The sequence below is a fragment of the Microplitis demolitor genome, chromosome 5, assembly GCF_026212275.2.
Source record: "Microplitis demolitor isolate Queensland-Clemson2020A chromosome 5, iyMicDemo2.1a, whole genome shotgun sequence".
In the NCBI taxonomy this organism is placed as follows: Eukaryota; Metazoa; Arthropoda; class Insecta; order Hymenoptera; family Braconidae; genus Microplitis; species Microplitis demolitor.
In genome coordinates this window covers 4,721,949-4,987,753 of record NC_068549.1, presented here as the reverse complement: position 1 = coordinate 4,987,753, position 265,805 = coordinate 4,721,949, and the positions used below count along the sequence as shown (strand labels likewise).

The following is a 265,805-nucleotide window of genomic DNA, read 5'->3' as shown; positions in this document are numbered from 1 at the left end:
ACTTTTTTTTGGAGTCTTGGGAGATTGTGAATAACTCGCTGAATTTTGAATTTTTGGTCCAAAAATTTAATCTTGTATTCAATATATATCCACAAATATGTCCTTAAAACATCAAAACATTCCATGCAGTGGATTTTTTTAAGGGTCCCCCTTAAAAAAACTACCTTTAAGAAATTTGATCAATAATTTAAATTTATTTTATAATAGTCACCAATTCAAATTCACTCGAAAATATAACTTTTGAAAATTATTTTTTCTTTACATTAAAAAAATTTTTAAATCCTTTTAGCGGTAACTTTAGTACAACTACCAGTTATTCATACAAACGAATTGTGTTAGTGATTGTAAAAAAATAAAATAAAAATAAAATAATTAACTGGGCATTCGGACATGGCAACGCGCAGAAATTTACCTGGAATTATATTATTTACTAAAGGTAAAGGTATATAAAAGGTATATTATAAAAAGTTTATGTTTACAGCATAATGGTGGCAGGATCACAGTAGACGAATAGGGAAATCCTGGGTCTGAGAATTACGTATAGAAAAAAAAATAAGAAAAAAAAAGTAACAATAACATCTTGCCGAGACTGTTCGGCGACGACCTGATGTGTTATGTGAGTAGACTATAAGTTAAAATCGTTGAGACGAAAGTTTTCAGATGGATGGAGTGTGACGATTTGAAAGTCGATACTGTAAGAGAAAGATAAAAAGAGTCTAAAGATTTTTGGTTCTCTTCTCTTCTCTTATTATTATTTTTATTTATTTTTTATCCAGACTCTGAAGGTTGTCAAGGCGCTCCCTTCTCTAAACGATAACGATTTCTCAGTAAATAAATTGTTAACTACCAAATATAAATCAATGAAACATCGGATACTTTTGGGTACTCTGGAAATTTTACAGCTGGACAATTATTACACCATTACATATGTATACGATTACTATATTGAAGAGCGAGATGTAAAGAAAATAAAATATTGTGTATTACAAGTCAAAGATAAACGTCGCACAGTCGAACTTGTCTGACGTTTATTGTTATTGTGTCATTATTAATTATCAGTATGACTAATATGTAATAACGATATAAATATTTAAGACATTGTATTGGAAGTGCAACATACAATATGTAAAAGGATGTATTTATATAGAGAGAGATACAGATGTATATATATGTATAGACCCATTTAAAAAAATCGACTATTTTATTTTTTTCAAGGACACGCGCAAAAGTTTTAGTAGGATGTAAGAAGCCTGTTAAAATTTGAGCTCAATATTAAGTACTCCCTGACTGCAATTTTCTATTTCCTATTTAAATAACAAGGGAAAAAATTAATTTTAAGTTTGGAATTTTTTACCTCGGTTAGAAAATTAGGACATATATTTGTAGGGAATTTAACGTTCTACAAAAAAAGTCTCTTATTATTTTTTGATAAATTCGTCTGTTCAAAAGTTATTGGAGCTTAAAGTCAAATTTACAGTGAATTTCGAGATCTTTTTGCTTTTCCAGCGAAACTATCAGAGTTATCAAAAAAGGTCATAGAATTTTTTTTGTAGAAAATTTTATTTCCTACAAATGACCTCTGATAAAATTTTTTCGAATTCCGCATTGTTTTCTAGTTATTTTCATTTTAATGTCAAGATCTTGAAATCGGTCAGAACACTATATTTTTTTTAAGAGCTTGACATTAAAATGGAAATAACTTGAAAATAACGCGGAATTTGTAAAAACTTTATCAGAAACAATTTGTAGGAAATAAAATTGTCTACAAAAAAGATTCTATGACATTTTGTGATAAGTCTGATAGTTCCGGTGAAAAAGTATAGAAATTTCGAAATTTACTATAAATTTGACTTCAAGCTCAAATAACTTCTGAACAGACGAATTTATCAAAAAATAATAAGAGACCTTTTTTGTAGAGCGTTAAATTCCCTAAAAAAACGTACCCTAGTTTTTGTACAATATGCCATTTTCGGAGCATACACTTTCAAACTTAAAATTAATTTTTTGGACTTCTTTCATCCTACTGAAACTTTTGAGTGTGTCCTTGAAAAAAATAAAATAGTCGATTTTTCTGAATCGGTCTAATGTATATGTATATTAATATATAAAAAAGGATTTACAATACGTATAATTGTAAATCACCTGGTGTGGTAAGAGTGGGAGGCTCTCAAAAACGATTCAGAACTGGTTACAGGCATTGGAATGTAGCTTTTAACACGATCCACGGGCTATCCATGTTCGGGAGATCCCGCAGAGTGTTAGATACTCAGTCAGCATCTCATCTACTCATTCTATCTCATCTCTTTCACGCTTAAGTTTAACGAAAATAAGCTAAAGAAATAAAGAAAGGTAGATGTAAATAAAAAAAAATACATTATATATATATATATTTATATATACTTATACTTGGGTATGGGGGTGAGTAAGAAATGAGAACACATCTGCGAGTCCTAGTTTCGTGGCTCGTTAAATTTTAATCGATGCCCTGATTTATTGCACCTGTAACACAGAAGATACAGTCGAATTCCATTAACTCAGACAGTTAGTCTACGAAGGAGTTAAATTTCCTGGAAATTACGAGTTATCGAATGCCCCTTCTCCTTTGAACAATAAATTACACGCATGCGCTCTTACATCATGCGAATGATGCATATATAAATAAACACGGACACGTAGAAATGTATCGCATCGGGTGGGAGAAGGTGTAGTTTTTAGTGGGGTTAAGATTAAGGAGAAGTTCCGACTTAATGGAATTCGACTATACTTGACTAAATTTTTTTATTTAAATTAATTTTGCAACCATTTTTCTCTTCGGGAAAAAATAAATTAGTTCTATATGAATCGAAAACAAGGATTTCTTTGCGCAAAAAATTTTTACTAGACCCAAGAAATTTTTTACATGTCTCAAGAAATTATTTGCATGAGGAATTGAAAACAAAAATTTTCTTGGGGCGAGAAAAAAATTAGCGGAGTGAACGCTGAGTAAATCCAGACTGAATAAGAAACGGTTGTTTATTTATTTAATCAGCTCGGAGTGAAATTCACTCCCAAAAGCAAACTCCATATTTACTTCGTATGCAGAGTGATTTTTTTTAACTCCAGAACTCCGAGTGACAGAGTGAATTTGAGTTGAAATTAAATCCATAATCACTCTGAATTCACTCCCAATTTTTTACAGTGTATAGATCAAAGTCAAAAATAAAATTTTCAAAAGCTGTCATAATTCAAATTTTTTTTCAAACGAAACTTTGAAACCTTATGGAGAAAAAAAAATTAAGATTTGAAAATATTTACAGTACTATCTTAGTAAGTTACGACCTTACACTATTACGAATTTTCTCATTTTTACAACTCGTGCTTAACCCTAAACCACCAAAAAAAATTTTCGAACTAACTGAGACCCTCATATTACATTTCAGTTTCATAGTGTGTGTGTGAGAGTATGTTTATTGTATTTTATAAAATAGCTGATCATTTCATGAGATTTTGAGGGGCAATGTGGACATGCAAAAATTGTAAAAAATATACAATCGATAAATTTTGAGTTAATTTAGTTTATTAGACTTTAAGATAACCCATTCAGCCGTTACTTAAGTTTTGAATTAATATCAGATTTAATATTAATCATAAAACAAATGAATATTTAAAATTTCTAATATTATTTACTTAATAATTATTTTTTTTCTAATAAAACAATCGTTAAAAATTTATTTATTTAAGAAAAAATTTATATGACTCATTATTGCGAGTAAAATTAAATAATAATTATTTATATTGATTTCGAGGAATGAAAAATTAAATGTTACTGATAAATTTTTTTGCCTGCATTTACAGACCCTAACGATCCCTCACACCTACATACCCTTCCTAGCTCCAGGTCAATCAAGACTAATACTTTTATTGGCTCTTAAACTATTACGACGGTCCCAAATCGTCGTAACTTACTAAGGTAGTACTGTACATAAATCTCAAAAGATTTATTGATATCGGTGTGTTACAAAAAATTAGATCTATGTCAATGCAAAGCCAAATATTTTTGCAATAGTGCAAATAAAATTTACTAGAGCAGTCGATGAGAAAAAGCATTTGAAGTTTTTTTTTTTTAATTCTAACGAGTATTTAAATACCGGAATGCTGATTACTTGTAAATTATTTTATTAAGATTGTAATAACTGTACCGTTAAAAAAAAAAAAAAAGTAAATACCATCTGCAATTGCCTCGACTGTTGAATTCAAAAAATTTATTACGAAATAAGAAAAAAAATGAAATACTTGAATTATAATTTAATTAGCGCACTATAAGGAAGAAGTATATAAATATAATTAATGTAAAAAATGTCAATGTGAGCGGCAATAATTAACACGATCGAGTTACGAGAAAGATTGTAAGAGCATCGACGTAATTGTGATAAAAAAATATAAAATTGCAGAGCAAGTCTGGTGTGAGTATCATGTCTTGTGGAGTAAAGTTATGGAGATAGAAGGAGCACGCGGAACTGGAGAAAATACATAAAATGGACATTGGGCCGCGATGATGGTATTTCTGGCCATCGTGTAAAATATACAGAGTAGATATTTTACGTATGTCCATGTGGTTTAACCCACTACCGATCTAAATTAACTTATAGTTACAGCACGAGATATCCTGCTGCTTAATTTATACGAAATGTGAGAGTACGCACTCGACCTCGCAGAATCATATGTGTATATTTACAAAATAATCTATAGGTAGATGCGAAAAGATTAAAATCAGATCTTAGTCATCTTGCAGGTCTGTAAAAATATTTAATCAATTGTTTGTTTGTTTAAATATCACGATCTCTATAATTATATATGAAAAATATATGTTGCAGTTGAGATAAAAAGTACCGATGTTTAAGGGGGGTCACTAGTGTGAAATTTTGGAAAAATCAATTTTTTTTGCAAATTTCGACAGGGTGTAGTTTCAAAAATAACACAGTAAAATTTAAACTGCATCTCGAATAGTTTTTTTGAGTTACAGCCATCCGAGGAGCAGCCGCTTATCGGTTCTCAGAAATACATTTTTAAAAATTGCTGCAGTTATAACTTGAAGACAAACATCGAAAAAACAGAATATTAAAAATTAATAAATAATAGTAAAAAGTGGAACGTTATCAATAATTAGTACACGGAGAGAAAATTATGGTAACAGTTACAATATATTATGGGAATGGTTCCCATACTGCATGGTAACCGGTTTTTTGAAATTTTGATTATAGGAACGGCACCCATATATATTATGGTAATTATTCCTATAATTATGGGTATAATTCCCATATGGTATCGGAATAGTTCCTATGGAATTATGGTAATCGTTACAATAATATTATGGTAATCATTACCATAATATTATGGGAATAGTTACCATAATATTATGGGAATGGTTACCATAATATTATAGGAACCGTTACAATGTGGTTATAGGATTGGTTCCTATTTGCTTGTGGGAACTATTCTTATGAGTATGGTAATCATTACCATGATTCTTTCACATGCGATATGGAAACTGTTACCATAATGATAGGAATTGTTCCCATACTTATGGAAACTTTCCCAAAAAGTATGGGTCTATATCCCATAATCCCAAGTAATCATTACCATAACGGTATGGGATGATATTTCATAAACGTACTAGGAACAGTTACTATAATTTTTTCTCCGTGTACTATTATGTGCTTAATGCAAAGTTGTTTACTAATTTTTGTAGATTCCTAAAAAGTAATATCAATTATTTCAAAAAGTAAGTAACTATTAATATTTTTAGGTATAATACGTGAGTTATTAGTGAAGGTTAATTAATTTATGACAATCTATTAAAAAGTAATGATTGGTCTAATTAAGAATTGGTATCTTAGATACTGATTTTTCCAGCCGAAAATTGAAAAAGTTACAAACTTTTATTTTATAAATTCGATGTCACTGATCAATTATTAGCTTAAAATATTATTCATTCATATAAATTAATTTACAATATACATAAATCGAATAAGTGATAAATAATAAAATGAAAAATTAGTATACTAGATATTGATTTTTTGCTCATAAAAGTACCGAAAATTTTTAACTCTTATTTTATAAATTCTATCCCATTGGCTAATAATTAATATAAAATGACAATTATTCATTATTATAAATTAATTTATTATATACATATATCGAATAAGTGGTAAACAATAAAATGAAAAATTCGTATACTAGATCTTTACATATTAATATGTACGTTTACTAATTTTTCGATTCCTCTATTTTTTATTTTTCTATGTTTATTTGAATAGTAATAACTGTGGATACCAATTTATCGATTCTTTTTCATATTAATTTTGATATACGAAATCACAAATTTTGCTCTTCTATATGTATCAAATTTTAATATAAATAATAGCCATTTTGTAATATATAATGATCCTGGTTTGATATTAGTATCGAATATACTAATTTTAAGTCGAAAATAAACTACAAACTATTAAAATTTTGAGCACCATTTTTTTCCGTGAATGATCCGATCGATTTGATTCGAATTGCAGCTTCTTTTATATGTTTTTACGTACCACGAACCTCCAGTTTTCCGATCGAATCAAAAATGTAATTTTGCCAGGCCAAAAATCATCAAATTTTCGCGGGAAATTTGAAATTTTGTTAAATTAAAATTTTTTTCTTAGCCCGAGGGCCATGGTACGAAAAATACCTTCTAGTTTAAAAAACTTTTTGGTTTTTTTTTATTTCCGGTACTGCAAAGCTCGCTATCATTGCAGCAGGGGGACTTTTTTTTGGAGCCTTGGGAGATTGTGAATAACTCATTGAATTTTGAATTTTTTGGTCCAAAAATTGAATCTTGTATTCATTATATATCCACAAATATATGCTTAAAACATTAAAATTCCATACAGTAGTTTTCTTTAAAAAAATTCCCAAAAATAATCTTTTTTCAGGCGGTCACACTAGTGGTCCCTCTTACATAAAAAATAAATTTATTTATATTTGTATTTTAATATATATTTAAAATTCGATGATTTAAAATATATGATACAATAAATACGAAGATATCTTTAACAGGGTCTGGTTGTTCATCAATTGGACAGCAAAACCTGGGCACACCTGTTCAGTCAGGTATGCGGAGGGTTTACCGTCGTCCATCGTCCGTCTTGTTTTCATCCAACAAGATTCAGTAGTTTTTTTTTTATTTTGCCAATTTTACATTCTCAAAAATACATTAAATATAAAGACTTAAAAGTGTCGTAGCAAAAGAGTTTACACGGACTTAACACTCGTTTTCTATTCATCAAAATTGAATATCGTCGGAGCAGAGTTTGAAAAAAAAAAAAAAAAAAAAAAAAAATAAATAAAAGTCTATATTTAGAGGAAAAAAAAGTATAACTAAAGTGGAATGAAAGACGGATCATAATGATGAGAACAATAATTTAACAGGGCCCGAACTAAAACGGTTTCGTTTTGTGTCGGAATAAGAAAAACTAAAAAGAATAATAAAAAAGAATAAAAAAAAAAAAAAATGAGAGGATAGCTGCCGCGACAGGGGTCTGCCCAGGTGGATCTAAGACGGTGAAGATGGAAAGACCCTGGTACACTAGTGAAGCCAGACAATAGGACGCCAGAAGATGTTTCTTATTCTTTCTTACCTGTATTGTCTTTCTCACTCGACAATTCCCCCTTAAAGTTGTTCAGACCTTTATACTCAACTTCTTCTTCTTCTTCTTGGTCTTGGTTCTTGATTCTTGGACCTTGCCTCGAAAACTTGAGAGCCGCGCCGTGTTCAACTCACCGCGTGAAACCATAATTTACGGGTCGTGTTTACGTACGTGGGCATACACCAACCGATTCCATACGCCATGGGGCTACTTTCCTTCACGTACAAGCTGCCTTATAAGCTAAATCCCGCTTTGTACGGAAAAAGTCTCGTGAGGGTTAAGTTAAGTATCCGTGTGACCTGTTCCCTACTTATGGTCTGCACAGGTGTGCACTGACTATTTTATTTATTTATTTTTTTTATCAATCTTTTTTATCCTTCTCTCGTACGCGGCTTTAATCTTTATATCTATCACAATATATATAAATATATATTTCATTTAGTTTGGAGTATTTACGGATTTATTTATTTATCGCTTTTGGCAATTTAAAAAATTTTACAAGTCATTTGCGTTATCATGGTGCGAATAACAAAAAAAAAAATAAATATGAACAATAGAGTTTAATTATTAGACTCAGCTTTCAGTCTATTTTCCATTTCTACGCGAATTTACTTCTTGAAATGCGAATGACATTGCGTAATTACATGAAATATTAATTAAGTTGAATTGTGATTTGTATCGATAAACAAATTTTGAGGTTACGCTTGTAGTTTTATTTTTACACGTGATAATAATCTTAAGATTTGTCATCCGTCTAATTGGACATGTCCTAATTTTTTAAATTCTCCAGGCAACCATTTTTTGTTAAATATCCGGGTTTTTAATTTGTTATGTCTGGAGTTTAAAAAAAATTACTAGGCGACCCTAGATTATTTATTTATTTATTTAACGCTTTCCGCAATTTACAAAATTTTACAATATTCATTCGCGTTATCACAGTGCGAATAAAAGAAAAGAAAAACTAAAAAAAGAAATAAAAAATGATCCAAAGAAAAGAAATAAACATGAACAGTCATAGAGTTTAATTATTGGGCTCAGTTTTCACTCTATTTTCCATTTCCACTCGAATTTACTTCTTGAATACATGTAGAGACCCAGCAAAAAAATTTACCGATTTTAAGTAGTCATTTAAAAATTATATTTCTGCACAGAAAAAATTGATTTCTTGGCGCTAAAAATCTTTATTCGCGCCAAGAAAACTTTTACTTGCTCTATGAAATTTTTTGTATTATGAATTAAAAACGAAAATTTTTTCGTTTTAATAAAATTTTCGTTTTCATTTCATGATGAAAAATTTTTCTTACGCCAAGAAATCAATTTTTTCTGTAGGACCGTTTTGTATAAATGACTTATTGGAGTATGAAATTTCTTAAAGTCTATTTTCCCTAAGGTTCTTATTCGAGAAATTGAACTTGACATCCGACAAAATTTCTGGAGAATCAATCAAGTTATTTATTGTCTTAAAAAAAAATTTTAATTAATATTTAAAATTAATATTAATTATATAAATATCTCTTACAAACTTTGTCTTTAATTTATTAATAAAAAATTATTTTATATTTATATTTAATTTTACATAATAAATATATACTTTTATATAAAATAATGTCGATTGTAGTATTTAAAATAATAATACATAATTTTTTTTATTTTTCAAAATTTTAAACAAAGTAAAAATTAAAAGAAGAAATTAAAGTCTCAGAAAAAAAAAATTTACGGGATTATCCCAGACAATACTTTATATTTTGTTTAAATATATGAGTGAAAGTATTATCAAACAGAGTATTACTAAATAATTACTAACCAATTAATAGTTTTATTATGATATAAATCAGACGGTTATGGCTTTCACGGAATTTTTCACTCTTATTATCTCTTAAAATAATCGATTATCTAAATCGGCCATCAAATAAAATATTTTTGATCAGAAAGTAAACTAACTAATTCGTCAAAACACTTATTAACTAAGCTTGTGGATATTTACTCAACAATAATCAAATAAATCTACGATATTCTGATAAAAAATGATTATTTTATTTTTACTTAATTTATAAAATATAAATACTTAGTGTTAATGAACTTACTGTTAGTGATAACCAGATAAAAAAATTGTTTAGATTAAAACTTAAATTTTTCAAATCTCTGCCAAGATTTTATTCAGTTAAAAAATATAAATTTTAAATATCAACTTTACAGATCAACTCACCTGCGCTGGTATTTTTGTAAACTACACGATATCTGTAAAAACAATAGATTTTACTTTATTTTGAATATTTTTATTAAAAAGTTATTATTCTTTTAAGAATAAAATAAATTATTTCTTAGTTAAAATCTTAATCTTTTAAATTAAATTAACTTTTAAAAAACAATTTATATAATTAACAAGTTTTCGTTTATTTTTTCTATGTATTAATAGTAATAGTAATAATTATATAGATACAAAAAAATTAGTCATGTACATTCTCTCTTTGAAATTTATAGTCGAAACACATAATAATTACACGATTATACGTTTTTTTTTTTTTTTTTTTTTTTGCTGTCATCAAATTCTATGATAGTTCACCTGAAGATCGGAACATTTTTCGCGCAACGAAAATTTAAAAAATTTATGCAATTTGACGCAAAGGGAAAGGGGTCTGATACGAACAAAAGAGGGTATTTTTATAATTTTTTTTTTAGAGTACTTTCTTTATTAAAATTTTTAAAATTTGTGACATTATTAAGCATCATTTCAAGAATATTCTGCGAAATTTTCATAAAAAAATATTTAAAAATAAGCCTGTGGTAGTGGGGAGAGACGAGTCACCTTAAACAAAGTCTCTATGCCGTAGGCAGGATAACTCATGACTGCTTCACCTGAATTCAAAAACCCAAAAAGATTTTTTTAGTACATAAGTTTATCTTAGATTTGAACGAAGGATTTTTTTTCAATAACTACTTTTTTTTTAATTAAACAAAAGGAGCAATTTTTGGCAAAAATCAGAGTTTTTTGATTGCTCCTTTACGAAAAATTCAAAAATGAATATTTTGTTTGTTCCTTCGTTCAAATCTAAGATAGACATATGTACTAAAGGAATCTTTATTTTTTTGACTTCAGATGCAGTCATGAGTTATCCTGCCTCGCATGGAGACTTTTTTTAAATGACTCGTCTCTCCCCACTACCACAGGCTTATTTTTCAATATTTTTTTATGAAAATTTAGCAGAACATTTTTGAAATGATGCTTAATAATGTCACAAATTTTAAGAATTTTAATAAAGAAGGTACTCTGAAAAAAGAAAAATCACAAAAATATCCTCTTTTTTTTGTATCAAACCCCTTTCCCCCTTAAGAAGTAGTTGGGGAAAGCCTGCAATTTTCGGCTGATCAGCGAAACACCAGAAATCTGGATCCAGTAAATTTTTTACTTATCATTTTCGTACCACGAAAAACCTTCCAATCTTCAGGTACATGACAGTTTAGAACTCATGAGCCTCTAGGATAATATTACTCCCCTCCGATCTTCACTGGTGGCATAAGAGGAACTACGAACATTATTCCTTGTCGCATCAGAGTTTGGGATATGCCTTGAGACTGCAGTGTTATTTGGATATCGCATTCTTCTAAAAGTATTCATTGGTCTTCTCAACGTATCACTTATCCGCTGAGCAGGTGGTTTTTTTGGATTACTAGATGGCGTATGTACGGCGCAACATTTTATGAAAAGCCCCATAAAAATAATGAAAGCTATTCCCATTAGTAAAACTGCCCACCAATACTCCGTTACCCACTGGGCTACAGTCAAAAGCGTCTCTTTGTTGAACAGAAGGTTTTTTAGCCGAGCCAATGGACCTTCAGCATCAACAGCACGGCATTTAAGGAACACATCACAGTAGCCTTGAAAATTATCACAGGGAGAGCCTGGACGAAGGCTTATGCCGCCTTCTGGTAAACCAACATTCTGTGCAAATTCACTTGTGCTTTGGCAAGTCGACAAGTCGGTTCCATTTTGGCAGGCTAGTTCACACAATTTTCTTTTGTCAATATTAGGAATAATATTACTGGTCAAAAAGCACTCAGTTAGATTCCATATCAGACAAATTGATCCAGTGCATTCGCCATTTATGCAGAGCTGTGTCCCTTCATTGCACCGAGTCTTATTTGCTCGAGGCAAAGACGGAGGACACTCTGATGTCATACCATTGCATGTAGAGTTGTAACTACACTCTGATTCCACTTTGCATTCCATTCTAGCAGACAATGGAATGAATTGACAAGTTTCACTTGAGCAACAAGGACCCTGACTCGGGCTGCACTGGGTTCCAATTCTTCGGCTGCATCCTTTCGCGGTCTCATTTTGACTCTTATCGTAATCAGATACCTGACGAGGGTAACAACATTTGTCCGTACATTCGACGTAATCATAACCGCAGTCGCATTCTTCACCTGCTTCGACTATTTTATTCCCACAGAATGCACCTGCGGATGCAGTGAAACAGTTGCGTTTCTGGTTGCTCTCCATAGCATCGAGAACATTACTGATGTTTCCGATACTGCACTTTGAAAATTTACTGTTATTCGGGCGATCGCCGCTGGTAGCTGAGGCAAACATTATGTAGTTTCCATGCAGGCCTCCAGGTCTACACTCTGGAGGGAAGTCGTGCGGGGATCCAAAGTTGTGCCCGATTTCATGAGCTAGAGTTAGTTGCGATACTTTCGGTGGAACCCGACTGTTATAATTAACGAAAGTTATGATTCCGGTATTTAATGATCTTTTGGTAGACTGATACATCCCTTCAATGGTTTCAGTATAAGTTTTATATTTTTCGCATATTCCTCCAGATGCACCGGATGCGGATGCCACCCAGGCCAGTCCAAGTGTACCACCAGTAAAATCTCGGTAAGTAAAAACGTAAGCGAGACAAAAGTCTTCATGATTGCCCAGGGAATGTTGGTTCAAAAAATTACTCACGTCAATATTTTCCATACAAAACACGTTGGGTTTTGACTCAAGCGGATGTGAACATGCGGTATCGTTATCAATCTTTATTCTCTGTACTTCAAATTTGATGTTACGGTGTTCACTTTTACCATCAAATCTAGTGTCCCTGTAAATATAATTAACGGCAGTGACATGGTGAGCTATCAGAGACAGGATTTCTTCTCGTGTTTTCTCAGCGTCGCGCTGCAGGTGTTCGGAAATATGCCGCCAAATAAATGGATCTGTTTGAATAAAGAGAGAACACGTGTTTCTGTTTTCTTCTTTAGGTCGGGTTGCTCGTGTGCTTCGACGATGATTTAAAATGTTCGCTTCTTTAGTGTATTTGTGACTGGGGCTCTCCCACTTTTCACTGGATCCAATATTGCCGTTGGTATTTTTCGTAAAATTTTTATGCGGCACCGAAGCTGATGACGGATACGGAAATGCACCTTCTGCGGAATTCTGTACTTTTGACATCCAATCAGCGATTTCTTCAGTGATACCACAGCCACTGGAGTCTCCCTTTCTTATGTTCGCATACGGGTCCACGACATCGTTCTCGTGGTATATAACTGAATGCAATGACTCATTAATAGCATGATGAGGGAAATAATAGTGAGCTCTTTCAACATACCAGGCACCCGAATTAGATGAAACGATTTTACCATGAAAAACTCCATCGCTGATGCTACCAAAGACGTAACTGTTTGACTCGCCTACAAGATGTCCCTCGTAGATGTGCGATGAATCAATATCTTCGATTTCCCCCGAGGGACCTTCGATCACGAGGTTGTCACTGAATGTACTCAGGTCTCTCTTCAAACGAATGTGAAAATTTCTGCTGTGAGCATTGAAGTTAATGCTGATGACGTTGTTCTGCGTGACAGATCTTTTGGCCCGCAGATGACTTTGGTGAATTTTTTCCGTGGAATACGACAGCGGCTCGTAATGACGGATGTATTCGTTAAGATGACGAATACTTTCAATCCATGGTATGAATAATATCAAGTGAATGATTACCTGGAAGGCTTTATTTATGATTTTATTAACTTTCATTTTTAAATATCGTTATATTTCACTTCACTACACTTTTAAATAAATAATAAAATTAATTTGACAGTTAGATCATTAAATATATATTTTATTATTATTTATCACAGTCAAATTACCAAATTATCAGTCAATTCGTCATACATTTTAAATTTTTATTATTATAATCCACTAATTTTAATTTTTCACCTCGAATTCCCATTTTGGCGCACAAATTTAAAAACAAAGAATACAATTTATGTATTAGAATTATTTATTATATTAATTTTATAAATATATCGATTTCTATGGGGTCAGTCTCTGTCATATAGAAACAATATAAAGTATGACACATATCAAAACTGCTCGGAGACCATTTACACAGACATCAATTGCACTTAATATTTTATTGCACTGATTTTATTACTATTTTATTAATTTTATAAATATATTTATATCCGATTGGATTTATATATTTATATATAACTGTATTAATGTATTTTCATTTAATTACAATCAATGCAATATATTTATGTATTTAATTGCATCTGTACAGTGTTTCTGTGTGATAGAGGCCGACCTCTACCGTGTAAACAAAAAAAGTTCCAAAGACTCGGATTTAAAAATTCAAATTTTTAAATAATTTTCAAGTTCACTGAATTAAAAACTAGAAAACTTGGGTGGTTAAAAATTTTTGTAAACGTTTTTCGGAATTTATATAAACTTTTGTAATGTTTTAGAAAAAATTTTTGACTCCTGCATTTAAAGTTCAATATTCGAACGTCGTGTGGCGCGAGTTCACTAGACCTTTCTCTTATAATTTACTAAGCTATAGAACTATGCATGAAAAATCAGCTGTTTCTTCATAACTTTACTGAACTGATAAATAATTTGCTATAGGAATTATATAGAAATCTGGGAGCTACTGTCGTTCACAAGAGATAGAGATAATTTCCAAGTATCCTCTTGTCACTTTGTTTATATACACGCGCACATGGAACTGAAAAATAAACTAAAAGAAAAATACTTTTTTGTATTTATTATTATTTGTAAAAATTGATGTCAATGAATTTAAAAATAAAATTTAAAATAAGTTAATGCACAAATATATTAAATGCACCCTCGTAAAATTTAAATTTTTTATGAAATATTTTTCTTTTTAAATTTAAATTCTTGCAATTTAATTTTAAACTGAGTCGCTAAAAAAAATATTGTTCAATACTTCTGATTAAAATGAGAAATTCGGTAACGGATTGTCAACACTAGGTTATGTTACATTATCACTTATATTTATCTTGGTGAGAATGCGTCAGAATTCGAACGCAAACTTATCGCCGATGCAAACAAACTGCAAATCCTCTATTGAAAATTTCAATTTTAGTTCTTCGTAATAATTTTAAAAAAATAAATGTGCAGGAAATTTAAAAATATAACCTTTTGGGAAAAATTTTTATGAACCTGAAGTTAGTAGACAATTAATAATTTTCGGATGTTTTTTACAATAAATCAATTTTAAAAAAATATGCACATGTAGAAAATTAAATAAAATATAGATGCAATTTTTTAAAATATCGTTTTTTTTATAATTTATAGTTTTGAAAAAAACAAAAAAATATAAGAGGCTAAATTCAGTATCATAAAATTTTTTACTGAGTTTCTGAAGTATTTAAAATTTTTTTTTTATCAAGACAAAAATATTTAAATAAATTTTGTGAAAATGTTATAAAAAATTTCAGATAGCATAAAAACAAATCAGCGAAATAAAACTTTTTGTTACCAAAACAGAAATTTATAAAAAAAGTATTTTAAACCTGGAAGTTTCTTAAGCAAAAAATTTTTTATTTGCACATTTTAACAAATAGTTATTTAAAATTTTTCCGAGAATTTTAATCTTCAATAAATGTATCAATAATTTTTAATTAAAGTGTATCAGAAAATGTTCTCAATTACACAGCTCGATAACAGTAAATATCATTATTTGAATACTATCATATCTATATTGCAAAAAAATTATATGAGTTTAAGTTTATATCAAATGATATGAGTAATTATTTATAAAGAAACAGTTCCTAGTAAATTTTAAATTCGTCGAATCGTCTTGTCATCTCTACTTTATTACTTTTCAATCGCAAAAATTTGCTGTAGATAATAAAGTAATTTAATTTTATCAATAGTATTTACGACTTTGATATTATTTATAAATATATATGTATATATTACTACTAATACTTTGAAATAAGTAAAATAATTTTTTGACAAACTAAAAATTTTTATGACAATGATATTGAATATATTAATGTTTATATATACTAGCAATAATAATTTAAACCCGGTTTGAAAAACTGGCCCTTAATGATAACAAATAAAAAAAATAAATAGTAAATAATTTTAAATGATTTTTTTTATTGTAAATACTCATGTAATTACACAATTATAGGAGTTGGTTGAGGTGCATCTTTAGCAGTTTTAATTTCAGAGCTTGGTTGTTGATGAATGACCTCTTCTTTTGGTTCAACAACATTGACATTATCAGGCAATGGCTTCTTAGGTCCAATTTTGCCATTTGGATCCCATGGCAACATGATTTTAACTTTGATTCCTAGCACTCCTTGTCTGAGAAGTACGTGACGAGTTGCGGTATCGACGTAATCGGCGGTGGGTTCACCAGAGTGAATCATCAATCCGTCAACGAATTTCATGCTCTTGGCACGTTGACCTCTCAATTTACCACTGACTACTACTTCGCATCCTTTAGCACCAGATTCCATGATGAAACGAAGGACACCATAGCAAGCTCTGAAATATAAATATAATTAGAATAAAAATAATTTATATTTATTTATTTATAAGAAAATAAAATGAAAAATAGTACCTTCTGACAGCAAGACCTCCAATCAACTTGTAACGAAGTGATTCAGCTTGAGCGATGGCGCAAAGACCACGGGTAGCAACTTTTTCAGCGTACAATTCAACAGTTTGATCTTTGAAGTTGAATCTTTTTTGAACGACAGAAGTCAACTCGCGGATTCTACGTCCTTTTTCACCGAGTACACTCTGGGTGTGAGTTGCCATGAGAATAATCTCGGTACGAGTTGGTGTAACTCGTACTTCGACTCCAGAATATCCATCTTCGGCGAGCTCACGAGTCAGAAACTCATTCAATTCAGCTTTAAAAACTCCATCTCCAACGAACTGTCGATAAAATACTTTTATTAATTTTTTATCAAATTTAAAAGTCACATCTTATAACTAGACTTTGAGAAATTTCATACTCCAATAAGTCATTTATACAAAACGGTCCTACAGAAAAAATTGATTTCTTGGCGTAAGAAAAATTTTTCATCATGAAATGAAAACAAAAATTTTATTAAAACGAAAAAATTTTCGTTTTTAATTCATAATACAAAAAATTTCATAGAGCAAGTAAAAGTTTTCTTGGCGCGAATAAACATTTTTAGCGCTAAGAAATCAATTTTTTCTGTGCAGAAATATAATTTTTAAATGACTACTTAAAATCGGTAAATTTTTTTGCTGGGTCTCTACATGTATTCAAGAAGTAAATTCGAGTGGAAATGGAAAATAGAGTGAAAACTGAGGCCAATAATTAAACTCTATGACTGTTCATGTTTATTTCTTTTCTTTGGATCATTTTTTATTTCTTTTTTTAGTTTTTCTTTTCTTTTATTCGCACTGTGATAACGCGAATGAATATTGTAAAATTTTGTAAATTGCGGAAAGCGTTAAATAAATAAATAAATAATCTAGGGTCGCCTAGTTATTTTTTTTTAACTCCAGACATAACAAATTAAAAACCCGGATATTTAACAAAAAATGGTTGCCTGGAGAATTAAAAAAATTAGGACATGTCCAATTAGACGGATGACAAATCTTAAGATTATTATCACGTGTAAAAATAAAACTACAAGCGTAACCTCAAAATTTGTTTATCGATACAAATCACAATTCAACTTAATTAATATTTCATGTAATTACGCAGTTTCATTACGTAATTAAATTAAATGAATTTAAAAATATGATATTGTTTATTGATAAATATTATTTTTCAAACAACAAATACTACTGACACATCAATCACTAACCGAAGACGGTGTAATTAATCACTTGTAATCCGGGTGTATAAACAAATTTTAATAACTTAATTATAAAAAAATTAAAGATTAACATTTGTTAATTATTTATTAAAAAGTATTTTTTTAAAAAATTCACTTAAAACTTCAATATTTTACAAACCTTGCGTTTTTTCGAGATCGACCGTACAGCCGCCATTGTGTAGAAAGAAAGAACGTTCACTCTATACCTCGAAATTCTACCAAACGACGGAAGTTGTGGAATCTAGAGACATTTTCACAACTAATTTAAATATAAATTTATAATTACATCTACTTTATTATTAATTTAAATTGTTTTAAATATTTACGGAATTCAATTAACATTAATTACGATATTATTTTTAAAACTTAAACTATTTTTTTTAAATATAATTATTGGAAACAATCTAAATGTAAAATGGCGCGAAAAGTGACCAATCAAAAGTATCAATTTAAATTAATGTTTAAATGTGTAAAAAATAACTTTACAGGCCAAGTTTATGAAAATCAAAGGGGTATCTTACTCTATAAAATATTTTTATTGATAAATCTAAGAGGAAATGTATCAAATTTGAAAAAACAAATTTTTTTTATTCAATGGAATTTCGTTTTTTATTATAAACAGGTCAACATTCGTTGTTGAGAATAAAAATGAACGAATCTATGATTTAAGTTTGAGCAGACTCTTATTTTTACTGAAAAAAATTTTATGATATTAAAATTAGTCGACGTTCAATAATTTTTGGATTTTTTTCAAAACTGTAAATTATAAAAAAATTGTATCTAGTTTTTTTTAATTTTCTGAGAAGGCGTTCTGAAAAGGGTAAGCAGCTGTAACTTAGCAGCAGATTGTGCAAGTGCAGCGTAATAGCAGCACGTTTTTTGCAAGAAACATTTGCGTGTATTTTTTTTAAATATTTTAGATATTTCTAACATATTCTGCTGGCATTTTATTTTGATTTACGATTTTTAATTTTTCACCCATTTTTAATAAGTTATTTTTCGAATATTTATATTTATCGCGCAAGTAATAAGGATAATTAGTAAATTATTGATGAAAATAACAAATTTCAAGCCTACGTTATAGTCTACTTAATATAATTATTGGCACAAATAAATTTTAATAAAAGTATTAAATTTCAATTTTGAAATTTCGCGCCAAGATAGCGCTACCGGGCGGCGCTGTATTCGACGTTCAAATTTTTGCTTAAGTGGGGGCAATCGAATGGTTGCAGAATCGATTGTTTTGTATCAACTGGCGATCCAATAGCGGCAGTCAGTATCGCCGGCAATGGCAGTAGTAGTCCAGATCCTTCTTTACGTTTAAATAGAAACACAGTATTGCAGTTAATTCGCGGCATTATCCATTAAATTTATTGTTCATAGTCATTGTTTAATTAAAATGTGCAGTGTTTGTAAAGTTTAAATTGTGCAAAGTGTCTGTGGTTTCGTTAGGTGTTGAGTGTTCAGTGCTAGTGTAAAGTGTTGCGAATTGCTGATGCTGATAACTTCCAAGTTCCTGAGCAAAATCATCTGGCATCGTCTGGTGGGAAATAGCAGTTAAGTGACGTTTTTTTAGCTGCAATACACTTGGAGCAATTTAAATTAAATCTCCAAGTGTATAAGGATACCCTTCTGCGTATTATTTCCCCACCAAGGTTTGTTCAAACACTCAAGTGTTTTTTTTTTAACTTTTCAAATATTTTTCTGTCATATTCTACCGCCATTTTATTTCAACGTACGATTTTTAATTTTTCTCCCATTTCTTATAATTTATTTTTCAAATATACGCTACACCTAAGTAACGTGCTCGCAGCACATTTTCGAATGCATCCTAAATGTGCATATCTTTAGTTTTATTTATTTTTTTTTTTTTTTTAAATTGATTTGTAGGAAAAAACTTTGAAAATTGTTCATTGTCTACAAACTTCAGAATCATAATTTTTTTTTAATTTAAAAAAAAATTAATCGAAGTTAACAAGTTAAAATCAGGTATAAATATCATTATAGATGAACTTATTTATACAGGTTTATTTTTTCATAACTTTACATTCTCAAGTCATTGATGTCTTGAGGGGGTATTTTGGTCTAGAAACTGAAATTAACGCCCTTGTTATCGAAACCACTGTATTCGATACAGTTGCCATGATATCCCTTTTAAAAGAAACGATTTCAAACAATTCAAAACGATTCAATTTTACCGCTATATAGATAAACATTCATCATTGAGTGAGTCCTTTTGTTTAATCAAAAATCTTAAGTTTTAATAGACCAATTTACCTGAAAATTAGCACAAGCCGTCTTAATAGTATTAAAATTTGTCGGGCGTAGGCATTTTACAAAAAAATTTTTTGTTTACTATTTTTTAAAAATGTAATGATGAATTTTGATTCAGAAATAGTTATTTTATTAAGTTCTTATATATTATGTATAAAATTGATATATTTATAATTCTATAGAAACTTAATTATTACAAATAAAAAAATATAAGTAGTTGCCAATATAAAGTAATAAATAACAAAATATTTTTCTTGAAAGATCAACTTATAAACAGACAATATTTTAAAAAATATCATAAAACTATGCGACTTATTTCAAGTATGCATCTAGTATTTTATGTATGTTTTTATGGTCATTATTAACAATATCGCAATTGCATGAGCATGATAATATAAAAATTTATTTCAAACAAAAAAAATTTTTTAAAAAGATTTGGTATAATATTTTATATATAACATTTTTATAACATCTTTATTAATATTTAAAGTTGAAGAATAATCGGAAGATTAAAAATTAAAAATATTTTAAGGGTGGGCAGACACGAAAAAATTTTTGTGTTTCTGCAAAGAAAAAACTCAAGGGAAAAATTTTATGTTAAATATTTGTGTGTTAATTTAACATATTGCTTTTCTCGTGTAAAAAAAAATTCTTTTTGAAGAAGTTTGACATTTTGAACTTATAAATTTCAGACAGATTAGAATTTCGAGTGGAACTTTTTTTGAACTTTTATAATTTTCATAGTAAAAAAAAAAGTTTACCAAAGAATTTTATCCTTCTAAATAGTTATGCCACTCGAATGATGAAAATTTTTTTCGAAAAAATTTGTGTTGCACTTTTGTGCTGCAGTAACAATTGATTAATAAATTAAAAGAAAATTCAAATTCAAAAATTCAGTTCGTATGGCCCAGCCTTAAAAGTATAAGTATTTTTTGTTTTTCCTTGATTTTATATTATATAATAATAGAGATATTCAAACATCTAATTAAACTCGTTAAAAAAATTAAATGACCTCATAGTATCTACTGGGAAATTCAAATTTATAAATGAACTTTCTTTAAATATTTAAATATTTTTGAACTTTGCAAGTAATTTTTACATATGTATTATCTAATATAAAAATATTAACTGAGTTAATATTTTTTACGACGATAATAAATTCATTGAAAATTTTACTGGTGTAGATTTAAAAATTTTTAATTTATCCTAAAATTTATAAAATTGTTCGCTTTGTCGTTAATGTTAATTTTTATTTTTATTACTGAAGATCCAATGTTGATCACCTCACATCTTTAGAAGGAAACGCATGTACAATATCCCAGCTGATTGATGTAGCGTCCGACTTCATACATAAATCCATTATTATTTGTGCGTATTTATTTGCTCGTTTCACTCCTAAGCATGTACCGGTAGCAATATTGTAGATGGGTGTACCAGTCTAAAATATGAAAGTTTTAATTAAAGCAAAATAAAATTAGAAATTATTTTATTATTCGTTAATTTTTAATAAAGAAATTCTTAGTTAATTTTTCATAAACACAACGTCTGGTCAAGGAGACGTAGTGCAGGTTAACCCTCCGTTCGTTGAATAATCAGGATATGTTAGAAAGTACTGCTAATAAAAGGTTTCTTATATGGCAAGCCCATGGGTACTTTTCGCAATTAGTCGATGGATTAGAATATCTTCATAGCAAAAGAATTATCCATAAAGATATTAAACCAAGGAATTTGTTATTAAGTCTCGATGGAACTTTAAAAATTAGTGACTTTGGTGTTGCGGAGGTATAAATTTTTAAAAATTATATTATACTGTAAAAAATTTTGGTGTAAAAATCGCCCTGAGAATTTTACACGGCCGTGAAGTGTGAAATGACGGTGTAAAAAATCCTCGGTGTAAATTATCTGTGTAATTTTAACACGGTGTAATCTACTTTTTTACACCACTCCGTGTTACTCGTTATAATTTTGAACCCTCCGTAGGTCGCGCGGTCTCGCCGACCTTCGTTCGTCGCGCCGCGGCGTTCCGCCACCATGTATTTAATATTTCGGTGTTGCCAAGTATCATAACTATGATTTTTAAAAATTAAAACCACACAAGCTTATACGACTAGACAATTGTCATTTTTTAAATAATTTCTTTACTGTAATAAAAATTTTGTATTAAATAAAAATATTAAAGAAAGAGATGAATTAAATGAACTGGAAATTAGTCGCTGGTGGTAACTGGCAACATTGCGCAGAAAATCTGAACAAATTAAACCCCGAGTTTACTCGCGTCAGCGGCAATTCACCGCTTCTCAGCTTTTCTAACAAAAAAAATTATTTTTTTAATATTTAAAATATCGTAAAAATAATTATCATTGATTCATTCGATACTAAAAAGTACAGTAGAAGAACTCATAAAATTTAAAAAGACTAGGAAATTTATTTTCTTTTTAAATAATCTTTTAATAAAAAATTGCGGCGCTGCGCTCATAGCGCAACTGACGAAGAGTTCATTTCTTTTAATATCCCTATTAAAAAAATTTTTTTTTTTATCGCATTTTCAGCGATGTTAGACTTATGTAAGGCCTCATATAATATATGACTTACTGTTCCTTTATGATGCCATTCTTGATTTCCTCCCATTTCATGGCATTTCCCAAGTTTAGGAATCTTCCCACTACCTTCTAAACACAACATTTGTCCCAGGATCAATTCATTTTTATCCGTTTCATACCACATCTGCAACAGCAATATCATTAATTTAAAAAAATATTTTTTAAAAATATAAATATCAATAATTAAATAAAATTACTTGAGACTTAGCACGTAAACAGGGTACTAGTATTAATTTAGAACCTTTTGTTTTAATGTCTTTTTCACTTTGAATACAAAGCCCAGAATTAGTCAATCTTATTTGATACTGAGCAGTATAATTTCTTATTCTTAAATGCCATGGCTGTATCGCTTGTTGATTTGCATTACTCCATTTTTCTTTTAAACTCTGTTTATTATCGTCCGGAAGTGATAACTCTGGATAAACTGTTTCTAAATACCAAGCAAAGTCTTTACATTTCAATCGGTCACGTAAAGCTAAACGATCTGAAATGTCGCCGTAGTCAACTAGTTGGATATTTTTTAAAAAATATTCTTTATATTTGTCCATCCAAACATAAGCAACACGCAGTGAATTTTTCAACATCGTGTCTACCTGATGATCATTACCATAAGGCCGTCGTCGTCTGAACACATGGCCAACTCTCGAACAAGGTATCAATTCAATACTGCCTCCGCACATCCATATTCTAAATGATATTTCCAAATTTTCTCCGCCCCATGTGTCCATTCCTGCATCATATTCCCCCATTTCAATGAAATATTTTCTGTCAATTGCAAATAATCCACCGGCCATCGTTGGTGACTTAATGGGTTTTACAAAATCTTCCTTGTTATTTAAATCATTTTTTGGTACATTGTCCCATTTAAAATGCAGCCCCCAATTAAAACCTCCCCTGACTAGAGGACTTGCCGTATATTGAAATGTATCGGAATTAATAATATCGATAACTGGCATTGGCAAAATTGTTTTCGACTCGGCGATTCTTGAAAGTAAGGGCTCGATCCACATTTTATTTACTTCGATATGACTATCCAAGAAAATAAGTACGTCACCTGTTGCTTTTCTGGCTCCAAATATTTTAGCTCTGATAAGTCCTTCTCTTTTTTCTGTTTTATATAATTTTACTTTACCTGAAAAATTATCATTGACGTACTTGTTTATTTTCTGGTGCAATTCATCACCGTCACTGTAGTCGTCGACTAAAACTATTTCATGTAATAGATTTTCTGGTGTTTTATTAATAATAGAATGCAATGTTCTCAATAGAGTCATGTAATGCTCGTTGTAGAAACAAATCACAATACTGGCATTGGGTAATTTATTTGAGTACTTTATTGATGAGCAAAGTTTATTTCGAGTATCTGGTATTAGTCTGTTTATTCCGATGTTGTCTGATACTAAACCATTGAAAGCGTATTTTTTGTAGCCATCGTCTCTTTTTTTTTGATCTTCTATATTTCGTACTAATCCTAATTCGTCGAGACCTAAATTCAAATAAAATATTTTTAATTTGAAATAGAAAAATAAAATAAATTTAATATAATAATAAAAATAATATGATACTGAAGTTAGTCGGAGTATGATCATTTTTTAATTTGTTTCAAAACGATAAATTATAAAAAAAAATATTTCTGAAAATTGCAACTATACTTTTTTCAATTTTTTACGTGTGTATACTTTTAGTTTTTTTTTTTACTGTAATATGCTCTACTTCGCTGAAAAAATTCATCAGTTCAAATGTTTATATATATACTGTAAAAAGAGCGGTGTCAAAATGAAATAACACCGGTGTAGACGGTGTAATTTGGCGGTGTTAAAATACCGGTGTTAAATTGGTGTAAAAAAAAATACCACATAAAAATTAGAAAAAAAAATATATTACATATAAAAAAAATATAAAAATTTAATGAATATTATCTGGAAGAAATTTCAATTTTGCCATGTACTTATTTAAATAATTATTTATGTTATACGTAATTTGGTAAAACTGGTAAAGAATATTTACACCGAAAATTTTAACACCGACACCCTGGGCTTATCCCTGGATTGGTTTATCTTTGAATCCGATTGAAATAATTACCCAAAAAGTTAGTATAAAATTTTATAAACAAGAAATATACCATCCCTAACAAATAAAATCTAATGGGATTGCATGGGAACCCATAAGAATACATATAGGAAAGTATGGATTTACGTAAGAATCCACAAGAATTATTGGAGTTTTTAGATTCCCATTTTGATATGGTGCAAATTCCCATGGGAAATCTACGTAAAAATCCACATGGGATTCCATAAGAACCCATGTGAGAATCTATATCGTCTGTGCTGGATTTTTATAGAAAACCATATGGAAATCCATCCGAAAACTCCGTGGGAATCAACATAGGAATCCAGACTCAATTCCCACATGGATTTTTTTCAAAGGGTTTCCATTCTGGGTATGGTCGGTACTTTTTTTTGTAATTGATTCGTTGGAAGAAAATACCGAAAATTTTTAATTATCTGCTAACTTCAGAATCATCAAAAATAAATAATTTATTTAATTTAAAAAAAAATACCATATTCTAATCCAATTGCTGATTTAATTGGTACTGGTTGCAATTGCTGAATGAGTTTATCACTATTTCTTTTTATACCAACTCTTCCATCACCAATACTATGGATTATTTTTTGCTTAAATACTGATTCTTCAAGTGGAATTGTATATTCCGAAACTAACATCGTAGGATTTACCACATTTGAATTTTGAGTTAGTTTTGAGTAAAGGTAGAGACTGAACGCCCATGTTATCGATGCAATTATAATTCCCGAGATAAACGATGCGTATCTGGTTGAAATCATCTGAAAAAATAATTTTATAAATATATTATATTATTTATAGTAATTTAATAAATAATTATTGAATATTTATAATAATAAATTTTTTTTTTAATTTTAACATCTGTTAAAATTTAATGAAAAAAGTTATTAAATGAATAAATTAATTAATTTATATTTTTTATACATAATTATTTTTAATAAGAAACAATATTTGATTTGAATTAAAAAATGTTGTATTTATGAATGAAACACAACAATACAGTAGTGTATATTGAGCACAGGCACCTAAATAGCCCCTGTGGCCTAATGGATAAGGCATCGGTCTCCTAAACCGGGGATTGTGGGTTCGAGTCCCACCAGGGGTAAGTTTATTTTTTTATATACTTTGAAAAATCATAATTACTTATAAACGTTAATTATCTTAATTATAACTCAAATATAACAAATAATAATAATAATAATTTGTTTTTAGTTTCAAAATATTTATCTTTGTTTACATCTATATGTTTTGATCGGTTCTTATAAATTTCAGCAGATTGTATTTCGCTTAAAAAATACCTTCAACTTTTTTTTATTATTAAAATTGATTATTAATTACATTTGACATTTCATATATTTTATCAGTCGACTTTTTCTACGATACTGAAATTTACATGAGTGTGAATGTAGCAGACAGACAAATTTAAAATTTTAAATAAATAGAGTAAATAATTTAAAAAATAATATTTAGAAAAAATGCACTTATTAATTTCTAAATTTTTCAAATGCCCATTTTTTGAATTGTTTAGTCTATTTATTAATAATTTTAAATTTGTCTGGTGCCTGCTACATTTACACTCATAAATTAGCCGACGTCTGATAATTTTTAGATTTTTTTAAAAACGATAAATTATAAAAAAAAAAATATTTTAAAAACTTGCACCTGTAGGTTTTTAAATTTTCTACATGGGCATAATTTTAATTTTTTTTTTTTAAATTAAGTATTAAAAAAAATTCGAAATTTCGTAATTGTCTGCTAACTTCAGGATCATCTTTTTTTTCGTCCATTCACTATTGTTATTATTATTATTATTATTATTATTTGAGAATAATTAAAGGTACATCTGATCCAAATCGATAAAAAAATTTTACTTGCATGTTAAGTTGTAATAATAAAAAATAATTAAATAATTCATACCGAAAAAAAAAAAAAATCTTGTTAATGAAATTACATGAGTAATTTTCGTATGAATGTGACTAGTTATAATTTAATATTGTCTATTAATCATCAAAGTAAAAAATTGTACATTTATATTCATATTTATTATTTTATCAAATAAGTATTGTATGAGATATTATAATAAAATTACGAGTATGAATGTAGCAGATAGCAGACAAAATTAAAATTATAAATAGAGTAAATAATTAAAAAAATATAATTTATAAAAAATGCACTTATTAATTTTATAATTTTTCACATGTGCGTTTTGTTTAAATATTTTTTTAATTATTTACTCTATTTATTAATAGTTTTTGATATCTGCTACATTTACACTCATGTAAAATTTATTAAACTTTAAAAATTTGCATACTTTTTTTAAAACTACTATACTGCATAAATTTCCGAATTAAATACTTAATTTATAAAATTTAAATTAGTAACTGTAAACATAAATTACAAAAATAATTAATAAATTTGTTATTCGAATATTGTAGATACTTGATATTATTATATATAAACTTAATTTTAATAAAAACATAAACTTTATATTCATACCTTGAAAAAATAATTGTATAGAAAAAAGTATGAATTATTTTCATTTTTTTTTTAAAAAAATATACTTTAAAATTAAAATGTAGCTACATAAAAAGTTTACAATACTGTTTATTTACGATATTTTTATTAACAGCTGATCGTGTTCTCTGCATCATGCGTAAATACTACCATGTATATATACATATATATGTGTCATTCGTTCAATTTTTCGAGACACTTTGCCTGTATTGCGCATGCTTAACTATTCTCTAAATAGTGGCGCTAAAAACATTAGTGTGAACGTAATTGACAGGTGTCAATTTTTTAAATATTTTTGAATAAATAAAAAAAATGTATATAAGTAAAATAAAAATTAAAAAATGCATGTTTAAATCAATGAAAAATCAATACATGCATTTTTTAAATTTATTTATTTATTTACTTAAAATTAAAACAATAAAGTTAGCGACCATCTGATAATTTTTAAAACTTTGGAATAATAAAATACAATGTTTGCAAAATAATAATAAAAAAATGCACGTTTAAATAAAAAGTGCAGAGTAATGCACCCATTCTGCAACCATCGAATGGTTGCAGAATCGATTGTTTTGTATCAACTGGCGGTCCAATAGCGGCAGTCAGTATCGTCGGCAATGGCAGTAGTAGTCCAGATCTTTCTTCATTACGTTTAAATAGAAACACAGTATTGCAGTTAATTCGCGGAATTATCCATAAAATTTATTGCTCATAGTCATTGTTTAATTAAAATGTACAGTGTTTGTAAAGTTTAAATTGTGCAAAGTGTCTGTGGTGTCGTTAAGTGTTGAGTGTTCAGTGCCAGTGTAAAGTGTTGCGAATTGCTGATGCTGATAACTTCCAAGTTCCTGAGCAAAATCATCTGGCATCGTCTGGTGGGAAATAGCAGTTAAGTGACGTTTTTTAGCTGCAATACACTTGGAGCAATTTAAATTAAATCTCCAAGTGTATAAGGATACCCTTCTGCGTATTATTTTCCCACCAAGGTTTGTTCAAACACTCAAGTGTTTTTTTTTAACTATTCAAATATTATTCTGTCATATTCTACCGCCATTTTATTTTGACATACGATTTTTACTTTCCTCCAATTTCTAATAATTTATTCTTCAAATATTTAAATTTACCGCGCAAGTAATAAGAATAATTAATAAGGACAAAATCTCAAACTTTCTATAGGACGACTATAATTTCACCTCAACTTATAGCAGTCACTTCGTGTCCAATATGGCAGTAAATTAACGTCAATTTACCGTCAAACACGGCAGTGTCGCCACCTGTAATCAAAGTATTCTGTTTTGATCATCATGAAGTCCTGCAGAAATTTAATTACCAATAAAAACATAACCTGTCCATAATTTCGGTTCAGTATTGATATGTTTCAAAGTAAAGAATAATTTTACTTACTGAAATTTTAAATAAATAATTTTTAGTACAAAAGATACAACAATCGTTCAATATACGTATCGATTTGTGAATAAATTATTTATCTCAACTACTATATAATCAATTGATTACATATTCTGTCCGTGGTATTCATTAACCCCGAATATTATATCTAATTAAGGTAAAGTATAAACAATCATTTACAGTATTTAATTTTTTAAATATTTATTCCTTAATTAGACTTAATTAATATAAAAATAAAAATTAATCATTCAAATTTTAATAAATTACCGCTTTTTTTTTCTGTGGAAAACAAATAAATATTTATTTATATTTTCCAGATTTAGATAATTTGAAAAGCATAGAAAATAAATAAACTCATCATGGATGAAGACGTGGGTATGTCTGTTCGTTTAACGAACGATGACTTCAGAAAACTGTTGATGACACCACGAGCATCAGCTCCGTCAGCAACTCCAGCATCGGTACCTGGTACAGTAAGAGATGCAAGTGCAAAAACAGCTCAAACTCCATCAGTGAGTGGTGGCAGTCGTGCTGAATTACGTAGAAAAAAGAAAAGTTATTATGCAAAACTCAAAAAACAAGAGGAAGATAAAATGGCTGAGTTGGCGGAAAAATATCGGGATCGTGCTCGCGAAAGACGAGACGGTACGACTGATGAATTTCAGCCTGAAGATCCAATAAATAATGCTAGTGCGTATCGAGCTGTTGCTCCGGATGTTAAATCTGGTATTGATGCTGCTGAAAGAAGGAGACTGATGATTCAACAGTCCAAGTTTTTGGGTGGTGACATGGAGCACACCCATTTGGTAAAGGGGTTGGATTACGCTCTACTCCAGAAGGTATAAAATTTATTACTTTTATTAATCGTAATTTTAGTAGACCGTGTCAGAAAAACAAAATTTCTTACAAAATTTGGATAATTCTGAACTTTTAGTTGAACTTTTTTGGAGCTTTAAAATAATTACAAGTGTGAAAAATTTTTAACTAGTGTAGACTTTTCTAGTGGGGTTTCTTTTTTTATTTTTTTGAAATTTTTTAAGCAAAATTGATTTGAATTGACAATTTTGGGAGTTTATAAGTTCATAATTAGTTCCAATCACTCATTTTTTGGACTATTTTTGACCAAATCAAAAAATGAAAAAAACTGACTCCCAAAAAGTTCTAATAAAAGTAAAAAAATGTTGATAAATATTTTCAAATCCTTCATTTTTTTTTGCCTCACCTGAATAATTCTGGTAAGAATAAAAAATCTTCATAATTCCTAATTAATTCCTTTTTTTTCTTCAAACAAAAAAAATTGTCAAATCAAATTACTTTTTTTTAAGAAATAAAAAAAAAACGCGCGGGAAAATTTTTCACATTCTAATTTTATCAAAGTTCCAAAAATGTTCTACTTGAAGTTCAGAACTGTCTCAATTTTGAAAGTTCACCGTCATTAGCATTTTTGAAATTTTTAACTCAATTTTTCCCACTTAAAATACATAGGAAAAAATTTTTTTTCTGAATTTTAGGTTTCATGATTTTATAAAAAATTAAATTCTCTACAAAAATGTCTTTAGTGTCATTTGCTCAAAGTTAATAGAAAAAAAGTTAGAGCTCTAAAATTTTTAAGAATAGAATTCTTGTACATAAACTTTCTTTTCCTTTTCATTTTATTTTCTAAAATTCGTGAATTGTAGACTTATTGATTCCGTATACAATAAGCATGCATGCCAAATTTTAATTAAAATTAAATTTTCTAAAAACTAACAAAGAATAAAAAATAAGAATTCGAAAATAACAGAAAATTTCGGGGCTGGCTCGCAGAGTCAAGTGATTTTCAGATTTTTTTCCTTACAGTTTAATTTTCATACTATTATTTATTTATTTATTTAGGTACGAAGTGAAATAGAATCTAAAGAAATAGAGCAAGAGCAAGAAATGGAAAAATTAGTAAAGCCTAAAGAAAAAGTAAAAGAAAAAAAAGAAGTTGAAAAGAAATCAGATGAAATGCAGTTCAAAACAAAAGTTGGCCGTAATATTCACAAAATAATAACAACAATGAAATCTAAAACCGTTGAAAGAAATGAATTATTTACCCCAGGTCGCATGGCCTACGTTATTGAACTAGAGGATGAAAACGCAGAAGTTGATATACCTACGACATTAATAAGAAGTAAAGCCGATGTTCCAACAGTCGATGCGACTCCAACATTGACAACAAATGATATCGTCATCAATAAACTTGCCCAGATTCTCTCATACTTACGTCAAGGAAGCAGACATGGGAAGAAAGGAAAAAGAAATAAAGACGGCCGTTCAAAGGGTGAGGAAATCGGTGACACTGAAATTCAAAATCGTGCACCACAAGACGACAGTATTTATGGTGACATTGGTGATTATGTACCAAGTGGGTCTAAGAAAGACAATTCGTCATCCAGTAAAGAAAAGAGAAAAGGCTCATACTTTAATAAACCAATTGATTCAAATGAAATAATTGATGATAAAGCAAATGCGCCTCAATTGCCTAGTATATTAGCACGAGCTGCTGAGGCAGGTGCATCAGTACCGAAAAAAATTGGAATCCATAATAAATTTGCTGCTGAACCTGAAGGATATGCTGAGTGTTACCCTGGTCTTGATGAAATGCAAGATGCTATTGATGATTCCGATGATGAGGTTGATTACACTAAGATGGATTTGGGTAACAAGAAAGGTCCAATTGGACGGTGGGATTTCGATACACCGGAAGAATACAGCGAGTATATGAATAATAAAGAGGCCCTGCCAAAAGCTGCGTTTCAGTATGGTGTCAAAATGGCCGACGGACGTAGAACGCGTAAATATAATAAAGAAAAGAATGAAAAAGCTGAGTTGGATCGTGAGTGGCAGAAAATTCAAAATATTATGAACAAACGTAAACCGGCGAGTGGTGGTAGTGCTGATGGGGCACCGGAATTCAAAGTTCCGAGATATTAAATAATAATTAGTATTATTATCACTTATTTATAGACAATAGACTAACCTCGTTATAAGACTCGATTTTTTGTTTTGTCTAAAAGATATTTGTTGTATATAATTTTAAAAAAAATTAAATAAAATTATTATTAATGCGTGTACTTGAAAATTTTTTTATATATACTCTCTAGTTGAATTCTTTTTTTTTTATTTTTATTAAGGGGGGCCGCTAGTGTGAAATTTTGAAAAAAATTTTTTTGTGCATATTTCGATAGGGTGTAGCTTCAAAAATAACAGTAAAATTTAAAGTGCATCTTGAATGGTTTTTTGAGTTACAGCCATCTGAAGAGCAGCCGCTTATCGGTTCTCAAAAATACATTTTTCAAAATTGCTGCATCTATAACTCGAAGACAAATCACCCGATTGATTTTATTTGAATTGCAGCTTCTTTTATATGTTTCTACGTACCACGAACCTCTAGTTTTCCGATTAAATCAAAAATATAATTTTGCCAGGCCAAAAATCATCAAATTTACGTGCGAAATTTGAAATTTTTTTTAAAAACCCCGCCATTTTGTTAAATTAAAATTTTTTTCTTAGCCCGAGGGTCATGGTACAGCAAATAGGAGCCTTGGGAGATTGTGAATAACTCACTGAATTTTGAATTTTTTGGTCCAAAAATTTAATCTTGTATTCATTATATATCCACAAATATGTCCTTAAAACATTAAAACATTCCATTTAGTAGTTTTCTTTTAAAAAATTACCAAAAATCCTCTTATTTCAGGCGGTCACACTAGTGGTCCTCCTTAAATATTTTAAGTTCGTCTTATAACGAGAACTAAATTTAAAATGTAGAAAAACCTATTGGGGGAAACGTTTCGATTTTTTAAAAGTGGAGGGGAAGAATCTTACAAGAGGTCGGACTGGATATTGACACAATAATTATCAATATACGATAAGAGAAGAATTTTATATTAATCATTATATTGATTAACTCGTAGAGTTAATATTTCATTGAAACTCATTTATTTAACAGTTTACATAAGATACTAAACTCTATATACAGGTAACTCACGCGATAACCATTCTATTTTTTTTTGTTTTTTTTTCGTTGTTAATTATATTTTTTATTTGTTTATAATTAAATGTATTAATTGTGACCTGATGATTTTAATAATTAAAAGTAATAACATCTAAACAAGCTCTTTTATTTATATTAATAGTATTAATTAACATAATAACGATATTTATTCTATTATTATTTTTAAATCGGCATACATAATTATTTTCATTTATTACATCAGAAAAAAAAATTGGGAAGGCTTTTTTTTTTTTAATATTCATACGAATGACATTCGATAAATTTTTTTATTTTTAGTATTTATTGTAGTACTGATTAAAATAATATTTTAAATAAATTCCAGTATAAAACTTTGATAACTAAAAAATTTTTTTATTAAATTATAAAAAAAATAAAAAAAATATTTTGATTTAAAATATTTCAGAGATGAGATACTGAAACTCATCATCTAAAAATTTGAACATTAAAATACATTTTGATAAAATTTGTAGTAATTATCTTTAACAAATTAATTAACATGAATTATTTTGATTTACTAAAATATACATCAATAATAAAAATATATCTTAAGTATAATATTAATATTAATAAATATACACTAATACAAAAAATTAAAGGAACAGAAAAATTTTCGAAATATTTTTGTTATTTTTTAAAGGCTGTATCTTGGTAAAAAATAATCATATCGAGATTTTTAAGTTTAAAATCTCTAGTTTCGATATTTTTTAATCGATTTTTTTAGAGTTACGGTTATCGCGCAATCATACGAAATAGCGCGAGATCCTATTAGCTTCGATTATCGCGACCCTTTCATCTTTTTTTTTCTTTTGATGTTTTTTATATTTTTGCACTAATTACTCAATAAATATAAAAAAAAAAAATAAATAAATAAATAAATAAAACTTTTCAAAATATGTAAAAAAAAAGAATCCTTTTTTTAAATTTGTTCAAAAATTTTTTTTTTATTTTTTTGGAAATTATTTTTTCTTCCATTTTTGCATCAGTTACTCAGTAAATGTAAAAAAAAAAAAAAATTGAACAGAAAAAAAAAGAAGTAAAATTTTTTGACGTTTTGGAAATTTTATTTTTTTCAAATGTAAGGTAAAAAAAAAAAAACTAAAATTTCCAAGTCACAAAAGTATTTCTAAAATTTTTCTGTTCCTTTACTTTTTTGCATTAGTGACTTGATTTGATTTTTTTATTTTACTTTTTTTTTTTTTAATAGAGCATTAATGACATGGGACGATTATCTTACTCATTAAATCCTCTGGTCCTATTGAACTGACTTACAAGCCTGAGAGCTTTTTAAAACTCTATAAAGCACTTTTTTTTCCCTATAATGCATTACGGTATTTTTCATATTTTTATAAACTATCCATGGGATTAACGTGTAGTCTAAAACAGAGCGAAGCTATAGCTGTGTGTACTTTGAATACTATGAGAAAAAATAGACGAAAAATTTTACAGTTTACAGTACAGTCATATCAAGTAATACAACAATAATAACTCAAATACTTAAGAAATTTAGTGGCAAATGAAACAATTATTGTTTCATATCAACTGAAACAATTAACCGTACACAAAAATAAAGAATTTCTTGACGCAAGAAAAATTTTGCATCATGAATTGAAAACAAAAAATTTTTTTTTCCTTCTAGTAAATTTTTTCAAGAAAAATTTTTATTTTCAATTGATAGAGTTGAGTAAAACTTTTTCGCGCCAAAAAAAAATTTTTTTTCTGTGTACGATAACATATTTATTTAAATTATCAAGCTATTTTATATTTTAATAAATTTTATCCCTTTAATTATTTAATAATTATTTTGGGAATTATTTGGGCAGGATTTCTATTTTAAAATTTGATTTTTAAATTATTTATAATATATTATTTTACACAAAACTTAATAACGAATTTATGTTGTTATTGCCTACGGCTAAAATAATAAAAGTAATAAACAATAAATAAAACGGTGTAATTATTTTAGATGAAGCTGACGTAGTTTTAGGCAAACCGTCGGCTGTTAAATTTCTTCCGTAAATAGCAAAAGTCATTAAATCTTTACGAGGTTTCGTCAAAGTATATTTTAAATTAACGTGAGTTGCATTTATTTTGCTACTGACAAATGTAAAGTCGGTGACATTTAGCGGATGAAGTTCGGTATTTATACTCAATGGAAAACGTGTTATATTTGTAGAATCTTTGGCGAAACTTGAAATGACAATTGAATTAAATGTCGTCGGATGAACAATAATAGTATTGGTGTCAAATCGCTGATTACAACTTGTTGGATTGTCATCGAGGCATGAAATTACACTGCAAACTTCAATACCCCCGGTAGCGAAGTTTGAAAATGATCTTACGCCATTGAACACAGCAAAGCGATATCTAATTATAATTGACAAATTGTTATTGGAAAATTTATTAAATTCATATAATGACCGATGTTGAATGAATAATTAGATCTACTTTAATTAGAGAACTCAATGGAATTAACTTCTGAATAGCAATTAAATTTATTTCCTAATTAAATTATCAAGTATATTTGTCGACTAATCAATAAACTGCAGTACTTATAATTATATATAATAAAGTAGTAATTTATATTTTGACGACGTTTCAAATAGTAAAGAATTTAAATAATAATTTTAAATGATATGTAATGCAAGTGATTAATTGATTTTTGCATCGTTTGTTACTCTTATCTATTAAAAGCCTTATCTGATCATGTGATATATATGCGGAGAGAAAATTATGAAAAATGTTTAAGAAATTTCAACTTATATGTATGGTAATAGTCCATAGTTATGATAATAGTTACTAGAAATTATGGACTATACACCCAAAATTTCTGGGAAAAGTTTTCATAACTAACGGGAGCAATTCTATAATTATGGTAATAGTTACTGTGTCGTAAAGTAACTGAATTATAGTAATGATTACCATACTTATGGACATAGTACCGATAATCACATTGGAATAGATCCTAATATTCCTGTTGTAACGATTGCTAGGTGCGTGTGGGAACAAACCCTATACTTCATGGTAACCGTTTCTATAATGTTATGGTAATAGTTCCCATACTATTATGGTAATCATTATCATAATACTATGGTAATAGATAACATAATATATGGTAATGGTTACTAATATATTAGGGTAATATTTACCATAATATATGGTAATGGTTACCATAATACTATGGTAGTGGTTACTATAATACTATGGTAATGGATACTATAATATATGGTAATTGTTACTAATATTTGGAAATGGTTACCATAATACTATGCTAATGGTTACTATAATATATGGTAATGGTTACCATATTACTATGGCAATGGTTACTATAATACTATGGTAATGATTACTATAATACTATGGTAATGAGCACTAATATTTGGAAATGGTTACCATAATACTATGATAATGGTTACTATAATACTATGGTAATGGTTACCATAACATTTAGAATTTCCTCATACTATGAGAATCATTACCATGACATATAGTAATGGTTACCATAATGACATAGGAACTATTCCCATATCGTATAGTAATGAAAAATATATAAATGGGAATGGTTACTATAACTTGTATATATATGCATATGTAAATGTATATGAGTGCCGTTTCTATAATCGATATTTCAACAAAACAGGTTATGGAAACCATTCCCGTAATATATTGTAATTATTACTATAAATTTCTCTCCGTATATATATATATATATATATATATATATTTTATAATATTATTATAGATTTAAAATGCAAAAAAATCAATACCTTGATCTATCAAAAATATCGTTAGATCCAAATTACTTTTCTACAATCATGTATAACCAGGCATTAATACTTATGACCATACATAATTAATAATTATTTATAATTACATACATCTCCCAAATGAACTTGCTCGATCATCTGTCATCATGCATGATATTATATACGATCATATATAAAACTTCATACTCTAAAATAGTTTCATACATGATCATGTTTAAATTCATACATAATCATATATGATTATATCTGAAATCTTATTTTATCACCAAAAATATATATTTTTTTTTAATTGCGACATTTAACTTTTGTTTCAATTTATACTTCTCTCAATCTTTTGTTATACAATCAATAATTCATTATCAATTTATCTAGGACAATAAATGTAACGTCAATTCATTAATACCTCAATTAATTACATAATAGTAATATAAATCTATTACATTCATTTAACATCGATCTTATATTAATGAGGCAATTATCCTCATTTCTAATTCTAGCATTAAAAAAAAAAAATATGAATAGCATACCTGTAATATTTAGCAGCACCTTTGACCAAATTGTCATGATGTACAGTCTCGGTGGTAAAATTACAGCACAAATCATTATTACAAAGAGTTAAATTGTGTGTTCCATTAGTAGGTTGAAAAAGCTCAGTAGTGTAGGGTGAAAGATCATCAGTTTTAAGATGTTGTTGTGGTACAGACTCTTGTTGATTAATAGTAGGAATTTCTGTTATTGAGTAGAAAAATACCATCGCGTCATTAGGATTAATTGGCTGTGTTCGTTGGCCATTTATTATTTTAGGTATTTTGGCAACGATAAGTGCATTTGCTGATTTTTCACTCCAGACACGTGCAAAGTGACCATCTCTCCCAGCATAGATACCGGTACCACCGCTACCAGTTGACGGCTCATTGTAACCAGAGCCAAGAAAGTTAACATTATGAGCAAATGACCATCCAGTTTGAATTTGATTCGCCGTTAAAAATGGCAACTCAGAAAACCAATGGCTTGAAAAAATGACATCAGTTACTTTCTTATCACGAACAAGTTTTACCGCTGGTGTACCAAAGAGTATATCGAAGCATATAAATTGGCCGAAATTAACGTCAAAATCAGTGCGGAAAGTTGATATATCCGGCTTAGATGTTCTATTCATACTGAGTTCGCCAAACAAATTCCATTTTCTGTACTTAGCTATTACAGCACCGGTTCTATCGAACACTATATTGGTATTGTATAGATTGTGACCGTCCTTGGAGCAATTTTCACCGCTACACTTTTCCTTTTCACGTACATTTATTACAATGTACATAGCATGACGTTTTGCCGCACAAGACATGGCCTTCACAGCCTGATGAAGTGAAAAAAAAGTCGATTATAAAAGTTACACATCAAATACTCTGGTATTATGTGCACAGTATTTATATATACATATATATATATGTAGTTTTAGTTTAAATATAAATTATTGGAAAAATATAGATTGCACGCGTTTTAAAACTATTCTTGCGTTATGAAATTTATTTTTAAACATTAACGTAACAAATTTATATGTCAATATATATTAACTTCTAATTATAGTTATTGTAATAATGATAATTATCAACAATCCCTTCGTGACCGCTCGAGTGTCATTAATAAATTAATTGCATATAATTGAAATTAAATTGCTTATTGATATATTTTTATTTTTATTTTATGAAATATTTATATTGATGTTGTTTAATTTTTTATTTATGGTAATTGATAAAAATTCATTTGGTAGGGAATTTAAAAATATTTGGAAATTTTTATCGATTTTATTTCGGAATATTATTGGGAATTATATTAGCGCGAAATTTAAATATACTTAGAATTATTATGATTCTGAAATTAGCCGCCTAATAATTTTTTCATTTTTCTAATAATAATAAATTAAAAAAAAAACATATTTTGGAAAATTGCACCTGTAGTTTTTTTAATTTTCTACATGTGCATATTTTTAGTTTTTTTTTTTTTTTTATATTAAATTGTGGAAAAAAAATTCGAAATTTGCGGATCATGAATTATTTTAAAAACTTGAAATATGAAATTAATGATTGCAACAAAAATATATGAAACTATGAAAAAAAAACTCAGTTTTTAAGTTTGGTGACAATAGAGCGCTTCGCTCGAGATGTGCAAAAAACAAATTTAAATCGAGACATTTTCCACGATACCGAATTTAATTAATAATATTAATAGTAATTTTTTTTACCTCCATAACATTTGATGATGTGTCATGACATGGTACTTTAGATTCTTTAGGATGAGGTAAATATGTACTGTGTGGTAAATAACTACTTCGTTCATCAATTGGATATGATTTACCACTAAAAAGTGCATTTTCCGGAAAAACAATTATATCAACTTCCTAAAATATTTGAATAATTTTATTTAAAAAAAAAAAAAAATATTTAAAAATTAACCATACACAGAAAAAAATAATTTCTTGGCCCAATAAATTTTTTCTTGTCTCAAAAAAATTTTTGTTTTCAATATCTAATCCAAAAAATTTCGACGGGCACATAAAAATTTTTTTAGGGTCAGTAAAAATTTTTTACATAAAAAAATTAATTTTTTCTGTATATTAAATATATATAATAATTAAAAATATATACATTTTCACTTGCTGTCTTTAAAAATGTCATAAAATTTTTAGCATTTTCATTAGCAATGGCAGTGCCATTATCACCCTTAGTAACGGGATGATACTCGACTACGGCACCAATGTAATAATTCGATGTTGGCGATGAAGCCTAAAATTAAATACATTTTTTTTTTTTTAATTTTATTTACTCATAAATATTATCATTCATATTAATAATAATCAATAGACTCTATCACTAATCAATTAAATATTTTCTACTATTATATTGTAGGTGGCTATGTACTAGTGCCCTACTAAAATTTTCCGTATCGACTTTTCTAATGCACCTCCCGCACTTCCTGCAGGAACCACAACCAGGTGTCTTAAATACTTTTGTCTTTATATGAAACAATTATTTATCTATTATTGTTTAAATTACTAAAGTTTTCAAATTTTTAAATTTATTTGTCAGGTCAATGAACTTTGTTTGATCGTTAAATTATGTATAAATGATTCGATATCATGCAACAAGAAACAAAGTTCATTTAATATACATATATAATGATTCATATATATCAATAAAATTAAAAATGTTTTTATTTAAAATAAATAAACTTACTTGCAGCGTTAATCTCGCCGAATAAAAGATGCCGATGAGATACAAAAAGGTCGATCCGGCAAACATTTTTGACACTGATTCAAACAAAATAAACTGCGTATTAGAGTTTAAATTTAATTATTTTATTTCAAATAAATTTATTTATTAAAAAAACTAATAATGAATAATTAAAATTTTAAATTATAATTATGAGTAATAAAAAAATATAAAATTAAACGAAAATATTTTAAAAAATAATTTTAAAATAATTTTAATTATTAGTTATTAATTTTAATAAAACGAGATTTATGCCACCAAGACGTCTGACTGTCGTATGGATCCAGCGGCCGCTGATCGGTATATTGTCTCGCGCAAGAGAGAACTTTGTAAAAAGGAGATAGAATGAGAAACGAGTATGCGCGTTTATTACTGTCGATTTTATTTGCAATAAGAAAATTTAACAAAATACATTTTAAATTATTAATTTTTTATATTTACGTCTAATGTTCGAGAGATTTAGATCCAAGTTGATTTATGATTTTGAAAAAAGTTCAGTTCTACAGGTAAAGAGAGTTGAGGGTCGATTGAGAGTAGAACGAGAATGATAAGCGATATAAATTTTGCTTGGAGCAAGATTGACCCGAGAAATTTTGCGCATGTATCCAGAGGCGAACGTCGGATAGTATCCTGACCTACCGGGAAAAGCTTGATCCGCGCATGAATCAAAGTAGCCTGTGATATTTTTGTTCATATGGATAAAAAGTATCAAAACAAGTTTTTAAAAATAGCATACGCTAATTTCATTATTTCACTTTACTGTGCATTCCATTTTTTTCCTGGCGCCAAATTTTATTTTTTTTTTTTTTTTTTTTTTAGTAATTAAACTAATGACTGTTTCAAATAAATTCACTTTGTAAGTGAGAAATTATTATTATCTAATCTCGTCATCAATCATACGATCGGTTACATGAGATATAAATATGTATGACATTATATGTGAACAAAGAGGTTTTTCAAGTTCAAGGTTTTATTTTTAAAATTATGATAAAATTTTTTATCAGATCTTAAGAAGCATTTAATAATTATGGGATTAATAAATATTAAAATATCAGAATTTTATATTTAATAGGCTGTAGAAAATTTTCAGAGGGAACGTAGATTAAATCTGGGGTGAATAAAATACCGTAATTTACGGTAAAATAAGGGTTTTACGGTAAACGTACAGTATTTCAAGGCAAAAGTGCGATATTTTTACTGTAAATTTTCAGCAAGAAGTCGGTAATATACCGCAAAATTGCGACAAGCCTGCGGTATTTTACCATAAAGTGAAGTATTGCACTGTTATAACTGTAAAAATATAAAAAGCATGGGGTAAAAATGCCGAAAATTGCGGTAAATTACCGCAGGTTACTGTAAACTTTCCGCAGGACTACACGGAAAGAAAATTAGGGGAAGCGTTCCTATGCATTATGGGAATAGTTCCCATAATAGTATGAGAATAGTTCCTATACCAATATGGGAACCATTCCCATAATATTATGGGAACTATTCCCATATCATTATGGAAACTATTTCCATATCATTATAGGAATTGTTTCCATAATGGTATGGGAAGTATTCCTATGATATTATGGGAAATATTCCTATAATATTATGGGAAATATTCCTATAATATTATGGGAACCATCCCTATAATATCATAAAAAATTTTTTTTTGCAAAATGTGATAAATTGCCGTGATTTACTGTAATTCTGATCCACTAGGGAATGAAATTAACTCCAAGTAGGAGTTTATTTTAAAATTAAAAATCTGGTTCGAAGTCAAATTAACTCCAGAAGGATGTTTATTTAAATTAAAATTCAAAATCAAAATAAATGCAAATTTAAAAAATTTTATATCACTCCGGAGTCACTCCTTTAAAAAAAAAATTCCTTACTTACTCCGTATTTGGAGTAATTTTTTTTTCAAACTCCGAAACTCCGGATTTAAATAGACTCCATATTCACTCCCCATTTTTTACAGTGTGAATTTTATTTTTTTAATTTTTTTTTTTTATTTGTATGTAGTATTTAAAAGAGCATTAATTTAAATTATGACTCATACAAAAAAAAACTGAATAATTAATGAATTTATTTTATTTTACCCAAAAAAGATCTGCTTTGTACTAAAAAAATAAGCAAATAAAAATATAAGACAATATGATCCATTAATATTAACTTTTTTTTTTCTTATCTTAAATATTTCTCTTCTGATTCATATTTTACTACCTTAACTATTTTTGGTTTGGCATTGAGTTTAAAACTCTAGTTCATAACAAACTCATTGGGTATTTTGTTTACACATTAAAATAGAGACACGATGTATAACTGAATAAATATTTATTCTTGATTATGAAATGAAACTAAAAAAAATTAAGTAGTATAGCGTTTAGAGATTATAAACACGTGTCACTTTTAGCATATTTGTATTTGAATTCAAATAGTATAAAGTAGCACACACTACATGATATTAAAAAAAAAAAAAAATGAAAAGTTTGTAATAAAAGAAAATTAACTCGACTGATAAAAAAGATTATAAATTAATGATTCAGCAAATATTTTTAGTAATCTTTTGCTCAGTGTTCTTTATCTACTTATAATTAAAAAGGTTGCTAATTAATTAATTATTTGCCGTTGAAAAGTTATACATTACCAATAGATGGCATTACATATATGATGTTATTTTTTTTTATGAATTTTTATTTAAAAAAAAAAAAAAATATAAATTTATCTTTTGATTTTTTTTACTACTATACTGTAAAAAAAAAACGAGATAAGCCCAGATGGTGTAGGTGTTAAAATTTTCGGTGTTAAATTTCACCACCGAAAGCGGTTAAAATAACACCGCCAAAGGTGTAAATATTCTTTGAGGGTGTTAAAATATTTTCCGGTGCTTAAAATATTTAGCATTGTGAATACAGTAGGACCTCGTTATAAGACTACGCGTTATAAGACTCTTCCCCTCAATTTGTTAAAACTCGCTCGGAACACTTCCCCCACCAACTACTCAATAAAAGTTTTGTGCCGAAACCTCGCTATAAGACTAACGACCAGTACGACTAAAATCGAGATAAAATGTACATACATCAAGATTGTACATTAAATAATTTACTTTCATAAAGAATACTTCAAATTTCGTGGTATCACATAATTAATTAACAGAAAAGAACGACAAAATTCTGTTTATTTATGATTATATATGAAATAGATTCACTGTATAATAGAGTAGAGTTGAACCGAATACATAAATAAAACGCAAAACGGCGATAGTCTTATAGCGAGGTTTGGGCGCAAACGCTGTTAAGTACAATCGTGGGGGCACCTCAATTCTAAGAATTTTTTCCCCTGAAGCCCCGAGCTAGTCTTATAACGAGGTCCTATTGTATTTTTAGCAACTCGATCACTACAGTTATTTAGTGTTTATATTAATTAATTAAATTATCGGTGATTGAATGGCGGGCGTAAAATTGTGTTATTTTTAAACAAATTACGCATAACATAAATAATTACTTAAATAAGAAGAGGAAGAGGGGACAAAGTGGGTCGCTTAAAATTTTCAAAACTTCAAAAAATATGGGGGCGAAGTGGGCCTCTCAAAATTTTCCATACGTCAATAACTTCGGATGGATACCGCTTATCAAAATTTCTTATTCAATGAGAGCTAAAATAGACCACCAAAATTGTTCATTAAATATAATTTATTAAGAAAGCTAAAGATAATAAAATTATGTTTTAAAATTATATCGCAGCAAACTTAAAATGATTTTTTATATTATTGAAATACAATTGTTTTATAGTTATTTGCAAATATTACACGTGTAAAGAATAAAAAATATCAAATTCGAAATTTTTTGGAGGGACCACTTTACCGTGTAATAACACCGACCAGTGTGACAGGAAACTCACACTGTGTTAAAACTACTCTGCTTGACATTTCACACCGAGCCGGCCGTGTAACGTCCTCGGGTCCATTTTCACACAAAAAATTTTTTACCCTGTGGAACAAATGATTTCCTCGCACATTCCAAAGAATTTTTGACCGCCATACAAGATGTGAAAATTCTGTTTACCTTCAAAGGAAAGGTCACATCGTATAAAGTACACATGTGTAACATTAAAACCATCAATGAATCATGACCACAACAGTTCTTAGAATAACTGAAAAGGTTTTCCTACATATGGTCTAGTCTCAATAAGTAACAAATGGTCAACATGTGATGAAGATTACCACGATAATTTCCAACAATTGAAAACAACAGAAAAATTTTAAAATCAACTTCCGGCTACTTATGGAATTCCATAGCCTCAATCTTAGCCTTAACATTTAAAACTTCTTAATGTTTTTTTTTTTGAGATTAAAATGTATATTCAAAAAATGAAGACATCAAGACTAATCTATTGAATAAATTAAAATATATTATAAACACTTTATTATAAAACATAAATTTCGATAATTTCTATTTTTAAATGAGTTATAAAAAGAATAATAAGGGAGATATTTATAAACGCATATACTGCATATAATGAATTACGGGAATAGAGGTCATACTTGAAATACATGTGTATCATATTCCGAGACAACTGATTTGAGTGATAAATCATTGTATTGGATTCCACAAATGTTTTATCTAAATGTATATTTATCATTATATATGTATATATCAATATGCATATCGATTTAATCAAAATGAAACCACGCAAAAGCAATTATCGCAGGCTTATATGAAGAGATTATAATCGACTTATCAGCCAACTATAACCCAGTCACAAGTAAATAAAAATTTTAACCAGATATTTCCGGTAAGTTTATTATCTCATGTTGGGGTTCACCAGAATATATGATCTGTTTGAAATTTATATCAATAATTTCATATTTTTTTCTTATGCTACAGAGATAACGGATGCAGTTTTTTCTTGTTAATATTTTATTTTAATTTTATTTTCTTCATTTAATATTTACACTGTAAAAATTTTTCGGAATAAATTTGAAGCCGATGTAAAATAAAATTTACGTTACTTTAAAACGACGAAAAAAAATTTTTTTACTCCGTATGCGAAGTGATTTTTTTAAACTCCGAGACTCTGAGTGACGGAATGAATTCGGGTTTAAATAAAATCCATATTCACTCTGAAGTCACTCCCAAATTTTGAAATGTATCCTGTAAAAATATGAGCTCTCAATATTGATATTTAAAAGTCGGGAATCAAAAATTTTTGTTTTCCATTTAAATAACATGGGAAAACAAAAAAAGGTTTAAGGGAGGAATTTTATACTTCGGCAATGGCTCATTGTACAGCGAAGCTAAGGATATAATTTTGTAGGAAATTTAACTACAAAAAAAGTCTGTTAACATTTTTTGATAAATTTATCTGTTCCAAAGTTATTGGAGTTTGAAGTCAAATTTACAGTAAATTTTGATGTCTCTTTATTTTATTATTTTTTTTTTTTATAAAATTTTGGGAGTAACCCGTTTTGCCCACCGTAGCCTGACCCTGCCCCCTATTTATTACACTGTAAAAAAATTGGGAGTGAATTTGAAGTACGGATTTTATTCAAATGCACATTTACTCCGATTCGGAGTTTTAATTTAAAAATAAACTTCTCTTTGGAGTAAATTTTACTCCAAGGGGATTAAATAAATAAAAAATCATCCGCTCTGCATTTACTCTGGATTTAATCCACATTCACTCTGCAAATTTGTTATAATGCAATATTAAGAAATATATTTCAAAGTTATTTGACATTAAAAACATTCATAGGGTTCATACTTTGTGACTACTTGTAAAATGCAAAGAAATTTATTTGTATTTTTTTTTTAAATTTTGAATATCTTTAATTCTATTAATGAATTAATTACAATAAAATTTTTTACAATCACTAAAAATGATTAAACTCAATTTACACCGAATTTTTATTGTCTTATTGAAATAAAAAAAAAGTCACTCTGTTTTAATGTTTAAAAATAAAATCAGATATAATCAATCTACAGATCAATGAACTATTACATAAAAAAAAAAAAATGATTTCTTTATTGATGTACTTCCAAATAATAAACTTAATTAAAAAAATTAATTACAAGATTTAAATATAATTATAAAATACTCGTAAAAAATTAAAAAAAAAACTAAATATTAGCTGACGATCGATTTTAAAATTATATTAGCTCATATTTTGATAAGCTCTTTCGATTGCAGCAACAATAATTTAAATCAGTTTCTGTTTGATAAATCTGTCTTAAAAACGCACATACAATTTAAAAAAAAAAACAAAATAATTTAATAATTTTATTCCATTTAAAAATTTTCCTTAAAAAAAAAATATATATATATATATATTTACTATAATTTATTTATTTTATAATAAAAATTAAGAATAAATTGATCAGTATCATTTGACCTTTAAAAATAATTTACTATAATTAATTAATTTAATTATTTTTTAATTATCGTACCGAAATTACCTCGAGTTTAATTTTATTTTTTAATTTAAATTTACTTTCAGATTTATTGAAACCAATAATTTTTAATAATAAACACCAATTACTCATTTAATTTTTATTCCAAAAAAAAAAAAAAAAAAAAAAATACACATATGTATATTTATGCATATTTTTTTTTTTTTACAAATTTCTTTAAAATTTTTATTACAAATAAAAAATGAAATAATCACGATTATGCAAATCGTTAAATTGGGAGGGAGGAATCTTTGAGGTCCTGACCCTCTAATACGACAGATAACAAATTTCTTATATAAAGCCCACTTCCCTCTCTTGTAGTTCAGTAAACTTTCAATTCCCACAAGGAACCCGATCGATATCCACGTGAACGAACTTTCGTCACAGCACGTAGTCTAGAGTATAGAAACGAGACGTTTCTTAACGGCGTCTGGCACCGGTTTAGTTCATTCAAATATTTAATATTTTTAAAAATTTAAATTATAAATGTTTGCCAGTTCCCTATTGCTACAAACTAAGCGCACATTTGCTGTTTATACGGTGAATAATTTATTATATTAATTTAAATTTATTTATCTATTGTAGAAATTTTAATTCCATTATTTTATTTTATGTATGTAAGTGTACTTTTGGAGTAATGGTATATTATTACTGCTTTCTAGTAACTAACTTTGTGTATATTTATTTTTTTTTATAAATTAATGGGATTATTTTATTGTGTAGTATTATTATTTACAGCAGCTTTGAAGTTTTACGAGTAATTGTGAAGCATTTGTACTTAGTGTGTAATATAAATATAGGTAAGTCATGTAATTTTGTTTGTTTGCATGATATTTACTAATATAACGTGCATGTATATAATTTATTTTATTACTTTGTTATTCTATTTGTATTTAATCTCTGCGTATTTTTTTTTTTGCTATAGATTACATTTGTGATAACATTTTTTAAATTATAAATTTTTATTTGCATATTAATATATTAATAAACGTGTATATTTATATTTTTTTACACTTGATAAAATAATTGTTTTTAAAAAAAATTTTATTTTATTTTACAAAATAAACAATTAAGTTTTAAATTTTTAAATTTCCTAACATTTAATATTTAAGTTTTAAGAATTTTTTTTTATCAATTACTCAAAAATAGTTATCAGTTACCCAATTAGAAGAGGAAAATAAAACTATTATCATTGATAAAAATGAAAAAAAAAATTAATTTTATCAGAGGGTATTTTTACTTGTAGTTTAAAAACTTAATTGTACATATGGTTAAGTTTAAATTTTAAAAGTAGTTTTTGAGGTTTATATTTAAAAAAAAAAATAAATTTCAATTAATTTTTATGATTTAGACTGCAATGGCGCAACTTAAAGTAGCGATTATAGGTCAGAGTAATTTTGCAGCTGAAGTTTATAAACTTTTGAAGCAAAACGGACATAAAATTACTGGAGTATTTACAATACCAGATAAATCTAATCGAGAAGATCCTTTAGGTAATTATAATTTATGATAACTAATTATTTTATTAATCTGTTAATTAATTAAAAATTTGTCATAATTCTACATATTTTTTTAAATTTTTATAAAATTATATCCAGCAATTTACTGTAATTATCATGATTTTTTGGTATAAATTATTTAAAAAATTTTGAACTCAATTAATAATAATAATTATAATTATTTTACAGCTGCAACAGCAAAAATTGATAATACTCCAGTTTTTAAAATCAAAGCTTGGCGTAGTAAAGGTGTACCATTACCTGAAATATTAGATCTTTATAAAAGTATCGATGTCGATCTTAATGTTTTACCTTTTTGTACGCAATTCATTCCTATGGAAGTGATTGATCATCCAAAACATAAAAGTATTTGTTATCATCCGTCAATTCTTCCTCGTCATCGTGGAGCCAGTGCTATTAGTTGGTAAGCTTAATAAATATAAATTATTATATTTTCCACTGTTGAAAATATATATTTTTCGATAAAAATTCAAAATAAAATATAATAATAATATTTATTTAAAAATAAATAATTTTATAACTAAACTGAAAAAATGATATCTTGGAGGAAAAATATTTTTTTTGGGCAAGAAAAAATTTTTTTAGTCAAGAAATTTTTTCTCGTCTTAACAAAATTTTTTTTTTCAATTTATAATTCAAAAAATTTGCGTCAAAAATGCATGAGGAAATTTTTTGTACTATCAATTGAAGAGGAAAATTTTCTTAGAGCGAAATAAAGTTTCTTAATCAAGAAATTTTTTCTCATCTTAAGAAAATTTTTGTTTTTAATTTATAATTCAAAAAATTTGCGTCAAAAATGCATCAGGAAATTTTTTGTATGATCGATTGAAAAGAAAAATTTTCTTGGACCGAGAAAAAATTTTCTGAAGACACAAAAGAATTTTTTAGGCAAGAAAAAATTTATTGTACCAATTATAGTCCCAAGAAATTTTTTTCTATATTTCATAATTTAAAATTTTTCCCGGGAATTAATATCAAAGTTTATAAAAATTTTGAACAAATATATACATATATATAACATTAACTATGAATAGTTAAATTTGTTGTAAAAACTAAAAGAAAGTTAGTTACACTTAATGTCAGTATATGAAAGTAACATAATATATTTCCTGATAAACCAGTTAGATAACTGTTGATATTTATTTCTTAGAACAGGTTTTCATATGATGAAATTATAAACTTAAAAAATAAACTACATCACGTGAATTAAATCGTGGCAATAGATATTAATAACTATTATTTCAGGACTTTGATCGAAGGCGACAAGGAAGCTGGATTTTCAATATTTTGGGCAGACGATGGCTTGGACACAGGACCGATTCTACTGCAAAAATCTTGTCCCGTAGATAAAAATGATACCTTGGATAGTTTGTACAATAACTTCTTATATCCAGAAGGTATTAAAGCTATGGGTGAAGCGGTAAATCTTGTAGCGAGTGGAAAAGCACCAAAAATACCACAGTCTTCAGAAGGCGCAACATATGATCCTTTATTGAACAAAGAAGAGCTACAGCGGATTGATTGGAATAAAAAGACTGCAGAGCAAGTTCATAATTTTATCCGTGCACTTGATAGTACCCCCGGTGCTTGGACGCTACTGAATGGTGAAAAAGTTCGTTTCTACGGATCGAAATTGTGGGATGAAGGAAAACTTGATGGAGATGTTGTTGATGTTGATGGCAAGCCTGGAATTGTTCATGACAATGGTTTACTAATTGCTGCAGCAGATGGGAAATACGTTAACGTTGAAAAACTTAAGATTGGAAACAAAACGATTCTTGCGTCGAAGTATGGCAAGGCCAGTGAATCAGCTAGCATCGAGTTTACAGAAGAGGAAAAAATACATGTTGAATCTATTCGATTAATTTGGAAAAGTATTCTCAATGTAGAAGTAGACAATGATACTGATTTTTTCGCTTGTGGTAAGTATCGTACATTTGGGTATTTATAAATTATTCACATTTACCCGAGTCGAAAAATTTGATCTGACTTTAGTCTCACTTGAGCGCATTTGGGCTAATTGGTCTGTATTTGAACTAGTTGATGTGTTTTTGATCTTTTATACAAATTTTAAGCTCTTTTTGATCTGTTGTTTTAAAAAATAATTGCGTTACGGGCAGACAAAAGTAGATTAATTCTTGAACTTGGAAAAATTTAAGTTCTGAAAATTTGCGAGGACAAAACTAGATTTAATCATGGACTTGTAATATTTTTATTTATGGACAATATTTATAAAAAATATTTTAAGTTCCAGAATTTATTATGTTTTGTTTACCATTTACTCAGTGTCTTTTGTTTAAAAATGCCGGTAGTTAATGATAGTTTGACAACTTTATTTTTTAGTTGTCTTGACTGAATATTTATAATATTGAATAAAAATAATAAAATTACTACTAAAATTTCAAGAAATTTTTATTATTTACTGGATAAAATCGATAAATATTTTGAGATTAGAAACCATCAGAATTCTTGTAATATCTTATTACGAAAGCGCATTAGCATGTTTCAAATATCAACAAAATTAAAATAAATTTATAAATCTAGATTATCTATATTGTTAAGAGAATAAGGAAAATTTTGTTCCCGGCATATTTGTATGATAGAATTGGTTAATGTTATTAAATTTGGTATCGTTAGAAAGGTTTTGACTTGAATTTGAGCCTTTTCATAGTTTCAATACTTTTTTATTATCAACCATTGAGATAAATCGATTTATCTGTATCATTCGAATTACATTTAAATTACGCAAGAAAAAATACGATCGTAATTATTTTCTTTAAATAAATTAATCTTTAATTATTCTGTCACTAAATATGACTGAATGTCACTGAATATATACTATATTATTTATATCGCGTTACTTATTCCAAAATGACAAAGTTTTATTTTTCCATTTGGTTTTAGGAAGCTTCTCAAAGCCAAAAAAGTGTGCATAGAAAAAAAAAGGATTCATTGATACAAAAAATCTTTACTCGCCTAAAGAAAATTTTTACTTACCCCAATAAATTTTGCGCATTGTGAATTAAAACCAAAAAGTTATTTAGAACTAGAAAAAATTATTTGGTGCAAGGAATCATTTCTTGACCAAAATAATCTTTTCTCGCTCCAAGAAAACTTTTGTATTGAATTTATGATGCATCAAATTTTTTGGTGCAAATAACATTTTTTGAGGCGAGAAATCGTTTTCTTCTGAGTATTTTATAAAATCAGTAGTGATATTTAGGCAGTCATGTAGTGACTGCAGGTTGCTCGTTATCATTATATATATTTGTAGAAAGTCCTGTTTTTAATCTAAAGGTGATTAAAAGAAGACTAAAAATTATAGTAAAAAAAAAAGTCTGTTTTTTTCCTGAAATCAAATGAACAGACTAATAATTATAACAAAAAAGTCTGATTTTAATTTAAAAGCAATTAAAAACAGACTAAATATAATACAAAAACAAGTCTGATATTGGTCTGGATAGAGAATAGTACAGACAAAAATTCATTAAACAAATACGATTTAAAAATCTAAATTAAATAAAAAATATTTGAATTTATAATTTGGAAACAGACCTAATTTTTCGACTCGGGTTACATCAGAACTTGGTAAATAAAAACAATTGGATCCACAGGTGCTGGTAGTATGGACGTAGTAAGACTAGTCGAAGAAGTCAAAGACCTTGTTGGCGTGGTGATACAAAACACAGACGTGTTCATGGCACCAGTTTTTATTGAATTCGCTGCATCAGTTATTACAGTAGGCAGAGGAGCCTCTGGAGCTGGCAAGGACGTTAAATACGACGCTGTAGAAGTACGTGCAAATAATCTTGATTTAAAATTTCCACGTCAGCTTTTTATCAACGGTCAATTTGTTAATGGTCACGGTAAACCGATACCCAGCATTGATCCACATGATGAGCATGTTATATGTCAAGTTGAGAGTGCAACTTCCGAGGATGTTGATCTCGCAGTTAAAGCTGCCAAGAAAGCATTTGAAGAGGGAGAATGGAGTAAAATAAGTGCCCGTGAACGTGGTACTTTACTTTATAAGTAAGTTTTTTTTTTTTAAATACTTGTTCAATGAATGCCAATAAAATAATTCAAGTTCCCTTCAAGTATTATACACACATATATATATGTATATATAACATATTATTTATTCTTGTGTAAATAGATTAGCAGATTTGATGGAACAGCATAAAGAAGAATTGGCAACAATTGAAAGCATTGATTCAGGTGCTGTTTATACTCTTGCTTTGAAAACTCACGTAGGAATGTCTATTGAAACCTGGAGATATTTCGCTGGGTGGTGTGATAAAATTCAAGGATCAACGATTCCAATATCCCACGCTCGGCCAAATCGTAACTTAACTTTCACTAAAAAAGAACCAATTGGTGTATGCGGTTTAGTAACACCGTGGAATTATCCATTGATGATGCTCTCATGGAAAATGGCTGCCTGTTTAGCTGCAGGAAATACCGTTGTAATGAAACCAGCTCAAGCATCACCACTGACTGCTCTTAAGTTTGCCGAGCTTTCAGTTAAAGCAGGAATACCACCTGGTGTTATTAATGTTGTACCTGGTAATGGTTCAGTTACAGGAATGGCTATTGTTAAGCATCCATTGATTAGAAAACTTGGATTTACTGGTTCAACGGAAATCGGTCAGACAATTATGAAAACTTGTGCTGAAAGTAATTTGAAAAAAGTATCATTGGAATTAGGTGGAAAAAGTCCACTTGTTATTTTTGAAGATGCTGATATACAGCATGCTGTCAGAGTTGGAATGAGCAGTGTTTTTTTTAATAAAGGAGAAAATTGTATTGCTGCAGGTATGGAAAAATACTTTTCATGATATCAACATCGAAATTTAAAGTTTCAGTGTTTATACAGACATATATTAGCAAATTAATTAATGTAACGGGATCAAAGTCCACCTCCGTTTTACGGAAGACCCTTCACTGCGAGTATCCCGTCTTTTGTACCATAATATAATCATAAAATATTGAACATAAGCTCGTAATTGACGTTACCCTAGAATCTGATCAATGGTCAAATCAAAAATCCTTTTGCGTGTCCGGCCGAACAGCCACTAATCCATAGAATTCTGAACATTCGGTTCCTCTTATGTTCATTCCTCTTGATCAAGAGACGTTTCTTCCCCTGCCTTCCGAAGAAAGCACTCAGTAATTTTCACATTAATTAATTTTGATAAAATATTAGCAAATTAATTAATGTAACGAGAAGTCCAACTCCATTTTACGCGAGGTCATGTCCTTACGTACTTCAGGAATGCACGCGCTCCAGATGCTCCTACTTCCATACGACACTTTTAATCGAAAAATATAATCAAGTGACTAAGGGTTGAGATTAACTGGAGGTATCCCGTATGAAAATAACATAAATGGTTAAAATATATGATAAATATCAGAAAATATATGTGGCGAATTTAACTACATTTTCTGATATATTTTTTTTTATATTACAAAGCATAATATTCATCATATACGTACGTATATGATTAGCATATATAAAATATATATGTCAATCATACACAAAAAATATATTTTCATCATATATGAAAATATATATTCTTGCCATATACAAAACTATATTTTTATCATACATATAAATATATATTTCTATCATATACGAAAAACAAATTCTGATCATATATATAAGCATATATTTATATTGTGTATGGAAAAAAAAGTTTCTTATTCGTACGACCAACTCCAATTATATGAGATCTAAATTTTAATATACTCTTTAAATTGCATATAAAATTCTCGAAATTAGTTAATTTGAAGCGAATATATAATATACCCATATACATATACCGAATAAAATATATGTTTAAATATAACAAAGAAAATATATGGTGCCATATATAATATAAATTATATGCTACCATATATTTCATTTCATATAAAAATTTTATATTTTTTTAATATAAAAGGAAATATATCAAACTATTAATTAAAAAAAAATTCCATTTTTTTTATTAATATTAAAAAATTCAGGAATTAATTATTGTTTATTTTTAGGTCGGCTTTTCGTTGAAGAAAAAATCCATGATGAATTTTTGAGTCGAACTATTGAAGAAGTTAAAAAAATAGTTATTGGAAATCCGTTGGACAGAAAAACATCTCATGGACCACAAAATCATAAGAATCATTTGGATAAATTAATTGAATTTGTTGAGACAGGTGTAAAAGAAGGGGCGAAATTGGCTTATGGTGGAAAGCGATTAGATCGACCGGGATGGTATTTCGAACCGACTATTTTTACTAATGTTAGAGATGACATGCATATTGCTAAAGAAGAATCATTTGGTCCTATTATGGTAATCTCGAAATTTAATTCCAAGGACATGGATAAATTGATAGCTCGTGCTAATAATACAGAATTCGGGCTTGCTTCGGGTGTTCTCACTAAAGATATAACTCGAGCTTTACGTTTTGCTGAAAAAATAGATGCCGGTACGGTATTTATTAATACCTATAATAAAACAGATGTAGCTGCACCATTTGGTGGATTTAAACAATCTGGATTTGGCAAGGATTTGGGCCAAGAAGCACTTAATGAATATCTCAAAACGAAGACTGTTACTATCGAATATTAAAAACTTATATATATATATATATATATATATATATATATATATATATATATATATATATATATATATATATATATAAGTTTAATTGATCACTATTTTAATTTATTCATATATAGCCTTATCACAGATATATTTTTATACTTAATATTTATAAAATATTATAAATATTTAAAATTTTTAATACTCGTAATGTTAATTGTAATTAAATAAAAATTAATTAATATTATGTACGAAATATATGAAATTAAAGTTAATGATGGCGGCTTTTATATAATAAATATTACATAATTTTATAAGAAATTTATTATGTATATTTTTTTTAAATCCTTAATTTCTTATTAAATTAGTTATAGTTTAAAATACTGAAAATAATAGTTTTAATATCTAAGAATTTTTTAAAAGTTTAAACAAATTGTGAAAAATATTAATGTATGTAATTTATTTTCACTACTTATATTTGGATAAATTTAACTTTACACAATTTCCCGAGTAAAAAAAGTTTTATATAATTATATATGAATTCTATATAGAGAATGGCCCAATAAATATATATATAATGGTTTTTATATATAAATTATATATAATTGTTGTATGCAGTCAGTTATTAGATATATTTATATGTGATTGCATGTAATTATATACGATTATATATAATCATGCCATTTTACAGAAGTGTGTTGTAAAATTTGAATCTCGGAAAACTGTAAAATGTAAATATAAGTAATTAAAAAATTAAAAATAATGCTCAATTATATTTACAAAAGTGTTTGGAATGTTTGAAAAATGTTTTACAAAAATATTTTTTTTATAAATTTTTGGGATATCCCCTATTGCCTTCTATATTGGGCCATTCTTTACATATGATTTTTTTTTACCTGGGTTAACATCACGTCTTTAAAATCACATTAAATTAATATTGTAAAGCAAGAAAGTGTGTGTCCATGCACACACACATATGAGAATATATATGTGAAGCGTTCCAACATTCTCCTATTAAATGAACGAAAATAAGAATAGAAGGGATTGGGGAGGATAAGAAAAGGTCCTTCTTAATAAACAGTTTATAGATAAATTGAGAAAAATAATCGGATAGTCCAAACTGAGAATCGAACCCAAACCATGTCAGTTTCGCGCCGGTGCTCTACCAGTTGCGTTATCCAGCCCATATCGTATTCCATTCTATTTTTATATAAATTAAATTAATAGTTCAATAATCAACTAGGTTTAAGTAAATATGTAATTTAAAATTTTTTAAAAGTGAATGACCTGAGAACAACGTTACAATAATAATTTGATTTATGATAGAATGTGTACAAGCACAAAGAAACTTAACTACCGATCTAAGGTTTAGGGTTTAAAGTACCAGGTGAGATAAAACATCTAAAGCAAATATATTTTACTGTGTAAAGCATAGATATTTTACTTCTCGCTTTATCGCAGCATCTGTTAAAACAGCCAACCTTTTTTTAACCAAAAGCATAAAAATCCCAGTGGAAAAATTTATATATATATATATATATATATATATATATATATATATATATATATATATATATGAATAAAAAACGTCTGGTGATCTTAGTGATATCTATCACCTTTGGCCTATTTCTATTCATCGCCTCGACCTCATCAGGTCATTCAAGATTCTAGTCGAATTATTGAGTATTACTATTTCAAGAAAAAGAAAATTTCTTTAAAAAAAAAGTATCTTATAAATTCTACGTTCAAATATTTTTTTAAATTACATTTATAAATATATATATATATATATATATATTTCATTTATAAATTTTTTTCATCATTTGATTTTGTGGTAAAATATTTTAATATATTACCGATGATTAAGGAATTTATGATAATTTTTTAAATTACATAGCATATATGTGTATCATATGCATGCATATATATGTATATATATTATTTAAGAGAACTAAATGCTCTTATGACACAGCAACACTGTGCAGGTCTCAGCTGTTCCCATGAACATATTCTCTCTCTTCTTCGGTTCTTCCTTTGAACATCGCCCCTTTTTCAGTTCGTAATATTTCAGGCAACCGAATCTGTTCAGAAGCTAAACTATATACCATACGATATCATCCTAATACAAGTAAGGAATAAAGTTACTACTCTCTACCATATTCTGGACCCCTCAATCCTCATTCGTCTGTTGACTGTCTCAAACGCGCCCATCTAATACATTATGGGACTATAAACATACATATACTACTTAACATATTTATCATGAACAGGAAATGCAAATTTCCCACCCCATGCGATTGTACTCCAATCAAACGATCACATTTCTATGACCTTACACTTTTCTATTTCTTTTTTTTTTAAACTTCCCGATATGAAAATTTTAAATTTTAAAAGATAGAAAAGTTTTAGATTCCGGTACGATTTTTTAAAATCGAGTTTTTATCAGATCTTGACGTTTTGAGATTCTAGGAAACTATCCTGGGTATTTCCCAGCCTGGGTGGAACGATTAGTTTCAAAGATGTCGTACAAAAATTAACTTTTTTTCAGGAAAATGTGATATTTTTTTTTTTCCAATCGCTTTTTGACCTCGCAGAGCTCAAAAGTTTACCAATAACTTCTCTGAGCTCGAAAACAGCGGGAAGTTTTGAGGTTGGCCGCCAGGGTCAACTGTTTTTAAGATTTTTTTTTATTGTTATATTTATCATCAGTTATTAGAAAAAAAATGATACAGTAGACTGTAAAAAATTTGATTTAAATCTGAATTTACTCTGTCACTTCACTGTAAACAGAGCGGTGTTAAAAATGGACTAAATTTAACATGGCGCGTAATTTGCCGGTTTTAAATCGGTGTAAAAAAAAAATTCACATATAGAAATTAGAAAAAAAAATGTATTATATATAAAAAAATATGAAATTTTAAGGAATATTATCGGGAAAATTTGAATTTTGCTGTGTACTTATTTAAATAATTATTTGTAATTTATTTAAAAATTACACAATTACTCCCGCCATTTCAATTACCAATAATTTAATTAATTAATAAAAACATTAATTAACTTTAGTGATCGGGTAAGTAAAAATATTCACAAAATAAAATATTTTAACACCGGGAAATTTTTTTAACACCGGTAAAGAATATTTACATCTTTGACGGTGTTATTTTAACACCGCTTTCAGTATTGAAACTCAACACCAATTCTAACACTTACACCATCTGGACTTACCCCGTTATTTTAGTATTAAAATTCCGGAGTTTTAAAAAAAATCTGCAACCCCTCCGATCAAAAATTTTTTTACAAATTAAAATAAACTCCCTTCGAAGTGAATTTGAATTGAGATAAATAAAAAATCATTCTGTGGATTTAATCCGCGTATTTACTGGCATCACTTAATTGAAAAGAAAAAAATATATGTAACTCATATGAAAAATATATGCTACCGATAGATTTGTAGGGTACAATCCCTTGCAATCTCTTTACTCGGATTCTTTATATGATGGATGGTTAGATTGTATACATATATATACACATATGGGAAATAAAAGTAAAGAATAGCACATAAGCTCAGCAAATGAAATGAAAGCTAAACTCTAGATCTGGTGTAAGGCATTACCACGTGTTTCAGTTTCCCTTTCCCCCGAAAAATTTTACACTCCGCCTTGGAGACCCTACGGCATGGGTCCAACATATTGAATCATACTGAACATATACATATATATACACACATATATATGTTCGTTTTCGTTGTCGTCAATTCAATCCGACGCTCAAATACTGCTACCAGTGAATTAAGGCTTCAGTTTCATTTCGGGTGTCAAACTTATATCATAGTGCTGTAAAATTTTCAACACATTTTTTTTCGCGCCTTTTTTTACGACACACTTTCCTTATCATTATTTGCACGCAATCAAATCAAACGTGTGAAAATATGTGATATATTTATTTAAATATCTCAAAATATTTCTAGTGATTCTTCAATGAAATTCGGTAAACTATTTATTTAAAATAATAAGTTTCCCGCTTCTTTATGAATATTCAAAATAAAAAATTTCATTTATATTTAAAAAAAAAATTATTTTAATTTATTTAGCAAAGTAACTAAATTTTATTTTTTATTTTTTAATAGATAAATAGATTATATCTTTTCAAAAGTAATGCGTATATTTTTTAAAAATTTCCAATCATTAGTGTATATCTCTAATTAATAAAAATATAATAATCCGATTATATATCCGAGTTAATTGTCAGTGGATTTTACAGATTAAGATATTAAATAAATTCAAATGCGGTTGTATTGTATTATGTATATATATATATATATATATATATATATATATATATATATATATATATATATATATATATATATATATATATATATATATATATATATATATATATATATATGATAGTAATGCGTGTGAAACATATTATATTAAAATATATATATTAGAGTATATTATTATACTCTTTAAAAGTGGGCTGTTAAATCTGACCCCAGTGTAAAACATAATTAGTAATTAAAAGTTTTTATTTCCAAATAATTTAATAATTAAATTGTTTAATTAAACGTTTTTTTCTCGATAATAATAATAATAATAATTAATAACAAGGGATTTTCGATAACTTTTTTTTAGAAACAGGGTTTTTTTATCAGTTATATAGATCATTAAGCCTTAAAAGTACGGCGTGTATTGGAAATAATTGATAAAAAAAAAAACTTAATTGATATTTAATTTAATTGATTGTTGTATTAGTATCGGTATTGATTATTAGTAAAATCATGGTATCTTTAAAAAAAAATATTTAAACGTTAAATGTTTCTCTTATTTAAGTTAAATGTTATTACGATTATTTATTATTATTATTATTATTATTATTTTTTTTTTCTAAATTTTTTTCAAGGCCAGATGTACATTTGTATTCTCATTCCAGATGTTTTCAATTTAACTATTTCACAGTCAAGTTACAACTCCCCAGGATCGTATGAATCAGGCATAGCAAGAAAAGAGCAAAACCCTGAGGGAAAAAAAACATAAAGGGAGGAAAAGAATTATTATTTTTAAAATACTATAGTCCCTATCGTTTGACAAATATATAACAAATAAATTCAATCATAATAATATTAATTTAGTTATTAGGGGAGCCTGGGGCACGAAGGCCCCCTTAAGCCGGTTTTTTCTTTTTGTGGCTTTTAACCATAAAATTCACTTATTTTCCGTCGATATCGAAAGAATAAGTAGAAATTTTGCAAAAAATCGAAAAAAAAATTTGTTTTTTTTCTGGGGCACGAAGGCCTCCTCTCCAAAAAATTATCAACAAAAATTTTTTTTTTATTTGCCGTTAAGTTATGACCTTTATAATGTTTTTATGACGTTTTAGGCCAGTATGTGATGTATGAGGTAAAATGGACCATTAAAAAAAAAATTGTCACGAAAAAATTAACTTGACGGAAAATAAAAAAAAAATAATTTTTTCTTTATAATTTTTTTTTCGAGTTGTCCGTTTTGCCCCTCATATCACGTATTGACTTAAAATATACTAAAAACATTATGAAGGTCATACTTTGACGGAAAATAAAAAAAAAAAAAATTTTACCTAATTTTTGAAGAGGGCCTTTATGCCCCAGGGGGGCCTTCGTGCCCCAGGCTCCCCTATATATTTAATATTTTAATTAATCAGTAGTTTTAGAATTTCGCTACACTCTAAAAAAAAGGGGGTAAGTCTAGCGTGTACGTTTTAAAATTTTCGGTGTTAAATTTTAACACTGCCAAAGGTGGAAATATTCTTTACCGATGTTAAAAAAATTTACCGGTGTTAAAAATATTTAACTTTGTGAATATTTTTACTTACTCGGTCACTACAGCTAATTAGTGTTTTCATTAATTAATTAAATTATTGATGAGTGGAATGGTGGGCGTAAAATATTCATAAATTTTTATATTTTTCTATATGTAATACATTTTTTTTTCTAATTTCTATACGTGGAATTTTTTTTAACACCGGTATATGAACACCGCCATCGGTGTTATTATATTTTACCACCACGTAGTGTTAAATTGAGTCCATTTTTAACACCTCTCTTTTTACAGTGTAATAATACCGATAAAATTGGTAACAATATTGTTTATCATACATAAATATGTATTAAATTTTTTTTTTTCTTAGCTACTTAGTGACCTTGACTGATAAATATAATCTTACTCTCATAAATATTGACAGCTCAATTATCAATTTTTTAAAAATATGTAATTTACTCCGAAGTCTAAAACTTGGACTTACATGACAGTTCGAGCTTGTTATAGAAAAAACAAAAAAAAAAAATAGTGATATCTAGTCTACATTAAATACTCAAACACCAAAAATATGTAATTATTAATATAATTTAATTGGGCGCAGTGACGGAGACACTGAAATTTTTTTTTGTAAAAATTGTATCCGAGGACTGTTTGGTCTGCTGGGTGTGAAATCTTTTTGGTGTGAAATATTAAGCGGAGTACTTATAACACGGTATGAGGTTTTTCTTTAACACCGTTTGGTGTTAGTGCAAATATTGTCCGATATTATTATCTGTGGTTAAAAATTAATATATTTATTGATTAAGTCGTAGGGTGGTCGTTAAAAATTAAATTTTCTCAGGCGCCTCATAAAAAGCTTCTTTTAAGTGAAAAATTAAGTGGGAAATTCGATTTTTTCTTTTGAAGTAAAGAGAACACGTGCCGCAGGACGATCAAAGTTCATTTATCAATATAATCGCGATTTTTTTAAAAAATCTCATGAAATATGCAGATTAAAGGAAAAAATCATAGGGACAATTTTGTAGGAAATTAAATTCTTGACAAAAAAGGTTACATTCATTTTTTTCATAAAATGTGTATTTATGAAGATGTTTTTAAAAAAAGTTTTAACATCATATCAATTGAGCATTTTAAGAATTACGAATGTTGAAAATAACGCTTTTTTATAAATATAGACAACATCGTAACTCGTAACATATCAGTCATTAATGCTTGTCATAGTTTCTATATACTTAGAAAAATGTTATTTTCAAAATTTGTAATTCTTAAAACGTTCAATTCAGACCTAAAAAAGTTTTTTTAATATATCTTCAAAAATACAAATTTTATAAAAAAAATAAACATGACCTTTTTTGTTAAAAATTTAATTTCCTACGAAATTGTTCCTCTGACTTTTTCCTTTAATCTGCATATTTCATGAGATATTTAAAAAAAACCGCGGTTGTATTGAAAAATGAACTTTGAACTTCTTTTCACTTAAAAAGAAAAAACCAAATTTCTCACGTATTTTTTCACTAAAAAGACTTTTTATGTGGTGCTTGAGAAAATTTAATTTTCAACGACCACCCTATTAAGTAGTTAAAAATATTCATTGATCGTTTGTTGCTCATTAATCGAAATTATAACGAGTAATATTGAATGGTGTAACAAAGTAGATTACACCGTTTTATAAGTACACCGCCTGATATTTTACACCGAGCAGACCGTATAAAGTTCTCCGGAACTTCACACCTAGAATTTTTTTACAGTAGGGTCGAAATCGAAAGTTTTAAATAAAAAACTTATACATTTACACCATTGGTGGTGCGAACATTATTATTCACACGGTTCAAAATTTAACACCACGTCTTGTAACTTTCCGTCGACAGTGTTGAAAATTTTAACACCAATTTGCACCACGTCGCGGACTCAAAATATTTTAGCTTACATGTTCGGTTCTAACTGATTGTTCAAATACTTGTTAATTAAAAAAAAATAATTTACTGTCGTTATTTTTATTAAATTTATTACCAGCCCAGTGTTAAATTTATAAAATACTTTAGCTTTGAAAAAAAAAATAAATTTCAATGCACAATTTTTTTTTTTTTAACTAAAAATATGTTAAGGGCGCGCTTTTAAAAATTAATTTTAAATTTTTTAAATCTTAATAAATTATCATGAAAATGATAATTTTTGAAGTTTAAGAAAAAGTTTTATGATAATCCAATGTTTTGTTTTATCAACTGATAAAAAGTAGTGAAAAGTATTTTTTTTTTTTTTTTTTTTTTTCTTTTGTTATTATATTTTCCTCATTTAGTTAACCCAAATGTTAATATCTCGGCTGATGGTGATTACCCGCCCCTTCCTGTTTCCGTTTTTCTTATTTTTTTAATCTCAAAACCGCAGCATCCTGTGGTCATAGTGAGACGTTGAGATTAATATAAATTTTGCCTCATAATGTCTCCTACTCTTAGTATTCAATCGAACATTAATGTATTAACATAATTTACAACAGTATATACTTTATTTAAACACATTGTTTAATAATGATATACGTAAAATAATTATTAAGTGTTAAAAAAAACTAATAATGTTAATTTTTAAACTAAGTTTGTTTTGTTTAAATTTATCAAAGTGTATCCATGTTAAGTGATGTAAATTTAAAATGTTCTAATTACATTACGGCTCATCATAGGGCATCTTGCTTTATTTTAAAATGCTAGCTGCCTTTTGAAGGGCAAGGTTGTGATTGGATAAAAACAACGATACTCATTTTATAATATCTGTAATTTAAGGTTTTTTTAATATTTAAATTTTTAAAAAATGATTTAACGGAAAAATAAAAATTCAATTTTAAAATTTTAAAAATCTTTCTTTTCTTCTTTTATTTATTTAGACTTATTTTTTATTTTTGACCCCACCCACATTTCAAAAATGTATAATAACTTTCAACTGTCAGAATTGTGGTAATTAATTAAAACTAATTTTGAGAATTAGTGTAATAAAAGCGTAAAAGAGCAAGATATAAATTTAAATAGTATATTGTGTGACAAGGGAAAAAACAAAAGGATTTCAGACCAGGTGAAGTTGGCTGACATCACCCGCAGTTTGAAATCGTGTTTCATCCTGAGTTACACACTAGATTTTTCATGATCACCTGCATTGGAACTTAAAGTTTCAGTATCAGCAGCCAGTCAGAAACAAGTTTATTTAAGACCAATGGTGTCATCAACTATAAGCCTAAGCGTAAATTGTCATTTGCAATTTATAATTAAGCAGAGACTATAAATACTATTTATTATTGACACTAATTTTTATAAAACTTAATCACAGTCAGAACTGTCATTTACGTAAGTAAAATTAATGGTCTAAAATTACTATTGAACAAATTACAAGTATCAGAGTTTAAATTGCGAAAGCCTTCAGTCAGCGGGCAGAAAAATGATTTGTTTGTTCCCTCGGGATGAAACAAGTTTGTTTCTGCCCGCTGACTGAAGGCATTCAAAATTTACGCGTTTGCTAATATTAATTCGCGGCATTGGACTGAAATTCGCTTCTTTCGACTGGCTGTAGAGACACTGAAACTTGAATTTTCGATGCTGGTATCATGAAAAAAAAATTACATATGGTTATTATCGACTAGAAATTTTATGATACTGAAGTTAGCCGACGTGACATAATTTTTGATTCTTTTAAAAATGATAAATCATAAAAAAAATATTTCAAAAAATTGCACCTATAGTTTTTTCAATTTTCTACATGTGCATTTTTTTCGTTTCTTGGTGAAAAAAAAATTCAAAAATTGGTAGTTGCCTACTGACTTTAAAATCACGAAATTTGTTAGATAATCTTTAGCAAAATCTTTATGCTAAGATTATAATTCAAAATATCAGATTTTATTGTTGCAAATTTATTTCTCAAATTTCGTTTAACTCCTAATTGGTAACAACTGTAAGTAATTTTTGAAAATTATATACCTCAGTAACATTGTAACTAAAGTTACAATTACAGTAGGACCTCGTTATAAGACTAGCTCGGGGCTGAATGGGAAAAAATTCTTAGAATTGAGGTGCCCCCACGATTGTACTTAACAGCGTTTGCACCCAAACCTCGCTATAAGACTATCGCCGTTTTGCGTTTTATTTATGTATTCGGTTCAACTCTACTCTATTATACAGTGAATCTATTTCATATATAATCATAAATAAACAGAATTTTGTCGTTCTTTTCTGTTAATTAATTATGTGATACCACGAAATTTGAAGTATTCTTTATGAAAATAAATTATTTAATGTACAATCTTTATGTATGTACATTTTATCTCGATTTTAGTCGTACTGGTCGTTAGTCTTATAGCGAGGTTTAGCCACAAAACTTTTATTGAGTAGTTGGCGGGGGAAGTGTTCCGAGCGAGTTTTAACAAATTGAGAGGAAGAGTCTTATAACGCGTAGTCTTACAACGAGGTCCTACTGCATTAAAAATAAAAAAAAATCATTTTCAAAATTTACAGGCGGTTGTTTTTTAAATCTATCATTTAAAATAAATAATTTTTCAGTGTCAACTGGAAAACTTACAAGTGTTATTTTATCAATGGAAATACTCAATAAAATTGACATCAAAGTTCTTAAAATATCCAATAACAATATAATTTAACTAAAATAATAAAATGTACACCAAGATATAAATATATCTAGATGGGAAATATTTAATTTTTTTTTTATTGAAGTTAATTACCAATTAAATTTAACGATTATCGATTTTTCAAAATAGAAATATTCTGGGTTAACCCTTGGAGGTATTTCATCTCAAGATATAAATATACAAAATAGGGATTATCACATACACTAGTAAGTGCTTCGATCAGTGAAATTACTTTCCCTCAAACCTCAATGACCTCGATACCTATCAATTCTACAATATTATTTTATAACATCCTTTAGCTTTCTCTTGTTGGTCTTGAGGGAGCGTCAATTAGTCCACTTAATTTACTCTTAAGCGTTGTAGGGGAAAATTAACTACTGGAATTTTTTTTATTGATAATATGTAAAAAATTCCGTAGATCACGAAAATAATAATAAGAAAGCTCAATTCGGCCGCGTTTTTTAAATAAATAATAAAATAACAATAGGGAAGCCGAGACACCGTGTATTCTCATTAAAAAAACTTCTATCTATTAATGTTAAACTCTATGATGACTGGTATTAAATTAAAGGGCGATAAATTCTGAATAAGAAATGTTAAAAACCAATCTCCTGGGGCTCATTATGTTCGCGAAAAAAATTAATTAAAAGAAAAAAAATAATTAGTTGTTTACATTTTGTCAGAATTGAGCTTTCTTATTATTATTTTCGTGATCTACGGAATTTTTTACATATTATCAATAAAAAAAAATCCAGTAGTTAATTTCCCCCTACAATGCTTATGAGTAAATTAAGTGGACTAAATAGGTAAGGGTTTTACTTGTTATAAAGGAGTTTGTCTTTTCAGCAAAATAATTTCAGAGTGTTCTGAATTTTATTTAAATCCACATTTACTCCGACCGTAGTTTCAATATTTAAATAAACTCCCCTTTGAAATGAATTTCACTCATGCTCCGCATTGATTTCGAATCTAATCCGGATTTAATATGTAGTCACTTCGCATTTTCTCATTACGTTTTAAATATTTATGGAACTCGAATAATGAAAATTTTCCGAGGAAGAAAATTCGAGAATTTCGTAGGTACAGCCCAGCCTTCATGTAATTGGGGGATTTCCCTCGGCTTCCAAATTTTGAAGTTCTATGAAAACCCGCGTAAAATTGTGGGCGCTTTCGTTATTATTTTTATTATATATATATAAACTTTTGAACCAATGGTATTTTTGGAACCTACTTGACTAATTATGGAAATTTCTTTAAAAATTCCACCATAAGAACAAATGCAATAGCCGGATTTCTATAAAATCTATTTATAAAATAAATTAAAAATTTTAGTTTACTGAAGGGGGGCCACTAGTGTGAAATTTTGAAAAAATCAATTTTTATTTTGCATATTCCAATAGTCTACAGCTTCAAAAATAACATAGTAAAATTTCTAGTGCATATCTTGAATAGTTTTTTTGAGTTACAGCCATCTAAAGAGCAACCGCTTATCGGTTCTCAAAAACACATTTTTCAAAATTGCTGCAGTTATAATTCAAAGACAAATCACTCGATCGATTTTATTCGAATTGCAGCTTCTTTTAGATGTTTCTACGTATCACGAACCTCCAGTTTTTCGATCGAATCAAAAATGTAATTTTGCCAAGCCAAAAATCATCAAATTTTCTCGCATAATTTGAAATTTTTTTTAAAAACTCCGGCATTTTGTTAAATTTAAATTTTTTTCTTAGCCCGAGAATCATGGTACAGCAAATACCTTCTAGTTAAAAAAAACTTTTTGTTTTTTTTTATTTCCGGTACTGCGAAGGTCGCTATCATTGCAGCAGGAGGACTTTTTTTTGGAGCCTTGGGTGATTGTGAATAACTCGCTGAATTTTGAATTTTTTGGTCCATAAATTTAATTTTGTATTCATTATATATCCACAAATATGTCCTTAAAACATTAAGACATTCCATGCAGTAGTTTTCTTTGAAAAAATTCCCAAAAATAATCTTTTTTCAGGCGAACACACTAGAGGTCCCTCTTTAAAATAAACAAAATTTGTATGAGGTAATATGGAAATTAAATTTAATACAATAATAAAACATGCATGTGTTGAGATTAAACTATTGATTTTATCTGTTACTTTTTTTAATCTATATAAACGTCAGTCTCATCTAAATAATATATGATTGTATGCAGTTGATTGGAATATTTTCTATATTTACAAATTTCTATGATATATTTGATAAATTAATTATCAAGATGATCGATTTAAATGTCTATATATTTATATACCAAATTCGAAATTAATAATATATATTAAATTATCTTAACATAATAACTGTAGAAAATATAACAAAATTTAAAACTATAATTAAAAATTTCTTTTTTTTTTTTAAATTAAATTCATGTAGAAAAAAAATTAAAAATTTTTCTACACAAGTTTATTGCGAAATATTTTTCATAAAAAATAATCTGAATATTTCATTACTTTTAATTATAATTTTAATCTAGATTTTTTTTTGGTTTATTTTTAAAAATAAAATATGAAAAAAAAATATATATATAAAAATAAAATAAAATAAAAAAAAATATTTTGTTCTCATAATGATAAGGATATCATCGAGTTATTGTATTACAGAAAGAAATTACACCGGTTTTTTATGAACATTAAAACTAAATTTTCATAACATAATCATCTTTACAATATTAATAACGAATTGTCACACTTAATTAAAAGATACAACTAAATTAAACCAATGGAATTTTTTTAAATTAATTATTTAATATAAGAAATTCATTATTATTATTATAATTATTATTATTATTATTATCCTCAATTAGTTTTGAACTAACTACTCTCTCATTAGTCGAAAGAAGATATTTTTAAAATCTTTAGTCTTAAATTTATAAATTTAAAAATTTATTCTTGTCTGCACTCGCAATGGCACTTGGTATCATAAAATTATTTTAAAATAATCCACAAAATATTTATTGACCATTGCCAATTTTCTGTCATTTAAATTATAAATAATAATAATTAGTGCCATTGTTTCACAGTACAGCACTCACTTAATATCCATTGTCTAAAATCCACACCCCACATTTTCCGTTCATCTCGGACGGAGATTTTGGATGCGACGTGGTCATAAAACATTCGCAAATTAATTTCATTTATTAAAATTAAAAAAAAAAAAAAAAAAAAAAAGAAAAAAAAACGTTAATTAAATTAAAAATTATCGACATGTTTGCTAATCCATCGAAGAGTTACTCCAAACGGTATCAACTGTAGTAATGTCCACTCGGTCGTTGCCGAAACATTTGTTTATCATCATAAATTTTTAGTTTATTTGTTTGTTTGCTTGTTTATTTGTTTAATAATTACTTATTGACTTGTAATAAATGTAAGACATTTATTTGTGGTCACCAGAAGTGTGATTGTACGTAACCACCCCCCATTCCAATCGGATTGAATCTATGGGGATGAATTTTTTCCATTCTCATAGCACCAGGTCCACCACTACCTCCATTCCCAATAAAACTTCCATGATGTCCACCCCTAGTACCAATTGATGTCGCTCTTCCAACTCCAGTTACTCCGGTAGTGACAGCTCCCCCAGTTGAAGTTCCACGTCCGCGGGTACTTCCACCTGAAAAATATTTTTTTTTTATTATGTTCATTTTTAAAAGTTTGAAAAAAAAAAAATAAAATAAATAAATAAATAAAATTATTATTAGTTTACATAAATAATAAATAAAAATATATATTTAGTAGCAATTTCAAGCAAAATTAATGCTAAAGACATGACGATTTATAGATGTAATATAAATATATAATAAAGATTTATTGATAACTTAAATTTTAAAAATGCGAGCTGTAATTTTTACATAAATAAATAAATAAAATACAATATTAAGTTTTTTTTTTGAAGATGTTAAGGAAGAAATTACCTCCTGTCCATTAATCATAATAACTTGTGGATTAAAAAATTGTTTTTATTTTTTCACTTGTTCACGAATATATATCACGTTATTATTATATTTAAATGAATAAGATTATAAGTAATTAGTAGGGCTAGGATTTTTGCTTTGATTTAAAAATAATAATTATTAATTAATACTGTCAAGTTTTTGATATTACGGTGAAAATATTGGTCATATAAAAAAAATTTTTAAGAAAAGTTGTAGGGGATTTAATTTTATAAAGAAAATATCTTTTACAATTTTTTTATAAAACTAATAGGAAAGCCGTAGTTTTAAAATTGAGATTTTCATAATTATCAAAAATTTGAATCATTCATTATAAATCTTAATTTTGTAATTACGGTGAAAATATTGATCGTATAAAAAAATTTTTCAAACAAAAGTTGTAGGAAATTCAATTTTCTAAAAAAAATGTCTATTATGATATTATTATACGACCAATATTTTCACTGTAATTTTAAAATTAAGATTTTTATAATTATTAAAAATTTGAATCGTTCATTATGAATCTTAATTTTGGAATTGTGTTGAAAATATTGGTCGTATAAAAAAATCATACGAGACATTTTTGTTTTAAAATTAAATTTCCTACAACTTTTGTCTGAAAACTTTTTTTATAAGACCAATATTTTCACCGTAATACAAAACATTCTAACCATTCATTCAAAATTAAGGCAAAAATCTTGTCCCTAGTAATTAGTAATATAAATTAATATTATTTATTATTCATTCCATCACTTTGTTATCTTATTATTAACATCAATGAGTTACGATTATGATTTTTAATTAGAAAAAAAAAAAACTAATAAAAAAGTTATTGTGTATTGATGAATAAAAAATTTTATTTGAATTAAAAATAAAAAACAATCGTAGTTACACTGTTTTATATTCATCACTATTTAAATTATTTTCATAAGTTATAAATAACAATTAATTAATAATTAAATATTAATAACAGTTAAAAAAATTACAATCACATAATTTATTTAAAACATGATATAATTTATAGACATTTTATTATTTAGCGGCTTGTTATTGGATGGTATTGAACATATTAATTTCCACATAAAATTTATATATTACAGTACAATTATTATTAAATATGTTACGTACATACGGAAATTACGAGGATATTAATAAAATTTATTGATTATTTATTTATAAATTAATAGAAGATTCTAATGATAAATTTTTTTAAATATCCCGCTTAATAGTAATTCCTAATTTTATTTTGGTGTTGTTTCTTTTATCCAATTATTCATTTATAATAAATATTATCGGTTTCCGTGTAAAAAAAATTCGTTCCTGAAATTTTTTGACAGTGAAGTTTCAAAATTGGAGACAATTCTGAATTTCGAACTTCAAATTTAAAATTTTTCAGCTGGAAAAATTAGAAAGTGCAAAATTTTTAACTGGTGAAAGATTTTCCCGCGCGTTTTTTTTTTTATTTCTTGAAAAAAAGTAATTTGATTTGACAATTTTTTGGGTTTGAAGAAAAAAAAGGAATTAATTAGGAATTATGAAGATTTTTTATTCTTACCAGAATTATTCAGGTGAGGCAAAAAAAATGAAGGATTTGAAAATATTTATGAACATTTTTTGACTTTTATTAGAACTTTTTGGGAGTCAGTTTTTTTCACTTTTTGATTTGGTCAAAAATAGTCCAAAAAATGAGTGATTAGAACTAATTATGAACTTATTATAAACTCACAAAATTTTCAATTCAAATCAATTTTGCTTAAAAAATTTCAAAAAAATAAAAAAAGAAACCCCGCTAAAAACGTCTACACTAGTTAAAAATTTTTCACACTTGTAATTATTTTAAAGCTCCAAAAATGTTCAACTAAAAGTTCAGAATTATCTAAATTTTGTAAGTTCACTGTCAGGAACGTTTTTGGAAGATTTTTGTAACGAATTTTTTTCACACGAGTTATCCTTTATCACAGCCATTGTTGCTACTACAAAACTTTTCGGTGTTTGTCCTCATTATTAGAACTTTAATCATTAATCAGATACGGTCCATTGTTCAACATTCTACTACATTCATTTTTTCAAATAATTATATTTATATACAGTTATTTTTTAATCATACATTTAATTGTTTTCAAATTTTAAAAACAAAATTCAGTAGGATTTAATAGTAAAGCAATAAATTTATTAATTTAAATAATTTTTTAGGAATTTTTTTTTTACTTTTTTCATTTTATAAGTTTTATGTATTTGATTAATGATGCATATATTTATTGAGTGAGTAATATATATAATTGTAAAAATTCAATATCAAAAATTTTGATAATTGTTATAATTTTTTTTTAAATAAATAAAATCCTTAAATAATAATTTTTTTAAATAAAAAAATATTTCATGCAAAATTAAATAATAAATAAATAAAATAAAATAGCTAATTCTTATATTGAAAATATATACGCCAAAAAAAATTTAATAAATTTGTAAGTTACTTAATTTTGTAATTATTATTTTTTTTACTCTTTCAATAATATATATATTTATCGTAAAAGAATGATATCTACAACATTACGTTACATATATCTAAATTTGCTTGAGCGTCTTTTAATTACTATGCCCCTAATTAGTTACATAAATATTGAATGCATTAATTTGTAAGCTTTTTGTAATTAATACGAGTTTATCTTAACCAGATGTTTACATCTACATATTGGCATTATTTTATAAATATACTATCTACTTACAGCCGATAAAGATCTAATGCTAATTGCATAAGTTTACTGTGTATGTAATTATTATTTAATTATCAATATTAATTATTTATAATAATAACTTTAATTAATTTTAAAAAACAAACAATACAATAATTAATTCATTTGATTACAGCTCTCACTAAAATACTATTTTTCATATATTTAAGAGAAAAAACATTTTCAGTATAAATTTTTCTTTACATAAAAAAAATTTATCGAAATTTCACAATTTTTAGTCTTAATTAATTTATTAATTCCATCATAATTTATTAAATATTTTTTATTTTTCTAAGTGATATTGACTTTTTTTTTAATTAATTTGATACAGAAAAAAAAGAATTTTTTGGCGCGAAAAAATTTTATTCTTCCCATGAAAACTTTTTCTTTCTTGGGCGGGAAAAAATTTTCTTGAGTCAAAAAAAACTCTATTTTTGGTCTTAAGAAAATTCTTTTTTTTTTATTTAACAGTGAAAAATCTTTTTTTTCACCAGGAAATTTTTTTATTTTGCGTAGAATAATTTATTAAATAATTAAAAATTGTCATTGCATTTAAATTTAAAGGCTATATAATAATAATAATTATTCTTATTGTTTATTATTTAAATTTGAAAACTGCTGATATTTTTTCCTCGTTCCATATAGACACTCTCCTTCGCCGAATGGTAAGCAGTGAAATAGAAATATTTGATTAAAATAACTTTAGAGGTATGCCTCCTTTGTTATAATAACTTTTTTTTTTTTTTTTTTTTTTTTTTTTTTCAAGTAATTGAATTTTTTCAAAAATATTATCATTTATAAATTAGAGATATGAGGAAGAGAGAGAAATTTATATACGATTAAATTAATTTTAATTTGGAATTCAACGCTCATGCATATGATTATTAGTCTAATAATAATGATAGTAAAGCTTTAAATATAAATGCATTCGCAGCCAATTAAATATTACAATATTTATTTTGCGCGCGGTCATTACAGCTCAAGCAAATATAAAAATTTAATTATTCATTATTTTTTTATTATAATAAATAACAATTATTTTATTTTAAATACTTAACTATATAATAAATGTAATATAATTATTTTATAAATAATTGATTTTACATGGTGACCACAGATTTTGGAAACTCAAATTCCCAGACTTTTCCAGGTATTCCAGTCAAATAATTTAAAAATTCCCTGACCATATGTAGTAATATTAAATCATTGGAAATATTTATTTAATTCAAAATAAAATGGCATAAGTCAGTTCAATAAATAATCAATCATTGTCTTTAAATGAAACTTTATTTTATTATTTGTCAATGTTCATACGTTTTTTTTATTTATTAAATGAATAATTTTTTATTTTTTATTTTAAATCTATGATTTTATATAACTTACTCTACAATAAAATATAAATAAATTTATCATTTTCACTAGAATAAATTTCATAAATAAGAACGTTTTATAGAATATTAATAAAATATTAATCAAGTACGCGAATAATATAGTGGAACTTATTAGTTCAATACTTATGTATACTTTTAATGTTTTTGGTTTTTTAACTTATCAATATGAATGTCAATAGCTTCAAGATCCTGACGAGCGTTTTCTACTAAGACTTTTTTTTTAACAGCCTTCTTAATTCAAACTGCTTCATTTTTTCGCTATTGGAATCAATTTCTACTAATTTTTTTTTCAAAAATGGTATTACAGGTGCATTCGCGCCGCGCCACTTTTTGAACAGTTTTGACAGAAAAAAAAAATATCGGATTTTTTCAGTAAAAAAAAAAAAGAAAGTAAAAATTTTTCAGCTTTGTTACGAAATTCCTGACTTTTCCCTAATTTTTTCAGTTTATTTATAATTCCTGAGATTTCCAGGTTTTACATAAATGTGGCCACCATGTTTCAAAATTTATAATTAGGACGTTGTAGGTCAATAAAGATAAAGGAAAGCGCTGAAATAATATCGAAAAAAATATCTGTATTTTGTGTTATACTTTTTTGAATAACATACAAAAAATAATATACAAAAAATGACCTTACATTAGTACGGACCTTATTAGTATGGAAAACAATTAATTAAATTTTTAACGTTAATTTCTTTTTCAAAGTCAGTAAGTCAAAATTTCAAATAATAATAATTATAATAATTAAATTAACGAAATTATTAATAGAACAAAAATTATCCTAACGATTAAATGTATTACTGGGATAGCCAACTGTCAGAAAGTAAAAAATTTGAATAATACAATAATATATAATTTATAATAACAATAATGATTACTGTCAGTTATTAATTAATTAATCAATAATAATTAAATGATTAACAAAAATAATAAATGTATACTGTAATAAATCCAATTGACCCAGGTCCAATGACTTAATAAAAATCCTTAATTTGTTTAGAGTCAAAGACTTGACCAGGGTAGACCCGTTCGTTTCTTAATGTGGTCATCGTTGGAAAGGATAAGCGAATCCAGCGCCTTCATTTTTCATTTTTAACACAACACAAACACTTTTTTTTAATTAACTATTAATTAAATATAACGCTTTTTAAATATATTCATTACTAATATATAATGTCTTATATTTTTCACTCAATGATTATTAAACTTATTTATATATTTTTATTAACGCGAATTATTTTATTAATATATGTAATATAATAGAAAAAAAAAAAAAGAAAACAATTAAATAATTTTTGTAATTTAAATTGCATTGCAAGTCGCAGATAAATTATTTTGATTTTTCATTACTATTTTATCAGTTGTTGTTGTAGTGTATTATTATCATTAGTATCAACTGATATATATGTGTTATTGTTTAATTAATGGATGATTTTTTTGACTATTGCGATAAGCTGTTGAGAGCCGAGTTAGGTGCAAACTTCTTATCTGGCAAAACATTTTTTTAAATTAGGGTTAAAATGTTTACGCGGACAAATGGGAATTATTTAAAAATATAAATAAACTATTAAGTATAATAACAATAATAAATAATAAGAAACAATAATTAGTTATAGCAAACTAGCCGTCATTGGAATTTATTTTAAATATGGCGGTTTTATTTTAAAATAACGCATGCTTGATTCCCTGACCGGTTAAATATGTTTTATACGTATATATCTTGTATAGATCAATATATATATACTACGATAAATATATAGAGATAAATTATTTGTTTAAATAAGCGACGGCAAAAAAACGTAACTTTAAATGCATACCGATAAATAATACATTTACAGCAATCATGTACTTGTCAGTTTTTTTAGTAATTTAAATTTTAAAAAAATTCGCGGTGACGACTAATAACAAATAGATTAATCCACTAAAATATATTTGATTAATCGGTGCATTTTTAAAATAAACTATTCATGTCTATTGCAAAATTTCCTTGCATTTAAGGCCAGTCTCAGAAAGTGCCCCCACTTTTTTTAAATTTTTAATGACTTTAAACTGTCATAAGTGTCTCGAAATTTTATCAATTGATTAAAAAAAAGTTAAAGCATTAATTGAAAAAAGAGCAGCGTAGTAGTAATTTCGCGGAGATATAGATTTTAGAAAAAATTACTTACAATTGATATCAATTGGGAGCTAAATGAAATTTGTCAAATCATGGTGACTACAGATTTTTGAAATTTTAATTCCCTGACTTTTCCAGGTACTCCAGTCAAATAATTTAAAAACTCCTGAACATATGTAGCAATATTAAATCATTGGAAATATTTATTTAATTCAAAATAAAATGGTATAAGTCAGTTCAATAAATAATTAATCATTGTCTTTAAATGAAACTTTATTTTATTATTTGTCAATGTTCATACGTTTTTTTTATTTATTAAATGAATTATTTTTTATTTTTCATTTTAAATTTATGATTTTATATAACTTACTCTATAATAAAATATAAATAAATTTATCATTTTCACTAGAATAAATTTCATAAATAAGAACGTTTTATAGAATATTAATAAAATATTAATCAAGTACGCGAATAATATAGTGGAACTTATTAGTTCAATACTTATGTATACTTTTAATGTTTTTGGTTTTTTAACTTGTCAATATGCATGTTAATAGCTTCAAGATCCTGACGATTGGTTTCTACCAAGACTTTTTTTTTCTAACAGCCTTTTTAATTCAAATTGCTTCATTTTTTCGCTATTGGAATCAATTTCTACTAATTTTTTTTAAAAATTGTATTACAGGTGCATTCGCGCCGCGCCACTTTTTGAACAGTTTTGACAGAAAAAAAATTTATCGGATTTTTTCAGTCAAAAAAAAGTAAAAATTTTTCCAGCTTTGTTACGAAATTCCTGACTTTTCCCTGATTTTTCCAGTTCATTTATACTTCCCAGGTTTTGGTAATTCGTAAAATCTTCATGTCAATTTTATAATTAGAATTTTCAAATTTTTTAAGCTAAAATTTATTCAACATATCTTGCTCAACTCCTAATTGTTAACAGCTGCAAGTAATTTTTTTAATTCTATACCTCAGCAAAATTACTACTACATTGTACTTTTTTTGATCGAGGTTTTAATTTTATTTACTTTAATTAATAAAATTTTAATACGGTTATGACAGTTAAAAATCATTGAATATTTTTAAAAAGTGAGAGAGGGGACACTACCTGAGGATACCCTTAAATAATATAAATAAATAAAAAAAATAAATAATATAAAAAATAATAATAAAGTTTATTGTTTAATACTCACCACGACTCTGATTGTATCCAGCCTGCCACCCAGCATAATATGCCGCTTTTTGTTTTCCATGTTCTTCCGCGATCTTAACACATAGCGGCTCGGAACCGCCATCGGGTATTGTACCATTTAAATGATTTATTGCTTCTTGTGCTTCTTCACGCTTATCATACCTGCAGTGAAGACAAATAAATTGAATTAAAAGACATGCTAAATTACTCTTTATGTAAATATATATCAAGTATATATAAATTTCAATTTATATATACATATGTAGTCCGTATATATTTATAGTATAAGTAGACACTTATTTAAACGAATTTAAGCAGACTGTTATACTTAATTTATTGTACAAATATAAATTTTTGATTGTGTGCCTTCATCGAGTTACTTTTCACAGTGAACTAGGTCACTTATAGAACAAACGTTAAATGAAATTGAGCAAAGATTCGCGCCAGGTAGGCAGTAGACTGGCGAAAATATTCTGGCACAGAATATAAGTTGGCTAAATAAATATATATACTCTGTGAAGATTTTAAATTGGAATACTTGTATTGAGATTTAATTTTATTTTACAACTCAGCTGTTTGTAGAAATTTTGAGTTTCATCCAATTTGTCTTTTTTTTTTATTTAAATTCATTAAAGACTTTAATGTGCGAGTAATGGAGCGATGAAATACATAAATAATTTACCTAACAAAAGCCACTCCTCTAGGTAAGCCAGTTAATTTATCTTTCAATATATTCTTCTGTACTATTTGGCCGAATTTATTGAAGAGATCCTCGATTTGATTTTCCGTAACATTTCTGTCGGATAATAATTAAATTTTATTTATAACAAAAGTAGATTATTTTAATTTATTAGTCATATTTATTTATAGTTACCTAGGAAGATTTGTAACATAGAGATTTGTTTCTTTTATTTCTTCTCCAGAAGGTCTTGCGAACGATACTTTTAATCTTTTATTTTGAACTTGCAATCCATTGAGTGTATTTATCGCTGTTGCTGCATCTTCAGCTTTCGCGTAATTCACGAAACCAAAACCATAACTATATCCAGTCTTTAAACAAAAAAAAAAAAATTGTTTTAATTTTTTATTACAATCTTTTTTTGATACTGAAGTTAGCCGACGTTTCATAATTTGATAATTATAAAAAAAAAAAATATTTTAAAAAATTGCACTTATGGTTTATTAAATTTTCTATGTGTGCATATTTGTAGTTTTTTTTTTTTTTTTTTTTTTTTCGTCATTGATTTGTTGAAATAGAAATCCCAAAATTTTAAATTGTTGATTTCAATGATACTGAAGTTAACTGACGTTTAATAATTTTTGAATTTAAAAAAAAACTATAAATTAAAAAAAAAAATGCACTTGTAGATTTTTAAATTTTCTACATGTGCATATTTTTAGTTTATTTTTTTTCGCGATTTATCAAAAAAAAACCGCAAATTCTTAATGGTCTACAAACTGGATATTTTTAAAAATACAAATTACTAAAAAAATTTCCCAGTATTTCAAATTCAATAATAAAATTTTTATCTTCTTGGAAATTTCGACATTTAAATAAATTATATTACGTATTATTACTCAAGTTATTTGTACTACGATTTCTAAGAATAAGCACAAAAAAAAGAAAAAACTAAAAATAATTAAAAAATTCCAATCCTTTTACTTACTTTGTAATCTTTCATAACTCGACAAGATTCAACTGGTCCGATAGTAACAAACATACTGTATAATTCTTTTTCAGTCATACTTTGGGGTAGATAATTAATAATAAGATTAGTGCGAGGTTCATCCCCGCACATATTAAGTTGATCATTTTGTTCGGTCATTTTGAAATTAAGACTATCAGGTTCCAAAAATTCTTTTTAATTTAACTCTGCAACTCGTGTCACTCCTACGTAGAAAAACAATTTTTTGTCGTTCCTTTTTGAGACTGTCTGTCGACACTGATGATGATGATGCGATGATTGAATGATCCGGCTGATTGAGTCGTTGATAAACATCGGGACGTACAGCAAATACAAAAAATATAAACAAATGCATTACTACTTTTATCCCGGACTCCCGCATACCAGCAAAACTCACTGGCAATGAATATTTTTTTTCTTTTTTTTTTTTTTTTTTTTTTTAAAGCAGTTGATAAAAAATAAATATAAAAATAAAATTCAATAATATATACGACGCCAGACCTGCATATCAGAAACAAACAAACAAATGCAATAATAAAAAAACTACATTAATTATTACATATATATAAATATAAAATATATATTTAATATATATATCACATATATGTGCTGGATTATATTCATCAACAAAAATTATTTGTTAGGTTATGCCCAGCCAAGCAACCAGTCCTTAATAAAAAAAGAAAAAAAAATTCATATTATTCCAGTTGTCAAATTATTTTTTTAAATTTAAATAATTATTTAAATAATAGTTTAGAAAATATATATAAGTATATAAAAAAAAAAAAAAAAAAAAAACAAATGACTATCGCATCATTTAAAAATTTTATTGGTTAGAAATTGTGCGTAACGTAAAGTGTCATAAAACTGATGCATTAAACTCTAAATAATAAGCTTTTATATATATTTAATAATCTACACTATAAGCATATATATGACTTTAATATAATGATAAACAATAAGTTTATAAATTTAAAAAATATATTTAAATAAGTATATAAATAAATGATAAATAAAACTCACTATGTATATAAATCGCGGCGCAAAGGCCCGGGAAAACGCGGGTGTATCCAGGCCAGTGCGGCCAGATCGTGGGTAAAACGACCCCCCACTTTCTGCCGCGCGGGCGACACATACAACTTGGGAAGACCTGTTGGTGTGTCGGGTGCGGCGGAAGAAGCCGAAAGGAGCCGAGCTCGGAGGAGAATTTACTCTCCCCACTAAGCACAGAGGAGTCACACACACAGCTGTGACTCTCTGTACATGAAAAATTCTGAGAATCCGATCTCAGCCGAAGCATACAGCGGGAAAAATAATAATAATAATAATAATATAAAATATAAAAATATAATAATAATATAAAATAATATAAAATAAATTCGAATTTTTTTTTTTAAATAAATTTTTATTTAAAAAAAAAATTTTTTTTTTTTTTTCAGGATTAAATTATTGTAAAACAATAAATTATAAATATTATGATTCTTGCTAGTAAATATTACTAGCGAAAATGGCGATTGATAATTATTACACCGGTAATTCTCAAACGCAGCTTTTATAATAGTTCTTATGAACTACGGGTAATCGTGGAAACAGTCAAGTGGAGTGAGCGACTACTTTGGAAGCATAAGCTCCGTCGTCGAGTCCTCGCTGATACAAATTTTTTTTTTCTTTCAAATTTTTAACTTTTTTTTTTTTAATGTTTAAATAAGAGTTCATGTATCAGTACCAGACCATTCCATGCATTTATATATCTATATTTGTGAACATAGATATACACAAGTATAGATAGATACAAATGCATGAAGTGGTCCGGTACTAATACATTTAAACTCTTTTTGCGGCTAAACTATTGAAGAAACGAAAGTGCACCAAGAGACCTTTTTTATAGAGATTTTTATGCTTTAAAAAAATAGTCTCTTATCATTTTTTCGTATCTTCAATAAATAAGCCAAAATTTTGAAAAAAAAAGCCATTTTTAGGTTTTTTTTCAGTTTTAAGCTCTCTTTGCGGCTAGGAGATACGAAAGATTACTTATGACACAGCTTTCCACATCACCCCGGAGGTACTGTGTCCTGGCATGCGTTTCCACTTTTTTTACATGGCGGGATCCCCTTGTAGGCCTAAACCATGGTTCAATTATAGCTGAAGGCTTTATATTTACTTTACTAATAAAAAGTAGAGCTGAAGGCTCTAATATTAACAAGTATAAACTAAAAAGAAGTAAAACTTAAGGCTCTATATTAAATATATTATGAGGTAGAAGAGCGGAAGACTAACTTCTACGTGATATTAAATAAATTATTAGCCCATTACACTAAATTTTAACACGATTGACTAGTCAGAAGCAGAGCTAAGAGCTGTAGCTTCTATATATATTTGTAAATACTGTATAAAAATATTGCACTAAAATTACAATTGACTTAGAAAAGCAGAGCTTATTGATCTAATTCTTATACTATCTTAAATACTTAATTAAACTTTAAATCACAACTATGACTAGCTTAAACTTTAAATCACAGCAATGACTAGCAAAAAAGCAGGGCTTTTTAATGACTGAAAATAATACATGGAGATTAGTTTTAAATACATAAATACTCAACATTCATACAGGACCCAATTAAATACATATTCAATCTTCAATCATTCGCCAATCATCACTACTGTCATACGCATGAAGATTCACATTCCTCGGGGGGGCCTTGACTCCGTGAGGGTACAAATCTGAAGAATTCATCATATCTACATAGTTCTTATCTATCGTCATTTCTAAGGGATTTAATTTTCCTGATTTAGCGAGAGATCTAATCACACAAAGTGAATTCAGCGTTTCAGCAGTAAGGCCGTTTCTTTTTTTCGTCTTAATTTCAGGTATTAACGAAAACGCCCTTTCAGCCGGAGCATTTGAATGGGGGAGTGATCTGATGAGACCTGAAAGTAAGCGCAAAGTTGGAAATTGTATATTATTATTTGAGCAAGTGAAAGTGGAAATTTTCATCCACATTTCGTCAAATGTCAATTTGCTCCATTGATTTTTTAAATTCACATCAACAAAATATAACAAATTCCACTCAGTTTGAATAGATCCGTCTACAGGAACGCCAAGAACATCACAGACATTTTTGACTTTTAAAAATGAAGATTCCCTATCCTTTTCAAAGAGTGCCAATTCCGGTGCAAAAACAGTAAGACTGGATAAGAAACTATCTTCAAACGGTAATCTCTTGCGGATGTTTTCAGCAGCAATTACATAGAAATTTAAACAATTGACACGCACCTGGTGAACAATTGATTCAGATTTAGGATCGCCTGATCTTAATTGAAGCCGTAAGAAATCTTCACAATTTGCTCCGACGTCGACTTTAGACAAATCAAGTTGATTTGTGATTAATCCAAAGTTTATTTCGTGAACTCCATTGTCAAAGATTTCAGGCTTCAATAAGGCAGATTTCATGAACTTTTGCAGAATTTCAGTGAACAATCTTTTCGAAAAAGGTTGCAGTTGACCGACTAGCGTATCATTTCCTTGGAAATGAGCATTGATCTTATTAAAAGGTTCAAGTGCCCATTGCAAGAAAAGTAAATACGCTTTCGTCGAGGGATCCTTCATAGTTTCTATTAAGGTATCAGCAGCTGCACTTTTTTCTGAAGATTGGTCAATCAAAAAACCTCTAATCGCCTGCCAATTATCTAAAATCCTAGTAATTGCTATTTGACGAGACAACCATCGTGTAGCAGCAAATCGAGTAACTTTAGAAGGATTTTCATCATAAAAATCCTGAAATTGGGAGAAAATTGCGCTTCGTTTTGGGCTATTATTAATAAAAGAAGAAATATCCGCAACGAAAGAATGAACTTTCGAGGGTATGGCAGTACTGGCATCTTTAGCGACAAGTGCTAAAGAATGGCAAATGCAGGGGAGAGTTAAAAGGTTAGGGATTTTCTTACTCAAATGAACTTTGAAAGAATTATTTCGACCAACCATGACCGAAGCATTGTCACAGGCAAGACTAATGATTTGATGCAGAGGAACTTCCTTTTCAGCTATCGCACTGATGAATTGTTGAACCAATCGGTCGGCACTACCGTTAATAGCATCGATATGGATTAATTTCAACAACTCGGTGTTAACGAGTAAAGTTTGTGGATCAACGTAGCGAACCATCAAAGTCATCCATTTTTCATTAGTAACGTCAGTAGTCTCGTCAACAAAAACAGAAAATTTGGTGTTTTTAACAACCTCATCAACTCTTTTTGACTCGCGGACACTAACAACGTTATTAATTACTTTGGTAGTTTTAGTTTTACCCATGGCCATTTTTTGAAGAATAGCAGGTTCCTTACCAATCATTTGAAATAATTTCAACATGTCCGAAGCAGTAGAAAAAGATATATTATGTTGAGCAACAAAAGTTGCAAATCTAATTTCGGCAGCTTTGACTCGATCATTAAAATTGAGTCCAGAAGAAGATGGCAGGGAACTGGCCTCTGGTGGAGAGCTAACTGGTGGAGAGCTAACGGGGGGAGAGCTAACTGGGGGAGAGCTAACTGGGGGAGAGCTAATTGGGAGAGAGCTAACTGGGGGAGAGCTAATTGGGAGAGAGCTAACTGGGAAAGAGCTAACTGGGGGAGAGCTAACTGGGAGAGAGCTAACTGGTGAAAGAGTTAAATTTCCTAAAATGCCTACATTAGAATGAACAATACCTTTTCTAAGATGATGGGTACGCGTGAGCTGAATATGTTTATCTGTTTTTAAATGCCTGTCAATTTCTGACCTACCGCAAGTTAAATAAATATCGCACGCAACACAAAAGAATTTCGTGGGGTCTGACGGACATTCATTCACCCATTGTCTCCACTCTGGAAAATCATCGAACCATTGCTGCTGGAAAGTCTTGACTCGAGATTTTTTAGCAGAAGGCTCTGATAAATCCATATTTAATTAAAAAAAAAAACAGAAACAGTAGCAATAGTACGATGACCAATTAAATCTATATAAACTCTAACCAACGCGTTCGCGATACTTAGAAAGTCGGACGTGAATTTAACTATTAATAATTTAAATAATCTACACTATTTATTCATTAAAAAACACACACTGTACTTAATGTTAATAATAATGATAAAAATAAAAATATATAAATACTTAGTTAAATACCTTTAAATTTTATTTCAGGAACGCAGTAATCCCAATAGCTGATGCACACCGTGTAACTTTATACGTAAAATTGATCGTTTACGGAAACAGCGTCCGTTGACGAACAAACGAAGCATCATTTGTTTATAACCGAGATCCGAGGCGCGAAAAACGCGCGCGTGTAACTCCTTCGGGCACATTTGTTTATAACCGAGATCCGAGGCGCGAAAAACGCGCGCGTGTAACTCCTTCGGGCATTTAAAGTTTAAAGAGACGCGATTGACTTTAAGAAACTTCGTCATCATTAAAAATTGCTTTTGTGAAGATTATAAGAGCATTTGAATTAGAATGCATCTAACAACTAAAAATTATCATAAAAATAATTTTGGTATTGCATTAAATATAACTGCTTGACAAAAAAAGTTTAGCCGCGCAGTCCCCAATGACTCAATAAGTAAGACAGAGACAATAACAATCGATTGTCGCAGCGCTGTCAATCGGCCGGCGCTGACCGAGACTGTCATCAGCGATACCGTAAGAGTGACAAAGACAGAAGGTATGATGAATGTTACGACTTCTGTCTTACTTATTGATAACAATACTTATTGATAGCCCCGCTCACTTCAGATAGAAAGAATAGAAATATATTTATTTATCTTGATCAATTTTGAAAGGGGTAAATTTTAAACAGTACTAATGACAAGGAAACGTAAAGTAAAAAATACAATGAAAATAAAAAATGAACTTTCAAATGATGAACTGCATAATCAAGCAAATATGGTAGAGATAAAGAATCCAATTGAAGAGTGTATACATACACATATGGATCAACGCTGTAAAACTTCAACTTACGTTTATGAGGGTGAAAATAGAAAATACTTGATGAATTTTGACAGCCATCAGCTCTACTTTCTATTAGTAAAGTAAATATAAAGCCTTTAGCTATAATTAAACCATGGTTTAGGCCTACAAGAGGATCCCGCCATGTAAAAAAAGTGGAAACGCATGCCAGGACACAGTACCTCCGGGGTGATGTGGAAAGCTGTGTCATAAGTAATCTTTCGTATCTCCTAGCCGCAAAGAGAGCTTAAAACTGAAAAAAAACCTAAAAATGGCTTTTTTTTTCAAAATTTTGGCTTATTTATTGAAGATACGAAAAAATGATAAGAGACTATTTTTTTAAAGCATAAAAATCTCTATAAAAAAGGTCTCTTGGTGCACTTTCGTTTCTTCAATAGTTTAGCCGCAAAAAGAGTTTAAATGTATTAGTACCGGACCACTTCATGCATTTGTATCTATCTATACTTGTGTATATCTATGTTCACAAATATAGATATATAAATGCATGGAATGGTCTGGTACTGATACATGAACTCTTATTTAAACATTAAAAAAAAAAAAGTTAAAAATTTGAAAGAAAAAAAAAATTTGTATCAGCGAGGACTCGACGACGGAGCTTATGCTTCCAAAGTAGTCGCTCACTCCACTTGACTGTTTCCACGATTACCCGTAGTTCATAAGAACTATTATAAAAGCTGCGTTTGAGAATTACCGGTGTAATAATTATCAATCGCCATTTTCGCTAGTAATATTTACTAGCAAGAATCATAATATTTATAATTTATTGTTTTACAATAATTTAATCCTGAAAAAAAAAAAAAATTTTTTTTTTAAATAAAAATTTATTTAAAAAAAAAAATTCGAATTTATTTTATATTATTTTATATTATTATTATATTTTTATATTTTATATTATTATTATTATTATTATTTTTCCCGCTGTATGCTTCGGCTGAGATCGGATTCTCAGAATTTTTCATGTACAGAGAGTCACAGCTGTGTGTGTGACTCCTCTGTGCTTAGTGGGGAGAGTAAATTCTCCTCCGAGCTCGGCTCCTTTCGGCTTCTTCCGCCGCACCCGACACACCAACAGGTCTTCCCAAGTTGTATGTGTCGCCCGCGCGGCAGAAAGTGGGGGGTCGTTTTACCCACGATCTGGCCGCACTGATCCAGGCAAACTCGTGAATCGACCAAGCTGTCAGGAACTGGTGGGAGAAGTAACGCGACAGAACGAGGACGCTAAAGTAGGGATAACACTAGAGAAATAAAATGAGAAAGAGTAAATAATGTTTTATTTAAGATAGAGTGAGAAACAAATAATTACAGAGAAGGAGAGACGAGGGAGAGACGAGAAAAAGAGATGAAATTACAAGAGAAGAGAAGAGAAGAGAAGAATAGAAGAAGATGACAATGAAAAAAAAAAGTGTTAGAAACAAAACGTGAGGGTGAAAAAAAAAACTAAAGAGGTACAAATTCACTTGCGTTATGAATTAACGTACATATATATATAGATATATATTACACGAATATTATGTAAGCATATATTTCATGACTTATTTTTTCTTCACACACTCGTTAAATCACTGACCGACTTTTGGTCATGTCCACTAGATGTTAAATATAACACTAAATTATGTCGAACATAACGATTTAGTTTTTTCTTAGTGAGTATTTTAATTGGAACATTGCTTTAATTAGTTATTAATTGAGGGTAACTGTTTGAGATATTGGAAAATGTTAAATATTAAAATTGAAATTTTTAATAGGAAGTGATCAAATACGGCCAACGTACTGAGCAGAACTGAGCCCCAGGGCCCCAACCCTGACCTGCCTCGCGAGCACCCTTTGGAGCTCCATCCCTCCTTACACCCTCGACCAACCAATGCAACCCACTATTATACGGTAAAAAAACGCCCCTTGTATCAATTAACTGGAGTCTATAAAAAAAAAAACTATTTTTTAATCACTTCATTTTAAGCCCTTGTTCTTTATGATACTGCTTAACTGACGCTCATAATTTTTGAAATTTTAAAAAAATGATATTTTGAAAAATTGCACTTGTAGTTTTTTTAATTTTCTACATGTGCATATTTTTAGTTTTTTTTTTTTTAATTAATCTGTTAATAAAATAAATCCCGAAATTGTTAATTGTCAACTTTAGAAGTTTACTGACGTCTAATAATTTTTGAAATTTTGTAAAGAAGATAAATTATTAAAAAATAATTTTTGAAAAAATTGCACTTGTAGTTTTTTTAAATTTCTACATGTGCATATTGTCATTTTTTTTTTTTAATTAATCTGCGGATAAAAATAATTCGAAATTTATTAATTGTTAACTTTAGAAATTAACTGACGTTTAATAATTTTTGAAATTTTTTAAAAATGATAAATAATAAAAAAAATAATTTTTGAAAAAATTGCACTTGTAGATTTTTTAATTTTCTACATGTGCATATTTTGAGTTTTTTTTTTTAATTAATTTGTTGATAAAAAAAAAAACGAAAATTAAATAAACGACTTTAAATAATTTCGGGGGTAAGTTACAATAATTTGAATTTAAATGAACTAATGATGTATAAAATTATTTGGCATTGACGTAATAAGTTAAATTTTTAATATTTACGTGAGCTGAAATTAACTATTTAGTGGCATAAATAGTTTCTTGGCAGAAAACCTAAACGATGAAAATGAAAATTGGGTAAGGTGGTATAATCCACCTACGATAAGAGTATTATAGACTAAACCCTACTTATTTAAATCGATAAGTGTTGTGTTAAAAAATTTCTAAGTAATCTTTCATTTAATTTAGGTGCACTTGTATTTAATAAATTATTTAATAATAAAATTTTTAATTTGCATAAAAGTTACACGTGAAAATTTTATAAAAAATTATCAATTCATTTGATTTAAATTTATGACATTTATAGATTGTGATATATAGTGGTAACTATTAATGAAAAAAAAAAAAAAAAAGATTTAAAATTTTGCCGCATTGTTTAATTATTTACCCCTTCTTTGTCTTGATGATGACAATTTCGGGTGCAGTGTTATGTCGTTTTGCGGTGGTAGTGAACGTCTGCGCGATATAAATTTAATATGCACGTGCGCATTGACGTGCTGGTTTATATTTTTTATGCTAGAGTATTTATTATTTATAAAATATAAAAATATCTTCATATTTAATTATTAATAAAAATTATAATCGATAAAAACAACTTTTTTTAAAAATATATTTCCTAAAGTTAAAAGTTTTAAAATTTTCTTCTCAACTTAATTTAAAAAAAAAAAAAAAAAAATATGCACATGTAGAAAATTAAAAAACCTATAGGTGCAATTTTTTGAAATATTTTTTTTGTTTATCGCTTTTAAAAAATCAAATTGTTAGACGTTGAAATTTTAACAATTAATTAAATTTTTCAATATCAAATTATTTTTATAATTAATGTAATTAAATTGATAATCATTAATAAAAAAAAATACAATTTTTTTTAAGTCTTTAATATTTTATTTAATAAAATACTGATTACATGATGTATTAATTAATAAATATTTCATGAAACAAAGTTTATTTTTTAGGCAACAGTTTCTTTTTAAATCTTAAAATAGTATTTTATTTTTATTTTAATTAAGGACATCCTCAGACAGTGTCCTCTTCCTCTGCTCAATTTTTTGAAAATTTGAATTACCTTGAACAATCATAACTGTGGTAAAACTTAATTAATCAATTAATTGAAAAAAAGTTAATCCATTAATTGAAAAAAAGACAACAAAGTTAAAATTTTGCTGAGATATAAATTTGAAAAAAAAAATTAAATTTTGAAGGCTAAAATTCATTGAATAATCTTAATTGACTTTTCAATTAATGCTTTAATTATTTAAAAGTTAATTAAGAAAATTTTAATGACATTTTAATGCTGACAATTGAAAGTCATAGATTATTTTTAAAAAGTGGAAGACATTGTCTGAAAATGCCCTTGATAGTTAATTATTGTTATAAATGTATAATTTAATCACGATTAATGCAATTAAAATAACTGTAGTTACTCGTATTCATTCAATCTTGATTAAATATTTATCAAATCAAATCCATTAATGGCAGTATTATTTTTATAGATCGATTATATTGTAAAATTAAAAGAAATATATAAAAAATAAATAAATTAATTTATTTTGGTTTAAAAAATACGCACGTTTATAAATTTAAAAAAAAAAAAAAACATTTTTTTCAATTTTTAAAAGTAAATTTGTGCTCACTGGATTTAATCTTATACTTAATAGTGTTATAGTACAAAAATTAGTATTAAAGTAAAAAAATAGCGATACCATTATCAATAATACATTTTCAAAAGCGGTGTTGAAATACCGGTGTTAAATCAGTGTAAAAACAATTGCACGTATATATATTAGAAAAAAAATGTATTACATATAAAAAAATATATAAATTTAATGAATATTATCTGGAGGAAATTTCAATAGTCATAAAGTAAAATATTTTTAACACCGGTAAATAATATTTACACCTTTGATGGTGTTATTTTAATGATCCTGAAGTTAGCAAACATTTAAAAATTTTTGAATTTTTGTTTTTCATCAAATCAATTGTAAAGAAATAAAATAAAACTTTGCACATGTAGAAAATTTTAAAAACTACAGGTGCGATTTTTTCAAATATTTTTTTTTTAAATTTTATCATCTGAAGAAAGATCAGAATAATATTAGACGTCTGCTAACTTCAGTATCATGTTATTTCAACACCACTTTCGGGTTGAAATTTAACACCGAAAATTTTAACACCTACCCCGCCTGGACTTACTCCGTTTTTTTACAGTGTATCATAAATAATATTAATAGATACCTAGTTGATAAATGACTGGTCGAAAATTTTCATAAGCTAAAGAGATTATTCGTGTAATTTGTGATAAGTTACACAGCGTATTGATTATAGTATCAAAGCGATATAATGTTTTGTTTTTAAAAAAAATCAGTTTATCTCAAAGCAGCGAAGCCGCGTTTTTTAATAAAACGAAATGGGCGTCGCGATTCACTATTTTCATTTTTCGATGACGCTGACGATGGAACGGTATCATTTTCTTTACCCCAAGCGCGTCTAGGTGATTCAATACCAAATGGGCTGTACAATTTCGTCGGGGTACGTCCTAATAAAGTTCGCGAATAAGTCTGTGGTGTCTGAGAATTACAGGGCGATTGCTGTTCATCTAAAATTTGTCTCCTTCTCGTTGAACTCCGGAATTTCTGAAGAATAAATTTTATAATTTTATTTTATTATTGATAAAAATAAATTTAAATTTAAATAAAATAATTAATACCTGGGAAATAGTTCCAATGGTAGTTCGTACAGATATTATTGTTTTTGATAATTTTTCAGCTCCGTTTCGTAATACACGTCGTGAGTCCGCGGATACTGTACTCAGACTGATGTTATTCCAACTTTTATCAGCACTTTTAACAATTTTAGATTTATCTTTGTTGTTACCATCGGGTTTTTCTTTATCAAATCGATCTTGAAGTCTTTGGCGAAAATTTTTGCCACGATTTGCTGGAATTCTTGGAGAATTTTTGTCGGTCAAAACCTCACGGTGAAATGTAAAAGAGACGCTACGGGAATCCGGACGCATTTTTAATTTTTAAAATTTTTATTTTATCTGAAATTTATAAATTTAATTAATTTTTATTAATGAATACTAAATTATATCAAAATAAATCAATAAATAAATGAATAGTTACCTTTAACTTTTGAAAGATTCAAAACTTGTAAAAACCGTTACATTAAATCAAGTGAATAATTTGTAACGGACGCAAACCCATAAATTCGTAACTACTTATATTTTTGCTCCACAATAAATTATATATTCTGACTTAAATTTAATAGTTTATATTATTATTTAACTGTCAATTCCTTGTTAATTATATTGTCTATTTAAATATATATAGGAAACAGAAATCAGTCGGTTAAATATATTAAAATTAATTACAGAACTACGAGCTACGATAAAAGTTTTTTTTCAGTCTTTATTTTTTTCGGCTTAACTAAGAAGCAGATGCAATAAAATTTCGTTTCATTATTTAGCGGCAGGCGTCCCGTTGTCGGGGATGTTGTTATCGATCTGTCAAAAAAAGTTCTTCAGTTGTTTTAAAAATTTCTTAAATGCACATTTAGAGGTCGCATCTTGTTTTATTTTACGCGCAGTTTTTTATAATTTAAATTTTTATTACACATTATTTTTTTTTTTTTGTAAATAATTTTTTATTAAAAACTGCAATTATGTTTAATAAATTTTTAAAACAAAACCAAGTTTGATATGGAAGTTCATTGACGTTTAATAATTTTTGAATTTTTTTTTTAAACGACAAATCATAAGAAAAAAATATTTTTAAAAATTGCATCTATAGTTTTTTAAATTTCTTACATGTTCATATTTTTAGTTTTTTTTTTTTTTGTAATTGATTTGTTGCAAAAAAAATGAGTGTTAATGTAGCAGACATCAGACAATTTATCAATTTTAAATAAATGAATAAATTAATTTAAATAATGAAATTTTTAAAAAATGCGCGCGCTAATTTTTCAAATACTTAAATTTTATTTATTTATTCAAAAATTTAAAAGAATTCCTAATTGTCAGTTACATTTACGCTCATGCAAAAAAAATCTGAAAATTGTTTGCTAACTTGAAGATCGTAAAATAATATTTGTTTAATTATTTATATTTATTGCGCACTTTAAGCGCGCAAGTTTTGCGGCTGCTTTACTGACAGTTCTCTTTTTTCAACTATTTCACTCAGACAAAAATATTTGTATACTTTTTTAATTACACCACAACAGGTAAAATTGTATACTAGCGTATAGAGAATGTATTAAGAAACAATTTGAACCCAACATTAAGTCGATTGGTTAATTTATTATTTTAAAATAAACTATTTTAATTCAAAAAACCAGTGCTGTCAATTGTTAGGTATGAAACTTCATAAACACGACAACTCTCGATAGACACAATCAGTCGGCCCAACTTTTTTTTATTATTTTTGTACTTTTTATCACAAGAACCCTATGGAAAATCACTATCTAAATCCTTTTAATTTAATTGTAATTAATTAAAAACGTAAAACTGATTATTCACGAAAAATTTAGCCGCCATTTTTATTTTTACTGTTATTATTTTTTTCATTTTTTCTCTCCATCAACTACTGACAGCAGCACTAGCGTAACATTATAGGTTTGAAATTGGAAAAAAAAAACGATGTCTAAGACAAAAAGGCGGGATATTTAAAAAAAATGTTAATGACAAAATATTAAACTGAAAATAATAAAATGAAATTGATAATTTATAAGTTGAATAAAAATTGATAATAAAAAAAAAATTAATATTATAAAACAAAAGTAATGATTAAAAATAATATGAGTGATTGAGGTATGCACTTTTGGATTCATTGATTTGATACCATTGTTATGTTCATACAATCTTGGCTGGTCAGCGATTCTTCAGGTGTTTCTAATTGATTGTCTAAATCATGATTACTCGTAAAATGATCAATTATTCCCGCGCCAAGAACATCAGCAATAATGTTTACAGTAGTTCGTATTCTATCTCTGAAAAAACAACAATCTAATTAATTAATCTAATTACTTAACTCTAGTCTAATGTAAAAATAATAATAATAATAATTGATTTACATGAAACAGTCAATCGTTATAATTAATGTAACATCATCAGCAGGGATTCCAATCGATTCAAGTACAACAATTAGCATAATATAGCCACCACTTGGAATTCCTGCGGCTCCAATACAAGATACTGTACAAGTTATTCTAAAAGATAATAATATATACTTATAAATTATTATGGATTAAAAAATGATAATAAAAACAATAGATGACTGGCAATTTTTTAATTTTTAAATATAATAATTCAATATTTATAAAAATATTAATAGTAGACAGGAAATCCGCGAAATAAAATCCTATGATTTGAAATTTGCCGCCAAAATATTCGTCGATGAAGTATCTGTCGACTTTTCAGCAGCGGATTTATCTTTTACTGATTTTTTTTGGTGCGAATTTATAATTTTTGCGGGACTGTAAAGGAAAATTATTATTTTCCAATTGAAATTCAATCAATTAATCGGAACACTACTGGGTGCATTCCGATTGACTGATGGAATCGATAGAAATCCGATTGAGTTTCGATCGGAGTTCTATCGGAGTTTTTAAGGATGGGGACTGGACAATTTACCATTTGTAGTTTGTTTATAAAAATAATAAATTTGCCGGAAGTTTATGTATACTTACGCTATTGAGATTATTTGCATTAAAGAAAAATCAAGTCCACGTTGTTGAATTATAAATAACGCACCAATAGTTTCATACAATGCAATCCCATCCATATTTATTGTCGCACCGATTGGAGCAACAAACTGCGATACTTTTGGATTTATACCGATTTTGTTGAGACATTTAATAGTCATTGGAACAGTAGCTGTACTATAAATTCGTTATTTAATTTTAGTATATTATTAAATCATTTTTAGTAACAATAGGGGACGGGGCAAAACGGGGTGCCTTTTAAATTTTATGATTTCTGAACATTTCAAAATCACTTTTGTAAATATAATTGAGGATTATTTTGAATTTTCTTTGTTAAACTTTTTCAAAAATCGAGTATCAGTCGAAAAATATTAATGACTTTTGTTTTATGATAAAAACTATTAAATTTTTTTTTCTTTGTATCTAATAATTATGTAAAATATAATTCAATTATATATATATTCAAATATAATTAATTACTTACAAAATTTTTTTTTAACGGCAACCGAAAATTTCTTCTAATTACTTCGAATATCATTAAAAAAAAAGATGTAGCGTATTTGAGTCCTCAAAAACTTGGTATTTCCATAAGTACCCCGTTTTACCTCCCCTTCTTTCATATTTTCATGATACCAGCATCGAAAACTCAAGTTTCAGTGTTTCTACAGCCAGTCAAAAGAAGCGAATTTCAGTCCAATGCCGCGAATTAATATTAGCAAACGTGTAAATTTTAAATGCCTTCAGTCAGCGGGCAGAAACAAACTTGTTTCATCCCGAGGGAACAAACAAATAATTTTTCTGCCCTCTGACTGAAGGCTTTCGCAATTTAAACTCTGATACTTGTAATTTGTTCAATAGTAATTTCAGATCATTAATTTTATTTACGTAAATGACAGTTCTGACTGTGATTAAGTTTTATAAAAATTAGTGTCAATAATAAATAGTATTTATAGTCTCTGCTTAATTATAAATTGCAAATGACAATTTACGCTAACGCTAATAGTTGATGACACCATTGGTCTTAAATAAACTTGTTTCTGACTGGCTGCTGACACTGAAACTTTAAGTTCCAATGCAGGTAATCATGAAAAATATTGTGTGTAACTCAGGATGAAACACGATTTCAAACTGCGGGTGATGTCAGCCAACTTCACCTGGTCTGAAATCTTTTTGTATCTTCCCTTGTCACACAATATACTATTTTTATAAAAATAAACAACAAAAACCTTGAAGACGTCCCAATTGCGGTAATTATAGCAGGGCCTGTTTTTGATATTATATAATAAGGAGATTTCCGTGTACATATATAGTACAGAAGTGGTAAAATAATTAAACCATGTATTAGTAATCCAGCAAATACTGTCAATACATAAATACCCAAATTAGATATCATTACTGTTAGATCCTCAGCTTCTAATATTTTTCCAGGTATAAGAAATAGTACGGCAACGGGAACTGTCCTGTATAAATATTATAGTATAAAAAAAAATATTATAGCTTAACTCAAAGTTGGTAACTGATTACATTATCATCCAATCCATCATCACCATCATCGCATCCGATAATGATTGGAAAAAATCATTTAAAGGCTTTCCCTTTTCTTCCAAATATCCTATTGCAATTCCTATCACCAAACAAAATGATACAATTCCCAGCACATTTGTTCCATCATTATATCGATGACTTATATTCCAATAATATATATTTCCATCTAAATGTTAAAAATAAGTCTCATTAAAATATAAAAAGATTAGTAACTAATTTAAATAATACAAAGATAAGAAATAAAAAGTACCATTTGAATTTTTTGGGTTCGATATTTGAGTTTGATACTGAACAAAATTCATATATAACTAATAAAATAAATATGTATATCATTAATTAATAATTTATAATAATTATACCTGACTAAGAGATGCTTTTATTAAATTATCAGGACACAAATTCCTGTAAAAAATTATTTATTATTAATTAATTATTAAAAATAAATACCCGTGTAAAAAAAAATTCGTTCAAAAAAGTTTACAAAAAAGTTCTACATGTAGAAGTTATAATGATCCTGAAATTGACAGACAATGAGACAATGATTAATTTTCAGATTTTTTTTTTTTTTAATAATAAATCGAAGACAAAAAAAAAAAAAAGAAAAATATGCACATGTGGAAAATTAAAAAAAACTATAGGTGCGATTTTCTCACATTCTTTTTTTTAATTTTTCGTTTTGAAAAAAAAGTCAAAAATTATTAGACGTCTGCAAACTTCAGTACCATGACTTAAAAGCTTGATACAGATTAGAACTTCAATATAAATTCAATTAAAATTTATAATCTATTATAAAACAATTTGATACGTCATATTTTAATATATTTAGATTCACAAATAATTATTTATCAATACTAATATTTTTTAGTTGTAATTTTTTTTAATAGAAATTATAAAAAAACGTCTTAAACAGTCAAAGTGAGCGACTAATGATACTGAGCGGGTATAGGGGCTTTTACCTTATTAGTCGTTTCAAATTGTTTTGAATTATTCCAAATCATTTTTTAAAATCACGGTATACAAGTTCCTCATGTCGAACTTTTTTAAAATTTTTTTAACACAGCCAATAAACAAATAAATAAAACAAAATAAAATCATACCTCAGTAAATCTAAAAATGTATCAGCAGTAACTGATTTTTTCGAATGATCAAAAACAGTTGAATTTTTGCTACGATAAAATTCACCAGGTTTTATTATTTGGACGAGCGTAACACATAATATTATTCCAAGGGATGTTGTTGTTACATAATAATAAAATGCCTTTAACCCAATACTACCTGATTTACTTAAATAACAACTCGCACTTATTACACTTGATACAATTAATGGTAAAATTAAACAATTTATTATTCGTAAAAATATTTCACCAGGAAATTGAAAATACATAATATCACGCTCAGACCATGGTTGCGTCGTATATTTTTTTAATAATATTCCTATAATTACTCCACATATTACACCAACAAGAGTTAATATTGTCGATCTATGTTCTTTCATACTTATTCTATTTTATTATTATTATTCTTTATAATTAATAATTATTCTATCAGATGTTAGTATATATTTAATTATAATAATTATCGTAAATTTTTCTCGAAATAAAAATAACAAGCTACGAAATATTTATTTGAATTTAAATCAGCTATCATCAGCCCGGTAATGAATTCTTCATCTGTGACATTGTTTGCTCAGTACAAATATACCGTCAGTATGATATGTGTTTATACAATTGTAAAAAATATGATAAGTATTATCAGAAAGAATAAAACAATAAAATTGTAAAGTTAATTCTTCATCTGTAATTTATTCTTCAACAGTCTTTTAAAAACTGTAATTAATATTTATTAATTAGTAGCTGTATTGAGTACGTAATGTATCAATTATATTTCAATGAATTGAAACGTTCTTGCAAATGTATAAATAATTTTTTTTAAGTTCATATCAAAGTAACTGTCAGTATTTAATAGAAGTTTGATTGCTTTATTTTTACATCGTGTTCAAATAAAGTTTTGATGTTATCATTATAATTTGTTATTTTTTTAAAATGTCGAACAAATAGTTATGAGTAACGTAATAAATATTAATACCCGTTCGTCTATACCTTTGTACTTGTACTAACAGATTAATTAATTTTTATTTACGATAAATATTATTAACTAATAGAAATATAATTATATACAAGATAGCAGATTAGCGTAGAAAAAAGAGTTACAATTTTTTTTTTTTATACTTTTTTTTTTTATTAACAAATTGATAAAGTAACTGTGACTTTTAAGAGTCTTGTAGACATTTTTATCGGCACATTGGTAAGATTTTTTTTTTATAAATTAATAATTAACAATTAAATGTTGCGTATACTTAGTTATTAAAAACTGACATTATTCTTTTTTAATTAAAAAACTAATTTTAATAAGAATGATATATATTAGGGTGGCCCAAAAGAACCGACTTTTTTTATTTTGAATCTCATATGAAAATTTTTTAGTTTAACATAGAACCCTCTCCAAAAGTTAGCTCTATAAAAATTTAAGAGGCCGCTTATGAATTTTTAAATTTCAAAAAATAATTGAAATTCGAATTGTTTTTTTAAATTTTTTTCTTTCTCGTGGCAGCAATAGTTCGTATGTAAAATAATGAATATGCGGAAAATTTCAGCCTAAAATTTAAAAAAATAAACATCGTTCAAGAATTTTGAATGTTTCCGAGTGCTGTCTTTTGGACGTTTTCGAGCGAACCTTTAATATTAATGTCAAAGAATCTAAATTTTTTCGCCATCAAATTGTATGATAGTGAATAAAAATATAACTCGAGACATAGAAAAAATTATTTATTTACATGCTTTTTATTTTTTAATTTAATTTTTAGGTTTTTTACTCATTTGAATTATACCCAATTTTATTTTTTAAGACTCTCCAGTATATTTTTTGTTATGCAAAAATACGAAAATTAATTCAAAGTATTAATTACATATTATGAGTTAATACTCAAAATTATTAAGCGACGTTTAAAAATCTATATTTTGCGCTAAAATTTTTCAGCATGGTATTAATTTTTCAAATAGAAAAAATTTTGTCATGAGAAAGAAAAAATTAAAAAATCAGAATTTTAATAATTTTTTGAATTTTTGAATTTCTCGAACGACCCCTCAAAAATTTTTTATCGAGCTAATTTTTGGAGAGGGTCCTTACATGAATCATTTATTTGAGAAACCTCATAAGTCATGTTTTTTCGAAATTGGGTTTTTTGCATTTTTGGGTTCTTCGGATGTCCCCTCATAGAAATCAATAAAAATATCCACCAAATCAGTGTTTAAAAAACAATTAACGGGGTGACAGAAATTTCATTCTATTGAGAAACTCCATAAGTCAACAACTTATGGGGTTTTTCAAATAAACCTATGCAGTTTTAATTTTATAGAAGTAATTTTTTCTTTTTTATTTGAAATTCGCGCTGTTTTTGGAAAAAAAAAATAATATGACTAATTAAAATACTTAAATTAATTATTGTTTTTTGTAATTTCTGAGTTTTAGAGCCTAAATACATATTATACACTTCATTTTATCAGTATAATAAATTATTTGAGTGGAAAAAATTTAAAAAACAATTATTTTATAGCTTTTTCTTCCGTTTGGTTGAGAAATCCCATAAATCAATCAACTTTAAATAATTTTTTTAAGTAGTTTCAATTAAAAAATTGAATTTTTCTTGTTTTAATATTTTTCAGAGACGCAAACATTATTCTCTTCAATTATTTATTTATTATTTCAGTGGCAAGTTTTTCCAGAAAAATGTTTTTTGTGTTTCCTGAAAAATTTTGTTTTCTTGACTTATAGGGTTTTTTCAAATAAACGACTCACATTTAAAACCAACAAATTTTTATATGAGACTTGAAAACAAAAAAAAATCTTTTTTTTTAGGTCACCCTAATATATATGTCGTAAACACATCGCGAAATTAGACATTTCATGAATTGCAGACAGATCGTGTAATGGTGACTAAAATTTTTAGACATTTGATGAAATGCAACAGGGTTTCAGACAAAAAAGCGAATTAAATTTTATTTATTAATTTATAGTAAGCTAGCATGACATCTACTATTACATGACACGTTTGCTCTTTTACAAGTACACCTTTTAGTTGTGCATTGCATCTCTGAAGCTCTACACGAGCATGAAAAGTATTCTTGTCCACCGCTCCAGTTTTTAACAGCTTCTCTCAAAAATGACAGAGCATTCATACCGATTTCATCCCGTAAAAGAAACTGAAGCCATGCTAGCATACCATTTAATAATAAATAAAATTTAATCCGCATTTACATCTATCACTCCTAGACATTACACAATTAGCAATACCACCATTAGACATTTCATGAACTGTCTAAATAACAGGCATTTCATCTAATTCTGCAACATTACACGATCTGTCTGCCGTTTATGAAATGTCTAGACAATGCATGAAATGTCTAATTTCACGATATGTCTACGACACATATATATATTTATATTACCAGTGGCAAGCTAAATGGCACTCAAAAGACGTATGCATTCTTGTAATTATATAAAAACACATTTATAATTATCATTATTTTTTTTTTCTCTAATATGACTGACTTATTTTATATTATTATTTTTTTTTTTTAGTTACAATTAAAAGTAATTTAATAAGTGAGAAAAAATAATAATTTAAAAAAAAAATTAAGTGTCTAATTAATAATAATTATATTGGCATACAATTATGTCTTACAATTAAATAATTATTTTAAGCACTTTTAAATATACAAATGATATTAAGATATGTACATAATTTAATACAATAATGCACAAAAATAGTGCAAAGTAAGGTACTTCGGAGGCCTAAGAAATACTTTAACTTTAATGGTATCGCGTCAAAAAATTCGTTTATTATTTAATATTTATATTTATATATGCAAAATAAATATTTAATTTATATATTATCAGAGGCCATAATTGTTTATTATTATCAGCTATAATTATACAATAGATCGATTAGATCTATTTTCTTTTTTTTTTAATTACCGATAAATTATACTTTTATACAAATAAATTTATCAGCATATATATTTATATACTTATAATTAAATTTTATTTTTTTCACCGTTAATTTTTTATTATATTTTTTCACAAGTAAACGTTTTATATATTAATATATATTACGTTTCCAACAATTTTTTAAAACTCGAAGACAATGAAAATTATAAATAACAAAAAATATTACAAAAGTGCTGGATACTCATTAACATTAAATTTATAACAATTAAAAAAAATATATACATATATATAGCAAAATAACACAGACGATAATAATAAAGTGAAAGTAATTTTTTTTGTTGCACGTTTGCTAATTTAGTGAACTAAAAAATAAAAAATTGTACAATTAATTGACTTAAATACTTGACATATTAATTATCAATTATCAATTATAATTATTTAATATTAATATCACAAAAATAAATAGTCACAATTTATTTGTGACAATCTATAATATATTTATTTTATTTTATTAATATATTAATGTATTTAATGATAATTAATCATTAACATACGTACATATTATTAGATATTAGCAATACTTAGAAAAAAAAAATGTACACATGTTTACTATTAAATAATTATCCTCATAAATATATTAATAATTAAATAAATAAAAAAAATATATATTTTTATGGCAGTATTTTTATCTAACGTCAAGAGTATTCAACACTTTTTAGTTAAAACTTAATTAACATTCGATTAACTTTAACCGCATAATAATAATTACAATAATTATAAACAAACATTATATGTTAAGTAAATTTAATCACGATGGCTTACAAGAAGTTAATTTTTTAACACTAATACTCGAGATCGGTCTACGCCAACGTCGTTTGCTGTTACTAGGTGTTAATTTATTAATATTACCGCTGCTAGATACGCTCTTTTGATCACTACTACCTCCATCTAATTCTTCAAGTCTTCTTTCCTCTGAAAATTAAATTGATAATATTCTTTTCAATTTTTATTACTGCTATTTTTATTTTTAAATTAATCATTTCCTCATTATCTACACTAAGAAATATATCTAGGTATCACAAAACATCTAGACTCTTGCTGATAGTAGCATAGTTACCCAAGTAGCACAGAGTCAACTTTAAGATGTCTTTTAAAAGGATAAGACTAATTTGTTTTTATCTCAAAGTCACTTTTTTGGTATGAATACGACATTGAAATGTTGGTTCCGGAGACAGAGACGAGTTGTGTTGTTTTTCTTGTCTTATGTCAATTGAAAAGTCGTTTAGATGACTTATTTTACCACTGTTTGTAATTTACTTTTTGTCGTCACTTGTATTAAGTCTTTCAAGTAGGTATTTTTTCGGTGACATAAATTTCTGATCGTTTTGTCAACATATTCTCTTGAAATTTTTAAAAATATAGCATTTGAATTCTTCTTATATCTACAAATTGATATTACCTACTAGCTTGTTAAATCTCATTAATATCAAATTATATGTTCAGTTTATATAGTACTCTGTGTGAAAATGTATATAAATTTTATTTTTTTGCCATCTAGCTTTAAGCCTTGGCGTATAAATTCAATAAATAATAATAAAAAAAAAAAAAAAAAATTGGTGCCTTATCGATATTTGAAAAATTAGCCTAAAAACTGATATCTTATAGATGTCTCAAAGGCAAGTGTGCTACTTGGGTATAAAAAATTTTTTTAAATATAGTTCATGTAAAAAATAATATTAATTCTAAAAATTTTCATATACTTAGAAAAATAATAAATTACCAAATTAACTTTAATTTCTCCTTTAAAATTTTTAAAAGTTACTAGAATAGTATATTACACAAAAATTCCCTGCAAGTTTTATCCCGTAATTTTAATTTCAAATATTTTACATTTAATTTTGAAGTTTTCCCATTTCAAATACACAAGTTAAGATTTTTTTTTAAATTCTCTATAGCTAAGCCGAATTTAAAGTTATCGGGTCGCCGTTTGCGGAATTTTTTACATAAATAATACTCTTCAAAAGTCACCTAAGTAATTTTAACCCAAATTATCATTACAAAAATGATTTTTACAATCAATACAGAAAAAACAATTAGAATCTTAGTAACGTTACTTTAGAGACTTTTGAAGAGTATCGCAAATGGCAACCCGATATCTTGAAATGCGGCCGAGCTATAGAGAATTAGAAAAAAATCCTAACTTTCCTATGTACGCGTTATAAGACTCTTCCCGTCAATTTGTTATAACTCGCTCGGAACACTTCCCCCACCAACTACTCAATAAAAGTTTTGTGCCGAACCCTCGCTATAAGACTAACGACCAGTACGACTAAAATCGAGATAAAATGTACATACATAAAGATTGTACATTAAATAATTTATTTTCATAAAGAATACTTCAAATTTCGTGGTATCACATAATTAATTAACAGAAAAGAACGACAAAATTCTGTTTATTTATGATTATATATGAAATAGATTCACTGTTTAATAGAGTAGAGTTGAACCGAATACATAAATAAAACGCAAAACGGCGATAGTCTTATAGCGAGGTTTGGGCGCAAACGCTGTTAAGTACAATCGTGGGGACACCTCGTCTAAGAATTTTTTCCCATTCAGCCCCGAGCTGGTCTTATAACGAGGTCCTACTATATATTAAATGGGATAACATCAAAATCAAATGTAAAATAAATTAAAATTAAGGGCTGAAACTTTCAGGGAATGTTTTTTTCAATATCTAAAACAACATTTTGAAAAAGAAATAAAAAAATGAAAATAGCCGTTACAAACGGACCACCCTAACTGCATACGATTTTTCACCAGATCTGCACCTAAAAGTTTACATTTTTGCCTCTGTTTGTGGAAAGAATGACGCATGCGCTAATGTTTATTATTTGTTTTCTCATAAGAAAAAATAATGACTTTCTTCCCGCTAAACAGAGCAGGAATTTAAACTTTCGGTGCAAGTACAGCGGAAGAGTGAAGTTGGCTACCTGAGCCTGATTCTTTGTTCAAAATATTAATTTTTTTTCATCCTTAGTTACACACAATATTTTTTTATGATTACCCGCAACTAAACTAAAACTTTCGATACTGGTATCATAAATATATAATTTAAATTAACAATCTCACCACTAAGTTGTCTAGCTGTATAATACATGGGTTCCTCATCACCGCCATAATAATAATCCATTAAATATGGCAATACAGTCATCTTATGTCCCGTATTGCCTTTAATTGGCGGTATTTGTACTTGATCAGTTGTTCGTTCTGGTCGACAAACAGTCCACGGATGACGTCTTATTTCTTGCAATGTAAACCTTTTATCTGGTTCTTTTTGTAACATGCCTTCTAATAACGTTGTCAAACTATTCTCCACATCTTTTGGTATTGTATATTCACCTTTACCAATATTTTCATAAAGTTTATAAATATTATCACCTTCAAATGGATAAATTCCAGTCGTTATATTGTACCTAAATTCAAATAAATCCATTATTATAAAATATTATTTACTTTTAATACTTTTATAAATAAATATATGTGTATATCACGTTATTAATTTCAAAGACTTACATTTTTACACGCCCTTTCGGCTTTAGGGAGTTTTCTAAACCCAAAAGAGCGTATGATTTGTTTTCTCATTGCCAATCTTTTGGTTCTTAAATTTTTTATTTCAATTTGAACTTTAAAACAAGACTTCAAAGCGATTTGTAATGAAAAAAAAAAAAAAAAAAAAATATATATATATATATATATATATATATATATATATATATATATATATATATACGCCCTTGTGGCTCTAGGAAACCCTACACTGTAAAAAATCGGGAGTGGATACGGAAATTATTTAAATCCGAATTCACTTCGTGACTCGAAGTTCCAAAGTTTAAAAAAAACGTCACTCCACATACGGAGTAAATAGGGAGTTTTTTTCTACGGAGAGATTTCGGAGTGATCTGGATTTTATTTAAATCATTTACTTCGATACAGAGTTTTAATTAAAATAAATTCCCCTTTGGAGTGAATCTTATTCCGAAGGGATTAAATAAATAAACAGACACCCACTCCGCATTAACTAAAGCTAAAAGGGCTTATGTCAATATAAGTCTTTTCGAAATTAGTAACCCGATATATATATTTGAAAGCTAATGTTACTTACAAAGTAACACCACAGCTCCATATATCGACTTTAAAACCAGCAAATGACTCACATCCATTAGCTATTTCAGGAGGTTGAAATGCTGGTGTACCCTGACCCATTGTGCAAGTATCATCTTCAGCAAAGATATCAAAAGCCTATTGATATATAATATAGTAAATTTTAAATTACACATACAATGGAAAAAATTTTTTGACTCGGTGTAAAAATTTAAGTATGAATTTAAAATTTTTACACCAAGTGTGTAAATGTGTAATTTATGATACTTTTGCGTAAAAAAAAATAATAAAAATATTTAAATGTTCAAAATAGTATTTAATATCTAAATAAAATTAATATACTTATTGATTAAGTAGTTAAAAATATTTAATGATAATTTGTTGCTCATTAACTTTTCGTCAGTTGCGTTATGAACGCAGCGCCGGAATTTTTATTAAAAGATTATTTAAAAAGAAAATAAATTTCCTAGTCTTTTTAAATTTTATGAGTTCTTCTACTGTCCTTTTTAGTATCGAATGAATTAATGATAATTATTTTTACGATATTTTAAATATTAAAAAAATAATTTTTTATGTTAGAAAATCTGAGAAGCGGCGAATTGCCGCTGACGCGAGTAAACTCGGGGTTTAATTTGTTCGGATTTTCTGCGCAGTGTTGCCAGTTACCACCAGTGACTAATTTCCAGCTCATTTAATTCATCTCTTTCTTTAATATTTTTATTTAATACAAAATTTTTATTATAGTAAAAAAAATTATTTAAAAAATGACAATTGTCTAGTCGTATAAGCTTGTGTGGTTTTAATTTTTAAAAATCATAGTTATGATACTTGGCAACACCGAAATATTAAATACATGGTGGCGGAACGCCGCGGCGCGACGAACGAAGGTCGGCGAGACCGCGCGACCTACGGAGGGTTCAAAATTATAACGAGTAACACGGAGTGGTGTAAAAAAGTAGATTACACCGTGTTAAAATTACACAGATAATTTACACCGAGGATTTTTTACACCGTCATTTCACACTTCACGGCCGTGTAAAATTCTCGGGGCGATTTTTACACCAAAATTTTTTACAGTATAATATAATTTTTAAAAATTTATACCTCCGCAACACCAAAGTCACTAATTTTTAAAGTTCCATCGAGACTTAATAACAAATTCCCTGGTTTAATATCTTTATGGATAATTCTTTTGCTATGAAGATATTCTAATCCATCGACTAATTGCGTAAAGTATCCATGGGCTTGCCATATAGGAAACCTTTTATTAGCAGTACTTTCTAACATATCCTATAATCATGAAAATTAATATTTAATTCTCATGTAGAAGCATTTAAATATAAACTCAATGATAAATAATTATTATTAAAATTAATTAAAAAAATAAATTACCTGCAGTCCACAAACACAAAATTCCATAACTAAATACATTTTTTCTTTTTCTTCATTGTATAATACATCAATTAATTCAATAACATTTTTATGTTTAAGTCTCTTTAATAATTGTATCTCTCTGTAATTAGATAATATCATTAATTAACTGTTAATAAAAATTAATTATCATAAAGCTTATGACTATCAGGATATCATATTGAGTTAAAAAGTGATGGATCTAAATTAAACTTTAAAATTTGTTCTGATCAAAGTTAATTTTTGTAAAAATTTTTAATATTTTGGCTTAAAAAAAATAAAAAAAAAAACATCGACTTCAAGCAAAATAAATTCTACTTTGTAAAAAATCTGTGGAGTGAATACGGATTAAATTCAGAGTATTTATTAAACTACCTGGGAGTGAAATTTACTCCGGATGAGTTAATTTTAATTACAAACTCCCTAATTACTTCGTGTATAGTAATTGTTTTTTTAAACTCCAAAACTCCGTGACAGTAAATTTGAATTTGAATAAAATCCGTCATCACTCCAACTCGGTTTTTAAGTGTACAGAAAATAAGTATTTGGAGCAGATAAAATCCAGTTTTGAAATAGAAACGAAAAGTTTATTTACTGAGGTAAATAAATGTTATTTTAAAAAAAAATTATTTGAAAAATCATTACTGAAAATAGCAGGTTTTTATAATTTTCTGTTCTTATAAATAAATTACATAAAAAAAAATTGTAGGACATCCGCTATTTTTAGAATCATAATTATCTAGCTGTGTCTAAAAATAAAATTTTGTCTTGTCAACAGAATGTAGCAGTCTAGATATTGATTAAACTTAATTATAATAACAAAAAAACGATAATTATTATAATAACAATACTAATAATTATAATAACCAAAATAAAAAAAATGTATTTATACCTTTGTACGTTTTGTTCACCATTAGGTATCCTCCTTAATTTTCTTTTCTTTAATATTTTGACAGCTCGTCTAAATAATGTCTCGGAATCAAGTACCTCCTTAACTTTACCATAACTCCCTTCGCCAAGTAAATCACCCATTACATATTTACCAATTAATTTACATCGTTTTTTTTTTTCAGCATATATTATTTGATCAGAATCAACTCTATGAAAAAAATTATTTATATCATCAAGATCATAATTAATGTTATCATCATCTTCATCATCATTAAGCCAAGTTACTGGATTAATGTCACCAAATATTTCATTATTTATTTCTTCATCGTCATCATCTGGATTATATAATTTCATTCTATTGTCCATTTTTAATAACACTTTTTATTAACTATAAATATATCATTTATATATTTATTATTATTTTTACATAAAGTAAATATTTAACCTAAAAAATACAACCGGCACCAGTAATGAACCACATACTTGACGAGTGCGTTATTATCCCGATAGAATTTTTTTTTTTACTAGACTAGGGTGTGTTTATTTACCGGTCGTTCATTGAAAATATTTTTAAGTTTCACTCATTAATTATTTGATATATATTTTCACAAATTTTATATTTTTATTTCACTTGAAAAACAAAACTTTTAGTTTTATTTATCTGTCAGTAATTTTAAAAAATTTTAATTTACTGATAGTAAGAATTTTTAGAAAAATTCGAGCACGTGCTTAGTGACTTTTTAAAATATATATATATGTTTTTTTTTTACTTACACTATACATTACTTTTTTTTTTATTAAGCAACAGTAAATAGTAAAATTGAGTTCTCTGTAATTTAAAATAAAATTATTTTTATAAATTTTTAAAAACTCGTAATTCAAATTTCAAATCTTTTATCATCTCAACCTAAAAAGGTAACAAATTTATAATATTTATTAAATATCAACAAAAGCAAAATTAATTCGAATTGTTATTTATTATGACAGTAAAATCAACAGACAAAATTTTGAAATTTAAATAAAAATGAATTTTTAAATTTTCGCAAAGGAATTTTAAATGAAAATGAAAAAAATTTTGAGTGTGAATGTAGCAGACATTAGACGAATTTTTAATTGTTAATAAATAGAGTAAATAATTAATAAATTTAAATTTTTAAAAAATGCGCATTTAAAAAATTTTGAAATAATTGCATTTTTTATAAATTTTATTCAATTATTTATTTGTAATTTTATAATTGTCTGATGTCTGCTACATTCTTACTTATAAAAATTTTCAGATATTAGAAATTTGATGATCGTGAAGTTAGCAGACAATTAAAAATTTTCTAAGCTCTTTTTTCAACACTAATTTTAAAAAAAATGGACATGTAGAAAATTTTTTAAATTATAAGTGTGATTTCTTTTAAATGTATAACAAAATTGTAAGACGTCAGTTAATTTCAGTATCATATTTGTACAATTTTTTAAAATAAATTATCACATAAAATTTTTAGATCGAGTACTGAGCATTCAAATTAACAATGGAAAGTCCAGAAACTGAACAATCGAATGTAGAAGAACGACTAAATATTTCGGGAGAATTGACAGATGAACAAGAAACTCCAGAGGAACCAGAGGAAAGTGTTCCAGTAGTTGATGAAGAGACAAAAGAAAAATTATTAAAACTACCTCTTGGAAGAGTTAAAATAATTGCTAAAACAGATCCGGACGTTAATTTAATAAATCAGGAGGCCATGTTCCTCATTACTAAATCAACGGTAATTAATTTAATTTTTTTTCCATTATAAAGTCAAAGACCTAGAATTCGATTACTCTATGTATTATTAAAATTTAGTAAATATAAATATACAAATACATGAGTAATCGGATACTAGTTCCCTGTACTGGTCAGGTACTAGGTCTCTTATCTAACCAGCATTGAAACAGTCTCAGTGTCTGTACAGTCAGTCGAAACAAACTGACATGCAAAAAGCATAAATAATAAATAGTATTTGTTTTTGCTTAATTATAAATTGCAAATCATAATATAAGTTTAAGCTGATAGTTGATATCATCGGTCTTAAATGGACTTAATAGTTTTTGACTGACTGCTGACACTAAAACTTTGTTCCAATGCAGATAATCTTGACTACGGCTGGACAGTCAACTCCATCCTGGTCTGAAATCATCTGGTTTCATTCCTTCTCACACAGTTATATTGTCTATGTAAATATATATATATATTATTATATTTGTAGGAATTATTCATTGATTCGATAGCAAAAGAAGCTTATAAATATACCGTTCAGGCAAGAAAAAAAACAGTTCAAAAAAAAGATTTGCAACAGGCTATTGATAACATTGATGCGCTTGCATTTTTAGAGGGAATGTTGGAACAGTGGACGTAATTATTAACATATATTTTAATAAATTACGAAATTTTTCTTTTTTTTTATCAATACAATAAATAAAATAAATTTTATACTTTTAATTATCAATGTTTATTTATTCTTACTAATTATTAAATAAGAAATAAAATAATTTTTATGAAACATTTTTTTTTATTCATAAAGCCAAATTCGATTGATTTTTGTTCCTCTTTTTTTTATTTATTGAGAAAAAATTATTTTCTCATTTTATTTTTGTTCATATATAATATCACTGATTGACAATAGTGGTCAATATTTAAATATCAATAGTTAATAGTAATGTGGAAAAGCGACGGGGTATAAAAAAGAAAAAAATAATAATAATAATAATAATAATAATAATAATAATAATTGATATAAGAAATGGAAATGAGAAGAAAAAAAGTAACTGATATGAGTAGACAAAAAATAAACGGTGGATCCATTAGCCATAATCGATATACAAAGTGCACTGCTAAGAGATCATAAAAACGCTCATTTATATTAAATATAAAATGAATTATTTGCGTTTTGTTTTACGTCGACGATTATCACTTTTTGTGGTCGGCTGTTCTGTTGTAGTAGTCGACGTTCCCGATTTATTGTGTGTGTACAAATTATTTAAAAAGTCTTCAAAATCAGCGTCACTAAAAAGAAAAAAAATATATACATATATATATATAGTAGTATTTAAAATATACTATAAAGTAAAAGACCCATTACCCGCTCACTTTGAATTGGACTGAGATTAAACCATTCAAAATAAATTGATAAAGTAAATGAAAAATCTTTTTTTTTTTTTTTGTTTTTATAAATACTTATTTGTATTTTCATGGTGACCACAGATTTTTGAAACTCAAATTCCCTGACTTTTCCAGGTATTTCAGTCAAATAATTTAAAAATTTCCTGTCCATATGTAGTTATATTAAATCATTAGAAATATTTATTTAATTCAAAATAAAATGGCATAAGTCAGTTCAATAAATAATCAATCATTGTCTTTAAATGAAACTTTATTTTATTATTTGTCAATGTTCATACGTTTTTTTTTATTTATTAAATGAATAATTTTTTATTTTTTATTTTAAATTTATGATTTTATATAACTTACTCTATAATAAAATATAAATAAATTTATTATTTTCACTAGAATAAATTTCATAAATAAGAACGTTTTATAGAATATTAATAAAATATTAATCAAGTACGCGAATAATAAATATAGTGAAACTGATTAGTTCAATACTTATGTATACTTTTAATGTTATTGGTTTCATAACTTGTCAATATGCATGTTAATAGCTTCAAGATCCTGACGATTGGTTTCTACTAAGACTTTTTTTTTTCTAACAGCCTTCTTAATTCAAACTGCTTCATTTTTTCGCTATTGGAATCAATTTCTACTAATTTTTTTTAAAAATGGTATTACAGGTGCATTCGCGCCACGCCACTTTTCTAACAGTTTTGACAGAAAAAAAAAATATCGGATTTTTTCATTCAAAAAAAAAAATAAAGTAAAAATTTTTCCAGCTTTGTGACGAAATTCCCTTACATTTCAGGTTTTTCAGAAATGTGGCCACCATTTAGGGTCTTTTAGCTTATATCACAAGTAAAAGTTAATATTTTAAAAATTAATATAAAATATGACATACGTTGCATTGGAATCCATATGTTGTCGCTTTTTATTACCACTGCTGGGTGACTGAGTCGACGGCCGTTGTCCCAAAACGATTCGATATTGAACACTATGTGTATTCGCCCGTAAATGTTTAAGATTACCAGCTTGACAAGCAGCCCAATCAGTGACATCATAAACAGCTCCTTCCATACAAGCATAATAATGCCATAAAAACCCCATAACTCGTGATTCTGCCCAAATATCTCCCTAATAATAATCATTAATTATAATTAATTCATTTTTATTAAAATTTAGCCAGTAATTTAAATAATTTATATTATAGTCAGCTTACTTCTTTAGCACTGTGACGAATTTTACACTGACTACAAAATCTCGCTGCATAACAAGGTCTCTGAGTCGGAATCCGTTTGTGCCTCGATCCACAATTTGTACATCTTATTGTATTTGCTGCTTGTTCCATTTTTCGATGCAATTGAGATAATAAATCACTTAATTCACCCCAAGCTGCTTCAACTTGCCTAGACTGATCAAATGCTTGTCTTCGTTCCTAAATACAATAAAAAAATACATTGGGATCAAAATTTTTATGACATTTATGACTTGGAAATTAAAAGTTATATAAAAATAAGTTAATTCAAACTGGACTGTTTTCATGGATAAAGATCCAAAACATTAAATAGAATATTTCATTAGATGCGTAAAGTTATCAATCGAATGAAATTATTCTCGTCCGGAAATTTCAGTGTACATCTGAGAACTTCTCATTTTAAATTTCCATTTTCTAATTTAAGTGCAACAAGGACCGTTTCGTTTGATCATATAGGAGTAAGAAAGAAAATAGATGGCAAATCTTCTTAAACTAATTCGCTTTTTATTTAAAATAAAATTTTGAAAGGAGAACTTACGGGTTCGCCTATAATGTCGAAAGCATGAACAAGAATTTTAAATGCTTCTTCAGCACCTGGTTGACTATTTTTATCCGGATGAACTAAAAAGGCCTGACGTTTGTAATACTTTTTAATATCATCATCAGAACACGTCGGCGTGACTCCCAGTATACTGTAAGGATCCTTTCCTTTGCAAGCAAGCAATCTTTTCATAGCTTCTTCTCCAGTACTCGGCAGTGATATATTTGTCTCCAATCTACCTGGTATCCAATTTGTATTTTCTTCTCTATCTAATTTTTTATTATTTGTTTTAATACGCCGCCAAAATGCAAATTTACTATTACCAATCAAATTGTCTAGTCGTTTTCCTATGGCATTTAAAAAACGTATTTTCGGAAATGTCGATACTATATAAGCCCACGAGTATTTTAAATATAATACAGTGTGACACCACATGCATTTAATAAATTGAATCACAAGGTTTGTACTCATACTCACTACATCTGATATAAGATGCAGTAACCATGTACAAATTTTTATAAATAATTTACACCAACGATTTGCATATTTATTTAAATTTTTACAAAAATCTTTTATCGGAAAATCACGATTATCTCGTTTGCGATATTTCTGACCTTTTTTTATTTGCTGAGCTTTCTCTGCGTGAAAACGTTTTGAATTTTTATCTTTTATCAATTTCTTATCATCTTTACCACCTTTCCCATTACTGTTATTTATATTATTACTACTACTGTTATTATTATTATTGAGCGGCTGATTCTTATCAATTTTTTCTGTCATCGTCGCTTGATTAAAATTACAAAATGAATTATTAAGATTATTATTTATTTGAATTGGACGTTTTTGCATACTACCAGCTGATTTAATATTTCCATTTTGTAATTTATTGTTATTCAAAGTTTCATCTTTATCATTTTTTTTCGATGTCCTTATACTTTTACGTTTTTCAAACTGATCTGATCGATTAAATCCATCGATTTCATGAGACTCACTGTGAATTTCAAGATTGTCAAGTGAAACCCAACGGCGTGATAAATTTTGATTGTTTTTATTATCAACTGATTTTTTGGGAACTTGAATTTTCGGTGATCCATGATCGTCACTCCCCGATGAATTCTGACGTTTCAATGATCCGATTTTATTTTTGCTTTTAGAGTTTTTACCAGTTGTTTTTTTAAGTCCATTGTCTGACTGTGTTTTAGTGCTCAGTATATTTAGAGGCGATGAAGGAGCCGGAGCTGATTTAGTGAGAACAGATGAGTATGAAGGTCTCATAGGTTTGACTTCAGCGACAATTCTCTGTTTTTTCGGTTGTAAACCATGTCCACTTTTGGGTATTTCTTCCGGTTCTTTCGTATGTTCACTGCTAATTTTCATTGGATTTTGAATTTGAGTGACATTCGGTGAGCTACCAAATGGACTGTAAGTACCAGATTGATTGGGTACCCAGTTACCGACAAGATTATCAATAAGTTGCTTGCCATTTGAGTTCTGATGAAAATTGTTATGCTGAACTGGTACTCGCGGCTCATTAAAGAGTCCATACTCACGATCTCTACTCTGGTGACCATTAAAACCAGACAAATTATTAACTTGGCATTGTTCTGATACAATTACTGGTCCGTTACCGTAAATTACATTGATGTAATTACCACCGCCGACGTCAATCGTCCCAATCAAGTCATTGTTTTCATTTATTCCTAAATGATTAACTGTCTGGGGCGAAAAGTAAATGGGATCTCCGATATTATTGGTGTTATATCTCGATACATCTTGCATATAAATTGGTGATGGTACAGAATTAACTGGTAATATATTTTGAGTCTGGTGAATCTGGTGCGATACCGGTGGCGACTGATTTGTTGTAGAATAATTTAAACTATTGCTTGTCAAATAGTGTCCCCAAGTTGGTGTCGTTGTCTGTGACTGGGTTACGCCAAATTGGACGTAATTTTCACTAGGACTTTTCAAATCCGCAGTCATTGCGTCTATTATTTTATCCAATGACATACGCTTTGATTCACCAGGCGATTGTTGCCGTTCCGCCATCTCTTATTAACTTCTAAAACATATGGAATAATTAATTATTAATTCGTCATTAATTAAATATAATTAATAATTCTTCTTTTTTTTTAATTTCAAATATTAACTTTTATATTTCACCACTCAAACAATTGTTATCATAATAAATAAATAAAATAAATACTCTACAATGATAAAACTGTTTTATAAAAAAAAAAGTATTTTAAACATAACCAAACTTTTAAAAAAAATATCACACATATTTTTGTCAACAACAAAATTATATTTCCTTATGTTTTATAATAAACGTCATTCATTTTTGTATTTTATTTCACTGACATATTTTTTGTATTAAAAAAAAAATTGATTTGTTTTATCGCAGGTATAATTTAAAATTAACTCTGTAAACAAAAATAAAAAAAATTCCACTAGTGTTATTAATGATACGACTTAAATAATTACTTATAATCATAATAATTATTATAATTATAATAACTTATTACTAAATTACAGTAATTAATTACAAACCATGCGGCTAATAGATAAAAGATTATGCAGCCATATAGTTCTCGTCACAAAATAACTCACAAATTATTTAAGACAAAGAATGATAAATAAAATTGTTATTATTATTGTTATTAATTTTATTATTATGATATTTCCTTTGTTGATTTAAATAATAAAATTATTTAATCACTTTTTTGCTGGCATATTATTTCACAACTTTTAGTAGTTTCCATATAAAGTAATGAATAGAAGCGCTATATGCGCACATTTGCACATTGTATATATATATATACTATATATATTTTATATATATTTGTGTGTATAGTGAAATTTTATATTAATGTATACACTTATATGTACGTAATTATATTATAATTTAAAATTATTAAAATGGATAACAATTTTTGAAATTTGAATTTTTAAAGAGCGCATTTACTTTTGTTGGAAAAATAAAAATTATTACTTATTATAAATGCAATTAATTAGTTTTAAAACAATTGACATGCATTCACATCATGTACATTTTTATATAATGTGTGTAGGGATAAATTATCGGTAAGAAAGAAAATTTTTTTTAAAATGATTAAACGTATAACGGATTTTTAATGTAAACCTGAAGTTAGCAGACAATTAATAATTTTTTGGATTTGTTATTCAACAGCAATTTAAAAAAAAAATAAAAAAATGCACGTGTAGAAAATTTAAAAAACTATAAGTGCAATTTTTTAAAATATTATTTTTTTTATTGTATATCATTTTAAAGAAAATTCAAAAATTAGACGTCGTCTAATTCAGTATCATATTTTTGATTTAAAAGTTAAAGATGAGAGATTTATTTATATATAATATCAATTTTATTATATATATGTAATTGATACATTATAAAATTATCATTTAATATTTATATATTCATATATTTATGTTATTGAAATTTATTATAGAAAAAATGATCCTGAAGTTGACATGATTCTGAAATTAATCGTCTAATAATTTTTGAATTTTTCTAATAACAATAAATGTAAAAAAAAAATATTTTGAAAAATTGCACCTATAGATTTTTAAATTTTCTACATGTGCATATTTTTACTTTTTTTTTTTAAATTAAATTTGAAATAAAAAAATCCAAAAATTGTTAGTTGTCTGCTAACTTCAGGATTATGAAGTTGACGGACAATTTTTGAATTTTTTTTAAATAAATAAATTACCAAATTAAAAAAACAAAAATATGCACATCTAGACAATTAAAAAAATTACAAGTGCAATTTTTTAAAATCATTTTTTTTTAATTCATTATATTGTAAAAAAAAATCAAAAACAGACGTCAGTTAATTTCAGTATCATAAAAAAAATCGGAGAAAAACTTATAAATTTAAATTTTAAAAATAAAAATTTCTATTTATAATAATAATTAATACTCAAGGTCTCATTATCTAATCAATATTTTTTTTATTACTTCTATTATTTACTATTAAAAAAGAAATGTTCATTTATTACCTTCATATTTAATGTACAATTACATTATCCATTAATCCATCAAACAAGACCGGATGTAATTTAAATAAACTAATTAAAAACACGTAGATATATAAATATATAACAACAATAAATAATTATATGAATGTAATGATTAAAGTATAAATCAATAATCACTTTTACATATTTAATGTATGCTAAATACTGGATACAAATTAGCGCGGGAGAATTCAGTGTTTTCAACAAAAAATTCCTAGAATTCAAGTTGACAGTTAGCACAGACGATGACGAGTTTATAAGAATTTAATTGGTCTAGAAAGAACTGGCTTCATTGATATTTGAAACTGGGCTTTAAGGCATCAGTTGAAAAAATCTCACTAGGCCAACAATCACCAAGATCAATTTTTTTTAAGAGATCCAACATCATCATCATCATCCTACTTGGAGCGCTTCCAGCAACGAACTAGAACTACAAAAGAGGGACGACGTGTATCGTAGAAGGTCGTTTGGGTGTCATTTAGGGGTTATCGTCTAATTTAATAAAACCACATAAAATTTATAAATTAAAATTTTCAAAATACAATTTAAATTGTGTCAATTAATTGATTTTTAAAATTTTAAAAATGTTGCCACGTTTTATTAAACCTGCAGTTATTGCTCAAGGAGCTAAACAATTATCAACCAGCACTCAGGTAAAGAATTTTAAATTTTAAATAATTATTTTATGTATTGCAATAAATTCTATGTTATTTTATAAAACCTTGATATCGTTATCTAATAACTGCTACTATAATTTTTCCACACTTTACGTTCATTAATAAAAAATCATTTTGTAGATAATTATTTTTACATTGACGACATTGATTTTTAAATTAATAAGTTATTCAATGAATTATGCAACTGACTTAAGATAAAATAATAATTTTACCAAATAATTATTTAAATAAATTTTATAGTAATTTTGAATGAGTAAATGTATCAGGCATAAGTCAATTTTTTAATTATACATAAAAAAATTAAATAATTAAAATAACAAAATTTGAAAAAATTGCATGTACTGATATTTGAATTTTCTAAACGTGCATTTTTTTATTTTTATTTTATTTCATTATTTCAAAGTTTTAAAAATTGTCAGATGTCCGCTAACTTAATCGTCTTCAATTTTGAATATTAAATTTATATTTAAATAAATAAATAAATATTTTTATATTTCTAGCGAAATGCCAAAGTCGCTGTCATGGGTGCCAGTGGTGGTATTGGACAACCATTATCACTTTTGCTAAAGCAATCACCTCTTGTAACAGAATTATCTCTTTATGATATTGTCAATACTCCTGGTGTTGCTGCTGATCTGTCCCATATCGACACCCACTCAAAAGTCAAGGGTTTCACTGGTCCTGGAGAATTGAAGGATTCGCTCCGAGGTGCTCAGGTAAATTATTTTATTGAAATTTTTTTTATTGTCTATTTGATTTATTCAGTTGTTTTTTGGTAAATAAAATAGTAGAAATAACAAGTTGATTTCAGGCGAGGGTAAAGTTGACTGTCAGAGCCAAAGTCAAGGGCTGATATCACTCGCAGTCTGAAATGATTTTATCCCGTACTACGCACTATATTTTTTTAGATTGTTGGCATTGATATGTATTTTAATTATGAAAATACATATCAGTGGAAATTTAAGTACTTTAGCAGAGATACCAACGACTTTTTATTAATTTAATCATTTTTTTTAATGAAACTCATATTATTTTTTTAACTTCTGGCAATGAAAATTTGAAATTCAAAATTAAAAAAAAAAGGAAGCTATTGTCAGTGTGAAAAAAATTCTTTTTAAAAATATTCAAAGAAAATTCTACATGTGGAACTTTTCTGATTTTGAAAGTAAAAAAAAAGTTTACATAGGATTTTATATGAGCGAATTTTGAGTAAAAATAGATCCTTTTTAAAACATATTTTTACTTCATTTTATCCTCGTTTCAAAAAAGTTTCCATTTGAAACCAATAGCTCCCTAAGAATGTTCATAAAAAGTTCCAAATTAGAGATTTTGGAACTTTTTCGGAATCCGGTTAAAAACGTTCTATTTTTACTAAAAATTCGCTCATATAAAATCCTAAATAAACTTTTTTTTTTACTATTAAAATTATAAAAATTTCACAAAAGTTCTACTCGAAATTTTAATCTGTCTCAAGTTTAGAAGTTTTAAATTCAGAACTTTTTTGGAACGAATTTTTTCTTACGGACATGGTTTCGGTCCGATTTTAAAAATTCGAGTTTTCATCAGATCTCGACGTTTTGAAGTCCTAAGAAAGTTTTCTAACTACTTCTGTACGCTAATTTTTGTCGTACGATATCTTCCGAAGGAATCAACTGATTTAGACGCACTTAGTGACAATCTCAGAGCTCATCAAAACAAATCTGATTCAATTTTGAACTCGATCGATCTAGCAGTTTACGAGTTACACAAAAAATGAAAATAAAAAAATTTTTTTGAGGTTTTTTTCATGTGACTCATAAACTACTTGCCCGAATTGCCCCAAAATATAATCAGTTTTGAGTCTTGATTTCTTGGTTTCTTCCTGAAAGATGAAATCGATCAATTTCTGTCCTCCAAATTGCATTGATTCGTTTCGACTGGCAAGCAGACATTGAAACTCAGTTTTAATGCAGGCGATATAAAAAATATATTAACTTATTTATTTATTTCAAGGTTGTCATTATTCCTGCTGGTGTCCCTCGTAAACCAGGAATGACCCGTGATGATCTTTTCAATACAAACGCATCAATCGTAAGAGATTTGGCAGTAGCTATTGCTGAAGTTGCTCCAAAAGCTTTCGTCGCTATTATTTCAAATCCTGTTAACAGCACAGTACCTATTGCCAGTGAAGTTTTACAAAAAGCTGGTGTGTATGATCCAAACAGAGTTTTCGGAGTAACCACATTAGATATCGTTAGATCTAATGCCTTCATTGCTGAAGCTAAGGTATTTATTCTTGTCATTGTGACAGATAATTTTTAATCATAAATATTTAATTGATTTTTTTATGATTTTACAAGGGTTTGGATCCTCAAAAAGTTTCAGTACCAGTAATTGGTGGTCACAGTGGTATTACCATAATTCCTGTTATTTCACAAGCTAAACCAAGTGTCTCATTCCCAGATGACAAGCTTAAAGCACTTACTGAAAGAATTCAAGAAGCTGGAACAGAAGTTGTTAAAGCTAAAGCTGGAACTGGTTCAGCTACTCTATCAATGGCGTATGCTGGTGCTCGTTTTGGTTTTTCATTAATTCGGGCACTCAATGGTGAACAAAATATCATCGAATGCGCTTACGTCAGATCTAATGTTACTGAAGCCAAATACTTTTCAACTCCTGTTCTTCTTGGCGTAAGTTTAATTTTGTCATTACCAAATAGATATATATATGTCGTAGATACATCGTGAAATTAGACATTTCATGAACTGCAGACAGATCGTGTAATGTTGCAGAATTACATGACGTGTCTAAGTTATTTAGACAGTTCGTGAAATTTTAAATGGCGGTATATGTGAATGCGGATTAAATAAAAAAACGAATTAAATTTTTTTTATTAACTCATAGTAAGCAAGCATGATATTTACTACTACATGACACGTTTGCTTTTTTACAAGCACACCTTTCAGTTGTGCATTGCATGTCCGGAGCTTTACACGAGCATTGAAAGTATCTCTGTCCTCTCACGGTGTGTCTAATATATATATCTATATATATTAGACTGCTTAATAAAATCAATATGTTTTTCGGTCTCATACGAAAATTAAATTGAATGTAACAAAAAAAAAGTGGGTATCAAGTTGGGTCTACCAACTCATTTAAAAAACGCGCAGTCGTTCGAATAAAATTTCTCCTTTAAATAACATAGACAATTTTTTTTTTTTTTTAGTTGAAAATTTATAACTCGTTAATAGATCAATAAATTGAAACAACCACAACATGTTTTGTAAAGAATTGAATGCTCTACAAAAAAAGTCTTATAATTTTTTGATAAATTGAACCGTTGAAAAGTTATTTTTTTACGAAAATTTCAGTTTTTTTCCAAATGATTAATTTGTAAAACTTATAACTTTTGAACAGTGAGATTTATCAAAAAATTATAAGAGACCTTTTTTGTAGAGCATTCAATTCTCTATAAAATTTATTAAGGTCGTTTTAATTAATCGGTCCGTTAACGAGTTATAAAATTTCAAAACAAAATTTTTCCATATTATTTAAATGAGAAATTTTATTTAAATAAGCGCGCGTTTTCTAATTGAGTTGAAAGACACAACAATACCAAATTTTTTTTTGTTACATTCAACATAATTTTCATATGGTACTGAAAAAAAAAATATCAATTATATTTTGCATAGTCATATATATATATATATATATATATATATATATATATATATATATATATATATATATAACGTATTGTTTAATATATATAAAATAAATAAAATTATTATTTATTTACTTATAGAAAAATGGAGTAGAGAAGAATCTTGGTTTGGGAAAACTGAGTGGTTTTGAAGAAAAATTGTTGGCTGCAGCAATTCCAGAATTGAAGAAAAATATCCAAAAAGGTGAAGACTTTGTGAATAAAAAGTGAATATCTATGTAAACAAATAATAGATTATTAACACACGTAATTAATACGTCTCAATTAAAAAAAAAAAAAAATTATAAACAATTCGTAAATAAAAACCCAATTCGCATCCTACAAAAAAAATAAATAAAATTTCGCATTTACTGCAATTAGTGCGAGTCATATCTAAGTATCGTAATGTGAAATAGTACAATTGAATAAATAAATGAATAAAACGATGAATATCAACACGAATTATATTTTATTTTAGTATAGTACAGAAATAATTATGAGAGCCCCGACTTTATTTAGCTTTTGAAGGTTTGTTTACTTCCTTACTATTTATTTTTATTTTAATCTTCCAAGTACTCGATTATTTTCGACAATATCGCAGTATACATTAATTAACATATATATAGTATACTAGGATTAAGTAATCAATTGAAAGTAGTAACTAGTGTTAGATTGTGGTTCTGAAAATAATCAGGTTATTAAAAATAATTATTTATTGTAAAATAAATTATGTGAATTTTTATTAAATATTATAATTAAAATACAATCGGAGTAAAAGTTAATGAAAGAAAATTAATGGTATTAAATACAATTAATAAATAATAATGACATCTTCAGAGTATTTTTTGACTGATGAAAAATTAAGTCCGAAAGTTATCGCCCAGCTTAAAAAATTTGAATTAAATTTCGATATTAATGAAGATGATCCAGACTCTCGAGCGCTAAATTATTATGATAAAATAAAAGCAGATCAATTTAAAATATTTGACGAAAAGTTTTGTGTTAAAAATAGTGATAATTATCAGCTTGATGTAATTAAGCGGCAAGCGTTGATTGAGAAGGATGTGAATATAATGGGACCTCATCATTTAGATAATTCTAAAATAGACGAATCAAAACAAGCAGCCGTTAATTTTTTTGTTGATGAGAATATTGAATTTACTCGGGGGATGATAAATAGGTCTGCTGTTAAATTTAATGAAGAAAGTAATAATTTTAATAAAGTGAAAACACAATTGAATAATTCACTGGAACCTGTTAATTTAATCGTTATCAATTCGGAGCCTGAATTTGAATCTAAAATAACAAATGTAAGTTTTTTTTTAAATATATTGTTGTCAAGTAGCATAGAGACAACATTAAGATGTCATTAAAATGTCTTTCCATGTAATACTCTTATCTTGGCATTGTGACATCTATAAGATAGCAGTTTTGAAGCTGTTTCTGGACTTATTGTAAAGGCACCAAAATGTTGACAAAATTATCATAAATTCGTTACCAAAAAAATATCTGCTTAAAAAACGATACAAGTGACGGCAAAATGTAAAATTATAGTGACCACAGATTTTTGAAACTGAAATTCCCTGACTTTTCCAGGTATTCCAGTCAAATAATTTAAAAATTCCCTGACCATATGTAGTAATATTAAATCATTGGAAATATTTATTTAATTCAAAATAAAATGGCAAAAGTCAGTTCAATAAATAATCCATCATTGTCTTTAAATGAAACTTTATTTTATTATTTTTCAATGTTCATACGTTTTTTTTTTATTTATTAAATGAATAATTTTTTATTTTTTATTTTAAATTTATGATTTTATATAACTTACTCTATAATAAAATATAAATAAATTTATCATTTTCACTAGAATAAATTTCATAAATAAGAACGTTTTATAGAATATTAATAAAATATCAATCAAGTACGCGAATAATAAATATAGTGGAACTTATTAGTTCAATACTTATGTATACTTTTAATGTTATTGGTTTCATAACTTGTCAATATGCATGTTAATAGCTTCAAGATCCTGACGATTGGTTTCTACTAAGACTTTTTTTTCTAACAGCCTTCTTAATTCAAACTGCTTCATTTTTTCGCTATTGGAATCAATTTCTACTAATTTTTTTTAAAAATGGTATTACAGGTGCATTCGCGCCGCGCCACTTTTCTAACAGTTTTGACAGAAAAAAAAAATATCGGATTTTTTCAGTCAAAAAAAAAAAAATAAAGTAAAAATTTTTCCAGCTTTGTGACGAAATTCCCTGACTACTCCCTGATTTTTCCAGTATATTCATAATTCCCTGACATTTCCAAGTTTTCCAGAAATGTGGCTACCATGAAATTACAAGTGATTGTCAATTAAGCCATCATCTAAATGATTTTTAAATTGAAATGACTTTTTTAAGAAGGGAAAAAGGACAAATTTTATATGATTCCTAAGACCAATATCTGTACGTTTCATTTATTTAAGAAAACTTGGCTCTGAGACAAAATAAAATTATCTTGTCTTTTTAAAACTCAAGAAGCATAGGGGCAACTTCAATCTTAAAGTTGTCATAAAGATGTTTTTTAAAAGGACAAGGCAATTTTTATTTTGTCTCAAAGCCAAGTTTTTCTAAATAAATAAGACGGACAGATATTGGTCCTAGGAATCGTAGAAAATTTGTCCTCCTTTTCCCTTCTTAAAAAAGTCATTTCAATTGACCAGTCGTTCAGATGCCTCATTTGAAAATTATTTGTAATTAAATCTTTGCCGCCGTTTGTATCAAGTATTTTTTTATTAATGCATTTTCTCTAATTAAATAAAAGTCTTAAATGTTCAAAAATGGAGCAGTGCTCACAAATGGTACTTTTACTCCAAATAAGTTTTATGATTTAACAGCAAGTGTAGATATAGTACAAGACAATCCAATATGATCGTCAACGGTCATATCATGCTCAAACCACCAGTTCTCGTCCGATCACTGAAGTTAAGCAGCATTGAGCGTGGTTAGTACTTGGATGGGTGACCGCTTGGGAACACCACGTGCTGTTGGCACCAACTTTTTTTCTCCACTGTTTCGAATTAGAACTAAAAAATTATTGAGTAAAAGTTATTTTTATCTCGTCTTGTAGGCAGATATTTTTTTGATGACAATATAGCTACTATAATATTTAATGTCATTATGATGTATATTTACAGCAACTGTCCTTCCAACAAAGTACAAATGACAGTTTTATATCAAAAAGAATAATATATTCATTAATTAAATTTGAGTGGTTGAAAATACCTTTTAAAAAAATATCCACGCTTAGTAATTGGATTAAATTTTTTCTAAAAAAGGTAAACAATATTTTATTTATGCAATTAATTTTTACGAGCAACCTACAGTCACTACGACTGCCCAAATATCACTACTAATTTTATAAAATACTCAGAAGAAAACAATTTCTTGCCTCAAAAAATTTTTATTTGCACCAAGAAATTTTATGCATCATAAATTCAATACAAAAATTTTCTTGGGGTGAGAAAAGATTATTTTGGTCAAGAAATGATTCCTTGCACCAAATAATTTTTTCTAGTTCTAAATAACTTTTTGGTTTTAATTCACAATGCGAAAAATTTCTTGGGGTAAGTAAAAATTTTCTTTAGGCAATTAAAGATTTTTTGTATCAATGAATCCTTTTTTTTTCTATGCACACTTTTTTGGCTTTGAGAAGCTTCCTAAAACCAAATGGAAATATAAAACTTTGTTATTTTGGAATAAGTAACGCGATATAAATAATATAGTATATATTCAGTGACATTCAGTCATATTTAGTGACAGAATAATTAAAGATTAATTTATTTAAAGAAAATAATTACGATCGTATTTTTTCTCGCGTAATTTAAATGTAATTCGAATGATACAGATAAATCGATTTATCTCAATGATTGATAATAAAAAAGTGTTGAAACTATGAAAAGGCACAAATTCAAGTCAAAACCTTTATAACGGTACCAAATTTAATAACATTCACTAATTCTATCATACAGATATACCGGGAACAAAATTTTCCTTATTCTCTTAATAATATAGACCATAACTAATATATAATTTATTTAATAGAAATGCCACAGGATTTATAAATTTTTTAACTCAGAATTAAAAATTCATAATGAAAATAAAGAAGAATTAAGTCAAGTGATAACGTTATCACATAATAAGAGCACGGAAAATAATAAAATGTTATTTTTATTGACTGAAAAAATTAATGGAATGAAAGAAGAAGTTACTGAGGTAAACATTTATACTAAAAATGCCCGAGATCTGACACTTTTCTTTTTTTTTTTAAACTAATCAGAATTTTATTCAATGATTTTTAAAAATCCTTCGTACATTTTTTTCAATCAATATTTAATTTATTTGTTTAAAAATAAAGAAAAGATGTCAGTGATCTAGTGACTTTTTTTAAATTTATAAATTCTATTTTATATTAAAAATTTTCCAGATTCGTACTACGAGTGAAACAATATTTACTTTTTTAAAAAGTGAAGTACAAAGCCTAAAAAATATAATTAAAAAATTATCTGACGATAACGATGAATTGATAAAGGAGTTGAAAAATGTTTCTCAGATTTTGGAAATAAATAAATTTAATTCGAAAGATTCTTTTAAAAATCCAGAATCTTTAGGTGTACCACTACCACCTCCCCCGCCACCACCGTTACCTTTGTCGAGGACGCCCAGTGTTAAAAAAACTCCAAAAAATAATAAAACATGTACTCCAAAAAAATGTTTGATGCCACAGGAGACACGACCGGTTATAACAATGGATGATCTTCTTAAAGTGACACTAAGAAAAGCACCTCAGGTTAACGTCCTATTAAATTATTATTATTATTGTTAGGAGTTCGAATCAAAAATAAAATAATTTTCAAATTATTCGTAACTTTACAAATAATTCGAAAATTCCCGAATTATGCAAAAGTTTTTTAATTATTTGTAACTTTTCAAACTACTCGATTCAAATCGAGAGAATTCTTATAAACTTTCAGCTGTCATCAGCGTATTCAAATTTTATTAATTAGTTAAAAAAAAAATTAAAGCCTTAATTTAAAAAAGGACAACGCAGTTACAATTTTGCCGAGATATAGATTTTTAAAAAAATTACAGTTGTAATCAAATCGAAGTTGAATGAAATTTGTCAAAAAATTTTATGTCACTGAAATTAGCTGACGTCTAAGAACTTTTCGATTTTTTTTTAAAACGATACATTTGAAAAAAAAAATATTTCAAAAAAATGCATCTATAGTTTTTTTTATTTTCTAAACGTGCATTTTTTTATTTTTATTTTGTAAGCATTTTATTTTATTATTTCAAAGTTTCAGAAATTGTCCGCTAACTTTACTGTTTTTGATTATAATACTGAAGTTAGCAAAAAATAAACAATTTTTCAATATTTTTTTCAACAATTTAATTTTTAAAAAAACTAAAAATATGCACACATAGAAAATTTAAAAAACTACAGGTGCAATTTTTTGAAATATTTTTTTTTTCTTAATTTATCGTTTTTAAAAAAATTCAAAAATTATTAGACCGGCTAACTTTAGTATTATAAATAATTCGATAACTTCAAATTCAAATTATTCGATCCGAGTAATTCGTAAATTCGAACTATTTGTTCACCCCTAATTATTATTATTAAAAACAAATAATGAATAAATTAAAATTTTAGGAGAAACCAAAACCAGTAGATTCAGATCCTCGACCTGTGATATCCTTGGAGATGCTAAAAAATGTGAAACTTAAATCAGTTAAAAACCGAAGTCACAATTACAAAGTAAGATCACCACATGGTCTAAAAAGTCGTAGTAAATTCCAAAATATAAATCTCTCTCCTATTATGGCAGGAGCAGTTAGTCCTTTGAGTAGAATCCTGAATCAAAAAGAAGGTTTTAAACGCAAACCCAGAAAGATTCTTATGAGTCCTGGAATTAAGGATCAAACCGATGAAATCGGTGACGAATAAACTAATTGAGTTTCTAATAAAATTGACAAGATTTATTGTAAAATCTCTAATTACTTAAAGTTGTTAATTAAAATAATTATTATTATATTTTTAACTCCGTACTTAAAAACCTTTACCATAAAAAGCTGCATTATTTCATTTATGTAAAATAAAATTTTATTTGAAACAAAAATTTTTTGATTATCTTATTTATTTATAGCATTTTATCATGTGGCTTTACAGTTTATTTCGTTTAAATTTGAATTTTATTTTATTTTATATTTTTAAAAATTAAATGCAGTGAAAAATTTATTCGCTTTATTATTTATTGAGACTTTTAAATAATTTGAAATCTTAAATACGATCTAGTTTATCCTGTTGTAGCTCTTGTCAATAATTACATTTTTTTTTATTCCTCAACTATTAATTATGTAGATTTTAAAATTAACCCTCGATTTTTCGTTTAAATTTTATTTTTTTAAATAGAAATTAATTTAATTTAAATTATAATATGCCGATGACAAGAAATGCTAAAAATTTTAATTAAACTAAAATTTTATTTATTAGTTTAATGAATAAACTATAAAATTGGTTGTTATAAAAAAAAATAATTACCTATTATTTTTAAAAATCATGACAAAAATTAAACTACTTAATTGGTAATAAATTATGATCCTTAAGTTAGTAGACAATTAACAATTTTCGGATTTTTTTTTTTAACAAATCAATTACAAAAATAAAAAAATAAAAAATGCACATGCAGAAAATTAAAGAAACTACAAGTGCAATTTTTTAAAATTATTTTTTTTTAATTCATTATTTAAAAAAAAAATCAAAAAATTTTTAACTGTCGGCTGATTTCAGTAGCATAATAAATTTCGTGTAAAAAAAAAAAGATCCATAAAAGTTTGACATGTGGAACTTCTAGACTTGAGACAGATTTGAACTTCTGTGAAACTTTTGTAATTTTGATAATAAAAAGCAAGTTCGTCTGTTACTCAAAATTCAATTACATAAAGTTTAAGATAAACTTTTTTTTTATTATCAAAATTACATAAGTTCAAAAAAAGTTTCACTGGAAGTTTTAATCTGACCCAAGTTTCGAAGTTCTACATGTCGAACTTTTTTGAAATCTTTTTGAAACGAATTTTTTTTTTACACGAGATGATGAAAAAAAATTTTCATTGAAAATGGAATTAATATTTTTTTTACACATACAATAATTACGATATTTACTAATTGTAAATAAAACATGTACTTAATGTTACAAAAAGTTATTTTTTCTCTTGTTATAACTTTCATTCATTCATTTATATTTATCAGTTTAAATGAATATGTCACGGAGGAAGAATTAAAAAAATCACGAAATTAAGGGTTTTTTCAAGTTTCCCCCTCACTTTCTAAAAATATTCCATATCCCGTCATTGCATTAAAATTTTACTAATCAATTAAAGAAAAATTTAAGCATTCATTGAAAAAAGGTCAATTTTGATATAGATTTTAAAAAAAATCATTTACAGTTGACATCAATTGGAAAATTTGTTAAATAAATTTCAGTAAAATTTTCATATCAATTTTCGAAGTTTTCCCACAGAAAATAAAAATTTTCTTGGCGCTAAAGATTTTTCTTTTTCAATTCAAAATACAAAAAAGTTTCTTAAGTCAAGTAAAATTTTTTTTTTCCGTGTAGGCTTAAATTTATTTACTAAATTTCGTTCGACTCCTAGTCGATACCTGAGTAATTTTTTTTCAAATCTACATATCAGCAAAATTGCAACTCTGTTCTTTTTTCAGTTAATGCTTTAACTTATTTATTAATTAATTAATAGAATATTAAAACAATTTTGACAGTTCCGTTATTGAAATTTTTTTTACAAGTAAGTGGTATTGTCCGAGAATGCCCTTAATTAATATGAAAATGTGTTGCTTTGGAATCGTTGATATTTATATATATTAAATAATAAAGTAACGAAAATTATTAACAAATCATGATACAGAGAAATTTATTAATTTGTAAATATTGTATTTAAGTATCACTACTGAATACAATTAACGCAAATAATTATGAAAAAATAAAAAAAAATATAGTACATATTCCGCAGATTTTTTTTATTGTATAATTTTAAATTCTTAAACAATAATTATTATTAATAATATTAAATAAAGTCATGTATACATAATTAAGATTTTATTTTTCAAATAAATTTATTAACTGCCGGTTTATTTATTTTTTTTCATGAGGATACAAGAGAAAAAAAAAACTTTTTATCATTAATAAAAATATGACCAGAAAATTATCAACTTATTTTTTTTTTTTTTTTACAATTATACTCATAATTAATAAAATTTAATATCATCCAAGTGCATCACAATCAATGAGAAATAGACTTGTGATATATAACTATTATAAATCTTACGAAAAAAAACTTACATTAATATAAATAAAATACCATTTTGTTAATTAATTTTTTTTTATCGGAATAATGAAAAGTAGATGCACTGTAGTAAGCTCTAGTTTTTTTTATTTTATTTTATTACAGGTGCTAAGCTAACGATTACCGACGAGATTGTTTATTTATTGCGATGGGTTTGAGATCCTTAATTCTATAATTGTTTTTTTTTATTTTAAATTCCTTAACGTCGCGATTTATTACATTTTAATTAATGCATAAATTATTTCGTACCGCTGTTATTTAAATAATCGATATGGGACAACAAACGTCTTGAAAAGATTTACAAATAATCGCGATTGTTTTTTTAGTAGGAGGGTTTTAAAACGAAAAGAGTAGAGTATTAGCCACCATGATTACTTTTTTTTCTTCTTTATAAGTATAATATTTATAATTTATAAAGTATGTGAATTGCGAGAAGGAACATTTTACACAAATGGAAATTTTTAAATCATTATAAACGTATATTTAAATTCAAATTAAGAAAAAAAAATAATAAAAAATTTAATTAGTGTTTTAGTAAATTTTTTTTTTAAATTTAAATAAATTTTAATACAATGAATATTATGAAAAATAAATCGTATACATAAAAAATAAAATAAAGGGAACAATTGAAATAATAAAAATAAATTTAAAAAAGACATTTAATAATAAGTTGTTAAGTAAATCGTTCGATATGTAAAAATTTTTTAATGTTTCTTCGCGCAAAAATGTCACATTAATTAATAAGAGTACATAATACATAATACAATAATAATTAATATTTTAATTCATTTATGTACTCAGTAATTATTATTATGTTTTTGTATACATGTGCACATATTGTAAATATAGTTGTTAAAAATTTAAACTTACCACAAGATTTATTTTCATTTCCAATTTTTTAAATATAGGTTTTTTTTTTTTTTGCTTTTTTTTTTTTATGTTTTATAAGGTTGTATTATTAACGAGTTATAACTGTAAGTAAGTCACGTAATTACTAAAGATCTCACATTATTTTTTTTAAATTATCCACCCTCTCTTCCATTGTCGTTTTAACCCTCCCTCTTTTCTCTTCTTTTTTTTCCCACCCCGACATCCAACTCCCTCAATTTTAATTCTTTCATTATTATTTTATTATTATTATTATTATTATTATTTTTTGTTGGTTTTGTTTGTTTAATTACTTAATTATTAAGAGTTTATTTGTTGTTGTTTTATTTTTATTGTGTCCCAATTGTATGCGCAAATAACACTCACTGAAACTAAAGTTACGATACATCCTGATCGTCTACATCTTGCGTTTGTTCTTTTTGTTCGCCATCACCTGATAAAGTAAATTGATAAATGAAATTAATTAATTATATTTATCATTATAGGAGATTTATTATTAGCAAGCATACCAATCAGTAGAAGAAATGACGGGAAAAAAAGGATGAAATATAAGTGTGGAAGTAGTTTTAAGGATGAGTATCATTGTCGTCGGGTGCAGGATTATCAACAGGCAGTAACGATTGTTCAGTATCAGACTCTGGATTTTAAAGGAATATATATTAGACTGATAAGAAAAAAATCGACTTTTTTTTCTCGAAACCTTCTACTAAATTAATGTTAATATTTAGAAGCTACTCATTTTCTATTTCCATTTGAATGACATGGGAAAAAATAATTGGTTTGGAATTTTATACCTCGGTAATGACACATAGTGCAGATCTCAGGATATAATATCATAAGGAATTAAACGTTTTACAAAAAAAGCCTCTTATCAATTTTTGATAAATTCATCTGTTCAAAATTTATTGGAGCAGAAGTCCAGTTTATAGTAAATTTCTAGATCTTTTTACTTTTCTGGCGAAACTATCAGAGTTATCACAAAATGTCATAGGATCTTTTTTGTAGACAATTTTATTCTTAACAAAATATCTCTGATAAAGTTTTTTGAAATTCCGCATTGTTTTCTAGTTATTTACATTTTAATGTCAAGCTCTTGAAATCGATTAGAACACCATTTTTTTAAAAAGCTTGATATTAAAGTGTAAATAACTAGAAAACAATGCGGAATTGTCAAAAAACTTTATCAGAGATATTTTGTTAAGAATAAAATTGTCTATAAAAAAGATTCTATAACATTTTGTGATAACTCTGATAATTTTACCGGAAAAGTAAAAAGATCTAAAAATTTACTGAAATTTAACATCGAGCTCCAATAACTTTTGAACAGAAGAATTTATCAAAAAATGACAAGACTTTTTTTGTAGGCCGTTTGAATCCCTACGAAATTATATCCTGAGCTTATCTGTAGTGAGCCATTGCCGAGGTATAAAATTCCAAACTTAAATTTTTTTCTCATGTTATTTAAATAGGAAATAAAAAAATTGCAATGAGTGACCTCTAAATATTAATATTAAGAGCTCATCTTTTTACAGACATCTTATTTTACCTCCCTGCAACTATTTAATAGGTTTCGAGAAAAAAAAGTTGATCTTTTTGAATCAGTCTCATAGTCTTAACTATGAAAATATATATATAAATATATTTTCAAGGCAGTTTAAAAAAATAAATGGTTAGGGTAAAAGTTTATTTATAAATTTATCGGAAAACAATTTAATATCGTACCATCACCCTGCATGTCCGAGGTCCATAAAGTGAGGTTGTCCCTGAGTAGTTGCATAATAAGGGTAGAATCTTTGTAGCTCTCTTCAGATAGAGTATCGAGTTCAGCAATGGCATCATCGAAAGCTGCTTTTGCCAAACGACATGCTCGGTCTGGACTATTCAATATCTCATAATAAAAGACGGAAAAGTTTAGGGCTAATCCTAAACGAATTGGATGAGTAGGAGGGAGTCCTGTCATTGCGATTTCACTCGCTTCTTTGTATGCTATTAAGGACTTCTCAGCGGCTTCTTTCCTGTCAGTGCCAATAGCAAATTCTGCTAGGTAACGATGGTAATCACCCTTCCTAAAAATAAAATAACAATACATTTTATTGTTATGCAATTCAAATATATTCAATAAAAAAAGAAAAAAAATCACATTCCATTCTATTAAATGTTTAATAATAGCCAATAGCTTCATTTTTATTAAATACTTTATATTGAATTTTAATTCTATAAAGTTGTAGTATCAGAGCTTAATAAAATTCCAATAAAGCGAAACAAAGTGATACTGTTACTAAAAGTAAACTTTTTATTTTATTATTTAATTAAAAGTGTAGCGTTTAAAAGGGATAAAAGCTTCAGCAATTTACAACAAATTATAAAAAAAAATATTTAAAAAATATGGATTTCTTACATTTTGTAATAGAAGACTTTGGACTCGCCTGTTGAGGCGCAAGGAATGAGATGCTTATCGAGGACATCGAGAATGTCCGCGCAAATGTCTCTAAGCTCTTTTTCAACTTGAGATCTGTATTGACGAATCATTTCGAGTTTTTCTTCCGCTCCTTTATTTTCTTCTTTTTGTTCGATACTAGAAATTATCCGCCAGGAAGCTCTTCTAGCACCAATAACATTCTTGTATGCAACAGACAATAAATTTCTCTCCTCTACAGTTAACTCGACGTCTAAGGAAGCAACTTTTTTCATTGCCTCAACCATTTCTGTAATATTTAAACAATTTTATTTAGTCATACGAACAAAAATTCATAATCATGCATTTAATATTTTTATATTGATCGTTATATACATGAAAAAGTTTCATAAAGGATAAAAAAGACAAAAGAAAAATAAATAATCATACAAAATTTACACTTTAAGCGATGGATTGTAAAATAAATACTTAATAACAACAGATTGCACGTAAGGGGATGATGGTCGGTTGTAATCCAGTAGCAGCTTTTTAAAAATCGTACGAAAAGATTCGTAGGGACAACCGAACAAGTTCATGTCTGAACAAATCGCATTGACTGAATTGGCTATTCTGTTGATAGGCCCAGAACGGACATAGTTTTTTGAGGATTTTACGGTATTTAACAGTCGGCTATGTCGTAGGCCCGTTTTGGAACAGACAAATTCAAAGCATTCGAGTATTTCTGGTGAGTCAATGTGATCGTTTATCACTTTATAAAACAATGAAATATCGTTAACTTGCTTTATTTTTGCTAGATAATTGACTTGGAGGTAATCATATACTGCGCTAGTGTCCAAATTATTAAATTATCAAATGAAAACTAAAATTTTATTACGACTAAAAAAAATTTCTTGCCCCAAATAATTTTTTCTCGAGTTAAGAAAATTTTTTATTCAATTCATGATGCAAAAAATTTCTTGAGACAAGTAAAAACATTCTTGGAGCGAGTAAAACTTATTTGTGTCAAAAAATCATATTTTTCTGTATATAAATTAATATTTTTCTACTCTTTTGTAAATTTTTTTTGACTTTCCATTAAAAGTGATAAATTTTGTAATTTTGTCAAGTACTAAGTACGGTCAGAAAAAACTGATTTTTATCTATTTCTGAACCTTTTTTTACCATATTATAATAGTATCATCAATCATTGGTTTTTCCATTGAATTTTCAAAAGTTCAGAGTATTTAAGAGCCAGCTATTTCGTAGGCCTGTTTCGGCAGACAAATTCAAAGCATTCGAGTATTTTCGGTAAGTCAACGAGACAACTTATCACTTATAGAAAAATGAGTTGTCAACTTGTCTTATTTTTGCTAGATAATTGATTTACATAAATATTTTTTTTAAATTTCCAGTATTTAAAAATGGTCATTTTCTTCTCATTATCATTTATCTTAATTGAAGAAAACATTTGTATACGGTTGTAAAAGTTAACAAAAGTAAATAAAGTGTAGTGAAATTTATGTAATGAGGCTGAGAATGAGTATAAAGGTGATATATAGTAGTTTGTATAATACAGAAACAGAGGATAGCGGGTGCAGATCAATACTTTCCTTTAGCTATGACCTCCCTTTCTACACCCCACTCCCCGTTTCAAGCGCACCCTCCGTCGTCTTTCAGAACCCTCAAATTTAACCCCAACTTTTTTACACCTTTTCATTCTTTTAAATAAAACTATTCATATATTTTTAACACTTTACATACACATACTTTGCTTTTTTTATCTCTATATCTATTTATTTATAACAGTAATAATCCTGTTAGACCCAACCGTTTATAAAAAATTCTTCAAGTAACAGCTAAATATTTTAATCCCATTTTATACCTCAATAGTTACCGTTCATTTTTTTTACATTAAAATTTTATTTTACTACCCATTAAAATTGCGATAAATTAATAATTGTTTCATATAATTTTAGTACAGTAAATTATCATCTACTAGTACTAAAACGTACGAAATATTTAAATCAATAAATTATTAAATTTTGAATTCTGTATTTTTTATGTTCATGGAAAATAAATGAGTATATTTTTGTAAAAGTAAATTGGAAAAGTATTTTTACAGTACGATCACGTGGATGTTTAGACTTCAAATTTTTTTTTTTTTTTTTTTTTTCCCCAAGTTGAATGATTGGGTTAAGATACAGTTAAACGTTTACTATTAGAGATATCACAGTAGTTAAATATAGTTATTACTTCTATACTAAAATTGCGGCGTAACATATTTATAAATATGACACAAATATGTTAGAAAAAAAAATACTTATTATCAATCTTATATATTTAAATAAATAAAATTTCGACTAATTCTTAATAATTACTGTGACATGTAGCAGACACCAAATTTAAAATAATAAATAATTTTTTAAAAATGGACTTATTAATTTTTAAATTTAAAAAAAATTTTATTTTATTAATTATTTACTCCATTAATAATTAAAAATTTGTCTGCTACATTCACACTCAATAATTATCATTAATTTAAATTCAAATTTCTAAAATTAAATAATTAATATCTGTAAATAATTATTTAGTTCGTTAATTAAGGAAAAAAAAAATGAGTGTAATTTAAATTTTAAAATGAGAAAAAATAAATAAAATACAAGGGTTAAAAATGACATTCAGATAAAAGCGAAGAATTTTAAAAAAATTATCAGACGTGATTTTTCCCATGGTCGATTTCTCAAGGCCGAGGTCAACAGGAGGTAAAATAAGGAGAATAGAGAGAGAAGGAGATAGAAGATGCGCACAACACGTTACTACGTACATAGTAAACTATGTTGATAAAGTTAGCATTTAATTGTCCTGCGTCATAAATCCAGTGATAACTTTAAACAATAATACGTCTATAGATTATCATTAAAAAGTAAAACCTGAGATATGTATCTATCTCGTGGATATAAGTTTGATCAGGCCGCCTAGCAACGTCGTATCCGAGGAGCTCTTTCGATTCTCTTGTCATGAGTATGTAGTATAGGCTAAGCGACAGAATCAACCGAATAAAGAAGAGAGAAAGCGCTTGAGAAAGAGATAAAGCTAAAGAGAAAGATAGAAACTTTAAGTGAGAGAGACGAGTATTGAATGCCAACGAGAACCTTCCATTTAACCATAATATTTGTCTATGTCTATTTAAATAATTTAAATAAATTTATTGCAATTAACCGCCAGTGTAATTGCAATTTAAATTTATTTATACAACAAATTATTTTACTACACATTACTATATATTTTTCACGTACACTTTAGTGTCCTTGTCATGCACCCTACCTACCCTCGACGCTTTCCGGTATCCTGACCATCATGACTAATTTTTATAAAATATATCCTACCATGATATTCAAATAAATTGATGGTAATTACAATTGACATAACGTTTAAAAAAAAATTTATTATAAATACCATGGACAGATAATATGTGTAGTATTTATTATTGAGCCTAAAAAGTATGTAGTAAAAAAATAAATGTGTGCTCACCATCATAACGCTCCGCCTGTTCGGCAAGCTTTGCCTTGTAGACATTATCCTCACGTTCGGCCATTATTTATATTGTATTTAATATAAATATGAACGTAAATGAATGATTTTAAATATTATTATTAATAAATATATCAATTAAATATGTAGTACTACAATGAGGATAGATTTTGTTATAACTAACAACGGCTTCACGTACTGCCGCTCGTGAGCTCACTGAGCAAGATGGCGGCGCCCGCCAACAATCGAAAGCAGTTCCTGGTTAAGCGCAGAATCAAAACGTTACAAGCGTCAGATAGTCAGGGCTTCCTTCTTCCACTTTACATCAACTGTATCGAGCAAATGTATGGCACTCTATGGTAAATGGTATTACTACGCGTTAGTATGACGTCACGTTTTAGACGAAGGATCCAGGGATGATGGAATGGAAACACCTGCCCGGTGCTACTACTCGAACACCTTTTTTTTACAATGGATTTTTTAACTGATAACTGCTTGGTAATTTTTTTGAATTTATTTGATGAGGTTATTTTATTTTAATTGGTTTTTTAAATTTTATTATTCGAGCAGATGTTTATTTAAATTTGGAGAAATAATTAATATTTTAATTGTGAGAATACCAACTTTAATTTTTTTGTCTGGCAGCCATAATTTTGGTAACTTGATTGGTTTAAAAAAAGTTATTTGAATACTTATGATTTTGGCGGGAGTTTTTAAAAATTATTTTTTCAAGACAATGACAATTTAAGCAATTAAAAGAAAATTTTTATTTTTATTTGTTTAAATTAATTTTTTTAATTAATTATTAAAGCAGACATTTATTTAAATTTTTAGAAATTAATTAATATTTTGATTATAATGAATTACAACTGTAATTTTTTTTATCAGGCAGCCATAATTTTGTAAACTTTATTGGCTTATTAAAAAAAATTATTCAAATACTTATGATTTTGGCGGGAATTTTTAAAAATTATTTTTTTGAAACAGAGATAATTTAAATAATTTAACAAAATAATTAAAAGAATTTTGAATTTTTATTTATTTAAATTATTTTTTAAATTTAATTACTTGGGAAGTCATTTAGTAAAATATCAAGAAATTAATTAATATTCTAATTATAATCAATAACAACTTTAATTTTTTTGTTTGATAGCCATCATTTTGTAAACTTGATTGGTTTTAGAAAATTTTTCAAATACTTATAATTTTGGCGGGATTTTTTAAAAATTATTTTTTCAAGACAATTAAAATTTAAACAAAAAAAAATTTTATTTTTGTTTGTTTAAATTAATTATTAAAGCAGACATTTATTAAAATTTTTAGAAATTAATTAATATTTTAATTATGATTAATTACAACTTTAATTTTTTTTATCAGGCAGCCATAATTTTGTAAACTTTATTGGTTTATTAAAAAAAAATTATTCAAATACTTATGATTTTGGCGGAATTTTTTAAAAATTATTCTTTAAGGGCAGTGATAATTAAAAAAATTAAATAAAACAATTAAAAGAAATTTTTAATTTTATTGATTTAATTTAATTATTTGCGCAGCCATAATTTTGTAAACTTGATTAGTTCAAAAAGAAAATTCAAATACTTACGATTTTGGCGGGATTTTTAAAAAATTATAATTTCAGGACAATAATAATTTAAATAATTAAAATAAACTTATTAATTTTGATTTTTATATATATTTATATTTTTTCTTTAAATCAATGTCATTCTATATAAAAAAAATCATAACAATTGTCCGTTTTTTTTTTATAAATTTTATATTTTCGTAGTCATTTTTATTCTTCACACATTTAAAAATTAAATAATCATGGAAATATCAACATAAATTATTTAATAACAAAAAAAATATTCTTTAATGATCTATCTAAATATTTTGCATTATGGGTAATTTTAAAAATTTATATATTATCGATTACCTTTCTCTATTTATTTTAATATTTATCCATCTGAAAACCATAGGCACTTATGATGAATTAATTGAGACCGTAAAATATTTTTACCCTTTTTTTCTACTTAACATTTTCAAGTTCAACATAATTTTTTTGAAAATTCAAATTTAATTACCGATTTAATAATTGTGCTTCAATTGTTAATTTTATAACACAAAATACAAATTTTTAATAATTACGCCGTATTAAGTTGTCTTTTAAACTTAAGCAGAGTACAATGAAATTAATAAATTTGCATTAATTGAATATTCTACAAAAGCATAATGATTTAAATTGTGAATATTTATTTTCTTAGACAATAGTTTTTCTACATAAATTATTTTCTTTTAATTACTCATTATCATTATTTGTTTTTTTTTTTTATTTATATTGTGTACAGATAATATATCATTTATATCGGTAACGAATCATTAAATTATTATACAATTCATTAATTAAATAATAATAATAATTATTATTGTATATAATAAAACATAAAACGATTTTTCGACTTTACTTTCTGAGACTCGGAGTTTTTAGTTTTTGTAATAAGCGAGTATTTTTATAAATATATATTATTACTAATTTAATAAACAAAGTGAATAAATCGAACGCAATACATTTAATTTGCCTATTAACAATATATAATAATATACATTAATATTATATTATATTATTTTACTTCATTTATTGATATGCACAAACACTGATTTATAATTAGGTCTTACTTTTTTGTCGTGCATATAAATATATCAATCAATGATATATGTAGGCAAATATATATTATACAAAGTCTAAATAATGTCGTGTACATAATTTTTAAGTGCATTCTCAGACAGTGCCCGCTACTTTTTTAAATATTCTAAGACTTTCAATTTACCTGAAGATCGGAACGATTTTTGTGGCGCGAAAATACAAAAAATGAAATGAAGTAAAAAAAAATACTGGGTTAGATTTCTAAAATATTTTGTTTCAGCCGAAAATTGCAGGCCACCCCTAATTACCCTTTGAATTATATAAATTTTTTCAAAATTTTTGTTGCGCGAAAAGTCCTCATTTTCAGATTCATGACTCCAATTTTCATCAGTGTATTTAAATTTTATTAAGGGCTTTCTCACACTGCCACCTTTTTTAAAATTTTAAATGACAACTGTCATAAGCGTATCGAAATTTTGACAATTAATCAAAGTAAAATAAAAGCATTAATTGAAAAAAAAAAATTCGCTGATAGATTTAAAACAAAAATTACAAAATTGAACGAAATTTGGAAATATTTTAGTAAAATTTTCATGCCAATTTTATAATTGGAATTTTCAAATTTTGTAGGGTTAAATTTATTCAACGAATTTCGTTTAACTCTCAATTGATAAAAACTACAAGTAATTTTTTGGAAATTCTATATCTCAGCGAAGTTGCCCTTTTTTAATTTCAATTAATGATTTTATTTTTTTTTAACTAATTGATAGAAATTTTAATACACTTATAACAGTTTGAAAGTCATTGAAAATTTTTAAAAAGTGGAGGCACTATCATAATTACAAAAAAAAAAAATTAAAACATTAATTGAAAAAAAAAAAAGTAATAGCAATTTCACAAAGATATAGAATTGAAAAAAAATTACTTATAATTGTTATCAATTAGGAGACAAACGAAATTTGATAAATAAATTTTATCCTACAAAATTTTTTTTCAAAATATATCTCAGTGAAATTTTCCTTTTTTCAATTAATGCTTCGATTTTTTTTCAATTAATTGATAAAATTTTGAAACGGTTATGACAGTTCGTCATTGAAAAGTAAAAAAAAGTCGGGGGCGCTGTCTGATAATGAACTTAAGAGTTTTATTAAATGAATATTTTGGAAGTTCGTATATCGTATTTTATTCACTTAATTCGTATTTCCTCATCTATTTACCTCACTCATACATTTTTATAGCCACTTGCTCACTTAACCAGTTACTCAATTACATTAAATCATTAATTCTTCAATTAATGGCAGATTATTTTAATTATTATACATAAATTTTAAAAACACAAAAAATAAAATTTAAAAAAGAAAAATTATACTGTCTTAAATTTACCATTGATTGATTAGATAGTAATGTCAATAGATGAATAAAATTTGATTGATAACAAAGTAAGCTAATTATTATTTTAAATACTTGCCAAATATTATTTATTTTCATTTCTAAAATAACTTTTATTTAATATAACCCTTGGAAGTTTAATCGCAAGTACATAACCATTAATAATTAATTATTATTATTATTATTTTTAATAATAATAATAAGTTAAAATATATTTGGACATCGTGACCAGTCGCCTTTATTTTTACATTCCCAATATTCATGGTCGTAAGTATGACATAGGCTACCCGTAATCGTATCTTCTTGTTTTGAAAACCAAACGGGTTCGTATCCTCTATATGGCAATCCTAAAATATATAATGTATATTAATATATATGTATATATATATATATGTATATTTTTTTTTTTTAAAAATACATAATTTGATTGTCAGACATAAAAATTAATATGTTTTATGTTTTGTTTATAATTTTATAGCTTAAAAGGTACTAAAGGTACCGGCGAGTAATAAGGCCTAGCTAAGAAAATTTTGAATAGAGTCGAAAATATTACATTTAATTATTGAAATGTATAATTGATCTTTATTGCAATACATTAGCCATAAAATGTAATGAAGTAATGGTAATTTTTACCATAAACAAACAAAAAATTATATTTTTACAAAAAGCATATGAGTAGGCCTCATTTTACTACGGTAGGGTAATAAGGTCATCACTTAAATTTAGCAACAATACTTTTTAAGAGTCAGAAGACTAGATTGTTTTTTTATAATTTCTTCTGCACTACGACAGCATATGAGGGATGATGAAACATAAAAGATAGGAAACGTGATATTGGGACTCTATAAACTTGTCGTAACATCTCTATGCAAGAAGCTTCTACTAGAGTAGTATAACTTTTAGCGGAGGCGGTTATTTTAAATATAATTTCTGTCACTTAGGTCTTATTACCCGGGTACCTTATTTATTATCTTAATACCCATGAAACAATTTCAATTCTCAATGATATATTACCTTGAGCAGCAGCTTTTTCAGCCTCACTCTCACGTGCACGTCTTACTGCTCTTTGTTTTTCTTCAAGTCGTAATTTTTCTTTATTCGCTTCATCCCACAACCCATTTTCCATTAACCTTTGATCGGGTCTTATTCGTGAATCTGTTGGTGCTACACCTTCCTCAGGTTCATTTAGTTGACACGCTAATTCAGTAAATGAATAATATTTTTCACAATCTTCTCTGTAATAATAATTTAACATTAATTCCATCATTACTATTTATATATACTTATATAATATTAATTAACATAAAAATAAATTTAATTACTAAATATATAGACGTGAGGCTCATTTTTTTTTTTTTTTTACGAAGCAGATATTTAAAAAAATATTGGAAAATCGAAAAGTGCACACCTCAATTACTCACTTTAATTTTTATCATTTCTTTTACTTTATTTTTATTTAATATTATCAATTTATGTAAACTATTGTGATTCAAACTTTATATAATGAATTTTTAATGGTGCTTACTATTATTAAAACTTTTAGTGATTCGATAATAAATATATTACGAGAAATTTTCTTCCATTTGGCTGCTGAATAGCCTTTTTTTAAATTTAAAATTTTTTTAGCGGGAAGTTAAAAAAATAATAATAAAATAAAACTTACGGAGGCATATTTCGTTTCCAAGCAAGTGTATATGGGCCTGTTTTATATACTGGATTATCGGGACTACCGGAAGTACTGATAACAGGTGCAATTTCAATTTTAGCATCCCAAGTACCCTGAACAACCCATTTAACTTCTTTGTCAGCATTCATAACAACTCCTTTTACTTTTCGTTGACTATCACGCGAAAAATATGAGTACGGAATGTACTTAAGGTGACATTTAGTACCATCAGTATGATTAATAATATCCATGTCACCACTTTGATCTACCCATAGTTTACCAACAATAATATTGTGTACAGTAGTCGTTACTTTTCGCCACGTATAGTGATTAGACTTATCATTTATTTTTTTATCAAACTCTAAATGTGCAGTACCCAAAGGAATTACCTATTTTTAAATAAGTATCATAAATATTTATTGTTTATTATTACTATCACATTGATATATATTTTAAATATATGATTAATTTGTTTTACTTACTTGAAGATATTTACCACGGAATTTTGAAGCCATAGTAAATTCCTGCCAACATCGCCACGCTCGACCTTCACAAAATTGAGCAACCATTGGAGGATGATGCGACACTTGTTCCGATATTGCTCGCCATCCAAGATCGTCAGTTCGATCACATTCGTATGTTTCACCTAAAAGAGGATTAAAGGGTTTTCCAGTTCTAGTTGCAGTTGTTGAATAACTGGAAACTGTAAAAGCTGCCACGTAGGCCATTTGTTCACAACTGTCAGTACATTCAGCTGCTCTATTAACAAAAAAAAAACAAATACATAAATAATAATTATTATTAAAATAATTCATTTTGTTAAATATAATAATATATAAATTAATGAAATTAATATGTACGATATCTTATTAAAATATTTTTAAGAGCATTCTTAGACAATACTTCCAACTTTTTATAAATATTCGATAACTTTCATTGCAATTTCGCCGAGATAAATACTAAAAAAAAAAGTTACGGTTGTTATCAATTAGGAGTTAAACGAAATTTGACATTTAAAATTATAATATTGACAGGAAAATTTTATTGAAATTTACTTAACAAATTTTAATTGACTCCTAATTGATAACAACTTAGTATTTTTTTTTTTTTTTTGAGTAGGAGTCAATTAGGAGTCAAGCGAAATTTGGTAAATAAATTTCAGTGACATCTTCATATCAATTTTATAATTCAAATTTTCAAATTTTGTAGGCTAAAATTTATTTAACTCCTAATTGATAACAGCTGTGAGTAATTTTTTTTTAAATTCTGTGTTTCAACGAAATTACGACTACGTTGTCCTTTATTTCATTAATGTTCTTATTTCTTTTTACTTAATTAATAAAATTTCAATGCGATTATGACAGTTGAAAAATATTTAATATTCCTAAGAAGTAGGGGGGAGGGGTACTGTTCGTAAAAATACTCTTAAGGCTATTCTTACAGTGCCTCCCACTTTTTAAAAATTTTCAATGACTTTCAATCGTCATAAGCATATCAAAATTTTATTAATTAATTTAAAAGAAATTAAAACATTAATTAAAAAAACGCGATTGCAATTTCGCCGAGGTATAGAATTTCAAAAAAATTACTTACAGTTGATAGCAACTAGGAGTTGAACGAAATTTGTTAAATAAATTTTAGCAAAATCTTCATGTCAATTTTATAATTAGAATTTTTAAATTTTGTAGGCTATAATTTATTCAACAAATTTCGTTCAACTCCTAATTGATAACTGCAAGTAATTTTTTAAAATTAAATAATAAAATTTTAATATGAATATGACAGTTGAAAGTCATTTCATATTTTTAAAAAGTAGGGGACACTGTCAGAGAATGGCCTCAAAGTAAGATAGAAGTCTTAATTATTGATACTATATGAAGTATATTATGGTTATTATTTATTGGGTCTTTTATTTTACTTAAAAAAAAAATAATAATAAAAAATACCTGTCGAGTATATCGGCGTATTCATAATCTTCAGTCAAACGTTGTAACATACTAAGAGGCTCAGAAAAATTAACAGGCATTGGAATTTTCGACAATTCCTTGCCAATACAATTTTTCATAATACTCCATAAATTTAATGGATAATTTGGTTTCTCTGGTACTCGAGTTCTTCGCTGTCGTTTACTTACAGTTGTCATCCCGGTATTATTCCCATCGGTATCATTTTTCCAGGCCGACTAATGATAAAAAAAAGTGTTATTATTGATAAAATAATGAACGATTAATTAAATATTTACATTGTCCAGATCGGTAGCGGTTCTGGAAGTTTGTGGCGACGCTGAAGAATCGGTCACGATAAGAAAAGTGTCTGCTCTGGATGGATCGTTGGTAGACATTGGTGCTGGATCCCCTTCAGAACTAGATCCATCATCACTCCCTTGTGAATCGTTTCTGACTCGTTCACGTGATAGTGAGTTACCCGTTGTACTGCCAGGAATAGCTAACGTGAATGTATCAGACTCTTCGGCATCATAAAACTCAACATTATCTTCGTCGTCTTCCGATGGTGAAGTATTCGCTACTGAATCTATTTCAAATAAATAAACAATTATTTATTTTCAAATTAAAAAACAACTCAACTAATATTCCCATTTATTAAAATTTAAATAAAAATGTCATTGTAACCTTAAATAGTAAATAATAAATTACATCTGGGTTAACATACACGTCATCTATGGGAAAAAAAGTCAGGTCATCATGCAAGTAATTATATACTTATTTGGATAATTAAATTTCAAGTTATTTTTTAATTGTAATTAAATATTGCCACTTTAAATTTTATTACTAAATATAGAATATAAATTAATAATAAATGATAAGCATTAAATAAAATTCTATTGTTTTATAAAAACATCAATTAAATGATATGTAATTACATTTTTTTTTAGAAATATAAAAAATTATGAGTGAATGTAACTGACAATTGTCAATTTTCAAAATTTTGAAATGAGGGAATTAAATAAAAGTCAAATAAAATTAAAAAAATACGCATTTATAGAATTTGAAAATGAGTATGTGCATTTTTTATATTTTTAATTATTTAATTCGTTTATTTGTAATTTGAAATTTGTTTCCTGTCTGCTCCATTCGCACTCATAAGTAAATAGAATTAAAATAAAATAATTCGTATTTAAATATTTGAAAAATCAGTACGCGGATTTTTTTAAATTTCATTATTCTAATTAATTTATCTAAAATTTTTAAATTGTTTCATGTCTGCTACACTCACTCATAAAAAATGATCTTGAAATTAACAATCAACAATTTTCGAATTTTTTTTTCATCAAATCGACAAAAAAATAAAATTAATAAATAAATAAAAATATGCACGTGTAGAAAATTTAAAAAACCACAGATGGAATTTTTTTAATTTATCGTTTGGAAAAAAATTCAAAAATTATTAGATGTCGGCTAACTTTAGTATCATCCTAAAATAAGTAGACAATTAACAATTTTTCGACAAATCAATTAAAAAAAAAAAAAAAAAAACTGAAAATATGCGCATATAGAAAATTAAAAGAGCTATCGGTGCAATTTTTGAAATTTTTTAATAAGTCTGTTGATGTAGCAGACGTGAGACAACTTATAAATTTTAAATCAATAAATTAATTAAAATAATTAAATTTAAAAAAATGTGCGAGCTAATTTTTTGATTATCTAAATATGCATTTTTTCATTTATTTTCTACTCACATTTTATTTATTTATTCAAAAATTAAAAATATTGCTAACTGTCAGTTACATTCACACAATTTTTTTTTTTTTTAAATTTGTTGTTTAAAAAAAAATCTAAAAATTATTAGACGTCGGCTACTTTCAGTATCATCATAAAAAATTTTAAATAACAATAATAATAATTCGGACATTTTGTTTCCTACCAATAAAAATATATAGGTTATTCATAAGATATAATTAAATCAATCATAACTATTTGCTTAATCACCTTTTATAAAAAATGTACTTGAATACTAGTGTAATTGAAATCTAATCTATCGAACAATTATATATTTATCAAACTTATCAAAATTTTTTTTAATATCAAACGTTTTATTTTTTTATTGAAAGTTTCTATAAAGATAACCAAAAAAAAGTGACTAAACAAATATTTGGCTTGAGCCAGATTTATCTTACTTACTTCGGTTCACTTCTGTGATTGGTTTATTCAGTCTCGACATATATGAATATATATATAACATACATGTAATAACAATACGGGTAAGACGTAACGTAAGTGCGTATGGTAGTCCCGGGGTCAGTATTAAAGTACAGAAAAATAAACCAATGACAGAAGTAGAGAGAAATGAAACATAAGTAATTTGCTGTGTATCATTAACAAGATTAAAATCTCAATGATACAATAAATTAGATAGATGAAAGTGTAATCCCCTCCATGTAATCTTAAATGTGCGATCTCATGTTGTTTCGCGGATTGAAAATGCTGACGCGTTAGCGCGAAAATTTAAATGACTGGATTTAAAATCATAAGATTGGATGAAAAGTTTGTATTGTATTGTAAATATTGTGGATAATTTTCATTACGTGTAGAACGATGATTTCCTGCAGGTATTCCAGGTGGTAAAGCATGTTGTGCAGCCTCTTCTAGATGAGAATGTTGTCGTGCTAGTTGTTCAACCATTTTTTCAATTCGTACCTTTTGATCTCGTTCATGTTGAAGCATTTTCTTCCATTTTGGTTCTTGTTGTTGGGCCAATTGAAGGTAATCACTACTCGTCTGTATAATTTTTAAATATATTATCATATGCCAGTAGCTGCAGCATTGATCGATGTTTATTTTAAAAAATAATTTTTTATTTATCAATTATTTGCTTCGGTAATTTAATTAATAGGGGAGACCGGGTATGGTTGTCTCATGAATCGGTTGTCACATGGTGACCACAGATTTTTGAAACTAAAATTCCCTGACTTTTCCAGATATTCCAGTCAAATAATTTAAAAATTCCTGAACATATGTAGCAATATTAAATCATCGGAAATATTTATTTAATTCAAAATAAAATGACATAAGTCAGTTCAATAAATAATCAATCATTGTCTTTAAATGAAACTTTATTTTATTATTTGTCAATGTTCATACGTTTTTTTTATTTATTAAATAAATAATTTTTTATTTTTTATTTAAAATCTATGATTTTATATAACTTACTCTGCAATAAAATATAAATAAATTTATCATTTCACTAGAATAAATTTCATAAATAAGAACGTTTTATAGAATATTAATAAAATATTAATCAAGTACGCGAATAATAAATATAGTGAAACTTATTAGTTCAATACTTATGTATACTTTTAATGTTTTTGGTTTTTCAACTTGTCAATATGGATGTTAACAGCTTCAAGATCTTGACGATTGGTTTCTGCTAAGACTTTTTTTTCTAACAGCTTTTTTAATTCAAATTGCTTCATTTTTTCGCTATTGGAATCAATTTCTACTAATTTTTTTTCAAAAATGGTATCACAGCCGCATTCGCGCCGCGCCACTTTTTGAACAGTTTTGACAGAAAAATAATTATCAGAAAAAAGTAAAAATTTTTCCAGCTTTGTGACGAAATTCCCTGACTTTTCCCGGATTTTTCAGTTTATTTATAATTTCCTGACATTTCCAAGTTTTCCAGATATGTGGTCACTATGAAATCAACAGACGACTTATCAAACGAAATACGAACATTGATCGGCATCGAAAGGAAGGTGAAGCCTTCGCAATTCTTCGTCGTCGATTGATAAACCGATCGTCACAAATGACCACTATGCAAACCAATTCGTAAGACAACCAGACCTGGTCTCTCCTAATAATAACATTAATAACAATTAACAAAAACTTACACTAATCATAGCATTTGCAGCAATACGAAATAAAGTAGCGCGTTCACTGACGGTTTTTATTTTAGCAGCAGTATCCGGACTAGCCGATTCAAGTGACTCTAGATCCACAAGAGACCGCGTCAGCATGGTCCCACGTTTTGATATCAATTCATAGCAAGATTGTAAATCTTTCAAACGTTCCGTCAGGTCCTTTATTATTGATGTGTTCTCTCCTTTGTGGCTGTCATTGTCTTGGTACTCTTCCTCCTCTTCTTCTGAAACGAAGCGATGCTCTCATGAAGTGAGATTTGTCCTTCTCCGCTAAGTACTAATTTATACATTTATTTATGGACTTTAATTATTATTTCTATTTTATTTATACTGTTAAAAATTTTCCTTTTTAAATGAATCTTTGAGAGTTGACCAAAATTTTCTAGATTCGAATGGAGTAATTTTAAAAGTTAAAAATAATTCAAATAATTCCATTTTTTAGGATAATTTGATAAGGTCCGAATTATTCAAATCGAACACGATCGCACACCTCTAATTTATAAATTTTCATGACAATTATCCTTGAAAATAAACTAAATTTTTAACAGCGTATTTATTCAAATTTTACTTGACTAACTTGACTCTTTTTATTTCATTTCTTTAAACAATTAAAATATTCAATTATCAAACCTGACTCCATGGCTTGTATTGCTTTGGCTTTAGCTAATTCTAAAGCAGTAACCCATTGTTGTCGTTCCACTTCAGTTGCTGCTTTTATGTGAAATGTTTGGGTACCACCGTTGCTTACAACGAAAGTACATGCATCCACAGTATGAATTAAGGCCCCATGAAGTGATATAGCCCCTCTGCATGTGTGAGCCATTTCGGCTGGATTTCTAAACAAATCATATGAACACACGAGTTTCTCTATGCTACTCGTCCAAGTTATATCCGAACTCACAGAAAACTGGTTACACAGTTAACGCATATTCGTTTATTTATTTAGCAAATGGGATAAATAGTATTTTTTGATAATCTATTAGTCAACATTTTTTTTTAAATTTTGTATTTATGTTTTCTTATCTACACTGATCTTTGAAAAAAGATTCAAAAGCGTTGACTATTATAAATTTCAAAACGTGACACAATGACGAATTTTTTTTAACTATTTTTGAAATTCTGAAAATACAAAAAAGAGAAAAATTGACTTAAGATCAGATCAGACAGTGCTCCCATTTTTTAAAAATATTCAATGAGTCAACTGTCATAAGCGTGTCAAAATTTTATCAATTAATTCAAATAAAATTAAAGCGTTAATTGAAAAAAGGACAACTTCACTGAGATATAGATTTAAAAAAAAAAAATTACTTGCAGTTAATATTAATTGGGAAGTAAATTTTAGAATTCGAAATTTCAAATTTTGTAAGCTCAAATTTATTTACCAAACTGCGCTTAGTTCCCAATTAATAACAACTCTAAGTAATTTTTTAAATAATTCTATATCTCGGTAAAATTGCAACTTTCTTTTTAATTAACTGATTAAATTTTGATACATTTATGACAGTTGTCATTGAAAATTTTTAAAAAGTCGACCCCGACTGCTGGAGAATTACTTTAATATTAAAAATGAATAATTTTAGACTCTTCTGTAAACTTTTTTCAACTCTGCATTAAAAATTATATTTTATCAATTTTTCCAGTACAAAATACGGCTGGAAAAATCTGATTTTCATCGATTTCGGAATGTTTTTTTTTACCATATTTTACTAGGACACAGAAAAAAAAAATTTCTTGGCTCAAGAAAATTATTTCTCGCTCTAAGGAAATTTTCTTAAGGCGAGTAAAAATTTTTTACGCCAAAAAATCTTTTTCTTCTGTATATTAAGTCAATCATTAAATTTCCTTTTGAATTTTCAAGTTTAAAAAAAGTTCGTCGTCGTGTCACCTTTTGAAGTTTATAACAGTCAAAACTTCTTCAACGTTTTTTCAAAAATTTTCTTTTACATATGATATGCGTTTACTTGTTACCAGTATTATAAATTAAATATAAATTTGTTAGAAAATAAATATTTAATTTTTTAAAATAACAGTATAAAAGTTAATAAATATTTAAAAAAAACTACTGGGTTTCAAATATAAAAAGACAATTGTCACAGAAGTACAACTGCTGGTGCTTTGTTAATAATGTAATTGAGTACAGTGCTGTTCCTATTTCATGCATTAAATATTTATAATCTATTAGACTATACCTATGTTCAGTTTATAACAATTTAAATGTCATTGATTTTTATTTTAAATTTTTGTTTAAATTTAATTATGTCAAAGTGTAAGCTTCAAACTTTTTAAGCTGTCACTAAATTTGTTGTAAATTGAATTAGGACACGAATATTAAAAAAAAAAAATTTTACACTAAGTGTGATGTCATGTTATGTGTGCACACATATATATTATAAATAGTAATTTATGACCACATAAATATTGACCCAATTGATGATTAAACGTTTGACGTTTGAAGTAAAAAAACAAAGTGTAATTTTAAGAAAAATGTTTTTAACTTTAACTGTAAAATAACTAAGAGTAAAACGTCTGGTGGCTTAAGCAAACGTAAATGAAATAATAAAATATAATAAACATCAAGACTTATATTTACAAATGATAGAAATAACTTGAGCCCCAAAATTATTCAAATAACTATAGATTTTAAAATATATGTACGTAACATTGTGCAACTAATGATTAAATCAAACGCCAAATAATTTGGGCTTTAAGACAAATAATTATAAGCGTACAAAGTTCTTTCTAATTATGTTCTTTTTTTTATATAATAAATATATGAGTATATACAATCCATGAATTTATTAAAATAAATTATAAAGGCGAGAGAAGAAATAATTGTAATATAAAAAATATGATAGTAAATATTAAATGAAAAAATATTGAATAATAAAATAGGGTTTACAAGCAATAACTGATGAATATTGAAGAATAAACATCCATTACCATATTTATGGAAGACTTGATAAACTTATTTGTAAATAAGTAATAAATGAAATTTTGAATTTCCTATTTTTAAAAATGTTTGTTGTTTTTCTTTTTTTCATTTTCTTTTTTTTTTTTTTTTTTTTTTGTTTTTGTTTTTTTTTACTTACTCGGAGGCACTGCCAGCCCTCCGCTTGCGTCTTGTCGATATCTTTGGCCCCCCCTTTGGTTCAGCCCTAAACAATTCACAAAACAAATAGGCCCACATTCACTTTGTGCTAATTTTTTTTTTTTTTATTAATTATTGTTTTTTTTTGTTAGCTAAACAAAATTTTGTTTGATAGGTACACTGTAAAAAATTCAGAGCCCACGGTGTGGTGTAACTGATTTGGTGTGAAAGTTACAGGACGCACGGTGTTAAATATTTGACCGTGTGGATTAGAATGATCACACCACCAAGGGTGTAAATGTTACTTTGATGACAAAATGAAAAACAAAATAATAAAAATAAGTTCTCATTTGGGCGGATGATAATTAAAAATTCTTGTATAGAAATTTCTGTTCAAAGTTTTAATTTTTAATTAATATCATACTAAACAAAAAAACTTATGTTAATAAAATCGTTAATTTATCAAATTTGAACCATAAAACTCCTTATAAAAGTCGTACAAATATCAATGATAAATTTTTATATATAAATACTGTTAGTGTGTAATTAATTAACATTTGATTAATGAATACAATTAAACTTGTAATGAGTAATTTTTTAAATTGAAAATACTTGATATTATATATTTTTATTGCTTCAGTTATTAATTGTACTTTTTTTTTAATCATTACTAAAGAAAGTTAGTGAAGAATTTTTTTAATTAAAGTTAAATTAATGAATTTTAATATTAAAAACAGTTACTGGGTCATTTTTAACTACAGATCATATGATCGGACAATGTATGAGTTGTGAGCTAATAACATCGAATGGTGTAAAAGATAACACTCATACCGTGTTAAAAGTATACCGCTTGATCTCTCACACCAAAAAAATTTCACACCGTCAATTCACACCAAGGACACCGTGTTAAGTCCTCGGGGACCATTTTCACACCAAAAATTTTTTACAGTGTATACTAATATATATTTTAAATGTTCGATTTGCTAAAATGATTGATAATTTTTATAACTAGGAAAGTTGATAACATATACAATTACAAAATGATAATGCCAGGTAATTACTTTAGTTTTATAAATCATAGTTTCATTAGTAAAACATACTGCGATAAAATATCTGATTACAAATAAGTAATAATCACAAAAAATACTTTAATTTATCAATTCTTTACTACTGTCATCATCTATTTAACAATAAACCTTTGAATTTATTTTATCGACTGTTAAAATTTTTTTTATTTTAATATAAAACATGATTCTGAAGTTAACCGGCTAATAATTTTTGGATTATTTTTGAAACTATATGTAATAAAAAAAAAAATATTTTTAATAATTGCACCTTTAGTTCTTCAAATTTTCTACATGTACATATTTTTAGTTTTTGATTTTTTGAAATTGATTTATTGAAAAAAAAATATGAAAAATATTAATCGCCTGTTAACTTCTGAATCGTAATAAAACAACACATTTGATAATATATACAATTTTTTTAATTAAAAAACAGATATCGACTATTATCAAATGAATACATAGAATATTTTTTTATCGTTAATTGTCTATTCTTAAAACGTAATCACTTTTTAATGGAATTCCCTGAATATATATAATAATTTAATGAAAATTTAAAATTTAATTTTTGTTAACTTTTTGAGGTCACATTTAAAATTTATTAAATTGTTTGTTTACATCGATAATGTGGAAATGAAAGTTTAATTAATGAATTATAAAAATGGAAAATATTTAAATAATTAATACATAAAGTTATAAAAAGTTGTAACAGTAGTAAAGAATTAATATTAATGTGAAAAAACATTGACATTTTAAAGTTAAAATTTTAAAAAATATAAACGAATGTAAACGTAAAGTAAAATACGTAAATATATAAGTTAAAAATAAAATATTACGTCGATGATATTTTAAAATACTTAATGAGATTAATTAATAATAATTAAATATCAAGAGATAAAATAACAGTTATTGATATGAGTATTTAATGAAACAACAACTCTATTAGCATTTACTATGATTTTAATTATAAGCAACCAATTATCTTCCAGATGAGATACAGCATAGCCCGGATGAAAACTTTAAAAACAATAAATACCAGATGTATATTTTTTATAATGATATCACGATGACAATCGAGATATGAATAATTAAAAATAATAAATATAAAAGAAAGCAATTTATTAATGAATAAATAAGTATTGGAGACCTATAGAATAACCTAAAGGACGTATAAAAAATATGAATAAATTTGATTCTGAAATTAACAGACAACAATTTTCGAATTTTGCAACAAATCGATTACAAAAAATATGCACATGTAGGAAATGAAAAAAACTACAGGTGCAATTTTTCAAAATATTTTTATTTTTGTAATTTATCATTTTTCAAAAAATTCAAAATAAGTGTAAATGTAGCAGACGAGGAGTTTTTAATTACATGTCAAAAAATTAAATAATTAAAATAATGAAATTTGAAAAAATGCATGTACTAAATTTTGAATTGTCTAAACATGTATTTTTTTATTTTTATTTTATAAACAATTTAATTTATTAATTAAAAGTTTTTAAAATTATGATACTAAAGTTAGCCGATGCCTAATAATTTTTGGATTTTGTTTTGAACGATAAATTATCAAGAAAAAAATATTTGAAAAAATTGCACTTATAGTTCTTTAAATTTTCTACCTGTGTATATTTTTAGTTTATTTTTTTTTTATAATTTATCGTTTTTAAAAAAATCATAAAATTATTAGAGGTCGGTTAACTTCAGGATCATTTTAAAAATTGTCAGATGTCCGCTACCTTTACTGTCATAAATTAAAAAACTACTAAATGTCGGGTAACTTCAGTATCATTAATAATTATATAATTAAAATAATAAAAATAAATAATAATATTATTATTATTAATATTACTGTGTTAATATTATGCAAAAACACAGTAGCATATATATTTACTAACATGAAGGTCATTGAAACTTGTGTTAGGACATGTCATATATGATAAAATAAATAAATATTATTTAGCACAATAATTAGCATATGCAGTAAACATAAAAAATAAAATTAAAATGGAAATATGATAATACCAGAGATTCGTGAAATGACGAAGCATATTACAGTATAAATAATTATTGACAATTAATTAAAATACCTATAGTATGACAGGAGGCCATTTGACAGGACGAACCACCTCCGTTGGTAACCTTTTAGATAATTAGTCCACTTGAAAAGCCAACCCTTCATTTCTTGAGCACCGTGCTGTGCTTTTGGTTCACCCATTTTTTATAAATTATAATATTATTATTTATTATTATTTTACTCTATTATTATTCTATATATAGTAAATAAACTGGTTGCACTTTAACGTTAATAATTAGACCACAATATCCACGTCGACATCATCCGTTATGTTCTGTCGCCATTTTGAACGTCAACATTGATATATAAGTTTACATACACACATATATATGTATATGTATCTGTATATGTTTACAAAACACACGAAAAAAAAGTTATGTCATACATTCTTGTTCGGTCGGTATATATTTGCCTTTTTTATCAATAGTTAATGTGTTACCCTAGACTAAAGATTTAAAAATAATTTGAAACTGGCGCGCTGTTTAAAAATAAATTTAAATTGTTCTTGTGTTTTTTCGTAAATAAAAATTATACATAAGATGAGTAATTTAAATTTTAAATTGCTACTAAATGACATTTATATTTATTTATAAACTTATCATAATTTATTGAATAATAATTTAATCATGGTGACCACAGATTTTTGAAATTTAAATTCGCTGACTTTTCCAGGTATTCCAGTCAAATAATAAAAAAATTCCTTGACCATATGAAGTAATATTAAATTATTGAAAATATTTATTTAATTCAAAATAAAATGGCATAAATCAGTTCAATAAATAATCAATCATTGTCGTTAAATGAAACTTTATTTTATTATTTGTCAATGTTCATACGTTTTTTTTATTTATTAAATGAATAATTTTTTATTTTTTATTTTAAATCTGTGATTTTATATAACTTACTCTATAATAAAATATAAATAAATTTTTCATTTTCACTAGAATAAATTTCATAAATAAGAACGTTTTATAGAATATTAATAAAATATCAATCAAGTACGCGAATAATAAATATAGTGGAACTTATTAGTTCAATACTTATGTATACTTTTGATGTTTTTGGTTTTTTAACTTGTCAATATGCATGTTAACAGCTTCAAGATCCTGACGATTGGTTTTCACTAAGACTTTTTTTTCTAACAGCCTTTTTAATTCAAACTGCTTCATTTTTTCGCTGTTGGAATCAATTTCTACAAATTTTTTTTCAAAAATGGTATCACAGCCGCATTCGCGCCGCGCCACTTTTTGAACAGTTTTGACAGAAAAAAAATTTATCGCAGTTTTTCAGTAAAAAAAAAAAAAAACAAAGTAAAAATTTTTCCAGCTTTGTAACGAAATTCCCTGACTTTTCCCTGATTTTTCCAGTTTATTTATTATTCCCGGACATTTACAGGCTTTCCAGAAAATGTGACCATCATGTCAATTGGACGGGTGACATTATACTCTGATAATCACAAATGTTTATAAATTTAAATAAGCATATCATTAAAAATTGCTGTGTCTTATTTTTAACGAATAAGGATAAATGACTTCTGAGAAACTGATAAATAAAAGTGTTGTCAATTATTATCCTGTTGAAAAATCTATCAAAAGTATATAATGTATAAAAATATAGATCCTTACCGGATGTTTGGTATGATGTATACGTATACATGTACGCAACGTCATACGTGCATGCAATCATTATATAAGACTCAAATCATTTTTTCAAATTTCATAAGACATCTTTTTTCTACAAATATTATTTATTATTTTTTGTAATACGTTTTATAAGTATCAGTAGTATCTAAATTTTTAACCATTTTTTAATTTACTTTCATAAAAAATTTTTTTTATACTATTTGATACTCATATAAATTTTACGAAATTGTTTAATTTAAATTTCAGCAGAGCAACTACAAAAAATTAATAACTTGATAAGAAATTCAAATAAATAATTAATTAAAATTAAAAATTAATATGAAAGTGTAAAGTATATTTTCTTAAAATACTTACCTGACTTGATTTAAAAATTTTAAAATGTCATATAAATAAACTAGTTAGACCATAATTCATTATTACATCACAATATTAATTTTATCGAACATGAAAGTTTAATACTCTATACATTAATTACATATTTTATTAGATAATACTTCGGACTTGTATTTATTTTAAATTAAATTATCCTAAATTTCACAAACAATAAAAAATTTTTGAATTTTTTTTTCCAACAAATCCATAAAAAAAAAAAAAAAAAAAAAAAAAAATCCATATGTAGAAAATTAAAAAAACTACAGGTGCATGTTTAAAATTTTTCATTTTTAAAAAAATCGAAAAGTTATAAGATTTTGACTAAATTTTCAGTATCATTAAATTAAATAAATTCTATAATTAATTTACCTGCTGGAATTCCCATTCTATTTTTTTCTGCAATAGGAAATATGCTAATGTTGTAAAAAAAAAATATGTAAGGGAAATTAAAACAGTAAATAATTTCTTAGTGTTAATTTATATTATTGGAGGTAAAATTACAATAGAAGCATGAGATTTTATCGCAGCGATTGAATTATCAAAGTCAAATACCTGTAAAGAAATTTAGCAGTTAAGACTAGCAGCTCTTATCACATACGAATCGTTTAAGATCTTGCATATACGTATATAAGTATATATCAGCTCGGAAAACGCTCACTTAGAAATTGTACATATAGACGGTTATTATGCGGCTGATATGACTCCAAGGCAATTAATGCTATTGTTATGATTTCCTCTAGGTAGGGAGTACAGTCTGTTACTTTTTTATGCTGCCCACATGACAGTAAGCATCGAGAGTGAGTGCGGAGACATTAAATTATATTACCGGTCAATATTCTGTAATACAATTTTCTATAAATGTATGAATAATATCCAAAAGTCATTATTTTCAAACGATTTTAAATTATTTTTACTGTGGTCAGTGACTAGATTTTTTTTTTACTTAAAATTAAAAATTTTTAAAATATAATATAATTGTAAAAAATAATATTTGTGCAAATAAATTATATTTAATCGTGCGTATATGATTTAAAATCTTATCTTATAGAGATTGATAAAATTGTCAATCTCGTTATCAACAATAAAATTTTTAAAAAAATAAAACTGAAGGATTTAATTTAATAAAAAAATTTTTTTTATCTATTAAAGTTTAAGAGACTTGGGAGTATGTGAATAGATATTTTAAAAAATCTATTCCTAAGTTAAAATTTTAATAATAATTAAAATGTCGAGTAATAATTTGAGTAATTTAAATAATAATGATCTATCGAGTACCGCCACAGAGATAAGTCATAATAATTCCGAGACTGGAATAATAATTACTGGTAGTAATGATAAACGAGGTCGTATGAATGAAGATATTGTTGGTAAATGCAATAAATCAACACAAATTGATTTTTGGCAAATGAATTGGAGGCAAACGCCAAATTATAATCACGTATCAAAAAGTAGGCCATTATCTGCTGGATTTTTATCAAAATCACACTTGTACAGTAATTCAAATTGTTCTATTGGGAATAGTTCTAAAAGTCTTCTGTATTCATCACAAAGTGAAGTTACTTTGTCACCATTAAAAACTCATAGAGTCGGTAATAATACCGGGAAATTTGTTGCAATAGACATCGCTAAGATACCAAATTTACCATTTACTACAACTTCGTCATACTCAACAAATAATTTGTCGGGTAATAATTCTTGCTGTGTTAATTGTTGTAATTGTAATAATGTTAATAATAGTGAGTCATTTCAATTACAACAAAGTGAATCGGAAAGTCCTCAAGGGTTGTCTTGGAGAAGACTTCATATGAGTCGCGCTAAACTAAAAGCTACTGCCACCACTTCAGAATTACTCAGTGGATTCGCTATGGTTTGTTTATTATTATTATTATTATTATTATTATTATTATTATTATTATTATTATTATTATTATTATTATTATTATTATTATTATTATTATTATGATTAGTAAGGCTAGGATTTTGTCTTCAATTCAAAAATATAACAATTAATAATTAATGATGTCAAATTTTTGATATTACGGCGAAAATATTGGTCGTATAGAAAAATTTTTCAAGTAAAAGTTGTTCAAAATTCAATTTTATAAAAAAAATTTCTTCTATATTTTTTTCTTAGGACTAATAAGGAAGCCATAATTTCAAAATTAAAATTTTTATAATTAACAAAAATTTGAATCATTGATTATGAATCTTAATTTTGGAATTAAGGTAAAAATATTGGTCGTATAAGAAAATCATAAGAGACATTTCTTTTAGAAAATTAAATTTTCTACGAATTTTGTTTAAAAACTTTTTTTATAAAACCAATATTTTCGCTGGAATATCAAATATTTGAACCATTCATTTCAAAATTAAGGCGAAAATCTTGTCTCTAATTATTAGTATGTAAAATAGGTAAATTAAATATGATATCAAAATTAGCTGATGTCTAATCATTTTTGGATTTTTATAAAAAAGATAAATTAAAAAAAAAATATTTTAGAAAATTGCACTTATAGTTTTTTTTAATTTTCTACATGTGCATATTTTTAATTTTTTTTTTTTTTTTTTTTAAATTATATTATTGAAAAAAAAATAGAAAAGAAAAACCAAAAATTGTTAATTGTCTGCTAACTTCCAGATCATAATTAAATAGAAATATATCAATTTGATTGATTTTTTGCAATCAAACAGAAAATTTAATTTATAAATTTTCATTTTCTAAAATTTTTAGGTAATTGTAAAAAATTTTCTGAGTGAACGTGGATTAAATCCGGAGTGGATATGGAACGGATAACTTTGTATTTATTTAAACCACTCGGAATAAATTTTACTCCGGGGGGAATTTATTTTAATATTAAAACGTCAAATTGCAGTGAATGCAGATTTAAATAAAATCCATAATCACTTCGAATTCACTCCCAATTTTTTAGTTTTACAAAATAAAAATTTTTATATATTTTATGGTAAAAAATCAATTGATTTAATTTATTATCTTGCAACAAATTCTACTATTATTATTATTATTATTATTATTATTATTATTATTATTATTATTATTATTATTATTATTATTATTATTATTATTATTATTATTATTATTATTATTATTATTATTATTATTATTATTAGATAATTTAAATTAATTGCCAATTATTTTGACTATGCTCTATTATTAAAAAAAAAAGAAAAATAATGATATAAAATAAATTACAGTAAATTGCTGGATATAACATTAAAAAGTAAAAAAATGTGTAGAAATATGAGTTTAATTTTTAATTGATTCACAGAATGATAAAATAATTATTGTCATTATAAATTATTATCATCTTCCGATTAAAAAAATATAATGTATAAAAAAATAAATAATAAAAATTAATTTCACGAAGATATTTTATATATATATTACGAGAGGTGTTTCCTGAATTATCCAATTAATTGTCAACATCAAGAATAATTCTGGTATGAGCACAGAGACATAATTGCGAATTGCCAGCGATATCGAAAATTATATAAGACAAAGACAAACAATAAATTAAATTTTATTTTTAACAATCATCTTATTAATTGCACGAAAAAAATCACAATGTTAGTTTTTTTTCTACAGTACCGTAGTTTAATCATAACTTCTTATAAAAATCGCGATAATAATCTTACTCATCAAAGTTATTCTCTATTGGAATTTTGTCAAGGCTCTATGAATAAGAAAAAAAAAACGTTAAATTATAGACACAATAAAATAAAAAAGCAAAGATACCAAAAGATTAAAGTAAGACTGAACACGTGTAATTCTCGTTAGAATTTAAAAACTTGAGAATATTCAAATCAATGTCAGTAATAAATATATTCTTCATTCATCAGCAATAATTTACTAAATAAAAAAAATTCAATATATCAGTATTGGAATAATTTACAAGAAACTTCAATTACTTCACACTTATCTTCAATATTCGTAGATAATCTTATGAATAATTTAAATAACCAAGTAATCAACTGTAATTGTGTACTGATAAATATGAAAAATATTGAATTTATATATTTTTTTTCAGGTAGCGATGGTAGAACTTCAAATCAATGAGCCAACAGCAGTTCCTGAGTGGCTCTTCGTAATGTTTGCTGTCTGCACAACAGTATTAGTGTCCGTACATATTTTTGCATTAATGATAAGCACTTATTTATTACCAAACATCGAAGCAATAAGTAAACTTCAAATATCCCGTTTAATAACAGAGTCACCTCATGAGCGAATGAGAGGTTTCATTGAATTAGCCTGGGCATTTTCAACGGTCCTTGGATTATTTCTTTTCCTCGTTGAAATTGCGATTCTTTGTTGGGTAAAATTTTGGGATTATTCATTTATGGCAGCGATGGCCAGTACTATTATTGTTATTCCTGTACTAATTGTATTTGTTGCATTTGCTGTACATTTTTATCACTCATTAGTTGTTTTTAAATGTGAGGCCTCTGTTACTGATATGGAAGAATTAGAGAGTATTAAAAAAAATTTAGACAATGTTACTGTTAATCAAAGTAGTGTTTGATTTAGGTAATAATGAATACATAAATTTTAAGAGGGTAAGACAGCTTTGAACAAACAAATTTCATTAAATATTAAGACAGTTTTTTAAATAATTTTTAATTTTAATATCATGATAATCTGTAATTTATTATGAAAATACGATAGTATTTAGTGAGCAAATTATAATTCATTGAAGATACTCGTGTTAAAAAAATTAGTGTCAAAAATATTCCAAAAAAGTTCTGCATGTGAAACATAATAATCCTGAAATTGACAGATAATCAACAATTTTTGGATTTTTTTTTTAACAAATCAATTACAAAAATATATATATATATATATATATATATATATATATATATATATATATATACACGTGTGGAAAATTAAGAAAACTATAGATGTGATTTATTAAAATGTTTCTTTTTTAATTTATCGTTTTGAAAAAAAATTCAAAAATTATTAGACGTCCATTTATTTCAGTACCATAACTTATGAACTTGAGACAGATTAGAAATTTTTTTGAACTTTTGTAATTTTTATAGTAAACAAAAAAAGTTTATCGAGTACTTTATATGAGCGAATTTTGAGTAAAAAGAATTTTTAAAACATATTTCTCAAAATAGATTTTGAATATACATTTTACCCTCGTTTTGAAAAAGTTCCAAATTACAGGTTTTTAACTTTTTCGGAACAAGAGTAAGAATACTAGATAAACTTTTATTTTTTACATGGTGACGAAATGTTTCGAAACTGAAATACCCTGATTTTTCCAGGTACTTCAGTCAAATAATTAAAAAGTTCCCTGAGCATATGAAGTAAGATTAAATCATTGTAAACATTTAATTAATTCAAAATAAAATTGCATAAGTCATTTTAATAAATAATCAATCATTGTCGTTAAATGAAACTTTATTTTATTATTTGTCAATGTTCATAGATTTTTTTTATTTATTAAATGAATAATTTTTTATTTTTTATTTAAAATCTATGATTTTATATAACTTACTCTATAATAAAATATAAATAAATTTTTCATTTTCACTAGAATAAATTTCATAAATAAGAACGTTTTATAGAATATTAATAAAATATCAATCAAGTACGCGAATAATAAATATAGTGGAACTTATTAGTTCAATACTTATGTATACTTTTGATGTTTTTGGTTTTTTAACTTGTCAATATGCATGTTAACAGCTTCAAGATCCTGACGATTGGTTTTCACTAAGACTTTTTTTTCTAACAGCCTTTTTAATTCAAACTGCTTTATTTTTTCGCTGTTGGAATCAATTTCTACAAATTTTTTTTCAAAAATGGTATCACAGCCACATTTGCGCCGCGCCACTTTTTGAACAGTTTTGACAGAAAAAAAATTTATCGCAGTTTTTCAGTAAAAAAAAAAAAAAAAGAAAGTAAAAATTTTTCCAGCTTTGTGACGAAATTCCCTGACTTTTCCCTGATTTTTCCAGTATATTTATAATTCCCTAACACTTCCAGATTTTCCAGAAATGGGGCTACCATGATTTTACTATCAAAATTACAAAAGTAAAAAAAAGTTCTAATCTGTCTCAAGTTTAGAAGTTCCACATGTAAAACTTTTTTGGTATCTTTTTGGGACGAGTTTTTTCAACATAGATATTACTAGATTTTTATATGACCGTTAGTTAACTCAATTTTATATAAAAACTTCGACCATTAATTTAATATTATTTTTAAAAAATTATATTTTTATTCAATAATTATTATTTATTCTACAAAATATTCAGAAATATTTTTCTTTCTATGGTGTTATTAAAATTAATTATCATAATTCAATTTGTTTCATGTAAATTCAATTATGACTAATTTACTCATAATAATTATTATTACTATTACTTTGTAAGAAAATATAAGACAAGGATATTGGATGTTAACGAGACACGATTCGCGTTGTAACGTGAACATGATTTATTAATTTTTTTTTTAATGTATAAAAAAAATGTACATGGCTGTAAACATGAAATTTAAAAATTGCAACAGCACAAGCAAGTGCCCTTACATTAATTAATAATAATTATAATAATTAATTAATTAATTATATTATTATTTACGATGCATCTTGTGAATGGTGTTTATGTGTGTCGATTATTGATGGACTCTTTAGTTTTTACTCGGTTTACGATAAATTGAGTATAAAGCAATAAAATCAAACTTTTTTATTACTAAATAGTTTAACAATTTTTATATACGATACATAATCATTTTATTTAAATATACTCAAATATTAATATATTTTTATTTTATACTGATTTTAGTCAATGGTATTAGTGATCATGATATTGTTTTAATAGTGAATTTTACGGTAAACCGAGAAAATTTATAGATCTTAAAAAAAATTAATACTGTGTATAAATAATTATTTTTTGTTTGTATAAAAATTATATTATTTAAATAAAATTTTATCTAATTACAAAAATGCATTTTGTTTAAATGTTAATTAAAGCGATCGTAATAAAAAAAAAATTATTTTTATTTTAGTTAACTATTATTCAAATTTTGTTGTTATAAATTGATACACTGTAAAAAATTTTTGGTGTGAAAATGGTCCCCGAGAACTTAACACGGTGTCCTTGGTGTGAATTGACGGTGTGAAATTTTTTTGGTGTGAAAGATCAAGCGGTGTACTTCTAACACGGTATGAGTGTTATCTTTCACACCATTCGGTGTTATTAACTCAAAACTCATACATTGTCCGATCATATAATCTGTAGTTAAAAATGACCCAGTAACTGTTTTTAATATTAAAATTAATTAATTTAACTTTAACTTGAAAAATTGTCAACTAACTTTCTTTAATAATGATTTAAAGAAAGTACAATTAATAACTGAAGCAATAAAAAAATATAATGTCAAGTATTTTCAATTTAAAAAATTATTCATTACAAGTTTAATTGTATTCATTAACCAAATGTTAATTAATTACACACTAGTAGTATTTATATATAAACATTTGCTATTGATATTTGTACGACCTTTATACAGTGTAAAAAATTTTTGGACTCGATGTAGTGTAAATTACTCGGTGTAAAAATTTTGGTGTGAAAATTACACCAAATATCGTGTTATTATGTGGTGTAAATTAAAAATTTTTACACCGTCAAGCGTGTAAATGTGTAACTTATGATAATTTTGCGTTAAGAAAAATAATCATGAAAATATTGAAGTATTCAAAATACTATTTAAATATATAAATAAAATTAACGTAGTCATTGATTAAGTAGTTAAAAATATTCAATGATCGTTCGTTGCTAATTAATCAAAATTATAACGAGCAACACTGAATGGTGTAAAAGAAGTAGATTACACCGTGTTAAAATTACACGGATGGATAATTTACACCGAGAATTTTTCACACCGTTATTCCACACTACATGGCCGAGTAAAGTTCTCGGGGCCATTTTTACACCAAAATTTTATACAGTGTAAGGTGTTTTATGGTTCGAAGTTAATAAACTAATGATTCTATTAACATAAGTATTTTTGTCTGCTATGATACTAATTAAAAATGAAAACTGAATAAAAATTTCCATAAAATCATATTTTATTATTATCTCGCCCAAATCAGAACTTATTTTCATTATTATATTTTTCATTGTGTCTAGCAAAGTAACATTTACACCGTTGGTGGTGTGATTGTTCTAATCCACACGGTCACAAATTTAACACCGTGCATCGTGTAACTTTCACACCGACGGTGTTGAAAATTCTCACACCACACCGCGGACTCGGAATTTTTTACAATGTACGAGCTCGAACTTAATATTAATCATTTTTTAAATTTATTATTTATTCTCAAAATGATAATAAGTTAAATTAAATTTAAAATTATGTTTAGTTAATAAAACATTTATATACTGCATACATATAAGTTTTTTTTATATTAATGCGACGGAATTGCGGCCAATAAAACAATACATTATCAATAAAATATTGCGACATAAATATCAAATAAATTCAGCTCGATATAAATTCAACGTAATTAAATTCAAATATTTTAAATAGTACTTAATCAACATTATAATAACGAATTAAAAAAAATCATCGTTGAAAGTTGATAAAAAATTATTGTCAAATGGAAGAGATTTTCAAAAATTTCTTAATTAATTTCCGTCCGCATGGTTAAAAAATAAAAATTAATAAAGGTTTTATTTTCATCAATAAATTACTTATTATTTTTAATCAGCAATATTTGTTTAATTAAATTAATAAAAACAACGTATACAAATTATTGTAATATTTTTTTTTATCATTCATGACATAATTAATGTTCATATCACGAAAATTTTAAAATTAAAATTAAAAAATCAGAGAGACAGACCATGAAGTTTAAAAAATTTTCTATTTCTTAAATTTTATTTTATTACTTAAATAATTTTTTTTAAGGTACAAACAAAAAAGTTTCGGCACATTTATTCATTAAATATTTTTTTTTCTATCTTAGAAGAATTACCTCCTATAAGAATATTCTCCAATAAAATAATTACCAAAACTTCAAGTGTTTTAAAACACTTATGAAAATGATTTATAATTAATATATTTATATATACATAACATTGTTGCTTTTGTTCGGTTTAAAAAAAAGAAACAAAAAAATAAAAAAATAAAAAAAAAAAAAACGTTAATTTTTGAGTTCATTAAATAAATTCACAACCAACACGCGTGTCTACAATTAAATTGACATACAGACACAATCGGATAAATGTCAATTTTTATTATAATTAAAAGTAATAACTATTGCCTCAGAATTTATTTACGTTTAAATGTATAATTTCTTATACAAAATAAATAAAATATAAAAAAAAAAAAAACATAGTTGACTAATTACAAATTTGTCCGTTTAATTTATGATTATTTTACGTAAAACGTAGACTCTAATATAATTTCTCTGGATTTATAGATACTTTCAGTATTATCTTTTTCTTTTTTACATCACAATTTACCGGGATAAATAATATTTTTACGTTTAAATATTACTTATTTAAAGATTAAAAAAAAAAAATTAATTCGCAATTTTTTTTTTTATCAGTCAGCCAACTCCATATATAATATTATTAATTAGATATTTAAATTAAATATCAGTAATAACTTATGATTTTACATCTAAATTCTACATATCGTTGAATCTCCATAGTGCATTTTTACAATATTCAAACGATAATATTAATAAAAGTCAAGTAATTTCATTGCATATTTTCCTTTTGGATTTCATTTAAAACGATAATGAAATAAATGTTAGTATAAAAAAAAAATTTATAATTATAAAAAAAAAAGAATTTTTTTTTCTTTAAATGAATGATAAGCGAATTTTACTTACGTATGTATGATACTGATGAAACTAAGAGTATTAAATTGAAATATGATATTACATACGTATTTAATTTTTTTTTCTTATGGCGAAATACTTGAAATGTGCGATCCCATGACAGTTGTCAAACATCCATATGTTTTGATGGTGGATGAGTTATAAACGGTTCACTCCACATTCTTCTTAAATCTCCCTTTAACATAAAAAAAATTTAATAATAATAATGATTGTAAATAAATACTGATAAAGTATATTTAGTAAAGGTGTGCAAATCGGGTTCGAATTAAACTGAATCTTCACGAATTATTCGTAACTTTTCCAATTGCTCAATTCGAATCGAAAAAATTTTAGTCAACTTTCAAAAATAAAATTTTTATTTAATGGAGAGCTTAGTTTTTTAAAGTAATCAAAAATAATTTTTTCGCAGATTCGTATCCAAGCTCTACTTGTCTTTGATAAAAATTTGAATTATTCGAAAAAGTATTACAATTTCAAGTCGTTTCAAATAAAATTTTTGAATTTGAATCAGACGATTGCATAGGATAGCTGCAAAAAACAACAATATCACCTTAAAAATCCAAAATTTTGCAGCTAAAACATGAGCACTCGTTTGTAGTATCAGCTATACGGTTTTGACAAGATTTGCCACCTGAAATCCTAAACTCTCTTAGTTTAGAGTCTTTTAAGACAAGTATTTGATTATCTCTTAAATTTCGATTAATTGGTGAATAGCAGACCGGTAAAAATGAAAAATGAATATTTTACAATGTATAAAAAAGATATGTAAATATGATTATTATAATATTTTTATATTTAAGCTATCCATGTATTGATTGTAATTACGTGAAGCATAACTCTATGTATATATTGTTTGCCATTTAGTTCTATGAACAATTTGCGAATAGACAAATAATTCTTAAAATTTTGAATTTCAAAAATAACAAATAATTCGAACTATTTGCACCCCTAATATTTATAAGTAAATATACCTTGAGATATGCCATAGTAAGTAACGGCAAAAGCGTAAATGGTACGAGATAAAGTAATGCAGGTTGGGCGGCTTTAAAGACCTCGGAGCTTACTGTGGCAGTGAGTAGACCAAGAAAATAACCGATGAGTGAGCAGTGGAAGTAACTGATACGGCCAAGATGTCTCGGAGGTGGTACACCAGCTTCACAACCACCGGGTATGAGTTGGCTTTTTTTGTAAGCGTCATAACGTAAAACAAAGCAGAGTAATAGCCCAGGCATGACAACATCGCCAAGGCCAAGCATTGAGAAGTGCCCAGCTTGATGCATTGACGGGAAAACCAGTTTACCAGGTAAAGAAAGCTTAGGAGCTTCACGTGCGACTCCGCCTAGATGTAGTCGTCTTGCCACCAGTCCGACGGGATTGTCAGCTGGCCTAGTTGCCACCTAAATATAATACTTATCATTATTATTATCATTACTAATTAAATGAGTGTGATCAACTGATGGTTTATTTGTTTACCTTAACCATGACGTTTGTACTAAATATATAAGACGAAAAGAAAACCCAGAAAACATCATAGATGAGTAGTCCAGTGAGTAAGAGTGTGGATACCTTCAGACTAGGCAGTCGTACAAATGCTATGAAGGCAACACACAAACCCATACCCATTGCGTCCATGAGCAACCAGTGTCCTGTTAACACCCAAATACATACTATGCTAACACTAAGTGAGAATGATAACAACTCAGCACTGGTAAACCTGCCGCAAACTCCAAATGATATTTTATTTCCATCAGAACACGGTCTTATAATATACTGGCACATGGGTAGAAGAAGGAATGCTAGTGCGACCGTGGCGATAACTAATTAAAATATAAAATATCAGCAATAGATAAGAATAATTATTGTTTGTTGAATGTCAACTTACTTGCCGTGCAAATAGCAAAAAGCATTTGCATACTATCAAAGAAGAAAAACATTATAAGTAGAGATATGGAAGCACCGAGAGGTAAACAAAGAGCGTGCATAGTATCTAGAGTCTGAACACCAGAACCAGCAGAACCATCGGTAATACCGGTACCACTCGCCAGTCCATTTAATAAATTTTTACGCTCTTTTTCTTTCTCTCTCTCTCTCGCCTCTTGTTCCATATTCAGAGATCGGAAACTCCCGTAGACAATTAATAAAATTGAAATAAGGAACGTGGATACTCTGGACGAATCCATAATGGAATAAGCCCTGGAATTAAAATTAATATATTTTCGAGTTTTACATGTTCATATTAATGCTATTTATTAATTAAAAAATATTGTCGGCCCGGACCGAATCTTTATGGTATTAATATTTCCTCTAACCACTGGTAATCGACTTGATTAGTGGCCATCTTTAAGAATCAGCTGGCCGCAGGCGTTTGTTGTCACAATGCGAGGGTACTATGACATTAATATGTCCCTTCTCAAATTTCTTTCCATTGGCACCTACTTCCATCCAAGATCATCTGTAAACCATTCTTTACAAAAAAAAAAATAAATAAAGTAAAATAAAATATCAGTAGTTACTAAGGGGGGAAATGTCTGTGATACAAAGAAAAAAAGGATAGTTTTTTTACAAAGTACCCTCTTTAATAAAATTTTTGACATTATCAAGCAACATTTCAAGAATACTCTGCTAAATTTGCATTAAAAAATATTGAAAAATAAGCCAGTGGTAGTGGGGAGAGACGAGTCACCTTAAAACAAAGTCTCCATGCAGTAGGCAGGATAACTCATGACTTTATCTGAAGTCAAAAAACTAGATTTCTTTAGTACATAAGTCTATCTTGGATTTGAACGAAGGAACAAACAAAATATTCATTTTTGAATTTTTGGTAAAGGAGCAATAAAAAAACTCTGATTTTTGCCAAAAATTGCTCCTTTTGTTTAATTAAAAAATAAGTAATTATTGAAAAAAAAATCCTTCGTTCAAATCTAAGAAAAAAATCTTTTTGGTTTTTTTATTTCAAATGCAGTCATGAGTTATCCTTGCCTGCATGGAGACTTTTTTTGTAACTTGGCTCTCCCCACTACCACTGGCTTATTTTTAAATATTTTTTAATGAAAATTTAGCAGAATATTCTTGAAATGATGCTCAACAATATCAAAAATTTTGAGAATTTAAATAACGAAGGTACTCTGAAAAAAAAAATCACAAAAACACCCTCTTTTTTTTTGCATCTCAGACTCCTTTCCTCCCTTAAATCATCAAAGTACTGATTAAATAATTAAAAAAAATAACTACCTGAATTCTTCTACATTTAGCATATTTATAAACCAAAGCTTATCTTGTAGACGTTCAAATTACCACTTGTTATAAATCAATCAAGTTACTCGTGTACAATTACTTGTCTTCATCAATATTTCTCCATCCACTCAGTCCAATAAAATAATTAAATTACTTTTAATACCAAGCAAATACACTGGACCTGTTAAAATAATAAATTTGTTTTTATAATACAAAATAACAGTACATACATTTCGTCTCAACAATACAAGACTTGAATTTCATTGAAAAAAAATTAATTGAAACTCTAATAACAATGCCCATTAATGTAGATCATTTTCTCAACCGTATAATTATAATTTCTAACACTTTTTTTTTTTTAATATAATTTTAAAATACAGAAAGAGAAATTTTCCGAGCACCGATGCGTGGCGCGTTAGACAAATAACTCCAGTCCAGTATTAAAAACAATTAGAAAAATTTAATCACTAATAATTGTTGAGTGATTAAAGAAAAGTAACAAAAGAAACTGACATATAGATAAATATTTGTCATCACAGACAATTGTTTGTCACTTGCAATGGGTCACCATTTTAGTAAACATAGATCACGTGACAATGGCCCCTGGCCCTTAAGGAACTAAACTCTTGGTGTCCCGGGTCACAAAACTTCATCTATCGTATGGGTATACATATAAAAACATGTATATATAATATATATACATATATAAAGATAAAAATAAAAAAAAACAATCTTACCTGCTGAGCTGTCCGAAGCAATAACTTGCAATAATTGAATTCATCACCTTAATATTATATTTAAATTCAAATAAATATATTATTGTAATATAAGTATATTATATATTTATATAAACCTTTCACTTGCGCTATAAATGCCAGTAAAAAATGGCCACTGGCGCTTTGCAATTTATGCTGCTGTTACAACGAATAGCTTTAACGTTGCTCGTGTTCGTGTATGATCTCAGCAACTATCGCTTGCTTACTCTCTGTTCTGTAAAATATATATATATAGATATATATGAATGTATATATGCAGGTACATTTTATATATATATAAATTTATATAGGTATAGAGAATTCGATGTCAGTGGGAGTGAAAAGGGTGAATTAAAATTAGATTTTTAATGCGCATGCGCATGCGTTTGTGTGATTGGTTTAATACAAAAGCCAATTGCAGTTACGTATAATTTTCACTGTAACTTTTTATTATTATTATTATTTTTTTAATAGACTCGTTAATTATTTAACCATTTCACTTTTTAATTTATATTAATCACTATTTTATTTATTTGAATTTTTAAATAATTTATTATCCCGCGCTTATTTTAAATAGAGCCAATAAAACTTTTATTGATTGCTAATAGTACGAAAATATATTTTATAGATTTTAAATATCATTAATTAAGAATTTTAATTAGTTATTTAAGTTTTTAAATTTAATTATTTGAATCTTCGGTCGGGAGAATCTTTTGTATTTTAAATAATAATCAGTTTTGTATTTGAAATTTTATTGACATCAATAATTTATTTTACTTGGGATCAGAGTTTAAATGTCGAGTTATCGCAGATCATTGATCTAGAAATAATTTATAAGTAGGATATAATTATACGTACATATGTAGATTAATTGATAAGAACTTTCTATATTTTTATACACAGTACGTGTTTGCCGCTAATTTTTATCAGAGCTACCAACTTTGTGAAATTTAAAAATTAAAAAAAAAGTATTTTATTACCGACGCGTTGTTTGACAGAAAGAGAACTAAAGTAGACAAAAGTTTGGTTAGAACCCGGGTATTATTGTCTAGATGTTACAAATTTTTACCAGGAACAGAATAATAATAATTAATAATTAAACTGTGGATATCCCAGAGGATAAATTACTGGTAATTAATTTTTTATTTTTTTTAAATTTATGCTTGTGTTTATTCAAAAATTGGCTTCGTTTATCTGTCAATAAATTGATCTACTTGATAGCTCTAGGTTTTGTAATGTTTGTGTTTTTAATTTTCGGTCATTTTTTTTTAATAAAATAATTTTTGTAATTTTGAAATTTACGGACGAAACAAATTTCGGATTTAATTGTTCAACAAATAATTTACAAATGAAAATATGCATATGTAGAAAATTCAAAAAGCTACAGGCGCAATTTTTTAAAATAATTTTTTTTACAATTTATTTTGAAAAAAAAAATTCGAAAATTATTAAACCTCGACTAACTTGATCCTAAAGTCAACAAGCAATTAATCATTTTCGGATTTTTGTTTTCAACAAATCAATTACATAAAAAAAAAAAAAACTAAAAATATGCACATGTAGAAAATTCGAAAAACTACAGGCGCAATTTTTTCAAATATTTTTTTTATAGTTCATAGTTTTGAAAAAATTCCAAAGACGTCTGCTAACTGCAGTATCATTACTTTAAATATTTATGAAGTCAATATTAATTAATTAATTATTAACTATTAATTTTTCATTAGTATGATGAATGTTCATAAAATCTATTGCCTGTTTAGATTTATCTCAAGAATCATCAGAGTAAATAACGAAAAGCCACAATGGCGTTACGTACATACGGAGATAAACCAATAAGTTTTCAAGTTGAGGAAAATGGAGAGTATTATTGTATTGGATCGGAAGTTGGTAATTACTTACGACTTTTTCGCGGTTCATTGTACAAACGCTATCCTGGAATGTACAGAAGATCAATTACCAATGATGAACGAAAGAAACTAGTTGAATTAGGTTTAAGTCAACACGTATTGGCCTCAAGTGTTTCTTTGTTAAGAGCAAGTGAAGTTGAAGATATTATTGAAGGGAATGATGAAAAATATAAAGCTGTTTCTGTACATTCAACTGAACCTCCAGCACCGAGAGAGGGAAAAACTAAAAAATCAATGGCCTGGGTACCTAGTTTACCAAATAGCTCTCATTTAGATGCTGTACCTCAAGCGACTCCAATAAATCGTAATAGGGTTCATAATAAAAAAGTCAGAACTTTCCCATTGTGGTATATACTATTTGTTAATTAATTATTTATAATTATGATTGGCAGCCAGTCGAAGGAAGCGAACTTCAGTCCAATGCCGCGAATTAATATTAGCAAACGCGTAAATTTTGAATGCCTTCAGTCAGCGGGCAGAAACAAACTTGTTTCGTCCCTTGAGAACAAACAAATAATTTTTCTGCCCGTTGACTAAATGCTCTCGCAATTTAAACTCTGATACTTGTAATTTGTTCAATAGTAATTTTAAACCATTAATTTTACTTACGTAAATGACAGTTCTGTGATTAAGTTTTATATAAATTAGTGTCTATAATAAATAGTATTTATAGTCTCTGCTTAATTATAAATTGCAAATGACAATTTACGCTGACGCTAATAGTTGATGACATCATTGGTCTTAAATTAACTTGTTTCTGACTGGCTGCTGACACTGAAACTTTAAGTTCCAATGCAGGTAATCATGAAAAATATTGTGTGTAACTAAGGATGACACGATTTCAAACTTCGGGTGATGTCAGCCAACTTCGCCTGGTCTGAAATCCTTTTGTTTCTTCCCTTATCACACAGTATACTATTACTTTGTCAAAAAAATATTATAAATATTATTAGACATGCTTTTTTTTATCTAATGTTCAGATTAGTTTTATATCTTAACAAACATTTTTTTTATAAATAAATAAATTTACCTTGCCTAAGATTCTAAGCTAGACCGATCACACAAGACTTATGACGCTCAGCCACGGTGGCTTATTGGAAACCATGTTTTTAATAAACTTTTAAGTTATTCATCGATATCTGTCATCTTAAATATTAATTTACACAACTTAACAATAAAATTTAAATATTTAATAATTTATAGAAGTAGCTCTCGAATAAATTAATATATTTTATATTTTTATCAATACCAATGAGAAATTTCATTTCGTGATAAAAACAAATTTTTTTCTCAGTGCAATAATTTTTTTCAAATTTTTAATTATGTCTTTCTGCAAATCCTTTTTTTTATTTAACCAAATAATTGCTCTATTGAAGTTTCTAATAGTAATAAAGTTGAGAACGTATCAACTAAATTAAATAAATATTTGCGTGCCAAGTAATTGATGCTTCTAGAAATTTATTACTTAACTAAAGCGATAGTTTTCTTAAAATAAAAACTATCACCCTGGTCTGAAATCATTTTTTTCATCCCTTGTCACACAGAATACTATATTTATTATTATTAAATTTTAGCTTTGACGATACTGATCCGTCAGTTAATCTTGAAAATGCTTTGCAACAAGAAATGCTCGTTCCTATACGTTTAGATATGGAAATAGAAGGACAAAAACTTCGTGATACATTTACATGGAATAAAAATGGTATACATATATATTTTTTTTATTTAAATGTTTATTGTTAAAAAGTTGATGAATGTATCAAATTATTTAAATATTTAAAAATTTCAGAAAGTCTAATAACTCCAGAACAATTTGCGGAAGTATTATGCGACGATTTGGATTTAAATCCACTGACATTTGTACCAGCAATAGCACAAGCAATTAGACAACAGATAGACGCATTCCCACAGGAAACTATTTTAGATGATCAGTGTGATCAACGTGTAATAATTAAATTAAATATTCACGTGGGTAACACATCATTGGTTGATCAAGTTGAATGGGATATGTCGGAAAAGGAAAATAATCCTGAAAAATTTGCTATGAAACTTTGCGCTGAGTTAGGTTTAGGTGGTGAATTTGTCACTGCTATTGCTTACAGGTAAAATAAATAATTTTGTTTATTTAAACATTCTTTCGTCGCGCCCTGACGTTCCACCGCCATGTATTTAATACTTCGGTGTTGCAAAGTATCATAACTAGGATTTTTAAAAATTAAAACCACACAAGCTCATACGACTAGACAATTGTCATTTTTTAAATAATTTTTTTACTTTAAAAAAAATTTTGTATTGAATAAAAATAGTAAAGAAAGAGATGAATTAAATGAGCTGGAAATTAGTCGCTGGTGGTAACTGGCAACGCTGCGCAGAAAATCCGAACAAATTAAACGCCCGGGTTTACTCGCGTCAGCGGCAAATTAATTTTCTTTTTAAATAATCTTTTAATGAAAATTGCGGCGCTGCGCTTATAGCGCGACGAACAAAGGGTGAATTAATTAATTATTTATTTGTTTTTCAAGTGTGCGAGGACAATTATCTTGGCATCAAAGAACTTATGCTTTCTCCGAAGCTCCATTGCCCACAGTCGAAGTTCCATTTAGACCTCCATCTGAAGCAGATCAATGGGCGCCATTCTTGGAAACACTTACTGACGCTGAAATGGAAAAGAAAATACGTGACCAAGATAGAAATACTAGGTAATTTTGTTTTATTTTAAATTTTCATTATTTTATTATAATAAAATTAAATTAACAATTATTATTATTATTTTTTAACTCTAGGCGTATGCGACGATTAGCCAACACAACACCAGGATGGTAAACACACTTTAGTTCAAGACATTTACTAATTATGTACCATAAACATTAAGGATCTTATTACACTTAATATTAACATTTAATCATTTAATTGAAACTTGTTTATTTCAATTTTATAAAATTATAGTATACGGAGCAGTCTTAATATTTTATATAAAATGCTCTGATTTTTCAATAAAATTTATTAATTCATATACTACTCTTATGTTCGCTAATTTTACCTATAAATAATTTGTTTTGTTTTTAAAATTGTATTTTATAGCAAGTTAGATGATAGCTCAATTTTAATTTCATATTCTTCTTCGTTTTTAATTAAATGAAAAAGTGTTGTGACCAAGAGGTTGCAGTTTTAGATAAAAGATTAAAATCTTGCAAAATAAGCAAAAAAATTCGCTTCGATATGTTTGTTCTTAAAAAAAAATTAATATACGATACTCTGGAAAATGTTTTCACACGTTTTCAATTAAAGTACACATTTACTTAACACAATTTTAAATATGATCTTAAAGTTTGTAGACCATAACAATTTTCGGATTTTATTTTCAAAAAATCAATTTAAAAAAAAAAGTAAAAAATATGCACATGTAGAAAATTTTAAAAAACTATAGATGCAACTTGTTTCAATATTGTTTTTTTTTTATAATTATAAGATGGTTAACGTCAGTATAATTTTTAAATCTTTAATAACAAATCACCATAAAATTAAATTTTAAATATAAATTCTTTTAATTGAATTCATTTATAAGCCTAAATATTTATTTTGTCGCTGGCTCTTATTTTTTCTGTGGAAAAATAAAAGTTATTTTAAACATAAATTAAAAAAATTCTGGTAATTCAAATAAATAATTATATAATTTTAATGACATCAAATAATTTATTGAAAAAATAAAAATTTGTATGCCTTTAAAATTTTATTTGAAAATTATCATCTGCAAAAAAAAAACCTTAAATGAATTTTTAAATTCTGATGAGTGTGAATGTAACTGGCAAGTGTCAATTTTAAATTTTAGAATAAATCAATTAAATTTAAGTAGAATTAAAAAAAAAATACATGCCGATAATTAACCTGAAGTTAGCCGATATCTGGCATCTTTTAAATTTAATTTTATTTTTTTGTAATTTGGACGATTACTATTTTAGTTTTGAAAAAAATAATTACTTTTGTTATAATTCAAAATTGAAATTTTGAATCATTCATCCCTAGGTTGTAAATTAAAACAAAAATAAAAAGCTTGTTCCTGGAACTAGTCAATGTCTGACGTTTTTAAAACAAAAAATTATATAACTTTTGAAACATCATTTTTTTGAAATTGTTATATTGGTTTATAACTTTAAAATATTAATTTTCAAATTATAACCTAAACATATATATTTTTTATAATTAAAAAATTAATAGTTTAAATTTCGAAAATAAAAGTTGTGCAAAATAAACTCGAGTATTTTTTTCAATTCTAAAATAAAATTTTTTGTAAGCTGAAAATTTTGAATTTTAAAAATGTCAGATGTCGTTTAACTTCAGGGTCATAAAAATGCGTATTTAAATGAATGAAAAATCAGTACGCGCATTTTTTAAAATTTCATTATTTGAATTAATTTAATAAAATTAATAAATTGTCCATGCCTGCAACATAAATTTATAAAATACAAAAAAAAGTCTAAAACTTTCACAAAAATAAGTGAGTCAATTGCACTAGATGCCTTTATTATGCTAACACTCGTTTTCTTCAATGAATAAAACTTGAATACGTCATATATGTGCGTGTATGCACGTGTATGTGTCAAGTGGTTGACACTTTCCACAAGGACTCGTAGCAGCAACAACAGAATGGATGACGTGGGAGCTAAGAATTTACATGGAGCGACAAATAGCTTTAAAACTATATTGACTTGGCTATAAAGAATTAGTGTCATGATGAAGCAAAAGAAAATTTAGTTTTAGTAGGCCTCCAGCATTTACCGGTTGGAGGTGGACAGGGTTAGCTTAAGTACAAACCGCAGTTTGTTAACAATATATTTTTATCAACATGGATTTTATATCATTTGCTCAATCAATGTCTAATTACAAAGACACTCCAAAAAGAGTTGCTGGTAATCCTTATCCATCAAGACCTTGGTTACAAGATCGTGCCGCAGCTGCTCCAGCTTCATCTAATGTTGGAGTAAAAGGAATTATTGCCGGTATTTTTTTAAACTATTTATATTAAATATTCTCATTAATTTTTTAATTGATAAATGTTTAAATATTTTTTTAAAAAATAAAAATAATTCAAATGATTTTCTATAAACTAAAATATTTAAATTATAATAAACAATAACTGAAAGTAATTTTAAAAAATTATAAATGAATTAAATTATTAAAAGTAATAAGTAATTAATTATTACCTTGAACTATTTTATGATAAATTAAAAAAGTATTATTGCGATAATGCTGTAATAAATTATCATATAATTATTCAATACAATTTAACATTACGTACATATATATGTGTATTTACAGGAGGAATAACTGGTGGTATTGAGATATGCATAACATATCCAACAGAATATGTTAAAACTCAATTACAATTAGATGGTAAAGCTGGTGCTGGTAAACAATACTCAGGTATATGGGACTGCGTAACAAAGACCGTAAAAACAAATGGAGTATTTGGTTTATATCGTGGCCTGTCTGTTTTAATTTACGGCTCAATACCAAAGTCAGCAGTGCGATTTGGTTCATTTGAAACAGTTAAAAATCATTTGGTTGATTCTGATGGTAAATTAAATGCACAGCGACGTCTCTTAGCTGGTCTCTGTGCTGGTATTTGTGAAGCAGTTCTTGCTGTCACGCCGATGGAAACGATAAAAGTTAAATTTATCAATGATCAGCGGTCAGCTAATCCACAATTTCGTGGATTTTTTCACGGTGTCAAGCTCATTGTTAAAGAACAAGGTGAGTTTCATTTTTTTTTTTAATAATCAGATGTCAGTTTTATTACTAGAAGTTTAATTAACGCTGTTGCTAAAAAATTTCATTATTAAATCCTTGAGATAATTAAATTTGCTAGTCATATTCAAATTTAAAATAATTCGTTATTTGTTATGTAACATATTTACTCAATATATATATATGTATATATTATATACATATTATCTAGACTTTGGTGTGAAATACTGATAAGAAAATATAAATCATGGCTAATAAATATATTAACAACATATATCTCATTTTAATCAATTTGTATAATATATTCTATGTTTAGCGAATTTTGTATAGAAGATAATAAATAATGAAAAATAAAATCGTTATTGAGATGTAGGTTTTACCTTGAATAATTAAATGGATTTTGAATAATTAAAAAACGGATGAATGGTCAAAGTTCTCGGCCTTTTATATATTTCAAAGAAATAGAATACTAACGAAAAATTTATATATTTGCCGTGTTATCAGTAGCCAAGTAGCAGAGACAACTTTAACATGTCTTTTAAACAGACATTTTTTTAGAATCATAGCCAATTTTTATATAAATGAGAAATGCGGATGTTAGTCTTGGGAGTCATAGAAAATTTGCGTTCTTTTTTCTATCTTGAAAAAGTAATTTCGATTAAAAAATCGTTTAGATGACGACTTATTTGACGATTATTTGTAATTTACTTTGTGTCGTTTTTTAAGTAGATATTTTTGCGGAAAAATTTCTGTTTGTCAACACATTGGTGCCTTTTCTATAAGTAAAAAAACATGAGTGTGGATGTAGCACATTGGACAAACTTAAAATTACAAATAAATAGAGTAAGCAATAAAAAAAAAACATTTATAAAAAATGCACTTATTAATTTGAAAATTTTTTAAATGCCCATTTTTTAAAAATTCTATTTTATTAATTATTTACTGTATTTATTTATAATTTTAAAGTTGGCTGATATCTGCTACATTCAGATTCATAAAAAAACTGCTATTTTATAGATCCCACAAAGCCAAGTGTATTACGTGAGTATCCAAGCAACACAGATAATTTTTAGATGTCATAAAGATATCTTTTAAAAAAACAAGACATTTTTTTTTGTCAAAACCAATTTTTTTTATATAAGTAAGACATACGAATGTTAGTTCTAGGAATCATAGGAAATTTGTGTTCTTTTTTCCATTTTAAAAAATTCATTTCAAATAAAAAATTATTTAGATGATGACTTATTTGACAATTATTTGTAATTAACTTTTTGTCTTCACTAGTGTAAAGTTTTTTAACCAGATATTTTTTCGGTGAAAAATTTCCGATTTGCCAAAATTTTTGTGCCTTATCGATGTTAAAAAACAGCATCAAAACTTGTATCTTATAGACGTCACAAAGTCACAAGTGTGTTACTTGGGTACTAAAAATAAAATTAAAATTTTATTTTCACATTAAAGTAAATATTTAATTTCTATATATAAATGAAATTTCTGACGTAAGATACTCGACTGGAGTGCGGAGTCTATTAATAGATTTTAATAAACCAATTGAGATATAATTCACCAGGTTTCAAAGGAGTATATCAAGGTGTTGTACCGACAATAATGAAACAGGGTTCTAATCAAGCTATAAGATTTTTTGTTATGGAGACTATGAAAGATTGGTATCGTGGGGGTGATAATAATAAACCGGTGCCTAAAATGATTGTTGGTTTATTTGGAGCCTGCGCTGGTGCCGCATCAGTATTTGGAAACACTCCAATTGACGTTGTGAAAACAAGGATGCAGGTAATAATCAATTGTTATTTTTATATTTTAAAATATGAGAGAGTGGGATGACTCGGTCAGTTTTAAAAAATAAATCTGTGAATTATTTTTAAATTTTAAACCAAAACAAAGGATATACGCATTTTGTTAAAGCAGAGTCGGGTCTCGGTCATCAAATGGGTCGGCTATGTATTTTAGTCTTGTATTCAAAATTTAAAATTAATTTTTTAGTAATAACATCAATATTAGACTGACGTTTAAATAAATCAAAGACTAGTTTTTTTTATTTATAAAAAAATATTTTTTCAAGTTTAGTATAGATTAATTTTTATATAATTTAAAGAAAATATTGACCAATTTTTTATTGTACATACACGTGAGTCATATATTTATTATTAATAACATAAATAACAGTCGAAAGATTGATTAGTAAGAACCTGTCTCTTTTGACCGAAATGACCTCAATTTATGTTTTAAAAAAATAATAACATCAAACGGAGACTTATTGATAACTATGTTATGACTAAAACTAAAAGTTATAAAGTAATATTTATATATTAACAACATATTTTCGTCTTAATACAGAGTTAATTAATAATCTTACGGAAACGATATCAATTTTTCAAAATTTAATTATTTATATTTGTTTCACTTACAATTTTTGAGTTTGTTGATTTAGTTATTATTAAATAAAATGAAATTCAAAATTTGCTGTACAAAATATTTTTAAAAGCACTGCGGGCCGGGTGATCCCTTGGGTTCATAAATTTAAATTTAAATAACCCGCGAAAAAAGGTTAAAAGAGTGTTGGCTATTCTACACTTCAAAACGCGGCACAACAATGAACTTTTTTTTGAGGTTTTTTAAACTTTTGAAAATTCAATGGAAAAACCAATCATTGATGATACTATTATAACATGGTAAAAAAAGGTTCAGAAATAGGTAAAAATCAGTTTTTTCTGACCGTACTTTGTACTTGATAAAATTATAAAATTTATCACTTTTAATGGAAAGTCGAAAAAAGTTTACAAAAGAGTCGAAAAATTTAATTTATACACAGAAAAATATGATTTTTTGAAACAAATAAGTTTTACTCGCTTCAAGAAAGTTTTTACTTGTCTCAAGAAATTTTTTGCATCATGAATTGAATAAAAAATTTTCTTAACTCGAGAAAAAATTATTTGGGGCAAGAAATTTTTTTTTAGTCGTATTAAAATTTTAGTTTTCATTTGATAATTTAATAATTTGGACACTAGCGCAGTATATGATTACCTCCAAGTCAATTATCTAGCAAAAATAAAGCAAGTTAACGACATTTCATTTTTTTATAAAGTGATAAACGATCACATTGACTCACCAGAAATACTCGAATGCTTTGAATTTGTCTGTTCCAAAACGGGCCTACGGCATAGCCGACTGTTAAATACCGTAAAATCCTCAAAAAACTATGTCCGTTCTGGGCCTATCAACAGAATAGCCAATTCAGTCAATGCGATTTGTTCAGACGCAAACTTGTTCGGTTGTCCCTACGATTCTTTTCGTACGATCGTTAAAAAGCTGCTACTGGATTACAACTGACCATCATCCCCTTACGTGTAATCTGTTGTTATTAAGTATTTATCTTACAATCCATCGCTTAAAGTGTAAATTTTGTATAATTATTTATTTTTATTTTCTCTTTTTTATCCTTTATGAAACTTATTCATATATAGTGCCAATTATTATTATTGCGAATATTTCTTGCACCAAGAAATGCTTTTTTTCTGTGTAGCATCAAGTCTTCTAGTCAAGAAACTTAAAAAAACTTGGTCTTTGTATCTCGTTTTGAAGTTTGGAATTACCCGCGCTTTTTCAAAATTTTTTTCACACAGAAATACTAGCTTTTATTTATTTTAAAAATTTATTTCGCAGGGTTTGGAAGCATATAAATACAAAGGAAGTTTAGATTGTGCCGTACAAGTATGGAAGAAAGAAGGCCCAGGTGCATTTTACAAAGGAACAGTACCGCGATTAGGAAGAGTATGTCTAGATGTTGCTATTACATTCATGATTTATGATTCATTCATGGATCTCTTCAACAAAGTATGGCCGTAAATAAAATATATTTATCTTATATTTTTGTGACATACTTTACAAACAAAGTGCTCCTATACGAACAATCGTGTCAAAATACAGCTCAAAAACATCGACATATTTTGAAATAATTTATTGCCAAATCTTTGAAAGAAGCGACAAAGATTTTATACAAACAATTTACAGAGTAAGATATTATATACAAACAAATAGTCAGCTTGGATATTATTATTTGCAACCCGGGTAACTTGAACTTAAATTAATAATCGAGTTGTATAGATTTTTTTTTTCAGTATGCGATAGTATAAAAAAAAATAATAATGTAAATGTGTGAAAAATATTTAAGTTTAGGAATATATTAATGATAATATCTATAGATAGAACCAAAGTTCATCTTGCAATAATATTTTGTTTATCAAAAGAAATTTTTTAAGAGATTTATACAAAAATATTTTTATTACTAAGTTAATTAATTTTTTTCTACGATACTACGAAGTAAAATAAAAGAAAGAAATTTATTTTATAATTAATTTATTAAGAAAGAAAAAAAAATTAAAATTCAAATAATTTTTTCTCTTTGTTATTAACTTTTGTCATCACATATTAGTATTCATAAAGGAATGAAAACATATTATTATGTAAGAAGTAATTGCTGAGACCATGGAATTTCAATTAATTAGAAAAAAAAGTTCAGTAAAAACATTCCACAAATCATTCCAAACTAATAAATCAATTTGAGATTCAAAATTAATATTTTATTGAGTTTATGGAGCAATAAATTATTTAGTAATGCTGCAATAACTTTATTAATTAAAAAAAAAAATTTATTATTGTCAAGTCATCGACAATCTCAATTAAAATATTAATTTTCGATCTACGTACGGCATACTAATATATTATAAAGTGTTGCAATAGATGTTAAAATAAATATGTATATACAGATTTATATTTGCCATATCACTAAATCGTTATTACAATTATTTCAATGCTGTTAATTTAAAAAATATACAAATTACTATAAATTTTATTTTATATTTATACATTATATTTTCAAGTTAAAGAATAAATTCTAATATTTATGAATAATATGAAAGTATATTTTATTTTTACTCTGTTACCCGATAAAAAATACTCAGATATGATCACATATAAATGTTCAGATCTTATAGGATTTCAAAAATTACTTTATCTGATCTTGTATAATCATATATGATACTTTATAATTTTATATGTACAGAAATTATTATATATGATCGTATGTGGTCATAAATGCATAGTTATGTATGATCATATATGATTATATCTGGTCATACATGAACATATGATCATATTTGAGTATTTATTTCTGGGAAATTTTACTGTGTCAAATAATTATTTTTGTCACTCATACACAAATATTATCTTTTTTGATTATATATGATATCATATATGCCCATATACAAATATTTCGAAATATTTTTCTCCGGGTTATAAGTTCTATGTCATTATATATTTGTATGATCATATATAACCATATATGACGTGTATCTGGTCATACTTGAACATATAGAATTATATCTAAGTATTTCTTCTCATATATTGCTTTCAATATGATCATGTTCAAATTTATACATGACCATGCCATAAATTCATATCTGATCATTCTTGGTAATATTTTAGTATTTCTTACCATGCATTCATATATTTATTTTAATATAATCATATCGTAAACTCGTATCTTATCATATTTAGTCATATCCACGTATTTCTTTCATGTATTCATGTATTTATTTCAATATGGTTATAATTAAATTCATACATGACCATATCTGATCATATTTGGTCATATCCGAGTGTCTCTTCCCACGTATTCATATATTTATTTCGATATTATTGTTTAAATTCATATATGACTATGTCATAATTTCATATCTGACCATATCATAAATTTATATCTGGTCATATTTAGTCATATCCAGGTATTTATTCCCAAATATTTATTTCCATATGATTATGTTCAAATTTATATCTGATCATATCATAAATTCATATTTGGTCATATCCGAGTATTTCTTCCCATATATTCATATATTTATTTCAATATGATTATACTTAAATTCATACATGGCCATATTGCAAATTCATATTTGATTATATCATTAATTCATATCTGATCATATTTGAGTTTTTTTCCAAGATAGAACTGAATTTTCCATTTTAAGTATCATAGGTACTTTCACTTGATATATTTTTTCATTTAACCATACAAACATTATTATGATTTATTACCGTAAAATAAAGAGTAATAAAAAGTGAAATAAAAGGTAATTAGTTTATAGTGTGAGAATATAAAATAGAGGTTGTTGTGTGGTTGATGATCCAGATGAAACGACTGGTACATATTTATTATAGACGATGAACGTTCTATTCCATAAAAGCATAGTATGTATCAGTATACAAAAGGTATACGTTGATGTCGATGTTGATGTTGATAATAAGACTGTATACCGACAGATTACTGTAGACTTGTAGTGGTACCGTATGTTGTGGTCATGTGGTGGGGCCACCAGGCCCAATCCCCACTCCTGCTGGTCCCAACGATGGGACCAGAGGTCACATTCCAAGATGGCTGTACCTGAGGAATGCAGTGGGTGCCCCCCTAAGACGCTTTCCTCCCTCCCTTTTTATTAAGTAAACCAATTTAATCTATTTAAATTTATAATTCATATATTTTTAAACCATATTTATTTCGTTTTAAATTATCCGTACCTTTATTTACAATATTAAATGTTATATATTATATTTATTTATTACATACTATAATATATTTGTTATTACAATTTACGAGGGTGATATATATTTGAGAATACTGCCGCGAAGGCCAACTGAGTACACTTTGGATCTGGATAATGCTTATGCAAGACGATGCAACCGGCTCGTTTTAAACAATGTCTCATCGGGATATCTCTGAGGTAAATTTTAATTACTATTTAAATAATTATACGTCAATATGTTATCGCAATGATTAAAAAAAAAACTTTAAAAAAAATAGTGCATGATACTAATAAAAATATAAAAACAAATCAGATGTAGTTTTGCAGAATGAAATTTTTGACATATAAATATATGATATTATTGATAAATGTTGGACATTTTGTCACTTTGATTGCGAGTTCATCAGAAACTAAAGACATCATGAACATCAGTATAAAAATTGAGCTTATATTTATTTTAAAAAACAGGTGGAACCCGAAGGTACGTCGGCCTTGGCTGCTGGATCAAGAGCTCTATTTCTAGAGACTGTTCGTAAAAGTAATACAGCCTGTCAAAATGGTGATTACGCATTGGCAGCAACATTATATACTGAAGCACTTGCTTTGGATCCACTTAGTCATGTTCTATATTCAAATAGATCTGCGGCACGTCTTAAAATGGGATTATTTGCATTAGCGCTACAAGATGCCGTACGTGCTACGGAACTTGTTCCTCAATGGCCAAAGGTGGGACTAGTTCATAAATTTTATTAATTATAACATTCACGAGCCGCAAGTTGATGCAGTTCTATAGCATTATATTTATGGATGAATGTCTGGTGTCGTTGATATTTTTAAATAAGTAAAGACCTAGTACCTGATCAGGAAACTGGTACTCGATCACTCCATGAATTAGTATATTTATATTTAGTAAATATAGATGTACAAATATATAAGTGATCGGGTACTGGGTCGTTACCTTACATAAAATTATTACGATTCATATCTAAGTGTTATACATAATAGGAATAAGTTCACAGTTTCTTGGATAGTGTTGTAAAAAATTTTTGGTGTGAAAATGGTCCCCGGGAATTTTACACGATGTCCTTGGTATGAATTGACGGCGTGAAATTTTTTCGTTGTGAAAGATGGGGTGTACTTTTAACACGGTGTAAGTGTTATCTTTGACACCGTTGGGTGTTTTTAGCTCAAAACTCATACATTGTCCGATCATATGATCTGTAGTTAAAAATGACCCAGTAACTGTTTTTAATATTAAAATTCATTAATTTAACTTTAACTTGAAAAATTGTCAAATAACTTTCTTTAGTAATGATTAAAAAAAAGTACAATTAATAACTGAAGCAATAAAAAATATAATGTCAAGTATTTTCAATTTAAAAAATTGCTCATTACAAGTTTAATTGTATTCATTAATCAGATGCTAGTTAATTACACACTAGCAGTATTTTTATATAAACATTTGCCATTGATATTTGTACGACTTTATAAGGCATTCTATGGTTCGAAGTTGATAAATTAACGATTATATTAACATGAATATTTTTGTTTGATATGATATTAATTAAAATTCAAACTTTGAATAAAAATTTCTATAAAATCATTTTTTATTATCTCGTCCACATGAGAACTTATTTTTATTATTTTATTTTTCATTTTGTCATCAAAGTCACATTTACACCCTTAGTGGTGTGATCGTTCTAATTCACAGCCAAAAATTTAACACCCTGCGTTGTGTGATTTTCACACCAAATCATTTTCACACCTTGAACTCTGAATTTTTTAAAGTGTAGGTGTTAGAATTAACATTTATTCACAATTTTTGTACAACGTCTCGTCGGTTTTCCGACTTTTTTCAACTACTCAATTATTAAACACGAAAAATAATTAAGACAGTGTCATCTACTAGCCTTTTCTCCAACGCACTATTACTCATATTACTAATAATTATCAAAAAAAAACTTTGAAATCAATAACAAGTTTTTACAAAGTTAATTTGTACCTGAAGATTGGAAGGTTTTTCGCGTAAAGAAAAGAAAAATTGAAAGTAAAATTTTACTGGAGACTAGATTTTGAAATATTTCGTATATAGATGTTGGTACTTCAGTCGAAAATCCTAGACCACCTTCAACTTTTCTGGAACTACTCCTTAAGCACTCGAATTACATAAATTTTTTTAATTGTCATTTCATTTTTTAAATTAATGTTTAATAATTGAGTTCTTGAAAAAGTCGGAAAATCTACTCTATTTAACATCAATCGCCGGAGATAACATACAAAAATAGTGAATGAACGTTAATTATAACACCTGTACTATCCAAGAAACTGTCAACTTATTCCTAATATCTATAAAATAATTTTTATAGGCTTACTATCGTCAAGGAGTTGCACTGCAATGTCTGGGTCGTCATGGGGAAGCACTCGTGGCTTTTGCCACTGGTCTTGCTCGAGATCCATCGAACTCTCAATTACTATCGGGATTAGTTGAGGCTTCATTGAAATCTCCACTGCGTTCAACATTGGAGCCCACATTTCAGCAGTTAAGAGCAATGAAACTCGATGAATCTCCATTCGTCGTGATTTCGGTCGTTGGACAAGAGCTTCTCGGTGCTGGACAATATAAAGCTGCTGCTGGAGTACTAGAAGCTGCTTTAGCAATTGGAACGTGCAGTTTAAAATTACGCGGTTCTGTTTTCTCAGCCTTGTCAAGTGCCTACTGGGCGCTGAATTCATTAGACAAGGCAATAAATTACATGCAACAAGATTTAGGTTTGTCTAGATATCTAAAATTATTTGATCCTTACAAAAGGTTTAATAAATTGTGATTTTTTTAGGGGTAGCAAGATCTCTTGGTGACACACAAGGCGAGTGCCGAGCCCACGGTAATTTAGGGTCTGCTTATTTTAGTAAAGGAACGTACAAAGAAGCTCTTACAGCTCATAGATATCAATTAGTCCTGGCGATGAAGTGTAAGGATGCTCAGGCAGCAGCATCAGCTTTGACTAGTCTCGGACATGTTTACACAGCAATTGGTGATTTGCCAAATGCTCTTGCGTCGCACAAACAATGTGTTCAATTGGTTAAACAGATGGGAGATCGTCTTCAAGAAGCCAGAGAAATAGGTAACGTTGGTGCTGTTTATCTGGCGATGGGAGAATTTGAAAGTGCCGTTGATTGTCATACCCAGCATTTAAGGATAGCTAGAAGACTTGGAGATCGTGTGGAAGAAGCACGTGCTTTCAGTAATCTTGGATCTTCTCATCATTATCGTCGTAATTTTGGCCAGGCTATGACTTATCATGAAAATGTATTAAAAATAGCCCAAGAACTTGGTGATAAAGCCATCGAAACAAGAGCATATGCTGGACTAGGTCATGCAGCTCGATGTGCTGGTGATTTAGCTCAAGCGAAACTTTGGCACCAACGTCAGTTGGACGTTGCTTTGACTACTAAAGACAAAGTTGCTGAAGGTCGCGCTTGCTCGAATTTAGGAATCGTTTATCAGCTTTTAGGTGAACATGACGCGGCACTTAAATTGCATCAGGCTCATTTAGGAATAGCTCGATCTCTTGGTGATAAGGCGGGAATGGGACGAGCCTATGGAAATATTGGCAATGCATACAATGCTCTAGGTTATTATGAACAAGCTATAAAATATCACAAGCAGGAATTGACAATCAGCAAAGAAGTAAATGATAGGAGTTCAGAAGCTAGTACTCATGGAAATTTAGCAGTTGCTTATCAGGCAGTACAAGGTCATGAAACTGCACTGAGACACTACAGAGCGCATTTGGTGATTGCGAGAGAATTAAAAGATGCTGCGGGCGAAGCATGCGCTCTTTTAAATTTAGCTAATTGTTTGTCATCGCGCGGTAGATTTGAAGAAGCAGTACCTTTTTATGAAAATTATCTTATGCTTTCCCAAGAGCTCCATGATGTTGAAGGTGAAGCTAAAGCTTGTCATTTTCTGGGCTACGCGCACTATTGTCTGGGTAATCATCGCGAAGCAGTGAGATATTATGATCAAGATCTAGCGTTAGCTAAAGATTTACAAGATAAGTCTGGTATGGGGCGAGCTTATTGTAATCTAGGTCTTGCTCATCTTGCGCTTGGTAACTTGGACACTGCACTCGAATGTCAAAAGTATTATTTAGCAATAGCTCATATGATGAAACATCTGTCAGGTAAATTTCGAGCTCTGGGTAATATAGGCGACTGTCTTTTGAGACTTGGTGAGACTGAAGAAGCCATTAAAATGCATCAACGTCAGTTGAACTTGGCTCGTCAAGCGGGAGATCGTAGTTTAGAAGCAGCTGCTTATGGAGCACTGGGAATCGCTCAACGCGCAACGAGAAATTTCGACAAAGCCCTGGGATTCCACACACAAGAGCTTACATTGCGTCAAGAAGCTAGTGATCTCAGAGGTGAATGTCGAGCTCACGGTAATCTTGGAGCTGTTCATATGGCTTTGGGTCAATACACCCATGCTTTAAAATGCTATCAAGAACAATTGGATCGTGCTAGAGAACTTGTAGATTCTGGAATTGAAGCCCAAGCACTAGGTAAAAATTTTTTAATTTAAATCTTTAAGGTCACATAGTCCAGAAGACTCTAATTTATTTTAAACTTGAAATATCTCAATAGCTATCCAGTTTTTTAAAAAAGTGCAAGATACCTTTTTTGTAGATAATTTTATGCTCTACAAAAAAGGATTCTTGCAATTTTTTACAAAACTCAATATTTATAGAGATATTGTCTAAAAACCAATCACACTTTTTTTTTTGATAATTTTTAAATTTTGTACCGGAAGTCCGAGAATTGAAATAATAATTTTTATTTTTTATCAGGAAATTTGGGAATCGCAAGATTAAATATGGCGTACTATGAAGATGCAATAGGATATTTTGAACAACAATTAGCAACTTTGGAGCCTTTGACAACTGGAACTGCACTTCTAGATAAAGCGAGAGCATTAGGAAATCTAGGAGATTGTTATGAAGCTCTTGGAGATCCTGAAGAAGCTATAAAGTGTCATGAGCAGCAATTAGCAGCAGCTGTACGATTACGCAGTATAACGGATCAAGAAAAGGCTTATCGAGGTCTAGGAAGGGCACGTGAAGCTTCGGGTAATCTTCAGGAAGCATTGGTCTGCTTTGAAAAAAGACTTGTTGCTGCTCACGAAGTTGAAAGTCCAGAAGCACGAGGTTCTGCTTACGGAGATTTAGGACGAGTTCACGCAGCATTAGGAAATCACGAACAAGCTGTAAGTTGCCTGTCACATCAGTTAGCTTTAGCACGAGGTCTGGGTGACAAAGCAGCAGAAGCAGAAGCTGCAAGTGGTTTAGGTGTTGTTCATCTTTTAATGGATGATCCAGATTCAGCATTCAGACATCATCAATTAGAATTGTCTTTAGCTGAAGATCTTGATGCCGCTGGATTACAAGCTCGTGCTTGTGCTAATCTTGGTGCGACACAAGAAGCACTTGGTCAATATGAAGAGGCAATAAGATTACAAGAGCAATCTTTGAGTTTGGCGGCAGCTGCTGGTGATCAGGCGGCACGAGCTACTGCATTTTCTAGTCTTGGAAGGCTGCATCATCTTTGCGGTGATTTTCCTCGTGCTCTGAGTTATCTTCAGTCAGGTCTTTCATTGTCAGAAGGTCTTGGAAGACGTGAAGAAGTTGCTCGGCTTCATCATCGGCTTGGTCTCGTTCATTGGCAGACTGGAGAAGCTTCTATTGCCGTTGAACAATTAGAGAAAGCTGCTAATTTATTAGAATCGCTTGATGGCACGTCTAGTATTTTAACAAATCAGACTAAAAAATCTGATTTGCTTGTTGAAATTTATGGAATGCTGCAAAAAGTATTAGTAAGTTTGAATCGCGCTGAAGAGGCTCTCAATTGGGCTGAAAGGTCTAGAAGATCTAAGAGTATTAATCTTGAAGATGTTACTCATTACTCAGAAATAGTCGACCGGCAAAGAGGAATCGTTTTATATTACAGGTATATATATTTCTTAAATCCCGTCGAAAAATTTGATCTGATTTTAGTCTAACTGGACTGCATTTGGACTAATTGGTCTGCATTTGAACTAGTTGATCTGTTTTTGATCTTTCATAAAAATTTTAAGCTCTTTTTGATCTTTTGTTTTAAAAAACTATTGCGTTACGGGCAAGCAAAAGTAGATTAATTCTTAAATTTGGAAAAATTTGAGTTCTGAAAATTTGCGAGGACAAAACTAGATTTAATCATGGACTTGTAATATTTTTATTTATGGACAATATTTATAAAAAATATTTCAAGTTCCAGAATTTATTATGTTTTGTCTACGATTTACTTAGTCCTTTTTGTTCAAAATTGCTGGCAGTTAATGATAGTTTGACAAATTTATTTTTTAGTTGTCTTGACTGAATATTTATAATATTGAATAAAAGTAATAAAATTACTCTTAAAATGTCAAGAAATTTTTATTATTAACTGGATAAAATCGATAAATATTTTGGCATTAGAAACCATTAGAATTCTTGTGACGTCTTATTACGAAAGCGCATTAGAATGTTTCAAATATCAAGAAAGTTAAAATAAATTTATAAATCTAGATTATTATTATTATTTATATTTGTAAAAAGTCTTGTTTTTAATCTAAAGGTAATTAAAAGAAGACTAAAAATTATAGTAAAAAAAAAAGTCTGTTTTTGTCCTAAATACAAATGAACAGACTAATAATTATAACAAAAAAGTATGTTTTTAATTTAAAATCAATTAAAAACAGACTAAATATAATACAAAAACAAGTCTGATATTGGCCTGGATAGAGAATAGTACAGACAAAAACCCATTAAATTCCCATGTACAATAAATAAGATTTAAAAATCTAAATTGAAAAAAATTTTTTTGAATTTATCATTTATTTTGAGACAGATCAAATTTTTCGATCCGGGATCATTCATAATAATAATAAATAAAATAAATTTTATTTAAATTAACAGTGAGGTTGAAAATGAATTACACGCCTGGTGTTTGGCACCAAGTCGCGGATTACTGAGGTTCCATTCCACAACAATGTCCAGTGGATTGTCTCTTGAGCAGCAAGTAAATCAAGCACGCGAAGCATTACTTGGAGAATCATCAGATCTTGTTGATGAAAGTTCAAAAATGCCACTGAGAGGAAACCGATTTAATGCAAGCTCATACAGTTTAAGCAGTCTCTTCAGTGTTGGCTCTACAAGTTCTAGAGCTGGAAGTGCACGCTGGGGTCGTGGATCTAAAGATCCTGCTTGGCTAACACCCGCATCAATTCAATCACTCTATGATATTCTTTTGGCGCCATTTGAGGATTTACTTCCACCGGCGAGAAAAGAATTAGTTCTCGTTGTTGAAAAATCTCTCTACCTTGCCCCACTTCCGGCTTTACAAGCAGCCTCGGGTGAAGATTATCTTTGCGAAAGATTTTCTTTGCTAGTCGTACCATCGCTAGCAGCTTTGAAAAAAAGATCACGCACTCCGATGCCAGAGGGTGGTGCTACAGTTGCGGCTCTTGTTGTTGGCAATCCAGTTCTTCCTGAAGAATTACGAGATGAACATGGCTGGCCAGAATCTGTTGCCTCAGCAGAAGCTGAAGCTGGAATTGTTGCTGAGATTTTGGAATCACGTCCACTAACGGGTAATTACTTATCATTACGTTATAATTTATATTTTTAATCCTTCAGTCACAAATTTCTGTATTTAATTCTTTGAATTTTAAAACTCAAATATCTCAATAATTATTGAGTTTAAAAAAAAAATACATGATACCTTTTTTGTAGAAAATTTCAAAAGCTATAAAAAAGATCTTTTATAATTCTTCAGATAACTCAATATTTACAGAAATATTTTTAAAAAACTAATCACACTTTTTTTTTCGACAATTTTTAAATTTTCAATGGAAAATTTTCCACTTGATTTTAAAAAATAAATGTTTTTTTTTTAAAGATTTAACTTTTTCATCGATCCTATGTCAGAGTAAATTAATTTCTACAGCTGATTAAAGATGATGGGATCCTATAGACCCCATGTAGTTATTGAGAGAGCTTTAATAATAAATTAATTTTGGTTTTTCAAAGGTCTTGAGGCTTCAAGATCAGCAGTACTGAGATCTCTTCCTGATGCAGAGTGTATTCATTTAACAATCCCAATTTTATGGAATTCATCAAGTCTAGCATTGACACCTGATCAAAATGAAGAGACTTCACAACGGCCAGAATTCTTAGTCTCTCCAGCAGAAATAATGAGACACAGATTAACTGCTCGCTTAGTTGTGTTGTCTGCAGGACACTGCTGGAACAATGATGAAAGTGCAACAAGAATAACTACCGACGGCATTGAAACAATAGCAAAGAGTCTTCTTAATGCTGGAGCACAGTGTGTTCTTATCGCAATGTGGCCTGTACCTTCAACAGCAGGAAGTATTTTACTCCGAGCATTTTACAGTGCAATGCTGCAAGGAGCTCGTGCATCACGAGCTTTAGCAGAAGCTATGCAGACTGTTCAGCATACAAGACACTTTGCGCACCCAATAAACTGGGCTGGATGGCTACTCCTTGGGGGAGATGCGAGACTTTCAAATAAAGTTGCATTAATGGGCCAAGCTCTCGCAGAATTACTACGAAGTGGACCAGAAATGAGTCGGGATGCATTACGTGTTACATTACATTTAGTTGAAAAATCGCTTCAACGTATTCATCGTGGTCAGAAAAACGCTATGTACACAACTCAACGTAGTATTGAAAATAAAGTTGGGTCAGCTACTGGTTGGAAAGAATTGTTGATGTCTGTTGGATTCCGCTTTGAACCAGCAGGCAATGGCATTCCTTCTTCAGTATTTTTTCCTCAAAGTGATCCTGAAGAAAGATTGACTAGATGCAGCGCGAGTTTGCAAGCATTGTTAGGACTAGGACCAGCTTCTTTGCATGCTCTTGTTCGTCTATTACAGGTATTGTTATTATTTTTTAAACTATTCAGTTTTTTTTAGAAAATTTCGTAGAAATCTATTGCATTTGACCTCATGGTGAAATTTAAAAAAATTTCGCCATAATCTATCATCATTCATCGACTTTCCAGGTACCGGAAGCTGCAGAAGACGTTATTTCGGCAATGAGAAAAGCCAGTTGTGCTACCGAAGGTCAGGAAGTATCATTGCCAGTTAAAGTTTGGCGCGCATCTGGTTCTCATGAATTATTTGCTAGCTTAGGATTTGATTTAATGGAAGTTGGGCAATCAGAAGTTACACTGAGAAGTAGTAAACAGGCATCTCGTCGAGCAGTTCAATTTGCTTTGCAAGCATTACTAGCATTATTTGGTAAGAATAATTATTCTCTTCTCAAATTTTATCAATCAAAGTTTAAAAATAAAATAAATTATAAATTAATACGCTAGATACCCAAGAAGCTCCGAAAAGTTTGAGCCTAGACTCCGGAAGTTCAATGGAAAGTCTTGTTTCTGTGACACAACCAGATAAAAATAATAGCCTTCTTGAGCGACCGAGACTTGGTGGAGCTTTCGCAAGTTACGTGAGACATCGGGGTGAACCTGATGGCAAAACTACTGAGGCACCTAATGCTCCTATTCCAAGACAGACGTATCCAAATGAAGGAGGTAAATAAATATATTTCGAGATACTATTTCCAAAAGAACTTGAATTTTAATATGCTCTTTTGGTTTCAAATTTAGTGACTGAAGTCAAAAGAGCGGGTAAAAATGTCTTTTGCACACCTCAAGCGCGAAAGTGCTACGGATATTTCATGAACAATTTTTTTATCGACTATTTTAATCACACAAAAATATTTCTACACTCTTTTCCTATATAACAATCTTGTTCAAGGCTTGAGCAAGCCTGGTCTCAAGTTTGATAGACGGTAGTGTCTTTTCCTACCTATGTGTTTTGCTGCAGATACTTATGGTTAGATTTCAATAGCAAGTCTAGTGCAAGCCTTACACAAAAAATTCGTACCAAATTCCAGTACTAGTAGAGCGTGGTAAATTTAAATATTTGAAAAATAAATTATTAGGAATTGGAGGAAAGTAAAAATCGTATGACAAAATAAAATGGCGGCAGAATATGATAGAAAAATATTAAAAAAAAAAACACGCAAGTGTTTGAACAAACCTTGGTGGGGAAATAATATGCAGAAGGGTGTCCTAATACACTCGGAGATTTAATTTAAATTGCTCCAAGTGTATTGCAGCTAAAAAAACGTCACTTAACTGCTATTTCCCACCAGACGATGCCGGATGATTTTGCTCAGGTACTTGGAAGTTATCAGCATCAGCAATTCGCAACACTTTACACTAGCACTGACACTCAACACTTAACGACACCATAGACATTTTGCATAATTTAAAGTTTACAAACACTGCACAATTTAATTAAACAATGACTATGAGCAATATATTTTATGGATAATTCCGCGAATTAACTGCAATACTGTGTTTCAATTTAAACGTAAAGAAGGATCTGGACCTACTGCCATTGTCAATGATACTGACTGCCGCTATTGGACCGCCAGTTGATACAAAGCAATCGATTTTACAATCATTCGACCGCCCCTATCTTAGCAACAATTTGAACGTTGAATACAGTGACACGCAGTAGCGCTATCTTGGCGCAAAATTTCAAAATTGAAATTTAATAATTTTATTAAAATTTATTTGTGTCAATAATTATATTAATTAGACTAAAAAGTATACTCGAAATTTTTTATTTTCATCAATAATTTAGTAATTATTCTTATTATTTGCGCGGTAAATTTAAATATTCGAAAAATAACTTATTAAAAATGGGAAAAAAATTAAAAATCATAAATCAAAATAAAATGGCGGCAGAATATGATAGAAATATTTCAAATATTAAAAAAAAAATGCACTCTCAGACAAAAAGGCGGGATATTAATAAATGTTAATAAAAAAATATTAAACTCAAAATAATAAATTAAAAAAATCAAATTGATAATTTATAAGTTTAATAAAAATTCATAATAAAAAAAAAAATAAATACTATGAAATAATAGTAATGATTAAAAATAAAATAAACAATTGAGGTATTAATTTATATTATTATAATTGTAGGTGAATCTGATGTTGCATTTACTCCAAGTCCACCAGTTGCTCTGACATTAAATCATCAAACTCGTATTCGTAATTTGTATCAAGAACAAACAGTTCGACCTGATTCAAGTTCAAGCAGTTCAGTAACAGACTGGGAAAATGGTCATAATACAATTTTAAGACGGCAACCGGTACCTCCATTACCACCGGCAGTTCTTGATAGATTGAGCGTTCGCACTGAGATAGGATCGATTGCATCAAGAAAATTACGAATGCCAACGAACAGCAGTACCAGTGAAGAAATAAATCATCATCAAACTGAGACATCAACGACAAATGAAAGCATACCACATAATATGAGAAATTTAGCAACTTCTTTAACGAGTTTAACACGTGAATTAACACCAACGATGTCGGAAGTTTATCATGAAAGAAATATTGGATTGGGGTTGGCGCCATCCTTATCAAAACTTCTTGAAGAAGTTGGTAATGTTACGGAAAGTGAACAGCGTCAACTATCAAGATCTGAACAAAGTCAAACACAAAATTGGTTGCAAAATGAACCAGAACTTTGTCGTAGAGATGAAGCTGACGGAAGGTCTATAGCTGAATCCCAATGCTCAGCGACTAGTTTTAATAAAATACACAGGAAAGCACCACCTCCTCCTGTATAATTTAAATTATTTTTATTATCCTTTACTTTATTTTTTTTTTTATATAAAAAAAAATTAATTTTGTTGATTACTATTTATGTAATTATTGTGGAAATACTTTACCCGTTATGACAATTTAAGTAATAATTCATTAATTATTATTTTTATTTCAATTATTATTAACTAAATTTAGTTTAAATTATGGATTAATAACTGCATTTTAATAAAAAGTGTATATTATTATTATTATTATTATTATTATTATTATTATTATTATATATTAACAACAATAAGTTTTATAGGATGAATTTTAATTTTTATAATAATGATAAATTAAAAAGAAAATTTATTTTAATTTTCAATTCGTATTTTAATACACAGAAAAAAAAATATTTTTTGGCGCGAAAATTTTTTACGCGTCCCAAGAAATTTTTTGCATTATAAATTGAAAATAAAAATTTTTATTAGATAAAAAAAAATTTTTTTTCTTCAATTTATGATGCAAAATATTACGTGCGCCAACAAATACTTTTTTTATGTGTACATATATATTTAAAAAAAAAATAAGTTGTTGCATTGAGACTGAAATACGCGTCAATTTCTTGCCTTGAAAAAAATTTAATTGCGAATTAATATGTTTGTTTTTTTTTTCTTTTTCACTAACAATTAATTTTTAAAATTCGTTTTTAGACCTCCATCGCATAGACTTCAATTGATTACCATTTATTTGAATACTTTGTTCATTTATTTATTTTATTATTCGTTTATCGAGATTTTCTTTATTATCACAAAATTTTATATAATTTAAATTTTGAATTAATTATGAAAATTGTCAATTAAATACAAAAAAAATGAAATGAATGAAGACTCTGATAAATGAAATAACAAAAATTATTTAAACAAGTGTTAAATTAACTATAATCTCTTTGAAGTCTCACAATAAAATTGTATAGGTTTAAATATTTATGTAGCGAAGCAACATTCCAAACAATAATAATTTAATAATATATTTATAAACATTTGCTGCAATTGCAGTGTTAATTAATAAATGAATATCTTTTTAAAATGACAAGGGCTTTATTATTTTAATGAAAATTTATTTATTTTAAAATATTTATACTGATACAGTTTTAAAATAATTTCAAATGACCCGTTACTTTATCAATTAAATTAGCAGGTCCAGGACCAACACCGCAAACTGTTTTGGAACCAGGTTCAACTTGTGTGTGACCAGCATCTTGGATAATTCTAGCTATCAGCCCTGCAGCTCTAGCATTCTTAGCGATTTGTTCTAATTGTTCAACATTGTCAACCTATAAATTATTTATTTATTTATTTATTTAAGGCCATGACCAGACAATTCTCCTACTTTTTAAAAATTTTTAATGACTCAGGGTTTTAATCTTTTAAAATTAATCACTTAAATTTTAATACAGTTATGACAGTTGAAAGTTATTGCATATTTTCAAGAAGTGGGGAGGGGGGAAACAGTGTCTGAGAATGCTCTTGATAGAGATAGAAAATAAAATTTGAAATTAATCATTCCCAAATAGTTAAATATTAAATTAAACTTGACAAGTTCTTGGACTTGAAGACAACGAAAAAATTATTGTTGATATAAAACGTATCATATCTTATTTATTTAAGATTTTATCAAGCAGTTAACCAAAATAAAAATTCTGACAGTCAGAATGTGAAGTAGATTTTTTAAAAAAATTATTCATCAGCTATAATTAACTTTCTACGGATTTAAGTTGAATCCTTTCATTGATAAATTACAGAAAAAAAAATGATAAAGTTCAATTTTAACCCAAGTAACACTCTTACCTTTGTGATATCTATAAGATATTAGTTTTTAAGCTGCTTTTTGACTTATCGATAAAGCACCAACATGTTGACAAAATGATCAGAAATTTATATCACCGAAAAAATATCTACTTAAAACACTTTTGACATAAGTGATGATAAAAAGTAAATTAATAATAGTGGTAAAATAAGTTTTCTAAGCAATTTTTTAATTGAAATTACTTTTTTGAGACAGGAAAAACAACACAAATTTTTTATTACTCCTAGAACCAACATCCGCATGTCTTATTTATATAAAAAAGGCGACTTTGAGACAAAAAAAAATTTGTCTTATCTTTTTCAAAAGCATCTTTAAGACATCTTAAAGTTGTCTGTGTGTTACTTGGGTAACTATTTAGAAAATTTTGAATACGTATTATTTCTAAACTTATTTCAGAGTAATATATTAATAAAAATGAATAAAAAATTACTTTTAGAGCTATTTTCTTCTGGCCACAATCTTCCCATCCAGCTAAAATTTTCGGATACTTTCTAGCAGCTTTATAATTACTAACAGCAGCATGTGCACACTGAGCAGCAACTTTACCTTTACCCATTTTTAAATCATTTCTTACAACCAAAACCATTTTATAATCGCCATCACTGTTATTGAATGACTCCATAATCTATAATTAATAAAAAAAAAATAATTTATTATTATTTAATAAGTGATACTCGTTAGTGGACGTCTAATAATTTTTAGAACTTTTTCAAATCTATGAAAATGAAAAAACCAAGTATTTAAAAAAATTGCACCTGCAGTTTTTTAAATTTTCTACATGTGCATATTTATGTTTTTTTTTTTTTACTTCAAAATCATATTTAATGATGCTATAAATAGCCGACATCTGACAATTTTAGTGTCTTAATTACTGAGTTACTTTTTATTAGAAAAATATGTAAATAATAAATATCTACAAGAAAATTTTTGGAAATTCTTCACATGAATGTTTTAAAATTTTTGCCTGTCAGTATTTACTTCATTTATTAAAAATAATTAAATTTTTTCAAAGAAGACTACTTTGATCATCATTAATTATTATTTAATAATTAATTATTAATTATAATTAAATACTAACTACTTCATCAGGTTTTTCAGTTGCATCAGGAATACTTTTTTTACCAAACCGATAAAAACTGTAGCCCAAAATCATCGCCACGATGAATCCAAGCTTAACATCATTGACCGCATTTAAAAATTCATCAAACAAATTCATGTTTTAATACAGTTTTTGAATTTTAATTCAACAAAATAGTTATTAATTATTAAATATAAACAATCAGCACCCTTGTTCCTGTGCGGGATTTTAAATACCACGTGAAGCCAACAACTTGAATGAATAGAGCAACAATCGGTGCAAGTTGTTAAGTTGAACAACATAAAAAAAAAATAAATGATCCTGAAGTTAGCAGACAATTAAAACAATTAAGAACAAAAATTTGTTTAATTTTTTAAAAATAAACAATTATCGGACACATAAAAATTCATATCGAACATTGACGGACAATTGAATTGTTTAGAACAAAATTTAAAAAATTAATTTTTAAGTTCCAAGTTCAGAGAGGTTTAAAAATTAATGTTTTTTTTTTTTTTTTCAAAAATTAATTACAGAAAAAACAAAAGTAAAAATATGCATATGTAGGAAATTAAAAAAAGCTATAGGAGCAATCTTTTAAATACTTTTTTTTTTTACAATTAATCGTTTTTAAAAAAATTCAAAAATTATTAAACGTCAACTAACTTATGAATGTAAACGTAACTGACAAGTGGAAATTTAAAAACTTTTAGAATAAATAAATAAAATGTGAGTAGAAAAAAAAAATTCAAAATGCGTTTTTAGATAATCAAAAAATCAGTGCGCGCATTTTTTCAAACTTCATTATTGAAATTAATTAGTTTATTAATTTAAAATTTATAAATTGTCTCATATCTGATGAGTGTGAATGTAGCAGACATTAAATAAATTTAAAATTACTAATAAACAGACGAAATAATTAATAAAATAAAACTTTAAAAAAATGCGCATTCAAAAAACTTAAAAATTGATAAGTGCATTTTTTATAAATATTATTTTTCAAATTATTTACTTTATTTATTTATATTTTTAAACTTGTCTGTCTGCTACATTCACACTCATGGCTAACTTCAGTATCTAAAAAATAAAAAAATTTCACTGCAATCATGTTGGTAACAATGAAAATTAATACGTCTCCATATTCTTACTTCAATTAAATACCAGGTGGGGCGTATTGCCGTAGTGGTTCCTGTCGCTGTCAAGTAAATCATCATTTTTTAATATTTGACAGTTAATTATTATTAGTTTAGGTAAATAATTCAATTGTTTTCAATTATTCTACCAATAATACTAATTTTAAAAAATATTCACAATAATATCACTACAGTTCTATAGTTTTTTTTTATATATTTAAAATTTACTCCATTCGGTGTACTGTAGAAATCATTGATTGCTGATGAAAAAAATAAATCTTATTAATTTTTTTTTTATTTTATAATTTATATTTTATATATAAAGTGATTATGAGATAAAACAATTATGATAATTATTTTATATTTAATTATTGTGAAATAAGTACCGAGTATATAGATTTTGAGAGTTATTATTATGAGTACGTAGTGGAGACATTGATCCATTTCAAGCTCACAATATAGCTAACATTCAATCTTATTTTATTTTATTTTTTAAATTTTTATAAATCATATAATTAAATAGTGTTTTATATTTTTTTTGTTTTTGATTATTAAAGGCAAAATGTCGGACTCGAAGTATTTTACGACGACCAAGAAGGGAGAAATTTTTGAATTAAAATCAGAATTAAATAATGATAAGAAAGAAAAGAAAAAGGAAGCTGTGAAAAAGGTAACTTATGATAAATATTTTAATAATTAATGCAATGGGTATCCATCATTTTTTTTTCATTTTCACGCAATAATTTTATGAATTCCCATATATTTAAATTTCGGAAGTGTAATTTATTTAAAATTAACGATAAAAATATTTTCATCAACATTTACATATCAATCTTATCATTCGAGTTGTTTTGACAGAGTTATTAAAGACGAGTTATTTATGCCGGGTTCCATTAAATTTAAGGAGGACCGCTAGTGTGACCGCCTGAAAAAAAGATGATTTTAGGGAATTTAAAAAAAAAAACTACTGCATAGAATGTTTTAATGTTTTAAGGACATATTTGTGGATATATAATGAATACAAGATTAAATTTTTGGACCAAAAAATTTAAAATTCAGTGAGTTATTTACAATCTCCCAAGGCTCCAAAAAAAAAGTCCCCCTGCTACAGTGATAGCGACCTTCGCAGTACCGGAAATTAAAAAAACCAAAAAGTTTTTTAAATTAGAAGGTTTGCTGTACTATAACCCTCGGGCTAAGAACAAAATTTAAGTTTAACAAAGTGGCGGAGTTTTTAAAAAAAAATTCAAATTTTGCGCGAAAATTTGATGATTTTTGGCCTGGCAAAATTACATTTTTAATTCGATCGAAAAACTGGAGGTTCGTGGTACGTAGAAACATAAAAAAAGCTGCGATTCGAATCAAATCGATCGGATGATTTGTCTTCGAGTTATAACTGCAGCAATTTTGAAAAATGTATTTTCGAGAACCGATAAGCTGTTCTTCAGATGGCCGTAACTCAAAAAAACTATTCGAGAAATGCAATTTAAATTTTACTATGTTATTTTTGAAGCTACAGGCTATCAAAATATACAAAAAAAAAATTTATTATTTTCAAAATTTCATATTAGTGGTACCCCTTAATATTATAAAAAAAAATAATTACTTATTTTTGAATTTATTCGTTAATTTAATAGGTGATAGCATCGATGACTGTGGGTAAAGATGTATCAGCATTATTTCCCGACGTCGTTAATTGCATGCAAACGGACAATTTGGAGTTAAAGAAACTTGTGTATCTTTATCTTATGAATTATGCTAAAAGCCAACCAGATATGGCTATCATGGCAGTCAACACATTTGTAAAGGTAATGTAGTTGATAAATATTATTTTTATAAGTGATAACTTCATTATTAATATAATCATTTATTTTTAATGCACCTTTGCTATCTTATTGTATCCATACTAACACTATTTAAATTATTTTACCAGAGACAAATTGTCAGTCGCAATTTTTTAAATTAAAAAAAAATTAATATCGCTAAAAATTAGTTTATTAATGTAAATTTAAATCAAAAATATATTTGGTAACGATTATTGATGAATAAATAACAATAATAAATAAACTTATCAATTTGTCTCATATTAAATTTAAACAGACCGCGCTTTGCAAATAAAATAAATTTGTACAGGGCTGTCTATTAAAAAATATAATGGAATGGATTTTTTTTTAAACCGACAAATGAATCGCTTATGTTTCAAAGAGCACGAGACTGGAATTTGGTATCGGCATAAAATACATGCATATATATATAGATTTATATATATTATAAAAAATTAACACAGCAATGAGCACTGATGAAAAAAATTTTAAATTCGTTAATCCAAATTCCAGCAAAAATAAATTCAAATCGTGGTAAGAAATAAAATAATTAAAATTAAAATTAAAATGTTACTCATACGCATTTATATATGTTACAAATATAAATATATGTTTATGCACAAATGTATATACATTAATAATATAAATTTAGCATGAATTCATATTGAAATAAATTCAAATAATTATTTTTAATTAAAACAGAAATAGCATGCGGATATTTTACATTTTCATAAATAAATTAAAGTAAATAATAAAATTTATATGTTTATTTATATTATATATGTCTATTGCATTCAAAATGCCTGTTACTTACGCATTGCTAATGCTAATTGCACGTATATATATTTTTAATATTAAAAAAAAAAAAATTATAATATAACAAGTTTTTATCTTTTAACATATATATTTGTTTTATAATAATATATCTATTATATTGCATTAAAGGCATTCTCAGAAAGTGCCTCCAACTTTTTGAAAATATTCTGTGACTTTCAATTGTCAGGATTGTATTCAAATTTTAATAATTAATCAAAAAACAATTAAAGCATTCACTCAAAAATGGGCAATTTCGCTGAGATATAAATTCTAAAAAATTACTTATAGTTGTTATCAGTTGGGAGTTAAGCAAAATTTGGAAAATGAATTTTAGCCTACCAAATTTGAAAATTCTAATTGTAAAATTTATATCATAATTTTACTAAAATTTATTTTTCAAATTTCGTTTAGATCCAAATTGATATCAACTATAAGTAATTTTTTCTTTTAATCTATACCTCAGCGAAATTATAAGTATGTTGTCCTTTTTTCAATTAAGGCCATTCTCAGTCAGTATCCCCCACTTTTTAAAAATTTTCAATAACTTTAAATTGTCATAAGCGTATCAAAATTTTATCAATTGATTAAAAAAAAAATTAAAACCTTAATTGAAAAAAAGACAGCACAGTAGTAATTTCGCTGAGGTATAGATTTGAAAAAAAAAATACTTACGATTGATATGAATGAGAGTTAAACGAAATTTGGAAAATAAATTTCAGTAAAATCTTCGAATTTTTTAATTTTGTAGGCTAAAATTTATTAAACAAATTTCGTGTCTCCTAATTGATAAAAACTTTAAGTAATTTTTTTTTAAATCTATATCTTGGCGATATTACGACTACTTTGTCCTTTTTTCAAATAATGTTTCAATTTTTTATTTTAATGAATTGATAAGATTTTGATGCACTTATGACAGTCATTAAAAATTTTTAAAAAGTGTGTGGGGGGGGTGTTACTGCTGAGAATGTTTTTAATTATTTAAACTAATTTATGTTGTTAAATTAATATTATTAAATGTGTATTTGTGTATAATATTTTTAAAATTAATTCTATTGCAAGGTGACAATGTCTTTCTATTTATTAATTTAAAATTAATAACAAAATCAAAACAATATTTCATAACAAACATTTACAATAAAAAAATATGTATATATATTTATATATACTATAGATATTTTAAATTTAACAGAACGAAAGATCGTTTGATAATAATTATTTAAAAAAATAAATAAATAAAAAAAAAACTCGTGCTCTTTGAAAAATGACCGATTCGTGTCGTGTTAATAATTAATTATACTATAATTAATATATTAAAAATGGTGACGGTGACCAATTTGACCTTTTTCGTTCTGACACGCTAAAAGGAGCTAGCAACATCTCCGATGACAAAGGTACCATACCAAACTTTATATCTCGTTAAAAAAAAAAAAGTATTAAATAAAAAATCATACTAATAGAAAAAAAAAAGTAAAAATAGAAGACAAATAAAAAATATTTTTGTTAGGTCATTTTTAGTTCATATAAAATATGTAGTTAGTTTTTTTTTTATTATGACTGGACTTGAATCCCTGGCTTGCCCGATTTTTTGCGCAGGACTGTGAGGATCCAAATCCACTGATTCGTGCCTTGGCTGTACGAACAATGGGATGTATTCGTGTTGACAAAATAACAGAATATCTTTGTGAGCCGTTGAGAAAGTGTCTGAGGGATGAGGATCCGTATGTAAGAAAAACAGCAGCTGTTTGTGTTGCTAAATTGTACGATATTAATGCTGGATTAGTTGAAGACCAAGGATTTTTGGATCAGTTGAAAGATCTTTTATCAGATAGTAATCCAATGGTATTATTTTATTTCTTTTTTTAGTAAATTTATTTTACTAATGCAAATTAGTTTTAGTTTTACTTTCTTGTTCGTTGATTAAAGGAGAAAAGGGTCTAAGTTACAAAAAAAAAGAGGATATTTTTGTGATTTTTTTTTCAGAGTACCTTCTTCATTAAAATTTTTAAAATTTGTGAAATTATTAAGCATTATTTCAAGAATATTCTGCTAAACTTTCATTAAAAAATATTGAAAAATAAGCCAGTGGTAGTGGGGAGAGACGAGTCACTTTAAAAAAAAAATCTCCATGTCGTAGGCAAGATAACTCATGACTGCTTTATCTGAAATCAAAAAATCAAAAAGATTTTTTTAGTACATAAGTTTATCTAAAATTTGAAGAAAGGATTTTTTTTTTCAACAACTACTTATTCTTAAATTGAACAGAAGGAGAAATTTTCGGCAAAAGTTAGAGTTTTTTGATTGCACTTTTACTAAAAATTCAAAAATGAATATTTTGTTTTTTCCTTCTTTCAAATCCAAGATAAACTTATGTACTAAAGAAATCTTTTTGGTTTTTTGATTTCAAATGAAGCAGTAATGAGCTATTCTGCCTACGGCACGAAACTTTTTTTTTGAGACGACTCGTCTCTCCCCACTACCACTGGCTTATTTCTCAATATTTTTTTATAAAAATTTAGCAGAATATTCTTGAAATGTTGCTTAATAATTTCACAAATTTTAAGAATTTTAATAAAGAAGTTACTCTGAAAAAAAAATTACAAAAATATCCTCTTTTTTTTTGTATCTCAGACCCCTTCTCCCTTAAATGTAATTTTATTTGTTTTTTCATTTTTTTTTTTACATTTTTTACATAAAAAGGTCGTAGCAAATGCTGTCGCTGCATTGTCAGAGATAAATGAATCAAGTCCCAGTGGACCACTCGTTGAAATGAACGCACAGACAATAAACAAATTACTGACTGCTCTTAATGAATGTACTGAGTGGGGACAAGTTTTTATTTTAGATTCTCTAGCTAATTATTCACCTAAAGATGATCGGGAAGCTCAAAGTATTTGTGAAAGAATTACTCCACGTTTAGCTCACGCTAATGCTGCAGTTGTCTTATCAGCGGTCAAGGTTTCACATATTTATATTTTTTTCAATATTATAATTACTATTGGATTATTATAATTTAAAAAAAAAAATGATTTTTTAGGTTCTGATGAAGCTCATGGAAATGTTACAATCAGAATCAGATTTCGTTGGCACTCTGACTAAAAAATTAGCACCTCCACTAGTAACTCTCCTTAGTTCTGAGCCGGAAGTTCAGTACGTGGCTTTGAGAAATATTAATTTGATTGTACAGAAGCGGCCAGATATTTTGAAACATGAGATGAAAGTATTTTTTGTTAAATACAACGATCCAATTTATGTTAAATTAGAAAAATTAGATATTATGATTAGATTAGCGTCTCAAGCTAATATTGCACAAGTTTTATCCGAATTGAAAGAGTACGCTACTGAAGTTGATGTTGACTTTGTGAGAAAAGCTGTCAGAGCTATCGGAAGATGTGCTATTAAAGTTGAACCATCTGCTGAAAGATGCGTGTCTACACTTTTAGATTTAATTCAAACTAAAGTAATTTTTATTTTACTTAATAGTATTATGGGTTTATTCCTGTGCGCACGTTTGAAAAACGAGAATTTTGGAAAAAAAGTTAATAAAAAAAAAATAATACTGAAATTAGCTGACGCGATAACTTTTGAATTTTTTTAAAAACGATAAATTACAAGAAAAAATTTTTTTAAAAAATTGCACCTACAGTTTTTTTAATTTTAATAAAAAAATTCGAACGTTTTTAATTGTCTGCTAATTTCAAGATCATAAAAAAAAACTACTGGATTCTTAGAAATTTTTTTCTTTCATTTAATTGGGAGCTTTAAAAATTTTTTGGTGACAAAAATTTATTTTTTTTTTAAGAAACTCCAGTTTTGAAAAAAATTATAACAGAATATTATTAAACTATTTTTTTTAATTAATAGAAATTTAAAAAATGATTCAAGTCGTAGTTTTATTATTATTTACTTTTTTTACAAAATTCTAATTTCTGGAGCGCGCAGTGGGTTGACTTCTTACCTGAGTTCTAAACTAAAATTCATATTTTAGGTAAATTATGTCGTTCAAGAAGCTATTGTCGTTATAAAAGATATTTTCCGTAAATATCCAAACAAATATGAGAGTATAATTTCAACTCTCTGTGAAAATCTTGATACTCTAGATGAACCAGAAGCACGTGCATCAATGATCTGGATTATTGGAGAGTATGCTGAGCGTATTGACAACGCCGACGAATTGTTAGAAAGTTTCTTAGAAGGTTTTCATGATGAAAATACTCAAGTACAGCTGCAACTTCTTACTGCTATTGTAAAACTTTTCTTAAAACGTCCAACTGATACACAAGAATTAGTACAGCAAGTTCTGAGTCTTGCGACACAAGACTCCGATAATCCAGATCTTCGTGATCGTGGATTTATTTACTGGCGATTATTGAGCACAGATCCAGCAGCTGCTAAAGAAGTTGTCTTGGCAGAGAAACCGTTGATTTCTGAAGAAACAGATTTATTAGAACCGACTTTACTTGATGAACTTATCTGTCATATTTCAAGTCTTGCATCAGTTTATCACAAGCCACCTAGTGCTTTCGTTGAGGGAAGATCAGCTGGTGCTAGAAAATCATTGCCAGCTAGAAATAATTCAAATGATGAAGCTGCCAGAAGTCAACCAGCAGCTCAAGTTATTCCAGCTCAAGATTCTCTGATTGGAGATCTTCTCAGTATGGATATTGGTTTGTATTTTTTATTTTCAAATAATTATTCAAAATTTGTAACTGACCAATTGCTTTTTAAAATGTTTTTAGGCGGACCACCAGTTGTTCCACCGGCACCAGCAGCGTCCACAGGTTTAGATCTTTTGGGAGATGGTTTAGATGGAATACTCAGTGGAACAGATACTTCAGCACCAATTGTTTCTCAAACAACGACAGGTCTTCTTGGTGACATATTTGGATTTAATCAAGCACCCACTTCCTATGTACCTCCAAAAGTTAACTGGCTTCCAGCTGAAAAAGGAAAAGGTTTTGATATTTGGGGTACTTTTTCAAGGAAGTAAGTTTTATTATATTCTACACACCTCAAGTGCGAAAACACTTTTTTCTGACTATTTTACTCACGCAAAAATATTTCTACACTCTTTTAATTACACCAAACTATTTTATCTATATAAAATTGTATACTAGCATATAGAGAATTTATTAAGGAACAATTTGAACCCAACATTAAGTCGATTCGTTATTTTATTAGTTTAGCCTGCAATCACTACGTGACTGCCCAAATATCACTACTGATTTTATAAAATACTCAGAAGAAAACGATTTCTTGTCTCAAAAAATTTTATTTTCACCAAGAAATTTTATGCATCATAAATTCAATACAAAAATTTTCTTGAGGCGAGAAAAGATTATTTTGGTCAAGAAATGATTCCTTGCACCAAATAATTTTTTCTAGTTCTAAATAACTTTTTGGTTTTAATTCACAATGTGAAAAATTTTTTGGAGTAAGTAAAAATTTTCTTTAGGCGAGTAAAGATTTTTTGTGTCAATGAATCCTTTTTTTTTCTATGCACATTTTTTTGGCTTTGAGAAGCTTCCTAAAACCAAATGGAAATATAAAACTTTGTTATTTTGGAATAAGTAACGCGATATAAATAATATAGTATATATTCAGTGACATTCAGTCATATTTAGTGACAGAATAATTAAAGATTAATTTATTTAAAGAAAATAATTACGATCGTATTTTTTCTCGCGTAATTTAAATGTAATTCGAATGATACAGATAAATCGATTTATCTCAATGATTGATAATAAAAAAGTGTTGAAACTATGAAAAGGCACAAATTCAAGTCAAAACCTTTCTAACGGTACCATTTTTAATAACATTAACCAATTCTATCATACAGATATACCGGGAACAAAATTTTCCTGATTCTCGTGATAATATAGATTATTTAAACTCGAGAAACCAGTGCTGTCAATCGTTATGTATGAAACTTCGCAGACACGATAACTCTCGATAGAAAAAATTAATCGGCCAAATTTTTTTTAGTATCTTTGTATTTTTTATCACAAGAACCCTATGAAAAATCACTATCTAAATTCTTTTAATTTAATTGTAATTAATTAAAAACGTAAAACTGATTATTCACGAAAAATTTAGCCGCCATTTTTATTTTTATTGTTATTATTTTTTTCATTTTTTCTCTCCATCAACTACTAGCAGCAGCACTAGCGTAACATTATAGGTTTGAAATTTGAAAAAAAGAGCGACTTCTAAGACAAAAAGGCGGGATATTTAAAAAAAATGTTAATAAAAAAATATTAAACTTAAAAGAATAAATAAAAAAATGAAATTGATAATTTATAAATTGAATAAAAATTTATAGTAAAAAAAAAAAATTAAATTAATATCATAAAATAAAAGTAATAAAATATTTTTATATTTAACAGAAATGGACAAATTAGTATGGACATGACATTCACGAATAAAGCTATGCAAGCGATGGGTGGTTTTGCTATTCAATTGAACAAAAATAGTTTCGGATTAACTTTATCTGCACCTCTACAAGTACCGGCTCCTTTAGGACCTGGTTCAAGTGTTGAAGTAAACGTAATACTCACAACAACTGGTGCAGTTCAGCGTATGGATCCATTGAACAATCTTCAAGTTGCTATTAAAAATAATATCGATGTATTTTATTTCGCTTGTCTCGTTCCAATGCACGTTTACTTCACCGAGGACGGGCAATTGGACAAACGAGTATTCTTATCTACGTGGAAAGACATTCCAGCTCAAAATGAGGTTCATTTTTTATTTTATTTTTAAGTGACCTAGTAATTTACCGTGACCCGGAAGTTGATTTGTTTTTTATTATGATTGATTGAATAAATAAAAATAAATATTTTTATAGGTTCAGTATACTCTTAACGGAGTTTTGCTAACAGCGGATCAAGTTGTACAAAAAATGCAGCAAAGTAATGTATTTACGATTGCTAAAAGAAACGTTGAAGGACAAGATATGCTTTATCAATCTCTTAAATTAACGAATAACGTTTGGGTGCTAATTGAATTAAAAATTCAGCCTGGAAATCCTGATGTCACTGTAAGATATTTTAATTTTTTAAAAATTTTTTAAGGGCATTCTCAGACAGTGCTCCTCATTTTTTAAAAATATGAATCGGAGTGACTGCGGATTTAAATGAAATCCAGATCACTTCGCTGAAAAAACAAACTCCCTATTTAGTCTATATGCGGAGTGATTTTTTTTTAAACTCACTCGAGGGCACTGTCTGAAAATGAGCATAATTAAAATATCATATTATAAAACAAAAATATATATTTTTTATATATTATTTTTTCAGCTATCATTAAAATCACGTTCCGTAGAAGTAGCAGGAGGAGTTTTCCAATCATACAATGCTATTTTACATTCATAAGCAGTAGGAATATATATATAATTATCATTCAATTGTATCAAAAATTTTTTATTTAAAAACACATTGCAATTATGTGTTTTCTTATTTTTTTTTTTTTAAGAATTATTATTACAAGAAAGTAAAATAAATATCTTTGTAGAAAATAAGAGGTGAAAATAAACAAAAAAATGTATTAAATTCGAATTAAATGTTATAAAAAATAAATTAATTGATTCATAAATGTTTATAAGTATAATATACATAAGATATCTCATTATTAAAAATCATGGAAATAATCAACAGCGTTTAAATAAATATATGTACCATATAAACTTATTAATTATTGAATATTAATATTAATAAAGTACTAAAACCAATATAATTAATTTTCAGTTTCATTTTAATTATATTTTTAATACTTCTTCTATATAAAAATATATATTCTAATTAATTAATCAAGATATTGAGTTAAATTTAAATTTTAAAAATACAATACTAACTTTTTTTTTAAAACTTTCAAGTTTCCTTCTTTTTTTTTAACTTTTTTGAATTTCTTCCGTGAAAATACATCATAGCTGACAGTAAATGTTTATATTATTGACAGTTATTTCTAAAACAAACATAGATATGGGATACAATCGATGACAATGATCACACAGTGTCCGTGGCCCGAAACGGTCCATATCTTCGAGACAGAAGGTCGACTCAACTTTTTTTCCAGGGATCGATTGGCCATGTAGAATATTAAAAAAGCTACAGGTGCAATTTTTTAAATAGTTTTTATTTATAATTTATCGTTTCTAAAAGATCTCAAAAACTATTAGACGTCATCTAACTTCAGTATTATAAATTTTCTATGACTCCTAGGACCAGCATCTGCACGTCTTATTTATTTAAGAAAACTTGGCTCTGAGACAAAATAAAATTTATCTTGTCCTTTTAAAAGACATCTATGACATGTTAAAGTTGTTCTGTGTTACTTGGGTACTAAATAAATATTTTACCGCCAATGAATTTAAAATAAGTTATCAGAATTTATACTGTACATAAATTTGTATCATGTGACCATCCACCAGAAAAAATTTAACCAATGCAATTTCATACACATATATATTTTTTAGTAGTATAGTAAGTTTGTACTGTACCGTACACTCCGAAAAAAATTATTAGAGCTATTAAAAAATAGATAAATAAATATAAATTGTTTATAAATAATAACAATAATGGCGGCTTCAAGAGATTTAAATATTGCTAGAAAAAATCTTACAAATTCTCTGGGTGACAATGCCAAAGTGTAAGTATTAATTGTTAATAAGGTTATCTATAATTTGAATATAAAAATTTGATAAATAAAATTTATTTATTACAGATATTTTGAAAAAATGAAATTATGGTTTCAAATGAAGGTAAAGTTATTGTTTTAAGGAATTAATAAAATAAAAATGATACTCAAAATCGCAGACATTTAAAAAATTTTATTTTATTGACAAGTAACTTGTTTATAATTTTATAAAATCGTCTGACGTCTGCTGCTTTCAGTATCATAAATAAATGAATTCAGTAATTTTAAATGTTATAAATATTCCACAATTTTTAAATAATCTAAAAATTCACGAATTTCCCAAGTAGTACACAGACAATTTCAAGATGTCATAAAGATGTCTTTTGAAAAGATAAAATAAATTTTTTTTTGTCGCAAAGTCGAGTTTTTTTTAAATAAATAAGACGTAAGATGTTGGTCCAAGTGGTCATAGCAAATTTGTATTCTTTTTCCCGTACTAAAAAAATTATTTAAATTTTAAAATCATTTAGATGATAACTTATTCGACAATCATTTGTAATTTACTTTTTGCCGTCACTTGTGTCAAGTCTTTCAAGTAGATATTTTTTTGGCGACATAAATTTTTGATGGTTTTTGTCAACATTTTGGTTCCTTATATATGTCAAAAAACTGATATCTTATAGATGTCAAAGTTAAGCGTACTAATTGGGATAAAATTTATTTTAAAACTGTATATACCCAGATAGCACACTTGCCTTTGTGACATCTATAAAATATCAGTTTTTAGGCTACTTTTTGACTTGTCGATAAGGCATTAATATGTTGACAAAACGATCAGAAATTTATGTCACCGAAAAATTACCTACTTAAAAGACTTAACACAAGTGACGACAAAATGTAAATTACAAATAGTGGCAAAATAAGTCATCTAAATGACTTTTTGATTGAAATAAGACAGAAAAAACAAAACAACTCGGCTCTGTCTCTGGAACCAACATTTCCATGTCGTATTTATATCAAAAAAGATGACTTTGAGACAAAAAAAAATTAGTCTTATCCTTTTAAAAGACATCTTAAAGTTGACTCTGTGCTTCTTGGGATTCTAAAATTTAAAAAATTGTCAATTGTTATCTACATTCACTCACATAAATAAACATAATAATATAAAATATTTATTTTCTTCTATAATAAAAATTATAAATTTAATTATTACAGAGTTCCAAAGAAGAATTTGATTGTGAAGCCAGAAATATTATGACAGATGAACAGATTCATTTACACAATGAATTTCTTTTGTGTTTATTTAATAAAGTCCGAGGACTTGCTTCTGCAACACCTCTAAGGCCGATGAAAGCTAATAATACCCATGTTCACACAGACAAAGATAAAATATTAAAAGAAAAACGATTGAAATTAAAGAGAAAATATAAAACTGATAGATCTAATTTTGAAGTCAGTATTAATTCATTAATTACTCATACTTATTTAATGACATTGCATTAGGATGTCAGTAAAAAAATAAAATTCTAATACATTTATATTTTTAGCCTGCAGATATGTACGTTGATGTGTTGAGTCAAATGTCATCTCCAGTAGGCGATGAACCTATCGGTGCTAACAGATCTAGCGCCCAAGAATTATTGTTACCTGATAGAACATTTGTATTAGCAAGACTAATGTTAGCTGCTTGGGAAAACAATATGGACAGTGCTGATGAAAATACCGCTCATATAATAATCGCTGCGACACAAATATTTCTTAAAAATATTATTACAGCTGTACTTACAAAAAGAAAAGGATTTGCTGTTCATCAGAAAAGTTTTATTTATAATATAGGAGAACCAGTACCGAGTTCATGGAAAAGAAACACAATGTTTATACCTCGTGGTATTCATTTTAGGTACATAAAAAAATATTTTTAAAGCCGGTGGCCCAGTCTTAGAACTTCTGCTTCTGAAAAAACCCAAAAACATTGAAAGTGTTTTTGAATTTCTTGAAAGTACTCTTAAGTAAATCCGTCTAATTCAAAAATATTTTAAACTTCCCGCGATAAAAATTTAAAATTTAAAAAAAAAATGAAAGTTATTGGTTTCGGTCCAATTTTTGAAAATCAAGTTTTCATCAGATGTCGACGCGCGCGCGTGTGTTTAGACTAATTTTTGTTGGACGATTAAATTGAGTAGGTTTTGAAATCTATCGGCCGAGCAGTTTTTAAGTTTTTTCAAAAATAAAAATAAAATTTTTTTTTTTAGTTTGTTGCATAACTCGTAAATCGCACGACCAATTGGTGTTAAAATTAAATCAAAGCTAAATCTCAAAACTTTTTTTTAAACTCGAAGAACTCAATTTTCAGATTTTTTTTCCGTAATTTAATTATAAAATACAAAAATTAAGGGCTAAGTAAAAATAATTTTTCAAAACTTTTTGTACATGAATTTCTTTCAACAACTTAAGAAAAATTCGATACTATAAAACAAAATTGTTTTTGTATTTACGTACATACAAACAAGAGTATGATCTTAATAATATAATTATTTATTTAAATATAATATTAATATCGTCTGATTAATTTTTATTTTACAGTAAGACAACAGACATAATTGATCCTGATGGACAAGTACCAGCAGTGAAACAGACAGTTGACGAAATGGAACAAGCAACCGCTTTTGCTATGGCTTGTTCAACACCAGTATTATCACCAGCTTTACCTCCCGTCAGTGTTAACGATTTATTGCAAACATTAAAGGTTTAGTATACATTTTTTCAATCTCTTCTTGATGATCGTTTTAAAAACTCTAATAATCAAATTATTCTTTCAGATCTATAAAAATTTGGTTAATAATCATACAGTATATGCTACTAATATGGAACGATTATTTACGTATCCTACACATCCAACTTGGGAAGATTTAGAGATGAAAAAGTTTATGTGTTGAAGTAAATTTTTGATTACATATTATTTTGAATTAAATGTATCAATTGCTGTATATACTTATCATGATACACGAAATTATTTAAAATTAATTTTAGACAATTCGTTATTGCATTTAATTGTTCTTTAATGTTCAGGAATAATACGAGAAAAAACAAGTATAGTGTGTGACAAGGGATGAAACAAAACGATTTCAGACCAGAGTGAAGTTGACTGCCCATTTTTTAGGCGAAATTAACCCGCGCTGTGAGTGCAGCGCCGCAATTTTTATTTTAAAAGATTATTTAAAAAGAAAATAAATTTCTTAGTCTTTTGAAATTTTATGAATTCTTCTACTATTCAACATCAAATTAAATTATGACTAAGGTAAAAGCCCCTATACCCGCTCAGTATCATTAATCTCTCACTTTAACTGTTCAAGGCGTTTTTTTATAATTTTTATGAAAAAAAATTACAACTAAAAATATTATTGATAAATAATTATTTTCGAATCTAAATATATTAAAATATCATGTATCAAATTATTTTATAATAGATTATAAATTTAAATTGAATGACTGTTTTCAACATCGCGCTCAGCCGGACATTTTTAACTTTAACGTTCATTCGTTAAATTAAATTTAAGTTACGTCAAATTTTAAAAAAATTTTTATAATTATATCTTATTAAATACATTTTCAAAATTCATGAAATTTTATATTATGCAAGAATAAAGTAGTATAATTTATAAATTATTTTTCAAATTAATAAACTTATCATAGTTTAATTGATATTGTCTTTGAGCGACTAAAGGGCCATGTGTTGATCGAGTAATGGTACATCGCAACTTTTATTGAGCGACTATGGGTACACTCAAGGAGCTTATTTAAAAAATTGATAATAATTAATTATCAACATTATTCTTCAAACTTAAATTTTATTCTAATACTTACTATAAAAAATAACTATGAAAAAGAATATGGTTTTGCATTTTATTTATTAATTTATATTGAGTGATTTAATCTCACTCCAATGAAAAAAGGGCGGGTATAGGGATTTTTACCTTACAGTAATAAAAATTAGCAAGACTGAAAAATTAAGTTATATAAATTGTACAAAGTAAAATCTCTTTATTTGTACAATTACATTCGAATCTGGAATTTCCCAGCTTTAGTAATATACTTAACGCCTTTAAATGGTTTATATTTTTCACCATACATGTCCAAACCGCTTACTTTCAAACCAGAAACGGCTAATTGATTTATTGTGAAATGAACCTGGAAATGTTTATTTTTAATTTATTAAATACTTATTTTGACTGACAGTTTTAAATAAAAAAAAAAAGTTTATACTTGAAAACTTACATTAATCGCAGGATTTGATTCAGAAAACGATGCTCCATTTTGTATGGTAATTGATCCACGTAAATTTGGTAATTTTGAAACATCTATGCGTCCAATATCCCAAAATAATACTTTGCTAACAGGATCAAATGAATACTTACCTTGATTTGGTACTAAAGTACAATTCAAAACAATTTTCGGCATCGGTATTTCGAGTGTTACATTTTCGACCTAAATAAAAAATAAAGAAAAAATTAATGTTGAAATTAAGAACAAAATTTTTTAATTTGACACTCACTGTTCGGCCAACAGTTTGTTTAGGTCCAACTGTTATATCTAATCTACCACCGCCTGGTTCTTTTAAGCTTATATTATGTCTTACGTAAATTGGAATTGCTACAATACTTTGTGATCCAATGTGGTATGAAAGTAATCGGAAATTACCGTCAGGCGGAATGAATGAGAGTATACGCTCTGACTATAAATTATTTTACAATTAATTATATTAAATATATACATATATTTTTTATTATAAATAAATTAATTACCTCCCAACGTTTAAATCTAACACACGGATGAAAACTGACATCATCAAATAATCGTGGATTCATAAAAGACAACGTAAGATCTGGCATTCCACTTAATTTAATACAGCAGTCAACCTAAAATAATAAATTATTTATTTAAATATTATAATTATTAATGATCCTGCCTTTTAAGACAATTAGCAATTTTCGGATTTTGTTTTTTCAACAAATCAATTACAAAAAAAAATTAACTATAAATATGCACATGTAGGAAATTAAAAAACCTACAGGTGCAATTTTTTAAATATGTTTTCTTTTATAATTTATCATTTTTAAAAAGATTCAAAAATTATTAGACGTCGGCTAACTTCAGTATCATTAATTATTGATAGCATACATATCCTTGAATTTCAGCAAAAACTGTAGCACCAGTTCGATCAATTATTGCATCAACTTCTTCTACAACATCGAAGTAAGCTTCATTATTAGTATACTTAACGCCTGTTCTTCTCCAAGGAATATTAGATAATTGACCACTAGGTAAAACTGCACTCACACTAAAATTTAATATATATTTAAATTAAAAATAACTAGAAAAAGATATGAGTGAGTTTTTAATTGATACAATAAGGAAAGATGTCTGATGGGTAATTCGTTAAAAGTTGATTTTTATTTCATTTTATATGAATTCAAACCACAGATATTTGATGTACCTGAAGATCGAAACGTTTTTTGTGAAACAAAAATAAAAAAAAAAAAACAAAATGAAAAGTAAAAAATCTACTGGATCTAGATTTCTGAAATGTTTCGCTCGTCAGCCGAATGTGCCAAAGATTAATTAAATAAATAACACAGTAAAACAAGACATATAGAGATTGGAAATATCTGATGAATATGCAGTGAGATAAATTATATTATATTTAAATAATTAAATTACTTACTTGGATTTTCCCGTAACTGTATTAGCAATCGTTCTTAAAATATTTGGTGGTTTTATTAGCTCTTTCAAAATATTTGATTCAGTAGCCAAAGGAAACCCGTTATCTAACATTTCATCTAATAACTCATAGACAACAACATAATTTTCTTTAATAATAGTCTCAGTGCATTCATTGAAATAATCTTCGAACGTGTCCACAACTCTGTGTAAAAATTCAATAACAAATAACGGCGGAACTGTAAAAATTTGAATAAATGAACCCTTGTTATAATTTAAAATTATAATAGTAACAATAATAATAATAATAATATATTACCTTCTGTCGTACATACAGCAACGAAAAACATATGACACCGATAAATACTAATTAAATAATGATGGGGTGTAGCAATAACTGGTGGAGTATTTTCAGGAGATAAAACTCTTCTTTGTTGATCGAAAAAGTAATCACATAAAGATCGAGCAACTGCGCTCTTCCAATGCTTCTCCATAAATACATCTCTAAAAAAATTTATTTTATTGTACAATTATACATTTGATTTATTGATACCTTTACATAATTTAGATAATCTATGTACCTGAAGATTCGAACGTTTCTGGCGCATTGAAAATTTTAAAAATTTATGTAATTGGATGTTTAAAGGGTAGTTCTGGAGACTGGGGGTGTCTCAAAATTTTCTGCTGACATACCAGCATTCATATGGGAAACATTTAAGAAATTTAATCATCCACATGGAAAAAACAATATAGTGACAACTCTCTGGGATAGTACTCAGAACTCAGAGAGTGGATACAGTCTAAATAGGATACAGTACTGTCTGAAATTTTTTTTTTACCGAAAGTACTCAATGCTATCCTAGAGAGTTGCCATTACTATATTGTTTTTTCCTTGTAGTAGATTTTTTACTTTCCAATTATTTAAATTTTCGTTGCGTGAAAAACGTTCCGATCTTTAGGTACATAAAAAATGAGCTGTCTTAAGGACAGAGCAGGCACACAAAATAGATTTCTTCTTCTAATAACATTGAGAAAAAAAAAAAATAATTACTTTTAGTTGTCTAACTCTATTAATATACTAATCTAAAAATTTAAGAGAACAGAAAAATTTTATAAATTTTTAAGCTGTTTTTGAAAGGCTGTCTGTAAAAAATAGCTGTCAAAATAAAGAAAAAAAAAACATTTTAAGCTTGAAATCTCTAGTTTGGAAATCTTTTAACATTAGTCGCCTTCAGTAAATATTTCGTAGACTTTCATTCCCTGAAAAACCAGATAGCCAATTAGCGGTAATTAAATTTTTTTTCAGTGTTATTAGCATGAGCAATCTAATTTTCATGAATGCTTGTCCCGTAATTGAGTTGGAAATTGCATTTTTAGAGAAATTTTTTTTTTTATGTTACAGTTAATGTATTTTCCATATGGAAACGAAGAAAACAAATGGACCGCAAAGGGTGACATATTTTTTTTTTTAGATATAAGAAATTTACGATAGATGTTGAAAATCTGTCAAACTTATTATAATAATAATTATGACTTACCCGGAAGAATTTATAATGAAAAGGCTGTTAATCATTTTTACAAACACAAATAAACTATAAAACTTAAGATTTCTATTTTAATAAATTGTACTAAACAATAAACTATGGAATAAGTTTAAGTTGACATAGTAAAAAAAAACTGGATAATCTTATTTTATGTATGTTTTTATTATTATTATTTATTATTATTATTATTATTATTATTATTATTATTATTATTATTATTATTATTATTATTATATTTTGGGTATGATCTCTGGTAGTATAAAATGGAATTACATAAAAAATCTGATCACAATTACCAACAGAATTCACTTTTGATGTCGGTAAGTAAGAACTACTTGAAAATATATTTTTTCTCTGTTTAAAAAACAGCGGGAAATTTAAATTCGTATTCAGAAATTTGAGATAACTAGTTACAGTAAAAATTATCTGAATTTAAGTTTATTAATTAAAAATAAACTAGTAAAAGTAAAAAAGTTGTAAAAATTAAAAAAAGCTGCAGCGGGAAATTTAAATTTGAACAATTTTTTTTTAATAGTTTAATGTAAATTGAATTTGATTTATATTAAAAAATCATTATAAGTCTTAGAGAAATAATTACAATAGATTTTTTTAATTTCCGACATTTAATGTCCCTGAATACATTGTTTAATGACTTTTTTAAATCACAATAATAAATCCTAAAGATTTTTATGGCAATGAGTACTTATGTAATTAAAAATTTTCATTTTTAGAACTTTCTAATGTACAATCCTTCATCGTGAATGATTTAGTAATTATTATGTATTTAGAATTTCATGGGCGTCACTAATTACTATTTTTTCTGTGTAAAAATCATGATGTCATCGACGAGCAGTACTAGGGTATACCAACTGTCAAAAAATGAGTGTAAATAATTTTCCTGCTCGTTTTATTTACTAAAAACAATTTTTTTTTAATTTATAACTTTATCGCCTAAAGTGTAATTTTTTGAATTATAAAAAAGATTGAAATTTCTTCATTATTTTAAATTAAATGATTCTAAAGTTAGCAGATAATTAAAAATGTTTAGATTTTTTTTTTCAAAAAATCAATGGCAGAAAAAAAAAACAAAAAAATGCATATGAAGAAAATAAAAAAATCTAAAGGTGCAATTTTTTTTTTATAAATGATAATTATTAAAAAAATCAAAAAAATATTAGACGTCAGCTAACTTCAGGATCATTAATTTAAAATAATGAAAGAACTTTAATCTCTTTTATATACAAAAAAATTACACTTAAGGCAGTTTTTTAAATTTTCTGCATGTGCATATTTTTTTTTTTTTTTTTTTTTGTAATTGATTTGTTTGAAAAAAAAAAAATTACAAAATTACAAAATGTCTGCAAACTTCATGTGAATGTAACAGACATCAGACAAAATTAAAATCATCAATAAATAAAGTAAATAGTTAATAAAATTAAATTTAAAAAAATGCGCATTTAAAATATTTTAAAATTAATAAGTGCATTTTTTAAAAATATTATTATTTGAATTATTTACTTTATTTATTTATAATTTTAAATTTGTCTACTTCTGCTACATTCACACTCGTGCCAACTTCAGTCATTAATTTACATCATTGTTATAATAAATAGTATAGTCCGACAATGCAAAGTACAAATGTGCTATAGGTATTGCGACAATACACTAGCGCCATCTTTATTTTATCTCTAAATATAAGTAAAAATTCTCAACAGAACAATTGACTTCTAATTCAGATTGAAAATTCGATCAGAATTTAAAAATTTTTTAAATTTTCAAATACATATGTAATAAAAATAACAATTAAAATCTTTAATTATAAACTATGAACATCACAATGCTAATGGCAAGTGCAGTGTCGTAATATTTATAAAATTTGTCGGTAGGTAGCACTGGAATCAGATTTAACGCCATATTTTTCTTCATTTGGGCTGGTCATCACTCAAGTAGGTATGGCTGGGTCTGGGAATCTGGCCGAGGCCGGGGTTTAGTTTTCGGTTGCTAGTCGCAGAGTTTGAGCGGTCAAGGGTAGGTGGTACCTTAGCGGGATCATCGTAACGCGTGACAGTGAATAATCAAGCACAGGTACGTGGTGGGGTGACCAAACAAAAAGAAAACTCGAAATAGACTTTGTGCGGACAAGTCAAAAAAAGTGATTCGTGTCAGCAGCAATTAAATACTCAATATAACAATTAATTTTATTGGTAAAATTTTATTTAACGTCATCATTATTAAGTTTCATTGTTAACCGTTTCAGTTTGGATCCCCCTTTCGCGCCTACTCAAGACCGCTTGATAGTGAGGACTCTGGAACGCCCTAACGAAATTTGTGAGAACAACAAGGCTTTGGTAATATATATTTTCCATCACGGCCCGACACGGGTCTTGTTGCTCGCGTCGGGTCCAAGGTACAGGTGCGAGTGCGTGCAAGGTGAGGACTCGCGATCGCTAGCGAAGTGTAACAATGGACGGCAGCTCAAAGCAGCCGTCATCAGACGTTACAGCAATGGATGGAACTGGTGGTAACAAAAGCAGCAATAGCCACAGGACAAATTCCAGCACTGGCGATACTGATTCGTCAGCTTCTTCACCAGCTCCATTAGCAGGTACTGCAGGCAGTGATCCTGAATACTGCACGTCTGGTTCAAGTACCACCATGGCTATGATGACCGCAAGTAGTGACATCAGAAGCAATAGCTTTGCTCTGCCAACCCCAATACCACCATTGTCGCCAGGGTGTGGCTGTATGGTCGTGGACCCGCCGACGAACGACCTCGACGAGATTACTATCAGCATTACACCCACCACTGGCGGTCAATTTGAACTTATTGTTGAGAGGAATGAAACCATTGAAAATCTTAAAAAAATTATATCTAAAAGGCTAAAAGTTGCTAAGGAACGCATTTGTTTACTGCATCGAGAGAGGTGAGTGAGAAAATATAAAACCAGCATGACTATATCATTAATACCCATATATATACATATACACACAACACACATGCACACAGCCATAGCTTAAAATTTTTTTCAAAATTTATTTATATATAAATATTCTTATGCGTTAGACCTCTACATTGTATATCTGTCGAAGACTACAATAAATCTTAGGTCCCTTGGTCTCGAAACGTTTTACCTATCCTCCCATCTAGATCTTTATATTCATAAAAAAAAGGAGAGTGAAAATACACTCGTGTTGTATTCTCATATATATATATATACTTTTAAAGAAGGGGAAAGATAGAAAAAGAACACTACCGGGGAATCAGCGCATCGTATCGGTGCTGCTGCACTTTTGGTCGTCGAATTCGTTGAGTGGGAGCTGTGGGCGTCGTGGGGGCTGCGGATCCTTCTCCGCCAGTCACGCGAGAATTGAGATACATGCTGGTAGTGTATATACACGGAATTCACTGAAGGTAATAGAGTATAGTAGGCAGAGGTGAGACTAGCAGAGGGACAAGAGGTCGATTCCAGTAATATATATATATATATATATATATATATATATATATATATATATATATATATATATATATATATATATATATATCTATATATACATACATGTATGTATGTATATGTATATATATAAATGCTACTTTTATTACTGGATTCAACACAACCTTTTGTACGCCAAATAAAACGATGACAACCAAGCAGTATGATACTGTAGAAGTGAAGAGTCGAAAATTCTATTCCCGGATCCAACCACAGTATTCTTTCTCTTTCCACTTTTATTCATGGCTCCAAGGCTTACTCGCTTACTGAAATTATCGAGAAGGCCTCTCTACTTCATTCGCTGCTGTGTGGTGAGTCTCGATTTCTTTGTGCTAGCCAGGAGCCATTTTCAGACTCAGGTATACACGCTTCGGTCACCCTATGACGACATTCACGCGTGTAAGCTCGATTTTATCTTGCTTCATCTCTTCTATCATATATACATATCTTGCAACTAGCTTGTATTTGTGACCGCTTGCGTTTCTCAACTTCGTTGAGCGGAAGAACAAGTGTCACTTGAGCGTGCACGGATATCTATGCCTTGCTCGCTACTTGTCTCTCTCTCTCTTTCTCTTTTTCTTTACTTTTTCTGTCTAACACCGTGGTCCTCCTGTTCTTTTCAAGATACAGGTCAGCATCTACCGCTTTTTTTCACTCATACATGTATTATGTATGATACTGGACAGTTCATATCTCTTGCACGAGCGCACTAGCGCATGCGTAATCCAACGATACACTCTAGGTAAGTTTATCGTCTTGCAACTACATGATGGATATGCACACGAAAATCGAGAAAAAAAAGCGAACGAAAACAAAGAAGTGATATTGGATAGGATATTCCATAGCATTTTGAGACAACCGATATGTAGAATTCAAATTTTTTTATAATTTCCCGCTCTGAAAATTTTAAATGCTTTTTAATAAAAAAAAATTGACTGGTGTACTCTCGATTTTAAACCTAACGGGTTTATTGAAACAGATCTTAGTTGTTTTGAATCAATCAGTTGAGTAATTCTCGAGTTATTATAAAAATAATATTTAGATATCGATTACTTTCCCAAAAGATTTACAAGAGTTTATCAAATCAAATCTAACTTCTGATAAATCCTCTGAAATACTGACAGAGCGATTTAAATCTGAGGATACGTTTAAAAAATGATCTTATAATATATATTTTTTGAATGGTAAGATCGGATTGAATCTTGAGCAATCAGAGGAAAAAAATCTCCAGTTCGAAAGTTATGGATCTAAATTGTAAGTAATTAATGAAAAAAAAAAATTAAAGTACACAATATCGATGATCACAGCTAAAAGGATCTTTTTTAGTTTAAAGGCTCATATCTTTGCGACAAATTAAAGCTGAATAAATTTGCTTACTGACCTATGCATTGATTTAGCTGAAAAATTTTCTTTTACCGTGAATCTTTTGAAAGAAGAAAAGTTTCGGAAATTTTTGTCTCGCGATATTTCTCATAATTGTGCAATAACTGTAGCTCTAACAAAATTTTGATCAAAAGATATTGAAACTAAAGTTTTCAAGCTTTAATTTTTTTTTTTTTAATCTTGATACGATTCTTTTTCACAAACTTGCAGCCTGTCAAAAAACACTAAAAAATTTCTAAAATTTTTCTGTTCCTTTAATTTTTTGCGTTGGTGTATAAAATATTTTATTTGTCATTAAGGAAAAAAAATTTTCTAGTGCGCAACAGTGAAATTTCTCATCTAGTAATAATACACTGTGTGGCAAGGGGAGAAACGACATCATTTCAGGCGAGTGAGTAATGCCTCCCACTCGTCTAAAATCGCGTTTCATCCTGAGACACATTATACTTTGCATAATTACTTGCATTAAAGCTTCGACTTCAGTGTTTGGAGGCAATCAAAATAAGACAATTTAGGATCAATTAGCGCGTGTTCAAATTCAACCGTCATCAGCTTGGTTAATTTCAATGGCAGATATTCAGAAGTTTACAATAAATAATTCGATTACGACAAGGCCATGGAGTTTGAAACTAATTTAACCATAAGAAACAGCCATTTTTATGTCTTGGTAAAAAAGAAACTTATATTTTTCAACCGACTAATTCACATCGGTCTTAAATTGGCTTACACCGCACAACTTGTCATGATTTATAATTATTTTACATATACTACTGAATAATATGAAATATTGGCACAGATCCTAATATTTTTTCGTCATTCTGCTTGAAAGATCTTAGTTTCAAACCAAAAAATGTGTGTTCTATCAAAAAAGACTCCATAGCTTTCAAACAAAGGCTGATGATGACAAAAAACAAAGAACTTTGGTTGTAATATTAATATCGCACGGCTATCAATGTTACACAATAGGATTGATGAAAAATTATAGAAGTATGAGGATGAAGTTCGAGGTCAATTATGATGGATTTCTGGTGTCAGCGAATAGTTGGTCCAGTCTCGCTACGCTGAAGATTGAAGACTGGTGTATGAAGCTGAAGATTCAGGAACAGCAGGCGACCGAGGACTGGATGCAGGTATGTCTGGCGTTGCCTCAGTTCACGACGTCAATGTAAATCAAGATATCTCATTCGAAATCTCGTCACAGTATACGTGCAGCAAGGCTGAAAATCGCGTTGTCTATCATAAAGGTTTGGAACTCGTACCGATTTCTGAGATGGGCTGATAGTAGCTCACTGTGACATCAAAAAATAAAATATTTCAGCGTCGAGATCGACCAGGAGAGCAAGGAGAGACAATACAAGTTTGGTATTCTAGTTCTCACTCAGGTGTAAGCAAGCCAAGATTGTGAAAGGTACTCAACTAATCTGAGGATTTCTAAACAGAATTTTCACTATTCTTCCAGAGAAGTATGTCACAGGGTGGCCTTCAGGTAACAGTGGACCTGAAGGAGAGACAAACTTGGCCTTGTGACCAACTCAAGGAGCTTAGAAATGAGATATCTAAACCCAGTGTTATAAAAAGTAGTATGCAAGCTCTCGTATTAATGTTCAGTGGAGAGGTTACTAATAGGGTTCATTAATAATAGGAGTTGTATGTTGATGTTTGCTCTGCACAATAGTTACCAATAGACTCGACGATTTTAGTTAAAGAAAGGTGTAATGATTGGCTAAGATCAAACTGGATCGTGATGATTATGAAGACACTAGCGAGCTGCTGCAACAGTTGGAACCAGAAGTTACTAATACGCAGCTGTTATATGATAGAGAAAAGATACAAAATGCAATTTCGTGATGTGCTTACTCGAAAAGGTCAGAGAAAACTGACGTCTTTTACCTGGACCTGGGTGATGGGAGCTGAGAAACGACTCAAAATGAATCAACCCAAACTCGACGAGAAACTTTTCAAATGATCAAAACTCTTTAGTAAAATTTTTCTTAATACTTATAGCGAAATTTTAGTAAGAACAAAAACAACTAACAGAGCAGCCTTTGAAACGCAGGGGATGTGGGCGAGAGGCCTGAGTCATATGCGATGAGGCTGAGTTTTATGACTCTAGAAGGTCGGAGGGCCATAAAAATGGATACTCGGGTTACGGAGAGAGCTATGTATTTCTTTTCTATCGCTGAGAATAAAGCTACGAAGCTCTCGAATAAAATTATTTATTAAAAAATCAATAAATATTTAAGGACAAATAAGCTCAAGTTATTACTTTCAAACTAAAGTAGATGCATTTTTTAACAAGGACATTAATCGCAATGTCAAATTTGCTTACGCTGCTTATCATAGTTATTCAAATATACTGAGAAATTTTTTGCTAAATGTTCTCCAATTTAGAGCGATCATCTTGTTGAATATCCTAGAATCTTACAAGAACTTAGTTCTTTGTTGAAATTTCAGTCCCTCTGGGCACGAAACTTCACTACTATAGCATATAATTTATTTAATGATTTGTAAATTTCGTACACAGCTCAAAAATTTTCATAATGAGGCTATAACATTTCAAGCAACAGTAATTTTCGTCTAGAAAAAGGTAGTTGATTTAAACAAAACAAGTTGAGTGTAAGAATAAAAATTACGAAAATACATATCCATGTATAGATATTTGAGTTCTGAACATAGAATAAAAATGTTCATACCAACAGATTGCCTAAATGATGCCACGTGTTGACTGAATGAAAAATAATTAGAGCGAAAAACAAAATCCTCATTATCTTAATTTATGAATTAGGATAGATTACTTTAACTATGACAGTAGCTAAAGTTGTACACCGAGTTAAATTTTGAAAAATTATCAAGTGTTCTGACAGTGTAATTGCCATGTAAATATTTTGGTATAATTTTATGGAATTAACGTATTTTAGTAGTATAGTTATGCGAATAGTTAAAAGTGTCTTTAATAAAGTGATCGTTGATGCGATTGTATTAACGGTTATTTGACCGTTACAACTTACAAACATAACGTTATGTATGTACAGCTGTTTCAAGGGACTATTAAGGTTTTCTTTAAGGAGGGTCTATAGTACTTTTTGTCTAAGCTTTGCTCTTGAATAAAACCTCTAAACGCAAAATTGAGAACGAAACTTGATGCATTACTCTATAATTTAGCAATATATGGGTTCACTTTTCAAAAATTTTCATTTGATTAAGAGAAAAACATAGACAAAGATTCCATTTACTGCGCAAGTGCAACAAGGATAGTACCGTTCGTCGACTTGAGTGTGATAGAGAAAAAAGTTCAGACCCCTCTTAATACAAATTTTACTAGCACGTGAAAGTTATTTCAAAAAGGTATTATTAGTATATATATTTATAGTTTCAATTAACGTTGTAGCTAAAGAATTAAATTAAATTACGACTACTTAATGCGATAATAAAGTACTTTACTCAACTATTGTTATTACTGATACATACACGTAGAAATTATTCTTGTTTGAAATGATATAGTGTCATAGTAAAGCTGGGCTATGTTCGTCATCTGACGGGTCCTTGAATTCGAAAACAGCAGAAAGTTTTGGGGCTGGTCCGCAGGGTCAACCGTTGCCCAGATTTTTTTATATTGTATCTTATAGTATTAATTTTTATTGAAAGATATTTTCATTTTGTTCTTTTCTTTGTTTTGTTTTATTCACTGACAACAAAAAGATCGTTTTAAAAATTCAAAGCAGTAGATTTTTGAAAAACGTTTTTTAACACAGAGAACAAACTGTGTATCAACTAATTCTAACCAAAGAATTGTGGGTTTGTACACTGAAAGAAAATTCTAGCAAAATTTACGATGTTAATATCGTAATCGTGGACTAGACGTTTATTAGTGTCAATTTTAAAATTTCTTATTTCAAAATTTACTATGTGGATTATATTTTTGACTATTTAACATCGTAATTTTAACAAAGACTTTTAGAATTAAAAATTACTTGAAAAATTACAATTTAACATCGTAAAAAAAAAGAAATAAAAATTACAATTCAAAAACTATATTTATCTTTCTATGTACTTTTGAATAAAATAAATATTACAGTGCTGCCTCGGCTATAATACGATGTAAGCTATAAAAATTACGATGTTGTATCGTAATTTTTAAATATTAACTGTATCCTCCGCAAGGGGCGCTCTCATGACTTATTAATGTTTATTCAAATCGTTTATATGGACCTTAAAAACTGTCTAAAGTGTAGGGTTTTTGGTGGCCGAGAGGTCCAAGATGTCGGACGAATCGCACTCCAAAGGATTTGGGTTCGAATCCAACGTCCGAACGATGATTATTTTATTCTTTTATTTTAAATTTCTCTTCGAATTTTACGATATTCACATCGTAATTTATATTAAAGAGCTTAAGACTTGGTATTATTTGTCTGAAGTATTATTTCATAAATGAAATTTCCAACGCTACATCGTAAAAATTATGATTTTGAAAGTCTAGTCCACCACTACAATAATCAATAGGACAAATTACGATATTATTATCGTAAATTTAATTAGAATTTTTTTTCCGTGTAGATTTTGAATGCCTGTTTCGCTTTGGTTGAGTAAAACGAGTGCTTTTGCCTGAATATATTCTTTCGAAATTTTAGTCTTTCTTAGTTACATTTGAAGATTGACATAAATAAAATGTTGACAAAAGTTTTAAAAATCCAAACGTGCTCACCACAAAGGAGTTTTGCATACGGAAAAAATTAACAGAAATTGATCCATTATCAACGTGAAGATTCTCATTTATAATTTGTATAATCTTGCATTCAATTAACACGCCACAGCTCTCAGACAACCTGTTGAGAGAAATTTTCTTATTTTATCAACAGAAATCATTGTTTTAAAATGATATTATAAAGTTGTGTTCCTCGATAAGAACGTAAATTAAATTACATAAATCAAAAAAATTATTTTACTGTAAGTATTTTGATGATTATTCTGAAAAAGTAACATATTGCAGCTCGAAAAGCTGGACATAATAAAATTAAAGTAACGTCCGCGTGACTGTTGTTTTTTCACCGGTAATTTAAAATATAGGATCGATTTATTGATAGTTAATTTAGAGACTGTTTTTACCAATAATTTGTTTATTTAATTCACACAAATGACTCTTGTTATTCTGTCCACTTATGTTTTTTTATTATTTGTACAAACAGTAAACCATGAATAAAATAAAAATAACTTTTTAATTTTTTTTAGGCAGCTACGTGATGGTACACTAAAGGAAAATTGTCTTCAAGATGGCAGTCGACTTACTCTCCTTCCTAGTGTAGAAACTGGTCTTATGGTAAGTCATAAATTTCAATATTATTCAGAATACTTCATACAAAACGATAAACATTTACAATTAAGTTCTCTATAAAATAATGCATTCGACTTATTGTTTTAACATTCGGAAAAATTTCCGTCCTTATCAAATAATAACAGAAAAAAAATTTTTAAAGAAAGTAGAAGTTTTCAGAAAATTTATAAAAAGTTATATCACATTGATGTTGAATACGATAATTAAAAGATATATAATTATAATTCCATACTTTATTGAACATACACACTAAAAAATATTGTGTTAAAATCACCGCAATCTGTGTATTAGAAACGGTCCACACAATATTTGTGGTATTTTTGAACACAGACTATTTGTGTTGAAATTTTATCACAAAATTTAAGTTATACAAGAAGTGAATTCAACATTTTTTAAATGTCAATGACGACACGAAAAAAATGTTAACTTTTATAGTCGTCCCAACCAAAAAGTCGTCGTCTCACTTCCGTTACTTAGCACGTATTTCTTATACCCCCACTATCCATTTTAGGATGACTTTCGTTGAGACTACTATACATTTTATTTTTTTACCATAAGTTATTGAAAAAGAAAGATTTCGTTTCCAATTCGAAAAATTTGAACATGAGTGCTAGCAAAAGTTTTTCTCTAAAATAATCTTCTAAAAGATTAATATTATAAGCTGCATCACATAAAATCTCAAATTTTGTCCTACAAAAATTGTTACACACCCATACATTTTTTATTCGTGATTGTATTCTCTACAGTCGACTACCCGTCATAAGCCCAGTCTAGGGGTCGTAGGGGAAATGTTTCTTGAAGTTACAGCCTCCCCACTACTGTACGTTTACTTTTGTTCTCGACTACCCGTTACAAACCTGTTTTATTTTATATGATTTTTCACGTTATATCTACGTTTTGTTACATACGCTTGGAAAAGGTTTTTTCGTATCTACAAGATAAGATAACTTATGGTAACAAATTTCTATCTTAATATATGGATAACGAAACATTTGTCGTGATTACAGTGTTTTTGTAATGATAGCAAATTGTTTGTCGGACTTTGAAATGGTTTATAACTGTAACAAAACTGTTGTATTACAATAAACAAAAATTGATTTGTTAAAATAACAAAAGGAGTTTCTAACAATTAAAAAAAATTTTTATATAAGCTAAGACTACTCATGGTAACAAATGCCGAATTTGAAATGTGGCAACTTTTTTATAATTTATATCATGTATAACTATAACATAACAAATTGTGGCATGGCCCAACAAAGACGATAGTCAAGAAGGGGAAAAAAACTTTAGCAAATTGATTTGTTACCGTAAGCTAATCACGTTTGTCACTGTAACAAAATCTTTCGTTATCTCATTTTTTGATGTATCCTAAGACCGGAATATTTTTTGCGCAATGAAAAAATAGAAGTTGGAAAGAAAAAAATCTACTGGATGACTAGATTTTTGAAATGTTTCGCTAGATCCTATGAATAGATGCTGTTATGTCGGCTGAAAACCTCAGGCCATCATAAATATCCAGAACTACCCCTCGAGTAGTCAAATTACATGAATTTTTTTTCAATTTCGTTGCGCGAAAAATGTTCCGATCTTCAGGTCCGTCTTTTGTTATCACGACGAAACTCTTCTTTTTCGTGTTCTTCTAGTACTTATAGTGCTACAGTTACAATGATTTTCAGCGTATGGAACTAGCTTTATTATTCAAACAAATCAATTCTTTAACTCTTATGTAAAACAATTTTATTAGGGTTATCAACCATTAATTAGTTAAACAAACGTTTTGCTGTCAGTAAAAAGATTTTGAAAGTAAAACGAATACTTCATTAACCATATCTTCAATACAGAAATTTGCTACCACAAGTAATTTTATGCACTGATTGGGTAAACGTTTTGTTGGTGGAAAATTTCCAATTTACGTGTGGATATATTTTAAGTTTCAAACATATTCTACAACTAGCAAATTTTCGTTCATAAAATTTGGGCTGGTTCAAAATTGAATCTTGTAGTTATTAAACTATTCATGTGCATGTAATATTTATGTATTCATGTATTCAAACTGTGTAATAGATGTAATTCTAATACAATCGTTATATGAGAAACCTCATGTACATACTGAGAGAACTGTGTTGTAAGGAAGTTGAGAGTAACTCGTGAAAGAGGGTGAGTTATAAAATAAAATAAAAAATCAACGGAGAAAGACGATTGGGCTGAAAGCTATGGCAACGTCGCGAGGTCTTTATCGTCATCATCGTCTCCCTTGTGACTTTCGTTCTTTAGGTTTATTGGCTGTCAAGGAAGGGGATGCCAGCTTCGTTCCAACTGTTATGCGTTCTATTCTCTTACTCCTACTCGTGGTCATTTTTTAAGAGCCACATTTATTATAGAAAGTTTGTCAAACAATTGATGATCAATCTTTCTATAAGTCCGTCAGCTTTAACTTATCATGATACAGTACAGCAACTAAAAATATCTTTTTTGTTGAAAATAATTTGTGCTTTTAGAGAAAGACATTCTAGTAATTAATTTACAAATATTCGATCTGAAATCTGTAAAAAGTTATAAAATTTTAATAATGAAAGAATTCAATATGACACTAAACCTGTTGGCAACGCTGTAAACATTAATGCAGATAATGGTGAAGCGTTGGACTATTAGTGATGCTGCTTTGCATATATTTGTGAGTTTATAGCTGATAAAATGGTCTTCATTGTTTTTACATTCAAATATCCCACTTTGTTGTTTGCCTGCCATATTGCAAAGCTGCCGTCGATTTCAATTAAAACGTAACAAAAAATACTAAAGTTGAATTAAATTTAACGACAACATATATTTTAACTGTTACTATCTATTCTGTAAAAATGGTAGTATACATTTTCATTATTCATGTCAAGGTTCTGTACCCCCTCAAAACATCTTGCGAGCAGTGCACCTGGTTCTCTTGCATCGTTTCACTTTGATTCTCTATTATATTACTAAAAACTACTCGTAGGTGGTATTTTCACAGACCAGGACAAAGAAGGATACGTCTTTTAAAGAAACTCAAGTGAAAGAATCTATTTACAGATCGAATCGTAGAACGTGAGAAATTTTACTAGATGCAACCCAATTTAAAAAAAAAGGAAAACCTATTAATTTTATTTCAAGTACATAAAAGCTTTATATGCCATAGTTATTCCTTTACATTTTCTAAAATTTGAATAAATTGAAAGCATGTGTGACCGACTAACAGGCTTAGAAATGGATAATATTTCAAAAGTATATTTATAATATTTTTTATAAAAAGTTTTGGTATAAAATCCCATTAATTATTAAAGTCTAATTTGAATAACATTTGTCGAAAATTTTTCCAAAGCTTATAAAATTTCATTCTTCGTACTTTCATTGATGGGTTGAATTAATAACATGGTGGCCACATTTCTGGAAAACTTGGAAAATCTGGAAATGTCAGAGAATTATAAATATACTTGAAAAATCAGGGAAAAGTCAGGGAATTTCGTCACAAAGCTGGAAAAATTTTTACTTTCTTCTGATAATTATTTTTCTGTCAAAACTGTTCAAAAAGTGGCGCAGCGAATGCGATTGTAAAATTATTAGTTAGAAAAAAAAAGTCTTAATAGAAACCGCTCGTCAGGATCTTGAAGCTATTAACATTCATATTGATAAGTTAAAAAACCAAAAACATTAAAAGTATACATAAGTATTGAACTAATAAGTTCCACTATATTTATCATTCGCGTACTTGATTAATATTTTATTAATATTCTATAAAACGTTCTTATTTATGAAATTTATTCTAGGGTAAATGGTAAATTTATTTATATTTTATTATAGAGTAAGTTATATAAAATCATAAATTTAAAATAAAAAGTAAAAAATTATTCATTTGATAAATAAAAAAAAACGTATGAACATTGACAAATAATAAAATAAAGTTTCATTTAACGACAATGATTGATTATTTATTGAACTGACTTATGCCATTTTATTTTGAATTAAATAAATATTTCCAATGATTTAATATAACTACATATGGTCAGGGAATTTTTTGAATTATTTGACTAAAGTACCTGGAAAAGTCAGGAAATTTAAGTTTCAAAAATCTGTGGTCACTATGAATAAAAAGAAAATTAATTACTGATTTAAAATTGAAATCAAAACGCATTTGGTCAAATTTTTTATTGACGGCTATTTTTCCATAATATTCAATATCAGCTTATCTTAACTTTTTTTTGCTACTAAGATAAAAGCCCCTATATCCGCTCAGTACCATTAGTCGCTCACTTTGACTGTCAAGGCTTTTTTTTTATAACTTCTATAAAAAAAAATACAACTAAAAATATTATTATTGATAAATAATTATTTGTGAATCTAAATATATTAAAATATGATGCATCAAATTGTTTTATAATAGATTATAAATTTTAATTAAATGACTGTTTTCAAAATCGCGCTCAGTCGGGCATTTTTAACTTTAACGTTCATTCGTTAAATTAATTTTAAGTTACGTCAAATTTTTAAAAAATTTTTATAACTATATCTTATTAAATGCATTTTCAAAATTCATGAAATTTTATATTATGCAAGAATAAAGTAGTATAATTTATAAATTATTTTTCAAATCAATAAACTTATGATAGTTTAATTGATATTGTCTTTAAGCGACTAAAGGGCCATGTGTCGATCGAGTAATGGTACATCGCAACTTTTAGTGAGCGACTATGGGTACACTCAAGGAGCTTATTTAAAAAATTAATAATAATTAATTATCAACATTATTCTTCAAACTTAAATTTTATTCTAATACTCGAAACTTCAAAAAATAACTATGAAAAAGAATATGGTTTTGCATTTTATTTATTAATTTATATTGAGTGATTTAATCTCACACCAACGAAAAGTGAGCGGGTATAGGGGCTTTACCTTATTGTTACTAGTATTCGATAGAGAAAATATAAATTGAAGAGAACCAAATATTATTTAATATTCATAGCAGTTGAATGAGAAAAGATTTCAATAGTGATTTTCAACAAGGTTGTTATTAATCAAAATCTGAAACGAATGAAAAATGGATTAGATCACTTGATTGCATTCATGAAAAGTTATCATATTTCCAAATCAACAAACTGACTTTTCCCGCTATCACGTGAAAAAAATTCAAATCCATTTTTCAACATGGATTTGTCAATAAATCAACTCGAAATTTCATCAAAATTGTTATTAAACTCTCTTTGTAAAAGTATGCTTGTGTTGAAATTTTAAATGTCTATTATATGATTTTCCGACACGATTAAACGTTAATAAATCAGCCGAAAATAATTTTATCTGAATCACTTTCATCGCTTCGCGCTTGAGGTGCGCAATACATATTGAGCCTATTCATTATTGTGATTTCCAAAAGACTTCATATCTATGCACTTACGACAGAGTAACTCAATAGAATGGAATTTGAAATTGAATTGAATTTTTAATTTATCAATATCAAAGTTAACTGACAGTATCGTCAAACTTTATCACTGATATTTTCTTCATAAAAAAATAATTGCTATACTATAATAATGTAGCAAATAAATTGTAGGTACGATTCAATATTAGTCTATCCATAAAAATAATTAGAAGCAAAAGTTAGATTACAATCAACGATTCGCGATTAAATCCATGTCGAAAAAGTTAATTTGTTTTCAGTCTTATTGATCTTTTCCGAACTTGTTAATCTATTTTAAAAACTTCTTTTAAAATTTTTTACTATTTTTGATCTGTTCTGTTAGCGATTTATTTCATAATCGAAAAACAAAACAAGACTAATTTCGGAACTTAGAAAAAAAAACTTTTGGTTCGAAAGATCAAAAAGGACAAAAATAGCCTATAACTTTTACTTGTAATATTTTTATTTATTTGATATATTCGATGTTTATATAAATGGTGATTATGATTATTTTATATGGAATAATACTGTTTTTATTCTAGAGGCGACTACCGCAATGAACATTACAAAAACAAGTCTAAACTTGTATGAAAATGGACTAATATATGGACCAGATTCAAATAAATTTTATAGGCAAGCTACAAATGAATAACAAATTTCATTTTATAAAATCAGTTTAAATTATTGAGTTAATTCCAAACAGGGAAAATTTTTCGATCCAAAATTACAATGAGAGTTTAAAATTAGTCGCGCATGAGCACTTCTTTTCAACAACACTACTCAACTTATAGAAGGTAAGGGCTGATAGCCAGACTTTCTGATCAGAAAGTTGGTGTACATTAGTTGCGACCAACTTGACGACAAGCTGTTGACAACTTTTAGATTTTGCAATTGTTGACTACAAGTTATTACCAACTTTCCCAGAAACTTGGCGATAATCTACTGCCGCAACTTGTTGCCAACTTTCTGAGAAAATTGAAGGCAACTTTCCGTCAACTTTTTCAGAAAGTTGTCCTCAACATGGTAATGGAAATGCCAATTTTTGCGGTCAACTTAAGGACAAGTTGCTACAGTAGGTTGTCGCCAGCCGGCTGCCATCTTGGTTATCAGGGTGAAATACTACAAAATACAATATCAAAATAGTTTTTAATTATATCAATAATGTGGTAATTTAATTGATCTATAATATATCGATTTGTTCGTAATTGCATATCTCAGTCGTCAAACATTGGGTGTGTTCTACATTTGCTGAGTCATTTATGAGTAATTTACTCTAACAAAAAATACACTAATATTTGGAAGATATTCTCATAAATGAATCAGCGCTTATTCTCAAGCATTTAATACAAATTATCATTAGAAAATAATTTTTCATTCATGTCCGCTTGTCTGCTCGTTCGTGAGCACAATTTTATCCGAGGAAATTAAGAAACTTACTCTATTTTCTTTTTAGTGATTCTGGAATGTTATAAAACAAAACGCCATAGAATATCGTCACTATCATTTCGATTCTTTTCGATCATTTATAATAAATATACCAACGAAAAAATTAAAATCTGCTGATTTTTTTTTTGTTTATTGTTGCATTCTACCGAGTGCTTGTAGAAAACTAGGATGCAGTAGCAGAAAAAAGTAATTGAAAAAATTTTCAATTACTGATGTCCCCATAAAAAAAATTTTTAATGAAATATACTTTAGTAAATTTTAAAAATATTTAATATATTTTCTTGAGTAATACTAAATAATTTAACATTTAAAACTTGAACTGAATAAATTTTGGTTGAATACGAAATTTCCCCGAGAACATCCCCTATATTAGTAGGGTCGGTTGATTCTCGAGAGGCGCATACTCATCCCGTATCGTGGATTTCGTTGGTAGTTGCCGACACGGCCATGGAAAGTCGATGCTCCGAGAGAGGCACATGAGCTCATACAGGGTCACTCTAAACACTAGGGGTCCAAGAGACTCAATTCAACAGCACGTATATAGTATACATAGAGTGTGAGTTCAGTCGCGAGATGAATATAAAGAAGAGGAGAATCGGCTTAGAGAATTTTCTGTGCGTGCATCGAGATAACGTGGGTGGGAGAGAAGGCGTAGGTTTATGTTTCTGTAGCTCCATTCTCTCTATGTATGCATTGCTACACTTATGTATACTTGTCTCTCTATTACATACATTAGTACATATGTACATTTGTGTTCTGTAAATATGACATCTTTACTCAACGTGGGATAGCGAGTTAAGTTTAAACTTTTGGTTGACATCGACGACGCCCTAATGGTAATTTTTTTTCGTTTTAACGTCATAAGCACACATGATATATTGTATAGTCATATCTATCTGTGATCAGAACAAATAACAGAAAGTAGATAAAATAATTAAACGATTGATTAGATGATTATTTAGAGACTTCGTGGTCAAATAATTTGTTGGTTGATTTGCGAAGAGAATATTAAAGTTGTAACAAATTAAATTACTGTACACTTTGCAGACTTTGTGCAAAAAGAAGTCTGTTATGTGTTAAAAAGTAGGCAGGGAAGTACGACGATGCCTCGGGGAGCTTCAATGCCCGCGAGGTTTCCTCTCTTTACGCAGGGTCTTCTTGGGATTCGATCTCGTATATTAGTATGGCCGCATCGATTGGTGCCATCCTCACTGTGGCTGCAATGCAAAGGGCATTGTATTTCAAGTGCGCCGTTGATATGGAATCTGTCGCTTTTTGGTTTATAGTCATTCGTATAATAATCTTTCAATTTAATTCTGAAACAAAATTATATTTTTTTTTAAAGTCATTTTCTACACGAAAAAGGATTTCTTGACTCCAAAAATTTCCACTTGTCCCTAAAAAGACTTTTTTTCTGTACACAGATCTAGCTTGCTCTTACACGTTTGAGACAAGCGGGTAATTTTTAACGAATTTGAAAATAATAACTTTAAATGCTTTTTTGAAAACGATAAAATTATATTTTTGGCATTATGATAGCATAAATAGAAAGTATAAAGAATGCCTTTTCTGATGATGTGTATAAAGTCATAAATTAATTAATTTTTGCTTATTTAATTAACACTCAAAGTTTATGGAAATCGAATTTTTTTTATTTTCAAAAATTCATAACTCAAAAACTATTAAGTTTAGTGGAATTTCATAAGAGCAACTTTCGTTTGGAAATTGTTCAAGTATCTAAAAAAAAAATAACTGATCCCCAAAAAAATATTTTTTAAACAATTGATCTCCCGGGTTTGAAAAAAAAAAAAATTGTGCGATATTCGGATTCTATGGGTCAAAATACATGAAAAAAAATGTTACTTTAGCCCAGGAGCTCAAAATATATACGGAAAGGTAATACAGCGCCTAGACTGTTAAAATCCCGTTTACTTTCAATATTTTACAATGTACAGTACAATCTGATTGCAAACAATGTTTTTATCTCACTTGTACTTACAAATAAAATTTTATGTATAGAAAATATGAAAAATAGTATATTACCTTATTATACTGTCATTGTATCGAATACAAAAAATAACGTCTTTTGTTGCCTAAAGAGGGCTCCAGAAAGTTTAATATTTATAATGCGCATGCGAACAATGCTAATAGCAATGGCGTATGTGGACATCATTACAAGGTTTTGGTCTGGTTAATATAAGATATTGTATTGAAATTTAATCCAATTCAACCGAAATAAATAAATATATACATGTAAAACCAAGGAAATTTATTTTTATAAAAAAATAAAAAAGTGCAAAATTTAAAAACTTAATTTTTCTCATCATTCAGACAATTTTTATTTTTTTGTAACGTCGATTCTTGAGAACAAAAAACCCATTAATCACTTTATTAATTAAAGCGAACTGAAAAAAATTAAATTATTTGCTTATGTATGCTACCAAATTAACTGAAAAATTTGATAAATGTTTTATTCTTAAATATACAGGCCATTTACTTCTCTGATTTGTTTATAAAGTCTGAAAGTTTGATCTAATATTCAATTCCCATGGTCACAGAATTGATCAATGCTGATAAAAAGTAAATATTATACATTTGTAAAGCTTTAAATTTATCACTATAATATTTTATTTTTATATTGCGAAAAATTTTGCTGTAAAAATGTCTCCCAGAATTTTACATGGCCATGCAGTGTAAAATAACGGTGTAAATTATCCACATGCGTAATTTTATCACTGTGTAATTTAATTTTTTTACACCATTTCATGCTAGTCCACGATAAAAACGTACTGTATAAATAGAAAAACAAAAAGTAACGTAAATATTTGTATGATAGATATTAAAATTTACTGTCTATGCAGAAAAAATTAATATTTGAATTTTAAAAATCGTAACTTTAACATTAAAATTTAATTACACGTATTGAAAAATTGATTGTTTGTAATGTAAAAATTTCCCATATTAGAATTTCGAAAAGTATCCGGGAATTTAGTAGCGACAGTTAAAAATTTTACAATTTTTCAATAATTCATTAGTGACAAAAATTGAAGGATATTTAAAAAATTTTAAATTTTTAAGTGACTTTCAACAGGTTGTAACTCGAAGGAAAACGGTCATACAACAAAAATAAAAAAGGCAAATTGTAGCTTCAAGTGTCTAGTTTTCTGAATTAGTTTTAAAATTTTTTTATTATGCACCGCCCGGAGTCCTGAGAGAGCCATTGAAAAAAGATTTTAAAAATATTCGCTCGTCTTGAAAACAGTCTACGGGCTTCAATAAACTTTTTTCCGATAACTTATGAATGATGTTTGATTACTCCAAAATAAGAATTAAAACATGCGTATTTAGATCAATAAAAAATCAGTACGCGCATTTTTTAAAATTTAAATTTTGTCTCATGTCTGCTTCATTTACACTCATCATAAATTACACATTTACCCGCTTTATGGTGTAATAATTTTTGGGTGAATTTAAAATTTTTACATCGTCAAAAAATCTTTTACAGTATATACTTATCAGTTTTTCCTAAATTATGTTTCAGGGACAACGCCCAGAACAAAGTGTAATGCAGGCACTAGAGAATTTAAATGACTCACAGGTGAATGACTTTCTGTCTGGCAAAGCACCTCTTAATCTGACGATGCGTCTGGGTGATCAGATGATGTTGATACAGCTGCAGTTGTCAACAGTAACTCCATCATCGCCTCCAGCTAGTTCAGTGGGTCCCTCTACTGGTGTTGCCATGTCAAGTAACATTGCGCCATCGCCATCATTGTTATCATCAACATCATCTTCATCATCATCATCATCATTATCATCATCAGGAGCAACATCACCTTCGTCACCATCATCATCATCGCCGTTATCACCCTCACCTTCATCTTTATCACCTTGTGAAAATATTGGATCAAATAACATCGGCAACACATCAGCAATGTCGTCAACGTCGACGTCGATGACCTCCGGCTTAGACTCACTATCAACGCCCGTACACAGGAGGTTGAGCGAGCACCTTGGCCGATCGATGCGCATCGCCAAGCAGAATGGGCACACACCCGGCGGAACTCCGTCACTGATAAGCAGCCTCGCCTCAGCGCTTCACGCCGCCAGCTGCAGCACCAGCCTCTCTACTGCCACAACTACGACAAATCCATGTGGTGGTGAACGGGACGTATCCCCATCCACCTCGTCATCCTCGTCATACTCACCGCCACTCTCGCCGTCGTCATCAAGAGTAGTCTGGCATCGCAAACAACTTTTACACTATCGTCATCCCCATTATCATCATCATTCTCATCATCATCACCACTCAAGAAAAGAACAAACGTCTTGTGAATCCGTACAAACTTCTACCTCTTCACTTACTAGCCTTACAGACCCCTCAACCTCAACTACGACAACTCAAGATTCATCATCTACAACCCACTGTACCCCGCCAAAGAAAAAATTATGTACCATGAGTCATCATCAATCACCAATAGACTCATCGAGAATTCCTGATTCAGATTCCAGTCTACAGAGCCCGAATAATTCCATTATGAGCCTTTCTACCAGCAGCAAAATTGCTGCTGCTACACTCGACACCCGAGCACTGGCTGAGGCGTCGCGTAACCTAACGCAGAAACTTAAGCAGCTTTCATCTGAGGTATATTTACTGAAGCCAGTTACCCTATGTCATTTTATTTCTTTCAATTCAAATATTTACGCTACATTTTTAAAATTTTATTTTTAATACAGGAACACGCCCGACGTAGGCAGGGTGCGATAATTGAAAGCATGCATCATCATGGGAAAGGCGTATACTCGGGTACTTTCAGTGGTACACTAAATCCTGCACTCCAGGATCGTCATGGCCGTCCAAAGCGCGACATTAGTACTATTATTCATATTCTCAATGATTTGCTGTGTGCAACTCCAGCTGCGAGTACTAGTCACTATAGACATCATCATCGGCATTCTAGTAGTCGTCAACAATCTTCACCGACATCTCCTTCAGGTTCTACGAGCACCCCGTGTGGCTTAACTTCACCTAATGGAACTTATCAAGACTCATCTCCTACGTCTGAATACTCAATAGGTATATTTCTGAACATAAATATAAATTTTATATTTAAACTTCCCGCTGAGAAAATTTAAAATTTTCAAAAGATGGCAGGTTATTGATTGTGGTCGGATTTTTGAAAACGAGTTTTTAACACATGACGTTTTGAGGTCGGAACCAAGTTATTGGTTTTTTTTCGCCTGAAATAAAAATTTTTTTTTCATTGACTATAAGAAGAAAAAATTTATATTCACTTCGGAAATTTAAATTTAGAACAAATGCAAAGATTAATTGAATTATTTTTATTGATCGATAAATTCTTGTTAAAGTTCATATTAATTGCTACAATTTTATTTTTTATTTAAAATTTTTAACTTCCCGCTAAAAAAATTGAAAATTTTCAAAAACCGAATTTTTAACAGATTTCGAAGTTTTGAGGTCCCAGGAAACTATTCTAATTTCGAGATGATGTCCTAGTGTATGTATGTGTGTATGTACGTATGTAGATATTCTATCTTTTGAACGGGTTGACTGATATAATCATTAAGGTGGCACTCGAAGCGGCTCACTAATTTCTACAATCTTTGAAAAATAAAATTTTCGAAAAAACGTTTTTTTTCAAATAACTTCTAACTTACTACATGATTCGATTCCAAAATTTATCAGGCTGTAAAGCTGTATAAGCCGCGTCGAATGCCACCTCAAATGTCAAAATTGAATCATTTGTTCAAAAAATATTGCTATCGAAAAAATTAAAAAAAAAATTTTTTTCTAATAACATCAAAAACATTAAAATAATTATTTCCAAAAAATTTCAGTAGTAGAGACTAAAAAACTGCGTCGAATTCCACCTCAAAAGTCAAAATTTTTCTATTAGTTTAAAATATACCGGCGGTGAAATTAAAAAAAAATAACAATTGTCTCATTTTTTCTGGATGCTTTATATATTAACTCGCTTATATATAAAAGTAGTAAAAAAAAAAAAATTTCTATGAATTTCTGTCCAAAAACATTTAATTTATCAAGCAGAGTCGTGAGCAAAACTTTAAAAAACGATTCTTATTAATAATTTAAAATTTTTTTAATTCCCGAAGATTAATACGAAACGTCACTTTTTTTGGTCCAACTCGATGAAAACAGCGGGAAGTTTTGGGACTGGGCAACCATTTTTTTTAAATTTATAAAATTGAATCATACAATGGTTTGTGTTTTTTTCTGATACAGAGGAATTATCGAGAGAAAATGAAGCGACGAAAGGGAAAATGCGACGTCTACGTTTGGTGATGGAACAGCGACGAGCTAAACGAAAAGCCAGACGACAAGCCCGTGCCGCGCCTTACACGACGCAATGGGCAGCTGTCACTCCAGAATCAAATCATGAGTCAACATCATCAACATCAAGTAATACATCAGGCACAAATTCAACAGAGCAACAAAACGAACCAGAGTTACAGCCATGCAGCCCAGAGCCTGTGGTCGCTTGAAATCAGTGCGTCCGCACCCAACTATCCTTAAAACAGTAATCCGATAAATGACATCGCATCGTTCGTCAAATTCGCATCATCTGCCAACTACTGGCTCTTTTAACGTCTACTTAATTTTTGTCCCGCATCCAATCCGATTAAATTGACAGACAGAGAACCGATGATGGCTGTCAGTTTACTGTGGTCACATACCAGAATTTACGTTTATATTTAAAATGATGATCAATATGGAAGATCAAATAGACAATAAACGGATTAAAAGGCTGTGGCAAATGAAGATAATAATAAACAAAAATAAAATGTGATATTATACGGGCGATGGATTAAATAAAATCGGTCACTGTTGTTAATTCAGTGCAATCATTTTTCCCGCGTCAGAACATTTATGTCCAGCAATAAATTTTTTAAAAATATTTTTAAAATTTTCTGGATCTGCTGAATGCGAGAAATATGCCGTCGAGTGATTAACAGTCACGATATTATGTAGAATAAATATCGTTACCTTTCGTAACGATATTCTACAATTGTCGTGGTCAATTGTGTGTAGTTCAATAAGTAGTACATTAAGTTATTGATTTATATTTATCACAAATTCACTCTCAATTGAGAAATGATTTTGTGATTAATTTTAAATCGCGCAGCAATAGTTTTTATGTTATTAAAAAAAAAATATAGTAATAATAATAATAATAATAAATAAATAAGTAAATGAATTTTAAACGTTGAGTAAAATTTATAATAATTAATATGGAATATTTTTTTTTTATTATTCTTGATATTGTGAAAAATATTGACGGATAAAAAAAAAATATAATTTTTTAGCCTTTAATTTTTAAAAAAATTTTTAAGCTTTACTTGCATATTTATCTTATGGAAAATTTTGCAAGGAGAATATAGTAGGGTTATTTCGGATACAAAGGAGGGATAATGAAATAAAAATAAAAAAAACGTGTGAATATGAATAATTCTTGAATTAGAATTAGAGGATTCTATTCCAGTATTGGGCTTTGGAGCGAGATTCGTTATTAGTATAAACATTGTATCAATCTATAGTATACTGCCTTAGGTTTATATAGAAAAGAATTATTACTGACATTATTATAAACTATTATTATTACAGTTTTGCAAACTGGCTCAATACTGTATATTATATACGAATACTGAAACTAAGGAGTACCAAAATAAATAAGATTGCTTGCTAAAGAAAAAAAATCTTCAAACTTTCTTTTGTACCTTAGACCTTTATTAAAATAATAATAAAAACTATTATATAAAATACAAATCGAAATTTTTTTCTCCCATTATAATACAGTAATTAAAAATTGTGACAATCAGAAGACAAAGTATTTTTATAAAAGCAAATAGTTCTTGTGTATAAATGCCAATATTAATTAAGGATCGTAGAACCATTTTCTTTTGTAAAAGTATTATTTTTTTTTTATATTAAAAAATAATTTTAAAAATACCCATGTTGGTACATTAATTTTAAAGTTAAAAAATTTTGTTTTACATAATACGTGTAAATATTAATTTAAATGCATTCATTATAATTTTAATTAATTCAAATTTATCAGATGAAAAATAATATATAAATATATACAGAAAAAAATTATTTCTTGAGGCAAAAAAAATTTTACATCAAGAAATAAAAACAAAAATTTTCTTGGGGCTAGAAAAAATTTTTTGCGTCAAGAAACATTTTTTTCTGTGTAAAGTAAGAGATTTAGTACCCGATTACTCGTGTATTTGTATATTTATTAAATATTAGGGGTGTGTGAATCAGGTTTAAATCAAATCGAATAGAATATATCTGTCTAATTCGAAAATTTATAAATTATTTGCAAGCTTGGAAATTATTCGTTTTTGAATTTTTAGTAACTTTTTAAATTACTCGAATCGAATCGAGAAAAAATGGTCAGCTTTCAAATATTCAATTTTTATTTAAGACGCGATCTCATTTGTTTCTCTATTCGCACTCAATTGGATAAACGGTACTATCTTTGTTGCATTTGTACAGTAAATGGGAACTTTGTCCAAACAAATGCAAGTTAAAAATAGTTCATAGAGTAAAGCATCGGGTCTGTGTCTTTATTTTGCGTTTAGAGTTTTTATTTCAGAGAAAAGCTTGGACAAAAATCTGAAAACAGTTCTTAATGAAGAGCTTAGTTTTTAAAGTAACCAAAAATAATTTTTCCGTAGACTCGTATCTAAGCTCTATTTAAGGTAAGAGATTCAGTACTAATTCCCTGATTAGGTACTGGGTCCCTTACCTTACCTCTGAAAAAAATTTCAATTATTTTAAAAATTATTACAATTTTAAGCCGTTCGGAAGAAAATTAAAAATAATTTTAAAATTTCGTATGATTCGATTCGATACGAATAATTCGTTAGTTAGAACTATTCGCACAATTCTACTAGATATAGATATATAAATACTTGGAGTGATCAAGTACTAGTTCCCTGATCGGATACTGGGTCTCTTACCTTATATAGAAAAGAACAATTTCTTGGTGCAAAAAAATTCTACAATATGAACAAATTCTACAATATTTTTTGCATCAAGAAATTCTTTTTTTCTGTATGAGGTAAGAGACCCAGTATTCGATCAGGGAATTAGTACTCGATCACTTATGTATTTATTTACTAAATATAGGTATACAAATAGACGGGCTGATCGAGTACTAGTTCTCTGATCATGTACTAGGTTTTTTATATATATTGAGATTGTAAAAGGTAATTAAGAGAGCATAAATTAGCCATAAAAATGGTTTCTTAGTAAATTGATAAAAAGTATTATCAATGTAGTTTAAAAATTACGTATACGAATATACAAAGTTAGATAAAAAATTGATACAAATATTAATGTGTATACAATATATATCGAAGGATAAATAAAAGGTATAGTGATTATAGTAATATAATAAATATAATAAATCACTGATACCTCAATTATGGCACATCACTGTACAGATTATAAGTATTTGAGCTACAAGCGGGTAGCGTCAAAGGCAAAAAATCACTATTGAATAATTGGGTTTGGCAGATGAATTGTTAAGTTATTAAAGTTATTTGTCTAGTAAAGATTTATTTTTTTGGTAATGGTTTTTCGACACATATGACATGTCTTAAGTGGCGCAGCGCAATTTTCACATGCACCGTGACCACAGAGAAATGCAACGTTGCGTCTACGTTCCATGCAAATACTGCACATGTTAACTTCCTCAAGATCAGCTACTCTTGTCTCGAGAAAACGCAGTCTCTCCAAGTCTTTGTCCTTTTCTCTCTCCTTTATTTCAGTTTTTTTAGGTGTTTCCTCATTCTGCAAACTGTCTTCATTTTTTACTGAGTCGTCTTTTTTATTTAAAACTCGATCTATAAAACCAATATTAAATTTTATTTTCATCGACGTCAAAATTTAAATATGTATTATATATATTAGAGTGAATCACAAAAATCGACTATTTTTTTCTCGGAACCCAATATTAAATTAATATCAATATTTAGAGGTCGCTCATCGCAATTTTCTATCTCCCATTTGAAAAATATAGGAAAAAAGAAATTTTAAACTTGGAATTTTATACCTCGACAATGGCTCATTGTACAGGTAAGCTCAGGATATAATTTCGTAGGGAATTAAACGCTTTACAAAAAAAGTCTTATCATTTTGTAATAAATTCATTTGTTCAAAAGTGATTGGAGCTGAAAGAAAAGTTTATAGTAAATTTCTAGATCTTTTTACTTTTCCGGCGAAACTATCAGACTTATTACAAAGTATTATAAGACCTTTTTTGTAGACAATTTTATTCTCTACAAATTATTTCTGATAAAATTTTTTCAAATTCCGCTTTGTTTTCTAGTTATTTTCATTTTAATGTCGAGCTTTTGAAATCAAGCAGATCATTATTTTTTTTACTTAACATTAAAATTAATATAACTATAAAACAATGCAGAATTTCAAAAAACTTTATCAGAGATAATTTGTTAAGAATAAAATTGTCTACAAAAAAGATTTTCTGACATTTTATGATAATTCTGATAGTTTTGCCGGAAAAGTAAAAAGATCTCTAACTTTACTGAAATTTGACTTCAACTCTAATAACTTTTGAACAGATGAATTTATCAAAAAATGATAAGAGACTTTTTTTTGTAGGCCGTTTGATTCCGTACGAAGTTATATCCAGAGCTTATCTGTACAATGAGCCATTGCCGACGTATAAAATTCCAAGCTTAAAATTTTTTTTTCCCATGTTATTTAAATGGGAAATAGAAAATTGCGATGAGCGGCCTCTAAACATTAATATTGAGAGCTCATCTTTCAATGAGCATCTTATGTCACCTCCCTGTAACTATTCAATAGGGGGTTTCGAAAAAAATAGTCGATTTTTTTTAATCAGTCTAATATATCCAATTACCTGTAGATACTGATGGTCCCTTTGTGCTTTCTTCACTTCTTCCTTCGGCAATAGGCGTATTGGTATAACTTGGTTGCTCAATACTCACAGACGCACTGCTATTTTTCATATTTCAATTAAAATAAAACAAAGTACAATTAATTTACCTTTCATGTTACTTAAAAAAACAGAATCATAAAATTGTAATTAAATAAAAATATAATCTTACTCAAGTTCGGGTCCATTTCTTCTACGAAAGTAAAAGTATGACCGAAGTAGATCAGTAAAATTAATGTCTGATCGTTCTAATGGCATTAAGTCAACTGGTAGTTTTCCTTTTGAATTTTTTACCTGCATTAAAAACGCGCCATGATTCTCTACACTGACAAGGAAACACGCAAGTGCTAATTCTGATGGAGCATTTGCATTTACTAAATCTTCCCAAATCTAAAAATACAAAAAAAAAAAAACATTTTTAATTAAAGGCATTCTTAGACACTCCCTCTTCTACACTTATTTAAAAATATTCAATGACTAAAAATTTTTATTAATTAATTAAATAAAAAATAAAAGAATTAATTGAAAAAAAGACAACGAAGTTTTAATTTCACCGAGATGTAGATTTTAAAAAAAATTACTTACAGTTTTTGTCAATTGAAAGCTAAATGAAATTTGGTAAATAAATTTTAGGATACGAAATTTTTAATTTTAAATTATAAAATTGACATAAAAATTTTACTGAAATTCATTTGAAAAACTTTGTTTAACTCTTAATGCCGTAAGATGGACGGCGGAGTCAAATTTGAAATTTGCGATGTGTGATTTCCGACGTCAAAAAGCGAGAAATAATCATGGAAATGGTTAGAAAATCCATGAAATTATCCTCATCCATCTACACTCATCCTCATTTATCCTCATAAATTCTCAGTAAATTTCTTATTTATTGTTTCAAAAATCAATTTTTTTAAATTGATGACAACTGTAAGTAGTTTTTTTAAAATCTATATCTCGGCGAATTTCAAATTATCTCGACATTTTTTTAATAAACACTTCAACTTTTTCTTAATTGATTAATTATTAAAATTTAAATGCCGTTGGTATCTTATAGATGTCACAGAACCAAGTGTGCTACTTGAGAACTAAGCTAATAAAATTTAAAAATATATAAATGATTTAAATTTACAGCATTAATCATTGGCGCATCACGACGACTATCTGAAGTTGGTGATGTGGTAGAATGATGACGGCTTTTCGCTATTGCTATATGAAGAACAGTATCACCGTCTTCATCAGTTGCTAATATATCAGCATTGTGCCGCAAAAGTAATTCAACCAAAGACCAGTGGCCCTGAGACACAGCTAAATGCAACGGTGTCTGCTTTCGATTATTTCTAAGGTCCACAGTTGCCCTTCCATTGGTTCCTGATAATAAAATTGCGGCGACTTCACGATGACCATTAAGTGCAGCCAAATGTAGTGCAGCAAACCCGTCATCTTTCTTAACATCAATAAGGTGTTGAATTCGACTCATTAGTTTTTTTGTCGCACTGCAATGGAAATTTAATTATAAAATGTTAATAAATTAGAGATATTAAATTTATTTTACTTACTGTGCATTGCCTTTCAATGCCGCATGATGCAGAACATTGAAACCACGTTTATTTCGTATGGTAAAATCTACTGAATCGTAATTTATTAAGGCATACATGATGTCTGTTTCTTTGCTTATAGCATCATGTAATGCAGTATCGCCATAAGAATCTTGAAGATTTACATTACAACCGTGGCGTAATAAAACTTGGACACATGCTGAATTTTCTTTGTTTACAGAGACATGAAGAGCCGTACATCCACTATTGTTTACAGCATCAATCGGCGCTCCTCTACTTAATAATAATTCCATTACACCAGGTTGATTTCTATAATTAATATAACATCATAAGATCACGCTCTCAAAACCAGACAAAAAAATATTTGAAAATTCAAAAGTGCACACCTCAATCGCTTATGATAATTATCGTTATTTTATTTTTTTTATTATTACTTTGATTACATTATTGTTTTAAATTTTTAAAAAATATCCCGCCTTTTTCTATTAGATGTCTACTTTTATTTTTTAATCCTACTACCTCAATTACCTGTTTTGTAAAAAGTCGTGATTTTCTAAAGGGTTCTTACGACAAAAGATACAGAGGTAATAAAAAAAAATTATACAGGACAATTGACAGCACTGGTTTGGATTTAAAAAATTTACTTTAAATAAATGGAATAATGAATCGACTTAATATTGATTCGAAATTATTTTTTAATAAATTATATTTGTACTAGTATACAATATAACCCGTTTTAATAAAATCAAAAAAGTGTCGAGATGATTTAAAGTGAGTGAATTAGCTAAACAAATAATTTCGATCGAGGTGTGCAATATTTATAAATAATTTAAATACAAACCCAAAAGCAGCATAATGTAATGGCGGATCACCGTCTTCATCAATAGCTTTCAATGACGCACCAGCATCAAGAAGCAGAACACATAATTCACGGTTTCCTTGATGTGCGGCAACTTGTAAAAATGTTTTTTTACCACTACAAATATCAACATTGCCGGAATATTTTTTAAGAAATTCTCTGACTGCAGTCAAGCCAGCTTCTCCTCTTGCCGCGTCTCGAAGAAGTTTTTCAACTTCTATAGTCACGTCATTAGATGCAGATTCTACAAGTTTAAATAAATCATTTATTTTATTTTTTTCTTTAATTCACACAGAAATAAAGGATTTGTTGGCACAAAAAATGTTTATTAACTCCAAGAAATATTTTCTAAAATGAATTGAAAACAAAACAAAATTAAAAAAAAACTTTTTTTACACTTACCCTGCTGTATACGATGACCATCAGGATGACCCGCTACCCCTTGGCCGCTAGCAATTTTGACTACGCTAAGAGGATTAAACGTCCAAGTATGACCCTCTAATGTAACTCGAAGATCACCGTCTGGATAAATTTTAATAACTTTTCCAAGTTTTCCTAATGCCTGTAATTATCAATAAAATTAAAAAAGTGCGACCTGTGAGAAGAGATGACACAAAACTATTTCAAACCAGGGTGAAATTTTTAATTGTCGCGATTAAATTCTCAAATACTTTTCGAAATTCCCTAACAATTTTTGATATTCCCGATTTATGGTCACCCCGTTTATTTAAAAATTATATCAATACAAAAAAAAAGTAACTTACACTCTTCATTACATCGATCCATTCACCATGACCTTGCTGATAACTTTTAATAGCCGCAGCATCATTTTTAACTCGTACAATATCACCGAGAACAAACGTATCCTGACTCGTTACTTTGGTCAAAGCGCGCGGATGAAAGGTCCACCTATTATTACATCCTTCATACTGTACACGTACATCACCTTTGTCAGTTATCCGATGGACTGTCCCAACTTTTCCAATATACTCAGCCATCCGTGGGTTCCAACCACCATGACCAGCCTGCATATCTTTCAGTGTATCAACATCTCGTAATACTTTGACTTTATCACCGACATTAAACGTTAATTGACCCAAATTGTCCCCTTGGCCAGTGGCATTATTTTCCTCAGCCATTGTCATTATCGATTGACCAAGAACTGGCAAATGTTCTTTATAATAAGTCCCGCAAGTTCCATATTCAACGTAACAAAGATCAACACAACCTTTGTAACCAAGTCGATATACATTCGTGCTTCCTGATGCCCACGTCACAGTTGCTACCGAACGACTGCTCTCATTATCCCACCCACGAATGTCAATTACTCGTCCAGTTTTTCCAGGACCACCGTCTTGATTTCCCCATTCCCAGTCTGGTCCTCGTACGACTTTAGCTCCAATAAAAATACCTTTCAATGGTATTTTAGTGCAACCTGTTCTAGGAGTCAACTGGACTCTGTAAATTATATCAAATAATCATATAATTGAAGAAAAAACTTGTTATTTGTAAGCAAATGCATACCCTACTGCGTTAGCTGTCTGGAATCGCTGAAAAATATGAGTCAGATCATGCGTATCACCCATATAACATTGGGTACAAAGATCATAGTCATGACATTGCGCACACTTCCATCTGATACCAACGATTCCGTGTCTTTTGCATCCATCGCAAATTATATTATTATGCTGGACCCCAGCAGCTGCGTTATCAAATACGAGTAAATCATAGTAACCTTGATAACCGATTCTGTAGTTACTTCTAGACCCGTGGTCCCACTGGACGATTACAGTTTTGTCGGGTGTTTTGTCTGTAGGATTGGAGCTCGAAGTTGTTGCGTTTCCTGGTGGCAAAGGCGGCTTGCCTATTTCAACTATGGTACCAGCGTGACCTTCTCCATTGTCCTGATCCTTCCATTTCCAATCGTAGCCTCTGACAACCCGTAATCCCACCTCCAACATTTCAAATTATTTTAATATCCGCCGTTCACTGAAACAAAAATAACTTTTGTAAAAACAATACTTTCTTAAGTAAATCATTAAAAATTTTTACATCATTAATATCAAATCTAAGGTGAAAAATTATTTTATTGGTAGAAGGAAATTTAAATTTATTTATACTGTTAATAAAATAGATCCGACCCAAGGAGTTCAGACAACTTTAAGATATAAAGATTTATTTTAAAAGGACGACAAATTTTTTTTTGTCTGAAGTCGTTTTTTTATGCAAATAAGACAGATGTTGGTCCTAGAAGTCATAGAAAATTGATACTGAAGTTATCTGACGTCTGATAATTTTTGTATTTTTAAAAAAAAGATAAATTATAAAAAAAAAGTGGAAAATTTCACCTGTAGATTTTTTAATTTTCCACATGCGCATACTTTTAGTCTTTATTTTTTTCGAAGAAATCCGAAAATTTTTAATTGTCTGACTTCAGGCTCATGAAAATTTTACTTCTTTTTTTCTTCGTAAAAAAGTAAATTTAATTTAAAAATCGTTTAGATGATGACTGAGTAATTTACTTTTATCGTCACTTGTGTCAAGTTTTTAAGCAGATATTTTTTCGGTGACGAATTTCTGATTATTTTGTTAACATTTTGGTGCCTTATTGATATGTCAAAAGTCTCAAAACTCTTATTTTATGGATGTCATAGAGCCAAGTGCTTCTAGAGAAGCAGAATTTGGATTTCTTCGATTTAAAAAATGATTTTTAATGAAATATTTGAATTTTTACACTAAAAATACATAAGATTTAAAATTTTCAACAGCATAATTTCTAGTAAAAAGAAAATACAATATTTCTGTTATTTTTTCTCTGTGTTCTGGAACAAAATATATTATCTTTTTTTATATGATCATGAAGTTACCAGACAATAAACTTCAGAGTTTTTTTTTCAACAAATTAATGACAAAAATATTAAATATAAAAATATGGACATGTAGAAAATTAAAAAATCGGTGTCATTTTTTTTTATGGGTTTATTTTTTCATTAAAAAAAAAATTGTTTTAAAAATTAATAGTTGAATTAAATGAATTAACCATCGGTACAATATGAATTTAAATAATAGGGCTTTGAACTTCAAAGATGACTCATAAAAATGACGTATAATATTTCATTGATTTATGAATTTTTAAATATGTCTACATTAATTTATTATTTTTTATTCAAAATAACACTTGTACAATTTTTTAAAATAAAAGTATTGTGAATTTATATTTTTTTACATATAATTTATAATTTTAAATCAGCCTACAGTAAGAAATTAATTAATTAATAATTAAATTGTGATGGTATGAAGTTTAAAAAAAAAATTTCATTAAATTGCAAGTCAGGCATGAGCGCAATTGATATTTAAATTGAAAGTTTAACTGGTGAATAAAATAAGATGTCCAATATGACAAAGTAATGAAATTTGAATGTAAAAAATAAATTTTAATGATTATCATCAATTATAAAAAATAAAAACCTGGAAAACGAGCGGGCAATGCACAACTTGCTGAATGAATTTCACCTGATAATCATGATGTTTTTGTAGTAGACTTTAAATCTGTTGAAATAGTTATATTTTTAACTTTTATCACAAGTAATTATTGATGATTTAATGAAAATACAATCACTCAAATTGTTACACAAGGGATAGGAAGATATTGTGATTATTATTATTATTTCTATTCGTCAACTAGAAACTATTCTTGTACACATAAAAATAAAAAACTGACCATAAGTTTTTTGTGGAATTAATGAAAGCATTTGAGAACTATCCTACTTTGTTGATAGCAGTGAGTTCTATTTTAACTGCTGTCAAATTATGATACTGAAGTTGGCTGATGACTAATATATAGTTTTTGAATTTTTTTTTTAAAACGATAAATTATAAAAAAAAAAAAAATAATAATATTTTTAAAAGTTGCATTTATAGTTTTTTTTAACTTTCCACGTGTGCATATTTTTAGATGATAAATTTTTGTCATTAACTTGTTGAGAAAAAAACTCCAAAAATTGTTATTGTACTAGAATTAGCCGCCGTCTGATAATTTTCGGATGTTTTTTTAAACAATAAATTATAAAAAAAAACAAATATTTCAAAAAGTTGCACTTGTAGTTTTTAAAATTTTCTACATGTGCATATTTTTATTTTATTTTTTTTTAAACTGAATTGTTGGAAGAAAAATTTGAAAATTTTTAATTCCCTGCTAACTTCAGGATCATAAATTATTAACTGTCTATTAATGTCATGATCATATCAAATTTTATATGATACTGAAATTAACAGACAATAAACACACTTCGGATTCAAATTAAAAAAAAAAGAAAAGAAAAATTAAAAAATGCACATGTAGAAAATTTAAAAAACTGTAAGTGCAATTTTCTAAATTTTTTTTTTTAATTCATCGTTTTTAAAAAAATCCAAAAATTATAAAGCGTCCGCTCATTTCAGTATCATAATTATGACTCTTTTATAAAAAGACACAAATTAAAATCACGACTTCAAATGATACGAAATTTTATCAATCAAATTAGTTTTTTTTACAAAAATCTGAATAAGTGTAAGTGTAGCTGACAATTTGAATTTTTTTTCTAATATTTTGAATATTTCTATCATATTCTGCTGCTATTTTATTTTTATTCACGATTTATAATTTTTCTCCCATTTTTAATAAGTTATTTTTCGAATATTTAAATTTACCGCGTAAGTAATGAGAATAATTAATAAATTATTAATGAAAATAAAAATTTTCAAGTGTACTTTTTAGTCTAATTGATATCATTATTGACACAAATAAATTTTAATAAAATTATTAAATATAAATTTTGAAATTTCGCGCCAAGTTGGCGCTACTTCGCGTCACTGCATTCAACGTTCAAATGTTTTCTTAAGTGGGGGCAATCGAATGATTGCAGAATCGATTGTTTTGTATTAACTGGCGGTCCAATAGCGGCAGTCAGTATCATCGACAATGGCAGTAGTAGTCCAGATCCTTCTTTACGTTTAAATAGAAACACAGTATTGCAGTTAATTCGCGGAATTATCCATAAAATTTATTGCTCATAGTCATTGTTTAATTAAAATGTACAGTGTTTGTAAAATTTAAACTGTTCAAAGTGTCTGTGATGTCGTTAAGTGTTGAGTGTTCAGTGCTAGTGTAAAGTGTTGCGAATTACTGATGCTGATATCTTCCAAGTTCCTGAGCTAAATCATCTGGCATCGTCTGGTGGGAAATAGCAGTTAAGTGACGTTTTTTTAGCTGAAATACGCTTGGAGCAATTTAAATTAAATCTCCAAGTGTATTAGGATACCCTTCTGCATATTATTTCTCCACCAAGGTTTGTTCAAACACTTCTTATTTTTTTTTTTTTTTTTTTTTTTCAATATTTAAAACTTTTTTTTTATAACATATTCTGCCGCTATTTTATTTTGATGTACAATTTTTATTATTCTCCAATTTCTAATTATTAATTTTTAAAATATTTATATTTACTGCGCAAGTAATAAGAAAAATTAACAAATTATTAATGAAAAATAATAAATTTAGAGCATAGTTATTAGTCTCATTAATATAATTTTTGAGACAAAAAAATTTTAATAACATTTGACGGTCCAATAGCGATAGCCGTATCATCGATAATGGCAAAGTAATACAGATCCTTCTTTTACATTTGACTTGAAAAATATTGTGGTGTCGTGTAAAATTATGCAGTGATTGTTAAATATATCGTTTATTAATTTAAATTGCGCAATGTGTCTGTAGTGTCGTTAAGTGTTGAGTGTTCAGTGCTAGTGTAAAGTGTTGCGAATTGCTGATGCTGATAACTTCCAAGTTCCTGAGCAAAGTCATCTGGCATCGTCTAGTGGGAAATAACAGTTAAGTGACGTTTTTTAGCTGCGATACACTTGGAGCAATGTAAATTAAATCTCCTAGTGTATTAGGACATCTTTCTGCACATTATTTTCCCACCAAGGTTTGTTCAAACATTCAAGTGTTTTTTTTTTATTTTTAAAATAGTTTTAGTTTTTGTTTATTTTTCAAATATTTAAATTTACCGTGTAAGTAATAAGAATAATTAATAAGGGTGCATTCCGAAATTCGCTGCGCTACAACTGCTCGCAGCGCATTTCGGAATGCACCCTGAATGTGGTTGACAGCTGGCAATTTTTTAAATTTTAGAATAAATAAGTAAAATGTAAGTATAATAAAAATTAAAAAATGCCTATGTATATAATTTAAAAATCAGTACGCGCATTTTTTTAAATTTCATTATTTTAATTAATTAATTCTAAATTTATAAATTGTCTCATATCTACTACATTCACACTCATAAATATGACACATAAAAATGAGTGTAAATGTAGTAGACATCTGACAAATTCAAAATTATTAATAAATAAAGTAAATAATTAATAAAATAATATTAAAAAAAGTGCGCATTTAAAAAATTTTGAAATTAATAAGTGCTTTTTTTATAAATATTATTTTTAATTATTTCCTCTATATATTTATAATTTTAAATTTGTCTAATGTCTGCTACGTTCGCACTTGTCACATACAATTTTACTTATTTTTAAAATAAATTGCGAAATAAAATTTGAATATTGACAAAAAGCGCGCCTTTTGCTACTATCCAATTAAATAGATAAATTACCACACGTGGTTTGTGTGTAGTAATTTTATTGGTAAATTATCAGCCAATAAAAATATAACAAGTAAAGTAGTGTAAATAAATATCATCTCTCTCTTTCTCGCAAAATCTCCATTCTCCATGACACTGGAAATAGACACAGGCTAGAGCTACATAAATATATACATATACGTGTAGTAACCTCAATTATCGAACTATACTGTTGTTAATCTCAACAACTTGAATAGAATAAAATTATCTCAGTAGTGCTGATAAAACGATTTGTTTTCGCGCGACTTTATGTCTTTTTATAAGATGCGAAAATCATGAAGAAAAAACAAGTTAATTAATTAATTATTTAAAATGAAATTTAGGTCCGATCCATTGGAAAAGAAGTATCATATTATTGATATAAAATGTAGTAATAATAACAGTAATTATAATAATAATAGTAATTAATATAAAAAACATTTCATTAGATAAAGTCGAAGTGAAACGATTATGATGATCAAGTTGAAATCATTTACAATTTTTTTAATATTATTTGAGACAATAATTTGTATATCAGGTACAACTCACTGGGTTGTAACTGAAAATGGAAAAATTCAATCACAGGTATATTATTATTATTTTAAATAATTCAAATATAGAGAAACTTAAGTTCTAAATAATCCTGAAATTACCAGACAATTAAAAATTTTTGAATTTTTTTCCAACAAATCAATCACAAAAAATATAAACTAAAAATATGCACATGTGGAAAATTAAAAAATCTATAAGTGGTATTTTTTTAAATAAAATTTTTATTTTAAATTTATGGTTAAAAACAAGTCCAAAAATTATTAGACGTCGGCTAACTTCAGTCAGGTAGTTGGTTTCTTTAAAATTTCTGATTCATAATGATGGAGATTAAATACTAATAGATTTAAAATTTTATACGATTGAATAATAAATTTTAATCAGGAATTAAAAGTCATTTCATTCTTGATATCTGCTGTCGTTCAGATTAATTTATGATAATACTTAAGTCGTATTTGATAATGGATTTGATCAATTAGATTTAAATAATTAAATCTTGATCAAATAAAATTTAAATAATCCTGAAGTCAACAGGTTTTAAAAAAAATCAAAAAATTATTAGATGTCTACTGACTTTAGTATCATATATTTAAATACTCATGGTTTGGTCTCATTAGTGGCGCGAAAAAAATTCTGCAATATTTCATTTGAGATTAAAAAAAATTATCTGGACTAGAAAAAATTTCTTGCCCTAAAAAGTTTATTCTTAGTTCAAGAAAATTTTTCTTTGCTCAAAGAAAATCTTTGAATTGAATTTTCAGTGCCAAAAATTTCTTAGGACAAATTTTTTGTCCAATAATTTTTGGATTTTTTTAAAAACTATAAATTTAAAAAAAAAAATTTTTTTTAAATTGCATCTATATTTTTTTCAATTTTCTGTGCATATTTTCAGTTTTTTTTTTTTTTAATTAAATTGTTGAAACAAATAAAATTAAAAAATTTTTAATTGTCCGCTAACTTCAGGATCATATTTTTTTTGCGCTAAGAAATTCTTATTTTTTAATGGATGTTGATATTTAAATAATTTTACAGTTGGATTCAGCATTTCAAATGAAACGACCGTATGATCTTCCAGGATTTCTTGAACAAGAGAAACGAATGAATGTTGTCCAAGCATTACATAAAAAAATAATGGCAAGAAAAATGATTCTTGACAGTCAAATAGCTGTTCTCAATTCAATTGGTGATTTAGAATCATGGTTACAGTCATCAAACCCAGAATGTATTTCAAATCGTAAATTATTGGAAGACTTTGATTTTTACGCCAGTGTTGCTACTGATGGCAGTTACAGAAAAGGTGTAACGTAAGTTGTATTATTTTGAAATAATTATAGATAATTTTAATTTATTTTATTTTTTAGTCAAAAAGATTATTTGCTTGACGGAATACCCGACGATGGTAAGAGAACAGTACCAGACTGCAAAAAGACGTTTCCTTTAGACTTTAGCATGTATACTTTTGAGCATCTCAGTGTAAGAATTTATTAAAGCTGTTAAAAAAACAGAAAATAAAGTTTGATAATTGAATGATATTTTAATAACAGGCAATGCGGAATAGAAAAAATTTAACGCAGCATCAAGAAAAAGGTCTGATTAAATATTTACCACCAGGAACAGATTTAAATAAATTTGGTCATCAAATAGCTCATGGATTGAAGAGAAATAATACGTCATGGTTGCATTTAAATCTTGCAGCCATTTATTGGCGAGTTAAAGGTGATGCTTACAATGCATTAGAGTGTGCAAGGCGCGCTATTGTAACAGCTCCTAGGTAAGTTAAAAGAATTTTATTACTTATTCATGGTGGCCACATTTCTGGAAAACTTGGAAAATCTGGAATTGTCAGGGAATTATTAATATACTGGAAAAATCAGGGAAATGTCAGGAAATTTCGTTACAAAGCTGGAAAAATTTTTACTTTCTTTTTTTTTGACTGAAAAAATCTGATAATTTTTTTTTCTGTCAAAACTATTCAAAAAGTGGCGCGGCGAACGCGATTGTAAAACTATTTTTAAAAAAAATTAGTAGAAATTTATTCCAATAGCGAAAAAATGAAGCAGTTAGAGTTAAAAAGGCTGTTAGAAAAAAAAAGTCTTAATAGAAACCGCTCGTCAGGATCTTGAAGCTATTAACATTCATATTGATAAGTTAAAAAACCAAAAACATTAAAAGTATACATAAGTATTGAACTAATAAGTTCCACTATATTTATCATTCGCGTACTTGATTAATATTTTATTAATATTCTATAAAACGTTCTTATTTATGAAATTTATTCTAGGGTAAATGGTAAATTTATTTATATTTTATTATAGAGTAAGTTATATAAAATCATAAATTTAAAATAAAAAGTAAAAAATTATTCATTTAATAAATAAAAAAAACGTATGAACATTGACAAATAATAAAATAAAGTTTCATTTAACGACAATGATTGATTATTTATTGAACTGACTTATGCCATTTTATTTTGAATTAAATAAATATTTCCAGTGACTTAATATTACTACATATGGTCAGGGAATTTTTTTAATTATTTGACTGGAGTACCTGGAAAAGTCAGGAAATTTAAGTTTCAAAAATGTGTGGTCACTATGATTGTTAAGTATCGTAATTAAATGAACAAATCGATATTCATGTCATATTAATAAATTTTATAAAACTTCCATGACAATAATATCAATATAATGAATAAATAAATTCAAAGGGAATATCGTGACATACCGTTATTAACAACGGGTGGAATTTTACATGCTGCTAAATATTCAGCAGAAGCGGCTATTGTTCTCCATGCCGCGATAGATTATGCACCAACACAAAGTCATCAGCATCTTGCATTAGGCCACGTTTACGCGATTTTAGGTGATTATAATCGATCATTAGCGTGTTACGACAATTCTTTGAGACTTACGCCCACAATGGAACAAGCAAAGCAAGCCAAATTTGTTATATTGTGTTGTCAAAGTTTGACTGAAGCACTTACTGCTTTACACAAGTAAATATACAGTATTTGTATGTACCTGAAGATCGGAACGTTTTTCGCTTGCTTTATCACATGCTCATTCAAAAAGTGATTAATAGATCTTGCTCCTCTTTACAAAAAACAATTTTCAAAAATAATAATAATAATAATAATAATAATAATAATAATAATAATAATAATAATAATAATAATAATAATAACCCTGATAGCCAAGTTGACAGCAGGTTGGTGACAACTTTCTGCAGTTTGTTGTCAAGTTGACTGCAAAAATTGGCATTTCCATAAGTTGATGGCAAATTTTTTATGAAAATGTATCAGAATGTTCTTGAAATGGTGCTTACTAGTGTCACAAATTTTAAGAATTTTAATAAAGAAGGTACTTAAAAAAAAAAAAAACCACAAAAATATCCTTTTTCTGTATGTCAGACTCCTTTCCTCCCTTAAGCAGTCAAATTGTATAAATTGTTTTCACTTTTATTGTGTGAAAAACGTTTCGATCTTCAAGTACATGTATTTGTTTTTAATTTTTCAAATAATTTTGACCAACAATAACATATTGGTAGATAAAACACATGGATTTCATTTACCTTTTAGGAGATTAGATGATATAGTAACAGATTTACATGCACAACAAAAAGATTATACGGAATGGTTGAAGTTAGAAGAAAAAATTTTATGTGAGAGAATGAAAACTCCTTTTGCGGCATTCCGAGCCCATCGTTTAGGGCCGATTTTATCACATCGAGGTCAATCTTGTATGCAACGTGAAGGCGACGATGCAATTTTATCATGCCAAGTTACTAATGACAATCAAATGTTTGCTCATAATCTTCTTGTTGACATCGGAGTTAGTTTGCAACAATTGAAAAATGTTGAGAATCAAGTTGAAAAAATAAATGATAGGATGTCAACTGCTAAAGTTTTACCTTGTAAGTTTTTCGCGGTCATTTATTTAATTATTTATAATTGAACTAGTTGTTTTTTGTTTATTATTTTAGTAGATTAATTTATTATTTGAATTTTTAATTAGCTAAGAATGAAAAAATTAGTGAGATTCAAAAAAATTCTAATGTACGGAGCACGGAATTCTTTACAGTTTTTATGGAACCAACTAGTAAACCAAAGTACTATAATTTCGAAATAAAAAAAAGTAATAGAGAGTTTGAAAATAAAAATTGGCCGGATCAAAGTGAATGTGAAAAGTCGGGATTACTTATTGATACCAAACAATACGTACCAATTTATTTATCACCAGAGAATAAAGGCTACATGTAGGTACCATTTATTTTTTTTTAAATAATACAAAGATTTTTTAGTTTGAATGAAATATATTTTTCATGATACAGTCGAACTTCATTAACTCGAATTCCATTATTTCGGAACTTCCCCTCGATTTACTCAGGATGAAACACGATTTCAGATCGCGGGTGATGTCAGCCAACTTCACTCTGGTCTGAAATCGTTTTGTTTCATCCCTTGTCATACAATATACTATTTGTTTTTAGAGTTAATATTTTTGTTAATGAATTGATCGGAATGGATTCGGAAAAGGAGCATATGCTACCATGGTATCCACCAATATGTCAATCGCCAGAATCTTATGATTCGAAATTTATTTCTCCATTACTATTAAAAGCAACGACGGGGGTGAGTTCTTCTGACAGCAGTTTAACGTCATTTTTAACAGATTTAGCTAAAAATTCAGAACTTGCTGAAATCGGACAAAGAATTCTTACTGCTACAAAATCGGTAATTTGAGTTGATATAAATTTATATAAAAATGTGGTAAATATACAGTTTTGTGCTCCACCCATTTTTAAATATTAATAACAATAATATTTAATAGTAAATTCACTTACTTTATTTTAATTTTATCGTGGATTGAAAAAAAAATCAGTATGATAGAATTAAAATTACAATGAGCAGTTTAAAATTCGTGTTCGTACAAATTTAAAAATAATAACTATTCAAAATGAAGGTAGTTCACTCGCGACATTCGTAGCCAAAAGTATAGCGTAATCGTAACTACAAAAGTTAGAGATACTCAATGCGAGAATATTTTATTTTTGTGAGAGACTGTATCCAATACATTTTAGTTTTAAATATACAGATACACACTAATACAATCACACTGATGAGTATAATAAATGTGGGAATGCTGCAAACATTTATATTGAATATTCTATAGATTAAACGTATAGGTAGCAATCTTTTTATAGTGTGAATTTAATATACATGCAGTTTGTTATTGACAATCACAAATTTTGGATAGAATTAATTTTTGTGCATATTTTCATAATTTTTTTTAAACTTACAAGAAAATCGCAATTAAAAAGAAAAAAATTGTTCGATGTGTGCTACTTTCAATATCATAATTTTTTAAAATTCTAAAACTATTAGAAAAGCTCGGCTGACCAATTTCAAAACACAGTAATTGACAAAAATAAAATTTTTGAAATATGTATAGAATCATGTTCACAAAACTCTATTGGAACTAAAAATACTAAAAAATCGATTTTGAAAAATTTGTCACTTACTGTGTTTTGGAATTGGGCAGCCGAGATATCATTAATATAAGTTAATACCAAAAAAATAATTTTTTTGTTTGTTTAAAATCAGTGAATAAATGTTTAACATTCATAAAAATAATTTCGAAAAATTTTCCAAAAATTTTTTGACCTCCAATACTTTCATGCTCAAAAATTAACCTAACTAAGTGACATTTGAATTTCCGCGGGTTAAGTATGACGACTGCAACATTGCCGAGTTGTGATTGCTGTACCCCACCACACGTCAAATATTTTTAAATTATTTATATTTTAAAAAACAATATTTTTTAAACAAATCGGTCAAAAAATTCAGAGTTTTTTTCAAAAAATTTCTAATTTTTTCATTTAACAGTGGATAAGTTTTTAAAAAAAATGGTAAGAACCGTTTTCAAGATATTCAGGAAACTACATGTTTTTCATATACTTGGTAGATCTCCAGCAAGTTAATTATGCATTTTTTGATTGTTAATATCTCGTCTTAAAATCGGTGAAAAAATTCCGGTTTTTTTTTCATTAAATATTAGACATTTTTGTTAATCTCATGTTTTAATTTCATCGCATTCCTAAGAAAAGACGTTTTGCGAATGAACTACCTTAAATAAAAAGATAGTTAGGCTGAGGACTTAGTAGAGACTGGTACTCTGCTGAATCCAATTTATTGATTTCTCTTTCTAAAATCCACAAAATAAAACTTGCAATTAAATTAAAATTAATTAATCCTTTATTTTGAGCTGCAAATTAGCACCTCAATGTTTTACATGCATAATCTCCTGTACTTTTGGGCGCTGCTCTGCCATTATTTAAAAATCTCATATTTTTTAAATAATAATATGGAGGCTAAAGGCAGATATTGACATTAGATCGAAGTTTAAATCGCGAAAATTGATAAATCAATAAATAATTAAAATAATTGATGACCAGGACCCGCATCTATTGACACCCCAATGAGGCTCAACCTGGACTTTTATAAACAATATAAACATTTAAATTAGTACTGGTTAGATTTTTATTAAAAATAGGTGGAACATTTTTCTATATATTTATCTAATTACATTAACTAATTGGTTAATAATAAGATAATTAGATTATTATAACTGTAGAAAGTGGCTGCTCCATGGGTGCTTTCTATGTTGGCATCTTTACATTGGCGGGTTGCAGGAAAACCCAGAAATGCATTGGATTGCCTTCAATCCGCTTTAAATACTGTTCCAAATGGATTCAAAGACGTACCTTTAGTAAGTATTGCTTCAATCAGTCAAAAATTTGGGCTAATTGACGATGCCTTGAGAGCAACCAAAGAAGCTCTTCGGGTAAATTCCATTGAGGTAATTAAATATCTTTATTTTCTACATTATATATTCAAATAAATATATCATTTTTTAAATTTGATTTGTCTGATTTTTATTTGATTTTATTCAGCCATTAACAAATTATTTATATGGATCATTACTTTTCGTAAAGAAAAATTATACCGGTGCTGTGTATCACTTGAGACAAAGTTTGAGAGTTGATTCAGAATTAATGGATGGTAAAACTTTAATGTTATTGAGAACAGTTATTTGTTACAAACGTTCAAACAATCGACGTACAGGTAAACATCTTTATTTTATCTATTCTGTATTATTAAGAGAATAAGGAAAATTTTGTTCCTGGCATATCTGTATGATAGAATTGGTTGATGTTATTAAATTTGGTATCGTTAGAAAGGTTTTGACTTGAATTTGTACCTTTTCATAGTTTCAACTTTTTTTTATCATCAATCATTGAGAAAAATCGATTTACCGGTATCATTCGAATCACATTTGAATTATGCGAGAAAAAATACGATCGTAATTATTTTCTTTAAATAAATTAATCTTTAATTATTCTGTCACTAAATATGACTGAATGTCACTGAATATATACTATATTATTTATATCGCGTTACTTATTCCAAAATGACAAAGTTTTATATTTCCATTTGGTTTTAGGAAGTTTCTCAAAACCAAAAAAATGTGCATAGAAAAAAAAGGATTCATTGACACAAAAAATCTTTACTCGCCTAAAGAAAATTTTTACTTACCCCAAAAAATTTTTCGCATTGTGAATTAAAACCAAAAAGTTATTTAGAATTAGAAAAAATTATTTGGTGCAAGGAATCATTTCTTGACCAAAATAATCTTTTCTCGCCTCAAGAAAATTTTTGTATTGAATTCATGATGCATAAAATTTCTTGGTGCAAATAAAATTTTTTGAGGCAAGAAATCGGTTTCTTTTGAGTATTTTATAAAATCAGTAGTGATATTTGGGCAGTCACGTAGTGACTGCAGGTTGCTCGTTATATTTATTAGTATTATATTAATGTTAATTTTATATTTGAAGTCAAGAATTTTAACTTTTTGGCCAAATATTTAATCCTTTGTCGGTCGCGTTATAAGCGCAGCGCCGCAATTTTTGTTGAAAGATTATTTAAAAAGAAAATAAATTTCCTAGTCTTTTGAAATTTTATGAGTTCTTCTATTATACTTTTTAGTATCGAATGATTCAATGATTTTTATTTTAGTAAAAAAATTATAAAAAAAGATGACAATTGTCTAATCTATAGATTAGAACATAGCTTATAAGCTTGTGTGGTTTTAATTTTTAAAAATCATAGTTATGATACTTGGCAACACCGAAATATTAAATACATGGCGGCAGAGTGTCACAGCCCGACGAACAAAAGATGGCGAGAAGGGATAAACCCAGGAATATCATTCATATTTTTATATTTTTTTTTATAGGTAATGGCGGTAATGAAATTGAAAGTTGTGGAGTGACATATCCATCTGCTGACAGAATAGCTAAGCATGATTTGAATGAAGGAGAGACAGTTCTTTGTTTTGGTGATGGCAAAGATTGTAAACCTATACAATGTTTTGCTATGAAAATGCACAATGATGAAGTAAGAGGTCCATAAATTACACAGATAGTGTAAATTTGTAAGCTATAATTACATTAAATAGGGTACAAATATTGATCTATAGATCAATAGTAAAAGGTGATCATATGACATCATAGAGTCTCAGTTTAACGAATCTCAAATAAAAGCGATTGGCTAAAAAAAAAAAAAATATGAAGAATTGCATATCGACTGAAATATAAATTTTAACATTCCGTGCACACAAATATATTTTCTTACTCGAAAATGTGAAAAGAACAATCTCAGTTATATCTTAAACAAAAATAAATGCGTTTCTTTTTTTGTGACTCTTGATGATCTGTCTTTGTGATGTGTTTTAAATTTTAAAGTAGTATATATTATATATTAAATAAATGTATATAAAATTATTTTGTATAATAGTGCTTGTCAAAGTGGAATTTAAATATAAAACATGTTGTTTATTAATATATACTGGTACTTCTTGGATATGTTTCTTTTTTTTTTAAATAAAAGTAATCCCTGCTTAAAAAATCCGATAGATTCTTATAGTTGTACGTCTAAGACCTATGTAATAACTATAGCACTTCTCATATAACTCATTAACTCTTATAAAATCTCTATAGGAATTTATGAGAATCTATTGGATTCTATGAAATTTTCTAAACAGAGGTGTAAGTCTTTAATGGTATTGAGGTAAAGAAAACTTTTTTAAGTTTACTTATCAGGGTTGTAAATAATGTATTACTTTTTTTAATGCATTAGCGATTTCATTTGCCATTAAATTAAATTTTTTAATGGCGAAAAATTCCATTAGTCACTGAATTTAATTTTTTAATGGAGAAATTTTCAATTAGCCATTGAATTTAATTTTTTAATGGTAAAATTTACCATTAGGAATTTTACAACCCTAATTCTTATATAATATACTTATAATTTTCTTACCTTTACTATCTAGTCCAAGATGACTTTGATTGGGACGAGAGCCCCAATTCCATATTTTTAATTTAAATGATATATTTTAGTAACAAATAAAAATCTGGATGCGGTTTGATCAAATCATTTTATTTAGGTATAAGGTTTTAAAAAATGAAATCACATTACAAGATTAATATTTAAGTGCAATTAATATATATATATATATTTCATTTTATTGTACAACTCAATTGCGAAGCAATGAGATGTGTTCTACTAACGCTTACTCGATCGCAGCTGATTCATTCAAATAAAAATCATATTTATTCTCGTTCAAATATCTTCAACTAGAAAAAAATTGAAAGATAATTTATTAATGAATAAAACGAATACAATTATAAGTCACTTTTTTCAAAAATAATAATTGAAAGAACAAAAACTGTTCGGAAATCCAAATGTGCACAGTTCACTTGCTCTTTCAAAATGTGATCAATAGATGGCGCCCCTGCGTGCAAGAAAATTATAATTAAATCAATAGGATTTAGATAGTGATTTTCAAAAGAGTTCTTCTATTCAAGAATTCAAGTTGTAATAAAAAATCAAATAGATCAATCAGTTGTGTATTTTTGAAGTTATTGTCTTTACTAACATCCGTAAGTACTGACGGACATTACAGGTATTTTTACATTTTTTTTTTAATTATTAGTTTTAAAAAAAGTGACTTAAAATTGTGTCTGTTTTAGTCATTAATAACTCATCTTTCAAATGGTAGGAATTTTGTTCTAGTTGAGCATATTTGAACGAGTGTAAATATGATTTTTACGTAAGTGAATCAACTGGGATCTAGTAAGCGTTAACAGCATACATCTCATTGCTTCGCAATAAAGTTGCGCAATTTTTGAAAAACCTGAGATGTCCGTTAATATCTAGGGATGTTGGTAAGTTTAATAACTTAAAAAATATACAACCGATTGATCTATTTTATTTTTAATTACACTTGAATGCTTAAATAGAAAAACCCAATAGAAAATTACTATCCAAATACTTTTGATTTAAATATAATTAATAAAAAGTTAAAGATGGCCATTCATGAAATAATTTTGCTGCCATTTATTATTATTATTATTATTATTATTATTATTATTATTATTATTATTATTATTATTATTATTATTATTATTATTATTATTTAATTTGATTCGATTCGAACGCCATCTATCGAATGAGCAAGCTAGTTGTGCACATTTGGATTTTATAATATATGTTAAACATTATTAACTTATTGCACGACTCATAATGCAAAGCATTAGAGAGTGCTTTACGATCGAAAATTTTTTTTTTCTCCTTCTTTCTACAACCATTTCTTAATTATCGTATTTTTTTTATTATCATAAACTTATAAAATATTAATTATAAAACTACAGTCATTTTTACAGTATGATTAATTATATAATTAATATCTTTATAAAACAATGAACAAATATAAATACAACAAAGTTATTCTTTAAAGTAATTAACAATAATCAATTGATTAATCAAACAATAATTAATTGATTAATTAATCGTTCGCTTTAGTATTTTAATACAGTCAGGTCAAATATGATGGCAAAAGAGATGTAGGGTCCACTTCTGTTGTGTGGTTCTTCATCTATAAATATGAAAGAAGATGATACTCAAAATCTGATTTCCAGCACGTGCCGCAATGCTGACAACCTTTTATTTTTTTCATGAAACCATGATCTATCGTATTTAGTTAAAGGTCATCACAATTTGCTGTATGAAAATTTAAAAATCACTTATTATGTAGTAATATATACATTATTACTTATTACATATTTTTACATAAAGTTTTACATTGAACTAAAATAATAATAAAACTTACAAACAAATTTTACAAATTTTTTATTAATTTACTCAAAATATATAGCACTAACAAATTTTAAATAACTTACATACAACATGAAAAATTTTATTAAATTACATAGAAAATGCAAATTTATTAATGGTTATTTAAAATTAATATTAATATTAACTCATTATTTGTCATTTATGACATTATATTTTTTTTTGTAATTCTAAGTTTCGAACTTAAAAACAAATTTTTTTTTTTTTTTCAAAATTTGTTCCTTTTCAAAAATTATTTTTTACTACTTTATGTATAGTCACCACAAAAAATACTGATTGTGTCTTTTTCATGAAATTTAAATTTCAAAAAAGTTATTCATCATCAATAATTTTTTTTTCCGATCTCTATGTACCAATCGTATTGCAAATTATTTTTTTTATTTAGTAAAGACAAAAAATTCTACTCTATCAATTATTTAAAAAAAAAAAAAAAAAAAAAAAAAAAAATTCTTTTTCTGTAATGGTACGTTTTGCCCGCCCAGAAAAAAAGTTTCTTTCATGGCAACTAGAAATTTATTTTATTTTCTTCAAATAGAAGTCAAAAAGAGATGACAATGAATTGGAGTGCACAAAAATCCATTATTTTCTTGCCGGCCTCATTTTACCCACCTTTACCTATATTATCTTACTTAATTAATCAATAATGATTCTCTAATCACCAAAGCCTTATCGATGACATAATTAATCATCACCTTTTTCTGTTCAATTAAAAAAAAAGTTTAAGTGTAAAAACATATTAACTTGAGGTATTTAAAATACTTTTACTGATCAATAGTTAATTATTGAAAAAATTTTATTAAATTACATGTTTTAAAATATATAAATTAAATTTTCCATGCAAGTATCAAAATATCATGTTTCCCAACTCGATACTTGACGTCCTACGTAAGTCTTCCCCCTTTTACAACCAGTGACTATTGATAAAAGTTATGTTCATACTTTTTTTTTTTTTTTAACGTATGTAGTACCAAGTAATATCAAGTATATATATGTATATTTATTTAACTTGAATATATTATTAAGTTGATG

The 265,805-nt window shown here is 27.6% G+C and overlaps 28 protein-coding genes, 1 long non-coding RNA gene and 2 other non-coding genes across 55 annotated transcripts; 16 read left to right on the top strand and 15 right to left on the bottom strand.

Annotated features, from left to right (window-relative positions):
• Positions 1-10,028: 10,028 nt before the first annotated feature.
• LOC103581013 (disintegrin and metalloproteinase domain-containing protein 10) lies at positions 10,029-14,981 on the bottom strand. The gene has a single exon (XM_008562987.2). The coding sequence runs from the start codon at positions 13,678-13,680 to the stop codon at positions 11,140-11,142; it is 2,541 nt and encodes an 846-aa protein (XP_008561209.1). The 5' UTR covers positions 13,681-14,981; the 3' UTR covers positions 10,029-11,139.
• Positions 14,982-16,036: 1,055 nt separating this feature from the next.
• Positions 16,037-18,013, bottom strand: LOC103581022 (40S ribosomal protein S3). Its single transcript, XM_008562998.2, has 3 exons — positions 17,905-18,013; positions 16,526-16,845; positions 16,037-16,449 (listed from the first exon to the last, which is right to left on the bottom strand). Exons 1-3 carry the CDS (start codon positions 17,938-17,940, stop codon positions 16,077-16,079), a joined length of 729 nt encoding a protein of 242 aa, XP_008561220.1. The 5' UTR covers positions 17,941-18,013; the 3' UTR covers positions 16,037-16,076.
• A 2,226-nt stretch (positions 18,014-20,239) lies between these two features.
• Positions 20,240-27,367, bottom strand: LOC103568127 (polypeptide N-acetylgalactosaminyltransferase 35A). Its single transcript, XM_008544843.2, has 5 exons — positions 27,218-27,367; positions 25,200-25,482; positions 22,837-24,125; positions 22,632-22,763; positions 20,240-21,477 (listed from the first exon to the last, which is right to left on the bottom strand). The coding sequence occupies exons 2-5, from the start codon at positions 25,480-25,482 to the stop codon at positions 21,319-21,321; spliced, it is 1,863 nt and encodes a 620-aa protein (XP_008543065.1). The 5' UTR covers positions 27,218-27,367; the 3' UTR covers positions 20,240-21,318.
• On the top strand, positions 25,754-25,826 carry Trnar-ccu (transfer RNA arginine (anticodon CCU)). Its single transcript has one exon. It is a non-coding gene; the product is annotated as a tRNA-Arg (tRNA).
• A 1,176-nt stretch (positions 27,368-28,543) lies between the features above and the next one.
• On the top strand, positions 28,544-31,775 carry LOC103568134 (protein Red). The gene is made up of 3 exons (XM_008544849.2): positions 28,544-28,796; positions 28,957-29,478; positions 30,515-31,775. The coding sequence occupies exons 2-3, from the start codon at positions 28,999-29,001 to the stop codon at positions 31,595-31,597; spliced, it is 1,563 nt and encodes a 520-aa protein (XP_008543071.1). The 5' UTR covers positions 28,544-28,796; positions 28,957-28,998; the 3' UTR covers positions 31,598-31,775.
• Positions 31,776-33,170: 1,395 nt separating this feature from the next.
• Positions 33,171-42,166, bottom strand: LOC103568144 (vanin-like protein 1). Of its 3 annotated transcripts, none has more exons than XM_053738953.1 (6): positions 41,799-41,877; positions 39,676-39,749; positions 39,088-39,225; positions 38,685-38,840; positions 36,973-37,799; positions 33,171-35,045 (listed from the first exon to the last, which is right to left on the bottom strand). In XM_053738953.1, the coding sequence occupies exons 1-6, from the start codon at positions 41,860-41,862 to the stop codon at positions 34,550-34,552; spliced, it is 1,755 nt and encodes a 584-aa protein (XP_053594928.1). In that variant the 5' UTR covers positions 41,863-41,877; the 3' UTR covers positions 33,171-34,549. The 3 variants fall into 3 exon arrangements, with proteins under 3 accessions (XP_053594928.1, XP_053594929.1, XP_053594930.1); XM_053738954.1 differs by lacking the exon at positions 41,799-41,877 and adding an exon at positions 41,923-42,166 and having other exon boundaries at positions 33,172-35,045; XM_053738955.1 differs by lacking the exon at positions 41,799-41,877 and adding an exon at positions 40,153-40,375 and having other exon boundaries at positions 33,172-35,045.
• A 4,320-nt stretch (positions 42,167-46,486) lies between these two features.
• Positions 46,487-54,285, top strand: LOC103568156 (cytosolic 10-formyltetrahydrofolate dehydrogenase). 5 transcript variants are annotated; one of them, XM_053739013.1, is made up of 8 exons: positions 46,487-46,688; positions 46,890-46,948; positions 47,500-47,641; positions 47,837-48,071; positions 48,914-49,590; positions 51,283-51,700; positions 51,825-52,483; positions 53,699-54,285. In XM_053739013.1, exons 3-8 carry the CDS (start codon positions 47,506-47,508, stop codon positions 54,274-54,276), a joined length of 2,703 nt encoding a protein of 900 aa, XP_053594988.1. In that variant the 5' UTR covers positions 46,487-46,688; positions 46,890-46,948; positions 47,500-47,505; the 3' UTR covers positions 54,277-54,285. The 5 variants fall into 5 exon arrangements, with proteins under 5 accessions (XP_053594988.1, XP_053594987.1, XP_053594989.1 ...); XM_053739012.1 differs by having other exon boundaries at positions 46,887-46,948; XM_053739014.1 differs by having other exon boundaries at positions 46,872-46,948.
• Positions 54,286-67,973: 13,688 nt separating this feature from the next.
• LOC103568164 (sex-lethal homolog) lies at positions 67,974-78,851 on the bottom strand. Its single transcript, XM_014445158.1, has 6 exons — positions 78,763-78,851; positions 77,722-78,031; positions 76,929-77,104; positions 76,737-76,850; positions 76,056-76,216; positions 67,974-68,304 (listed from the first exon to the last, which is right to left on the bottom strand). The coding sequence occupies exons 2-6, from the start codon at positions 77,878-77,880 to the stop codon at positions 68,078-68,080; spliced, it is 837 nt and encodes a 278-aa protein (XP_014300644.1). The 5' UTR covers positions 77,881-78,031; positions 78,763-78,851; the 3' UTR covers positions 67,974-68,077.
• Positions 78,852-87,931: 9,080 nt separating this feature from the next.
• LOC103568173 (uncharacterized) lies at positions 87,932-89,924 on the bottom strand. The gene is made up of 3 exons (XM_008544907.2): positions 89,459-89,924; positions 89,041-89,376; positions 87,932-88,966 (listed from the first exon to the last, which is right to left on the bottom strand). The coding sequence occupies exons 2-3, from the start codon at positions 89,347-89,349 to the stop codon at positions 88,700-88,702; spliced, it is 576 nt and encodes a 191-aa protein (XP_008543129.1). The 5' UTR covers positions 89,350-89,376; positions 89,459-89,924; the 3' UTR covers positions 87,932-88,699.
• A 686-nt stretch (positions 89,925-90,610) lies between these two features.
• LOC103568181 (excitatory amino acid transporter 1) lies at positions 90,611-95,196 on the bottom strand. The gene is made up of 8 exons (XM_008544921.3): positions 94,676-95,196; positions 93,938-93,980; positions 93,829-93,865; positions 93,558-93,744; positions 93,260-93,493; positions 92,019-92,210; positions 91,404-91,538; positions 90,611-91,319 (listed from the first exon to the last, which is right to left on the bottom strand). Exons 1-8 carry the CDS (start codon positions 95,071-95,073, stop codon positions 91,157-91,159), a joined length of 1,389 nt encoding a protein of 462 aa, XP_008543143.1. The 5' UTR covers positions 95,074-95,196; the 3' UTR covers positions 90,611-91,156.
• On the bottom strand, positions 95,032-105,546 carry LOC103571945 (serine/threonine-protein kinase STK11). Of its 2 annotated transcripts, XM_053739452.1 has the most exons (7): positions 105,052-105,546; positions 104,142-104,262; positions 103,854-104,039; positions 102,751-102,887; positions 101,718-102,061; positions 99,408-99,557; positions 95,032-95,080 (listed from the first exon to the last, which is right to left on the bottom strand). In XM_053739452.1, coding segments are annotated over exons 1-7 (1,305 nt in total). In that variant the 5' UTR covers positions 105,417-105,546; the 3' UTR covers positions 95,032-95,078. The 2 variants fall into 2 exon arrangements, with proteins under 2 accessions (XP_053595427.1, XP_014300639.1); XM_014445153.2 differs by lacking the exon at positions 95,032-95,080 and having other exon boundaries at positions 98,787-99,557; positions 105,052-105,545.
• LOC103571946 (DNA polymerase epsilon subunit 4) lies at positions 95,388-107,520 on the top strand. Of its 4 annotated transcripts, none has more exons than XM_053739454.1 (3): positions 95,388-95,440; positions 106,544-106,807; positions 107,288-107,520. In XM_053739454.1, exons 2-3 carry the CDS (start codon positions 106,571-106,573, stop codon positions 107,435-107,437), a joined length of 387 nt encoding a protein of 128 aa, XP_053595429.1. In that variant the 5' UTR covers positions 95,388-95,440; positions 106,544-106,570; the 3' UTR covers positions 107,438-107,520. The 4 variants fall into 4 exon arrangements, with proteins under 4 accessions (XP_053595429.1, XP_014300658.1, XP_014300656.1 ...); XM_014445172.2 differs by lacking the exon at positions 95,388-95,440 and adding an exon at positions 95,591-95,882; XM_014445170.2 differs by lacking the exon at positions 95,388-95,440 and adding an exon at positions 105,846-105,965.
• A 130-nt stretch (positions 107,521-107,650) lies between these two features.
• LOC103571947 (dnaJ homolog dnj-5) lies at positions 107,651-112,813 on the bottom strand. 2 transcript variants are annotated; one of them, XM_008550301.3, is made up of 5 exons: positions 112,536-112,813; positions 109,983-112,047; positions 109,409-109,624; positions 109,091-109,323; positions 107,651-108,084 (listed from the first exon to the last, which is right to left on the bottom strand). In XM_008550301.3, the coding sequence occupies exons 2-5, from the start codon at positions 112,032-112,034 to the stop codon at positions 107,958-107,960; spliced, it is 2,628 nt and encodes an 875-aa protein (XP_008548523.1). In that variant the 5' UTR covers positions 112,035-112,047; positions 112,536-112,813; the 3' UTR covers positions 107,651-107,957. The 2 variants fall into 2 exon arrangements, with proteins under 2 accessions (XP_008548523.1, XP_008548524.1); XM_008550302.2 differs by lacking the exon at positions 112,536-112,813 and adding an exon at positions 112,136-112,241.
• Positions 112,814-114,355: 1,542 nt separating this feature from the next.
• On the top strand, positions 114,356-118,835 carry LOC103571949 (malate dehydrogenase, mitochondrial). Its single transcript, XM_008550303.3, has 5 exons — positions 114,356-114,679; positions 115,204-115,419; positions 116,696-116,968; positions 117,043-117,372; positions 118,488-118,835. Exons 1-5 carry the CDS (start codon positions 114,611-114,613, stop codon positions 118,614-118,616), a joined length of 1,017 nt encoding a protein of 338 aa, XP_008548525.1. The 5' UTR covers positions 114,356-114,610; the 3' UTR covers positions 118,617-118,835.
• A 95-nt stretch (positions 118,836-118,930) lies between these two features.
• Positions 118,931-124,555, top strand: LOC103571970 (arp2/3 complex-activating protein rickA-like). 2 transcript variants are annotated; one of them, XM_053739451.1, is made up of 6 exons: positions 118,931-119,695; positions 121,573-121,713; positions 122,480-122,650; positions 122,862-123,224; positions 124,089-124,193; positions 124,264-124,378. In XM_053739451.1, exons 1-6 carry the CDS (start codon positions 119,210-119,212, stop codon positions 124,279-124,281), a joined length of 1,284 nt encoding a protein of 427 aa, XP_053595426.1. In that variant the 5' UTR covers positions 118,931-119,209; the 3' UTR covers positions 124,282-124,378. The 2 variants fall into 2 exon arrangements, with proteins under 2 accessions (XP_053595426.1, XP_008548554.1); XM_008550332.2 differs by having other exon boundaries at positions 124,089-124,555.
• LOC128667869 (5S ribosomal RNA) lies at positions 121,310-121,428 on the top strand. The gene has a single exon (XR_008403786.1). It is a non-coding gene; the product is annotated as a 5S ribosomal RNA (ribosomal RNA).
• A 2,311-nt stretch (positions 124,556-126,866) lies between the features above and the next one.
• LOC103571950 (14-3-3 protein epsilon) lies at positions 126,867-133,916 on the bottom strand. The gene is made up of 4 exons (XM_053739453.1): positions 133,611-133,916; positions 130,083-130,389; positions 129,407-129,750; positions 126,867-128,117 (listed from the first exon to the last, which is right to left on the bottom strand). Exons 1-4 carry the CDS (start codon positions 133,672-133,674, stop codon positions 128,062-128,064), a joined length of 771 nt encoding a protein of 256 aa, XP_053595428.1. The 5' UTR covers positions 133,675-133,916; the 3' UTR covers positions 126,867-128,061.
• Positions 133,917-135,937: 2,021 nt separating this feature from the next.
• Positions 135,938-151,711, bottom strand: LOC103571951 (oxysterol-binding protein 1). Of its 3 annotated transcripts, none has more exons than XM_008550305.3 (11): positions 151,430-151,711; positions 148,274-148,339; positions 145,815-146,020; positions 145,155-145,408; positions 143,850-144,042; positions 141,549-141,838; positions 141,253-141,488; positions 139,789-140,065; positions 139,304-139,695; positions 138,655-138,875; positions 135,938-137,987 (listed from the first exon to the last, which is right to left on the bottom strand). In XM_008550305.3, the coding sequence occupies exons 1-11, from the start codon at positions 151,555-151,557 to the stop codon at positions 137,845-137,847; spliced, it is 2,406 nt and encodes an 801-aa protein (XP_008548527.1). In that variant the 5' UTR covers positions 151,558-151,711; the 3' UTR covers positions 135,938-137,844. The 3 variants fall into 3 exon arrangements, with proteins under 3 accessions (XP_008548527.1, XP_008548528.1, XP_053595365.1); XM_008550306.2 differs by having other exon boundaries at positions 145,155-145,405; XM_053739390.1 differs by lacking the exon at positions 148,274-148,339.
• A 2,517-nt stretch (positions 151,712-154,228) lies between these two features.
• LOC103571953 (calcium release-activated calcium channel protein 1) lies at positions 154,229-158,187 on the top strand. Its single transcript, XM_008550307.2, has 2 exons — positions 154,229-155,298; positions 157,478-158,187. Exons 1-2 carry the CDS (start codon positions 154,657-154,659, stop codon positions 157,967-157,969), a joined length of 1,134 nt encoding a protein of 377 aa, XP_008548529.1. The 5' UTR covers positions 154,229-154,656; the 3' UTR covers positions 157,970-158,187.
• Positions 158,188-162,322: 4,135 nt separating this feature from the next.
• Positions 162,323-167,633, bottom strand: LOC103571954 (signal peptide peptidase-like 3). Of its 4 annotated transcripts, XM_008550309.3 has the most exons (8): positions 167,400-167,633; positions 167,284-167,330; positions 166,544-166,727; positions 165,622-165,776; positions 165,195-165,505; positions 164,786-165,129; positions 164,284-164,709; positions 162,324-163,487 (listed from the first exon to the last, which is right to left on the bottom strand). In XM_008550309.3, the coding sequence occupies exons 4-8, from the start codon at positions 165,648-165,650 to the stop codon at positions 163,419-163,421; spliced, it is 1,179 nt and encodes a 392-aa protein (XP_008548531.1). In that variant the 5' UTR covers positions 165,651-165,776; positions 166,544-166,727; positions 167,284-167,330; positions 167,400-167,633; the 3' UTR covers positions 162,324-163,418. The 4 variants fall into 4 exon arrangements, with proteins under 4 accessions (XP_008548534.1, XP_008548531.1, XP_008548530.1 ...); XM_008550312.3 differs by having other exon boundaries at positions 162,323-163,487; positions 165,590-165,776; positions 167,284-167,633; XM_008550308.3 differs by having other exon boundaries at positions 167,284-167,633.
• A 578-nt stretch (positions 167,634-168,211) lies between these two features.
• LOC103571955 (SWI/SNF-related matrix-associated actin-dependent regulator of chromatin subfamily B member 1) lies at positions 168,212-172,221 on the top strand. Its single transcript, XM_008550313.3, has 6 exons — positions 168,212-168,431; positions 169,062-169,555; positions 170,783-170,910; positions 170,998-171,310; positions 171,731-171,907; positions 171,992-172,221. The coding sequence occupies exons 2-6, from the start codon at positions 169,104-169,106 to the stop codon at positions 172,029-172,031; spliced, it is 1,110 nt and encodes a 369-aa protein (XP_008548535.1). The 5' UTR covers positions 168,212-168,431; positions 169,062-169,103; the 3' UTR covers positions 172,032-172,221.
• Positions 172,222-173,916: 1,695 nt separating this feature from the next.
• LOC103571956 (tricarboxylate transport protein, mitochondrial) lies at positions 173,917-179,790 on the top strand. Its single transcript, XM_008550314.3, has 4 exons — positions 173,917-174,205; positions 174,525-174,959; positions 176,524-176,744; positions 178,635-179,790. The coding sequence occupies exons 1-4, from the start codon at positions 174,052-174,054 to the stop codon at positions 178,815-178,817; spliced, it is 993 nt and encodes a 330-aa protein (XP_008548536.1). The 5' UTR covers positions 173,917-174,051; the 3' UTR covers positions 178,818-179,790.
• Positions 179,791-181,416: 1,626 nt separating this feature from the next.
• LOC103571957 (tetratricopeptide repeat protein 28) lies at positions 181,417-193,469 on the top strand. Its single transcript, XM_014439347.2, has 10 exons — positions 181,417-181,747; positions 182,018-182,275; positions 183,916-184,318; positions 184,384-186,111; positions 186,397-187,552; positions 188,539-189,212; positions 189,652-190,520; positions 190,649-190,886; positions 190,964-191,182; positions 192,653-193,469. Exons 1-10 carry the CDS (start codon positions 181,724-181,726, stop codon positions 193,303-193,305), a joined length of 6,222 nt encoding a protein of 2,073 aa, XP_014294833.1. The 5' UTR covers positions 181,417-181,723; the 3' UTR covers positions 193,306-193,469.
• Positions 193,470-194,360: 891 nt separating this feature from the next.
• LOC103571958 (peptidyl-tRNA hydrolase 2, mitochondrial) lies at positions 194,361-196,466 on the bottom strand. The gene is made up of 3 exons (XM_008550316.2): positions 196,209-196,466; positions 195,561-195,755; positions 194,361-194,597 (listed from the first exon to the last, which is right to left on the bottom strand). Exons 1-3 carry the CDS (start codon positions 196,344-196,346, stop codon positions 194,415-194,417), a joined length of 516 nt encoding a protein of 171 aa, XP_008548538.1. The 5' UTR covers positions 196,347-196,466; the 3' UTR covers positions 194,361-194,414.
• Positions 196,467-197,354: 888 nt separating this feature from the next.
• LOC103571959 (AP-1 complex subunit beta-1) lies at positions 197,355-207,649 on the top strand. The gene is made up of 11 exons (XM_008550317.2): positions 197,355-197,455; positions 197,896-198,008; positions 198,976-199,146; positions 201,571-201,816; positions 202,675-202,932; positions 203,012-203,434; positions 203,963-204,641; positions 204,714-204,960; positions 206,361-206,712; positions 206,822-207,013; positions 207,273-207,649. Exons 2-11 carry the CDS (start codon positions 197,901-197,903, stop codon positions 207,345-207,347), a joined length of 2,751 nt encoding a protein of 916 aa, XP_008548539.1. The 5' UTR covers positions 197,355-197,455; positions 197,896-197,900; the 3' UTR covers positions 207,348-207,649.
• An 811-nt stretch (positions 207,650-208,460) lies between these two features.
• On the top strand, positions 208,461-212,511 carry LOC103571961 (transcriptional adapter 1). Of its 2 annotated transcripts, XM_008550321.3 has the most exons (7): positions 208,461-208,620; positions 208,696-208,732; positions 209,824-210,060; positions 210,156-210,508; positions 211,192-211,354; positions 211,428-211,545; positions 211,678-212,511. In XM_008550321.3, exons 1-6 carry the CDS (start codon positions 208,550-208,552, stop codon positions 211,542-211,544), a joined length of 978 nt encoding a protein of 325 aa, XP_008548543.1. In that variant the 5' UTR covers positions 208,461-208,549; the 3' UTR covers position 211,545; positions 211,678-212,511. The 2 variants fall into 2 exon arrangements, with proteins under 2 accessions (XP_008548543.1, XP_053594890.1); XM_053738915.1 differs by lacking the exon at positions 211,678-212,511 and having other exon boundaries at positions 211,428-211,649.
• A 104-nt stretch (positions 212,512-212,615) lies between these two features.
• LOC103571962 (AP-3 complex subunit mu-1) lies at positions 212,616-216,107 on the bottom strand. The gene is made up of 8 exons (XM_008550322.3): positions 215,865-216,107; positions 214,646-214,830; positions 214,331-214,565; positions 213,787-213,946; positions 213,411-213,524; positions 213,161-213,340; positions 212,884-213,093; positions 212,616-212,796 (listed from the first exon to the last, which is right to left on the bottom strand). Exons 1-8 carry the CDS (start codon positions 215,897-215,899, stop codon positions 212,662-212,664), a joined length of 1,254 nt encoding a protein of 417 aa, XP_008548544.1. The 5' UTR covers positions 215,900-216,107; the 3' UTR covers positions 212,616-212,661.
• A 1,646-nt stretch (positions 216,108-217,753) lies between these two features.
• LOC103571963 (midnolin-B) lies at positions 217,754-240,713 on the top strand. The gene is made up of 5 exons (XM_008550324.3): positions 217,754-218,794; positions 225,974-226,061; positions 236,483-237,586; positions 237,679-238,018; positions 239,207-240,713. The coding sequence occupies exons 1-5, from the start codon at positions 218,334-218,336 to the stop codon at positions 239,464-239,466; spliced, it is 2,253 nt and encodes a 750-aa protein (XP_008548546.1). The 5' UTR covers positions 217,754-218,333; the 3' UTR covers positions 239,467-240,713.
• Positions 240,714-242,530: 1,817 nt separating this feature from the next.
• On the bottom strand, positions 242,531-250,044 carry LOC103571964 (E3 ubiquitin-protein ligase MIB2). 4 transcript variants are annotated; one of them, XM_008550325.1, is made up of 10 exons: positions 249,795-250,044; positions 247,851-248,315; positions 247,091-247,784; positions 246,729-246,888; positions 246,309-246,570; positions 245,468-245,776; positions 245,041-245,404; positions 244,087-244,304; positions 243,879-243,976; positions 242,531-242,838 (listed from the first exon to the last, which is right to left on the bottom strand). In XM_008550325.1, exons 2-10 carry the CDS (start codon positions 248,285-248,287, stop codon positions 242,540-242,542), a joined length of 2,841 nt encoding a protein of 946 aa, XP_008548547.1. In that variant the 5' UTR covers positions 248,288-248,315; positions 249,795-250,044; the 3' UTR covers positions 242,531-242,539. The 4 variants fall into 4 exon arrangements, with proteins under 4 accessions (XP_008548547.1, XP_008548549.1, XP_008548548.1 ...); XM_008550327.1 differs by having other exon boundaries at positions 243,879-243,973; XM_008550326.1 differs by having other exon boundaries at positions 249,840-250,044.
• Positions 250,045-253,076: 3,032 nt separating this feature from the next.
• Positions 253,077-262,445, top strand: LOC103571965 (tetratricopeptide repeat protein 17). Of its 4 annotated transcripts, none has more exons than XM_014439384.2 (12): positions 253,077-253,320; positions 253,426-253,561; positions 254,558-254,829; positions 254,887-254,998; positions 255,070-255,296; positions 256,233-256,520; positions 257,103-257,437; positions 257,539-257,779; positions 258,014-258,257; positions 260,158-260,382; positions 260,477-260,648; positions 261,820-262,445. In XM_014439384.2, the coding sequence occupies exons 2-12, from the start codon at positions 253,448-253,450 to the stop codon at positions 261,993-261,995; spliced, it is 2,406 nt and encodes an 801-aa protein (XP_014294870.1). In that variant the 5' UTR covers positions 253,077-253,320; positions 253,426-253,447; the 3' UTR covers positions 261,996-262,445. The 4 variants fall into 4 exon arrangements, with proteins under 4 accessions (XP_014294870.1, XP_014294867.1, XP_014294864.1 ...); XM_014439381.2 differs by having other exon boundaries at positions 253,077-253,341; XM_014439378.2 differs by having other exon boundaries at positions 253,077-253,364.
• A 992-nt stretch (positions 262,446-263,437) lies between these two features.
• On the top strand, positions 263,438-264,624 carry LOC128667804 (uncharacterized). Its single transcript, XR_008403764.1, has 3 exons — positions 263,438-263,524; positions 263,615-263,809; positions 264,447-264,624. It is a non-coding gene; the product is annotated as an uncharacterized LOC128667804 (long non-coding RNA).
• The last annotated feature ends 1,181 nt before the right edge of the window (positions 264,625-265,805 follow it).

Excerpts from the sequence above, each read along its gene's own strand:
- LOC103581013 (XM_008562987.2), bottom strand. The coding sequence starts at position 13,680 with ATGAAAGTTAATAAAATCATAAATAAAGCCTTCCAGGTAATCATTCAC.
- LOC103581022 (XM_008562998.2), bottom strand. The coding sequence starts at position 17,940 with ATGGCGGCTGTACGGTCGATCTCGAAAAAACGCAAG. Across the intron at positions 16,846-17,904 it reads CGATCTCGAAAAAACGCAAG|TTCGTTGGAGATGGAGTTTT; the intron begins GTTTGTAAAATA and ends TTTTATCGACAG. Across the intron at positions 16,450-16,525 it reads GGAGGTCTTGCTGTCAGAAG|AGCTTGCTATGGTGTCCTTC; the intron begins GTACTATTTTTC and ends TTTATATTTCAG.
- LOC103568127 (XM_008544843.2), bottom strand. The coding sequence starts at position 25,482 with ATGATTTCAACCAGATACGCATCGTTTATCTCGGGAATTATAATTGCA. Across the intron at positions 22,764-22,836 it reads GTTTACGTGCTAAGTCTCAA|ATGTGGTATGAAACGGATAA; the intron begins GTAATTTTATTT and ends TTGCTGTTGCAG. Across the intron at positions 21,478-22,631 it reads AATGGCATCATAAAGGAACA|ACTGGTACACCCATCTACAA; the intron begins GTAAGTCATATA and ends TTCATATTTTAG.
- LOC103568134 (XM_008544849.2), top strand. The coding sequence starts at position 28,999 with ATGGATGAAGACGTGGGTATGTCTGTTCGTTTAACGAACGATGACTTC. Across the intron at positions 29,479-30,514 it reads ATTACGCTCTACTCCAGAAG|GTACGAAGTGAAATAGAATC; the intron begins GTATAAAATTTA and ends TTATTTATTTAG.
- LOC103568144 (XM_053738953.1), bottom strand. The coding sequence starts at position 41,862 with ATGGATCATATTGTCTTATATTTTTATTTGCTTATTTTTTTAGTACAA. Across the intron at positions 37,800-38,684 it reads CATCATCAAATGTTATGGAG|GCTGTGAAGGCCATGTCTTG; the intron begins GTAAAAAAAATT and ends TCACTTCATCAG. Across the intron at positions 35,046-36,972 it reads GGTGCTGCTAAATATTACAG|ATATCGCTTTGCTGTGTTCA; the intron begins GTATGCTATTCA and ends AATTATAATTAG.
- LOC103568156 (XM_053739011.1), top strand. The coding sequence starts at position 46,635 with ATGTTTGCCAGTTCCCTATTGCTACAAACTAAGCGCACATTTGCTGTT. Across the intron at positions 51,701-51,824 it reads CGTGGTACTTTACTTTATAA|ATTAGCAGATTTGATGGAAC; the intron begins GTAAGTTTTTTT and ends TTGTGTAAATAG. Across the intron at positions 52,484-53,698 it reads AGAAAATTGTATTGCTGCAG|GTCGGCTTTTCGTTGAAGAA; the intron begins GTATGGAAAAAT and ends GTTTATTTTTAG.
- LOC103568164 (XM_014445158.1), bottom strand. The coding sequence starts at position 77,880 with ATGACCGAACAAAATGATCAACTTAATATGTGCGGGGATGAACCTCGC. Across the intron at positions 76,217-76,736 it reads AGAGGAGTGGCTTTTGTTAG|GTATGATAAGCGTGAAGAAG; the intron begins GTAAATTATTTA and ends TCTTCACTGCAG. Across the intron at positions 68,305-76,055 it reads TGGATACAATCAGAGTCGTG|GTGGAAGTACCCGCGGACGT; the intron begins GTGAGTATTAAA and ends AATATTTTTCAG.
- LOC103568173 (XM_008544907.2), bottom strand. The coding sequence starts at position 89,349 with ATGCGTCCGGATTCCCGTAGCGTCTCTTTTACATTTCACCGTGAGGTT. Across the intron at positions 88,967-89,040 it reads CCATTGGAACTATTTCCCAG|AAATTCCGGAGTTCAACGAG; the intron begins GTATTAATTATT and ends TTTATTCTTCAG.
- LOC103568181 (XM_008544921.3), bottom strand. The coding sequence starts at position 95,073 with ATGAAAGAACATAGATCGACAATATTAACTCTTGTTGGTGTAATATGT. Across the intron at positions 93,981-94,675 it reads ACATTTTTAGATTTACTGAG|GAATTTGTGTCCTGATAATT; the intron begins GTATGATTTTAT and ends AATTTTTTACAG. Across the intron at positions 93,866-93,937 it reads TAAAAGCATCTCTTAGTCAG|TATCAAACTCAAATATCGAA; the intron begins GTATAATTATTA and ends AATTTTGTTCAG.
- LOC103571945 (XM_014445153.2), bottom strand. The coding sequence starts at position 105,416 with ATGGACAATAGAATGAAATTATATAATCCAGATGATGACGATGAAGAA. Across the intron at positions 104,263-105,051 it reads GGTGAACAAAACGTACAAAG|AGAGATACAATTATTAAAGA; the intron begins GTATAAATACAT and ends ATCTAATTACAG. Across the intron at positions 104,040-104,141 it reads TTTGTGTTTGTGGACTGCAG|GATATGTTAGAAAGTACTGC; the intron begins GTAATTTATTTT and ends TCATGATTATAG.
- LOC103571946 (XM_053739454.1), top strand. The coding sequence starts at position 106,571 with ATGGAAAGTCCAGAAACTGAACAATCGAATGTAGAAGAACGACTAAAT. Across the intron at positions 106,808-107,287 it reads TCCTCATTACTAAATCAACG|GAATTATTCATTGATTCGAT; the intron begins GTAATTAATTTA and ends TTATATTTGTAG.
- LOC103571947 (XM_008550301.3), bottom strand. The coding sequence starts at position 112,034 with ATGGCGGAACGGCAACAATCGCCTGGTGAATCAAAGCGTATGTCATTG. Across the intron at positions 109,625-109,982 it reads TCGACATTATAGGCGAACCC|GAACGAAGACAAGCATTTGA; the intron begins GTAAGTTCTCCT and ends TATTGTATTTAG. Across the intron at positions 108,085-109,090 it reads CATATGGATTCCAATGCAAC|TGACGCTGATTTTGAAGACT; the intron begins GTATGTCATATT and ends TTTTCTTTTTAG.
- LOC103571949 (XM_008550303.3), top strand. The coding sequence starts at position 114,611 with ATGTTGCCACGTTTTATTAAACCTGCAGTTATTGCTCAAGGAGCTAAA. Across the intron at positions 116,969-117,042 it reads CCTTCATTGCTGAAGCTAAG|GGTTTGGATCCTCAAAAAGT; the intron begins GTATTTATTCTT and ends TGATTTTACAAG. Across the intron at positions 117,373-118,487 it reads CAACTCCTGTTCTTCTTGGC|AAAAATGGAGTAGAGAAGAA; the intron begins GTAAGTTTAATT and ends ATTTACTTATAG.
- LOC103571970 (XM_008550332.2), top strand. The coding sequence starts at position 119,210 with ATGACATCTTCAGAGTATTTTTTGACTGATGAAAAATTAAGTCCGAAA. Across the intron at positions 122,651-122,861 it reads TGAAAGAAGAAGTTACTGAG|ATTCGTACTACGAGTGAAAC; the intron begins GTAAACATTTAT and ends AAAATTTTCCAG. Across the intron at positions 123,225-124,088 it reads CACTAAGAAAAGCACCTCAG|GAGAAACCAAAACCAGTAGA; the intron begins GTTAACGTCCTA and ends TTAAAATTTTAG.
- LOC103571950 (XM_053739453.1), bottom strand. The coding sequence starts at position 133,674 with ATGGCCGAACGTGAGGATAATGTCTACAAGGCAAAGCTTGCCGAACAG. Across the intron at positions 130,390-133,610 it reads ACAGGCGGAGCGTTATGATG|AAATGGTTGAGGCAATGAAA; the intron begins GTGAGCACACAT and ends TAAATATTACAG. Across the intron at positions 129,751-130,082 it reads AAAGTCTTCTATTACAAAAT|GAAGGGTGATTACCATCGTT; the intron begins GTAAGAAATCCA and ends TTTTATTTTTAG.
- LOC103571951 (XM_008550305.3), bottom strand. The coding sequence starts at position 151,557 with ATGGGTGAACCAAAAGCACAGCACGGTGCTCAAGAAATGAAGGGTTGG. Across the intron at positions 145,409-145,814 it reads AATACAAGCCATGGAGTCAG|AAGAAGAGGAGGAAGAGTAC; the intron begins GTTTGATAATTG and ends GCTTCGTTTCAG. Across the intron at positions 138,876-139,303 it reads TGGAAACGAAATATGCCTCC|AGAAGATTGTGAAAAATATT; the intron begins GTAAGTTTTATT and ends TTATTATTACAG.
- LOC103571953 (XM_008550307.2), top strand. The coding sequence starts at position 154,657 with ATGTCGAGTAATAATTTGAGTAATTTAAATAATAATGATCTATCGAGT. Across the intron at positions 155,299-157,477 it reads TACTCAGTGGATTCGCTATG|GTAGCGATGGTAGAACTTCA; the intron begins GTTTGTTTATTA and ends ATTTTTTTTCAG.
- LOC103571954 (XM_008550308.3), bottom strand. The coding sequence starts at position 165,650 with ATGGCCACTAATCAAGTCGATTACCAGTG. Across the intron at positions 165,506-165,621 it reads AATCAAGTCGATTACCAGTG|GGCTTATTCCATTATGGATT; the intron begins GTTAGAGGAAAT and ends TTTTAATTCCAG. Across the intron at positions 165,130-165,194 it reads TTTTGCTATTTGCACGGCAA|TTATCGCCACGGTCGCACTA; the intron begins GTAAGTTGACAT and ends TATTTTAATTAG.
- LOC103571955 (XM_008550313.3), top strand. The coding sequence starts at position 169,104 with ATGGCGTTACGTACATACGGAGATAAACCAATAAGTTTTCAAGTTGAG. Across the intron at positions 169,556-170,782 it reads GTCAGAACTTTCCCATTGTG|CTTTGACGATACTGATCCGT; the intron begins GTATATACTATT and ends ATTAAATTTTAG. Across the intron at positions 171,908-171,991 it reads GACCAAGATAGAAATACTAG|GCGTATGCGACGATTAGCCA; the intron begins GTAATTTTGTTT and ends TTTTAACTCTAG.
- LOC103571956 (XM_008550314.3), top strand. The coding sequence starts at position 174,052 with ATGGATTTTATATCATTTGCTCAATCAATGTCTAATTACAAAGACACT. Across the intron at positions 174,206-174,524 it reads AGTAAAAGGAATTATTGCCG|GAGGAATAACTGGTGGTATT; the intron begins GTATTTTTTTAA and ends GTGTATTTACAG. Across the intron at positions 176,745-178,634 it reads TTGTGAAAACAAGGATGCAG|GGTTTGGAAGCATATAAATA; the intron begins GTAATAATCAAT and ends TTTATTTCGCAG.
- LOC103571957 (XM_014439347.2), top strand. The coding sequence starts at position 181,724 with ATGTCTCATCGGGATATCTCTGAG. Across the intron at positions 187,553-188,538 it reads GGAATCGTTTTATATTACAG|TGAGGTTGAAAATGAATTAC; the intron begins GTATATATATTT and ends TTAAATTAACAG. Across the intron at positions 189,213-189,651 it reads GGAATCACGTCCACTAACGG|GTCTTGAGGCTTCAAGATCA; the intron begins GTAATTACTTAT and ends GGTTTTTCAAAG.
- LOC103571958 (XM_008550316.2), bottom strand. The coding sequence starts at position 196,346 with ATGAATTTGTTTGATGAATTTTTAAATGCGGTCAATGATGTTAAGCTT. Across the intron at positions 195,756-196,208 it reads CTGAAAAACCTGATGAAGTA|ATTATGGAGTCATTCAATAA; the intron begins GTTAGTATTTAA and ends TATTAATTATAG. Across the intron at positions 194,598-195,560 it reads AGAAGAAAATAGCTCTAAAA|GTTGACAATGTTGAACAATT; the intron begins GTAATTTTTTAT and ends AATAATTTATAG.
- LOC103571959 (XM_008550317.2), top strand. The coding sequence starts at position 197,901 with ATGTCGGACTCGAAGTATTTTACGACGACCAAGAAGGGAGAAATTTTT. Across the intron at positions 201,817-202,674 it reads TATCAGATAGTAATCCAATG|GTCGTAGCAAATGCTGTCGC; the intron begins GTATTATTTTAT and ends TTACATAAAAAG. Across the intron at positions 202,933-203,011 it reads TTGTCTTATCAGCGGTCAAG|GTTCTGATGAAGCTCATGGA; the intron begins GTTTCACATATT and ends ATGATTTTTTAG.
- LOC103571961 (XM_008550321.3), top strand. The coding sequence starts at position 208,550 with ATGGCGGCTTCAAGAGATTTAAATATTGCTAGAAAAAATCTTACAAAT. Across the intron at positions 208,621-208,695 it reads CTGGGTGACAATGCCAAAGT|ATATTTTGAAAAAATGAAAT; the intron begins GTAAGTATTAAT and ends TATTTATTACAG. Across the intron at positions 210,509-211,191 it reads CCTCGTGGTATTCATTTTAG|TAAGACAACAGACATAATTG; the intron begins GTACATAAAAAA and ends TTTATTTTACAG.
- LOC103571962 (XM_008550322.3), bottom strand. The coding sequence starts at position 215,899 with ATGATTAACAGCCTTTTCATTATAAATTCTTCCGG. Across the intron at positions 214,831-215,864 it reads TTCATTATAAATTCTTCCGG|AGATGTATTTATGGAGAAGC; the intron begins GTAAGTCATAAT and ends AAATTTTTTTAG. Across the intron at positions 213,341-213,410 it reads TTAGATTTAAACGTTGGGAG|TCAGAGCGTATACTCTCATT; the intron begins GTAATTAATTTA and ends AATAATTTATAG.
- LOC103571963 (XM_008550324.3), top strand. The coding sequence starts at position 218,334 with ATGGACGGCAGCTCAAAGCAGCCGTCATCAGACGTTACAGCAATGGAT. Across the intron at positions 226,062-236,482 it reads GTGTAGAAACTGGTCTTATG|GGACAACGCCCAGAACAAAG; the intron begins GTAAGTCATAAA and ends ATTATGTTTCAG. Across the intron at positions 237,587-237,678 it reads TTAAGCAGCTTTCATCTGAG|GAACACGCCCGACGTAGGCA; the intron begins GTATATTTACTG and ends TTTTTAATACAG.
- LOC103571964 (XM_008550325.1), bottom strand. The coding sequence starts at position 248,287 with ATGTTGGAGGTGGGATTACGGGTTGTCAGAGGCTACGATTGGAAATGG. Across the intron at positions 246,889-247,090 it reads GGATCGATGTAATGAAGAGT|GCATTAGGAAAACTTGGAAA; the intron begins GTAAGTTACTTT and ends TGATAATTACAG. Across the intron at positions 243,977-244,086 it reads AGAAATGGACCCGAACTTGA|CAGTGCGTCTGTGAGTATTG; the intron begins GTAAGATTATAT and ends TATGAAAAATAG.
- LOC103571965 (XM_014439384.2), top strand. The coding sequence starts at position 253,448 with ATGATGATCAAGTTGAAATCATTTACAATTTTTTTAATATTATTTGAG. Across the intron at positions 253,562-254,557 it reads ATGGAAAAATTCAATCACAG|TTGGATTCAGCATTTCAAAT; the intron begins GTATATTATTAT and ends ATAATTTTACAG. Across the intron at positions 260,649-261,819 it reads TTCAAACAATCGACGTACAG|GTAATGGCGGTAATGAAATT; the intron begins GTAAACATCTTT and ends TTTTTTTTATAG.